General features: G+C 37.8%; 5 protein-coding genes, 1 long non-coding RNA gene, 1 other non-coding gene and 1 pseudogene across 14 annotated transcripts; 3 read left to right on the forward strand and 5 right to left on the reverse strand.

Moving 5' to 3' along the window:
* The first annotated feature begins 1,455 nt into the window (after positions 1-1,455).
* MSTO1 (misato mitochondrial distribution and morphology regulator 1) lies at positions 1,456-8,112 on the forward strand. 2 transcript variants are annotated; one of them, XM_003768120.4, is made up of 14 exons: positions 1,459-2,012; positions 2,146-2,302; positions 4,598-4,667; positions 4,762-4,837; positions 5,217-5,271; positions 5,361-5,505; positions 5,594-5,711; positions 5,789-5,923; positions 6,060-6,212; positions 6,430-6,561; positions 6,650-6,834; positions 6,972-7,076; positions 7,450-7,562; positions 7,852-8,112. In XM_003768120.4, the coding sequence occupies exons 1-14, from the start codon at positions 1,929-1,931 to the stop codon at positions 8,064-8,066; spliced, it is 1,743 nt and encodes a 580-aa protein (XP_003768168.1). In that variant the 5' UTR covers positions 1,459-1,928; the 3' UTR covers positions 8,067-8,112. The 2 variants fall into 2 exon arrangements, with proteins under 2 accessions (XP_031822596.1, XP_003768168.1); XM_031966736.1 differs by lacking the exon at positions 6,430-6,561 and having other exon boundaries at positions 1,456-2,012.
* Positions 8,113-8,128: 16 nt separating this feature from the next.
* GON4L (gon-4 like) lies at positions 8,129-93,135 on the reverse strand. Of its 3 annotated transcripts, none has more exons than XM_031966734.1 (32): positions 93,077-93,135; positions 89,603-90,133; positions 61,834-62,025; positions 58,055-58,245; positions 55,956-56,030; positions 53,459-53,509; positions 51,831-51,881; positions 51,500-51,595; positions 51,074-51,193; positions 50,350-50,520; positions 44,361-44,553; positions 38,955-39,056; positions 34,991-35,031; positions 34,237-34,340; positions 30,894-31,086; positions 29,623-29,709; positions 28,191-28,362; positions 26,604-26,748; positions 26,114-26,264; positions 25,369-25,485; positions 23,137-24,861; positions 21,843-22,101; positions 19,788-19,969; positions 18,989-19,186; positions 18,268-18,411; positions 17,612-17,755; positions 17,390-17,509; positions 16,490-16,603; positions 10,315-10,504; positions 9,348-9,936; positions 9,169-9,271; positions 8,129-8,688 (listed from the first exon to the last, which is right to left on the reverse strand). In XM_031966734.1, exons 2-32 carry the CDS (start codon positions 90,096-90,098, stop codon positions 8,539-8,541), a joined length of 6,666 nt encoding a protein of 2,221 aa, XP_031822594.1. In that variant the 5' UTR covers positions 90,099-90,133; positions 93,077-93,135; the 3' UTR covers positions 8,129-8,538. The 3 variants fall into 3 exon arrangements, with proteins under 3 accessions (XP_031822594.1, XP_031822593.1, XP_031822595.1); XM_031966733.1 differs by lacking the exon at positions 93,077-93,135 and adding an exon at positions 92,567-93,058; XM_031966735.1 differs by lacking the exon at positions 93,077-93,135 and having other exon boundaries at positions 23,137-23,663; positions 23,763-24,861; positions 89,603-90,098.
* Positions 93,136-94,238: 1,103 nt separating this feature from the next.
* Positions 94,239-123,712, forward strand: SYT11 (synaptotagmin 11). Its single transcript, XM_031966737.1, has 4 exons — positions 94,239-94,599; positions 106,308-107,131; positions 120,516-120,639; positions 121,454-123,712. The coding sequence occupies exons 1-4, from the start codon at positions 94,566-94,568 to the stop codon at positions 121,762-121,764; spliced, it is 1,293 nt and encodes a 430-aa protein (XP_031822597.1). The 5' UTR covers positions 94,239-94,565; the 3' UTR covers positions 121,765-123,712.
* LOC116423347 lies at positions 107,030-121,460 on the reverse strand. The gene is made up of 2 exons (XR_004233915.1): positions 121,300-121,460; positions 107,030-107,198 (listed from the first exon to the last, which is right to left on the reverse strand). It is a non-coding gene; the product is annotated as an uncharacterized LOC116423347 (long non-coding RNA).
* Positions 123,713-134,901: 11,189 nt separating the features above from the next.
* RIT1 (Ras like without CAAX 1) lies at positions 134,902-142,968 on the reverse strand. 3 transcript variants are annotated; one of them, XM_031966740.1, is made up of 5 exons: positions 142,866-142,968; positions 142,118-142,174; positions 138,909-138,982; positions 138,488-138,679; positions 134,902-137,538 (listed from the first exon to the last, which is right to left on the reverse strand). In XM_031966740.1, exons 2-5 carry the CDS (start codon positions 142,170-142,172, stop codon positions 137,308-137,310), a joined length of 552 nt encoding a protein of 183 aa, XP_031822600.1. In that variant the 5' UTR covers positions 142,173-142,174; positions 142,866-142,968; the 3' UTR covers positions 134,902-137,307. The 3 variants fall into 3 exon arrangements, with proteins under 3 accessions (XP_031822600.1, XP_031822598.1, XP_031822601.1); XM_031966738.1 differs by having other exon boundaries at positions 142,449-142,957; XM_031966741.1 differs by lacking the exon at positions 142,866-142,968 and adding an exon at positions 142,278-142,424.
* A 3,913-nt stretch (positions 142,969-146,881) lies between these two features.
* On the reverse strand, positions 146,882-164,519 carry KHDC4 (KH domain containing 4, pre-mRNA splicing factor). 3 transcript variants are annotated; one of them, XM_003768082.4, is made up of 14 exons: positions 164,402-164,517; positions 162,951-163,167; positions 160,384-160,512; positions 159,772-159,851; positions 158,050-158,102; positions 157,643-157,806; positions 155,972-156,183; positions 154,917-154,977; positions 153,625-153,682; positions 153,116-153,369; positions 150,680-150,841; positions 149,672-149,784; positions 149,011-149,102; positions 146,882-148,217 (listed from the first exon to the last, which is right to left on the reverse strand). In XM_003768082.4, the coding sequence occupies exons 1-14, from the start codon at positions 164,437-164,439 to the stop codon at positions 148,018-148,020; spliced, it is 1,833 nt and encodes a 610-aa protein (XP_003768130.1). In that variant the 5' UTR covers positions 164,440-164,517; the 3' UTR covers positions 146,882-148,017. The 3 variants fall into 3 exon arrangements, with proteins under 3 accessions (XP_003768130.1, XP_031822602.1, XP_023358017.1); XM_031966742.1 differs by lacking the exon at positions 164,402-164,517 and adding an exon at positions 163,958-164,058; XM_023502249.2 differs by lacking the exon at positions 146,882-148,217 and having other exon boundaries at positions 149,009-149,102; positions 149,672-149,756; positions 164,402-164,519.
* Positions 156,536-156,664, reverse strand: LOC111720507. The gene has a single exon (XR_002770168.1).
* On the forward strand, positions 164,438-195,223 carry LOC100921527 (annotated as a pseudogene).
* The last annotated feature ends 10,095 nt before the right edge of the window (positions 195,224-205,318 follow it).

Raw genomic sequence — 205,318 nt, forward strand, 5'->3', positions numbered from 1 at the left:
TAGATGCCCATCAATTGGGGAATGACTGAACAAGTTGTGGTATATGAAAATAGTGGAATATTTTTTATTAAAAATGATGAACAAGCTGATTTTATTTTATTATAGTTTTTTTATTTACAAGACATATGCATGGGTAATTTTTCAGCATTGACCCTTGCAAAACCTTGTGTTCCAACTTTTCCCCTCCTTTCCCCCACCCCTTCCCCTACATGGCAGGAGGCCAATACATGTTAAATATTAAAGTATATGTTAAATACAATATATGTATACATAGTTATACAGTTATCTTGCTGCTGCGAGCAAGAAAGATCGGGTCTAGAAAGAAGATAAAAAAAAAAACTGAGAAGGAAAACAAAAAAGCAAGCAAACAATAACAGAAAGAGTGAAAATACTATGTTGTGGTCCACACTCATTTCCTATCGTTCTCTCTGGGTGCAGTTGATTCTCTTCATTACTTAACAATTGGAGCTGATTTGGATCCTCTCATTGTTGAAGAAGGCGGCCGCGTCCATCAGAATCGATCTTCATATAGTATTGTTGTCGAAGTGTATAATCTGCTTTCGGGAACAAGCTGATTTTAGAGACTTACACTAACCGATGTTGTGGCAAACAGGCAGAACCAGGAATACATTGTATACAATAACAGTAAGAATTTGTGAGGATCAACTATCAAAGACTAGGTTTTTCTCAGGGGTTCAGCGATCCAAGGCCAGAAAAAGAACTACGGAGATTGGATGTAAATCGACACATGCTATGTTTGCTTCTTTTCTCTGTGTTTTTTTCTCTCTCGTTGCTTTTCCCTTTAATTCTGATTTTTCTCTTTCAACACGATTCATAAAGCACTGCGCATTTAAAAAACAAATAAAGGCTAATTTCTAAAAAAACATCGTAGCACTTAAGCTATGCATAAGTGGAATGAATCGCCCTGAGAAACAGCGGATTCTCCCAAAAGCTATATGACCTTTGTCCCGGGAGTCCAAACGGAGCTTTTTGTTTGTTTTTGTGTAGGCGGGACTAGGCGGTCCCCGCATTTCTTTCTAATTTTGGGCTTTTAAGATTTTCTTGGATTAAGATGCGGAAGGGAAAGCATGAATAAAGGCCCTTGCTCGGAGGCATCAGCTTTAACCAGAATCGATGGGAGGACCTAACTGAAAAATGAAGGAACCCTCGCTCGCGTCGGTAAAACTGGAAGCCCCGGCAGCGGCTGCTAAGTATTGCGCGTGGCCACACACGCGCGCTCGAGCAAGCGGGACAGCCAGGAGAGCCTCTCAGACAGAGGCCGGCAGCGAGGTTCAGAGGGAGAGGAGGGGCTCCTTGCGCAAGCGGAGCGTTAGCCGGGAGCGGAAGGAACCAGGAGGTCTGGCTAAGGCTCCGCCCCGCGCCGCACTCGCCCCAGCCGCCCCGCTAGACAAAGAGGAGCGGGTGTTGGGGGAGGGGGTCAGACAGGGGAGGGCTTCCGGCTGGAGAAGAGTATCTCCCAGGTCCGCAGAAGATGGAAGAGCGGAGCGGCGCCTTCGGGCAGGAGAGCGCTTCGGCGCCGGCCGCTAGCCCGGGGGGCTCCCACACTCCGCCTCTCGGAGGCGCTACCAACCTCGGGAGTAGGGGCCTCAGCGAGGGAGCAGAACCGCGCCTGCGCGCTACGTTTCTCCTCCGCCTCGGGGGCGGGGAATGCCGCGCACGTCCCCCAATCGCTTCTTCGGGAAGCTGGATTGAACCACGCTCTGGAAGAGGGAGGGACCGGCCCTCAGCGAAGCCGATTGTGGGTGGGCGGTTCTCGAGCGCAACGAATCGTTGCTGGAAGGGGGAAGAACAGGGGTGTGGGCCAATGAGGCGAGGCGGGCCCAGCTCCACCTCCGGAAGCAGCCGGCCAATCGGCGCGGAGCGGCGGGTGGCCGGGGAGGCTGCTGGGGAGGAGCGGGCGGAGCGGGATGGCAGGCGCCGCTCGGGAAGTGCTCACGTTGCAGCTCGGCCACTTCGCCGGCTTCGTGGGCGCGCACTGGTGGAACCAACAGGTGAGCCCCTCCCGCCCCGACCCCTGCCCGCGCGCCGCCTCGGGATCCCCAAACTCCGCTTTCGGGGCCCCTTTGCCCCCGCCGGCTCAGGGCCTGCCCCGGCACCGGACCCAGCAGCCTGCGTCCCCCCCAGGATGCCGCGCTGGGCCGCCTGGCCGGAGCCAAGGAGGTGCCCGGAATCAAGGAGCTGCTTCCAGGAGAGCTGTGCCCCGATGTCTTGTATCGGGCAGGCCAGACCCTGCACGGCCAGGAGACCTACACGCCCCGCCTCATCGTCATGGACCTGAAGGGTGAGCCGAGCCCCCCGAGCCGGAGGGGGGGAATGGGGCCCCGCTGCGCGTGGGCCCACTCAAGGCCTCCGCCACGAACTAGCGGTGGGACGTGGGCAGGAAGTTGTTTTCCATCCTTGGGCCTCAGTTTCTAAACTGCAGAGTGAAGGCATGGGCCCCATAAGGTGATCCATCAGATCTTTTTCAAGTCATTATCTCTGATTAACGTCAACCTAGCTCCGATTTCCTAGCAATTAAGCTTTTCCCAATCATAAATGGTCTTTCTGTGCAGACCCTGCCCTCCCTCCAGCCACCTTGTTGTTCAGACTTCCTTAAATGACACAATCATCTTTTATTTCAGAAAATTTTATTTCAGAAAATTTACAGATCAGGGCTAATTTTTCAGTGATCTAAGTAGAGTGAACCTAATTTGAATTTCTGTTTAAGTTCACAATGCTGACCTGCTTCCTAAAAGAGAAGGTAAGAGAGTTTAAGGACCAGCTATATTGTGGACTGTCAGGGAGAATGAAGCTTTCTTTTTAAAGAAAAAACAAACCAGGAAGGGGAGAGGATTAAGTTCAATATTAAAACAAAGAAAAGGCTCCGGAGAAGAATCTTGAACTGTGTGGAGAAACTGAAAGCTGAAAGAATGTGACTGGAGGAAAAAGGGAAGAAAACTTGGAGGTAATCCATGTGAAATTCTTCTTGAAGAAGGAACTGGACCATCTGAAGAGAAAGATGCTTCTGTAACTGAAGTTTTAAAACCACAGATGCTGACAGATGAGAATATTCAATAAGAGTCAGAGAAAGTTGACAGGAATAAGTAGCATTGGTACCCATTCTGAGGGGATTAGAGATAGCTACTTATTATTCCAATAATACAAAGAGTTTATTATTCCTTGGTTACATATTCAGAATATGGCAGAGAATGTTTAAAGTTAAAAATCCATACAATTATGACCCACTAGTGATGATTCACATAAGTCTAAGGGACATTGCCAAGTTGAACTTGGAAATCCCTGCTAAAGATTATAAGCAAAAAACAGTTTAGGAGCACACTTGGAGAGGTAGGTTTTTTTTTTTTTGGAAACATGACTTACAAATCAAGGTCAAGGTCCTCTGAAGAGAAGTAGATTTGGGGTGTGAAAAGTTAAGAAAATGATGGAGAGATGAAATGTGTCTAATGAGAATTGATAAAAATGTATTTGTTTAGAATCTTCCCAATTCAATCTAAGACTTTTAATCGAAAAGAGGAAGGGAAAAACTTGGATATATATAATGCAGGAAGTTACAATGTTGGAGATAGTAGATATCTACAAGAATTGATAGAAGATAACATCTAAGGAACTACCTATAAAATCCGTGGCTTCAGATGTTGATATGCAAACGCAGAAAATATAGGTAAAAAGCAAAGGGCAGGAGGCAGCTAGTTGATGCAGCAGATAGAGCACCAGCCCTGAAGTCAGGAGGACCTGAGTTCAAATCTGGTCTCAGACCACTTAACACTTTCTAGCTATGTGACCCTGGGCAACTCACTTAACCCCAATTGCCTTAGGGGGAAAAAAAATAAGCCTGCTAGGCCTGGGGCCAGGACGACACATTTTTCTTAGTTCAAATATGAGTTTCATATACTTACTAGTTCTAGGACTCTAAGATTAATTGCTTTTCTCAATTCCTTCATCTGTAAAATGAGCTGAAGAAGAAAATGGCAAACCACTCCAGTATTTTTGCCAGGAAAACCTCAAAAGGAGGAATAATGAAGGGTTGGACATAACTGAATTTGACTTAAGAAAATGGGTAAAAGTCAACTAGAAATCTTCATGCAAAGGAACTATTTTGACCATTATAGGTATTATTAAGACTAGGTGGGGTGATAACTGTGAGTGAAATTACGTTAATGAACTCTTAATTATTTTGCCATTCCTTCAAAGAATAGCCACTTTGTCTCTAGTTCTTTGGTGCCACAAAATACTCTATTAATGTTTTGTTGCATGGACATTTTGGTCACTTTATAATTCTAAATCGGTTTCCAGAATGATTGTGGTAATAATTCACACCTCCAAGAGTATGCCTGTCTTTTTTTCTCTTTTGCTGAAGCAATTGGGATTATGTGACTTGCTCAGGGTCACACAGCCAGTAAGTGTTAAGTATCTGAGGCTAGATATGAAGTCAGTGTTCATTCCACTACAGCACCTATCTGAGAAAAATTCCTCAAGCAGTTTAATGTGAGAGAGAGGTTTGGAGTGAAGCACACATGGGAGAAGTCAGCTGGGCTGCCCTTAGCTTCTGTGTACCTTTGCCCTTCTCTCCCTATAGGCAGCCTGAACTCGCTGAAACAAGAAGGCGGACTATACCAAGACAAACATCTGGATGCTGCCATCGCTTGGTGAGGGATGAGAAAAGGGGGGTGGCAGGCAGGGCACTGTACCCCTCAAAGGGTATCTGAGGACCATTGGCCCTGGGGCCGATCTTTATTTCAGGCAAGGTAAACTCACAACCCACAAAGAGGAGCTACAAGCCAACAACCCCTTTCTGCAAAACCTCCTGAGTGCAGAGGTGAGCCCCGAGGCCCAGGAGCAGGCTGCTGCTTCCCATTTTAACAACAGTGGCCTCCACTGTAGTGTGATATCATCGATTTCTTGTTTGAAACACTTCAGCAACCCATGTAGCACAAAACCAAATAGAATCTGGTCCATTAGAAGCATAGGAAGCATCCTCAAATCACCCCAAAGTGATTTGGATTATTTTAGCAATTGTTTAGCCTTTTGTTGGGTTTTTGGTTAAGTGGTCTATATCTAATGGGTAGTCTTTTCTTTGTTATAAATTAATTCCTTTTGATAATTTTAGATGGCAAAGAACATTAAGGCTTTCACTGGTATGCCAACTCTTCCCTAGGATGAATGGGGTTAAATGTAAATGTTGTTCCTTCTCTTAGGGAGTGATGAGTAGTGATGGCGTCTGGAGGGTCCAAGCATTTCCCAATGGTAAAGGTGAGGCCTTTGGCAGCGGGAGAGGAGGTAACTGGGCCAGCAGATCTAAAAGCAGATTACAAAAGCCTGACCTCCCCACTTCTCCACAGGTCTTCTACCACTTGCCAAAGCCTTTTCCCCCACCTCTAAATCACTAATCCCTCCTGAGGGCAGCATTAAAGTCTGGTCTGACTTCCTTCATGTGCAGTTACATCCCAGAAGTATCTGTATTATCCAGAAGTACAACCACGATGGGTATGAGTACAACCAGGGGTTGGTGGAAATAGATCCCAACCTAGGGCTGGAATAGCTCTTGCTAAGCTGTGAGCTCTGTGTTCCACAGGGAGGCAGGTCGCCTAGAGGGCTTTGGCCAAGGTGAAAGCCTCTTAAGGGAGCCTACCTATCTGGAAGAGCTTGAAGACAGACTACACTTCTATGTGGAAGAATGTGACTATTTGCAGGTAGCAGAGGGGCTAAGTGGGTATGAGAGAGGGTCAATTTCTTCCCCATGAGTTATTAATGTTTCTTCCCTGTCAAGGGTTTCCAAGTCCTGTGTGATCTGCACGATGGCTTCTCTGGCCTAGGAGCTAAAGCTACAGAATTGCTTCAGGATGAATATGCTGGACGGGGAATCCTGACTTGGGGTCTGCTTCCTGGTCCCTATACTCTAGGGGTAAGTGATAGAAAAAGGAAGTGTTACTACTCCTGTGCTCCCTGAAAAATCTCTACAAGGAGAGGTGAGAAAGATACCATGAGAGAGGTAAGAAAGGTACCATTTGTTTGTGCCATCCTTTTCTTTCTTCCTCTAGGAGCCTCAGAAAAACTTCTATCGGCTCTTCAACACAGCCCTAGGCCTTGTGAACATCGCAGCTCACAGCTCACTTATCTGTCCACTGTCCCTTGGGGGTGGCCTAGGGCTTCGGCCTGAGCCCCCAGTTACCTTCCCACATTTACGCTATGATGTAAGTCTCTAGTCTGTATGTTTGGGGAACCGGCTTGTTCCTTACTGGGTTTGTGCCTGGGGGAAAAGGAGGATCCTGGGCCACAGGCTAAAGATGGAGCATTCTGGACCGTATTCGTTATCCTTACTCTCTGCCACTATTACCCAGGATACTTGACAATTGCCTTCCCAGACTCATGACCAAGCAATTCTCTAATTAGTCCTTCTTCTTTCTTTAGGTCACACTGCCCTACCACAGCAGTGCTCTCTTGGCTACAGCCCTAGATACGATCACTGTCCCCTACCGACTGCATTCCTCCCCAATATCCATGGTGCATCTGGCTGATATGCTGAGCTTTTCTGGGAGAAAGGTGTGGAAACCCAGTGGGGAAATCTAGATGTGATTGGAGAACTAAAAAGTCAAGAAATCCATGATCTGATTTTCTTTTCCCCTTTTAGGTAGTTACAGCTGGGGCCTCTATCCCCTTCCCAGTGGCTCCTGGCCATTCCCTTCCAGATACCTTAGCTCAATTTGGAGGAACCACACCCTGGACTCCACTTTCTGCATGTGGGGAGCAAAGTGGCACTCGATGCTTTGCACAGTCTGTGGTGCTTCGGGGTGTGGACAAAACACGGCAGACCAGGTAGGGGGTAGGAGGTGTGTTTTCCTATCATCATTTATGCCCTTCTGATTTCTAGTTAGGTTGCGGGCTATCAGGGGTTCCTCTTTCCATATCTTATTTACTCTGGATAATAGCAGTTTCTGTGTTTCATTGGGCAGTCAGCTCTCCCCAGGTACATCACCAAGTTCCCCACTCCATGCCTGTACTAGTGGAGAGGAGGTGCTGGCCCAGTATTTACAGCAGTTGCAGCCTGGGGTCCTGAGGTATGTAAAAAGTTTTCACACTCCCCCCTCCCCCAATAATTTCTTGGCTTTAAGATTCTTCCTCATTTCTCCTCTTGGATTGGGTTCCACATCCCAAGTCACTCCATTCTCTGAGCCTTAGATTCTTGATATTTTATATATATATATTATATTTATATATATTTTATATATATATATATTATATTTATATATATTTTATATATATATATATAAATATTATATCATGTGTTGTATACAACAAAGTTGGCCATGATAATCTTTAAGATTCCTTGCAGCTATGATGTTTTGAGGTTCCTGTAAACCAGGTCTCTTAAATCTGTGCCCCATCATCTTTTTTGCACCGGAAAAAAACTTCTAAAACATATCTTCCCAGCTCCTCCCAGTTGCTGCTGAGTCCATGTAGGGTAGTACCTCCATACCCACGCTTCTTCTCCTCACGACTCAACCAGCAGGGTTTGATTCTGGATGGTACCCACAATGGGACAGGTAAGAAATGGGATAAATCCAACCCCCAAAAATACTTGCTTCTCCCCAGCTTCATGACATCTCAACCCCACCCCCCTACTTCCCCACCCCCAGTTTCTTTAACTCTAAGGTTCTATCCTATTGGAATGAATTCTCTCTTTCATGGGTAGGGAGAGAGAAAGTAGCTATTAAGTAGGAAAAGGGCACAGAAAAAAGTCACTTCACAATTTTGTCTGAGGTTGGCTCACCCCTTCACCCATTCTAGGAAATGAGGTCTCTCTTACTTCTGATTGTACTGTCCCTTCCACAGCAGTGGAGACTATTCCTGTGCTCACTACTCTGTGCTCCTCCTCACTGCTGCATCGGGTCTTGAGCCGCTTGGCTGGGGAACTGGCCAACCTTGACTTGAGACGCTGGGCCAGTTTTCTGGCAGCAGGTGTGGAGCAAGATGACATGGAAGAAACCATACAGGAGCTGCACAACCTGGCTCAGTGTTACAAAGACGGAGACAGCCTCATAAGCTGAGCAGCCCAGAGAGGGAAAAAAATAAAATAGTTTTCAATAAACATGACTGCTGTGTATAGCAGTTTTTATCTTGGGGCTGGCCAGATACACCAATAGGGTTTGTTTATTTTGCTTTAGAAAGATGGTAATTGGATCACAAAACAATAAATATGTAACATGGAGATTAGAGGGGAGAAAGGCTCAACCCTCTTAGATACAGTATTTACAAATTTACAAATTACAAATCCAGAACAGTGCAGCCTTCATTAACAGGCCTTCCTTTCAAATCGTAAGAAGGCTGAAACCCAGGGCCCTTCAGTTCCCAGCCTGCTTTTTCTTTTTCTTGGACTCCCTGCTTCCGTCAGCCTTGTAAACTGAGCCCCAAGTAACCATAATGGAGAGGGGAGGGAGGGAGTGTGTCTTTCCTGTCTCTCCTGGTAAGGAGCCATGATGGGTTTGGTCCTGTACAAACACCACCTGTGTCTCTGGAATTTCACTCATCTGGCTCCTCTTCAGACAGAAGGTCCCCCCGGTCAGAGAGCTGGTCTGTGTTACTGGTGCTGGTAGCATCATCCTCATCCTCAGAGCTGGCCTCACAGGCTGTGTGGAAGAGTTGCATCAGTTCCCTGAACCGGTGTGAGACCTGTGGGAAAACCAAGGGAGTGCCTGTGTATGCTTTGTGGCTTTTAAAGGAAGTGAAGACTTATAGTCATAACCTTAGTAAGGAGCAGAGTTTGGCCTTGAAGACCATGTGTCTTCTGTTTTCTCAGCTATCACGTCCTAGAAGGCTTCAGTGCTTAACTCTTGGAATCTGTCTTGTTTTCTCTTCACCCTGCCTGCTGTTAACGGAGATGGAACCCAGATTCCTTTTCTCCCCAAATTGGCCTTTCAGAGAAGCGGATTCTGGAACTGTCACATTCCTCAGCTTTTCTATCCCCTTTCTAGTCTATCCTCCTGTTCTGGGAACCTAAAGCCCACTAAAAGTGGGAAGTAGTAATTTGAATTCTGTCCCTCTATTCTCCACACCCACACCCTGCCATGATGAGACACTTTGGGCTTTACCCAAAGTTTCCTTAAAAATGTGTGAGCTTCCTTATGTCCATCTACATCTCAAAACCCTTACCTCTCCAGGAGTCTTATTGCCCAACTGCTGTGAGATAGTGCTGAAAGTCTGAGGCTGTGCCCCTCGTTCCTGGCACATGGTGAGGATTACTCGGTCAGCCTCCCTGTAACACAGATAACCAAGATGGCCACAGGGACCTGGTCTCAACTCCCCAATCCCCAATATTTTATCATGCCTACCTTGTCCATAGGACAACCTTTTCACCAGTGGAGCTGACCTTGCTGTTGTTGGCACATACTGTAGCTTCTGAAGCCTTTAGGGGGTGCTCTCCATCAGACCCCCTGACATGCAGGCCAGTGTCCTCTTTGGATGAACCTCCAACAGAGACCCTGTGAACAGCCCCTGAAGTGGTAGTTACTGGTGAGGGGGATTCAAGGACGGTGGGAATCCTGGTTGTTGTCTTATTGTCAAATTTCCTGCCAGGATGCAGCCAGCTATTGGGAGTATCTGGTTTCCCTTGCCCAGAGGTCCATCCTTTCCCAACATTTGTGGTGTTAGAGGGCAGGGGACTTGGAGGGGCGGTGAGGCACCCTGCGGCTTTCCCAGAACCTGCCATGGCCCCTTCCTGCTGGGATTCACTCGAAGTTTGCAGTTTTGAGTATGGGGCATAGACTCCTTCAGCTCCAGCTTGTCTTCTGATTGAGTTAACAAGTCCGGCCTTAGGGGAACTTTGAGGGCTCTCTGGTGAACAAGGTGCTGGAACATCCAAAGGGGCTTTGTCTGTGGGGTTTCCTTCAGAAGGGAGCACTGCTTCTCCCATTTCCAATCCTGCTCAAAAATACAGGACAGGCACAAAGAAACAAACAGGTCAAAGAGGACCTCATAAACGGAGTAAGTCAGCTGGCAGAGATGGGTATGGTGTGGGAGGGAGGTGGGCTTTTATGTCACAGTGTGCTCCTCTGAGATTATTTGAAGACCATGAATTTCCTACAAATAAACTTGGGTATGTCCTAGTTCCTGGCTTTACATAAGAAGACCTAGGGGATAGGCAAGAAGGTCAGGAGGTTCAAATCAGCCTACCAGAAGTCAGAAGTGACAATAAAACAAGCCTAAGGTCTATTTTTTGTGAGAGTGGCAGTCTGAACCATCAAACTTTTACAATGCAGGGAGGTAAGGGGATTAGGGATAGAGGTTGGAAAGAAGTACCTGGAACATTCCCCTCTCCTTTTCTGGCTGCTCTCAGGACTCTATCTTGCTCATCCAGGGCCTCTTCCTCCCCTGGCTCCCTGCCTCGTCCAGCTTCTTTAGCATCAGGGGTAGGGCTGGCTTCAGGAGGTGGGCTTGTACCCAGCAGCTCATGGGGCTCCTTGTTTTTGCAGGTCTTGTTTTCACACACCTGTAGGGATGGCGTTGAGTCACAAATAATCCCTTTGGGACTCAATGAGGGAAGAAGGCCCAAGGACAGAACCATTAATCCCCCTCCATTAGAACCTAGCACCTCCTCAAAATAAAAGAGCAATTGGGCAAAAGATGTTATCCTGTAACCCAGGACAAAAATGCAATTTTGCTTCACTTTAAGAAAACTATATAATCAAAGCAATTATTAGGAGTTATTTTGCTCAATTATGTCAATAAATCTAACAATTTAAGTGAAATGGAAGAATACTTCAAAAAGTATAGACTGTGTATCAGGGGTCCTCAAACTTTTTAAATAGGGGGCCAGTTCACTGTCCTATAGTAAATAGTAATAGTAATATAGCTATAGTAAAAACAAAAACTTTGTTTTGTGGGCCTTTAAATAAAGAAACTTCATAGCTTTGGGTGAGGGGGATAAACGTCCTCAGCTGCTGCATCTTGCCCGGACTGTAGTTTGAGAACCCCTGGTCTAGATTAACAGAAGAGGAAATATTTAAATAGATCTATTTTAGAAAAAGAAACTGAACAGGCCATAAGTGAGTTTCCTTAAAAAAAAAAAAAAAATATCAGGACCAAATGGGATTTGCATGTGAATTCTACCAAATATTTCAAGATCATCCAATTCCAATATTAAATAAAATAAATTATTTAGAATAATAATCAAAGGAGTCCTATTAAACTCCTTTTGTGAAACAAATATGGTGCCAATGCCTAAATGAAAAAGAAAATTACAAACCAATTTCACTAATGAATATATATGTAAATATGTAAAAATCCTAAATAAAATGCTAGCTAGAAGATTACAATGTATCTCAACGACTATACACTGACCAACTGGAATTTGTACTAAGAATGCAGGGATGGTTTAATATAATTGGTTATATTAACAAAAATCATGATTATAATTGGTTATATTAACAAAAATCATGATTATGTCAATGCCAGAAAAAAATTTTTCTTGACAAAACACAATATCCTTATTAAAACACTTGAAAGCACTGACATAGGGATGAAGTATCTGCCTTGGAATCAGGAAGACTAAAGTTCAAATACAGCCTCAGGTACAGCATAGGCATACGTGGTTTTTTGCTTAAAATGATAAGTGTCTACCTTAAAGCTATCAGTAAGCATTATACACAAATATTTGAAAAAATTTACAGGGATCAGCTAGAAGCTTTTCCAGTAAGATCAGGAGTGAAACAAAGATGGCCACTACTATCACAAATATTTTTCAATATTATATTAGATATACTAGCAATAAGAGAAGAAAAAACTATCTCTTTTTTCAGATGATATGATATACTTGGAAAGTTCAAAAGATTCAAGGTTAGCATAATGTTGGGAAATGGCTAAATAAATTGCAATGATGAGCAAGATGCTTTCAGAAAAACATGGAAAAATCTGCATGATATTGATGGAATACAACAAATCATGAAGGGTAGAGAACTGTCTAGGAAGAATTCGCAGGCTCAGGCCATGTTCAAGTTAAGGGGCAAAAAGCTTTATGATGATGTCATAAGGCAGGCTAGCAGTACTCCCAGTTTACAAGAGGAAAGTCCTTTGCTTATACTAACTATACCAGTTGCTAGCCTCAGAAAGTCAACTGGTCATTAAGGAATGTTTATTTAAAATAATCTCAAAGGCTGACATGTATAGCTTGTACTTCTGACTGTATACAGTAACAGTGACTGTCAATTCAATATAATTATTGATACTGTTAGTATCCTTCCTTGGGGCCCACCTAGACAATGTGTTGCTATGAGTAAAAGGCTGACCTTTTACTGTAGGTTTATCCACCCCATCGTTATATTACAGTGAAATAAGAAGCCAAGAGAATGTATAAAATAACTGTGAAAAACTGATTCTGAATAACTACAAAGGGCCTATATACCTCCAGAGAAAGAACTGATAAATAGAATGTATGCCTTGTGTGTTTGTACATATGAAGACAGTTAAGAACTTAAAATGTAACCCCCAAAAATTAAAGTTAAAAAAAAAAAGAAAAAATCTCATTACAAGAACCAAGGTTGGTCCAGAATAAGAGAGGTAAGAAAGCACTGCCTGCCTATCCATCATATCCCTTTGTAGTTTTACTGAACTTTTCAAATTCTCTGTCATAAGGAAGGGTCCTTGGGAAGGGGCAAGGATGCTTACATTAGTATATATGATGTAAAAAAAAAGATTAATACAAATTTTTTAAAAATATATGAATGTGTAAATTTTAAATAGGAGTTTCAAGACTCCTTTTGAAAAGTTATGAATTCCCTAAATCTTTTTGATATTCGTCCTCCAGTCTTTCTCCTTTTGTTCCAGTCTCAGAACAGGTGTCTCCTTTTTATAGGACAATATGACTGATTTTGATCTCATTTCCTATTTCTGGTATCCAGTCCCCAAAATCATCTTGATAGAATCAGAATCTTAGCTACTGCTCCAGCCCTAATTATCCTCACTAGAACAACAAAAGGACCTTTTACCATGCATGCTTTATTTGAAATAAAGCCAGTCACAGGGACTTTCCCCAGCACATCCTTATCGGAGATTATTCAAACATATGTAAAATCTCACCTGAGATTATCAAATTTTCCTGCCAATTCTCCTGGGTTTTTTTTCCCATGTAGATAAACTCTTGCCTTGCTCAGTAGGTGGCTGCTCCCTCCCTTAAGGAGAATAGCCCACAGGATGTTACCCAGTCCTTCTAAAAGCCCAAATAAATGCCCTTGATTGAATTCTTTCAGGGATGCTACAACAGCCCAAAACCCCAACAAACTTGTCTATTTTGCAATTTTCTCCTATCCATTGCCTCCTTTTCTGTTGCTTACAAGTATGCCTCCCCAATTCTTTAAAAAAATTATTTGATTTTATCATAACTTTCCCTTTTACAAGCAAACTGAGAAAAAGCTTGTTAATTTAAAAATGCAAGGAATTTAGAGTCAAAGAACTTGAGAAAATTATAAAATACAAAATGGATGATTCTGATTAAAGTCTTTGTGCAAACAAAATCAATGTAGTCAAGATTAAAAGGGAAGCAGAAAACTGGAAAAAAATTTTTTACATCCAAGTGTTCTGATAAAGGTCTCATTTCTAATATAGAGAACTGACTCAAATTTATAAGAATACAAGCTATTATTGTCCAACGATAAATGGTCAAAGGATATGAAGAGACAATTTTCAGATGAAGAAATTTTATTTTTTATTATAGCTTTTTATATACAAAACATATACATGGGTAATTTTTCAACGCTGACCCTTGCAAAACCTTCTGTTCCAACTTTTCCTCTCCTTTTCTCACCTCTCTCCTAGATTGCATGTTAAATATGTTAAATACAATATATGTATATATACATATTTATACAGTTATCTTGTTGCACAGGAAAGATTGGATTTAGAAAGAAGGTAAAAATAACCTGAGAAGAAAAAAACAAAAATGCTAGCAAACAGTAACAGTGTGTTATGCTGTGGTTCATACTCATTTCCCAGTGTAATCTTTCTCTGGGTGTAGCTGGTTCTGTTCATTACAGATCAGTTGGAACTGATCTGGATTCTCTCATTGTTGAAGAGAGCCACTTCCATCAGAATTGATCCTTATATAGTATTGTTGTAGAAGTGTATAATGATCTCTTGGTTCTGCTCATTTTGCTTAGCATCAGTTATGTAAGTCTCTCTTAAGCCTCTCTGTATTCATCCTGCTGGTAATTTCTTATAGAACAATAATATTCCATAACATTCAGTCATTTCTAGTCATATAAAAGAGTCATATGCTCTAAGTCACTATTGATTTATTGATTAGAGAAAAGCAAATTAAGGCAACTCTGAGGTATCACTACACACACCTTTCAGATAAGATAATGATAAATATTGGAGAGGATGTGGGAAAACCAGGACAATAAAAGACTGTTGGTGGAGTTGTGAATTGATCCAACCATTCCGGAGAACAATTTGAAACCCTACCCACTGGGCTATCAAAGTGTGCATAATTTTTGATCCAGCAGTGTCTCTACTTGGCCTGTATCCCAAAGAGATCTTAAAGGAGGAAAAAGGACCCACATGTGCAAAAATGTTTAAAGCAACCTTTTTAATAGTGGCAAGAAACTGGAAACTAAGTGGATCTCATCACTTAGGGAATGGCTGAATAAGTTATGATATATTTTTGTTATACAATATTATTGTTTTATAAGAAACAATCAGGAGGATGATTTCAGAGAGGCCTGGAGAGACCTACATGAACTGATGCTAAGTGAAGTAAGTAGAACCAGGAGAACATTGTACACCTCAACAAGAAGATTATGTGATGATCAATTTTGATGGATGTGTCTCCTTTCAACCATGAAGTGATTCAGGACAGTTCCAATAGACTTGTGTTGAAGAGAGCCATTTGCATCCAGAGAGAGGACTATTGAATGTAGATCACATTGAATGTAGATCACAACATAATATTTTCAACTTTTTTGTTGCTGTTTGTTTGCTATTTTTTCCCTTCTTGATCTGATTTTTCTTGTGCAACATGATAAATGTGGAAACATATTTAAAAGAATTGGAAAAAAAAAAGAATCACATGTTTAACCTATACTGGATTATTTGCTATATAGGGGAAGGGGGGGGAGAAGAGAGGGAGAAAAATTTGGAACACAAGGATTCTGCAAAGATGAATATTGAAAATATCTTTGCATGTATTTTGAAAATAAAAAGCTTTTAAAAAAAATCTGTCTACATTTCCTTCATTCATTTATCAAACCCTTGCAATCTGGCATCAATCAACTGATACTGTTCTAAGGTTTCTAAAACTCTAATGTCATACCTGATGGTTTCTTCTAAATCCTTATTCTTCTAGGACCTCAGTGACCAACATTTGACAATGTTGATAATACTCTCTTTTTTCAGTTTTCATTTAATATTCTCTTTAGGTTCTTCTCCTATGTGGCACCTTCATTCAGGTCTCCTATCTAGTGGAGGTATAGTCCCAACTGTACTAAGTGTCTTCCTTTTTCTCTTTAGTCTAAACAGTGATGTCAATAATTCCCAGCTATAACAAATTATACAAATGACTCTCACTCAACTCTATATAGCCTTCACTTCTCTTCTAAATTCCTTTTCTATATTACCAACAATCTATTGAATATTTTGAATTCATTGCCCCATAGGTACCTCAAACTTAGCGCATCCAAAACACAACTCACTAAATCCTTCCTACTTCCTGTTTGTATATGTCAAAGCCACCACCACCCTTTCTTCCATTTTTCAAGTTCACACCTTTAAAGTCATCCTTAACTCTTTTTACACTTCCCAATCTGACTCACTACACATTATTTTCATCCACACAGGCATCCCTAATGCCTATACCTTCTACATCTTCCCAGAAGGTGTCCCCTCCATCAGGAATGTAATCTCTTTTCACCTCCAATTTAGAGAATCCCTAGCTTCCTTCAAGGTTTTAGTTCAAGTGCTACCTTTAACATGAGGCCTCTCCCAAGTTATCCAAGTACTTAATTAATACTTGATGAATTAATTCAAAATAAGATTCCATTTATAAAGTTAACTTGCAGTCTTTTGATGAATTAAGCTATTACATAAATGAACGAGAAAGCACTTATTAAGCAATTACTTTGTGCAAAGCACCATACTAACTGATAGAGATCCAAGGAGAAAAGCAAGATAATCCCACTCTTGAAGGAGCTCACATCTATAGCAAGTGTCAACCTAAAAGTCAGATGGAAAGTCCTCAGGACTCTAATGCAAATTAATTTGTACAGTTCCAAAGTCTAAATACTTTAAAAGCTGTAACAAGGCAGGAATTTATTTCAGATATTATAACCCCACGGACATTGTATATTAGTGCTGGACAGGACTTTGGAGCCTATCTAGTCCAACTTCATTTTAGAGATGAGGAAATTACATGAAAGGGCTTCAGTCAGGCCTGAACTAAAGATGCACCTGTGACCAATCTCATTTGTTTCCTGACCTAGCTTACCTTGCTGCTACAATGGCTACAACCTCTTCTTCTGTTCTTCTTTAGCTTGGGGTCTGGATTGCCCTCATGGCAGGAACAGACACAGTCTTTGGGGCCATCTGGCCATTCTGTTTCCTAGAAAAAACACAGGATCAGTTGGCCTGGACACCAGGTTGATCTAGGCAAAAAGATCCAGGTTCCAGAACTCATGATCTATTCTGATGACATTGCCCTGGTCTAAGCATTCACAGTATTCAGCTACATCTCATCATCAAGGACCATTATAAACAAAATTATTGTATAAGGGGGGGAAAAAAAGGCTGATCACATTCCTTATTTGTTTCAAGCATTTATTAGTTCAAAATATTAACTCGTCTATTTTTGATCAGCATCTCAAAAGGGGCCATTCGCTGGGTTAAATGAAAGACAATGTGATCTGTATTCACTTGCAGCTGTATCTGCTTCTTAAGACAAGACTTTTGCACAGAAGCAAATGCTCAATGATGCTGACTGACAAATGTCCTTTGGCCTCAGCCGGATTTGTCTCCATTAAAAAATAAAGAATCTCGGAAGACTAAAGGGAGTTATTAACAGTTCTTAGATCTTCATTTCTACTAGTATAGGGAAGATAGACATAAAGGGAAAATACGGGATAATTTCTATGAACGGTGATGTCTTAGATTTGGGGGCCCAAAATTTAGATCTAGAATAGAAGATGGAGGTCATCCCACCTAACTGTGTATTCTATGCAGATATTCTGCACTGCTCCTCTCCCCCGCCTCCCAGCCTATGCCAACTTTATCCCTTCTAAAGTACCATAACTTCCCCAAGTCTCCCCAGCCAGTTTAATTTAAAAGAGGTAACACAGAACCATATAACAGTGGAAAACGGGGAGAGGGGAATCTCATAGCAATGACCAACCTTGTCATGGTTCTGGCCTCCAATCTCTTTCCTCCTTTTGTTTTTTGAGGCTGTGGACATTTTGGGGTGCTCCTCTTCCTCTTCCACATCTGGCAGAGCCACTTCTTCAAAGCCATCAAACTAAAGAACAGCACCAACTATGTCAGACTCTGCTGCTCCTGCAGACTCTCTGCTGCTGACTTCCCTCACCCCTAAGTCCCTCAGGAGTGTCAGGATCTGTACCTCATACTCTTTCTCCTCGGTCCAATTGATTTCCTCAAAGTCACCCAGTCGACTAGCCACTGGTCGAAGATGATCAAAGAAGACCGAAAATTCATCCTGAAGATGGTCATGGCCCTTAAGCAATTGCCACATCTGAGTCTTAAGCTTGAAAAATTGGAGAAAAGGATAAGAATTCTCAAAAGCATAGCTTCTCACCTCTTCCAAACCAACCCTGTTAGCCTCAGGATCTCAGAATCGTAAGATAGAGCTCATAAAACCCTACCCTCTCTTCTATGTGGTAATCCTCTCTATGGATCCTGGAGGAGTGGTCATTCAACTGCAATATTAACATTCCTTTTGTTGCAGGAAATGTTTTGTTTCCTATTGTTCCTTCTCTTTGTTCTAACAGATGGAGGGAAGATTATTCTCACTCTGTTCCTCCTAAAATAGTCTATAGCCAGAAAGAAAACTGCTGGCGAAGAACATTCCTCCTCCTAGACAAATATGCTCTTTTCTGGATCTGAGAAGTCTGAGGCTTAAGACTCCTGATCTGATGATAGATTCTTGTCCCCTCTATCTTTCAGCTTTCCCCAGAAGCATAAAAAGCTCTAGACTACTTTTTCTTCTTTAGAAAGGCCATGGTGGGGATGGAAAAAGGTAAAACTGAGATGCATTACCTCACCAATCTCCTGTGGGAGACAGTCAGCACAGCCCTGCAGCACTTTGATGATCTTTTGATGGTGGGAAGGGTTTTCTGCAAAGCAAATTTCCAGCTGCCGAAGGAACTTTCTACTCTTCTCAAAAGCCTGTTGCTCTTCAAACTGCCAGGAAAGGGTACCAGGAGAGGATCATTCTCAAAGTTCTTAAAACTCCTACCCTACCCTTTAAGATCTAGAAATAAAACTCCCTGATCTAGGGAAGCTGATGACAATTTCCAAATGCAGTTATAGAAACTTATGCAAATCATACTATGAGCTTTGACACTGATCTCTCTCCCTGGAGATTAACCATTATAGTTGTTCCACCCTGGATAACTGAGGTAAAGATGATGGATTCATAGAAATGGGGACATTTAGGTTGTATTCAATGTGTTTAAGGATGTGGGAAGTGGAAGGGAACAATTATTTCATAACCCAATTGTAGAACAAAATAAAAATAAATGAGGCTGAAAGAAGAAGGCCTATAAGCACTTAATAAATACTTACTCACTGATTGTTGGAACTGACGTTTACATTCCTCCTTGGCAGGGAGGTTGGGAAATAGATGGGATACCCTTTAATTCTGCTTTTAAACATCCATTATGGAAGACCAAATCTTCCCATTACATCCTCCCCTCCCAGTCCATGCTTATCATCTCAGAAGAGATGGGAAGTCACTCTCGTCTCTCTACCCACTTACTAGCCCACAGGCCAAAGCCTGCTCTGGCAGCAGGAATGCAGCAAAATCCTTCAGTAGTTGAGGCCAGTCATGGAGTAGAGTCTGCAGACTGTTGTACAAGTCCACAGCTGTCCGTCTCTGTGTGCTTGACTCAAATTCATAAATGACACGAAGGAAGTCCTCATACTTGCCAGGGACATGGCGTAGGGCCTCACGTACCTAAAGAAGAGTATTCAGTTATCAGAAGCCTGCATCCCGGGCTTATATCAAGTGGAAGAGACTAGAGAATAACTACAGAGAGATCTGAAGGGTAACCTAGGGAGATAATACAAGCATGAAACCTAATGGTATCGGGGGCTACTCTCGTTGCATTTTTAGAAACCAAAAAGAAAGTTAAAACCTGTACAGAACTTTCAAACTGTCAACAGAGAAATATAGGAATATGAGGAAAACATTTCTTTGACAAAGTAAATACTTTCCGATAAGTATATGACTAAGCTTCTTCAAAAAAGGAATACAAACAAGAATACCATTCAGACTTTCATTCTCATGAGTCTAATTTTAATGACCTAACGTTAAATAGGGCAGAATTCCTGGCCTGGGAATTTGAAATCAAGCATCCCACTTCAGACTCTACCATGAACACCACTAAATATATGCTTATAGTTTTAAGGAACCAAATCACAACTCCATTCAACTGCAAATTCCTTGAAAGCAGAGACTGATTCCTTAGCCTCTTCCTTATCTAGACACAGAACTTTGCATAAAGGGATGTTAAAGTGGTATTGACTGGTTGATAGAGTAGCTAACTTTTGCTTACTCTCGTCAGGTAGGCTTGGGCAAATGCCAGATCCTTTTGCTCCCTTAGGGGGTCTCGTTCCAGGATGTCTTCATCATAGAGCAAGAGTAGTTTGGAGGTGTCCTTGCTGGCTCGTGTTCTACCCCTTTTGCTCCTAGTACGGTGACTACTTCGGGATTTTCCAACAGCTTTGGTGTTTTCTCCTAAAAAAATGGATCAAATGTTTTTCTTTGGTTATCCACATGATGATAGCTACCATTCCAAAGTTAGAATGTTGTTGATATTGTTGTTATTCAGTCTTGTCTGACTTTGTGAACCCATTTAGAGGGTTTTTGGTTTTTTGGCAAAGATACTAGAGTACTTTGCAACTTCCTTCTCCAGCTCCTTTTACAAATGAGCAAACTGAGGCAAACAGGGTGAAGTGACTTGCTCAGGATCACACAGTTAGTAAGGATCTTAGACAGATGTGAACTCAAAAAAAAAAAATCTTCCTGAATCTGGGTCCATCCATGTAACCACTGGGGATAATCCAGAACAGATGACTTCAATGACCTGTTAAATAAAGGCTATGAGGAAAAGTGATAAGCCTCAAAACCTGCTTTGTCTACCCAAACCAACTGTCATAGGAAAAGAGAATAAAATAGCTCCATCTCTACCTATGTGATAGTAACAAATAGCAAGGGCCTATTGCCTAAAAAATATCAGGTAACAGATTGTAAGAGAAAGTGAATAAAGGCAACTAGGTGGTGCAATGGATAGAATCCCTCCCTAGATTCAGGAGAACTTGAGTTCAAATGTGACACTTGAGATTTAGTAGCTGTGTGACTTTGTTCAAGTCATTTGACCAAGACTGGCTCTTCCACCTCTTCCCCCTGCCCCTTTTGTTGTGGGACCTCAGAAGCGGTTATTTTTGTAGGTTCAGTCAAAGTAGTCAAAAAACACAAAAAAGTATGTACTTAAAGAAGGCACTATGCAAACGTAAGGCATATAATAAAGAAAGCCAATAAACACTTCCTATTCTCAAGGAACTCGGGTGATCCTGGGAGAAAATTTAAAAAAAAAAATTATGTACGAAAAAAAAATTACGAATAAGTTATATACAGTTATCCCTTCCATATTATGATTATCCCCATCAGAGTTTTAAGATGTCACAGGTCAGAAGAAGAATTTCTGGGGAAGTTTTGCCGAAGTTGAAGACATGCAAAGATCAAGAGAAGACAGAGAACAGATTTAGAAACCAGGAATACATAAAATATATGTACTGTATAATATCAACACATTTTATCTTTTAATATCATAAATATATACAACTTCTTTCCTGATACAAAGGGAAGATCAAGAAGGTGCCACACTTCTATCTTTCAGAGATAGAAGGTACAGGTTAAGTTGGAGGTAATCAACAGAATGAAGGAACAGGATGAGGGGGACTGGAAAAGACTTCCTATAAAAGGTAGGATTTTAGCTGGTACTTGAAGCAAAGCAAAGATGAGAAAATACAGAACACCAATAAGGAGGGAGAGCCAGTGAAAATGCCTTAAGTTTAGAAATGAAGTGTCTTGTTCAAGGAACAATAGGAACACTGTCACTGGATCACTAAGAGTACATGGAGTGACTGGATGAGTGGGGGAGACAGATTATAAAGGGCTTTAAACACCAAACAGGATTTTAAACTTGATCCTGAAAGTAATAGAGAATCACCAGACTTTACTGTATAGAAGTAATGACCCACACTTTAGGAATACCATTTCTATTGCAGGTATATGTATCTCAGTCTCACATTTTTTAAAAAATGGGAAGGGACTGATATTAAAATAAAAAAATCCTTAGTAAAGCCAAAGTAAATATGATAACTGATGAGATGATTAATGAGTGTTTGTTGAATATATACTCTGTACTAAATTCTGTATAACGTGTTCTGGAGAATATAAAAGAGCCTAATTTTTAAATATGAGTGGTATTCCTCTAGCAATCCTGTGGGTCCACTAAAAAAAAAAAAGGCTAGTTTGTTACTCAGCCTCTTTTTCCATTTCTTATCCTATCACCGTCAAAGAGCAGCAGATGGTATGAAAGCCTCACCTGAGGGAATCCTACTGGTCTCCACTTCTGGGATTACTTTAGGTGAAGCAAAGGTGGAAGGGGGCTTTTCAACAGGACCTCCAATTGTTTCATCCATCATCTCATCTTCCTTCTGCAGGTTCTCCATTCCCTCTGAAACCTCCTCTTCCTCTTCTTCTTCAGGTTCTGAGTTCTCTTCCTGGGAGTTCTCTTCCTCAGAATCCCCCTCTTGGCTCATGCGCCTCTCAGAAGCCAGCCAAGTTAATTTCTCCATGGTTTCCTATAAAACCATTGAGGTAAATATGCATACTTGAGAGTTAATTATCCCAGCTTTACAAATTTGTATTTAAAAAAAAATGAAAAAAGAAACTGAATAAGTCACTAATGAATCCCCTAAGAAAAAATCTCCAATGTCAGGTGGATTTACAAATGAATTCTACCAAGCATTTGAAGAACAATTAATCTCAAAACTATTTAAACTATTTAGAAAAATAGGTAAAGGAGTCCTGCCAAATTTCTTTTATAACACAAATATAGACCAATCTTCCTAATGAATATTGATGCAAAAATTTTAAATAAAATATTAGCAAAGAGCTTACAGCAATTTATCAGAAGCATAAAATACTACAACCATATGGAATTTATACCAGGAATGCAGGACTGTTCAATATCAGGAACTTTACTACCATAATCCACTATATTAATAACAAAACCAACAGAAATCATATGATAATCTCAATAGATGCAGAAAAATCTTTTGACAAAATATAGACCTATTCCTATTAAAAACATTAGAAAACAGAGGGATAAAGAGAGCTCCTTAAAAATAATAAGCAGTATCTATCTAAAATCAACAGCAAGCATTATTTGTAATGGAGAGAAGCTGGATGTATTCCCAACAAAATCAAGGACAAAACAAGGAAGCCCATTTTGACCACTATTAAACATTGTACTAGAAATACTGACTTTAGCAGTAAGAAAAAGAAATTAAAGGAATTAGAATAGGCAATGAGGAAAAAAACTATCATTCTTTGAAGATATGATGATATATTTAGACAATACTAGAAAATCATCCAAAAAACTACTAGAAACAACAGTTTTAGCAAAGTTGCAGTATATAAATTAAACCCACACAAATCCCTAGCATTTCTATATATTGCTGACAAAGCCTAGCAGCAAGAGATAGAGAAATTCCATTTTAAAAAATTCTTATCACTCTTTCACATACTATAGCAGATAACTGAAATATGATTACCTATTAAATGCATCTATCTTTGTCTTCAACTACTATAGTATAGGTATCCTTAATGCCTACCTGAAGCTCAGGAACCGAAAGCACAGATTCCTCGGAAGCTGATGACATTTCCTCATCTTCCTCATCTTGTGTGAAATCATCAAAATCTTCTTCCTCTTCTTCTTCTGGCCCATCCTTCTCACCCCCTGTTTCTGGGCCAGCTGGAGTCCCCACTGACTGGCCATCAACACTGGATGAATCTTCAGGCTTCCCTATGGGACTACTAAGGGCAGCAGGGTTAGTAGGAGAGGAAATATTCTTGGGAGACCCTTTGCTCACCTCTTCTCTTGTGTTCCCTTCCCCCTGAATCTCCTGGGGAACTGAAGATATCTCTGCAGTCTCACTGTTCTCGTTCTCCTGTAAAACAGCCTCTTTCTTTACTTCTTGGGTACTATTTGCCCCCTCACCTGAAAGACTTGTGTCCAGCTCCACAGAGACCTCTTCTTTGATTTCGCCACAGACATTCTGCTCGGGAGACTTGTTTTGGGGCAGTTTGACTTCTTCCCCAGGATCTTCTGGCTCTACTTTAACAATTTCCACCAAATCCCCTGGGAGAAAAGTGATAGTTTCCCAGGAGTTCTGAGGCAATGGTTCTAGGACTTCCCTCCCTTCATTTGTCTTCACAACAGTCCAGCTATGGGAATTACCTTCAAATGGGTCTTCCTGGCTGGTGGTCTTGCCTGATGTGGGAGGCACAGGGTTGTGTTCCTCTTTGGGTGAGAGAGTTGAACAGAGAGCAGATAATTCTTGTGGCTCCAATTTGGGTTCCATGGCTGAAAAGGTACTTTTCCCTTCAGCTGGAGGACAAGGAATGTCTGATTTCACTTGTGTATGATCCTCTGGGGTGGGTGGCACAGGGAGATTCACAGGATTACCAGAGACGATTAAGGGTGGTATAGAAGATGCTACAAGAGGCTGGTTCAGTGGGCAGGGGAAGGAGGTGGGGCTAACTAAGAGAGTCGTTATGGGGATAGTCTGAGGGCTCTGAGCTACAGCTGCACCAAGAGGCTGAATCATATTACAGCCATTACTAAGGCTCACCACCTTTACAGTGGTAGCAGGGACAGTGAGAATGACTGGTGCAGGGCGAAGGATGGGAGTGGCTTTTAAAAGTGGAGAGGGCTTGGTCCGATCTCTCTTTGGGGGTCTCCGTTTTGTCCCTGGCTTACGTGGTTTTGAAGGGACAAGTGCTGGCAACATGACCTTAGGCTGGAAGGCTGCTGGGGCAGGGGAAAGCAAAGTTTGGGACATAGTTTGGGGAAGGCATGTCCCATTCTCAGGGGCCACTGATGGCAGAGCTATGGGAAGCTCAAATCCATCACCCCCAGGGACACCAATAGGTGGAGGTCCTGGCACTGATTGTAAGACAGTGGCTGGTTGGATCAATCGGGGGATCCGGACCACCACTTTGCTTGGAGGTGCCTCAGGTGGGGTTAATCTAGTTGGAGTTCTTCCAGTATTGGGGGCAGGTTGAAGAGAAGGGCTAGGAGGGATAAGGAAGGGCTTCAGGACTGATGATCTCCTCTGGCGCCAAGCCCGCCTAGAAAATCGTTTAGCAAGTGGTTTCAGTGTTAATACCACACCCTTGGGCAACAGTAGGGGATATCGAGTCTCATTTTTTGACTCCAAGCTGTCTTTGTCAAGTCCTGACTCAGAATTGGGTTCAGCTACTTCAGATACATTTCCCGATTCTCCAGAATCATTAGCTAAGTGTCGTAGTTCCTCCTGGATGGATGGTAAACTGGCCTACAGGGAAGATAAGCATCATGATTATTTTATTTTACTAGGGTTGAAGAGAAAAAAACAATGTTGCTTGACAATTCTTTTTGTGGACTTCTGAGTCTCTTTATATCTTTTAATTTTATGTCATCTAGATTTCCTATTTTGTCTCTTCCCCTCATCATTTTCACAAAGTCATCTCTTATAGCCAAAAATAAAAAAAAAAAAAATTTTAAAAGAGGAAGAAAAAAAAATTTAAAACAATAGAAAAAAATTTTAAGTGAAAACATTAAAAAAAAAAAAATCTAACATTATATCCAATATTTCATACCTTTTGACCCTGACCTCATCTAACACAAGAGAAAATCTCACATAGAAGTTAGAAGTTCAGAGTAGGTAAGAACATTTCCTAAGCTTTCTTGCAGCCCAATTTGATGACTACTGCATTACAGGCTTGAACTAGACCTCTTAAGTTTCTTGCAATGGGTCTTCCATGATAACTCTGGTTTTCTGTAGGAACAATTAGGACTGTACCTTTAACCAGAAAGGAAGATGCCGTTCTTCCCTTTCCACAGGCGGCTTCCATTGATCAGGCTGAAGCTCCTCACAGCACTTAAACAATATTGGCAATTGCTTTGTCTTCTTGTAATACTGAGAACAAAGAATAAACATGTATGATAATCCTCATGTTATAATGCCAGACTGGGGTTGGGGAAAGGAAGAAGGAAGGGAGTAATAACACAGGGGAAATCAAGGTCCTTTTCTTTTTCTATGGATACAAGCAGACATAGGAATCACACACAGGTCAAGGTGAGAGTTTCTGCACTTGAGGCTGAATTAATGCTTCAATTGCATGATCCCATCCTTATTCCAGTGTCATATTTATTTCTCTTCTAGACAGAGTTGGGGAGAGGAGAGGGAAGGGGAAGGAACAGAGGAAATGCAGATGATGATCATACTGCTTAAGTTCTGCTCAACTCTCCAGGGGGAACTGCAACAAGAGCAAAGAGTCAAGAGAAGGGCCCCTACTGACCGTCACCCAGAGCACAAGGAAACAGGTAAAGAGGAAGAAAAGGAGGTTCCATAACATAATGGCAAAACTTAATTCGATGTTTCAAAAGAAGTTTGACTTAAAACTTAAGGTTCCCAATTCTATATTCTATCAAACAAACCCTTTTCTATATTCTATATTCAATATATTCAATATATCAAACAGCCCCTTTTCGACAAAAGGAAGAGAACATGAGATAGAGATATAAAGAATAAAGGAGCAGCTCACTTTGATGATATTGTCAGGAGCCCTGTTGATGTTGAGGTTCTTGATTCTCACAGTCAGCTGGTTATCAGACTTGGCAGTCAGGAGGTATTTACTGATTAGAGGCTTTGGAAACTCAGTCCCTTCAAAGTGTTTCAGCCCCAAAGCTAATAAACTTAAAAAAAAAAAAAAAAAAAAAAAAAAAAAGATGCACAGACTCAAAAATTGGTCTTGTCTCTCCTCCTTCCCAGTACTTCTCCAAACTCTCCAGATTTCTTTTCCCTGGTACCCTTCAGTTCTCTCATCTCTCTCTCTCTGTTCCCATCCACTAATGGTTAATGGTGACAACTCTGTCCAACCAGGTCTTCTGTATTCATTTCTCTCTTTTTGATGTCTTTCTTACTGTTTCTGTTCTATCTACTCCATTAAATTGGCAACCCCTAACGAGTTGAGACTGTAATTCCTCCTCATTCTGTTTTTTATTTTTTTTCCCTTTCTGATAGCGAATACATACTTGTCCTCTGCTTTGGTGAAGAATATCTTGTCCCTGGGATTCTTTGCCTTCAATGAACATATTGGTAGTAGCTCTGGGTACATGAAGACCTTGCTTGTGGCCAGAATCCAGGCCACTTGCTTCGGCAGACAAGGAAATTCATTGGCTGTAAGAAGAATCTACAGTTCACAGAAATCTTGAACTATATAGGATGGGTTATAAATAGTATATATCCCTGTCATTTAGACAATATTGCCATTAAATCTTATTTATAATATTCTTTGAAATTTTTTGTTGCTTTTACTATGTCAAATCAAGTCCTATTACATCACAATATATTCTTTTCATATATGTTCTTGAATCAAATTATATCTAAATTTTTTTTTACTGAACAGCAAACCAAATCAATTTCCCTACTTAACAAAATAAAATCTCCTGAACCCAAGTGAACTACAAGCAAAATTATATATTTTCTACTTTTTAGAACTAGTGAAGCAGAATAAAATTATCACATTCTAGAGCTAAACTTGCCCCAAAATGGAATCTACCTGATCTGAGTTCCTCAAAAGTAGGTTAGGCATTAAGAGCTCTGGGCTCTAGTTCTGGTTCCTAACTCTGTGACCCAAAGAAAATTACTTATCCTCTGGACATGGCCATCTCCAGCAATGAGATGAACCAAATCAGTTCCAATACAGCAGTAATGAATTGAACTAGCTACACCCAGCGAAAGAACTCTGGAAGATGACTAAGAACCATTACATAAAATTCCTAATCCCTATATTTTTGTCCGCCTGCATTTTTGATTTCCTTCACAGGCTAATAGTACACTATTTCAAAGTCCGATTCTTTTTGTACAGCAAAATAACTGTTTGGACATATATACTTGTATTTAATTTATACTTTAACATATTTAACATGTATTGGTCAACCTGCCATCTGGGGGAGGAGATGGGGGAAGGAGGGGAAAAATTGGAACAAAAGGTTTGCCAATTGTCAATGCTGTAAAATTACCCAAGCATATAACTTGTAAATAAAAAGCTATAATAAAAATAGTAATAATTATTTTTTTAAAAGACCCAAATAGTCAATGAACTGATCACATCAGGAACTCAGAATTTTGTACCAGTTTATCTATGGATAAAATGGAAATTCCACATACTTTACTTGCCCCACAGGAATTTTGTGAGAATGAATTGGCTGCTTTGAAAATTTAAATATTATAAAAATTCAAGGAGTCTTATAATAAGCATGAATTCAAGTGAACTGAATGGATGATAGATTATATGATGATTTTAAAAAATTTCCATAAATCTACATGTTCCCATAGCAACATCTGAGTCAGTTCTACTGTATCATCTCTTTCTTGTCCACTCCTGGAACTGACATTTCTCCCTATATCTGTTTCCCACTTCATGTACCACCTATTCATTCTTCCTGGACTAAAACATCATATATATCTATCCTTAGAAAAAGGAAAAAAGAGCAGAGAATGGACAAAGTTTATCCCGTTCTCTTTCCCATTCCAGTTATATACTTTAGCTTTCCTTAGAGGAGCAAAACTGTCTTGCATCTAGAATTGGACATTAATTTGAACATTTTATCCCTTACCACTCTTCTTGACATTTTTTCGAGGGCTACAGTCAATGTGGATCTGTGAGTGAAAGTCTTCAATAAGCTGCATAGCGCCCTTCAAGTTACACGGCTGAAACATTGTCTGAAACTTGGGGTTGAATTGATGGTGAAGGACAACAGAACTTTGAGCAAAGGTCCCCAGCTCCCTCTGGGAAAAAAATGAACATGAAATGATCTATGTCCCGGAAATAAGGATCAGACCATGATTAAAAAATTCTTTCAACAAGGAAAGGCTACAAGGTGGAGATACATATTACATTAGTGTTTATAATATAAAATAAATTCTGTTATGTATAGTTTCTTTCAAACTACTAGGGACAGCTAAATGGCATAGTGGATAGAGCACCAACCCTGAATCAGGATAACCTGAGTTCAAATCTGGCCTCAGACACTTAACACTTCCTAGCTGTGTGACCCTGGGCAAGTCACTTAATTCCAATTGCCTCAGGGGGAAAAAAATCTGTATCAAAAAGTCCTCATTAACCTCACCTCATTCTTTTTTCACTTTTAATTAGGACATTAAAAATACTTAAATGTGCAATCTGTACTACACTTATTTTCATTTATATGTTCCATAAAAATGTTCATCTTCAAAAGTATCCCCCCTCCTTCCTTCTTTGAAGTAGGGTACCATGGATGTTGAACACTGAATATAATGTAAGATGTGGATGATGTGTTGATTAGTTTTGTTGAACTTTAGTTTTTCTCCCTCCCTTTTAAAATTTCTTTGCTATAAAGGACAGATCCTTATGGAAGGGGGAAAGAAAGATATATATATATTTGGAAATAAAGATGATATAAAAACAAAATTAGTAACATGTGTTGTTTTTTATTAAAATATCTTCTGAGTGTGTTCTTTCTTCTTAAATAGACCACAGGCTATTTGCTATCACACAAGAAGCCCATATTCAGAAATATATATAGCATACATCATCATTCCCCTGCAACTAAATTCAGGGGCAATTTTCCCATTGACAAATTATAGCATTTAATGTTCCACTCCTTTCTTCAACTTAACTACTTAAACAAGTCATTTTTTTACTTTGTTCAAAATTAGGTTAGTACACTGTAATTCACCAGTCATATGCTTAGCAAATCACCAGTTAACTCTATAGCTATTAAAAGATGGTTTCTAGTAAAAACAGAAAAAAAAAAAAAATTAGAGTGGACTCACATGAAACTAAATTGAGAAGTAAGAGAATATGAGGTGGCAGGCCCAAAAGTGACTATATATATTTATCTATATTTTCATAAAGAAAATAGCTAAGATAAAAATAAAAGAAAATTGGTCAATCTAGTGTAAAAGGATCAATATAAAATTATGAAGGATGAATAAATTTTGGAAATTATATTTGAATAGCTAATTTCACACTCTAGCTTTCAGACTCTAGGGATAAACAAGCCTTACAAGAAACATCTTGGTGGTATTAGCTTCCGAACTGAGGCTTGGGTTGGCACTGGACAAGAGGTGAATCTGAGTCAGGAGCTGAACATGCTAGAAGGGAGAAAAAAAAAATACATTAGTGATATGTAGAAGGCTGACATATTAGGAACCTAGGAACACTTTACCAGTGTATTTGGAACTTTTACCAGTGTATTTGGAACTTTTAACTTAAATGTTTTTCTTTCTAGAGGCCTATGACAACAGTGACTAACCTTAACATTCTGTCTTGACTTAGATCTACCAGAAAGGTAACTCTTAATCAGAATGATAGGACCAGAACTAATGAGTATCAGTTGTAACATGAGGAATTAGATCAGCTAAAAGGAAAAACTATACCTGTCCCATGTCAATTGTTAGAATCTCGAATATATTACAGAAGGCTATTTGGAATCTTGTGCCCTTGAAAATGGGCAGCTAGATGGTAGAGTGGATAGAGCTCTTGGCCTGGAAGTAAGGAAGACTCATCGTCTTGAGTTCAAATCTAGACTCACATTTACTAGCTGTGTGACCCTGGGTAAGTCATTTAACCCTGTTCATCTCATTTGTGAAATGAGCTGAGAGAAGGAAATAGAAAAGCACTCCAATAATTTTGCTAAGAAAATCCCAGAAGGTTGTGAGGAGTTGGGCTCAATTGAAAATGAATGAACAAACCAAATCATTTCTAATGGAGCAGTAATGAACTGAACTAGCTATGCCCAGAAAAATAACTCTGGGAGATGACTAAAAACCATTACATTAAATTCCCAATCCCTATATTTATACACACATGCATTTTTGATTTCCTTCACAAGCTAATTGTACAATAATTCAGAGCCTGATTCTTTTGTACAGCAAAATAATGTTTTGTCATGTATACTTATTGTGTATCTAAGTTCTATTTTAATATATTTAACATCTACTGGTCATCCTGCCATCTAGGGGAGGGGGGGGGGGTAAGGGTGAAAAAATTGGAACAAGAGGTTTGGCAATTGTTAATGCTGTAAAGTTACCCATGTATATATCCTGTAAATAAAAGGCTATTTAAAAAAAAAAAAAAGAAAATGAATGAACAACAAAAATTTAAAGGCTATCATTCATAGCAAGAGAATGGCTATGTCAAAGTCTCTTTCAGCCTTATGTTCAAATGATATGGTTTTCTACTGATACGAAGAAAGCTATTTCAGAGGCTTTAATTAAATATAAGCCTCAATCTCTGCTCAAATGAAATCTAACTATCACCATAAGAGGAATCTTACCTGCTGCATCTGTTGTTGAAGTCTTTTCCTCTGAGCTGCATCCAAAATCAGAGTCTGCTGGGTCTTCTGGGGCTTGGGCCTCTCTGCCTCTGGTTGTTGCTTAGTTGAATTCTTCTTAATCTTTAGTTGTTCCAGCAGCTCCTTTACTGTACGATGCTGCTCATTGAGTAAGTTCGCTAGAGGTTCTTCAAACCTGTCTCCAAAAGGAGATTTTTAAAAATTTGGATGTTCCCCAGAACCCATTCTTCACTAAAAAAAGGAAGAAAGGGTATCAGAAGAGTCAAGTAACAAGAACTTACCAAGGGGGTTTCCAATCCCTAACTTCCATCTTGGCCATGACTCAAAATAGAGGATATTTTCCAACCTGCCCTTTCCCTTGATCACCCACTGGGTGACATGCAGATAAGCAAGGAAATGACCAAAGAGCAGGAATGAGAGAAGGAGCATCAGTATGATTACACTTAAGTGTAGGGGCATCTAGGTGATGTAGTGGATAGAGCACTGTCCTGAAGTCAGGAGGATCTGAATTCAAATCTGATTCCAGATACTTACTACCTGTGTAACACTGGGCAAATCACTCAAACACTGGTTGCCTCAAAACAAAACAAAAATAAAATACACTAACTAGTCTCTGAGTAACTGATGGCAACATTCCTGCACCACATGGATATGTCACAGTAAATATTTCTTCTAAGAGTAACTGAGACTTTTTTGGAAAAAGACAAAATCTATTAGGTCTGAAACTTTTATGTGATCCCTGTATTTCGGATGTGGCCTCTACTATATCCTATCTCTGCTCCACTTTTTTCACTAAATTTTACTGGGTTCCCCCCCCGCCCCCGAAAAGCCAAAATCCTAGGGGTATGATGAAGAGTAATAGGTACAGAGATGAGGGGGAAGAGCCCTGTGGAACACACACTAATTTTAATGAACAGAAATAAGGAGGTTGGTCTAATGTTAACAACATTACCACTGATCTTTCTCCTCTTGGCACTATACTACAAACTACTATTCCTCTGATCTGTCTTACAAAACAATATATTAAATACTAAGGTGCTCAACTGAATAAACCAAGAAATTAAATATCTACAATGCTATCTCTTGGAGTGAGAGCAGACTGAAATATGGAGTCTGCTCCATATTTCAGTGGTAGCTCTAAGCTGATACTACAAGAATAAGGGAAAAGGTCTTGCCTGAATTATTACAATGACTAGTTTTTATGTTTAGCACTTTCCTTCTATAAGGTCAATAATGAAAAGATGGTAATTTCTTTAAAGAACTCCTGTATAGTCATAATTGGGTTTGTTTTTTTTTTCCTTCTGTTGGCTTTACATTATTTTCAATACTCAGGTAACAGTTTAAAGAAACCTGAGGACCTAGCAAATAACATCAGGCAAGCTACATAGTACTTCAGCAGTAGTGAACTTGTATCAATCCAAGGCCACAAGGAGGCAGAAAAGCCAAAACTTTGGTTAATGTAAAAAAATCTCTGTACTCAGTTTTGGATTGGTACATGGCTGGTACTTAATACAAGCACATCTATCCCAACCTCCCAGGGTATTGCTGAGTAGCTCATGGATATGTAGTCAGTACTTAAAAGCTTACATTAATGACCCAAATGAATATGAGTAAAAGGGGAAGGAGAAGCAAAGTCTAAGCAGGGTAGGAAAGATGATGATAGATATCATATCATAGTTTGAAAAATAATCTGTAGCTGGTCACATAATTCAACACCTCTCAAGTACAACTCATCTAGAGAGGCTGCTAGAGATGCCAGCTGTTGCTTTTGCTCCTTTCCCAAACAGATACAGCTTGGTCTAGAGCTGCACTGCCCCATAAAAAGGAGACCCGTTCTTCAGTCACTGAGTTCTCAACTAGATTCAGTATTCTTGTAGAGAATCAATTTCTGCAAGAATTTAGGGTTTTTTCCTCCCCAAAAGAAAGGAAATAGATCAATAATCAATGCCTTGAGTGCTTTGTTCTGTATTATCTTGCTAATTTTTTTTATCTGCTATAATCAACAGGATAAGAAATAACTGAGATTTATAATTAAATACACAGTGCCGAGTTAAAAAAAACAAAAAAACCAAACCTGTGTATAACCAAACTATGATGTAGTTTTAAGGGAATTCCTGTGCTAGTTGACCTTAGAAATGTAAATACATCATTATAAAGTGTGTATCTTAAATGTGTGACCATAATCATCATATCTACATATTAAAATGATAAAGTAAGAAAGTCATGTAAAGAGCTAATTGAGACATGATGAAAAAAACAAAGTTAGGATGTCTTCAAGTTAGGACACAATGACTTGCAAAATGCAAACTTCCATGAATCAGCTTCTAGAGGACTTTGTGGCACCATATATGAAGAAATCTACAAATAACTGAATGTTCTATTTCAGGGTCTCACACTCCATCTTTACTTGTCTTAATAAAGGTTGGTTTCTTTGCTCAGAGGCTTCCCAATTTCTTTTTAACAAAGCAGATTTAAGTAAGGGGACTGGATTTCGTGAACTTTGAGAGTATTTATGGGTAAAGATGAATAATTATGAATTTTTTTTTTGGGGGGGGGGGAGAAAACTGTACTATTTGAATTTCCTTAATTTTTCTCAATTGGGAGAAGGAAGATAGATATAATTAAGTGATTTTAAATGCATACGAGTAGTGAACCAAAAATTCATTATGAAAGTTAAATGTACTCCTAAATGGTCACAGAACCTGCATTCATGAAATCTGTCCATTTCATCAGGGCATATCAGATTATGTTCATTTATCCATTCTATTACCCTTAACTTGTTCTCAGACACTCTCCTCAGGGAACATTATGAGAAAGATGACTAGACTAAAGCAACATCACAATGGGCCAATATAATATCAGGTAACTATAATAGATTGATGAGCTAAGAAAGAGTAAGTGCTATCAATTATGGGACCAAACAGCTTTTGTGTGAATTGTTTTAATATCTGCAGTTCTAATTATTTTACCCTGATAGAATTTTGCTAGATCTATATGTCTTTTTTAACCACGTAAATAGAAATTCATGCTATTAGTTTAGAATGTATGGCAAGGAACAAAAGAGAAAGAAGATGAAGAAGTAAGAAAAACAATCAGGAACTGGGTACAACAGATTTCTGTACTCACAGAGCCAAGCAGGCTTAGGGGCCAGAAAGCTTCAAAAGGCTTTGTATCTTAGATTAGTTGTTAGGGAACAATGAAATAGCTTTGAAAATAATAAAAAGCACAAATTCTGAGGAAAAAGATATAGTTCCCTAAACCCTTACATAAAATACCCCTGATGTACATGTGTCATCTAGTATTTCTGTCAATTTGTTAATCCTACCGTAAGGCTTGGGGAGTATTGAAGTTGGGCCGGGATTCAGTCACATTGTCTTCCTCCTCTGGACCTTCATCCTCCATATTGGAGAAACCCATTTCATCTTGGAACTAAGTAGAAGAGGAAAGAATTAATATTCTGGGCTTTGCTGCTTAAGAACCTCATTCTAGTGATAAGAAACAGACAAAGGCATTCAAAATGAGCCATGTGGAGGCTATCAATATTATTCTGAGGTTTTAATATTCTCACACTTAAGTCTCATAGTTTGTTGTGGGTTTTTTAGGGGGAGTGAGAGGGACACATAAATCTAACAAGAAAGCCAACTCTCAGCTACATCAATGAGATACCTGACTGGATGATCCAATACTGTTAACATTTTATCTGACAATTCCTTATAGGATTTTGAAACAGTATATTACTTTTCCTAATTATATTTGCTGAGGCAATTCCTGAGGCCACACCAAATGATAGTGCAGGAGATCATCTATATAGTTTGCTATGTGGCAGACAAAATGTGGGAGGCTAAAGTTTTACTGAGAATAATTACATGAGGATAATGGAGAGCTGACAATAATCAGAAATAATTTTAAATCACGTTACTTTTCTGGTTTTGGAAAAAGATTTTCCCTTTCAGATTATTCTAGTTTTCTAGAAAAGAACTATGGAGAGTGGGAGAGGACCCCTGGCAGGGAAAGGAGTGTCATAGTTTTAATCATCCAATTTTACTATTCAAGGTCCCAGTTAAAAGTTTGTTACTTACAGTTTCAAATAATTCTTCCATCAGCTCATTCACTTCTTTTTCTACAACAAAACCAAATAGACTATTAGTGAATCCAGTAGGTTTCCTTTTCTGATAGGATTATGATAATGATAGATCAAGGAAATGTACTAGGAATAATGTATCATAATTTATATCAGACACCTGATTAAACTACTCACAACAGTGTCTTGGACAAGATGAAGAGAGAGTTGTCCCAGAAAGCAGTAAAGTTAGGAGGTCTCATGGTGGAACAACCTTCCCCAAGAGTGCTAAGTATATTGGTCAGGGATAGAACTCTGTGGCATATTGTTAGAGATCTTCTAGTTGCAATGTCTTTAGTGGTCAGGCATATTCTCTATGAATGTCAAATCTGGATAAACATTCCAATCTTTCTCCTAAATTTCAATCCTATACAATCAGCTGCTTTCTGATTTCTAAATTCTATTGATTTCTCAAACTAAACATATCACAATGAATTCAAACGTAGCCCTCCTCCAAAATTCCCTTCTGCTGAGGACTCTAATATACTCCCTGTCACTCAGGTTCTTAACACCAAAGTCAATCCTGATTTCTCTTTAGCCTACATTTATACCCAATTAACTGCCAAATCTCATGACCTTGTCATTTCTGCCTCTGTATCGCTTATATCTTTTTTCTTTTCTCCATTCACAAAGTAACAATTCTAGACTAAACCCTTATCACCTCTGGTCTGGATAACTGCATTAATATATCTTCTTGTTTCCAATATTTTTTTCTTCACGTAGCTGTCAATCTTCAGAAAGCACCAAGTGTAATCATCTTACTCTTTTACTCACAAATCAAACAATGTCCATTTTATTAAATACCTAATATATGCCAGAAATTGTGCTACAGATATAGGCAAAGGTAGAAGAGTTTCTAATTCCTTCCCCCTGTCCCCCACAAAGCTTATATTCTAACAGGAGAAACAACATGCACATATATAAGTATGTATAGATTATATATACAAAGTAAATAGGAGGTAATTTGGGGAGGGAAGGCACCAGCATTTGGGTTGATCAGGAAAGACTACTTATAGAAGGTGACACTTGAATTGAGTTTTGAAGGAACTCAATAAGTGCATACCAGGAATAAGAGAAAGCCTGTTCAAAGCCACAAACATGTGAAAAAGTTATGTGTGAAGAATAGTTAAGTCAGAGTATGTGTGAGGGAGAATTTTAGAAAGGCAAAAGAAGGGCCTGACTGTGGTGAGCTTTAAATGCCAGAGAGGATTCTTGGAATCCTTTCCTGGAAATAATGGGAAATCACTGAATTTAATGAGCAAGGGAATGACAGGGTCAGACATAGTTTTAAGGAAAATTATACTGACTGGTCCATCCTAAGAGCATAAAAGTATAAATGCCTTATTCTAGCACATAATTCTTTCAGAATCTGACTCCCATTTGCCTTTACAATCTCATTTCATACTACTTCCTTACATGAACTTTCCATTTCAATAAAGGTTGAAACATAAGTAAATTTCTCTAACGTGATATCTTCCACATCTAAGAAGTTGCACAAGTGGGGACCTCTCAGGCCTGTAATGCATTATGACCTCAAAGTATTTCTATCAGTTCTCATCTTTAGTGAAATCTCTCTTGGTCTCCCTAACCAAAGAACTCTCAATGTTCTTTCCTGCCTGCTTTCAGAAAAACCTGGGAAAACTTATGTGAACTGATGCAAAGTGAAATGAGCAGAACCAGCATTGTACACAGTATTAGCAATACTATAAGATGATCAACTATTAAATAACATAGTTATTCTCAGTAGTACAAAGAACCAAGACAATCTGAAGGGCTTACGACCAAAAATGGTATATACCTCCAAAGAAGGAAGTGATAGAATCTAAAAGCAGATCAAAGCATACTACTTTTCTCCCCATGGGGATGTGTAACAACACAACTAATATACAAATACATTTTACATGACTACACATGTACAATCTATATCAAACTGCCTGCTTTCTCAGGAAGAAGGGGAAGAGGGAAGAGAGAATTTAGAATTCAAAATTAAAAAAAAAAAAAAGAATATTAAAAAATTGTTTTTACATGAAATTAGAAAAACATTCATTTTTAAAATATAAAAGTGTTTTTTCCTGTCTGAATTTTCTTACGATGGCATGTATACAATATCTTGTAAGGAGTATAAATTCTTTGAAAAGACAGCTTTATTTTTTCCTTTTCATTTCCAGTGTTCACATAGGGCCATGAACACAAAAGGTGCTTAATATTTGCTGCATCATTGAGCTGAAAGTATGTTAAGTTATGACAACTGGCAGATGGATATGACTTTTAAAGTTTACCCAGTGCTTTACAAATTCCTTCCTTTCTTCCTTCCTTCTTTCTTTTTGGTGAGGTAGTGACTTGCCCAGGGTCACACAGCTAGAAAGTTTTAAGTGTCTGAGGTCATATTTGAACTCAGGTCCTCCTGACTCCAGGGCCAGTACCCCTACTCCCTGCACCATCCAGCTGCCTCCTATACTCTTAATAGTTTAATTAACAGTTATATGTTTTTATATATATATAATATATATATTTACATGCAATTTATATATATTATAAATAAATACACACACACACAGGCCTTAAATGTTTACAAAGCACTTTGCAACCATTATTTCATTTTATCCTCATAACCCTAGACAACAGAGGCTATTATGGTCCTCATTTTACAAATGATAAAACTGAGGCAGACAGAATTTCATGACTTTCCCAGCCAGGTCACAGAGCTTGTCAGTAGCTAAGCCAATGTCTGAATTCAATTCTTTCTGCCTCTAGGCCCAGTTCTTTGTCCCCTGAGCTCCTTAGGGATCCCAATTTCCTCTGACTTGCTCTATCTGGATTCCTACTGACCTCCCTCCTAATTTCCCTCTGGCCATGGCACCATTATTCTTTCAAATGCCCAAATTTGCAACCTAGGAACCATGCTCAGCACTTTATAATCAATCAGTCACCAAATTTTATAAATACTAATTCATAAATTCTCTTACATCTATCCATGTGTCTCTGCTCACATCACAACCACCTAGACAACCGCAATAGTTTTCTATTTTCCTACAGTGTATCTTCCAAACAACTGCCAAATTGATTTTCCAAAAGCACAGATCTGACTGTATCTCACTGCCAATTGCAATCCCTATGATAAAATATAAATTCCTTTATTTGGCAATTAAAGTCTTTCACAATTTGACTCCTGTCTACCTTTCTAGGTGGACTTCACATTATTTCCTCTCATATATTTTACACTATAGCCAAATTATAGCGTATTTGATTTACTTTCCATCTTTCATTTCTCCCACACTTAGACTATTCTCCCTCCTAAAATCCCAAACTCAAGGGATTTGGACTCAAGTTTCATCTTCTTCAAAAGGCCCTTTCCTACTTCCCTAGAGGCTAGAAGCCTTCTACCCACAAAATCATCAAATTATAGAATGAATCCTTAGAGGCTACCTCGTCCAAACTCCTCATTTTAAAGATGATGAGACTCATACCCTAAGAGGTAAAATAACATGCCTATGATCATAGGGATAAATGCCAGAGACAAGTTTTGAACTTTATCCTTTTTGTATATATTCTTTATTTACTCAACTGTGGAGACATTAAATCCCCTCAATAAACTATTAGCTCCCTGAGGATAGGAACTGTCATATTTTTATACTGGTATCTCTGTCTAGGGCTTAATATAGTACCCTGGTAGCACATAGTAAGTCCTTAATAAATGTTTGTTGGTAAACTCCAAGTCCAGCCTGGCATCATGTTGATTGAACAGAGAGGCTCAACTTTGGAGCCACTAAAGCTATAGAGCTTGAAAATCTAATCTGATAAGAGATGTGAGCACCCCAACTAGGATAACCTGTAAATTCCACCCCCCAAATTCTGTATTAAAAGACATTAGAAGGGAAATGGACAAGAGTTGAGGATGAGACACACCCACAATTAGGACTTACTCGTAATTCTCACTGCTCGGTCATTGCGAAAATCCTCTGTGTCAGGTTCATCAGGATCTTCTAGGAAGTTATATTCTGGGTCATCATCATCATCTGCTTCATCTAAAGAGAAAAAAAAAAAAGAAAATGGTTTTTTAGAAACTTTCTAATCTCTGTCCCTGATGCTAAAGCTCCATGTTTAGGAATCTCTTTATTCTCCTCTAAGTCAAATACATCAGCTGGGCTCCATCAAGGGCCAGAGAACGACTTGTTCATTTTTGTACCAAGATCTTTATAAAGATAAGGTCAAAAACCAACAAGGTGAAAATTATCTGGGATAAATACAAACTTAAGCTTGGAATTTATTTAAAAAAGAAAAAAAAATCAATTGTATTAAATAATTGTACAAGATGATGTTCTTCCATTTCTCTTCATGAAAATATATCCCTGTCATTCTTCAAAACTTCCATCAATCTCTACCTTACTTGGGAAACTTTCTCTAACCTCCACTCAATTCTTGTCAGTCCTTTTAAAGAATTTCTGTACTCATAGTTCATAATAATTTAATTTTTATACTTATTTATAATGTCTTTTAGAGTATATTCACACTTCAACAAAATTACAAGGTTTTTGAGCATATTTCTATCTTTTATTTCTTTAGTAGTTCCCTAAGGAACTTGGTAGTTAGGTCTCTGTACAATGGGCTCTCTATAAAAACCTATTAAACAATTAGTGAAGTTGTGGGGAATGTCCAGTAGCATAAGGGAATTGTATATAGGTTAACAAATCTTCCTCTATAGACAGTTCTTGCCCAAACGCAGCAAAGATAGGTCAACAGACCCTAGAGCACCAGTTTCTATGATGGTTTGGAAGACATATTGAAAAATGGCCTTTTAGAAAGGGCCTCCCTTAGCTTTTAGTACTATAGTTACATATTTGCTGACTACATCACAGACTGCTTGCTGTCTTGGGAGGGAGAAGGTGAAAAAACTGAAACACAAAATCTTATAAAAATAAATGTTGGAAATTATTTTTTTTCTTCTTTGACTAAAGCTATTTATTTTCAAAACACATGCATAGATAATTCTCAACATTTACTCCTGTAAAACCCTGTACTCCAAATTTTTTTTTCCTTCTCTTCCCTCCACCCCCTCCCCCAAATGGCAAACAATCCAATATATGTTAAACATGTGCAATTCTTCTATACATATTTCCATCTTATCATGGTGCACAAGAAAAATTAGATCAAAAATGAAAAAATGAGAAAGAAAACAAAATGCAAGCAAACAACAATAAAAAAATGAAAATGCTATGTTGTAGTTCACACTCAGTTCCCACAGTCTCTGGATAGATGGCTTTCTCCATCACAAGATCACTGAACTGAACGGAATTACTTCATTGTCGAAAAGAGCCACGTCCATAAAAATTGATCACTGTATAATCTTGTTGCCATCCTGGTTCTGGTTGTTTCACTTGGCATCAGTTCGTGTAAGTCTCTCCAGGTCTCTCTGGAACCATTGTGCTGATCATTTCTTATAGAACAATACTATTCCATAACATTCATATACCATAACTTATTCAGTCATTCTCCAACCAATGGGCATCCACTCAGTTTCTAGTTTCTTGCTACTACTAAGAGGGCTGCCACAAACATTTTTCCACATGTGGGTCCCTTTCTTTAATATCTCTTTGGGATATATAAGCCCAGTAGTAACACTACAATACAAATAGTATGCACAGTTTGATAGCCCTTTGGGCATAATTGCTCTCCAGAGTCTTAATTCTACCAACAATGCATTAGTGTCCCAGTTTTCCCACATTCCCTCCAACATTCATCATTATCTTTTCCTGTCTTCTTAGCCAATCTGAGAAATAGTGAGTTTCAGAGTTATTTTAATTTGCATTTCTCTGATTAATAATGATTTAGAGCATTTTTTCATATGACTATAAATGTTTTTAATTTGTACATCTTCAAAATTGTTTATATCTTTTGATCATTTGTCAATTGGAAAATGGTTTGAATTCTTATAAATCTGAGTCAACTCTATAGAGTATTTTAGAAATGAGGCCTTTATCAGAATCTTTGGATGTAAAAACTTTTCCCCAGTTTATTGCTTCCCTTTTAGTCTTTGTCTGCATTGGTTTTGTTTGTACAAAAACTCTTTAACTTAATATAATCAAAATTATCCATTTTGCATTCCACAATGTACCCTAGTTTTTTGACCAAAAATTCCCCAATTATTCCAACAATTTTGTCAAATAGTGATGGAAACTATGTATTTTTTGAAAAAATGAAATATTATTGAGGGGGAAAAAGGGATTAATACAATAAAGCAGGTCACATGAAAAAAAATTGTTGTAATACAATTCTTACAAACATCTGGTTGGCTGAAATGACGCTTCTTTCTATTATCACCTGGGTACCCACATACTTCTACTCAAGGTGATCTAGCCCTAACTAATCAATCATTTACAGATACTCTCCAATAAGTCTTTCATTTATCTAACTCCTCTCCATTCCTTCTGAGTATAATATGTAAAAGAAATATAGGAATGGAGAGATATATACTCTATGGCAATGTCTTGTGATTAAACTCTGAATTAAAAAAAACAGAATTAGGGTTTGGGAAATGAGTGTACAAATCATTAGTTGACCTTTTTTCACAAATTGACGTCAGCCCCATGAACCAATTAAGACATACACAATTAACCAAAAAAAAATTTTTTTAAGTTCCAATTTGAAGATATAGAGCCAAATTATCATAACCGCCACCACCCTTTTTAAAAAAACCCCAACCCTCACAACAAGATTGTGAAGTCTAACTCTACTAAGCAGACCTAAAAAAGGAAAATGTCAAATTCTTGCAGATTATATACCAAGTCATAAAGTGTTGCTACTTGTGGTGTTCTCTTCTTTTTTATAATATAAGATGGTTCTCTGGGAGCAGGTTTCTTGGGGAGGTTTTCTGGAGGCAGATTTAGTTTCAGTTCAGAGTAATAATCACTCCAAATACAGCCAGCTGATAAAATCCAAACGTTTATTTCTTATCTCCTTCCTTGGGTCCGGTTAGCTTTCTTAGAGGCCTATCTCTCTGCTTGGTTCCAAGAGCTCTTGCAGCTTGTCCTTTGCCTCTGCTTTCTTTTGCTCCAGCCAGCACAAAGGTGGAAGATGGAATGAATCTGACTTTGCCTCCGAGAGTGGGCTTGTGGGTTTCTGTATCTCCCAGAGTTCTCTTTGGCCCTGAGAGCTTCTTGCTTATATGCTATTCACTGAGTACACACCAATCATTATATCACTGGGAAACCATTATTTGTTGTATGATTAAATCAATGCTAAACTAGATTTAAACACTGTCTCCTTAATTCCACTTAGTACCTTGTTTCAAGTTCTGGCCCATAACATCTCCTCGTAGGATCAGATCAATCATACTGAACCATGCTAAATTAGACAATTATTGTTCTCTATCAACTCTAATGAGTTAATACGTTGTAAGGATTCCAACAGCTACTGACATCAGAAGTAATATCCACATCAACAAAATTTACAACTACTTAAAGTATTGAAATATATAGATAGATAGATAGATATATCTATATCTATCTATCTATCTATCTATCTATATTTTTTTTTTACAGATTCCGGATTTTTTTGGGGGGGAGGGGGCTGAGCCCATTGGGGTTAAGTCATTTGACTAGGTTCACACAACTAGGAAGTGTTAAGTATCTGAGGCCAGATATAAACTCAGGTTCTCTTGACTTCAGGGCTGATTCTCGAGGTTCTGAATTTTTAATAGTATTTTTTTTTTTTCCAATTGCAAGTGAAGATAATTTTTGACATTCATTTTTTGAAAGGTTTGAGTTCTGAATTTTTTCCTTCCTTCCCCCACCCTAAGGTAATAAGCAATTTGATGTAGGCTACATATGTTTAATCATGTAAAACATATTAGGAATTGTGTTAATGTTTCAGAATATGTAATGAAATTAAAAATTTAAACCAATCCCCTACTGATTCAAAAGGTATTGAGCTCCAAGCACCTGGATGGTTTTCTAAGGTTCCTTCCAACTCCGAAATTCTTCAATCTCTCTAGTTTTCACTTTTTTCTTACTGATCAATGAACAGTGGTGTTCAAAATTAGAACAATAAAGAAGTACAAAAAAAATTTTTAACTGATAAATAATTATAAAGAAATTTATTTTAAAACAATCTTTGGTATACATATAATTTTATTATTTATTAAAGACAAAAGCAAATTTCATACTAATGAGATGGATATGGCTTGTTTATATATTTTTTACATAAACAGCTAAATCTTGGCCCAATATTTGACACGTTTTACTGTTTAATGTTTTTTATGACCTCTCCAATTCAGTTAAGTGATCCCCTCAGTTTAAGAAGCTTTAGGACAGAGTACTGGGCCTGGAATCAAGGATGAAAGGAACCTTAGAATACCAACCTGAAAAGCCTGAAACCTATCTGGCTTGGAGCTTAGTACATATTGAGTCAGTAGGGAATTGGTTTAAATTTTAAATTTTTTCTTGCTCCATCACCTCCTCCATTCCTAAGAGAGCAAGTAATCTGATATGGGTCATACATAGCAGTACAAAAAAGTACATTAATCAAAGAGGCTGATTCTTTGATTACCACAGTTGTTGGCGACCCAATCCTTTTAACTTTAAATTATTTTGCAATTTCTTATTCAAGTGTATGATGTATCCACAAAATAGAACTTAAAACTCCTAGAGGAGTTTTTTTTTGCTTTTGTTTTTCTATACCTAGGATCTACCATAATGCCAGATATATATTTTTAATATATCATTGTGAAACACAATTGAAAAACATGTTTTAACATTTTTGTGTGTTTGGAATCAATATTGTTGCCATTACATATTTATTATGTATTTATTACATTTATTACAAATTTAAAATAAAACTTTGAGATATGAGAAAAAAAAAAACATGTTTTATTATATAATATGAAAACAGAAAAACATTAACAGATTCTAGAAAAAATTCAGCATAAAAGTTTCAAACAAGAGAGTTTCATATTTAACCTTAAGAAAAACAGAACAGGACTTTAGAAACCAAGGTCACATTACCTAACTTCTCACCTCATGTCAGATTCTCTCCCTTTAATAATGCTAACAAGTAGATCATCTTTTTCTCCTTACTCCAACTGACTTGTAGAAACGCATGCGCACACGTGTACGTGTGCTGTATTTCAACATATAATATGAGCTCCATAAGAACTAGAACCAATGTGGTCCATGTTTTTTGTATCCTTAGGGCCCACCACACAATATCAAACACTAATAAATGTTTGAATTGTTTGAATAACCAAACATCCCATTCTCTAAGTTTTCAGCTAACTGAAAATGTTAAAGAAAATTAGGAAAGAAATACAAATTGATGCCAATGAGACCACTTACCTTCATTTTCCACATCATCATTCATGAGCCCCCCAAGCCACATTTTCCAGTCCTCATCATCTGCTGTATTGGGGTCATACATGTCGGGTGTGATGTCTGGAGCCCGGAGCTCAGCCTCTAGCTGTCCTAAAGGAACATCTTTTAGGGGCATTTTAGAGCGTGTGCGGAAGGCAATGAGGCTGTCATCCAATGGCTGGCCAATGGTAAAAAGGATGAAATAACATCAATAAATGACTTATTTTTTCAGAATTCAGATCACACTCACAAATTCCTCTATTTCCTCAGCATATTGCTCTCTTAGAGCTTGCTTAGACCTTCTACTCCTGCAAGTATCTGGAGTCCAAATGTATTCCTAGTTTATATAGGTATTCCTTTTTTTCCCCCCCTTTTCAAAAAAAATTTATTTTTTAATATTCTTAAAAAACAAAACAAAAAAAAAAAAAAAACCCTTGAGTTCTCAATTCTCATCTTTCCTCCACCACCCACTAAGAAGGCAAGCAAAATATCAATTATAAATGTAAACTATTTTAAATATTTTCATATTAGCTTTGACACCAAAAATAAATAAATAAAGAGAGAAAATTATTCCTCGATTTGCACTTAGAGTTCATCAACTCTCTGGAATTAGATAGTATTTTTCATCAAGAGTCCTTCAGAATTGTCTTTGATCACTGCAGTGATCAGAGTAGTTAAATCTTTCATAGTTAATCATCAATACAATATTGCTGCTACTGTGCATAGTGATCTCCTGGTTCAGTTCACTTCATTTTGTATCAATACATAAAGTTTTTCATGTTTTTATGAAACCACCCTCTTTATAATTTCTTCTATCACAACAGTATTCCATCATAATCACACACCACAACTTCTTCAGTCATTTGTTGATTCCAATTCTTCACTACCACAAAAAAAAAAAAGCTACCATAAATATTTTTGTATGCATAGGTCCTGTACATTATTCTTTGTTCTCTGGAATACAGACCTAACAGTGGTATTGTTGGTAAGCACAGTTCTATAGGATAAAGTTCACAACTGTTCACCAGAACGGTTAGACCAGTTTAAATTCCACCAAAATGTTCATTAGTGTATCTATTTTTTCTTTCATGCCTTCTCCTGCAATGTCATTTTTGATAGGTGAGGTGATATCTCAGAATCATTTTAATGTGCATTTCTCTAATTAATAGTGATGTAGAGCATTTTTTCCATATGGTTATACATAGCTTTAATTTCTTTTTCAGAAAGCTGCCTGTTCACACCCTTTGAGCATTTATCAATTGAGGATATGTTCATTTCTCAACAGTTTACTATGAAATATTCAGGTGGTAGAGGAGATGGTATCTAGGGTTGACACTGACTTTAAATTCCAAACTTCTAGAACTGAAACTCTTCCTAAATGATGAACTTAAAAATAAAAGTAAAGTCTATTTCCACCGAACTTTATGATTCTAATAGTTTTCAATCCACTCCATTAATTCTTTCATTTAGAAAGATAGTACCACATTAAAAAACATTAAAATAATGTAAGATAACAAAGGGATTTGTGTTAAGGCACTATGGATATATGACTATAAGATCTATCTCAGAAATGGATAACCACAGACATATTTTTTAAATTAAAAAAAAATTTTTTTTTCCATTTAATAGCAATCTATTTTTCCTTCTTCCATGTCTGAATTCTCCCTACTGGAAAAACCAAACCAAACAAAAACTTGTAACAAACATACATATTTGCTCAAGTTCAAAAGTATATGTCTCATTCAGCCATATATAACATTTCATGTCAATCTTCAAGCAAATATGAAGAGGAAACAGCTTCCATTTTAAACAGTCATGATTAAAGACATCAGTATGGTGTCATGGAAAGGGTTCAAATATCAGCTTACCTACTTCTTATCTTCCTACCTAAGAAAGCTCCTTATACCTTGCTGAATCTCAGTTTTCTCATCTACCAAATGTAGATAATAATACCTGGACTTTTAATAGACTTCACTCTATATATTTTATCTTCCTTGTGCAATGTAAGCTCAGGGTTGGTTATGAAACTATAGCACCTGGGGGCAGGTAGGTGTGCAGTGGATGAGCACTAGCCCTGAATTCAGGAAGACCTGAGTTCAAATCTGACCTCAGACATTTAACACTTCCTGGCTGTGTGATCCTGGGCAAGTCACTTAACCTCAATTGCCTCAGCCAAAAAAAAAAAAAAAGAAACTACAGCACTTCATAGAATGTCATGCAAAATAGGAGATGTTAAATTGCTTGCTGAGTTGAAGGGAATTTGTAAGCAAAGTTAAGCTAACTTATCAAGTATTTATTAAGTGCCTATTATATACCAGGCATTGTGTTAAGAACTGGCAATCCAAAGGAAGACCAAACACTGGCTTTCAAGGAATTCAGTCTAATGAGGAGATTGCATAAGAACAATTATGTACAAGCAAGATTTATAAAGGATAAATTTTAGATAAGTGAAACAAAGAATGCACTGTGAAGAGGATAAGTAAAGGCTTCTTTCAGAAGGTGGGATTTCAGCTAGAATCTGAAGGAAGTCAAGGAGACAGAGATGAAGAAGGAAAGAATTCAAGTCATTGGTAATAGCCACTGAAAATGCACCAAGTCGAGCATCTTTGGGGAGAAACAAAATGGGGGCCAGTGTCACTGGATTGCAAAGGGGAAGGTAGTAAAAAATAATGTTACTGGAAAGGCAGAAGGGGTTAGATTATGAAGGACCAACGATAGGACTTTATATATGATTCTGATGAGGTTTGGATTTGGGGAACCCAAATGAAATTAGAGTTTCTCATAGGGAGCTAAATGAGGTCTAGTGGCAGGTTTGGAGTTCAGGTTATCAAATGGAGCTCCCCTGTAATCCCTTGGGATTTGGTGCAAGAGTAGGGAGTTTTAGGGACTCCCTTCTGGCGGTGTGGTGGTTCTCTTAAAGGAATTTACAGACCCGAAAACCCAGACTGATAAAAGAGGTTTATTACGGGTATTGGAAGTAAGATTAAAGTCTGGTTAGGGAAATAGTTGAGGGTAAATAGAGAATGGCATTGGAAAGAGTATTCCAGTGGACAGATCTATGGAAAAATCGAGTTTTGCACTGAGAATGCAGTTCTCAGTGGGCAGAAGATCCTGGCAGTAAAGGAAACTGCCAAGGTCCATCTACAAAGACCTTAATTGATAGAATCTCATTATATTGCTTGTGTTGGTGGGGGTTGGGAAACCAGAGCAGATGATCAAAATGGGGGCAGGGACAAGCCCAGATCTACTGAAATTCAAAGGAATGCTTTTGACCAGGATTTGTGAATCAAAGGCCTTGGCTTGGGGAAATGATAATGCATCAGCCAGGAGGGGCTGGGAATCAGAAAGGAATCACTATCCCATCAAATCAATAGGAAAATCAATAGGAAATACAGTTTCTTAAAGGAACTATGACCAGCTTCAATTGCAGAGATGATAAGGAGGTTATTGGAGGGGGGAAGAGAAGGGAGGTATTGTGACATAGCCAGAGCATGTGCTTCAGGAAGATCAGTCTGATAGCTGACTACAGGATCAACTGCATGGGCAGAAACTTGAGGGAAGACCAATGAGCAGATGAATGCAATAGTCCAGATGTGAAATGATATGGATTTGGATCAAAGTGATGACAGTATCAGAAATAGATAAAAGAGTACATATGAGAGATATGAAAATAGAATTAACAGGACTTGGTAACAGAGTAGATATGGGTGTGGGATGTGTGTATGGAGAGAGAGAGAGAGAAAAGGCTGGGGGGGGGGGGGGGGGGAGGGGGAGAGGGAGAGGGAGAGGGAGAGGGAGAGAGAGAGAGAGAGAGAGAAGTTACCTATGCTGTGAGTATGGGTGCCTGGGATAGTGATAAACCTTCAGTGTCAACAATACTGACAGGGGTGTATTCCTCTTTTGTATTCCCTTTTGATCTGTAAAATTAACACTCTGAAATTTTGTCCCCTTTGATTCCTGGCCTCCCAGACTCTGTAAAGTCTGAGTGAGAGCATATCTCCCCAGACAAGTTAAACATCGTTATTCAATTGGAAATCTTGGTCAAAAGCACTCAATTGATCTTTTGAAGGTGCCATTTTTTCAGGAAATTCCAGATTCTCAAAAAAGATCTTGGTCTGATAATCAGTTCAAACTTCCCTCAGCCTCCTGCCAAGATCTGCTCATAAAGTAGGTATCTATTCACTCATTTCTTTGCAGAATGTCCAAAGAGGACTATGCCTCATCCCTTGGTATAGCTGCCTGTCAGAATCCCTGCCCACTGTGAAGACATTCTCTTCTCAGCAGAAAACCTTTTGTTATTTCTCTGCCACTGAGGAAGTCAGTTTCCTAAGCAAAGCTAATTTCTCATCCAACAATACACTTCAGTTTTTGCCACTTAATATTTCAGGTTTGTGAATTCTTTCATGAAGGACTTGTGCCTCTGATAGAAAGGGGATTTCCATAACTCACTAACTGCCACTAGAATCCAGTCAATAGGATAGCTAGAAAACGGGAAAGATTTGGGGAGAAAGATAATTAATTCAATATTAAGACATAATGAATTAAAGATGTCTATAGGACATCCAGCTTGAGATGTCCAAAAAGCAGTTGGAGATGCAAGAATGAAGGTCAGGATAAAGATAAGTGCTGTAAACACAAGTCTGAGAATCATGAGCAGAGATAATTGAATCCATGTGAGCTAATGAAATTATTGAGTGAAAGAAAAGCAGAGGATCAAGAGGTTTGGAGGACATCATCTTTTAGTGACTGTAGAAAGTTGAAAAGGAGTAGTTACACAAGAAGGAGAACCAGAGGAGACCAGTGTCACAAAAATCTAGAGAGAAGAGTCTAATCTAACTCTAATCTAAGAGTCACACTTCTCAGATTGGGTAAGATGACAGGAAAAAAATGATAAATGTGAAAGAGGATGTGGGAAAACTGGAAGACTAATGCACTGTTGGTGGAGTTGTAAAATGATTCAACCACTTTGGAGAGCAATTTGGAACTATCCCCAAAGGGTTATTACCAAAATGTACATAATAACACCCTTTGATCCAGCAGTGTTTCTATTGGGCCTATATCCCAAAGAAATCATAAAAAAGGGAAAAGGACCCACATGTGCAAAAATGTTTGTGGCAGCCCTTTTTGTAGCAGCAAGAAACTGGAAGCTGAATGGACGCCCATCAGTTGGAGAATGTTTGAATAAGTTATAGAATATTATTGTTCTATAAGAAACAATCAGCAGAATGATTTCTGAAAGGTCTGGAGAGACTTACATGAACTGACTGATGCTAAGTAAAGTGAGCAGAACCAAGAGCAATGTACAGAGCAACCACATGATTATGTGATGATCAATTCTGATGGACATGGCTCTTTTCAACAATGTAGAGATTCAAAGCAATTTCAATAGATTTAGGAAGGGGAAATGCCATCTGCATCCAGAGAGAGAACTATGGAGACTTAATGTGGATTGAAGCATCATATTTTTACCCTTTTTGTTTGTTTCGTTCTCAGGTTTTTTTTTCCTTTTTGGTCTACTTTTTTTTTGCACAATATGACAAATACGGAAATATGTTTAAAAGGATTGTACAATTTTAACCTATATTAGATTATTTGGCGTTTTGGAGAAGGGGGAGGTGAGATAGAAGGAGAAAAATTTAGAACACAAAGCTACAAAAATGAATGTTGAAAAGTTACATATGTATTTGAGAAAATAAAATGCTATTGATAATAATTTTTTAAAAAAAGAAAAGAGGGGGATGAAAAATATCAAAAAGCTACCCAGAAGTGGTCATTACATTTGGCAATTAAGATTGAGTAATGAGGTAAGAAACTAGACTGTAGAGAATTATAGAGAGAATGAGAAGAAAGGAAGTAGAACACTAATTATTTACAGTCTGCCTTCTGTACTAGAATTCAAATTCTTCCCTCTGCCCAAACTTCACCCAATTATTCTACTTGATATCCTGAGTTACCTGGAGTTCCATGTGTTTACCTGGAAAGAATCCATGCAGACTGGACTGCAAGCCAGCTCTTCATCCACTGCATGCAGTTTCTCCATAAAAGTACTATCCTTGTTCTGTTTGGGTTTAGGAGGTGGGGGAGGTCCCATGGGGACAACCTCAGCACTGATGTGTCTGATGGGAGGGGTGGTGATTTTCTCAGCCTGATTAAGAAAGTTTATTATATTAAACAAAGACCTTATAAGTAGAAAGGATCTACCTCTATCCACCCAAACAAGAGTGGACTCTTATTTCATTCTATTTTCTACAACACAGTGCCACCACATTTGCTAAATTCAGAATCATGTAAGTCAAAGAGTTTACCCTGGATATATAAGGCAAAAGAATGATGGCTTCTGACTACAAGTTGGGTTTATAAGCAACCATTAATTATTCACATAATGAAGCCATGCAGAGCACATAACATACAAAACAATAATAAATCATAGAAAAAAGTTGACTCTAAAACACATTAGATAGATGTAGTGAATGATGCACTGCCAGTCACACAAACACACTTGCTCAAAGACAAGAAGACATACACAGACATATATTCCTTTTCCTTCTCTCCCTCTCCTCTCCCTCAATATACAATTCTTTTTCTAATGAATTAACTTCTGGGCTGGAGGAAAAGTCTTACATTAGATAATTTTCAAGAGAGTAATACAAATTCATTCACATACAGATAATTGACAGCTGATGACATTTCTTATTTACCTCTGAGAGTATTCCAGCCTCCTCATCTGTCTCATTCATCTCTGAGGACTGTTTCATTCTGGATCTTTTTGATCCCCGTGGAGAAGAAGCAGTGCTTTCCACATCACTTTCCAATAAGCTCTACAAAATGAAGTCCGTAACCCAAAGTGATTACTCTTTGCAACTGCCCTTAACTGAATTTGGGCTCACTTGCTTTAATTTTCTTTGCCAAACAATTCTATTAAAATGTCAAGATGATGTGAAAAATAAGCACACACAACTCTGGATCTAAACTGCAAGGAAATGAGTTGACAAAACTACTGTGTTTCCACTTTTCCCACAGAACAAGTATTCTTATAAACTCAAAAAAAAGAAATGGACACTTAGCCTTCTGGAAACAAACTCTGATATGCAGAAGCAATAGAGCCATGGAAGTTATCTGCTCACCTCTTCAGCTGTCTCATCTTCCTCTTCATCTTCTGGCTGATATTCTTCATCCGACGAATCATCCTCTTCAAGAGGAATATCCACAAACTGAGGAGGCTGCATAAGACAATAATATGGAAAAAAAAAAAGATTTGAAAAAGATAGAAACAAGAGAAAACTCTAGTAGCAGATTACATTCACACTTAAATGCAATTAGATTAAAAAAATATGGTTAAAGAGGTAACTAGATTATTAAATAGACAAAGTAAATAAAGAATAGGGAATTTAAAAACACAAATAGCCATAGAGTAGTAAACAAAAATTTCAGAACTAACCACTAAGCATAGCTTACCTTGACTTCATTTGCCTTCTTAATTGGAGAAATGTTCCATGTTGGAATTACCTACCAAAAAATTTAATAAAATCAAGTTCCCTTATACACAAACACATTAATTTATGAGCCTTCCTTTCTTTTCTCCTTCTGTACTATCACAACAAGCTATATACTGGATAGGGAATAGATGATAGTATCTGAAGATGTTTTGTGTCTGTGCACAAAAAAGGGGGAGTAAGGGGTTCAAATATCTATTGATCCTATTATTTTTTCCTTCCTTTTTTTTTATTGTAGCTTTTTATTGACAGAACATATGCATGGGTAATTTTTCAACACTGTCCCTTGCAATCACTTCTGTTCCAACCTTTCCCTTCCCTCCCTCCACCCCCCTTCCCTTACATGGCAGGCAGTCTCATACATGTTAAACATGTTAAAGTATCTTAAATACAATATATGTGTACATATTTGTACAGTTCTCTTGTTGCACAAGAAAAATCAGATTCAGAAAGGTAAAAATAACCTGGGAAAAAAACAAAAATGCAAACAGTCCACATTCATTTCCCAGTGTTCTTTCTCTGGGTGTAGCTGGTTCTGTTCATCATTGATCAATTGGAACTGAATTGGATCTTCTGATTGCTTAAGATATCCACTTTCATCAGAATTTATCCTCATATAGTATTATTGTTGAAGTGTATAATAATCTCCTGGTTCTACTCATTTCACTTAGCATCAGCTCATGTAAGTCTCTCCAAGCCTCTCTGTATTCATCCTGCTGGTCATTTCTTACAGAACAATAATATTCCATAACATTCATATACCACAATTTACCCAGCCATCCTTCAACTGATAGGCATTCATTCAATTTCCAGTTTCTAGCCACTACAAAAAGGGCTGTCACAAACATTTTTGCATATACAGGCCCCTTTCCCTCCTTTAAGATCTCTTTGGGATATAAGCCCAGTAGTAATACTGCTGGATCAAAAGGTATGCACAGTTGATAACCTTTTGAGCACAGTTCCAAATTGCTCTTCAGAGCAATTCACAATTCCACCAACAATGTTATTGATCCTATTATTACAGCTGTTCTCAGAATTTACCTTGTTTGAGGAAAACCCAAGTAATTATCACCTAAAGAAGGGTTGTACCTGTTCCTGAGGTTCCACCAAGAAACAAAAATGATCACCAAAAACAGAGATGATCATTAACAATAAGGTTAAGTAAATGGAAGCAGTTCACTGGGCCAATGTATGGATCCCTGAATATGATTTCCATATCTCTAAGTGCTTTCATTTTTTTTTAAGTTATAGGATAACTGCACAGTTCAGTAGCATAAAAAATACAGTTCTAAATTCTAGAATTGGAGACAAAAAAACTGAAGTTCAAATTTTGCTCCAGACACTATTAGTCATTGGGCAAGTCATTCAATTTTTCTTAGTTTCAGTTTTCCCTCCTGTATAATGAGACAGTATCATCTCACATGATTGTTGTGAGTATTAAAGGAAAAAATACGTGTAGAGAGTGCTTAGCACAGTGCCTGGAATACAGGAAGTGTAATATAATGCTTATTCCCCAACACTTCTTTCCTATATTTCTTTCCAGTAAGCACCAAATCTAACCATCCAAAAGAAAGGCAAAAAACTACTCACCACTCCCTTCTCTACAACTTCTTTCAGTTTCGATCGTGTCATTTTAGGTTCCTGAAAGAAAAAAGGAAAAAGAAATTGAAAATTAAGATGAGATTGTTTTTATGGTCCCCAATAGATATTTTTTTACTTTATATTAATGTTTACTTCTTTCTTTTACAGCTATATATAGCTGTATTCATAGCCATGCTAAAGGGCAGGGGTAAACTCTTGGTTCCTGGGATGATACAGATACCCTTGCAGTAGAAAGATGAACTATAGCTGAAGAATATGCTGTACATTGTCAGATACTTTTACTTTGTCAATTGGCTTTATTTACTTGTTTTTTCCTTGTGAGAAAAAGTCTGGAAAGTGGTGGAGGGAGGAAGTTGAAGGAAAGGCTATAAATTCAGAAATGACCTTGTAAAAAATAAAATTCATGAATAAACAACTCATGAAAAAAGTTCTATTTTAAACCAAAAAAAAAAAAAAAAAAAAATTTTTGATGATGAGACTGGAAATGCTTGCTTTACTCCTAATTTTATTAGGAAGATTTCCAGTTTTTTCCCCTCCACTTCAAATAATGCTAGGTGTGAAGAGAGATTTTTATAACTAAGGAAAGATGCTTTCATTGCTATGCTTTCTATTGATTTTTAACATCAGTGCTGTATTTTGGGTTTTTTTCAAAATGAATCTATTACTATCTGATTTTTATTGTTCTGATACTAATAAAAATATATTAATAATTTCAGTGATGTTGTATTCTTGTTATCAGGAGATAAATCTAAGAATAAAAATTACTGGGATAGAAACTTCATTCCTCAACACAATTAGCTGAGACTCTTAGATAGTAGTTCTGCAGAAAATGGATTTAGACCACTATTTACCCCATATGCTTTGATAAATTCCAAATGTACACATGGGGTAAATATAAAAAGCCACACCATAAAAAAATTAGGAGAAATGAAGACTGCACCACAACTGCAGATCGGGGAAAATCTTTAAGAAATGAAAATTACACATATAGAAAATTATAAAAGGTAAAAGGTTATTTTAATTATGTAGAATTAAAGCTTTTGTAAAAATAAAAGTAAACAGAGGAAATGTAAAATGGGAAAACTTTATCCATTAAACATCGCTGATAAAAAAATCAGAAATTCAAAATATAGGTAAACTGATTCAAATTAAAAGCTGGTATCTCTAAAGAATATGAATTTAAGGTAAAAAATATGAACAGATTATTTGAATTCTGAAAACTTTCATCAATGACCATTTGAAAAGGCTTTAAATCGCTAAGAATCAAAAGAATGAGTATTAAAACAACTTGAAATAACTATTTGCACCCACCAAATTAGCAAACATGAAGGAATTAAATATTGGCAGAATTGTGGGGAAAAACAAATATACTAATTCACTCTAGTGGAGCCGCTTTTTGTTATAGCCATTTTGAGAGCAAAATGGAATCAGTTAATGAAATACAAAGTGTAAAATTGTTCATGTTCTTTGACTTCCAATGCCCTGCTATAATGCTTTTAGCAACATTCTCCCCTCAAGGAGTTTAAAGTTAGGGAGGAAAAGACCTATCTATACAAAAATATTCAATTTTTACATATTCACTATTTGTAACAGGAAAAAATTGTAAGGAATAATACTACATTGTATTCATATTTATGTGGGAAATTTATGTGGGAAATGTGGGAAAATCTGTATGAATTAATGTAGAGTCAAACAAGCAAAGTGAAAAGAATATACATGATTACAACTACAGATAAAAAGATTACATACCCAAAAAAACCCTAAGTTAAGTGCAAGTAAGAACTACTTTGTAACAGTTAACAAAGATTTCTATTCTTTTAAAACAGTAAATTACAAAGGTATAAAATTGCATATATTTTGATTGTGAAGATCGCGTATTTTAAAATCAGCAGGAGTCCGGTGTTCAGGTTAGGGGAAAATCGTCAGTCTTTATTCTCAGTGAAGAAGGATCGGAGGTGGAAGAGAATCGGCGATAGCAATGTGTGCAGCTGAGTCAAGAAGCTAGCTAGATCACCAGCCACATGACCAGCAGCCAGGAGAATGGACTCCAGGCCCAAGCTCTCCCAGCTTCCTCTCCTCTCTCTGCCTCCACCCACCAAAATCGTCATTTCCTGTACAACACATCAGGACTTGCACAGAGACCATTCTTTATCCAATCATGTATATTAATAGAGTATAGTCCAATTACTATTTAGCCTCATGTACTTGGGACCTCAGTGCATCAACTCAAGCCTCAGCCCATTACATTAGATGATAAACATTGTCTGCTATTGTCTTATAAGTTTTGGCGAAGTATACTTGAGGTGTTTATAAGCTATCAAAACAAAATGATCAATTTAAAAAAATAAGAAAGCAACATTAGGGCTAGAGAGTTTTAATGAGTTAATCCTACTGCTAAGGCTCTTAAATCTATTTCTAAATCCCCTCTATAATCCCAATATCTTTTCTAGCAAATCAACTGCATCACATTAAAGAGTTAACTCACAAAAACTGGCAAATCTTCTGTTTCACTGATGGCTGCCTTCATCATTGCTACCACATGTTCATTTGTGATCACTTCCTGGAGAAAAAGGATATTTTTGCTTTAAGCAACAAAAGTTTGTGCATTTGATTTAAAGATGTAAGAATCAAAGAAACAGAGAATTGGAAAGGGAAACTTGTGGCCATTTAGTTCAATGTGTATGGGAAAGAAGTCATTCCTATAACCTACCAGACAAATGGACATCTACTCTCTGCATGAAGATCTTCAAGAACAAGGACTCAAACTGCCTTTTTAGACAATACATTCCACTTCAGGTCAACTCTAATTGATAGGAAATCTCCCCCCTCCCCCCCCATATCAAACCTAAATTGATTAAATCTGTGTAACCTTTACTCATTAGTCCCGATTTACTCTCTAAGGTCAAATGCAACAAGTCTACTCCATATGACAGCTCTTCAAATATTTAAAACACAGTTTTCATGTTACTCTTTTAAGACTTCTTCAGGATAAACATGCCTATATATAAAAGCAATCCTCAATAACTCAGAATCATCCAGACTATCTTGGTTGTCTTCTTCAGGATTATCTCTAGTTTATCAATGCTCTTTCTATAGTATTGAGAACTCTTAATACAAGGTCAAGATTTAATTAGCATTTTGGCTGCCCCATCGCAATGCTGAATCATATTTGAACTTGCAGTCCATTAAATCCCCAGATCTTTTTCAGAGTAGTCTAATTATACTTCCCTTATCATCTACTTGTAACTTTCTTTGTATTCAAGTGCAAAATTTTATATTCATTCTTTTTTTTTTGATGGAATTTATTTGCGTTTGTTTTTTGTTTTTTGTTTTTTAACACACATTGCTTTATGTACACTGATTACTAGTGAACTGAATGTTAGATTGGACTAATATTCTAACCTGTTAAGATTCTTTTGCATACTGATTCTATTGTCCAATGTACCAGGTATTTCTCCTAACTTTTGTGTCATCTGAAAATTTTGATGAGCATACCATCTATGTTTTTACTAGTAAAAAATTTTTTGGTTTTTTTTTTTCATTCTACTACAAATCTTTTGGGATAGAAATATGCCACATGTAAAAAACAAGATACCCAAATAATTTCTGTATAGAGAATTAAAGTGAGGAATATATAAGGAAATCATCCTCTTCTCCCTAGTTTGTTTAGTTTTTAGAGTTTTTTAAAACTCTGTTCTGGTTCTCCAACCCCTTTGTCTCTCTCGATGTTCCTTCTCAGCCTTCTCTTCTGGATTTTCATCCAATTAACACTCACTAAGAAAGGATGTCCCCCAAACTTCTATTTTGGGACCTCTGCTTTTCATCTCATAAATTGTTGCAATAGTTAACTAACTAGTATTCCTACATACAATTTCTTCCCTCTCCAATTAATTCTTTACACTTTTCCAACGCTACATAATCTTCCTTCACTCTGAAAACATCCCTGTTTCAGATGTTCACTAGCTACCTACTTACTGCCTACTAAATAAAGAAAATATTTAGTTGGCATTCAAGGCTTTCTGACCTCCAACTTATCTTTCTAATTTCCTTTTTCCTCTTAATACTCTTGTTTCTTTCAGTTAAACTGGTCATTGCCCTCCATTCCTATCCTATTCTCTTCCATCTCTATGCCTTTGCTTATACTCTCCTTTCATGTTTAATATGGACATTTTCCTCTTCTATTTCAACCTGCTGAAATTCTTCTTCTTTAAGACCTTAATTCAGGTGCCAGTCTCCATGAAGTCTTCACTGAACTCCCAGGTAAAAGTGATCTATGTCTTTTTAATTCTCCCTTTGTAATTAATCTGAACCTTTCCTTTATATTTATTATGTTCTAATATGTAGTAAAAGTCATTTTCATGCAAATCTTATTGACAGCAAATTTTGCCACAAGAACTGTGTTTTATTTAATCTTTGAATACAGGGGACAGTACTCAACACTTGGTTGACTATAGTTTGTTTAGTTGAATTGAATATAGCTTGATTTGCATAATAAATTTTAAAGTCTCTGGGCCTTCCTCCTTATCCTACCCACATATCTCCTGCTGGCTGCTCTGTTCCCAAAAATACCCCAGCCTTACTCACATGAAGGATGTTCCTCACATTGACGACAGTTAGGTTATGCTGTTTGGCACCATCTTCTAAGGTACGATCAAGCATGTCATCCAGTTTCAGGTCATAAGCTAACGACCCATCCTCTTGACTTCTGCCATCTCGTTTCCTCTTGGTGGCCTTTTTCTTTCTCCGTCTTTTTTCACCTTCTTCACTATCTTGTTCTTTTGTAAATAAATAAGGAAGACCATCAATGAAATACACTGAAATCAATTATGCTGTAAACAATGGGCAATAAAATTTTAAAAATCTTTAGGCTTCAGAGTGAAATGAGAAAAATGCTTTTTTGTTGTTACTAATATCATCATCAATACAAGAATTTATTTTTCAATGCATTTATAAATATACATTCTTCCCTAAATTAGATAAAATGATGCTTCATAAACCTAAAAACATTCTAGGATCTCTTTCAAGACTACTCAGAAGGCAGGAGGCAAACAATATTACTGAAGACAAATTACATGCTTTTCAGAGTTGGGGACAATGAGACTGCTCAGCCTGTAGCTCCAAATCCCAAAAGAAATGCTACACAGAAGGAAGCCTTTGTTCTTTGGAATGGAAGGGAAAGAACAAAAATAGAAAACAAAAAAATATAAAATCAAGATAAGCAAGAAGAGAATAAGAAAGTACCCAGCTACCCGTAATGAATCTTCAGGTTAACAGATCAAGACAAAACGTATTCCAAGGTACTGAAAGAAGTATCAAATATGATACTCAATCCCTGCCAGGAACATCTAAAAGTTTAAGAACAAGAGAGGTGCTACACAACTAGAGAACAGCATATATCCCAATTTTCAAAAAAGGAAAAAGAAGAGAATCTACAGACTATAGGCCAGGACAAAAAAAATATGACTTTGATATCTGGCAAAATTATATAATATACCACTAAAACGCATGTTTGCAAGGACTGTTTTGTTTCTGTCTTTGTACACAGTTTTAAGCATATTATTTAGCTCCTCACTGGTGCTTAATTAGTGCTCTGATTAACTTTACCCTAAAAATGAAGTGATAGGGGCAGCTAGGTGGTATAGTGGACAGAACACCAGCCCTGAAGTCAGGAGGACCCGAGTTTAAATTTGGACTCAGACACTTTACACTTCCTAACTGTGTGACCCTGGGCAAGTCACTTAGCCCCAATTGCCTCAGGAAAAAAGAGAAAAAGAAAGAGAGAGAGAGAGAGAGAGAGAGAGAGAGAGAGAGAGAGAGAGAGAGAGAGAGAGAGAGTGAGTGTGTAAAAATGAAGTGGTGATCACAAAGGGCCATGGCTTCAACAAGATCAAGTCCAAACATTATTTCCTTTTTTGAAAGTTTTAAAGATGCCTTTGTTCAGCATTTTTAAATCTTTAAATCTAGTTCCAACCTACCTTTCTAAAACATAATACTGTATTATACTCTTTTCTACACACCTTTTGTCCTGGCCAAACAGACCTACTTGCTGCTTCCTGAACATGAAATTCTATCTATTACTCTTTTGCCTTTACACACAGTGTCTGTCCTCAAGGACTGAAATGCACTCTCTCCACATGAAGGCTTCAATATTCTGACCTAATCTAAATGAGGTCTTTTCTAACATCTCCAGCTACTAATCCCCATCCCCAAATCATTTTACATTTGATTTGCATATATTTTTAATACACTTGTGTGTATATATATATTGTTTTCTCCAATATTCATGAGTTCTTTGAGGGAAGGGAATATCCTTTAATAAGGTTACCAAGAATGTAGAATGTAGATAGAAGAAATAGGAAACTGAGGAGAGATCAAACAGGAAGAAGGAGAACAAAAAGAGAGGTGTTATGAAAACTCAGACTGGAGAAAGTTTCCAGTCCAAAAGACTGAGAAAAGAAGGTTAGATTTGACAATAAAGGATTCACTGATAAATCTGAAATGTTTTCATTTGAATAACAGCAGTAAAACCCAAAATGCAAAGGAACAATTAATGACTGAATGAGACAAGAGTGGAAGCACTGAATGGAAATAAACTTAATTTTAAGCGATCTGATAATTGTCTAATGATATTTTTAAAAGGATGGTAAAGACTTGTATGTGTCTGAAAATAGTAGGAGAAGGAACCAGTAAATAAGACAGTATTGAGCATTAGAGAGAAGGGATGACTGAAGTTGTAATAGACCAGAGAAGATGGGAAAGGATTGGATCAAATACACATGCAGAATGGTTGGCCTTGGCTAAGTGAAGGGCCACCTCCTCACTGACAGAAGCTGGAAAAGAGGAAAGAAGGAAGGATGATACCAAAAGGTTGTGCGATGAAGAAAACTGAAGAGGGAGCTCATGTCCATTGGTTTCAATTTTCTCAGAAATAATAGGCAAGATAAAGTTCTTAGCTGACAAGGGGGAGAAAGGAGTGGCATAAAGGGCTTGAAAAGATTTGGAATAGTGTCTTTGGGAAGTAATATAAAAAAAAAAAAAAAGAGAGAGAGAGAGAAATAAAAGTGCTGTCTTGCTTCAATAAAGGCCCAGAGTTAATGTTGAAAAATTTGGATTTATAATGTATCCAGTCAGCAGAGTTCTATAACTTTCTCCAGTTCTGTTTAGCAGCCTTTCAAGAGGATAGAGGGGACAAATGGTTAAGGAGGCTAAGGAATTGGGAAGTCAGGGAGTTAAAACATTCCTATGTCTTCTTCACTGATTAAGGTACAATGTATGCTTTTTCCAAAGAGGAAAACAATGAGAAATATACCAAGAAATAGGCTGTTGAGTTAGTACAAAATCATTTCTCTCAAAATGGCTTTTGTCAGAACTAAAGTGCAAATCCATAAACTGATATTGATGGAACATTATGATGATCATGGTTGTGTCTAAAGGTTAAATTAAATCAACTCTGACTCCTTTGATTTTGATGATGAGTTTTTTGGAGAACATGAATTCGTGCAAGAAATTCTAATACAGCTATATCTCAATTATCCAGATAAACAGGAGGAAGCTATTACAGAAAAATCTAAAGAAGTAATAATCTCTAAATTATATTTTATCTTGCTTTGAAATATATCTGTGTTAATTCCAGGAAAGATTTCAAAATATTCTGGGATTTCCCAACACTTCATATAAGAGAGAACATATATTTATAAAAACAAAGTCCCAAGATGACCAAAAAAGCAAGTTTCTCGATCTTCAAGAAAAAATATTGAGTGATACAAAATATTTCCAACAGACTTGGGATGCAAAACGCCAACTGCATCCAGAGACTATGAAGACTGAATGTGGATCAGAGCATAGTACTTTCACCTTTTTTTGCAGGGGGAGAGGGGTTGTTTGCTATTTTCTGTTTTTGTTTGTTTTTTCTTTTTCATTTTCCCCCCTTCTGTTGTGATTTTTCTTGCACAAGATGACTAATATGGAAATATGTTTAAAAGTATTGTAAATGTATAATCTATATCAGATTGCTTGCTCTCTTGGGGATGAAGGAAGTAAGTGATAGAGGAAGAAAAAAATTGGAACACAAAGTAACAAAAATGAATGTTGAAAACTATCTTTACATGTATTTGGAAAAAATAAAGTACTATTGAGAAAAAAAACAGAGAAGACATTGAGATGATAATGTTATGGAGTGGCTAATAAGATCTACCCTGATAAAAAGGGACTTATATTAACAAGTAGCTTAATGAAAAATTCACTGTGTTAAGTATAAGTATGTTAAGGCCAGTGAAAACTTGATTTTGTTTATTTGGCTCTTTGAATAAATCTGTAGGTCTTTGTGAACATGATCATGCTAATCAAATTTTCCAGACACCTACCAAGTGGAATAAACAATCCAATATCCTCCATCTCTTCTTCATTCTGATGATCTGGGGTCCTGGTTGACTTTTCTTGAGGAAAAGTAAGCCCTCCTGGCTGAGAGGATTTCTTTGGCTGAGTTCCAAGCCTTGCAGAGTAACTGCCTGACTGCTGTAAAAGCCCCTCCTCTTCAAATTGCATTTGAGGTTTTCCTGTAGAAAGGTCACAAGTATTTTTTTTTTTTAATTTAATAGCCTTTTATTTACAGGTTATATGTATGGGTAACTTTACAGCATTGACAATTGCCAAACCTCTTGTTCCAATTTTCCCCCTCTTTCCTCTCACCCCCTCCTCCAGATGGCAGGATGACCAGTAGATGTTAAATATGTTAAAATATAAATTACATACACAATAAATATACATGACCAAACTTATTTTGCTGTACAAAAAGAATCAGACGCTGAAATATTGTACAATTAGCCTATGAAGGAAATAAATAATGCAGGTGGGCAAAAATATAGGGATTGGGAATTCAATGTAATGGTTTTTAGTCATCTCCCAGAGTTCTTTCACTGGAGGTAGTTGGTTCAGTTCATTACTGCTCCATTGGAACTGATTTGGTTGATCTCATTGCTGAGGATGGCCAGGTCCATCAGAATTGGTCATCATATAGTATTGTTGTTGAAGTATATAATGATCTCTTGGCCCTACTCGTTTCACTCAGCATCAGTTCGTGTAAGTCTCTCCAGGCCTTTCTGAAATCATCCTGTTGGTCATTTCTTACAGAATAATAATACTCCATAACATTCATATACCACAGTTTATTCAGCCATTCTCCAATTGATGGGCATCCATTCAGTTTCCAGTTTCTAGCCACTACACAGAGGGCTGCTACAAACATTCGTGCACATACAGGTCCCTTTCCCTTCTTTATGATCTCTTTGGGATATAAGCCCAGTAATAACACTGCTGGATCAAAGGGTATGCACAGTTTGATAACTTTTTGAGCACAGTTCCAAATTGCTCTCCAGAATGGTTGGATGTATTCACAGTTCCACCAACAATGTATTAGTGTCCCTGTTTTCCCACATCCCTTCCAACATTCCGTATTATCTTTCCTTGTCATTCTAGCCAATCTGACAGGTGTATAGTGGTATCTCAGAGTTGTCTTAATTTGCATTTCTCTGACTAATAATGACTTGGAGCATCTTTTCATATGGCTAGAAATAGTTTCAATTTCTTCATCTGAGAATTGTCTGTTCATATCCTTTGAAGGTCACAAGTATAATGTCATATGGTCAGTATTCATACTCCTTTGTCCTATAAAAAGCTTCCCAGTTAGGCTATCTGTAATAATATAACAGTATATACCTACACATTAGTACTCATATATTACTACTTATGTGGATGGAAGGCCCTAAAACTTAAACAGGCTCCTGGAAAAGTTGTCATAAATCAAAATTATACAAGCAAAAATCTGGTTTTGCCACAGAAATAATGTATGTGATAGACCACATACCTGACCCAGGTATAAAAACAGGCACAAACACCACATTAAATGAACCACAAATTATATATGAGCAGGAGAGACCTTCATGAGTGGTGATGAAAGAAAAAAATCAATCTCCCTGTAGCTAACCCCATAGTCAGGAGCATGTCTTGAGTTCTGTCCTGTGCTGGCTGTCTCCTCTTATTCCTTTCTCTACACTCTTAAGAGAGTCACGTCTGCTCCCATGGATTCAAATCTGCCAATGTCCCCAAATCTACTTATCAAGCTCCCATTTCTTTTCTCAGCCTCCTACCCATGTCCAACTACCTGCTGGATATTTCCCCCTGGATATCCCATGGGCATCTTAAACTTAACATATCTAAAACAGTATTATGACACACCACAACTATCCTAGTTCAGGTCCTCATCAGCTCCCTCTAGATAACTGCAATATCCTTCTAATATGTTTCCTATCCTTGAGTCTCTCCTTTATCTAATCTTTCCTCTACACATCTGTCAAACTGATATTCTTAAACTACAAGTTGAGCCATGTTACATCTTTGATTAAGAAGCTTTAGTGGGTCTCCATTGCATCTAGTATAAAACAAACTATTTGATATTTAAAGCCTTTTACCATCTGAGCTCAGCCAATCTTACACAAGCTATAGTTCAGAAAAAAAGCACAGAAACTAGCATAAAAGAAACAAAAAAGATTAAAAAAAAAAGTAGCTGAGCAACACTGATATCAACTGATTGGAGATAGGAACCTCTGGAGATTTCAGGAACCTAGTAAGATGGGAGGAAAGCTTTCATTCTGGAAGTTGACTGAAGAAAGTAATATCCTATCCGATATATATGCTGTAGAGTAGTGTGCCAATTACTTGGAGTGAGCAAAAATTGGTTTAGTCATGTGACAGCACTGGAGAAACCCATCTTATACTTCTGACTCAGCATATCTAATCTTGGCCAGATAAAACCAGACTGAGCTAGTTTCCCCAACTTTAGTCAGTTCTTTCAGCTGAGTGCTAGAAACACACGGCTCTCTTTAGCTGTGCTTTTAAATTGAGAATCAGTATCAGATGTTTGCTGCCTTGGAGAGAGGGGAGGAAAGGGAGGGGAAAAAAACTGGAACTCAAACCCTTACAAAAATGAATGTTGAAAATAATCTTTACATGTAATTAGAAAAAATAAAGTACTATTAAATGGAGAAAAAATTAAGAATAGGAAGAATGTAATAGTTGTGGCTCTTAAAAGAATATATACTGCAGTGATGGTGGTTGTGGGAAAGTTAAGTGTTTTAAAAATCATTCAAACATGTAACAAAATAAATACAAGAATAACTCTCTCTCCCCCCTCCTTTTTTTTTAAAAGCTTTTTATTTTCAAAACATGTATGGATAAATTTTCAATGTTAACCCTTGCAAAAACCTTGTGTTCCAACCCTCCTCCCCCTTTCTCCTAGATGGCAAATAATCCAATTTATGTTAAACATGGTAAAAACATGTTAAATCCAATATATGCATACATATATATAATTATCTTGCTGCACAAGAAAAAAATCAAATGAAACAGGAAAAAAAATGAAAGAAAAAATAAAATGCAAGCAAACAACATCAAAAAGAGTGAAAATGCTATGCTGTGAACCACACTCAGTTCGCACAGTCCTTTCTATGGGTGTAGATGGCTCTTTTCATCACAAGATTATTGGAACTGGTTTGAATCATCTCATTGTTGAAGAGAGCCACGTCCCTCAGAATTATCATCATATAATCTTGCTGTTGCCGTGTATAATGATCTCCTGGTTCTGTTCATTTCACTCATCATCACTTCATGTACATCTCTCCAGGCCTCTCTTAAATTATCCTGCAGATCATTCCTTACAGAACAATAATATTTCATAACATTCATACACCATAACTTATATTCAGCCAATCTCCAACTGATAAGCTCAGGTTCCAGTTTCTTGCCACTAACATTTTTGCATATGTGGGTCCCTTTCTCTCCTTTAAGATCTCTTTGGGATATAAGCTTAAAAGAAATACTGCTGATTCAAAGGGTATGCACAGTTTGATAATCCTTTGGGCACAGTTCCAAATTAGAGTATGTATTTTTAACCTGACATCCACAGACTCCCAAAAGATCCCCATAAGGGATCTAAAAATTTGGGTGGGAAAATAATTACACTTTTATTTTCACAAGCTTCTGAAATTTAACATTTTCTTAGGGTTTTCCCCCCCAAAGAAATTATTTTCAGAAGGGTTCTTCAGGATTCAACAAAGAGAGCCAGTAACAAAAAAGTTTAAGAATTCCTGCTCTACTACAAAGACAGAACAATAGTGAAAAACCAGTTATTCATCACTGCTATGAAGAAAAAATGTTTCTTACAGACAAGAATGTGCAAAGACCAGAGAAATAAAGATTAGATAAAGGAAACTGATACTAAAGAAACTAATTTTTTTATTTAAGGTTATACCAAAAATCATTACAGGAAATGTCCAGCTGAGCTTGTAAGATCTAGGCATTTTATCAGAAAAGCAGAACTGTTCCAGAGTTCCCAAGCTCTCACTTTGCCATAATACCACAAAAAGCTAAGAAATTTATCCAAGAGAGGATAATAAACATGCTTCAATAATCAGGGAACTCATCCGATTTAAAACACTGAAAGCACATGGGCTATAATCAAGGCCATACTATTTGACAAAGATAAGCTTAATGTCCAAGTCTTGTGAATTCAATGCAAAATCATCAAACAGGAAATTGCAACAAAAGAAAGCATTTCATATTATGTTTTCTAAAGATGTAAAAAGTTGAAAAGTTTTAAAAGTCAGTAAAGTCTCTTAGCCTGTCTGCCTCAGTTTCCTCATCTGTAAAATGGGGTTAAGAATAGCATCTACCTACCTAAAGGCCTCATTTCTAAACCATATAGAGAATTGACTCTAATTTATAAGAAATTAAGCCATTCTCCAATTGATAAATGATCAAAGGATATGAACAGACAATTCGCAGATGAAGAAATTGAAACTATTTCTACTCATATGAAAAGATGCTCCAAGTCATTATTAATCAGAGAAATGCAAATTAAGACAACTCTGAGATACCACTACACACTTGTTAGATTGGCTAGAATGACAGGGAAAGATAATGCGGAATGTTGGAAGGGATGTGGGAAAACAGGGACATTAATACATTGTTGGTGGAACTGTGAATACATCCAACTGTTCTGGAGAGCAATTTGGAACTATGCTCAAAAAGTTATCAAACTGTGCATACCCTTTTATCCAGCAGTGTTACTACTGGGTTTATATCCCAAAGAGATCATAAAAAAGGGAAAGGGACCTGTATGAGCACGAATGTTTGTGGCAGATCTCTTTGTAGTGGCCAGAAAGTGGAAACTGAGTGGATGCCCATCAATTGGAGAATGGCTGAATAAATTGTGGTATATGAATGTTATGGAATATTATTATTCTGTAAGAAATGACCAACAGGATGATTTCTGAAAGGCCTGGAGAGACTTACACGAACTGATGCTGAATGAAACGAGTAGGGCCAAGAGATCATTATATACTTCAACAACAATACTATAGGATGACCAATTCTGATGGACCTGGCCATCCTCAGCAATGAGATCAACCAAATCAGTTCCAATGGAGCAGTAATGAACTGAATCAGCTACGCCCAGAGAAAGAACTCTGGGTGATGACTAAAAACCATTACATTGAATTCCCAATCCCTATATTTTTACCCACCTGCAGTATTTATTTCCTTCACAGGCTAATTGTACAATATTTCAGCGTCTGATTCTTTTTGTTCAGCAAAATAACAGTTTGGTCATGTATACTTATTGTGTATCTAATTTATATTTTAACATATTTAACATCTACTGGTCATCCTGCCATCTGGGGGAGAGGGTGGGGGTAAGGAGGGGAAAAAATGAAACAAGAGGTTTAGCAATTGTCAGTGCTGTAAAGTTACCCATACATATAACCTGTAAATAAAAGGCCATTAAAAAAAAAAAAAAAAAGAATAGCATCTACCTCCTAAAAGGTTATAAGGATAAAATGACAGTAATTTTAAGATATCTTGCAAACCATAAAGCTCTCTATTAAATTCCAGGTATCTCTGCACATACACATACAAAGATATTTAGTTTCACTGATCCTCCTAACAATCCAGTGAGATAGGTACAAATTATTATTTCAGAGGAAGAAATGGAAACAGAGAGGTTAAATAATTGGCCCGAGGTCACACATCTAGTATCTGAGGTAGAATTCACACTCAAGTCTTCCTGAGTCCAGCCCTCTATCTACTTCACCATTTAGTTGCCACGAATTACTCAGCAATCTTAAAATGGAAAAATTTTCTTCCTTTTTGAGATACCATTTCCATTAATATAATATGGTCTTCTTTTGCAACTTGGACAAGGCATATATGTCTTTAAAGTATAAGCAGCATAACATAGTAGACAGAATGGGCTTCTAAGTCAGGAAGGCCAGCGTTCAAGTTGGGCCTCTTGACACATATTCATTATAAGGTCTTGAGTAAGTCATTTAACTCTCAATGCCCCAAGCAATTCTAAGAGCATAAGCTGCAAAGCAGGTGCCCCTCTGCACTGGTACAGAAGTTCCTATACTAGTGAAATTTGTTTACACTCAGTTATTCATTCTTTGATCCTTCACCATGTTTCACAATGTCAAAAAGATGAAAATGAGTTTTCAAAATTCAAAGAATTTTAGAATTAAAACAGACCATCTGACTCAACTCTTTTATATATAAGCTTAGTTAGCAGAAGAAAGATTAATGACTTTCCCCGGAACATTAATTAAACAGAAGTAGGGCCATTTCCACAACCTAAGTCACCTGATTATTCTCCCAGTGCTTTTGTCACTGTTGCTCTATAAAGAACAATGATATTAACATTAAGATCAACAGATCTTTCAATAAATGTATTTGTTCCTTTCTGGTCTTGCTCTGAGTGCATACTTTTTTTCTTTATGTTACATACTATCTATATTGTCTTTTTACATTTCATTGCTATGTTGCTATATTGTCTCCGTATGACCAAAATTTCTCCCAGTATCTCCACTTTTTCCCAGCCAGTAATACTTTTTAAAGGAAAAAAAAAAAATCAGCAAAACTGATCAACATAATGAAAATTTCTATGCATGTACACAAGAAAACCTCTCATCCCCAAAAGAAATAGGGTAGGTATATATCCCATCTCTTCTTTGAAGGCATACAAAATGCCATAAATTAATATAGAATAGTTGCAAATAGGTAAGTAAAATAAATTAAGAAGTCCAAGATAGCTTGAGTAAAATCCTATTAGTAAGTAAACTAGCATTTATCAAATGTCTACTATGTGCCAGGCACTATGCCAAGTAAGTACTGAAAACTATTTTTCAATAGTTAAAAAAAAGGAGTTAAGGTATAATCAGATATAAATGTGATATAAAAACAAAAGATATCAACATCAAAGAATGGAAAGGACTATGGAGTCAGTCAAATTTTGCCAATGACAATTACTATTAAAGTTTTGTCAAGTTTTCCAGACTATAAAACAATGAATTAAATTTTGACTTTCTCAATTCCACCCAATTACAAAGCTATGTTTCTATGATCATAATACCTGTCCTATGGACACTAATTTCTTTCCAATCAGGAGATGAATCATAGCACTAGTTTTTGTGATGTTCTATTTATAAATAATCTCTACTCTGTAAATAATTTTGTATGTTCTCTAGTTCATGCCCATGTAACAGTTTATCTAACATGATACTCCAACTACAGTTCTGAAACTAGATAAAATTCTATATCTATAGCTCTTTCCATAAAGAGTATTTATGTATTAGAATATGGTATACAGCCAAAAAAAAAAAAAAAAAATCATATGGTTCAATCAAATAGCTATAAACATTTCTGTTTTTTACTCACATTTACCATAGCATTTTAAGCTTTATAAAGAACTTTTCTTTCAATACTCAGTGAGGCAGCAGAACAAGTTTTTCAAGAACAATTTTTCAATGAGGAAACTAAATTAGCTGAATGACTTGCCCAGGGCCACAAAGCTTGGATTCAGACCCAAGTTTCTTCTGATGCCAATGGAACCTGGTCTATGAAACAAAAATGGTCAAGAACTCTTGTCCTACAGCAAGATATTTCTTCATTTCTATTTACATGACAATATATCCTTTCTACCCAAGTTAAAAGAGAACATATATATCCCAAGACTATTTTTCTACCATCCTCAAGCCAATTATTTTTCCAACAACTTTCATCCTGCCCTACCTCAAATACTCTTAATTATCCTTCCCAGAAAAAAAAAAAAAACTAAACTATCAAATGATCAAATTACTAGTCAAAGATAACAAAACAATAAGATAATTTAGGAATTTTAGCAATTTAGCAATCAGGATGAGATGAAGAGAGGATGCATCTTCTCTACTTTCTGGTCATGGCTTCACCACTGGCTAACTTTATAACCTTGGGCAAGTTATTTACTTGGAACTTATTGGACCAGGTTTATTTTATCTCCACCTCCAAAAACTAAGAATATATCTAGTACTACACTAGATATTATAACAATAGTTATACTATAACTATTTACTATAGTAAATAACTATACTATACTATAGTATACTATAACAATATTTTACTACAACAAAGTAATTTGACTACCTTGTAAACATTATTACAAGGAAATTTTATTAATATACTCAGCTAACTAAAATGGAATAGAAACAGAACCAGGTTTAAATTAGCCATATTAGTAAAGAAAGCGAAATGGTGAGAATCATCCCTTATATTTAATCTTCTAACAAAGTGCTAACTGATTTGTTTTTTACAATAGATTTCTAATTACATTTTATTTAGGTTAATATTAAATGAGTCAGTAGGAGAGTACCAATTTCATTCTAGGAGTCAGTTTAGGTTTAAAAATAGATAGTCCACAATGTGAATAAACCACATGTGGATAACAGAGTTGGCAGTATTTAAGAATTCAAAAAGTCACAGTAACTTTCCCCATATCAAGCTACTATTCTTTCCAAATGCATAAGGGAACTTGTTCTCACACTCAACTGTCTCTTATGGCCATCTTCAACTTTTCCCTTTTCCCCATTCTATCCTTTCAGATACAAATTTCCTGGGCTGAGGAGTAATCTCTCCATTTGATCTTTTGATCCTGCTATTTGTCCTCTAGCAATCATTCTCTCTTCTTACTCTCCCAAGAAAAATTTTTGAATTTCTTAAAGAACTCTTGAGAAGCATCAGTAGTGAAAAGGAAGAGAGATGACCTCTTGATATATACAAACTCTCAAATGCGGGGCAAGTTTCAGCATCAACTGGAAAGACTAGTTGTATTGTAAGACTATAAATTGTAGATCAAGTGCCTAGCTATGTTGGGAGAAGTATTTCTATCAGGAATCCTATACAAATTAATCATGTCTAAATTTTTTTTTTAATTTGAAAAAAGTATCAACAACTCATTTTTTCTCAAAAATCCCGAGTGACTTCCTTTAAAAATTTTTTTATTAGTTTTCCACATTTATTTTTACAATATTTTGATTTTCATTTTTTCTCCTTCCTTCATTCTCCTCCCTCTTTCCCAAGACAGCAAACAATCTGATATAGGTTATCACATTAAACATACTGCCACTCAATGGTCATGTTGTGAGAAGAATAAAAATAAAAGGGAAAAATTACAAGAAAGAAAAACAAAAGTGAAAATAGTATGCTTTGATCTGCATTCAGACTACATAGTTCTATTCTGTGAATAGCAATTTCCATCATGAGACTTTTGAAGATATTGTATTGCTGAAAAAATAAGTTATCCAAGTTGATCATCTGCACAATATTGTGTACAATGTTCTCCTGGTTCTTATCACTTCACTCAACATCAGTTCATGTAAATCTTTCCAGATTTTTCTGAAATTTGTTTACATATCAATTCTTATAGAACAATAATATTCCATTTCATTCACACATCACAATTTGCTCAGTCACTCCCCAATTGATGGATGTTCTTCAATTTCCAATTCTTGCCACCACAAAGAGAGCTGCTCTAAACATTTCTGTACATATGAATCCATTAGCATCTGTTATGATCTCTTTGGGATACAGACCTATTAAGAGGTATTGCTGGATCCAAGGTTATGTGCAATTTTATAGCCTTTGGGGCATAGTTCCAAATTATTTTTCAGAATAGGTGGAGCAGTTCACAATTCCACAATAATGCATCAATATCCCAGTTTTCCTACATCCCTCTAACATTTCTCATTTTCCTTTTCTGTCACATTGGCCAATCTCATAAGTGTGAGGTGATCCCTTAGTTGTTTTAATTTCTCTATCAATAGTGATTTAGAGCATTTTTCATGTGACTATAGATGGCTTTAATTTCTTCATCTGAAAACTGTTCATATCCTTTGACATTTGACATTTCCTTTATCAACTGAGGAATGACTTGTAATCTTATAAATTTGACTGAGTCATTATTGTTCTATAAAATATTATAAAAAAGCTGATTTTAGAAAGGCTTAGAAAGATTCACAAGAACTGAAGCTGAGCAAAACAAATAGAATCAGGAAAACATTGTACAAAACAACAGAAAGATTGACTGATTATCAACTATGATAGACTTGGTTCTTTTAGATGGTTCAGTGATCCAAGGTAATTCTAATAAATTTTGGATGGAAAATACCATCTTCATCCAAAGATAGAACTATGGAGACTGAATGAAAATCAACATATGCTATATTCACTTTTCTTCCCATTTTTTTTGTTTTATTTTTTCTCGTAGTTTTTTCCTTTTGTTCCGATTTTTCTTGCCCAACATGATTCATGAAATATATTTTTAAAAAAAGAATGTGCATACATAACTCCCCAAAAATGCTGTTTTTACATGTAACTGGGGAAAATCAAAAATAAATAAATGAATGAGTTTTCTGTGTATTTTAGAGATGAGGACTTCTAATAGAAACACTGGCTGTCCTTTTTGTAGTGGCTAGAAACTGGAAACTGAATGGATGTCCATCAGTTGAAGAATGGCTGAATAAATTGTGGTATATAAATATTATGGAATATTACTGTTCTGTAAGAAATGACCAACAGGATGATTTCAGAAAGGCCTGGAGAGACTTACACGAACTGATGCTGAGTGGAAATGAGCAGTACCAGGAGATCATTATATACTTCAACAACAATACTATATGATGACCAGTTCTGATGGACCAGGCCATCCTCAGCAACGAGATCAACCAAATCATTTCCAATGGAGCAGTAATGAACTGAACCAGCTATGCCCAGAAAAAGAACTCTGGGAGATGACTAAAAACCATTACATTGAATTCCCAATCCCTATATTTATGCACACCTGCATTTTTGATTTCCTTCACAAGCTAATTGTACAATATTTCAGAGTCTGATTCTTTTTGTACAGCAAAATAACGTTTTGGTCATGTATACTTATTGTGTATCTAATTTATATTTTAATATATTTAACATCTACTGGTCATCCTGCCATCTAGGGGGGGGGGGGGGGGGGTAAGAGGTGAAAAATTGGAACAAGAGGTTTGGCAATTGTTAACGCTGTAAAGTTATCCATGCATATAATCTGTAAATAAAAGGCTATTAAATAAAAAAAAATTAAATAAAAAAGAAACACTGGCTGTAAAAGTTGTTTCTCAACTTTCTGCTTTCCTTCTAATCTTGACTGTATTGATTTTATTTACACAAAAACTTTTTAACGTAATCAAAACTATCTATCTTGATGTTTGTGGCAGCCCTCTTTGTAGTGGCCAGAAAGTGGAAACTGAGTGGATGCCCATCAATTGGAGAATGGCTGAATAAATTGTGGTATATGAATATTATGGAATATTATTGTTCTGTAAGAAATGACCAACAGGATGACTTCAGAAAGGCCTGGAGAGACTTACACGAACTAATGCTGAGTGAAACGAGCAGGGCCTGGAGATCATTATATACTTCAACAACAATACTATATGATGATCAATTCTGATGGACCTGGCCATCTTCAGCAATGAGATGAACCAAATCAGTTCCAATGGAGCAGTAATGAACTGAACCAGCTACACCCAGCGAAAGAACTGCGGGAGATGACTAAGAATCATTACATTGAATTCCCAATCCCTATATTTTTGCCTGTCTGCATTTTGGATTTCCTTCACAGGCTAATTGTACAATTATTTCAGCATCTGATTCTTTTTATACAGCAAAATAACGGTTTGGTCATGTATACTTATTGTGTATCTAATTTATACTTTAATATATTTAACATCTACTGGTCATCCTGCTATCTAGGGGAGGGGATGGGGGGAAGGAGGAGAAAAATTGGAACAAAAGGTTTGGCAATTGTCAATGCTGCAAAATTACCCATGCATATAATTTGTAAATAAAAAGCTATAAAAAAAAAACAACTATCCATCTTGGGGACAGGTAGTTGGTGTAGTGGATAGAGCACCAGCCCTAAAGTCAGGAGACGTGAATTCAAATCCAGCCTCAAACACTTTACACTTTCTGGCTGTATGACTCTGGGCAAGTCACTTAACCCCAATTGTGTTGGGGGGGTGGACAGAATTATCCATCTTGCATTTCGCATTATTTTCTATCTCCTGTTTGGTGACATTCTTTTTTAACAAATCCAGTCACCCTTTTTTCATTCATTATTCTCCATGGTTCTAAATACTGTTGACCAATGACCATTTCCTTTTTGAAATTTTCTCTTGTCTATTAGTCTTTTTTTTTCCCCCCACAATTATAACTTTTTATTGACAGAACCCATGCCTGGGTAACTTTTTACAACATTATCCCCTGCACTCACTTCTGTTCTGACTTTTCCCCTCCCTCCTTCCACCCCTTCCCCCAGATGGCAAGCAGTCCTATACATGTTGAGTAAGTCACAGTATATCCTAGATACAATATATGTGTGCAGAACCGAACAGTTCTCTTGTTGCACACGAAGAATTGGATTCAGAAGGTAAAAATAACCCGGGAAGAAAAACAAAAATGCAAACAGTTTACATTCATTTCCCAGTGTTCTTTCTTTAGGTGTAGCTGCTTCTGTCCATCATTGATCAATTGAAACCGAGTTAGATCTCTTTGTCGAAGAAATCCACTTCCTTTAGAATACATTTCTCATACAGTATCGTTGTTGAAGTATATAATGATCTGGTTCTGCTTATTTCACTCAGCATCAGTTCATGTCTCTCCAAGACTCTCTGTATTCATCCTGCTGGTCATTTCTTACAGAACAATAATATTTCATAACATTCATATACCACAATTTACCCAATTGTTCTCCAATTGATGGGCATCCATTCATTTTCCAGTTTCTAGCCACTACAAACAGGACTGCCACAAACATTTTGGCACATACAAGTACCTTTCCCTTCTTTAGTATCTCTTTGGGATATAAGTCCAGTAGTAACACTGCTGGATATGCAAAGGGTATGAACAGTTTGATAACTTTTTGAGCATAGTTCCAAGTTGCTCTCCAGAATGGCTGGATGTATTCACAATTCCACCAACAATGTATTAGTGTCCCTGTTTTCCTACATCCCCTCCAACATTCAGCATCATCTTTTCCTGTCATTCTAGCCAATCTGACAGGTGTGTAGTGGTATCTCAGAGTTGTCTTAATTTGCATTTCTCTGATTAATAATGACTTGGAGCATCTTTTCATATGGCTAGAAATAATTTCAATTTCTTCATCTGAGGATTGTCTGTTCATATCCTTTGACCATTTGTCAATTGGAAAATGGCTTGATTTCTTATATATAAGAGTCAATTCTCTATATAGTTTAGAAATGAGGCCTTTATCAGAACCTTTGACTGTAAAAATGTTTTCCCAGTTTATTGCTTTCCTTCTAATCTTGTCTGCATTAGTTTTGTTTACACAAAAACTTTTCAATTTGATATAATCAAAATTTTCTATTTTGTGATCAGTAATGATCTCTAGTTCTTCTTTGGTCATAAATTCCTTACTCTTCCACAGGTCTGAGAAGTAAACTATTCTATGCTCTTACAATTTATTTATAAACCCATTCTTTATGCCTAGATCATGAACCCATTTTGACCTTATCTTAGTGTATGGTGTTAAATGTGGGTTGATGCCTAGTTTCTGCCATAATAATTTCCAATTTTCACAGCAATTTTTGTCAAATAGTGAGTTCTTTTCCCAAAAAACTGGGGTGTCTGAGTTTATCAAACACTAGATTATTAAAGTTATTGGCTGTTTTGTCCTTTGAATCTAACCTATTCCATTGATCAACTAGTCTATTTCTTAGCCAATACCAAATGGTTTTGGTAACCCCCAGCTTTATAATATAATTTTTTCTTTTGTCCATTTATGGCTTTAGAAACCTGCTGAGATGGCAGGGTGAGAAGAAATAATGTAATCCAGCCCCCTCTCTATCTACTCAACAGAGACTGGAAAATGCACAAGACTAATTCCTGACAAGAAATTCAAGAAAAAAATTTTTTTTTACAACAAATCATTTTCCCAGCCTAGGTTGGCATAGGGAGCCAGAGAGAAAATCTGAGGTTACTGGAAATAAGTTTATGCAGCCTTTCTGAAATAGCTAAATAAATAAAGAAGTCCTGCATTCTGCATAAAGAGGCCTGACACTTTATGCCAAAAGGCAGCTCTTTCAGTCATACTACAGAACTGGGTCAAAAATCTGATGCAAACTGAAGGACAGACCTACAAGGAAAAAAGTAGGAACAGACATAAGGAACAATTGCGTATCTCTGACCCTGAGAGCAGAAGGAAGTCTCATACATCCAAATCCTAGCCCAATCTGAAATGTGCAGTGGAATAATTAGGACAGGAAATTCAATCCAAAGGGAAGCCTGAAGTACTATAATTTTGAAACTTCAAAACCTTCCAAATAGCTGATAGGGTTGAATTTAGCAGTAGTCGAGTGGAACAAGCTCATAGATGTATTGCTCAGATCAAACCCAGATGAGGAGTCTGAAGCACAGAACAGGAAGGCAGTCTTAAATCAGGCTGCTTTGTAAGCCTGTAAGTTACTAGCCTGAACTGACTTTGCTATCTTTGAAAAACATCCAGCAAGACCCAAAGGAGCACCAAGCACAGCCCATACATTATCTTCAGAACTGTATAGAGCCTGGCCCTAACTCATATAAACAAGAACAAGAAGAATAACAAAGATAATGTATTTATACAGTCATTTTATTCTCAGAAAACATCTGGACAGTCTATTTTTAATCACCATTTTAAAAAGGAATGAAACCAATAAAAGTTAAGTGACTTGCCCAGAATTACATAGTAAGTATCAGCCAGCAAGATCTGAATTAAAGTCTTCCTGATTATATGCCTAAGCAGTCTATCCACTGAAATACCTCTAGTCCAAAGCTGGGAAGTAAGTCTGAAAGAACAAACAAATGAAGAAAACAAAACAAAACAAAACAGTTGTTATGATGACAGGGATATCAAAGACACAAACTTAGAAGATAAATTACTCCAAATTTACAAGCAAAACATCAAAGAAAACCTACATCTCAAGCACAAATTCAATTAGAATTCCTAGGAGATATGAAGGAAATTTTTCTAAAGTTAAAAATTAATTTATACTATGGAAATGTTTTATGTAATTCCACATGGATAACTTGTCTCTGATGGCTTCCTGTCTCAATGAGGAAGAAAAGGAGAGAATTTGGAATTCAAAACTTTTTAAAAGTTACATTTTAATATGTAATTGGATAAATATACATATATAAAAATTCAGAAAGTAGAACACTAAAAGTGTAAAAGAAATAAGTATAGTAGAAAGCCTTAGAAAGAGAATTAACAGCTTACCACACGAGAAAAAAAATCTTTCCAAGCAACAATAGATACCTCAAAGACAAGAATGGACTAGGGCAGCAAAAGCCTACCCAAACAAGGAGTGAAAGACAAGAGTTTACACTTGAACCTCACTTTCATCTGAACTGTCAAAGTAGGGAAGAAAATACACACCCAACTAGGAGCAGAAATAACATTTCACTCAACAAGGAAATGAATGAAAGTGGAGAAGTGATAGGTGGGAATAGTAGAGAAATTCGTATCAGAAAGAAATTAATTGTGTGCACAAAACACCATACAGAACAGCCCTGAAGAAAAGCTTAAAAAGAAAGAATCAAAGAAAGAAGGGATAAGAATTCATGACTGGATTCTAAGTAAGGAAAAGATCAAAGGGCCAGGAGAACACAAGCAAATATAGGGCACTGATGCTGAACCCACCATTTTGCATTTATTTTGAAAATAAAAAAATTATTATTTGAAGAAAAAATATATTTGCTTTTTAAAAACGGAGGTAAGGAAAAAAACAGAAAAAGTAGAAGGGAAATTCACAATTATTTATTGTAAGTATTAATGTGAATGGTATAACTTCACCCATAAAATGGTTAATAGCAGACCAGACTAGAGACCAGAATTCAAATTTCCCAGATTTAAAATAAGGAGCTAGAGCAAAATCTATTAGGCTTTAGTTGAAGTAGTAAAGACAGGCACTGCAAATCATGAGCTGCATTAAGGCAACAGCAAAAGTAGATGATTAAAAAAGACAGAACAGGGAAACTATCTTATGCTGAAAGGCATAATAGAAAATTAATTCATATCAATATTAAACACATATGTACCAAAGGACATAATATCAAAACACTTAAAAGAAAAACTAAATGAGTTGCAGGGAGAAAGAGACAGTAAAACATATAATAATGGCAGACAACAATGTACCCCTTTCACAAAAGGAATCTATCCAAAAAAATAAACAAGAAGTTAAAAATTGAAGAAAATTTTAGAAAAGTTAGATATGACAGACATAAGGTTACTGACTGGGAACAGAAAGGATTATACTAATCTTTACAAAAAATGATTGTGTATGATATTAGGACATACAAACTTCCCCAAAAGATGAAGGAGAAATACCAAATTAATCTTTTACATACTATAATAATAAAATATTCCATTCAATAAATAACCACTGACAAAATAATTAGATACTTAATAACTTTAAAAACGGGTTGAAAAAAATGGATCAGTCAAAAAAAAAAAAAGGATAGAAAGAAATAATTTTATTAAAACAGACAACAGTGAAGTTAAATAAAAAGTTTAATGATAGTCATTATAGACAGAGAAAGTTTTATCTCTAAATATTTTTATCAATAAAGGAACAGATCGACAAATTGGGTATTCTATTAAAAATGAATAAATTTTAAAATTCAAATTATATATCAAACAGAAATCCTGAAAAATCAATGGGATTAATGAAGCTGGAATTTAAAAAAAAAACTGAATAAACAAAAATTAGGATGTTTTAAAAATAAAGGAACTAGCTTTGCATGCAAAGCTAATTATCACATGCTAAGCTAATTATCAATATCAAAAATGAAAAGGATGAATTCATAGCAAATAAAGAACTAATGAAATTGCTAGAAACTACTTTGCTTAATTATAATTAAAATGGAATTAATATTTACAAAAATATGAAACCTCCTATCTCTGAAAAATTGAATATATCACAAATGAAATCTCAAAGGAGAAAAAAATCTCAAACCAAATGGGTTTATGACTGAATTCTATCGAACAATTAGAGAACAATTAATCTAATACTATGTAATCTAATTAAAAATGGGAAAGAGTACTATTAAACTCTTTCTATGATATAAATATGGCCTTAATATTAAAGCTAGAAAGAATGAGAGAAAGAAAACTATTTCTAATGATTATTGATATAAAAATGTTAAAATATTAGGAAAGGGGGCAGCTATATTGTGCAGTAAATAGAGGACCAACCCTGGAGTCAGAAGGACTTGACTTCAAATCTGACCTCCCACACTTAACTGTGGAGGTTATCATCCAAGCTGCATGACTCTGTTAAGTCATTTAACCCCAACTGCCTCAACAACAAAAAAAGGGGAAAAAAAATACACACACACACACACACACACACACACACACACACACACAAACACATTTAGTAAAGAATTTACAGAATACACATTACAGAATACACAGAATACACACAAAGAATATACATTATGACCACTGTGGAGTTATAACCAAAAAAGTTATAGCAAGACTAGATTAATATTAGGAAAACAAAAATCATATAGTTATTCTATATATAGAAAAAACTTTTGAAGAAAACACAATTCTTGTTCTTGTTAAGAAATCAAGAAAGAATGAAAGAAAAAAAGAAAGAAATAGATCTTTCCTTAATAACATAAATATGTTGTTGTCCATTTTCAAAGAGGACCAAAATGGTATCACTATGTTAGAGTCAAGTTACAGTGTGTTTGGCTGGCTGATCAGACCAATACAAGCTAGGAATGCTCTGCCACATCAGACACAACAGTCCCTATGAACATCTGGAGTGGTTTCTCTAATTTTGCATTTCATTTAGGCTAATTCAATTCTGCTTTGTTCATAGAGCACAGTATCTTCTCTGATAAGGGCACACCAGGCTGGGCAGTCCTATGCCAGTGTCTCCCATGTTATACAAGAGATTCTAAAGTTGAGACCTTGAGAGTATCATTTTTTCTGACCATCTTGCTCTATGTCAGCTCTCCATAAAATAATTTTTTTGGGGGGAAAGCATATATTTGACATTCAAACAATGTGGCCAGCCCAACAGAGTTATGTTCTCTATAGTAGAGTTGGAATGCTTAGCAGTTTAGTTCAAGAAAGGACCTCCAAGTCCGGTATCTTATCCTGCCAGATGATCTTCAGAATCTTCTTAAGACAGTTCAAATGGAAGCAATTCAGTTTCCTGGCATGATGCTGATACATTGTTCAGGTTTCATAGGCAAATAACAATGAGGTCAGCACAACAGTTCTGTAGACTTTCAGTTTGACAGTCAGTCTTCAATCTTTCCTCTGGTGCCTCTCAAACACTAAGCTAACTCTGGCAATGGATATATCGATCTCATTATCCAATGTGGACATCCCTGGAAAGTATATTGCCAAGGTAAGTGAACTTATCCACAGTTATTTAAACTAATTAAAACTTCATCATTTTAGTGTAACTGATTTACTGTAACCACATCATATGGTGTGGTTGTGGCTGATGGAGGATCTGTGTTTTCTTGATGTTAATTGTTAGGCCAAAATTAGTAGAGAACTACTCTATCTCTGCTTCAGTCTCCACTGAGTGCACAGTCATCTGCAAACAAAAAATCATGCACCAAAACTCCTTCCACTTTAGTTTTGGTTTGTAACCTTTTGAAGTTGAATAATTTACCAACAATACAATATTTGGCTTTGATTCCATGTTTGTCCTCATTGAAGGCATTTGATAACATGGCTGAAAACATCATGCTAAAAACCATGGGAGCAAGCACACTACTTGATTTGACTCTTTTGGTTGACTGGGAAAGCTTGAGAGCATTGCCTATTGTATCTGTCTAAAATCAAGAACTAGCATAATGTAATATGAAAAACTAGATGGCTTTTTCTTTAAAATTAAAAGGCAAATCAAAGCTGTTCATTATCATCATTACTATTTTAAACAATGCTAGAAATGCTGGCTAAAGCAATAACATAGGAAAAAGAAATTGAGAGAATAAATACTGGCAAAGAGGAAACAATATGATCACTTTTTGCAAATGATATATAATGTTATCCTCAAAAAACCCTTAGAGAATCAACTAAAGAATTAATTGAAATTATTAATAATTTCAGCAAAGTTGCAAGATACAAAATAAACCCAAAGAAGTCATAAGCATTTTTGCATATCACTAACAAATCCCAGCATGAAAAGATACAAAAACTCCTTTTAAAATAACTACAGAGGGACAGCTAGATGGTACAGTGGATAGAGTACCAGTCCTGAAGTCAGGAGGACCCGAGTTCAAATCTGGCCTCAGACACTTAACATTTCCTAGCTGTGGGACCCTGGGCAAGTTACCCCACTAGCCTCAGCAAAAAAATAAATTAAATTAAATAACTTCAGAATGAATTTACTCCATGATTAAATTTAGTTTAATACACCTGCCAAGACGTACATAGGAACTATATAAATACAAAAATCTAAAACATTGAAAACGTTCAAGAAAAATACCTATTCATGGGTAACCAAGTCAATATAATAAAAATGACAATATTACCTAAATTAATTTACTGATTTAGCACATGCCAATGAAACTATCAAAGGATCACTTAATAATGAATAGTAATTGTGAAAAAAAGTATGAAAGAGTCTGACAGAACCAGATTTCAAACTACACAGCACTGATCACCAAAGTAATTTATTACTGGCTAAATAACAGTGAAGTCAATTAATGGGAAAGATTATATACACAATAGAGAGAAGCAAATGAGCATAGTAACCTAGCATTTGATAAACACAAATATTACAGCTTTTGAGTAAATAACTCACTATTTGACAAAAACCAAAGGGAAAACTAGAAAGCAACATGACAATAATTAGGCATATACCAATCTTGTACTATATGCCAAGATAAACTTCAAATGGGTACAGAACATAAAAAGTAATATTATAAACAAATCAAATAGAAAATATCTTTCAAAACTATAGACCAGGGAAGAATTCTTAACCAAAGAAAAGATAAAAAGAATCACAGAAGATAAAATGAACAATTTTGATGATATAAAATTCAGAAGTTTTTGTACAAAACCAGTGCATCTAAAATAAGAAGAAAAGCAAGTAATTGGACAAAAAAAAAAAAAATCTTTGCAGCAAATTTATCTTAAAGAGGATTTATTTATAACAAATATGGAATTGATTCTAAAATTTTATGAATGAGAACCTTTCCCAAATGAAAAATAATCAAAGGATATGAAGAGACAATTTTCAGAGAAAAAAAAAATCCAAGACATCTATTACCATAGGAAAAAAATGCTCCAAATCACTATTAATTAGTAATACTTATATCCATCAGATTAGTAATTTGACCAAAAAAATAAAATGACCAATGCTGGAGGGACAGTGCTTGTGGATCTGAAAATTGGTCTATCTGTTCTGAAAAATAATTGTAAAATATACCCCCAAACTATATTATGCCTATCCTTTGATCTAGTGACACCGCTACTCAATCTATGCTTTAAAGAAAATTTTTTAAAAAGTCAAAATCCTCATACATACAAAAATTTATATGTAGGTTTTAATTAGGACAAATAAAGAATTCCTTAAAGTGGTAGTATACATTTGAATTCAAATAATTCCGTAAAATATACTAATTAGTTCCTGCTCAATGAAAATATGGTAGACCACTTACCAGGATTCCTTATTCACACTAATTAGGACCTACCTATGTAGCAATTTTTTGTGTGGTGGCAAAAAACTGGAAACTAAGGGGCTGCCCATTAACTGGATAATGACCAAATAAATTAGGGTATATTAATTTAATGCAATAGTATTGTGCTATAAAGGATGCTTTCAGAGAAACATGAGGAATGTATGAAATGAAACAGAATGATAAGCAGAATCAGCATAACAATTTATACTACACAAACAACAATGTAAAGACACAGGAGGTGATGAATTCATGATGCAGACTGAGAAAGAGTTTTTGGATACAACCAATATAAGAATTTGTTTTTGCCAGACTACATATACTTGTTTGGACTTTTCTTTTCTTTTCAAAGGGGGAAGAAGGGATAAGAAAAGATAGATTATTATTGAAAAATAAAACAACACTTTTCTCCTGCTGTAGCTTTTACAAGACAACTCAATCCTGGTTTTCCTTTTACTTCTGCAGTGATTTCTCCAAAGTTTCCTTCCTTAGCTTCTTTCCTATCAGGAATGATGCTAATTCCCTCAATTCAAATTATCTCTATGTTGATGTTTCCCAACTAACTTGCTACCCAGATTCCCAGCTTATATTTTCAACTGCATACTATAAATGCTTTTTTCTCAGTATTCCTCAAATGCAACAGATCCAAAACTGAACTCATCTACTCTCTCAAAGCGTGTCCTCCTTCATTTACTTCATTTAAAGGCACTAATATTCTTCCAACTACCTAGGTTAAGGACCTTAAAATTACTTGATTTTCCTTTCTCTTCCCTAATATTAAACACCATATCCTATTAATTCTTTCCTAATGTATCTATTGTATTCAACCCCTTCTTCTTTATTTCCATTGCTACTATTCTATGCTAAAAGCCTCATCACTATATGCTGGGAAGCATAATTATAACAATAAGAAATATAAGATTCTAAGAAATCATCTAGTCCTCTTATTTTGTAATTAAGGAAAATATCACACAAAACTGGGCAACTTGTCCAAGGTCACAAAGTTAGGCTGGATCTTAAGAGACCCAAGACCTCCAATTCTTCCCACTAATGATCCTATCTAACCAATGCAGTCTTATTTCCCATTACAAGTATACCCCATTAAATTGTGCTTCCCTGTTATTGTGCTTTTAACAAATTAAAGGTTTATACAATCCTACATCCAAAAGTCTATTGGCAAGCCCAACAACATATGCTTACATCATGGCTCTATGTCACACTTTAGTTATTCTCACAATATTTCAAACTTTTTCATTATTATAATATTTGTTATGGCAATCTGTGATCAATCACCTTTGATGTCCTAATTGTAATTGTTTTGGGGTGCCACAAAATTACCCACTAAGATGGCAAATTTAATCAATAAATGTGTGTGTTCTACTTGCTTTGCCAATCAGCCATTCTCCATTGTTAAACCTCTTCTCAGGCCAAACTACTCCCAGAGACAAAATTGATTTTGAAATTAAACCAATTAATATCCCTAAAATGTCCTCAAGTGTACAAGTGAAAGGAAAAGTAATCTTATGTGGCAATCTTCATTGTCTTATTTTAATAAACTGTTACATTTACCCCAACCTTCAGCAACCCTGTCAGCTGCCATTAATATTGATCCAGAGCCAATCACCAGCAAAGATTATAATTATCTAAAGGCTCAGATAATGCCTAAAAATTTTTAGCCATTTAGTATTTTTAATTAAAGTGTATACATAATACTATTGCACACTTAACAGACTAGACTACTAACTCTATAAATACAACTTTTATATGCAGAAAAACTAAAAAAAAAAAAAAATTAAATTCATGTGCCTCACTTTATTGCATTATTTACTTTATTGCAATGGTCTAGAACCAAACTTACAATATCTCTGAGGTCTCCATTTTTCTCACAGGAAAACTCCACTTCAATTCTCCTTTTTCAGGAAATGTCAACTCTCCCGAATCTCTATATTCAAATCTCATCTACATTTCAAGTCTTTATCCAAATCCTACTTCTTCCAAAAAAACTTTACCTAATTGCTCCAACCAATTACTCTTTGTTCTCAAATCAAACACAACAGCAAAATGTTGGTTTTACTCCTAAATCTAACTTGTTTTGTGACCTCATTGAACAGGTCACCTTCTACTTCTTAGAACCACAGTTTTCTCTCTCTCTCTCTCTCTTTTTTTTTTTTTTTTATTTAATAGCCTTTTATTTACAGGTTATATGTATGGGTAACTTTACAGCATTAACAATTGCCAAACCTCTTAGAACCACAGTTTTCTCATCTGCAATCGAGAAGGTCAGACTAAAAAAATCTCTAAAATGCCTTAATTCTGAAATCCCATAATTCTCAAAGTATCTTTATATCCCTTTTTTTTTTTATTTTTATTGTGATTTTTTTTTTAAGTGACCCATCAGAATAACTGGGTCAGAGCTGGAAGTGCAGGTGTTTGCTCACTCCAAGCCCAGTATTCATTCCATTTAATTAAGCAGCCTTCTCTGTATCTCTCTCTTTTCTTTTTTAGCAAGGCAACTGAGGTTCAGTGACTCACCCTACTACACAGATAGTAAGTGCTAAGTGGCTGAGTAAGATTTGAATTCAGGCCCTCCTAACTTCAAGGCTGATGCTCTATCTACTGCAGCCCCTATAAACCTTTTTGATAAAGAATCGTTACATTGTTTTATATAGTTTTCTGCTGTTTCACATGTTTGTCTCTGAATGAGATTATAAGCTTTGTCATAGCCCTACAGATACCAGAAAAATAGAAAGCATTTAATAAATACTACCAATTCGTAGTGCTATTATATATTAATCTATGTAAAAGAGGAAGTTCTTCTATATTCTTTACAGATGGCTGGATATCAATACTCTCACAAGGGAATTACTACCTATTAATTCAACCTACTCCATTTTTTTTTTATCAGTTCAAACGTTAAAATGTTCTTCCATTCATCAAACTGAAATTTGCCTCCAATTTCTAGCTATTGTTCCTACTTCTATTGTATGAAGAAAGACAAATTCAACTTCCATATGACAGTCCTCCAAAAATTAATGACATCTTTTTTCCTCTCTCCCAAAATTAATATCTAATATTCATGAAGTGATTCCTCATAAGACATGGTTTCCTTCCTATTCTAGTCTAATGCTTCACTATCCTGGTCTTCTTCCTCTAAGCATTCTCTAATTTTTCAATGTCCCTTTTGAAATGTGGTACTAGAGCAGGTAGGTAGTGCAGGGGATAGAAAAGTAGCCCTGAAGCCAGGAGGACCTGAGTTCAAATCTGGTCTCAGACATTTAACACTTCCTAGCTGTGTGATCCTGGGCAAGTCACTTAACCCTAATTGCAAGGGAGGGAAGGAAGGGGAGGAAGGGAAGGAAGGCAGGCAGAAGAAGGAAGGCAGGAAGGAACTCACTTGCTTTTTTTTGGCCTAAGTTTTCTCTCACATAAGCTTGACGGAAATGCTTTGTATAAAATTACACATTTATAATTTATATTGAATTACTTGTATTCTCAATGTGAGGAGTAGGGAGAGAAGAGGGAAAGAATCTGGAGCTCAAAGTTTTTTTTTAAAAATGTTAAAAATTATTTTTACATGTAACTGGGAAAAAACAAAAATTTTATTTATTTATTTGCTGAGGCAATTGGGGTTAAGTGACTTTCCCAAAATCATACAGCTAGGAAGTGTTAAGTGTCTGAGGCCAGATTTGAACTCGGTCTCTCCTGACTTCAGGGATGGTTCTCTATCCACTACACCACCTAGCTACCTATTTTGCATCATATTTTGATACACTTACATTTTCTTTCCCCTAACAGACTTTAAGTTCTTCAATCATATGTATTTTTCATCTTTGCACTCCCCTATTCAGTATGTAGCATAATAACTAGGAGATAATGAAGACTCAATAAGCACATATTTCTTAATGGTAATTAATTAGTTTTCTGAGCCCCGGTCAGTAATTTTTGAAGACAATGAAGAAGAAAAAAACTGTGGAAGAAAGAGATGTAAACTATCTTTCTAATTTTCAAAAAGGGGAAAGGTTATTTCTACTAATTAAAACCTAGCAAGATTAATCCCAATTTGCAGAAAATTCCAGAAAGATGTAGGCAGATATTTGTGCCAGCATTTAAACTAGAGATTATAAGAGATGAAAGGGACCTTAAGAGGCCATTTAGTACAACTCTTTCATTTTACAGATGAGGAAACTGAGACCCAGAGAGGTGAAATGGCTTCTCTGAGGTCAGAAAGAGACTGACAAAAGTGATATGTGGATCCAGGTCCTTTAATTACAAATCCAAACCTTTTCCCACTACCATGGGCTTCTCAGGCACACTAAATACAACAGCATCGAGTCATTAAAAATGGGTTGGACCAAACAAATTTCACTTCCATTTTTAAATGCATTACTAAATGAAAAATAAAAGAAACCAGTATTTATTGAGCATGCATTTAATAAGCACCTACTATGTGGCAGGCACCGTACAAATATTTCATTTGATCCTCACTACAATCCTGGGAAATAAATACTGTTATCCCCATTTTACAGTTGAGGAAGCTAAGGAAATCAGAGGTTAAAGTGACTTGCCAAGGGTCTGATACAAGATTCGAGGCCCAGTGATTTATAATTATGTCTCCTAAGTTGTAGTATAGGAATAGTTATATTAATTTCAATAAGCTATTTGACAAAGTTGTTAAACTTGTTTAAAAATAAAAAAAAAAAAGGAATAAATGTTGGCCAGATTAAAACACAGTTAAATGGATTTGAAAGTGCTTAAACAACTGTATCCACAAAGTGCTGAATAATGGATCAATATCAACCTTGAGAAAAGTCTCTCTAGTGCCAAACCATAGGACCCTATTCTCAAACTATTAATGACTTAGATGAAGACGAAAATGGAAATGCTTATACCAAATCCAAAAATAGATCAAGTTAAAAAAATAGACAAAATATAACATTCTGAATTTAATTAGGATAAATGTGAAGTACTGCACTTGAAATTTAAAAATTCAAACGTAAAATGTAAATTTGTTTAGACTAAGTTGACTGGTAGCTCAAATGAAAAAGACAAAAGTTTAGACTACATAACCCAAAAATACAGGATATACAACAAGAAAAGTATTAGTCCCTTTGTACTCTAACCAGCTTAGACCACAACTAGAATACCATTTTCAGTTCTGGGCAGTATATTTTAAGAGGAACATTGACAAAGTAAAGTGGATTCATTCAAAGGTTGATCAAGATGGTGATGGGCATGAAATAAATGTCACATAAATAATAACGATAATAGGTAACAAGTATATTACACTTTAAGATTTGCAAAGCACATTACAAATGTTATCTCATTTTAGCTTCACAGATAACCGTAGGAGTTGCTTACTATTATGTGCACCATTTTATAGATAAGGAAACTGAGACAAAATTTAAAGTGACTTTAACTTTATGTTAAACACTATGTGATGATCAACTATGACAAATCTATTTCTTCTCAGCAATAGTGATCCAAGACAATTCCAAAAAACTCAATGATGGAAAATGCCATCCACATCCAAAGAAAAGACTGAATGCAGATTGCAGCATACTATTTTCACTTAAATATTTTCATTTTTTCTTTCTCATGGTTTTTCTCTTTTGTTTTGATTCTTCTGCAAAAATATGACTAAAATGAAAATATGTTTAACTTAAGTGTACACATATAATCTATGTCAGATTGCTTGCTGTCTTGGAGAGGGGGAAAGAAAGGCAGGGAAAAAAATTTGGAATTCAAAATCTTACAAAAATGAATGTAGAAAACTATCTTTACATGTAATTGGAAGAAAAAATACTATTCTAATAAGGGAAGGAAGTGACTTGCCCAGGGTCATATAACTAATAAAAGTCTGAAGCCACATTTGAACTCAGATTTTCCTGACTCCCAAATCCACCACTTAGCTGTCTAAAAAATTATGATGTTTAGCCTGAAGATTTAAAGGACTGAACAGGATTTGAATACTTGAAGGGTTATCATGTGAAAAAATGGATTAGACTTATCTTGTTTAGTTTTAGAAGACAGAACTAGAACCAATGTGTATAATGTTAACTATCAATACAAAATAAAAACAAGCCTGGTAACAGTTTAAATTAACAATGGAATGGGATGACTAATGCCTAATGAGTTTCCCATCACTAAATTACCACTTCTTAGAGATGCTATAGTAAGGATTCTTGCACTTAGAATAAAGCTGGACTAGATGACCTTTAAGCTATCTTTCAATTATTAATATTCTTTGATTCTATTATTCTTTCAAAACAGGACAAAGAAATTGTCCCAATAAATGGAATACAGATACCAAAATAAGAATTTTCAAAAATAAGAAATAATTGAATCTCTGGCTGCATGCATGGCACTGAACTTTGTTTATTTAAATACTCTATGATCAAGAAACAAATATATTTATACAATTCATAATAACTAGAAAACTAGAATAAAGTCAAGGAAATTTAATCTGTGTTTTAAAAACACTGGCTATAATCGAGTTACTGATTCTAATTTTTCCACTCTATCAAAAAACTGTCTGGAAATAGAAATATACCAGTAAAGGTAGATTGTGGCAAACAATCAGACAGATGATAAGCTTCCTCACCTGTAAAATAAAAGTTAGGCTAAAATAAGCTAAAATCCTTTCTAATTCTGAAATTCTAATTCTAACTTTGGATGTGACAGAATATAAATACAGTGAGCCAATATATTAATTCCAAAAAATCTAATTAATCTAAGAAGGCAACAAATGACTTTCTTCCTGCACAAGAGATTCAATTCCTGTCACCATACTTCAGAAATTCAGGGTATACTTTACAAATCACATTAAGAACACTAAGCAGTACAGCAGTAAAACATTTTGATAACTACACAATAAAAAAAACTTACTGAGTACCTATAAGATACCTCCTCTAAAGACAGAACAAGAGACAATAGCTTAAACGACAACAGGTAAGTTTTAAGTCAGACTATAATAAAACATTTTTCTGGAAAACAATAAGGTAATGACCACATTCAGAATTCACATCTTACCACTTTCACTGTTAATCTTCTCACATGCCTCTGTGGAGGATGAAGATTCCTTCAAGTTTGGATGATCATCTCGAAGAGCTGGCCCTGGCCTGAGTGCAATTCTCTTCCCCCTCCTCAAACAAGTTCCCTGGACTTTTCCTTTAGAAATAGGAATGTTACAAGGCTGAGAAGATTCCGGGGAAGAAAGGCTGATTTCCTGAGTGTTGGAAACATCAATAGTTTCTAGGATTGGTATATCTACGTCCTGAGCAAGCAACCTGGAGGCAGATAGATCCTCCTTACAAACATGGTCACCATCACCCTGCATATGGTGCACATCCAAGCTTGATGTTCTGACATGGCTCAGCCCCCAGGGTAAGGACACTGTCTCCAAGTCTGTAACTTGGTCAGGTTCTGGGGTAGTAGCTGACTCTAGATCTAAAAGGGTCTCCTCCGAGGTGTCTTTATGCTGAGGGGATGATATCAAAGTAGTTCTTCTCTTCTTACAAGGAAGCATTTTAAAGATAAGCAGAAACCCAGTTCTTCCCCATCCTGAAAAGACAAAAAAAAGTATTCAACATTTTCATGCTAATTAGTGATAATCATCCCCACACCTCAAAGAAATATAATCTACTACATTTTAGATACTCGGCAGCCCTATTAAATGAAGTTATTCGCTCAAACAAAAGCATGTCAGTATTCTCTTCCTAGAACAAGCAGAACCTATTTATTTCTCAATTGGTCCCAGCACTAGACAAATACTGATATATACACAATTCTGAACATATTAATTTGCTCTCCCATCATGTTTTTAAAGCATTCTTCGATCTTTTTTTCCCCTTGTTTTCTTTTTTATTACTATTATTATAACTTTTTATTGACAGAACATATGCATGGGTAATTTTTTACATTATCCCTTACCCTCACTTCTGTCCCGACTTTTCCCTTCCTTCTCTCCATCCCCCTATCCCCCTCCCCCAGATGGCAGGCAGTCTTATACATGTTAAATATGTTATAGTATATCCTAGATACAATATGTGTGCAGAACCATATAGTTCTCATGTTGCACAAGAAGAATTGGAAAATGGACAGAAAGATGGATTCTGTCCATCATTGACCAATTAGAACTGAATTAGATCTTCTCTATGTCGAAGATAATTCTTGGATCTTTAAAGATGGAAGAAGCACTAACACATGTATCAATACAAACACTTTAAAATGGGGGAAATGATTTAGTGGTTCATATGAAAAAGATCTAGCGATTTTGATGGATAAAAACTCAACATGCCCCTCAATGGAATTGAAGAGGGGACCCGGAAACTCTAAAATTCCTTGAAGGAGAAAATCTCCTTCAACTCTGCCTTAGTGAGAGACCCCGCTCCCGAGGGACAATTTCATCCTTGTTGTCTAGGTAGGGTTGGTTCAGTCCTGAAACTCATTGAATTGATGAGCCAACTTGGGCTGTTCCAGCCCCCACTAAAACACTGAATATAAAAGAGCCAAGATAAAACCCTCTCTTTGCAGAGGTTCCAAACATGCCAGCTATGCCATGCTTGGGATGCCAAGGAGCCTCTGTCCACTGGAATATTCTTTTCCAGTGTTATCCTCTCTTTATCCTCATCTATTTCCCTAACCAGACTTTATGCCTCTCTGTCAGGATTTCTAACCTTCCCTATAATTAAACTTCTTTTATCAATCTAGGTTTTTGGTCTGTAAACTCTTTAACAAAGAACCTCCACACCGCCAGAAGGGAGTCCCCAAAACTCCCTACCCTTGTGCCAAATCCCAAAGGGTGCAGGGGAACCAAACCACTCCATTTGGTTCCCTGAACCTCGAACCTGCCACTAGACCTTATCTTATGACAACCAGAAACCCTAACCTCATTTTAGTTCCCTAAATCTAGACCTTATCAGAATGACTATTATAAAAATTAATATAAACTTAGGCTGCATTAGGCCAACTATAAGACAAGATAGAGTAAGCAGTCCTGCCATACTGTACTATTCAGAAAAGAGCACTAACAAGTTGGAAAATGATCAGAAGAAAGCAACTATGATGGTGAACAAACTATAAATACTGTTATAAACACTGATTAAGAGAAAGGGCACTATTAAAACTAGAAAAAAATACTCAGAGGAAACAGGATAGATGTCTTCAAGAAAAGGTTATTATAAGAAAGATTAATTATACTTTATGCATCTTCAAAGACCAGAAACAGGACCAAGTAGAAGTTACAGAAAGCAAACTAGTTCAATTTAGGAACTTTTAAACAATTACAGCTTTTTAAAAATGTAATGAGTTGCTTTGTGAGACAATTCACTGCATAAAGATCAAGCAGAATCTGAAATGACCATCTGTCAGCTATATGTTGACAAGACTCCTACACAGGGATGATTTGATAAAGTAATAATCTCCCAAGTCCTAGCTACTAGTTTTTAAGATTCTAAATTATAATGTCATATGGGAAATAGGTCAGTACAGATAATAAAAAGGGAAAAGGGAGTTATTTGCTATTTCAGGAAGCCCTAAATTAAAGTTTGACACTTCCTGGCTATGTTTCCTAGAAAAGTCAGTTAATCTCTCAATACCTCCCAGAAAAGTTTTCTAAGCCTGTAAACTCCAGAACTGTTTTCAGTCTGCATGGGTAGAAAGTTTCCTTCATAGGTTTATGTTCACTGATGAACTAATTTCATCTCACACACACACACACGCGCGCCCCTCTTTTTTGGACCATAACATTTAGCCCAATTCTGAATCTTAAAAGATTATTCCCAAGGCCAACTCCTTTATTTTACACATGAGGTCACTGAGCCCTAAAAGATACTAGGAGACTCCCCGCAAGTACTGGGATTCAAACCTGAATAACTTCTACTCGGCTCTAATTAACGACACCGAACCACTTAAATGTTCAGCCAAGTGACGAGGGAAGTTGGGGCGAGGACACCTAGCTGACTATTTTACAGTAAAAGCAAAATAGTTACTTGCCCAAAGTTAGTCTGTCGAAAGAGCTCGGACTGGGACTCAGGCGCCAAGCTGCCGGCACCTCAATGGCATACACACAGAGTCAGTCGTTCCCGCAGGAGTCACCTGGTCCCTTGGAACTGTGGCTTCACAGGAACAGTCAGCGGGGGCGACGCCACTGCCCGCTCGGGCAAGGCCCCGGGGTCCCAATTCCTGGGAAGTGGCCTCAGGCTGGCGTTCTCGCTTGGGACGGACAGCGCCTTCCCAGGGGAGGCAGCCTCCGCAAGTCCCAGCTTCCCACAAGCCCCCTCAGGCGAACGCTGACCCCCAAAGTCCACCAAGTGACCCCTGACCCCCAACTCCCGCTTCCCACCGTCCCTCACACATCCTTCTACACGGTCCGCCTATCCTCAGCTCCGTTACTTCGTCTCTCTTTCCGTAAACTATATTCCTCAATTCCTACCCCCGGAAGTCCCTTTCCCTCGCTCCCGCCTGCCTCCTTCCCGCCCGGACCGCGCGACAAGCCACCCTCACCGGCCGGCCTGAGCCCGCGGAAACTCCGCTCAGGCCACCACCGGAAGTCGCTCGGCGTCAGAGATGAACGTGCGCGCCCCCCCCCCCCCAGCCGCGTTCCAGGAAGTTGGGCCAAAACTGAGCATGCGCTCTTTTTTTTTTTTTTTTTTTGGCTGACATCTTGAGTCAGGGAAAATGAAGCCAGAGCTGACAAGTTTGTCATTGGCAAAAAAGTTAAAGAGACCATCCCTCGAAGTTTCTCTTCTCGCTCGCCCACCCTCAACTAAAAGCTAATATTTTAAGGTGCACGAAAAGGGCTTGCCATGAAGTATATGAAATGTAGGATTTGGAATCTGGAGAAATGAGAAGTGTTCATTTACTTGGTTTCTAGATACAGTTACCTTTCTTGGAGCAAAGTCAGTGGGACCTTGGAATTCAGTCCCTGAATTAAATCAAGAGTACATCAAATATTGATGTATTTATGCATTATGAGCTCCTACAAGGACTTAGCTCCGTACTAAGTCCTACATGGATATGAAGAAATTATAAGACACTATACAAATATAAGATTTACTTAAAATCTTGGTGAATTCCATACGGTTTTTAAAACAGGATCTTAAGAGAGCAATTTTCCGTAACTAAAGTGATGCTGAGAGTTGGCGTAAGGAGTTTTGGTTTTGTTTTGTTTTTTTCTGTTTTTTGAGGGAATGTTTCTGTTTGGGAGTGGGGTTTTTTGTTTTTGTGGTGCAAAGCTATGTAATAATTTGATAACTGGAGAAAGGATATTTTAAATCATAAGGACGTGATTTTTGAGTGCGCAGCTTTGATGGTTTGGTCCTTAATCATTAACAACTAGAGTTTCTTAAGAGGTCCATAAAAACGTTCTGTGGTTACATAGAAATGCACCGTAATAGCAAAAATCTAATCAATAATGGAATTCAAACAGTCTGAAATTTGTTTTTTTCCAATTCTCTGCGTTCCTTGTCACCCAGAACATTCTGCTACTATTTTAAGACCTAGTGATCCAAGATATAGGATTTCCTATGATAATCAAGGAAAGAAAGATTCAAATCGCCAGTCTCCTCCTTCTGGCCTCCAGGTTTTTGCACTTTTCCCAGAATACTCGTAAAAAGGCGGGGTCTTCAACCCCGGAGCTTCGAAACTAGGCGTGGTCTCTTCTTCGGTATGTTCCGGAAAGTAGAGAGACCTCTGGTCTGAAACCGTTCGGAGAGAGGCGGAGTCTTTCTGCCTGGGACTGTTCGGAAAAGGGCGGAGCTTATCTCTCATCAGGACCAGTCTGGCTGCACCTGCATCTTTAGCTCAGAGCATCCCTAGAGCATCTTAGGTGGACCCGCAGCTGGCACGGTGAGGCCAGGCCATCGCAGGAGAAGTCTTCCTTCTCCGTTCCCCTTATCGGCATCTTGCAGCTGCGGCCTTTGCACTAACAGAGGGGTGCGGGAGTTCTCGGGAAGCTGGGAACCCATTTACAGCAAGTGCTGCTGATTACGCCATGGCCGAGATCACCAACATTCGACCCAGCTTTGGTGAGTGGGGTTCGGGGTTGGGGAAATGAAGCAGAGGGCGGTTGGAACTATAGCAGAGGCACTACGACCTAATTGCAGAGAAATGAGTTTGACCGAGACTAGGGCCCTGGCAGTGTCCGACCTAGAAAACCTAGGCCAGGAATGCCGGGCCCCCGGCAATGGACCGACCCAGACCTTGGGGATGTGGACTGCAGGAATGGGCAAAGCCAGGACTGGCACCAGACCAGAGCTAAGTAGTAGACGGCGGGGGTGGGAGAAAGGTTTGAAAACCTTTCCTGGGTCACTGTCAGCACTGAGAGGGATGAGAAACAAGAGGTGCACAGCGTAATTCAAGCCCTTCTTTTGGGATGCAGGTATGGGGAGGCCAAACCCTCCCCCTTAAGGCACGAAGGGCGGTGTCCCTTCCCCTCTGCAGGCTGCAGGGGAGGGAGGTGGCACTGGGGATGGGGTATTAAGATGGCAGCTTGGGGATTGTGGGCTGAGTGGCTGGCAGCCAGGGGAGGCGGCCTCCCGGGAGTGAGGCTGGGGGGAGGGGGCGCAGGAGAGGAGCAGCTCTGAGCTGCTCTGCTGGACCTGCTCGGCTGAGGGGCCAGGCTGCTTTCTCGGAGGCTTCATTCTGCACAGTAATGGTGGGATCTGTCCGTTGCTACCTAATGGCGTTTGGCGATGCCGGGCTGGGAGAATGACGTGATGTCTATTTCTGGGCCGCCTGGCTGCGCCTAGACCCTCCTTCCCCGGGCCTTTGTTCCTCTGGTCCCCGGAGCTGGCTCTTGGAGAGCGGCGGGAGGGGGATTCGAACCCTCGCCAGCGGGGCCGGAGCCGAAGCTGGAGGAGGAGGGGCGGGAGAGGCCGGAGCCCGGGGGAGGCCGCTTTGTGTACCAGAGAAAGCATTACGTCATCTCAGAGCGGCCCGTCCCGGCCCAGCCCCACTTGGCCCCTGTTGGATAAGCTACGGCCCTGGGGGAGGGGAGAAGAGAAGCGAAGAGGGATGAGGTTGGGAAGGGAGGAAACAGCCCTTTTCCTGTAGAGCGGAGTTCCACTCTGCTAGAGGACAAATCCTGAAGCCCCCAACTTTCTCAGTCTCCATTGCCCTGAAGAAGGAATGCCCCATGTTCCTTGTTAGTTTACCCCCTGATGGGATAGTCATCAGGAGTCGAGAGAGCTTCTCTTTCCTCACGTGAGAGTCCCCTTCTCTCTGCTCCTGATCTGTCTAGGAAGCTTGGTCATCAAGGTTTCAATGATTAGAGGGAGGACAAAGTCTTGCTTGGATTTGGTTGCTTTCTCCACTACCAAGTTTGAGGCCTTTAGAAGTGGATCTAAGCTCAAAGGACACAAGGAGGGAGATATGCTATTGTTTTTAAAAAATCTATCTTATAAACTTCCTTCACTCCGACCACTCCTGCCCAAAGAAATCCCAAAGTCCGCATCATTGACTTTATTTCCTTCTCCCACATCTGCATCTCCAAATCTTGTTCCCTATTTGGAGTAATACATTTCCCCTTGAGGTTGTCAATGATGTTCTTATATCACCCTGTTATTTCTTCTTATGATCCCGACTTTATCCCACTACTGATTCTGCTAAACTCTACCTCCTCTTCAGTAATAGGTTGTTCAATTTTTGTCCCAGTGCCCTAATAGAAATGATCAGTATGGAAAAGCATTCAGAAAGACTATCTTTCCTGGGACATTGAAAGGGTGAGAACTGTCTTGGATAAGGAAATGGAAAGAATCCTTTTTTGGATTTTTTGGAAGGTAGGCAAGCTAGGAAGCACACTAATGGAATGTCAAGTTGTGCATCTGTACAATGAGGGAATGGGACCAGTTGGCCTCTGAAGTCATTTCATAACTAGATATGAAATCCTATGTTGCCATGACATCTCCAAATCAGTTTCCCTATCTGTAAAATGGCAGTGCTCCCAATACTACCTTCTTCAAAGGGTGGCTATTTTGTAATTATAAAATCCATTATAGTTATCCTCGTTTTGCATATGAGAAAACAATATCTGAGTAACTTACCCAGGTTACACAGAACCATTAGATTTTAAATTCTTTGAGGGCAGAGATCTTTTGCCTCTTTTTATATCCTTATCTCTTACCACAGTGCCTGGCACCTACTGCTTACTATTTATTGACTGAACCATTATTCAAACCCAGACTTTTTGAGCTGTTGTTGGTTTTGGTTTTGTTTTTTTTTTTTTTTTTCCAAAAGCGCAAAGCTCACTGTAATTTACAACTGCCCTAAACCTCTTTTTTATCCATTAGTTTAAATTACCTTCCCAATCAAATATTTGACTATAGGACATGATTTTCAAAAATTCAAAATAATATTCAAAAATAATATAGAATTTTTTATTTAGGAGTACATTTTTTATTAGAGCTTTTTACTTTCAAAACATATGCATGGATAATTTTTCAACATTGACCCTTGCATAGAATTGTGTTCCAAATTTTCTCCTCTTTTCCCACATCCTCTCTCCTAGATGGCAAGCAATCCAATATATGTTATATATGTGAAAATATATGTTAAATTTTAGGAGTACATTTAACTAAATGACCATCTGTCCCTTCCTTTTCTGTGATTACCTCTTGCCCTGTTTCTTGATATGGAATATGGTACTATAATGATCAAGAACATAGTGGGAAGTAGTGAATAATTTCTATTAATGGTGTCTATTACAAAAAAGAAATGGGCTACTAAATCGTACATAAAGATCTCTTCACAGGCTACATATTGACTTACTTTTAAAATGTAACATTATGTCTACTTTATTGTATCTTTATTTATTTTGTTAAATATCTCCCAGTTACATTTTAACTTGGTTTGGGCTGCACTCAAGAAGGTTTTGGGCCACATGCAGCTGGGCTCTGAGTTTGACACTTCTGATTCACAAACTGGAAAATCAGTATTTTTTTTTTTTTATCCACACCTCTTAGAGGTGAAAATTTCACAAACTATGATAACAAGAAGGAAGTGTAATAGCCAAGTAAATCACCACACAGCTGCGTATAGGACCTGAATTTTGTAGCTATACCCTTATCTAGTGTTTCATCTCTTAAATCTCAATTTCAAATGATTCTCAGAAAACACCTTCTGGTCTTATTTTGCTTCTCTGCCAAATATGGAGATTGGATTACCACTAGCATTCCAATGTTCTATACTTCTACCTTCTCATAATCTAACCCAATTTTCCTATCCTAGAATTCCTTCAATATTTATGTTCACTAATGAGAAAAAAATAATTTTCATGAAAGTACATATGTTGGTGAATAAAAGCTACAGAAAGCATCTCCTTCTGATTTGATTCATTGTTTAAAGCTTCCACCTGCATCCCTTCATCATTGATGAAACTTTTGCAGTTTGCTAACTAGATGCATTGATTCAACAAATATCTGTGAAAATACATATTATGGATAAGATTTTATTAGCTAGTTTTTGGGTAGAACTGCTACAAAGATTTAATAAGCCATGATTTCTCTATTGTTTCTAGGAGATTGTCATGTGCATACTACAATAGAATGTTGATCTTTTCCCCTTTTATGGTCTAAATATTATATACCACTCTGGGTATCTTTGATTTATCTTGTTTACCTTGTTTGTACCTTAGAATTGCCTGTTCTAAGCTGGGTATTGTAGGACTTGCATGTAATCCCAACTACTATGAAGGTTGAGGCTGATTCATCCTAAGTTCAGCATCAATATGAGTAGACCCCCACAAGTGAGGGCCACAGGTTGTCAAAAAGAGGCAAACAGGTTTAGGCTGGAAATAGAGGAAGTCAAAGGTCCCTTGCCAATACATCAATATTTGGATTGGGCTCCTAAATAGCCCCTGCACTTTTAGCTTGGATAAAATAGAGAAATTCACACAAAAAATTCCTTTTAAAAATATATTCCCTTTTCCTTAGAATATAGCAGTGTTCATATACTTTTAGAATTGGATAGGAGCTACAGATCATTTATTCTAACCTGCCATCCTCATCTAAGAATTCTCTTATAAGTCCTACTGTCAGGTAGTCATCCAGTTTCTGCTTGAATAGCTGAAGTGACAGGGAGCTCACTACTTCACAAGACAGCCAGTTTCATTGCTATATAGCTCTAATTGTGAGAAAAATTTTCTTTATATTAAGTGACATTTTCTTACTAGTAACATCATTCAGCATTTTAATTTTATTTTTATGTCACTTTTCATTTCCAAATGTGTCCCTCTATATTCTCCTAACTTATGAGTTATTACTTGTAAGATTTTTAAAGGAAAAAAAAACAGGGGGGAAGCAGTTAATGAAAACTAATTGGCACATCAACTGAGTATGACAACATATGCAGTATTCCACACCTAAAATACCCTGTCTTTGCAAAGGAGAACTGGAGATGTGTTTCCTCACCTCTCTTTCAGGACCAAACTTGGTAATTATATAGTATTAACTTTCAGGTTTGTTGTTGTTTTCATTTATATTGGTGTGATCATTGTACATGTTTTTCTGTCAATTAGTATTTTATTAAATACCTGATATATGTGTGTCAGGCACAATTCTAGGTGCTGAGAATTAAAAAAAAAAAAAAAACGTAGTCTCTGCCCTCAAGGAGCTTATATTTTTATGGAGTGGGTTGATATAGAATTAGGACAATATGAGCGCAGATAAGCTAACAGTTTATCAATTACTTTGATCTCTTGAAAAAATTCTTTATTTTGTTTATTTGTTTTATTGTTGATTCTATTTTTTTTTTACCTTTAATCTTACTAATTTCTTTTTTGCTGCTTAGTGTTTATTGATTTTATAATTATTAGCCACATATTCAACTCATTATTTTTTTTCTTTTTGTTAATATAAGCATTTAAGGGACATAAATTCGATTCTAGGGATTGGTTTACCTATATCCCATAAATTTTTATATTTTATACTACTATTAGCATTTTTCAAATAATTGTTTATTGTTTCTGTAATTTGGCCTTTGGCCCATACATTATTTATATCATTGCTTAGCCTCCATTTAGGGCTGATTATAGGCAGTTGATTATAATTCTATAATCTATTAAAAGATTTCTATCTTTCTGCATTTATTTGTAAGTTCTTTATGCCCTAGATCATATTCAACTTTTATAAAACTACAGTGCATTTTTTAAAAATAAATGCATTCTTTACTATATTCATCCTATGCCTATCAAATGTTTTTTAAATACTCTAAAGTCTGTCACATCCGTCTTGTTTTCAATTTGTCATATCCCATTAAAGCGTCCTACTTTTGTCACTTTATTATTTTGCTATATGCATTTCGTTCCTCTTCTTTTAAGGATTTAGTTGCTTTGATTTTTAGCACATGTATATTTAATAATGATAGTGTTTGATTGTCTATGGGACTTGTAGACATCATATTCTGCTTGTCAGTCAATAAAGATTTAAGTGCATAATATGTGAGGTACTGTACAAAGTGTTGAAGATTTAAAAAAAAAAAAGTCCCTGACACAATCTAGTGGTGAAGATAATATGTAAACAATTAACAATTATGTACAAATAAATTATATACAGGATTAATAGAAAGCAATCAACAGAGGAAAGGCAATAGAACTAAGGGATCTAGACAGGCTATCTGAAGAAGGTGGGAGTTTAGGTGGGACTTGAAAGAGACTAAGAAAGCCAGGAAATATTGGTAAACAAAGAATAGCATTCCAAGTGTGGGAGACAGCCAAGGCAAATGCCCAATGTTGGGAGGAGTTCATTGCTGGATGACTAAATAGCATGGAGACAAGTGGCACTGGATCACAGAATATTTGCAGGTGGTTGGGGGTGTAAGATATAAGAAGACTAGAAAGGTAGGAGGGACCAAGTTATGAACAGATGAAGGGCTTTGAATGCCCTTCCTTTTTGCAAAGTTACCCTTTCATTGAGCCATTGTTGAACCTAACAAGTTTTTCTGGATATGAGTAATATTTTATTCTGGGTTGGTTTTTTTCATTGCCTCCTGGAGAAAGTGATAAGAGAACTCATCCAAACATATCAATGTTAATAATCTTACAAGAGAAAACTATTTCATGAGTACCAACTGTAACAGTTATTGCCAATACATTAAATTCCACCCAGCTAATAGAGGAAGGTTTAATAGTTTAGCCATTCCTTCCCTATTTTTGTTTGTTTATTTGATTCTAGAGACAATAAGAAGACAACAGAGATTATTGAGTAGGGAGTCACATGGTCAGATCAATACTTTAGGAAATTCACTTAGATAGCTGAGGGTGGACTGGAGTGGGGAAAGACTTATGGCAGGCAGATCTACCAGTAGGCTACTGCAATAATCTTAGGGTGAGCTGAGGAGGCACAAGAGTGATGGCCCTGTCAAAGGGGTGATAAGAGGGATGTCATAAAGATAAAATTCAGTCATTGGCAACAGATTGGATATGTGGGGTGAGAATAAGTAAGCAACTGAGGATAACGCCTGGAAGTCATATAGGAGGCTATAGAGAAGGTAGTACCTTTGGCAGTAATAGATTTGTTTGGAAAGGGAGGGGATGTTAGGGGGTGAAAGTGGAGACATAATGAGATCTGTTTTGGACATGTTGAGTTTAAGATGTCTACAAGACAGGATATCTAATGGGTGACTGAAGAGGTAAGATTAGAGGTCAGAAGAGAGGTGTTAGGGCTGGATAAGTAGACCTGAGAATCATTGGTTTAAAAATGATAATTTAATCTATGGAAGCTGATGATATCATCAAGTAAAATAGGATAGAAGGAGAATAGAATGGGACCCAAGACAAATCACTGGAAGGACACCAAGGACTGGACATGAGCAAAGATAAAGATCCAGCAAAGACAGAGGAGTGATCAGTTAGGTAGGAAGAGAACCCACTCTCCTGGGTTTGGATTTTGGGGGTCAGGAAAATCTAGAGGGTGAAGTTTTAAGGAGGAGACAGTGATCCACAGTCTGCAAAGGTCAAGAAATATGTGGATTGAGAAAAGGATGTTAGATCTGGAAGTTAAGAAATTATATGTGTCTCTGAATTGCTTTCTATCTTGAATTAGACATTTTCCTAGAGGCAATACAAGATTTGGAGTCAAAGAACTTGTTTCTGAATACCACTTCTGTAACTTCTTGTATGACTTTAGGCAAGTTTGGACTCAATTTACTCATCAACAAAATGAGAGGACTGGATCCAAGGTTCCTTCTGGATCTAAATTCTATTGTACTATGAAATAAAAACAAATATAGACTAAGTAAATACAAAGTAATTTCTAGCTGACTGGTACTAGCCAGTATAGGTCCCCTTGGATAAGGGGAAAGAGAGTCCTCCATAGATACGGAGATATGAGAGGTCTCAGAGGACATCTAGTCCAACAAATGTAGAATGTGGTACAGGGAAGCAATTAGACCACTGAAGATTAGCAATGTGTTTAGAAATATAAATTGGGAGTCAGTCTGTGAAGGACTTTCCACACCAAATAGAGATTTGAATTTTATCCTAAAAGTAGTTGGAAGCCGGGAAGCTTACTGAGCAAGGAGTAACACTGTCAGACCTATTGTTTAGATATCAATTTTAGGAGCAGCTGGATAGACCTGGATAGTGCAGTGGATAGAGTACTAACACTGGAATCAGGAGAAGCTGAGTTCAAATCATCCTCATTCACTAGATGTGTGACCCTGGGCAAATCACCTAACTCTGATCGCTTCCCCCTACCCAAGAAATATTAGCTGTTTAGATTGTATGTAGAGAGGGGAGATGGGATACCACAGAGATACCAAATTCAGAGAGACCAATTAAGAAATTGTTACAATAATGATGAGGGCCTGAACCAGAGTGGTAAGCATGAAGGAAATGGATGTAATATTGTGGAGGTAGAACCAGCAGGACTTGGCCACTCATTGGATAGGGCTAAAAACAATACTTTCAATGAGATCTGAGCAGTTTAAGATGGTAGTTGATCCCATTGTTCTGAATATTCTTTTATTAGTAAGCCTAAGCTTTTTTTTTCTTCATATGAATTGCTATCAAGCATCTTGTGTGATTCTTCTTTAATATTTTACCAAGTCTGTGATTTTTTTAAACCTGAACGAAAGACTATATATTCATCCTTGTTAAAAATTCGTATTACTGGTTCCAGCTCTGCCTTCCCATCTGTCCTTTCCGAGACTAGTGAGCCTATGCATGAGTCAACTTGTATTGCTATGATACCCCAAAAAAAGCTAGTGCCATCTTAGATTACTTTACAGTGGTGTGGCTTCCTGGAATAAAAAAGAGACATTCCTATTATAATGCAAACTGATCAGACTACTTTTGTAATATTATGTTCAGAACTGGGTGCTATATTTTAGGGAGGACATTGATAAGCTGCAAAAAAAAAAAAAAAAAAAATCTAGAGTCTTAATTCTAGACCTAGAGTCTAGAGTCATGTTACAGGAGGATTTATTGAAAGAATTTGGATGGTTAGCCCTGAGAAATACATACTCAGGGGGGTATCCAATGGCTGTCATCAGGTATTTGAAGGGCTAGCATGTGGAACAAGCTAAGCTTGTTCTGTTTGGTCCAGGAGGACAGAAGGAAGAGTAATAGGTAGAAGTTGCAAAGATTCAAATTTAACCTTGAGGTCAGTGGGAACTTGTACTATGTGCCAGGTAATGTGCTAATACATTAAGTGTTACACCAAAAAGAACTTCCAAAGAGCTATCCAAAAGTAGATTGTGTTGCCTTGGATAGGGGAAAGAGAGTAGTATCTCCCCTTCATTAGAAGTCTTAGATCAAATCAAATCAACTAGTATTTATTAAGCTCCTATGTGCCAAGGAGTGCACTAACACTGAATATGCAAAAAAAAAAAAAAAAAAAACCAAAACCAGAAAACCAAAAAATAGGCCCAGCTAATAAGGAGCTCACGTTTTAATGGGGGAAACAACACTCAAACAACTATATACAAATAAGACATGTACAGGATAAATTGTAGATAATATCAGAGGGAAGGAAGGCACTGAGATTCAGGAAGCCTGACTAGGAAAGATTTCCTGCATAAGGTGAGTTTTTCACTGAGGTCTGAAGGAAGCCAGGGAACAGAGAAATGTGGGGGGAGAACATTCTAGTTTTGGGGGACAGCTAGTGAAAAGGCCCAGAATAAAACCTTTTTTAAAATAATAGCATTTTCTTTTTCTTTTTTTTAATAACAGCTTTTCACTCCTCAAAATACATGCAAAAATAGCCCTCAACATTCACCTTTGTGAAACCCTGTGCTCCACATCCCTCTTCCTCTCCCCCCAACTCAATAGCAAGCCATTTAGCTTTTTATTTTTCAAAATACATGCAAAGATAGTTCTCAACATCCACCCCTGCAAAACCTTTTTCTTTTCCTTCCTCACCTCCCCTTTCCTCTAAACAGTAAATAATCTGATATTGGCAGAACAAAACCTTACTTGAGGAGAAGCAAGGGGACCAGTGACACTGAATCACAGAGTATGAAGAGAAAAGTAAGGGGATTAGAAAATAAGAAACAAGTTATCCACTTGTTGACGATATTGTAGTGAAGATTGTAAGGAATTCTTTTTTAGTTATAAGTTAACTACTTATTACTACTTATAAGTTACTAGCTATGGAGCTTCCTTCCAACTTGCAAATTCTGTGATTTTTTTTAATCCTTTGTCCATTCTATCCCACTCCTATCCAGATTTCTCCTTCTCCAGATCATTCAGGTCTCTGGCTCTAGCTACCTAGAATTATCCAGAGGGGTGCATTTGCTGTGCTAAAGAAGGGGGGAAGAAAAGGTCTGGTCCCAGCCCTCTATATCAGTGTAATTAGTCCTTAGATCTTATTTGTATACCCAGTATGCCCTCTTTTAAATAACTGAATCAATGTTAACATATGTCTGGGTTCTAGTTCTACTCCTATCCCTCTTTAGCTGAATATATAAATTACTTACCTCTCATCTGTAAAGTGGCTAATTGATTTCTAAATTCCCTTCCAAGTTTAATATTCTGTAATTCTCTGATATAAAATTACTTATCTTCCTTTTGTTCATTCTTCCTAGCTTCCTCTTATCCCCTTAACTTTAGCCCCACCTAAGGCCATTTGCTTGTGTCTATGGCTACACCATTTACATCTTCAGCATGACTGAAAATCACCTACCCTGAGCACTTATATGGAAAAAGATTCACCTGTCATAGATAGCATGTCAGAGCTTAAAAGGAGTTTGGTGACCATCTAGTCCAACTTCCTTGTTTCACAAACAAGGACACTAAGACCTAGATGGCAAAGTGGCTCACAATCAGATGAGATAATTTTTTTTCAATCAATTTTTTTATTATTATAGCTTTTTATTTACAAGATATATGCACAGGTAATTTTTCAGCATTGACAGTTGCAAATCCTTTTGTTCCAACTTTTTCCTCTCCTTCCCCCTACTCCCTCCCCCAGATGGCAGGTTGACCAATACATGTTAAATATGTTAAAGTATAAGTTAAATACAATATTAGTATACATGTCCAAACAGTTATTTTGCTGTATAAAAAGAGTCAGACTTTGAAATAGTGTGATTAGGTTGTGAAGGAAATCAGAAATGCAGGCGGACAAAAATAGAAGGATTGGGAATTCTATGTAGTGGTTCATAGTTATCTCCCAGAGTTCTTTCTCTGGGTGTAGCTGGTTCATCTGCTCTGTTGGAACTGATTTGGTTCATCTCATTGTTGAAGAGGGCCACATCCATCAGGATTGATCATCATATAGTATTATTGTTGAAGTGTATAATGATCTCCTGGTTCTGCTCATTTCACTCAGCATCAGTTCATGTAAGTCAGATGAGATAATTTTTGTAAAATGCTTAGAACAGTAATGCTTGTAGAGTGCTGGGTCTGGAGTCAAGAAGACACAAATTCAAATCCATCCTCAGATACTCCCTAGGTATATGATCCTGGAAAAGTAACTGAACTATGTTTGCCTCAATTTCTTCAACTGTAAAATGGGGGTAATGATAATACCTATCTCAGAGTTGTTGTAAGGACCAAATAATTGTAATGTGCTCAGCATCCTCCTTAGCACATGGCCCCTATATAAATGTTAGCAAATATAATAATAATTATTGTTATTACCTATCTAATAGGGTTGTTGTGAAGATCACATGCAATAAACACTCAGAACAGTGCCTGGCATTTAGTAACATAGTAAGTGCTATATGACTGTTAACTAGTAGTAGTACTAGTACTACCAGAAGTAGTAGCTCCAGTGCCTAGCATGGTGCTATGTGAATGCTGGCTGTTATTATTATAGCTCCACTGCCTAGCAGTAGTTCTGATACATTGTTGAATGATTGTCAAAGGTCATTTAAGTAAAAAGTTAACAATGTTAGAATTCAAACTCAAGCCTTCTGTTCCCAGCTCGTCATTTTTTCTGTTTTTTTTTTAATCCCCAGAGGATAGAAATAGGAACAACGGAAGAGTCAGAAGAGAGAAGTCTCAAAGGGAGAAATTTTTATTCAAAATAAGAAAACTTTCCTCCCACTTAGAACTGTTCCAAATGGAAAGTGATGCTTTGACACATAGTGAAATCATTATCACTGGAAGTTCTCTTAGAGGTGTTTTGGGGTGGGAAGGACTCTGTTTAATTATAGGTTAGATTAGGTAGCCCCCAAGTTCCTTTCTAGCACGGAGATTCAATGACACTGACCTAGTGACTGTGTGAAAAAAGGCGGGAGTAGGGGAGATGAGATAGGTGGTCCTCCAGCCTGACTATGCTTTGTTCTCCCTCAGATGTCTCCCCCGTGGTGCTGGGGCTCATCGGGGCTACCGTACTGGTGGTGTCTGTGTCTGTGACAGTCTTTGTCTGGACCTGCTGTCACCAACAGGCTGAGAAGAAGCACAAGACACCTCCTTACAAGTTTATTCACATGCTCAAAGGCATCAGCATTTACCCTGAGACTCTCAGCAACAAGAAGAAAATCATCCGTGTGAGGAGAGACAAAGGCGGTCCCGGGCAGGAAGGTGGACGAGGGAATCTCTTGGTGGACGCGGCCGAATCGGGTCTCCTAACCCGAGAGAAGAGTCCTGGGGTACTGAACACGAGCCCTTGTATAGACCAACTCCCCATCAAGGTGGACTATGGTGATGAACTGAGCCCAGTTCAGAGCCTGACCCCCGGGGGAAGCAAAACAGCTTCCCCATCCTCCCCAGAAGAAGATGTTATGCTGGGGTCCCTTACCTTCTCAGTAGACTATAATTTCCCTAAAAAAGCCCTGGTAGTGACAATCCAAGAGGCCCATGGCCTGCCAGTGATGGATGACCAGACCCAGGCTTCTGATCCCTACATCAAAATGACCATTCTTCCAGATAAGCGACACCGGGTGAAGACAAGGGTGCTACGCAAGACACTGGATCCCGTGTTCGATGAGACCTTCACTTTCTATGGCATCCCCTACAGCCAGCTGCAGGATCTCGTGCTGCACTTTCTGGTCCTCAGTTTTGACCGATTCTCCCGGGATGATGTCATCGGTGAGGTCATGGTACCGCTGGCTGGGGTGGATCCCAGCACTGGCAAAGTTCAGCTGACCCGGGACATCATCAAGAGAAATATCCAGGTGATATGGGCAACAGTGGGCAGGGAAAAGGGAGCCTCTGGGTGGGAATGAGGAGGGCATCCAGCTGCTGAAGAACGATAATGATAATTTACATTTATACAAGGCTCTAAGGTGTGTAAAAGTTTCCTCTACTGTAAAGTAGAAGTAGGTACCATAAGATTTCCTATAGCTATTTAACAGATGACTGTGGTTAAAAAATTAGATCAAAGGCATACAGCGAATAAGGTCAAGAGGACTTAAATCCAGGTTCTGATTCCACACATCCTTTCCAGTCTCTTGGGGGTGGAAGGGATGGAGAAGGGAACAAGCATTTATTAAGCACCTACTGTGTCTGTCCTAATAAATACAATCTCGCTTTATCCTTATGACAAAACCAAAGGTTGAAAAGAGACAAAAATAGCAGAAGTGGTGCTGTAAAGATCTCATTAATGGTTGAATGGGCATTTGCTCAGAGCCTCTGAGGCAAGCCTCTGAGGCAACCGAGGAAGGAGCAGTTATGATAATGGGCCGAGTTCCTAAAATTCTGCTCATTTGTACCATGCTGAGGGCACACTACTATGTAGTAAAGGGAACACTGAATTTGAAGTCAGAAGACTTGAATTTAAGAACGTGCGTTCACCAACTGCTAGTTCTGTGTCTTGGGCAACTTCAGTTTCTCCATCTGTAAAATGGAGAGATTACTTATACTATCTACCTCATCAAACTTTTAAGAGGCTCAGATAAAGTAATGAATGTAGTCATTCTGTCAGTGAGCATTTAATGAGTGTCTACTTTGTATCAGACATCGTACCTTGGACTGGGAATACAAAGAAAAGTAAAAGTCCCTGCCTAAAAGGAGCTCATACATAGTCTAATAGAGGAGAAAACATGCAAACAACTATATACAAACAAGATGCATACAGAATAAATTGGAGATTGTTGTTGTTTGTCCTTCGTTCTCAAAAAGGACCATGACATTAGGGAGATGATGACATGACATTCAAAGAAGTTGGATTTAAATGAGGGAGAGCTGGGCAAGGTCACCTGCCTCACTCTTCCTTCCAGCGTCCAGCTATAGATCAGGATGACTGGAGCTGGCACTCGATGCAATGGGAGACCCTTGGCCTTTTTAAGCTAAGGTTTTTTTTTGATAAGATTTCAGTTTGATTGAGGACACCTCCATTCAGTGAAGATAAACAACACAGAGAAGGCATTTACATGAAAAAGAATCAGAAAAGGGTTCCTCTAAGAAGTGTGATTTTAGCTGGTATAAGAAAATCAAAAAGCCAAGAAATCGATAAGAATGGATAGAATTATATTAACTATGTTATATATAGTTAATACGTAATATATATTATATATGTAACATATAATAACTATACTATATATTAACTATAAATCAATATATAAAGGAATTATTATTACTATCATCATTATTAATACTTCCAATTGACTTCACTGGTTTGGATACTTCCTTTATCAACAGAGACAGCAACCCCTCATTGGTAGACTTATGAAACAATCTCTGTGGATAGTGATGGCCAAAAACTAATTCATCCCCTAGTCACTGAGCCCCATAGAAATTGGCTGGGTTGGTCTTTGGACGACAGACCCAGATTCTGTTGCTTGGCTAGTATTCACGAAGCATTTCCAGCTTAGCAGGACCTGCCAGAGCTATGCCCTGTTAGAACAACTGTCAAGAACTCAGAGCTCACCCTCACTATGATGAGGCATTATAGGACTTGAACAGAGGTTATTATTATTAGTAGTAATGACATAATAATGACATAGTAATAATGACATAATTATCATTTTTCTTCTTCTACAAAACATGTTCAGACTGCCCAGTAAGAGTGTCCCACTCTCTCTGCCCATTCTCTACCACTAATGCCTACTCCTGGGATTCTTTCTGACTAGTTAACTCTATAGTTTAACCACTGACTCATTCAGGGAATGGGAGGGCCAGGGGGCTAATTTTCAACCTGGAGTGAAGTGTGGTCTCTCCAGTGGATTATTTCCCACAGCCCAGAAGCCATGGCAACTTCTTAATGTATTCCTTTTCCAGCGCCAACCTACAATTGTAACTGATTTATTTCCTATCAGAGTTTGACATACCACTAGCTGACTTTATATATGCTTCTATTTATTCTTTTCTACTCTTACCTTGTATGTGTTTGAAATGGAAGGTTCCCATTTCCAAACTCACAGTTGACTTTTCATAGGCACACCAGTTTTAAGGATAAAGATAAAGGAATAAATTTATTTTATGTTTATATTATAAATATAAAATATTTATATTATATTTTTACATAAAATATAAATATATTTATTATAAATAAATAAATAAATATATCATTTATTCCTTTAATGACCAAAAGAGGGGTACTGCCCCTCTTTCTTAATTCAATTCAATTCAATAAACACTTATTTAATAATCATTTTCTGCACCAAGTTTTGGGAATAGAAAAAGAAAAGTGAAACAGCCCCTGTTAACTGAATCAGGAGACTGAGCTGGGGTGGGGGAGGAGGTAGAGAGAGTAAGTAAAATATATACATACAAGTAATAGATATGTATTATGTGTATATATGTGTGTGTGTATATATGTAATATATATTATAGTTGAATCATTTCGATTGTATCCAACTCTCCATGACCCCAGTTTTATGGGCAAAGATGCCAGAATAATTTACCATTTCCTTCTCCAGTTCATTTTTACAGATGAGAAAACTAAGGGGAATTGGGTAGTGAATGTTCTCCTGACTCCAGGACCACCACTGGAACCACCTAGCTGCTCATTATATATATCATGTTATATTTTATATATATATACATACACATATATTTAAATATATAATGTGATATTGTATGTAGTTATATATAAATATACATGTAAACATATACATACATGTGTATAAATGTAGCATATAACATACATATATAGATACATACAGCTATATATGTGTATATGTTTTAATACAGAGTAAAGTCATATCAGAAATGAGGAAGGACTAAAAACTTGGGAAATTAGGAAATGATTTTTGCACTATCCATCCCACAAGCAGAATCATATTAGGGATGAGAAAGGACTAAAAACTTGGGAAATTAGGAAATAGTTTTTGCACCATCTATCCCACAAGCCTACCCTGTAATCCTTTCTATTTTGCCATAGAACATCATAACTGGAAGAGACCTTTAAAATGACCTGATGCCTTATTTTACCAGTGAGGAAAATGATACACAGATAAACAAGTGTCCTCGGTCAAAATCATCCAATGGTCATCCTGGAAGTAAACTATAGATCTCCTGACTCTCAATTCTGAGCTTAAGAGTTTCATTCCTTTAACTTCACAGGGAATAGTGAGTGTCCCCATGACTAAAAGATTTCAAGCAGCATAGGTTATCAGTGATATTGCAGATTAAGTTCATCCTTTGGGTTAAGGTTAGACAAATTAACCTCTGAAGTCCCTTCCAGCTACAAATTTGGGATTAAGGCTTTGATTCCTGCTGCCATGTCCTCCGAGGAAAGGAAATACTTTAATAGTTCTCAGTCATGGCCTCTTATAGTGTGTGTTAAGCCTTTTTTGTAAATATGTCTTTTATTAAAGGGGATCTGGTGAGGGTGTTTGTTGTCTAATTGTTTCAGTATCTCCACAAACACCTTTGGGGTTTTCTTAGCAAAGACTGGTTTGCCAATCTCTTTCCTTCCCCAACTCATTTTACAGATGAGGAATCAGGTACATAGGATTAGGTGATTTACTCAGGGTCACACAACTAGGTAAGCATCTGAGGTTGGATATCAGGTCTTCCTGATTCTAGATACAGCATTCTTGTTAATAAACACTGAACACCTACTATGTGTAGAAAGCTCTAGGTCAGAAACCTAGGTAAATTTAAAAATTTCTATAAAACATGATCCTGGTCCTACTGGACTTTAGTCCAGCAGGGGCATAAAACACCAATTGAAATTATTGTAATTCACAGCATCCCATGAGAATGGTTTTACAGAACTACAAAATAAATGCTGTGTAAGGTCTGAGGGGTGCAGCGGTTGGTAGTTTGGGAGGATGGAGGAAGATGTCCTTGGTATTTGATTGGACATTAAAGAATCCTGTTCAGCTGAACAAGTAAAAAGAGGTCATTCCAGGATTAGGGAACAGGGTGAATCTGGCTAAACTTCTCCTTTCCCTTCAAGCCTAACCTTCTATCCTTCTCCCGAGCCCTAGACTGGCCCCACTTGCTTCCCATCCCCACATTGGTCCCTTTTTCCTGACCCTTTCCTTGGTGGTCAGCGAGATTCCTACAGACTGCAGCCAGGACATCATCAGCCTTTTGGGGTAATGGAAGGAGGTGAAGGAAGCCAGACCCTTCCTCACAGCTGAGCAACAGGCTGGGAGAGAGAAAGGAGGGGGGGATGAGAGGAGATTTGGTCTGGGAACCCAGCAGCCCCAAAGCAGGGCACTAGGCAGGGAGCTCAGTCAATGACATTTGCTAAATAGCCAGGGGCTCTTGGCATGAGCTGCGTTTCTTTCCACTTTATTAATTCTCTTCAGAAGGAATAAGCCAGGACTGGGAAACAGAGCCGCCCTTCCCCCAGCCCCCTCCAGAAGGCCCCAGAGCAGCACAATACAGGAGTTTGTACAAAGAAGTCCCAGACGACAAGGGCTACAGAGGTACATTTTCATCCAATGAGGCAGCCAGCCATTCATTCTGTAAACATTTATTAAGTACTCACTAGGTACTGATGGAGAGGTAGAGTTTAGAAATCCCTGCCCTCCTGGAGCTTACAGCTCAACGAAAATTCAGAAATAAGAGGCAAAAACATAACTGGTACAATATTATTACCTAACAAGTGCATTAGAAACTTCCATGAGGTCTGAAGGGGAAATCAGGAAAGGCTTTCCTGAAAAGGCAGTATGAAGGAAAGGCAAGAAAAGATACAGAGGTGAGAAACAGAAGGAGATGTTTGGAGATCCCCTTAGACATCATAAAGTCCAACCCACTGTGACCACCCTCCCTACCACCAATATGCCCTTAGATTCTGCTCATCCTAGAATTAGCTGATCTAATGTTATTGATAAAGGGATTGAGGTCTGGAGAGATGACTTTGGCAAGAGAGGTAGAGGGACAGGAGAATTCATTTTGGCTGGATGATATCCTACACATTGGAGAGAAATACAAGATAAAGCTAAAAAGATCTGATGAAAACAGACTGTTTCTAGAGGAGGCTGTGAGATGGTGGCTCAGTGGATAGAGCCCCAGGCCTAAAGTCAGGAATGTGAGTTCAAGTTCTAACTCAGACACTTACTAGACATGACTCTGGGTAAGTCACTTAACCTTGCCTTGTCTTAGTTTCCTCATCTGTAAACTGAGCTGGAGAAGGAAATGGCAAACTGCTCCGGTATCTTTACTAAAAGAGCCCCAAAGGGAGTCATTAAGAGCAGAGAAATCATTTAACCCCGGGTGCCTCCGTTTCCTTACCTGTAAAATAATTTGGAGAAGGAAGTGGCAAACTGCTCCAGAGTCTTTGCCAAAAGAATCCCAAAGGGAGTCATGAAGAGCAGAGAATCATTTAATCCTCTGTATCTTAGTTTCCTTACCTGTAAAATAATTTGGAGAAGGAAGTGGTAAACTGCTCCAGTATCTTTGCCAAAAGAACCCCAAAAGGAGTCATGAAGAATAGAGAGAATCATTTAACCCTTTGAGCCTCAGTTTCCTTATCTGTAAAATGAGCTGGACAAATAAATGGCAAACTGCTCAAGGAACTTTGCCAAAAGAATCCCAAAGGGATCATGAAGAGCAAAGAATCATTAACCCTTTGTGCCTCAGTTTCCTTATCTGTAAAATGTGCTGGAGAAGGAAATGGCAAATTGCTCCAGTATCTCTGCCAAGAAAACCCCAGTGAGAATCAAGAAGAGTAGAGAGAATTAGTAACAGTGGTCTCAAAGGACAAACAGAGCAATAAGCAATGCTTTAGAAAGTCATGTCTTCCTGGCAAGAACAGGAAAGAGCTTGCCAAGTTCTGTTTGGTACTGGCTTCAGTTCCATTGCACTATGTAATCTCAGCATCTCTATGGGAGGACCGTTTGACATATAGTAGGTACTTAAACAATACTTGAATTAGCCCTGCTAAGAAGGTAAATGAAAGTACAAATGAAATTAACTCTTGGGCAGTGGTTAAAGTAATCAAATTCAATTCAAGAATTAATTAAGCACTTACTGTGTGTAAGACTCTGTACTAAAGGATTTAGATTAAAAAACAAACAAAAAGAAAAATGGTCCCTACCTTTAAGGACATTACATTCTACTAGAGAATTATACCATTTACACAAATATATGTAATCTGAGGAAAGAGCAAACTAATTAGAGAAAAGGTCTCATTAGGAAGGTGTACCTGAGATGAAGCTTAAAAGAAGGGAAGAGGGTAGCTAGAGCACCAGCCTTAGAATTAGGAGGACTTTTCAGGCCGGGAGGCAACCTTGCAAAGGCAAAAAAGCAGAGCTGGAATACTGGGTTTAGAAGATGCAAGTATCACAATTTGGCTGCATTACAGTCTGGAAAAATCTAGGGTCATCCTTGTAGTCACCATTTATTGACTTCCCGAATGAGAGAGGAAAGGCCAAGGGAGAATTGGAAGAATTAAGAGTTCATTGTGGATGATTCACAATGGAAATCAGCCAAATGAGGATAATCAGAAAGCAGATTATTACTGTAATTTGTTATTATTTGTTGTTGTTTTGTTATTGTTAACATACAAATCCTCTTCAGATCAATGTGTTCTCAGCTGTAGCTTATGGAAAAATATAATCCCAGTGGCAATTGATAGCCCTCTCTCTTTTGACCACATGGCTCACTCTGACAGAGGTTAAGCATCAACATCCACCTCCCTCATTTTAGAGATGAGAAAACTGAGTCCATGAGATGAGAAGTGATTTATTTAAGGTCACAAAAAATATGGGCCTATGGAAACATGATTCTTGACTACTGGTTCAGGGTTTGTTTCTATCTCTAGGACTGGAAAAATGGTTATGGGAGATTGTGGGAGAAAAAAGTTAGAAATGCCAGTCTTCTGGGGAACAATAATGAAATTTTAACTAGAAAATTGCTATAAAAGAAGGATGTGAATTGCCTGCTAATTATACGCATAGATGGACATGGCTCTCTGAAGCATTTCTTACCGCTCTGTTTGCCCCTTGGGATCACTATGCCTAATTCTCTCTGCTCTTGAAAAGAGGAGGAGGGCTGGAGAAGGGAGGAGGCTGGGATCTCAGCCCTCTTCTAAAAATATCTCACAGCCTTACTAGAGCGGGAACAAAACCTTCTCCCCCTTTTTCCTCTGTTTGAAAGTCTCCCAGGGTCTTTGCTTTAATAGGCTGACGGGCTGAGAAAAGCAGCTCCCTCCCAGCCCTGAATAACTCTTTCTTCTGAAAGGCCCCATTCATTGATGCTGCTATTTGGCATGGGAATCTGGGGAAGGGGAGAAGGGTGTGAGAAGGGGGATGAAGGATCAGAGAATAGCTTTGGACTGAGGGCCTCCAATGCAGACTCTAATGGCATTCAGGTGGTAGTGTGGCAACAGATTTGGACACCCAGATGGGAAGGCTGGGGGGAGTGAGATGGGGCCTAGTGCCAATGCAAAGACCAAAACAAACATGAAAGGAATTGGGGCATTCAGCTTAAAGAAAGGATCTTTGATGAGCAGGGAGGTAGAAGATGAATAAGATGAAGGGGAAAGAGGGAGTGATGTGAGGGCTGCAAACTGATTATACTGAGGACATAACCCTGGATGATATGGATTAGAATCCTGGCTCTCCCCTTTACAATGTGATTTTTGGGTAAATCAGTTCAAGTCAGATTTCTCATCTGTAAAATGGAGAGACTAGCCCCAGTGATCCTGGAGGCTCCTTTCAGCTCTCTGTGATATTGTGATACAATGACCCCATGATCAGATTCAGATGGAGATCTGATGCATGTTCATGTCTGATCATGAAAAAGGAAAGCTTAGATTGTAAGTCAGGCATCAAGATCCATTTCTTGATGGGTCACAAGACACTGCAGAGAATGACCTGGAGAAACCAAAGTGGGTTTCAGCGATAGGAGATGCTCTGAAATGGCTGAGGTTCATTCCTCTCTAATATCAAGAAGAGAAACCAGATTTACTTTGAGAGCTCTATTAGCTTTTGGTGTTGTAGTAAGAGAACAGGTCACCCCCACTTCATCTTTTTTGTTTGTTTGTTTTTAGTTTAATCTGCTTAAAGTGAATTGAAGCATGAAATATAGTGAATTATATCATGAAAGATAGAGTGAACCAAAAATCTAAGTGCGAAAGGAAACTGTCAAACCTTAAAACAGCACTAAGACTTTTAGAACATCCTATGTCGAATTGAATATTTAATATATCTAGTTATTTTGTTTTCCAAAAAGTTAGGTTCAGATAATGGGTTTTTAGCACAGACTAGCGATCAACTTATTTCATAGCATCCTAGAATTTAGAGCTGCAAAGAAACGTTAGGAATCATTATATCAGTTTCCTACTTAGTACAGAAGTATCTGTAAGCAAAGGGCTGCTAACTTGGGATCTGTGGATAGATTTCAGAAAATGACATATTTGTTTCAACACAATTGCCTCATTTGCAGCCTGTGAATGACAAGACTGAGGATCTGTTCATAGGCTTTGTCAGATTCTGACGTAATGTAAAAAAAAAAAAGTGTCATAAATCCCTGACTTATAGGCTCCTTGACAGATGGGCTTCCACCCACTGCTGACCTTCAGGATAGGGTGATGATCACTGCCTCCAAAGCACTGGGCCTCCATCCAAATCCCAGCTCTGCTCATTACTATCTGTGTAACCTTGACAGTTCCCTCCATTTCTCAAAGCTTCTGGAGATCATTCCCACAGTGTTCTCATCTGTTCATTGGTCCATTTCTAGGAATACCCAACTCCTTCAAAGGCTCATTTCAGAGGTCACCCTTTCTAATCTTCTCCAATTATTAGCACGGTCTGGCCCCACCCTACCCCCCAATCACTTAAACATTATGTCCTTATCTGTGCATGTATTGTATTACTCCTATAAAATGTAAACTTCTTGAGTCCTAGGACTATTTTTCCTTTTAGCTACATCTCCAATACCTAGCATAATGCCTTGCATACTTTAGATGTTTATTAAATGCTTTTTGAATAAATGAATAACTTCTCTGGCCTTCCACCTTCCTTGGAGAGCCTCCTTGCCCATAAGTCCAAAACCTTATTCTGACATTCAATAAATAATAGCTCATAGGGGCAGCTAGGTGGTGCACTGGATAGACCACCAGCCCTGAACTCAGGAGGACCTGAGTTCAAATCTGACCTCAGATACTTAACACTTTCTGCCTGTGGGATCCTGGGCAAGTCACTTAATCCCAATTGCTTCAGCAAATAATAATAATAATAGCTCATAGATATGTGTGTGTGCACTTATGTGTATACATATGAATATATATTCATATAAATGTGTAGATTCATACAGTATATGTATAATGGTAATATATGTGTACATGATTTATACTTACATGTATATATACCCACTGATCTGTACCTATATATATGCACATGTATATATATTTGCATATTATATGCAAGATTATATACATATACCCATATGTGTATATCTGCACATATATGATCCATTTGTATGTCTACACATGTTTTTATATGTACACAACCCACTTGTGTATATAGACATGCACCTATATATAAGCATACATGTATATAAACCCACTCTGGTGTCCATACGTAAATCTATGCAAATCTATGCATACATGCACACACATACATATCCACTTAAGACTTACAAAGTACTTTCCTCACAATAACCCCATAAAATAATTAGTCCACACAGTCGTTTTAGCTCTGTTTTACAGAAGAAGAAACAAAGAATCCAACAAATAAATGCATTGGTCAAGGCAACATAGCTAATCATTTTGGCCTTGAATCCAGTACTATACAGTTTTATACTATACAATTTTCTCTCTCTTGATACTGGAGAACCAGTTTATGATTGTAATCTCTGCTGGTTTTTACAGAGATATAGAACATAGGCATTAGTGTATACATGGAAGAACCATTAAAAAATTCACAATTCTCCTGTTTAAACTGTTCCGTACAGCTAAATGTTAGCTGTTCAATTAGTCTTTTATTAAGTACCTACTATGTGCCAGACATGGATGCAAAGGAAAACAAAATAAACAAAAACAATCAAAAAGAAAAAGAAAATCAAGGAGCTTACAGTTGAATGGGGAAAACAACATGCTAACAGCCGTGTACAAGCAGGATAAGATGGAAATCTTCAACAAAGAAGGCAATAGAATGAAGAGAGATTAGAACAGGTTCCCTCTAAAAAAGTAGCATTTTATTTAGAACTTGAAAGAAACCAGGAAGAACAAGGAAGGGATGGACATTGGAGTTCCATTTCCTTCTCTAGATCTTTTTACAGATAAAAAAACTCAGTTAAGTGACTTGCCCAAGATCATAGAGCTAGAAGATGTCTGAGGTAATATTTGAACTCAGGAAGATGAATCTTTCTGACTCCAGCCCCAGCACTCTACCTACAGAGGCACCTAGCTATATTACTTATATATGTAAATTTTGAGTAGAAGTTATTTTTCCCTCATTCCAGAAAGATTCCCTGTTTAAAACATAAAAAAAACACAAATTTTATCTAGGGAAAGATAAGTCTAATGTGGCCATTAGAATCAATTACGTCATTTAAGAACAAAAAGGAACCTTAGAAATCATTTAGTCTAAAACATTCCCTGCCCTTTTTTTTTTTTTTTTTTTTTTTTTTTTTTTTTCTTAAACACACAAGAAACCCAGATTCAGAGTAATTTGCTTAAGGTCAGATAGTCAAGATCATATAGAGAATTACTGGAAGAACTGACATTAAAACTCAGATTACCTCATTCCTTGTCTCAGCACCTAATACATAATAGGTACTTGATAAATATTTGTTGAATTTAATTAAGTTTCTATTATACTATGATGGCTGGACTAGATTTTTTTTTTTTTGAGGCTGTCGTTTAGTGACTTGCCTAGGATCACACAACTAGAAAGTGTCTGAAGATGGATTTGAACTCAGGTGCTCTTGACTTATCATCCTGTGCTCTATCCACTTCATCATCTTGCTGCGCCTGCATTAGAATTTAAATATGGAAAAAGAAGATGATTGGGTCAGAGAGAAAACATCCTAGTAAAAATAACCCCTTATGGGTCTAATGTACTTTGTAATTTAGAGAGAGCTTTCTTTCATATTTATAATCTCATTGGATGTTCCCAATAGCCTTGAGAAACAGGCAGGGCAAATTTTAGCTCCATTTTATAGATTAGGAAATTGAAGTTCAGAGAGAGAGAATTACTTGTCCAAGTAATACACCATGTTGCCTTCAGAATCATTATAGGTTTTACTATAATTCATGAAGACATTATAATGGCAAAATGAGAGAATATATGTGAAAGCAAAAAAATGCCCTGGACTGACAGAGCTGAAAAGGACTTAGGGATCATCCAAGATAAGAAATCCATGGCTTCAGTTGCACTGTCAGTTAATAAGCATTATGCTAAGGCCAGTGCCCAAGGAGAAACAAAATGATCTAGGAGCTTGTTCTGTTTATTCCATCTGAGTTTCATCCCCCTGGGGCAAAGCAGTAATAGCCCAGCCCTAGTTGCAGCTCCGATTTTCAAAGGCTTTCATTCTATAGTACTTTTTTTCTCTTCATGGGGGTAGCTAGGACAACTATTATTATCCCCATTTTACAGGGAAGGCTCCAAGAGTGACCTGCCCAGAATCTCACAGGTAGTGAGCGACAGAGCCCAGCCTCAGATTCAGGTTTTCTGTCTCCAGTGTTCTTTTACACTGACAGAGCACAAATTCTAGCGTGCTCTACCCAACTGGAAAGGTGTCAAGTTTGTTCTAGCCACAGATGGTGAATCTATTGTTTGAGGACCAGTCTCGATACAGAAAGGTTCATCACTAGAGATTTGGCTATTGAATGATGACATTTTTGGATCTTAGCAACTCACAAAGCAGTCTACTAAAGGAAGGGCTGTGATCTGCAAACACGAAGGGAATGCCTCCACAGAATTCATAAACTCTCACAACCCTGGTGCCTTCCCCTTTCCATCTCAGTTTCGCTCTTCCTTTCCTTTTCTCACACTCCTTGCCTTTTCCCTTTACATTTCACTGGTGATTGGGGAAAATATTTCCATCATTTTCCCAATAACATCTCATTCAACATAGAACTATTCCTTGTTACATAGATTGAGACATTGATAACTATGTATAACCAGCTTATTCTATACCTAGAGCCTACCATTTTCTTAGTTTTTTTTAATATATTAAAAATATATGTTTAATCCAACACAGACATACATATTTATACAATTATCTTGCTGCACAAGGAAAATCAGATCAAAAGGAAAAAAAAATGAGAGAAAACAAAACGCAAGCAAACAACAACAGAGTGAGAATGCTATGTTGTGATCCAACTCAATTCCCACAGTCCTTTCTCTGGTGTAAATGGCTCTTTCCATCACAAGACCATTGGAACTAGCTTGAATCATCTTATGATTGAAAAGGGCCACGTCTATCAGAATTGATCATCTTATAATCTTGTTGCCGTGTATGATGATCTCCTACTATTTCCTTATTGAGAAAAGGGAGGTATGATTATCAGTCCTCTGGAGTCAAATGCTTACTGCAGGAGTCTGATTTTGAGTTTTGATTTTTTGAATTTATGTGGTCATTTTGCACAACATCTTATTGGTTCTGTTTATTTTGTTCTACGTCAGTTCATAAGAATCTTCCTAAGTATCGCTAAATGTTTCATATTCACAGTTTCTTATGCAATAATTATATATTATATTTTATACCCAGGAGTGTGCTGATAAATGTTCACTCAGCTCTTGGAGGATTGGAGGACAGAAATATATACACCACATACTTCTAAATTTAATCTGAGAAAATTAATATTCTGTCATCACTTTCTTAAGTCTAGATAATTAACAAAACAAGCCCTAATCAATCCAGTTCTAATTTGTAGCATTTGCCAGAGGCATAAATGTGCACACTGAAAACTTAACAGTCAGCTCTCCAGAGCCAGTGGGAGCCTGGTTCAGCTCACCCCTGCACATGCCACAATTTGTTTTGCTATTCTCCAACTGATTGCCACAAGCTTTGTTTCCAATTCTTGGTTACTATAAATATGATTATTTTATTCATATATATTATATAATATACATAGTATATATTTTATATTTTATGTATATAATATTTTCCCTTCTATATAGATTCTCTTCCAAGGCCTCTGCACCCCTCACATCCTTCTCCCTCACTCTCTGCCAGATCTTCTCACATTTGGTCTCTTCCTTACAGAAGTGTATTAGCAGAGGAGAGCTGCAAGTATCCCTGTCCTACCAGCCGGTGGCACAGAGAATGACAGTGGTGGTCCTTAAAGCAAGACACTTGCCAAAGATGGATATCACCGGTCTCTCAGGTAGCAGCTATTTACTCCAATCGGCCAGTGGGTTGGGGTTTCTGAGTTCCCTCTCCTCCTCCAGGCTCCCCCCTTTTACCTTTGGCTTACAGAGGGAGGCAGCCCATGAATGGGCAAATGGCCAAGGCGCTCAGTGCCATGTGCTTGCTGACTATGTTGGCTCTCACCCAGAAGGTACCTGGGTATCAGAAGCCTGTATCCTTAAAAATCCTGCCCTTTATGAGGGGAATTTCTTTAGTGTGCTTTGGTGAGGTTACCTTATCCTGCCCTCAGTCCATTCCGAGTCCTTTCAGTGGGATTTTCAATTTTAAATGTTGCATCTATCCTTCACCCAATACCCATTTAGCGAACATATCCTATATTTAGTGAATAAATGCCCATTTTCTTCAAAACACACTTAGAGGACAGCTAGGGGGTGCAGTGGATAGAGCACCAGCCCTGAAGTCAGGAGGATCTGAATTCAAATCTGCTCTCAGACACTTAACACGTTCTGGCTGTGGAGCCCTGGGCAAGTCACTTATCCCCAATTGCCTGGGGGTAAGGGAACCCACCACACTTGGTCTCTTTTCCTTTTTTCTTGATATATTTTGCTTTTCTGTTACCTTTGGCCCCAAATCCACCAGGGCCACCCTGCCCGCTGAATCTGATCCCTCCGTAACTGACCCTTAGATTGTCCCGTGGGGTCCGCTGGCCCTGCTCCCAGCGGTGATGCCCGCTTCAGTACGGGGGGCGCCGGGGTGGGTCCCCGCCGGTGAGAGAGAACTTTGTCATGGGTCCGTCTCTGCCTTTCTGTCTCCCCGCGCTGCCCGGGCTGCAGATCCCTACGTCAAGATGAACCTCTATTACGGCAGGAAGCGCATTGCCAAGAAGAAAACCCACGTGAAGAAGTGCACTTTGAACCCGGTCTTCAACGAGTCCTTCATCTACGACATCCCCACCGACCTCCTGCCCGACATCAGTATTGAGTTCCTCGTCATCGACTTCGACCGCACCACCAAGAACGAGGTGGTGGGGAGGCTGATCCTGGGGGCCCACAGCGTCACGGCGGCCGGCGCGGAGCACTGGCGAGAGGTCTGCGAGAGCCCCCGCAAGCCGGTGGCCAAGTGGCACAGTCTGAGCGAGTACTAATCCCCAGCCCTCGCCCCCCAGCCCCGGGGGTGGGGTGGGAGAGGATCGGAGGGAGGGGCGGTGATGGAGAGAGGCGGACTCAAACCTCATCTTAGTCTTAGGAAAAACTTTCGTACAAAACACAACCCACGAAGGACAGACACCTTACTCGACCCCAGCAACAGATTGATTCTTTGGCTCCTAGCAATGAGGATTTTATTTTTCCTTTTTACAAGGCACTAGAAATTCAAAAAAATAAAAAATAAAAATAAAAAAAAAGGAAAAAGGGGGAAAAATGAGGAAAAAAGCGGGAAAGACCCCATACGTCTATATATAACAATGTAACCACATAATTGCATGTCTAATACAAACTGAATCGATTAGTGTAACTTCCAATATCCAGTTACAGATTTTTAATCCATGAAAAAGTCGTGTTCTGTGCTGAATTGTGTTTGCTGAGGTTCACCTGAAACTAGCCTCTTTTTACCAGGCTTCTCTGAAGGGTGTTGTGGTTTGTTTGGTTGGTTTTTTAATTCCAAATTTTGCCGTTGAACACCTCATCTCATCCACCATCTTGGTCTCGGTCTCCTTTCCAGCCTCTCTCCAGGAAATGGGAGAGGTCCCGGGCTGCTGCCTCACCAAGGAATAAGCCAAAAGCTATAAAGTCTGCCCTCACCGAGAAATGGAGGCGGGGCTGGGCAGGAGAAAGGATTCTGTTTCTTTTTGTTCTGTTTACCAGTAATAAGAAAAATCTAGCTAACTGAGCTGTGGGGATGGCTGACAGATGCTGTCCCTTGAATGGGCCTGACCTGCTGGAAGCTGGGTTTGTGACTCAGCCAGACTTTCCCCTTAAGGAACATGGAGGTGTCAGTTCAGAGGATCTCTTAGGGCAAAAGGGGAGAGGGAAGGGAAGGGAAATCCAAAGGGCCAGGACCCAAAGAGAATGAGATTTACGTAATGATCCCCAAATATTCAGGCTCTTTCTAGCTGAGAAGGATGAGGGAAAGGAGGAGAGAAAGACACTTGCCTGCCCATTTTGCTGCTATATACAGAAGTCATCCAGACTAAAATCTGAGTGGTTTAAGGCTTAGATGGGCTGGTCTATGGTTTTTCCAAACATTGTCCAAGGAATTTTTCTGGAATGGCCTAAAGCCTTATTTGGAGGTTAACTTTTGTTCCCTAAAGGAAGATATTCTTAGAAATGACTCTCTTCCTTGAAGTTTCAATGATTGCCCTTAGGAAGAAAATGATGGTGATGAGGATGTAAAGAGTAATAATAAAAGCTCAAATCCCTAACTTTCCAAGTCAAAAAGTGCCATCCTCAGCAAAAGGTATGTTGCCATCATCCTTGGATTTCTTTAACACCTTTTCCACCCTCCCCAACCCCAAAGGTACAAAGTACATGTATGACCTCACTGAGTTTCAAAACTTCCAGGGGCACTGGGGGTGATTTAGAGATTTTAATCAGTTTCTTCTACACAGTAAAATAGGGGCTCTTGAGAAATTCGGCCACTTGTCCAGAGTCCAGATCAGTGGTTGAACTGGGAAGAGAATTCAGGTCTCCTATCTTCCAGCCCAATGATTTTTTCCTTAGTTTTCTGAGGATTTAGACAACTGCCTCTGGGGGATAGCCTGAATATTAGTGGAACTCAAATTGCCACATAGGGCATCCCTCAGCCTACAAAAGGAATCAGCCCCGTGACAGCCTGAGCCAGGATCCTGATGATCTTCCTTTATTATACCAGTGAGGTACCACTATACTTAAAAAGTTCTTCCCGATTTGCTTCCAAGGAGGGCTACAGAAGTCAGATGGCTTATCAAAGGATGTACATCTTGCCTTGAACCTTCCAGGTAGTTCTGTAGACAATTAAAAAAAAAAAAAAAAATCCTCATGCTTCCTAAAAATAAAGAATCCCTTGTAGGTTTTTTTTTTTTAATCCCATCTCTTAAAAATCTCTTTTTTGAATAGGTAAAAAAAAAAAAAATAACAAGAGTCCTCTCCTTCCTTCCCTCACCCCAATTCTTTCCCTTTTTCCTCCAGTATTCTGGCTCACATTTCCTCCCATTTTTAAGTTGTGTTCAGAAAACTAGTCTCTGTCCTGTGCCCCAAGGATTGTAAATACTGTATCATACGTAGAAAAAAAAATAATTTTTTTTTTTTTTGTTTTCTAAAAGCTCACTTTGAGATAGTTTAATGTAAATCCAACAGGCGCGTTTTGAAGCCCGTCTAGGAAGAAATGGAAATGGTTCCTCTTCATCGCCTTAATGCCTAAAGATCAGAAATCCCTGAGCATCCCCACTTCTGTTTCCTTCCCAGAAACAATGCAAAGCAACTGGTGGAGATAGCTGGGCTTTGGCCCTGCTGTGTGTGTGCCTCTATAGCTCCTCCTGACATAAGTTTGGGAAAACTGCCTCTCCCCTTCCCCCACTCCCACCCACCCCCTCACTCTCCCACCTCCCCTGGTAGCTTTATTCTTCCCATCCTTTGGATCTCCTGAGTAGTGAACGGGTGGGGAGGGGATAGGGGAACTGTCAACAGTAACTTGGGGGGGGTGGGGGGAGGAGGACTGACCTCCATGACTGACTTTCTCAGAGAAAGACAATGTTGGGGACAAGGATAGCTTACCAGGTTCTCCCTACCTACCTCAGGCCTGATCCATTGGTGACCTTGACTTTGTTGACCCAAAGTTTCATTAGTTGGCTGTGTTCCTCTGGCCTTCTCCTTTCAAGGATCACTGTCAGGGCAGAGCCAGGGGACCGAATCCTCCTAGGAATCATTTGGTAGGCAAGAGAGTCATAGTCTCACTTTTTCTTTTTCTTTTTTCTTTTTTGCACAAGACTATCTCTATTTCTCTTTTTGTCTCTCTCTTTCTGTCTTTCTCTTTTCTCTATCTCTTCTGTTTTTCTCTGTCTTTTTCTCTCTCATTTTTTGTTTATCTTTCTGTCACTCATTCTCATCTCTCTCTCTCTCTCTATTTTTTCTCTCTCTCTGTCTTTCTCTTTTCTCTGTCTGTTTTTCTCTGTCTTTTTCTCTCTCATTTTATGTCTTTCTCTTTCTGTCTCTCTCTCTTTCTCTCTCTCTCTCTCTGTCTCTCTCTCTCTCTGTCTCTGTCTCTCTCTCTCTGTCTCTCTCTCTTTGTCTCTCTCTCTCTGTCTCTCTCTTTCTCTCCCTCTCTCTCTCTCTCTCTCTAAGGGTCAGGAATAGGTTTGGGAAATTGAGATTTGTTTTTGGAGGGTTGCCCTGCCTCTGGGCATTTCCCTTATAGGAAGAATAGAGCTTTTAATAGCATCAAAAGCCCCCTTCTAGAGTGGTTCCTTTTTTTCTAGCTCTTTCTGATAGGAGCCACCAAGAAAAATACCCCTGTTGAATTGGAATAGAGCTTGCTCCCAATCCAAAATCCAGACACAATTGGTTATCCGGACAGAGACAGCTTGTTCAGGGGAGGGACTGAGGAGGGCAGGTCACATGTCCAGAAAGGCTCTCACCATCACCAAGGTAGGGACACTGCCCTCACCACAATCCCTCTCCAACATGATCTTTCTTTACCTTGTGTCTTCTCTTGTAAAAATGAAACTCAGAAATGTCTAAAACAATTAAATAAAAGTGTGTCAAAAATTTTAAATAGAAAAAAACAACAAAAAAACCAGAAAAACATCTAACATGAACTGTGTGACATTGCATAACGCTGTGATGCTAACCTTACACTATGTAATGCTATCTTGTTTGTTGGATTTGTTAATGCACAGTGCTCGTGCAGAATAAAGACTGATTCACATTCAGTATGACTTGTCTCTCTGAAACCAGGGAATTGAAACAAAGGCAGCCTTTCTAAATTCCACTCCACAGCCTGATAAGGTTTCTGTGAAGGGGAAGGAAGATACCCAAATACACTCGCTAGATTTTCAGCCCTAGGGCAAAACCCTCATGGCCCATTGCAAGTGATGGTTCTGTTCTTTTCTCTCAATTCTAAACTTGTACTAACATTTTGAGGAATGTGATCGACAGGGAGGGGAGGGCCGCAGTGGATAGAGCATCAGGCCTGGAATCAGAAAGGCTCATCTTCTTGAGTTCAAATCAGACCTCAGACACTTACTAGCTGTGTGACTATGGGAAAATCGCTTAATTCCTATTAACCTCAAGTTTCCTCGTCTGTAAGAGAAGCTGGAAAAGGAAATGCCAAAAACTTGCCAGTCTTTTTTTTTTTTTTTTTTGCCAAGAATGGGTCACAAAGAGTGGAAAAGAGAACTTGACAGTTCAAAAACCTTGAGTTCAATTCCTAGCTCTCCTATTTACCACCTCTTGGGGAATACAATATATAAACAAATGAACAAATATAAAATGATTTAAGGAGAGAGAAAACATTAAGGACTAGAAAAATCCAGAAAGGCTCTTGTAGAGTTGGGTTTCAGAGAAAGCTGAGGGATTCTAAGTAACATGGAAGTCTTACTTAGCTCCTCTATGCTCCTTCAGAGATCAGGATGAGTATACCTAGTCCCAGATAATCTGTCAGGGTAGAGGATGAATTTGAGAAGTCTGTGATTGGAGACAAGAGGTTAGTTAGAAGGCTAATGAAAATGGTCCAGGCAAGAGGTGATGAGAGTGTTGGAATAGGAAGGTGGGCCCTTGGGAAGGGAGAAGAAAGGAGAAGTTAACAGAAGAGACATTGCAGTCCTATCATCGATCAATAGGTGGTTGTTCACCTCAGGCCCTGACTTTTCATGACCTCATTCAGGTATTTTTTATTCTGGAATAGGTTGCCCTTTCTTTCTCCAGATCATTCTACAGATGAGAAACTGAGGCAAATAGGGCTAACTGACTTGCCCAGAGTCACACAGCTCCTAAGTGGATAAGGCTGCATTTGAATTCAGGTCTTCCTGACCCCAGGCCCAGTGCTCCATCTACTAGAAACGACCTAGCTTCTCCTCAATCAGTAGCATTTGAACATATTGGATGTGGGATTGGAGAGGGAGTTCTATGTGTACTTCTACTTTTTTTAAAAATTTTCTTGCTGAGGCAATTGGGATGAAGTGACTTACCCAGGGTCACACAGCTAGGAAGTGTTAAGTGTCTGGAGGCTAAATTTGAACTTGGGTCCTCCTGACTTTAGGGCTGGGGCTCTATCCACTGCGCCACCTAGCTGCCCCTATACTTCTACTTTTTAAAGAATTTTAGAAGTTGTAGGTATTTCTGGCAGGATTCAGTCAGCTACTGACTTTCTGAGAGAAGTGACTGACTTTTGGTTCTGTATACCCTCCTGGACCAAATGCTACTATTTAAACAGCATCCAAACTCCTTCAAACTTAGCCTCTCTCTTTGCTCTTATGGACTTGGGAGACCATGATCGGTACAGAAATGGGTGCACTGAAAATGAGAGATATAAATTAATTTAGCTATGACAGGCTTTCATTTAAGGGCTTGGGAGCTGGTAGGCAATTTACTTTAAATGTCCTGATCATCTCTGTCTTAATTACTATGACAGATTCTAATTAATCTCTCTGCTTCTAGCTTCTTCCAGTTCATTTTCATAAATTTCTACAAAATGTATATTTCTAAAACACAGATCTGTGACTGTCTCCTATTCAAAAGCCTCCAGTAGCTTCCTATTGCCATAAACATAAAACTCCAAAAATCCTTAGCCTGAAATTGAAAACATGGCACAATTAGGCTCCATATCCATGTTTCTAATCTAAACCGGCCTGCTAACTGTCCCCAGCACAAGACACTCATTTCCTGCTTCTGTCTATGCTCTGGCAGTCACCCTTCCCAGAAATGAAGCCCATCCTCATATCCTCCTAGAATCTCCAGTTTCCTTTCAAAGCAGAGGTCAGCTGCCATCCCTACTTATGGCTTATCTTGATTCCCCTTAAAGATGAATGCTCTGACCCCCTTGAAATTACTCTCTCTATAAACTTTTTATTTATCTACATATATTACTGTGCCTTCAAACCCATAGGATGTAAACTACATTAAGAGCAAAAATTGGTTCTGTGTTTATCATGGTGCCTTGCACATAGTAGGTGCTTTATAAAGATTTTTTTGAATTGAATATTTATAGGAAACCAATTTCATCAAATAATAATAATGGGCATTTATATGTTCTAAAAGTTTGCACATCTTTTTGGAATCTTAACTGCCCTGGGAGATAAGTTTTATACTGGTATTATCCCTGTTTTGCTGATGAAGAAATTGTGGGTAGGGATGGAGGGGGTTGTATGATTTGTCAAAGGTAACCCTGGACCAGACACCAGAGCCAGTCTTTCCTCCCCTACCTTGGAGTGCCTAGGATTTCCCTAAAGGCTCCCTACAGGTGTGTGGGATAAGGAGATCATTTAAATATGATTTGCATACACTAACACATACCAAATGTTTCTCTTCAGACATTTACCTTCAAGTACAAATGAAATTTCTGCTGCCCTAAAGATAGCCATTTGTTCATTTTCTTTCCTCCATCCCTCCTCTCCCCCCCCAGCTCATCTGCTTAGTTCCCACCCAGATCACCTGCAGCAGACAAGGAGTCCACACCCTCTGGAAGGAAGTGGGATGGCTGGTAGAACCTGGACTATCAGGGCTGGGACGGTGGGAGCCAACTCTTAAGGCAAACGGCCTACAATCCAGTTCTATCTCATTCAATCTGACAAACACTGAGAAAAGACACTGTCTTAGGCTCAGTGCAAAGGGCTCTATGTGAAACACAAGAGGGCTTTGGTCAGCCTGGCTTTAGTTTCAATACAAACGTGGGGCTCCCCTGTGCGCTTGAGACTATCCTCCAAAAACAAAAACAAAACAAAACCCATAACCACCTACATATCCAAAGGTTCTAGGGTTGGGTGACTGCTTTGACTGCAGGCAGCTCAGGGGAAGGGCAGGAAATAAGCCTGGTCTCCACCCCTGTAGCTTTTGTTCACTAAGCTGGGTGACTTAATGGCTCAGCCACATGAACTGCTGAGAAAAGACAAAATCGGATTCAAATCCCTCATATAGGATCATTAAATAAAGCTACGGATTTGTGCTATCCAGAGCTCAGCCACTCCTAGCATTGGATCTCCAGGTCACTACAAGTCTAACTCTTGATGAAAAGTTTCTTAATCCCACAGGGTGATAATGGTGGCAATAATCATCACCAATATGTGAGTATGTATGTGTACACACACACACACACACATACACATATACACATACACACACAAAGCTTGCAACCTTTCTCCTTGAATTCCTCATTTACAAAAATGAAAGTATTAGAGTGGATGACCTCTGCGATCCTCCCATTTCCCACTCCTCTGTTTGAATCTATGATCCACATTTCAAAACAAAACATGAATTTGCTTCTTCTTGCCTGCTCATTAGCTGGTACCACAGTATCCTTCCCAGGGGTTGTCTAGCTGCTCTCTGCCATTAACTCGATTCCACCTCCACAGCTTCTGCTGTGATTGAGTACCCTGCTCCCCTCAGCCCTCCAAACACTTGGCCAATGCCATCCTAATGCTAATTTCTCATGGGTCTAAATTTTAGAGCATGGTTTTCAGAGCTCTTCACAAATTAATCCCATTCCCCTCGATTCTTATTAGACAACCCAATCAGCTAAAATCAAGCTTATTTTTTTTTTATCAAAATCCATCCTTTAAACACAGAGAAATATTCCCTCCCCAACCCCCTTGTTGTTGTTGTTCAATTCCTGTTTGACTCTTCATGATCCCATTTGGAGTTTTCTTGGCAAAGAAACTGGAGCGGTTTTCCATTTCCTTCTTCAGCTCATTTTTAACAGATGAGGAAACTGAGGCAAATGGGGTAAGGCTCCCACCACTACAAGGAGTCTGAACCCAGAATGATTCATCTTTCTGACACCATGTCTATCTGCTCTACCACCTGACTGCCCCAACCCAGTAATTACTTTGGGATTAAGGTTCCTAAATCACAGGTTTGATAATATCACTCCAGACCTTACATGGTTCCCCATCGCCACATATATATTATATAATATATATAAAGATGTACAGAGCCATGTATGAATATATATACACTTACATGTGTGTGTGTGTGTGTGTGTGTGTGTGTATTTGTCGGTATGTTTGTTTATGAAGCAGCTAGGTGACTCAGTGGACAGAGTGCTGAGTTTAGAGTCAGGAAAACCTGAGTTCAAATCTGGCCTTGGACACTTACTAGCTATGTGATCTTAGGCAAGTCACTGAATCCGTTTGCTTTAAACCACTGGAGAAGAAAATGGCAAACCACTCCAGTATCTTTACCAAGAAAATCCCATGGACAGAATTGGTGTGCTGTGATCCATGGGGTCACAAAGAGTTGAACACAAGTCAGGAGGACCTGAGGACCTTAGACACTTAATACTTACTAGTTATGTGACCCTGGACAAATCACTTAACTCTACTTTTCTTGCAAAGGAAAAAAAATATGCATTTATCCATACAAATATATATGTATGTATATTTAGATATAATTATATAATTATATGAGTGTGAATGTATGTATACACATATACACATGTATTTTGGACTGAACTTGTGGTTTCACTGATACAGAAAATTCCCAATGAGCCTAATTCCTCAAATCAGATGCCTGTTCTGCAACTTACAGACTGGGGGTCTTGTGGTCTATGGCATTGAGAAGCTAAATAAATGACTTGACCAAAATCATAGTTAGTTGATGTCAAAAAGAGGAACTGAAGCCAAATATTCCTGTATCTGAATTCAGCCTTCTATCCACTGAACCACTCTGAGGAGAGGGGACTGAGAGGGAAGGGTTTTGTAAACCAGTATTAATATTCACATAAGTCTCTAGTAGGTGAATAAACAACCTTTTCTAATTATTAATAGGCTGCAGATTTTCTATAAGATCTGGCTACTGTCAGGGAGTTATGAGAGATACAGTCTAGAAGCTGAGGTAGACATACAGGGACTCACACTGTTTGGACATACTTCCCTAAAAAGCCAAAAATCTCTGGGGCAGCTAAGTGACACAGTGAATAGAGTACTGGGCCTGGAGTCAGTGGACTAAATCCAGCCTCAGACACTTTGGGCAAGTCACTTAACCCTGTGTGCCTCGGTTTCCTCATCTGTAAAATGAGCTGCAGAAGGAAATGGCCAACCACTCCAGTGTCTTTGCTAAGAAAACCCCAGACAGGACTGAAATGACTCAACACAGCCCCCTTGTCCTATCTAGCACCCCCTTGATCCTTGACAGCTCCAATATGCTCCCTCCAAAAGGCAGCAAAGGTGAATTAACTCAGCACCGGCGTCAGCAGTCTGAAGTGGAAGAAAGTTTTCCCCTCCCATGGAGGAGAGCTAAAGAAGCGAGAGAGCTTCCTTCTTGGAGGTAAAATGCAAACTGGCTCAGCAGGTAGAACGACCGAGGCGAGATCCAGCCCCCAGCCCAGGGGGATTAGCGACAGCGGCGCCCATCTCTCCTCAGCAGAGCAAACTGGGTGAAAGCTGAGTAATCTGCCCAAGCGCCGTCAACCACTTTCTCATGTGATCGAAGGCCACTGCCTGAGACAGAATGCCTGGCTCCTCAGGGATTTTCCTCTGGGAGTGTCATGTCAGGGGGGAGGGCGGGGAAGAAACAAACAAAGAACTTGTTCCATGGAAGCTCTTATTCGACTTATCCCAAGGGATGGGGAAGCCATCTCTTTAGTCGCACATTTACGACTTCCTAGTTCAGTTTGTGAATTTTTTCCCTGTAAGTTCTCTAGGACCAAAGTTCGCGTGCTAGCTACTCAGAAAATAAAAAGTTGGGAACAGCTGAGCTGTTTAGTTAGTGAAATAGCAGAGCAAATTGGGGAATATCTTGCAATATTGCACTGTTGAGTGGCAATCCATCTTAATGTCAAATTACTCTTTGGAATTTCCCACTCTTTAAGCTCACAAGGACTTCTAAAAAAGTTTCCCCCTCTTGTTGCCTACTTCTAAAGATTGATTGTCCAGTGAGTTGGTAAAGATAGTTATAATGATTTCGTTTCTAAAGAAAAAAAAAAAACCCTGCAACATAAAAAAATTGAAATAAGTAGAAAATGACTATAGATGGTTGAAATTTTCGATCATTTAAATTTCTCTTAAATTGTGGTCTCTAATTTATAAACTAAAATCCTTTCATGGGAAATAAATACAAAACTGGTTTGAAGTTAAAATCCACTGGAGAGGCTAAAATTAGTAGAGACAATAAAGTAGAAATAAATGAATATAAATTTAAAAGCTCACATTCACAAACACAATCCATTTTAACATCCTTGGAATTAATAAGTATTATTGATAGAGAGGGAAGATTGCTAGTTTGCCCTATATAAACTTTATAAATATTTCAATTGTTTGAAATCTAATAAATTAAAACATTTTGAAATTTCTATGTAAAATATAGTGATAAGATAAAATATTTTTCCAGGGGAAATTAGATGCTTACAAGTAAAAACAAAATTTCAAAAATAGTGACATCAGAAAGATGTCACTGTATCATAATTACTAGGTTTAAAAACCTGATTTAATAGGGAAAATAGTGGTGCTAACTGCATCTATTGAAATGCTTGAAAAAGTGTTTGGTGAATCAAACTGAACTGCCTGTGTTACAAAACCTTTTTAATCTAAACTAATATATTCCATTTTTTATATTACGAGTGAAACAACCAGTACAGTTAAATATTTCATTCGATGATATGTGTATATGTTGTTACTTTGTAAAAACTTGGTGACAATGTCACCAAGATTAAAAATAAATTTTCAATTGATAGATTTTTAAAAATTAAAATCCTAAATTTGTAAGAGAACTGCATGGAACTTTGTACTAACAAAACACAATTGATGTTTTAAACAAACACTAATTTAAAATATCCTTTATAAAAATTTGGACACTTTTTCTGTATTACAGACAATCACTTAGACTGAGAAATGGGTGAGGGGATGAACAATTTTTCAAATTACAAGAGCAATCAATTTTACAAAAAACAAGCCCATTAAAAAGAAGGCTCCTTGCATAACTGTGTGACAATATGGGATCAGAGTACTTCTATATCATTTCAAAATATGCTTTTCTTGTGCCACCATCATTCAAAGCATATTTGAGCCAAAAATAATCACCATTTTTCTTATTTGTCCTTTGTTCCTAAAGAGGATCAATGATGTCACATAGGCTGATTTCTTGATTTTCAAGTGAGGCAGAGGTAAAGTCAAGTGGCAAGATGTTTAAAACTACTGGTGATGACTCAAGATGTTGCCATTTTTCTTAGTGATTACAATAAAAATGAAATAAATATATTTGTAAAAATTTCCTTCTGAAACTTAGGTATTTGCTGGATGCCTTTAAAAAAACTGAATACTCTAAATAATACAAGAGTCAGGGGTAGATAGGTCGCTCAAGGGATAGAGCACCAACCTTGAAGTCAGGAATACCTGAGTTCAAATCTGGTCTCAGACACTTAACACTTCCTAGCTGTGTGACCCTGGGCAAGTCACTTAACCCCAACTGCCTCAGCAAAATAATAATAATAATAATACAAGAATATCAGACTGATAAAGACAAAATGACTAATTCTGAAAGTTAGAGACAAAATAGTTTCCCAACTTTAAAAATATCTGATCTACAAATAAAAAATAACTTGCTTATTAATGACTTGTTAACTCCATAAAAGAAATTTTCATTTTATCTTAAAGGCCCACAAATTCCTTAATAAGGATATGAAATCCACTTGCCATGGATACATGAGACATTTGGTATTATGCACTTGAAGAAAAATGGTCAACAGACATATTCTGTGATGGTAACATGAGCAATAAGCATAAGCCTAAAAATTATGCTTCCTCTACTGGTGAATAAAGAGTACTCTGTATGTACAACACATACATAAATTAGTAAAGTATATATAAAGCAAAGCAAATCTTACTATCATTCCCACCTTATTTAATGTGAAACAGAAATGTTCCAGTTTCTTGGTAAGTGGTTGAAAAAAGAATTTTTAGCAATGTAACTGACATTATATTAAAAAACTTTTTATGTTGGCACAAAGTAAGCATTTAATGTTTTTTTTTTGTTATAAACATGAAAAAAAACATTTATCATTGTTATTTTTAGTGGTTAGAACAAATTGTTATAAAATTAAAACATTTGTATATGAACTAAAAAGAAATATTTTTTTAAAAGTATGTAAACAAGAAATCATTTGGAAACCACTAGCTTAATGACTAACCTAAACCCCATATTTATATCCATTTATTCTAGTGTTGTTTTTAATGTTTAATGTTTTAATGTTTAATGTTTAAAGTTACTATTCACTGTCCTAACTCTTCACACACACACACACACACACACATTTTTTTGTCTGGACATGTAATTTTATTTGTATGGGGAACACCCTGTGTGGAAAACTCCCTCCAGAGATGCACATGAATAATTCATCTGTAATTTATAATCTTAAGAGTTGCCTGGCTCACAGAGAAGTTAATAATCAATTACTAGGTTTAAAAACCTAATTTAATAGGGATAATAGTGGTGCTAACTGCATCTATTGAAATGCTTGAAACAGTTTGGTGAATCAAACTGAACTGCCTATGTGTTCAAAACCCTTTTTAATCTAAACTAATATATTCCATTTTTTATATTACGAGTGAAACAACCAGTGCAGTTAAATATTTCATTCGATGATATGTGTATATGTTGTTACTTTGTAAAAACTTGGTGACAATGTCATCAAGATTAAAAATAAATTTTCAATTGATGGATTTTTAAAAATTAAAATCCTAATTTTAGGACTGGGGACATTATCCCAGTCACCCAGCTAGTTTGTCAGAGACAGGACTTAGGTTTACACTCTTTAAAGATTTCAAATATTATTTACATATTTGTCTGACCTATGAAATAGGACAGGGACTTTCTCTTCTGGTTCTCTGGCATTCCTTTGGAGAGAGCAAAGAGGATGTATGAGAAATGAAGGTGTAATTGGGGTATCTGTGTAAGAAAAGCCATAGGATCAAGTAAGATCAAAGTTGGAAGGTACCTTGGAGACCATTTTCTACTTCCAAATCCATACAACCGACATACAGACACATGATCCTCTAATCTCTACCTGAAGACCCAAATTGATGTCCTAATAATGTCCATTACATGTTCTACTTTTTGGCAAATTTTCTCTGCAACATGCCAAAATCCACTCTCCTATAACCTAATGTATTGGTTTTTTTAAATGTACTTTTTTTTTTTAATCATGGAACCGTATGCTTTCAAACCCTTTCACTCACAAATAGAACAAATAAAAAGAAAACTAAGGCTCTTTTTAAAAAAGTTCTGTATTTTGTCAAGTACAATTAATGTCTTCATATATGTGAATAAATGAATAAGCATTCTCTTTCTTTTCCTGATCATCACAGACAAGGACTTACTGTTGATTTAACCAGTTGTTTCGTGTTGAGACACGCCCCCTTCCCATTTCCAAAAAGCAAACCCTACCAGATGTAGCAACTTAATGGTCTGGCCTGGTTGTTCTGACTTTCAACTTTTAAAAGCAATAGGCTAAAAGGCCTGAGAGGTCAAGATAAAGAAAGGATTAGTTAACCTGGATAATTCTTGAATTGTAAATTTAAACACTTGAAAATAATCTTTTGGAAGAGAGATGGGACTGTGCCTTATTTGGCTTTGTAGCCCTCACAGCACCTGGCACAGTGCCTTGCCCAGAGTAGGAGTTTAATAAACATTTGCTGACTGACCACAGAAATTAAAAAAAAAAAAAAACAAAAAAACAACCCAGTGATAATCTTAAAAACAAAAGCCAGCTATTTACTTTTCCCATTTCTTGGCACAGAATTCCCCTTTGTCTTACAGCTCTTTGGAGGATATTGAAGGGGATGATGGAACAACATTTTTGGCTATGGTAATTAGTAGTTTTGGGGATGACATAAATAACTTCAAAATCAATGTAATGTCTCATGTCTCTAATCTCTTAAGACATTTAAAATAAGGTGAAATGCTGCTCTATTGTACTGTTTTATTTATCCTTAGACCCCAAAGTCATAAAGGACTCTGAAACTCAATTAATTCTGGGTCATACTTTCTTGCTTGTCTTGAATACTGCAGCACATGGTTTATCCAGAAGCAATATCCAAATAAAACACAAACTTTTCTTCAAATCCATAAGGGGAAACAAACTGACTCTGTCCTCTCCTGTATTTGTACTGTAAGGAAGGGTGAAACCAAGGATTTTAATTCTATTTAACAAAGTGCTTATATGAATACAAAGTCATCTTCTCAAAGGTCAAAGCAAAGAAAAGTGGATACAATGTCAAAACTTTTTTTCTGGCAAGTATGAATTACTTTGAGCATTTTTGCATCCCATCTCTATACATTCCAAGCTCTTGTCAAAAGGATACTGACAACACAGAGAACTCAACATCACTGATGGCATTTCAGCATGGGCAAGCATTTCATTTGTAAATTCAAGGATAAACAAGGAATTTAATTTTTTAAATGCTTCTTTCCCTTCCCCCCCCCCCCCCCCATGACAACTTGGTAAAATCTAAATGTTATAGTCATTGATTTTAAAGCACCAAGCCTAGTGGTTCTGGATATCCAGAAGGCACACATAACTTCACCTGATCTAAACAGTGTGCAGAAGAGCATAAAATATTGTTTTCCTAGATCTTGCTCCTCCCTGAGGCAGTGTTACTGTATTTTTAGAGAGCAGTGGGGGGATTTTTTAAAAAGGGGAGGCAGGAGCTAGCAGCAAGGCAAATCAATGGACTGGTCTATGTGCCTCTGGAAAAAAAAATCTTTTTAAAAATTATTTTAACCAAGATGATGGCAAGTTGTTTGAGGATTTATATAATGAAGGGATCAGCAATCCTCTGACGGTTCCTATAGTACTAACCTCAGTGAAACTAAGGAAATGCAAAGCTGTGCAAACCAAGCAAATTAGAGGCCTAGGAGGAGGCCCCGCTGGGTCTGATTTGTGCTCCCTATCCTGGGAACTAGGCCTGCTGTGGGGCTCTCACGGCCACTCACAGCTCCCAGCCCAGACAGGGCCTGCTCCTAATGGCCTCACCAGCCCCACTCTCAGCTCCTCAACCACCTGATGACCTTTAGCACTCACTTGAACAGGTTCCTGGTTGGGCCAGCTTTCTGCTCTGCCTTTAGAAAGCAAAGAGTGAACAAGAAAGACAAAAGTCCCTCCTTTGGGGCAACCCCAGGAACTGAAAGTTGAAAGACAATACAGATTGCAGGGCAGAAGAACGACTCTGGGAACTTGGGCAGCTCCCGCAAGGACCTGCACCCCACCCTGGGTGTAACTGAACATATTTACACCAGCACCTGAGTTCAGATTACTTATGGGTTAAACTCAAAAGGGGCAATTTAAAACAAAAATGGAGGCACTGTCCCACTGGGCTCCTAAACCTGAAAACTAGGAGACATTACTCTAAATACCCCCTCACTGGGAAACCCCAGTAGGGACGGCCCTTCATCTCTGCCTTATTTCAAAAACAATGGTCCAAACAGGAGGAGGAGCAAGTTCCGTGGGTCACTGGACTGCTCTGGCTGTGTGCTGCAGCTCCCAGGTACAAACGTTCTAACTTGCCCCTTCAAGTCACCGAATCTTTTTTCTTTCGAAAAGGTGACTTGAGTCTTTTCCACACGCTGCTTTTGGGTTTCGACTTCTTTTCCATGGCCAGCACGGCCTCCTTCTCCTTCCTGCGGATCTCCCTCACGAGGGCATGGAACACGTCATCGATGTAGTAGCGGTAGGCGGCTGAAGTTTCAAAAAAGGGGCAACCGAATTCCCGGGCCAAAGCCATGCCTTCTTCCTTGGTGACCTTGGCGAAAGAACACAAGAAGGCATGACTTGTGGAAAGAGCAATGTCTCCCTGTCAGGGAGATCTTTAAAGGTATCCAGGCAGAGGGGGGCAGGCCTGGCCCAGAGCCAACAAAGACCCCTGCACGGCCAGAGAGGACTCAGGACCTTCTGAGTTTTCTTACACATTGACTCGTGCTAAAACCAACCGATCTGAATCTCGAATCTAACTTTTTGAAAAACACTTGTATGTATCAAATTCTATAATCTTGGTGACATACTTTTGATAGATAAAGTGATTAAACCCAGAGATCCATCTTATGCTACAATCTGGAAGTTAATGGGCATCTCAGAGTCCTCTCACTTCTCTTTCTGCTTTAAGGGAACCTGCTGTAAACAACTATGAGTGTCTCTTGCAGCTCAAGTCTTCCACCATTTCTGGAAGTGAAACCTTTGTACTTTGAACTAAGTTCCTCCTGTTACAACTCACCTGTTTTAAGGGATGACCTCCGGGGTCCCACTGGTTTTTACCTAAGGTGGTCTCCATTTGTCACCCGATCCTCTTTTACAAGAGAGAATCACAGCAGTCTAGATTTAAAGCTAGAAGGGACCTTGGAGGTCAACTCTTCTTCCTGCCCTCACTTCAGAGTAGAGAAAGCTCCGGTGTGGAATGGATGGGAGACTTTCCCGAGAGCACATAGGTGGTAAGTAGCTTGAGCCCTTTCCCTTGTCTACCTTGTTTGCGTTATCTTGTAAATCTATGGCTTGTTTCTTTCACATAAAATGCTTCCTGTAATAGTTTGCACTCAATACAATTTTCCCATGATGTTGGAAGCGGGGAGATTTTCAGGTATCCCTCACTTAAAGGAAACAAACACTAATATTTCAGAGTTCAAGGCAGAAGCAGACAAAGGGACATATAGAGAGACAACATCAGCCAGCGCCCAGAAAGGCATTCTCTCAGTCCTTACTTGGCGCAGCTGTCTCAAGTCAGACTTGTTCCCCACCAGTACCACGGGCGTGTCATCTGTCCGTCGAACTCGGTAGATCAGTTGCTTAAATTCCCGAACTTCATGGAAACTTCGACGGTCCGTAATGGAGTAACAAATGATAAATCCTTCACCTGCCCTCATATACTGGTCCCTCATGGCTGTGAACTCTGCCTATAAAAAAAAATTGATTATTCTGTTCTGTCTGAATTAGAAGCAGATATAGAAATTGGCTGTCCCAGATTAAGGAAGGATATTGATTACCTGCTATCCTGAGTCAGAGTGCATGAAAAGAAAAAGACAGAATTGGGCTAGTGATCTCATCTATATAAACACTTCCCATATCTTTGCTAGAGTTAAAAAGCTTTTGTTCATGGCACTTGGGTTTTCAAAAATCACACACCTGTCCAGCTGTATCCAATATATCCAGATTAGCAGGTTCATCATCAATACGAATTCGGATTTTATATGCATCTTCTACAAAAGGGAAGACATGCAGAAATTAAGTTGGTATTATAGGCCATTGGAAAAACTAAGAAAGGACATGCCTGAATAAAATTTGGCACATGAGATCTTAATCTAATCATTATATCTTTTTCTAGTTAGCAGACCTAGGTACAGGCTAAGTTCTCTAAGGACCTACAATTTCTTAGGGAAGTATTGTAAATCTACTGCCCTCAAATAAGATTTGTTTCATTTAAATTCATCACATACTCTGCTTACCATTTAAATTGGCTTTTTAAAATGGTTTTATTGATATCTTTTATTTTTTACAAATATTTTAAAATCACCCCAAGAAAAATTTCATTCTACCTATTATTGATATTTACATGATATCTACATAATAAGAAAATAACCTCATTTGAAGACAACTAGTAAAAAAGAAATGCTGCACTAGCTTTTGGTTCGCTGGGGACAATTCTTACTGTCAAAACTATTTCTTACATCCCACTTGGATCTTTCAAGCATACTTTTTCTTTGGCTGGTATTAACAAAGTGATTGACATTCAAGAACATGCACTGACTATATAGATTTATGTGTCTAATCCCTTGCTCCCCTAGCTTCTAACCAAGTCTTGGTACTTCCAAGTTATAATAAGGAAAATAAGCCAGAAATATGATTCCTCATAAGGAATTAACACAAAGATTATCAATTTTTTCAGTGTTTCTGAAATACTCATTTACCTATATAGTGGGATATATGGCAACCTGATTATAATGGCAAGAATAACTATTAAACTTAAAATGAGAAATTCTACTTTCAAACCCTGGCTTTGGTCTTTGTGTGTGTGTGTGTGTGTGTGTGACTTCAGGGAAATCACTTCATTTTCTATGCTGCAGTTTCTTATGTAAAATGGAAGAGCTGGATGAGATGATCTCCAAGGTCCATCCTAGCTCTAAATCTGATGAGCCTCAGATTTTATGATCAAAACTAAGTTTATTTCTAAAATGCCTAAAACCTCACCAACATAAATGTTAGCAGTTTGAAACAGTATATATAAGCATAGATGTGCTATGTAACATGTGCTATGTGTATGTAACATGCTTCTACTTCCCCAGATCCAGCCCATTACAAAGACATGGCCTGCCTCTGGGCTTGAATTGAACCAGCAATGTTTTATATTTACAGAATATATGGAATGAAGGACCCTAGAAGTCTTCCCTATGGAAATTCTTCCAGATGGGTGACCTAGCATGTGAGGTATTTGCCTGATTTGCTTGGTGGAGGTTGTTGCCTAGGTATAACAGCAGTTACAATGGTCCCTAAAAGTTTTTCTTATGAGGTAAACTTCCTAAATCAACCCCAATTCTTTGGAATTTGGGGGTAATAGTCATATTATTTTGTGCCTTGATGAATCAATAAGTCTTTAAATGCCAGGCACTGGATTAGGGCCTGGGGATACAAATGCAAAAGATGAGTAAATATCCTCAAGGAGCTTGCAATCTATTTGATGATAATGAATCATTCACATTTTTATAGGGCTCTAAGTTTTATAAAGAACTTTCATCGTAAGAACTCAGGGAGCCAGGTGATAGATATTCTTAAAACATGTGTCAAACAATGTTACTTTCCTGCTTAAAAAGCTACAGAGTCTTCCCATTGCTTCTAGAATAAAATACACACTACTGGGTTTGGTATTTAAAGCCCTTAATAATTTGGCTATAACCTACTTTTCCAGATTCACTGTACATTATTCCCATTCATACAGTCTACATTCTAGTCAAACTGATTTAACTGCTGCATTTTCCATTTTGCACAGACTGGCCCTTATGTCTGACCTGTATTCTCTTACTTCTGCCTCTTAGAATTACTAGATTCCTTCAAGGCTAATGGCAGGTATCACTGCTTAAAGGGACTGATTCCCATTAGCTATTAGGGGCTGCCCCCTTTCCACCAATGCTCAATGCTTTGTGTAGATTTTATATTTACTTATCTGTGAACCTGCTGTTCCCCCAATAGAAAATAAACTCTTTGTGGGTAGATTCTGTTTCACTTCATGTCTCAGTAAACACTTGATAATTGTTTTTTAAATGGATGAATCCAAGTACAATTATCTGACTTTTTGCAAAAGATGATAAAGAGTTTTAATCAGGTTAAATTTCCCAATCAATTAACAATCATTTATGAAGCAATGTTCCAAGTGCTAGAGGTACAACTTCAAAAGGTAAACAGGTAACTAGTGGTAAAGCTGGAACTGAAGCCCAAACCCAGTACTTTCCATTAAATCACAGTAATTTAAATTTAAAATTAAATTTAAATCTAAGAGGGTTGACAAATTTTTTTCTATCCCCCAGCAAAGCAAATAATCAATTTCCTCCTCTCCTACCTGTTTTGCTATCAACAATCAAGACTATGGGAATGCAACTGGATAAGGCCTTACAAAATGATCAATTCCAGGTAAGAGGAAGTAAAGGAAGAGGATCATGGGGAGGAAGTCCAGGCTATTTCTGGGGGTAGTGAGAGTTCAGTGGGCTGGCTCTACTTGCTTTTCTGCTTCCCTTTGTGGAAATTTGAACAGGCTGACTCATAGTTACATAGCACCTCTCCAATCAGGCCTTCAGAGAAGTGACAAACCAGAAAGGGTTCCAGGTTGGTGACATTTCAGCTTTATTTCCCCTCCCCCTTTCAATATAATATTCTATTGCCCTACCATAAAAGCTAAAGGGGAAAGGTGAGGCCACTAAAGCTTATAGACGTTTGCAAGTGAGGAATTCTGCAGGTGGTTCAGCCCATCAGTTTGTCACTGTATAAAAATATCTGCCCTCCCAAAAGGTTCCCGAAAAGCCCTATCTTCTTTTGGAACCTGGTGCCTTCTTCATCAGTGACAGTGAAGGGGATAGGATCAGCTGAGGCTGCACAGGACCTCAGGGCTTCGGGAAGGAACCAGCTAAGAAGGAAATTTCAGGCAAAGAGGTGGAATAATTAGTTCAAGGTTACACGGGAAGCCAAGGGCTGAGGCAGGATAGAGGGATCGAGGGCCATCGGAGCGGGGATCAAGGGGTTGAGCTAAGCTATTTTATTTTATTCATTTACTAAGCTATTAGAGGAATATTTTAAGTTCTTTCTTTTCTAAATTGAAGCAGTTTCTATGGGGGGTTAACCCGACTTACCGATGGTGGGGTCGTGATCTTCGGGGAATCGATGGCTGATAAACTGCATGGTCATCGCTGAAAAAGAGGAAACGAGAGTTCACGTGAACTAGGGGCTCGGAGTTGGGAGGACCCTGGAGAAACCCACCTAAGCCAGTGGTCGCCCCCACCCCATTTTCACCGGGAAGTTAAGTGAGGAGGGCCGGCCTGGCGCGGGGCCGCGCCTCCGACAAGCTATCAGGGCCGGCTCGGACGGGCCCCAGGGAATCTGGGTGCAGCCGGCTTCTGGCGGAGCCCAGCGCTCTCCCAGGAGAGAGCCGGCCCGACCCCGCGGGCGCGAGGAGGCACCTACCGCTCTTGCCCACGCCCCCGGCGCCCAGCATCACCAGCTTGTATTCGCGGGACTGCGCCGCCACCGCCGCGGCCGCCGCGGAACCTCCGGAGGAGCCCCCGCCGCAGCCGGCGCGCGCGCCCGCCTCCATCCTGCCCCGGGCACGCGCTTGGCCCCCGCGGGGGCGCGGCGAGGGGAACACGGTCCCGCGCTGCGAGGTGGCCCCTTCCCCGGGCGTGCACGCCCCCACGGCGTCGGGCCGGAGCCGGGCCGGGGGCTAAGCAGGGACTGAGACCCCGGGCTATCCGGCACAAGGGCCTGGGGCCCCGTGGCCGCCGCTCAGCCCGTTCCCCCGCGGTCCTCTCGGCCTTCTCTGCCCGCGTATCTTGGGGCTGGAGACCTAGGCCCGACCACGCCCGGTGCTCCGGGAACCCTGACCTGTGACTCCTCCCGCGGCTAGGGGAAGATGGCAATGGCGCCCGCAGCCGCCACCGTCCGGGCGAGAGGGGGATGAGGAGGGGAAGGGCCTTGAGGACCGTGACGCGGCGGCGCCGAGGCTCCGCCCCCTCCCTCCTCTCCTCTTCCCTCCCACTGTCAGCCTGGGCCCGCGCCTCCCGGCTTGTGCTGGAGCTCGTGCTCCCACCCCTTGTTGCTGGCCAGTGACGCCCCCACAACTCAATGTGGAATGAAGCAAAGAAGCCATAAGCTTACAGGCCTTATTGACTGGGGATGTTGATTGGCACATTGCAGGATGCTTATAAAATAGTGACCTTTTTTCTGCAGAAGCCCATTACGTTCTGCTTTGGCATACAGCCATCTTTGTCTGTAAGTCAATAAATGGCCAGCCCAGGGCGGAGCGTGGGAACCTGCCTGCCTCCTTCCTGGGGTCTGTAGCTGGGCCGAACCGTATCCCTTCTGCTTGTGTCTCAGTTTGCCCTCCCGGAATCCGAGTGGTCGGGACCCCTTCAGAGTCAGGGAATCTGACAATTGGCGTCGTGGGCAGGATTCCGAGGCGGCATGTGGCGGAGTGGCTGTGACAGTGGGGGCATGCCCGACGGAGGTTTCCCGGCTGAAGGCCTTGGAGAACAGAGGAGGTTGGACGGGATGAGATGAAGGTGGCTGCAGCCAAGGTGGGCTGGCTATTTCTCTTGAAAGCCACTACTTCAGGCAACTTTGGGCATACTGCCCATTTACACAGACGCCAAGACAGGTATTCCTGGAGGAGCACATCGGAGCCTTAGTGCAGTAGGCTCAATGGGGACGAGGAGCTGAGTGGGCAAGTTCTTCCCATGGTCACGCTCAAAAATGAGACATAACCAGGACATGAATCCCCATGGACTGAAAACATCTACCATCTCTACACCCAGGCGGCATTGGTGGACTTAGAGAAGCAGCAGATCCAACTCTGGGGCGGATGGTATCATCTATTCTGGAGCTTACCGTTTATGCCGTTTTGACAAAGGCTGGAGAGCAGCAGCCTGAACTGCCGGCTGTGAGAACCCTAATCATTCCCTAAAGGGACTAAGTAACCACAGGGGTGCAGAACGTCCAGCACCACCTCATCTGCATCTTCCCAGAAATGCAATGGTCCAAACTGCATGATACAGTGTTACAACACTGCAACACTCATGCCCTGTGGGTGTTAGCCTCTGGAATGGATTTTCCTGGCTGTTGTAAGGCCCTAAAAGTGCCTTTTACTGCTCCTTTGTTGGGAAAGCCCTCATGGTACAGACAAGGTGGGGTGGCTCTCTGAGACCATATACCACTGGGTAATTACAATTACATTCCCTGCTCCTAGGACAGACACAGTATACTGCCCCACAGATCCCTGTGGATATAGGGGAACAATGGGTAGGTTTAACTAGGACATTGGAAAGGGTAATGTGAAAAATTTAAAAACAAACAACCCTGAGATACCATACTCGTCTCTCAGGTGGCCAAGATGACAGGAAAAGATAAGGATGAATGTTGGAGGGGATGTGGGAAAACTGGGACACGTGCATTGCTGGTGGAGTTGTGAATGGATCCAACCATTCTGGAGAGCAATTTGGAACTATGCTCAAAAAGTTATCAAACTGTGCATACCCTTCTTTGCCAGCAGTTTCTACTGGGTTTGTATCCAAAGGAAATCATAAAGGAGGGAAAAGGACCATATGTTCAAAAATATTTGTAGCAGTTCTTTTTAAAAGAGTAGATGCTCATCAATTAGGGAATGGCTGAACAAGTTATGGTACATGAAGAAAATGGAATATTATTGTTCTATTAAAAAATGATGAACAAGCTGATTTTAGAAAGGCCTGAAAAGATTTACACTAACTGATGCTGAGTGAAACAAGCAGAACCAGGAATACATTGTACACAATAACAGCATGAATGTGTGATGACTTAGTTCTCAGTGGTTCACTGATCTAAAGCAATCCCAAGAGTTTGAACAGAAAATACCATTTGCATCCAGAAAAAGAACTAAGGAGACTGAATTGTAAATCAACACATGCTATGTCCACTTTTCTTTTTTTTCTATCTCTCCCATGGTTTCTCCCATGGGAGATTTTTCTCTTCCAACATAATTCATAAAACAATGTATATTAAAAATAAATTAAAAAAAAGAAAAGGTGGAAGCACATGGCAATACAATAATCCACCTGGCCATATACTATCCTGTCCATGCAGCCTCACAACAGGAACACCTTTAGAGACTGACACCACATAAAGGGGATGCCATGGTAGTTCTACCCCCTAGACATTGTCTTACCTCAGAGAGGGGTCTTATAGACACAGCAACAGGTAACCACCCTCACCCTCCATACAGAACAGGCCCCAGAACTCCTCTTGAGGCACACTATCCCTCCTGAATAATAAAATCGGCCAAAGGAGGCTCAGCCTACAAAATCTGATGGCCCTTGACCTTACAGCTGCCCATGGAGACATATATACCCTATTATACACTGGATGCTAAATATATATTATTATATTACATTATTTTTTACAATTTTATATATAACAAACATATTTACATATATATTATATAAATTCCAGATCACCACATTTCCCTAGCTCCATGATGTACAACTACCTTTGTCTATCTCAATAAATAGCAATCCCAAAAGAGTGAGAGAGCCTGCCTGTCTCCTCATCAGTGTTTGTAGCTGTGACGAACCATTTATTTTCTCCAATTCCTGTCTTCTTTCATCTCCTGGAATCCAAGTGGGACCCCTTCAAAAGCAATGGATCAGATGAAGGGGCCCATGTATAACATCCCAATTCAAACCTGCCAAAAAATACAAGTGAAGGGCAAAGAGGGATTGGCATTTAAAAACCAGTTTTCCCTCATAACAGCTGTAGGGGTTTGAATGCTAGTTCCAGTATTGGACTGAAGGGGGAGGAGGTAGATGTCTACTAGACTTAAATGGAACTAGAGCAATGCTATAAAATAGTAACTGTTTGTTTTTTTAATGTATTTCTTGTAAAAACGAGAATATGCAACTCATATTTCACTTCCCAAAATGGGCACCTTGGCTAAAGCTTGGCTGCAGTTGTCTTAAGCTTATTACCTCACTCTTCTACTTCCCCTTGGCTTTCTGTCCTGCCAGATCTCCAAAGACTAGAAGATGAAAGTCTTCTATGGATTACAACCGAGGTGGTGTGGAGTAGTTGATTAAAGAGGTGGCCTTGGAGTCATACAAAGACTAAGGTCGAGATTCTGTTAGAGACCATGACATTAAAAGAGTGAATTAACCTCCACACCACAAGACAGGTTGTTAAGATGCAGAGGAAGTTCCCTACATTGTTGAAACTACCAGTTAGACCACCAGTACTGCATGTAGTTGACATGACATTCTTAACCACAAAGAAGTTAATGTACCAAGATAAAGAGGATATAAGGCATTTAAAGTGGCTGCTTTCTTATCTTCTTTTAATGGGGCTACAACTTGTACCTTTCCAACTTGAGCTGAGCATCCCCAATCTTTTGTATTGCAAAAGCAGGTACCCTTAGTAAACCTTTTCACACATTCAGCCTCCAAATCACTTTTACTACATTTAAACTAAACATTAAACTAAAAACATTTTGACAAGTTTTTGGAGAATCTTATGTACCCATTTTAAATATGAAAAAACATCTTCCCTCCTCTTCTTTTACTTATTCCCTAACCTTCCCCAAGATTGGTTACCTTTCTTTAAACCCAATCAATAACTTGATTAATTGAACACACACACACACACAAAAACATTAGCATAATCTGTATAACACTATCAATTAGCCTGATTTTGCAACAATGTCAGGCATTGATATTCTACCATAAACTGTTGGTAAAGTTATTTTATACAATTTCCTCCTGTAACAATTTTATTTTTGTGAAATGACAAAAATGATGTTTGCCAGCATTTAACACTCAGAGCACATGACAAGTTTTCTGTGATAGAGAATGTAAAATACAAAGAAAAGAGAAGCAGAATGCAGAATATTTATATTTATTTATAATGAAATTATGGTTCTAAGTATTTACAACATATAGGAAACCAGAGAAATTTTATACAAAGCCAGCCTGCAAAGTATTCAAGTGTGCAAAAATGACAGTCCCAATATCTCAAACACTAACTCCTGCTCTGCAGGCCAGCACTGACGTTCGCAGTGGATTCACATATCAATATTCTCAATACAAAAAAAAGTTCTTTTGGCAGAACCTTTGTAATGCCAAGAAAAAAGAAACTAGCTGCAATTTCAGTCACTCTAAATGATTCACCAGCCTAGTCAGAGCAGTCAAGTCTCTCTACTACAGCTGCAACCAGTTCTGTGGAGACATAAATTTCCATGATGATGAGCTATGCAGTTGGGAAAAGAACCTGGTAGATTGAGAGTAGTAATACAACAATTTCAAATTCTCTGACCTGCTCATAGTCAAGGAGTTTCATCTGGACCAGCTGAAGAAAGGGAAAGTTTAGAGGGATGAAATAAAGTTGCAATGAATATCTTAAGACCTAAATATGTTGAAGGTGCTGGGTGTGTAGATAATCCCAATAAAGATGAGGAAAGAACGTCAACTTTCCACCCAGGAAATCCAAGATTCTCAAATGAGAAAACAGCATTTCAAAACAAAAGTAATCCAACAACGGAATATGGAAAAGGGTCTCTTAGAAGAATTAAATAATAAAAGAATGCAAGTTCTCAAAATTATGTCCCCAATAATGCTAAAATTTTGGCTGCCACTGCTTATAATCAACCACAAATAGCAGGGAAATACAAATATTTGTATTATGTCAGAGCTAGGGTCTTACATTTGTAAATAACATGGGGGCCAGACCACAAACAACATTTTGCTCCTTTTATCAAGCAAGCACAGTTCATCTACTCTCAAGACATTCTCTTTACCCTGAAATAAGCCTGTGATTCTAAACATCTTTTAATGGATGGTATGTTGCTGCAGAAATAACATTTTTAAAAGAATGGAACTCCTCTGAAAGGGGACACGGCACCTCTAACTTCTGGAAACGTTAAAGATGACTCCCCCAGCTCCACAGTCTGTTATGTGATACACATGCATTATTGCTAGAGAAGAGTCACTGATGATCAAAGATCTGCTCTTGTCGTCTTCTATGGGGCCATCCAGAAAGGCATTTGTTGTTTAGCTCGATGCTGTGATGAAGGATATTGATATCCCAAACTCCAGCCCTGTGGGAAAGTACTTGCATTTTTATGGCCTCCATGCTCCTCCTCTTCATCAGATGAATCCCCCGCATAAGCTACCAGCCCAAATCCCTTTTCCGTGGTTTTCATCTTCTTAGCTGGATAATCTAGAATAGAAAAAGGCAACCCCAACCCCCATCCCCACCAAGAAAAAAAGATAATACCATAAAATTGTTAATAAAAAAAGATGTTAATTGTAAATGGTTAGTTGGACACCATTTTGAGGTCACAGGGTCAATGGTCACCCAAAACCGTTGAAGATCACACGAAAACAGCACCAGCATCAGCATATGTGAATCCACCAGAACCATGTAAGAAAAGAGAAAGAAAAAGAAACACAAAAAAGAAAAAAAAAAAAAAAAAAAAAAAAAAAGGAAAGTTAGCAAGTGAATTTCTAAGGACTGACATTTCACCTTTTTAAAGAGTTAAAAGAAAGAAGTTAAGTATAAAAGAAATGTATTTGCCTCGGTTTTATTTTTTAATAAGGCCACAGTATGAAAAAGTACCACATCCTAGGGACCTTCTAAAGTCCAGATCAACTATTCTGGGATGAGAAGCAAGATTCTCTGATTGAGCAATAACTCAGTGTTAAATCTATAAGTATCTTGCATTATCTTCATTAATTCTGAGAAAGTTACCTCTTGGTGTCCTAAGAGCATGCAATGCTACTTTTGAATTTTGAAATTTGCTACTTAATTGGTGGGTTTTAAATATGAAAAGTGATACTATGTGCCATGTAAATTACAATACTAGTTAAAAGATAAAGGTTAGGTGACTACAGGCTATGTGTTTGGACATAAAGAAAGGCAGCTTATTCAGGATCACCCAAGTGAACATCAGATAAGAAAGCTAAAAGCTACAGCTCAGACTAAAAGAGTCTCCCACCTACACCATACTCACCATGGCTGCCTGATAAGGCCCCAGACCCATTTCTTTCATCAGATTCAGTTTTTATTCCAGTCACTGGGAAAGCTGGTGGAGGCATCAACTGCCTGTTAAAAGAAAAAGAGATTAAGAACTAGCTTGGCTAAGGGTGCCAATTGAGTCATTTAGGGACTTCATTCTAAAGCAAGTCCAATCAATGCTTGAATAATTCAGGAGACAAATAAAAAGAAAAGATGTCTATAAATAATATCTAAAACTCACTGTAATCATTAGTTTCAAGGTTCTATCTGCAAAAAGACAAGAAAACCAAAAATCTCCTGAGCTATTTACTAACAAGTAACAAATTTGGCTGAATTCAATTTCTCCTCAGTCACTTCTTTTTTGTTCTCAGTACAATGGCCAAAAATGCAGACAATAAAAATTAAAAGGAAGCGGTCCGGATAACCATACCCTCAAAAGGTTACAGTTGACTACATCTACTTAATATAGGCTCTAAAAAAAGAAAATTAATGGCTTTCCACATATTATTTTAATTACAACAAACAGAAGCTTTTTTGACTTAGATATAGTCATTTCAATCTCATAACATTGGTAAAGACCAGCGACCGCTAGCAATTATTTGAACATCATCTCTTAGGTCACAGTAACTACCCACTAGACAATTCATTCAACTTACCTGTCCCTCTCTTTCTCCTTGCCTGAGGAACTTGCCGGCTTCGATCCCGCACCCTCGATCTCACTCTGACTGGAGAAGCCTGTACCTAAATTAGTCATATGAATGGGTCCATGCTATGAGCAGAAAAATACAGCGGCATTAGCAAATCTACAACTGCTGTATTAGTTTAGCTCCTTAATGTAACTGCCACGTGCCCCATCTTTCAGGTAAACTGTTAACTAGTCTGAACTTCCTTGAGATTTGATCAACTAATAACTATCCTCAAAATAGGAATTTCAACTTCTTTTTCTTAAACACAGAATGTTTTACCTTACTAAGGGATTCAAATGATGTGATTTGCTCTTTCCAAGACTGGTCACAACTTAACTGAACAGCACAAGCCCAATTCTATAATATGAAAAGCTACTAATTTTTGTACACTATATTAAAATGAGCCAAACTGAAACATTATTCCTGTCTTAAAAGGAATCAAGACCCTTTGACTGGATAGGGGAAAGGTACCCCAGAGTATCTAGGTAGTATATTCTGTGCTAATATTTCTGGCAGCTTTTCAATTTGGCATCTGAGGGGAAAATACAGAATTGAAAGCCAAGCTGCAACAACAAATCCTAGACAAATTTGTAGACTATTAGATCTTGGTAATGCCTCTAATGAGAACTATCATGAAACTTCTATAGCAACAGAATCTTGTACCTAGATAGAAAGTACAGTATTTCTACTAAATTTCTTCCTTATTCTAGTTAAAGGGTCTTTTTCTCTAGGTGGGATGCTTGGCAAACACATCGTTATGCCCTTTTTGTCTTAAAAAATAAAGGACAGCCCTGGGGGTTGAACACTAGGTTCCCCAAGAATAAAATCATAAATGGGTTAATAACTAAGTTATAGCTATATAAAATAATATTATCAAGAGGATTGCTGATGTAGATTTGAATTTCTGTCTCTTTAGAGGGAGAGTAAGGTTAAGAAGGTAAATTGCCGAGAAAAATAAGACTGGATATTTTATTTGACCTGGTATCCCAGAAGTCCAGATTCTCGTTCATCTGGTAGCTCCTCTGTGAACCGCCTCTTCTGCCCCTGGGGCTGGGCTGGGAGTTGGGGCTGAGGCTGGGGACTAGTAGGCAAGGCAGTTTTGACAGGGGCAGCAGGAAGAAAAGGACCACTCATCGGACTCTGGGGGCCAGAACAAACCAAGAAGAGGAAAATGAGAGAAAATGAGAACATGAAGCTGGTGATAAGGGGTAAACAGTGAGAATAACAAATTTTTATGCGATATTAAAAAATTTATTTAATATTAACAAATACAATATCTACCTCCTTTCTTCCTAGAGCTACAAGAAGTTAGAAGATAATCTAAACATTGATTCTGAACTTTCTGGGAGGAAAGACCTGTTATAAATTCAATGTGTCATTACTGTTCTTATTAAAAGGCAAACATACTCATCATAATCATACCTATTCTTTATAAACAAAAACAGTCTAGAATGATTTAAACAATATTTTAATTTAAAGACATTCATCAAGCATGATAGCTTTTTCAGTCAACAATAACTAGCAACGTATGCTGCAAAGAAAATTCCATTTTCTACTTTCAGTCATTTAAAAAAAATACTTCCTCTGACACTATTTTCTTCTATTATTTTAAGATGCCACTATAGGTATAAAGAATTCTGGGTTAAATTTGAGAAATACATACACAATGAAACTTTATGGAATCTCAAGATGGTACCTACTTTGTTGTGGTAAGATTACTATCTACTCTTTATTTGGTTATAAATTTCAATAATAGAAGAATAACATTTGATTTAAGTTAAGTCTCTTAAATCATTCTTGTGGAAGATAAAGAGACAAAGATAATTCAGGTATCACCTAAATAACTGATCACCTTTAAGAAAGCTCTCCTTAGACCCCTTAATGTTGATGCTTTTTCTTTAAGATTATCTCAAATGTATCCTGTCTCCATCTTGTGTATTATCTCCCCCATTAAATCGTGAGCTTGAGTATAAGGAGTTGTTTCTATTGCTTTTTGTATCTCCAGACCTTAGCACAGTGTGTCTGGAAAACAATAAGAGCTTAAAAAATGTTTATTGACTTGACTTTCATTTAAAAAAATGAAAGTTAGAATTCAGAAACATCTTAACAAATTTGAATACTTTGCCCTAATAAAATAAGATGGCATGCAATAGGGATGTGTCAAGTCTTACACTGGAGTTCAAAGAATAAACTTCACAAGTACAAGATGGAGGAGGTATGGCTAGATAGTAATTTGTCAGAAATAGATCAGAGGGGGAACTAAAGAGATTGCAAACTCAATGAGTCAGTAGTGTGATTATAGCAGCCAAGAAAACTAATGACAATCTTAGGCTGCATCCAGAGAGGTGGCATTTTCAGAAAGGTGGTGGTGTTCATCCCATTCTACTCTGTTCTTGTTAGATTAGATCCTATTGTTCAATTTTGGGGATCAGAATTTAGGAAGAACACTGTTAAATTTGGAAAACATCCAGAGGATGCTAACCAGAATGGTCAAGAGCCTGAATTCAAATCACATGAGAAACTGGGAGTGTTTAACAAGCATCTGAGAAAATTAGAAGGGGTCTATGAGAATTGTCTTCAACTACCCAAAGATTATTAGACGGAACAAAAATGTAACTTACTCTACTTGGCCACAGAGCAAAACTGAAAGCAATAGATAGAAATTGTCAAGGTAAATTCTGGTTTTATATAAGAAGAAACTTCTTGACAATTGCTGTTGTTGTTTGTCCTTCGTTCTCAAAGAAAACCATGACATTAGGGAGATGATACTTTAACACGAGACTGAGTGAGGAATGGCTGTGCAAAGTCCCCAACCTCACTTTTTCCTCCAAAACCATTGGGTCCAGTGACCAGATATAAACCAGGACTGGATATGGTCCATTTGACAATTAAGATTTATTCAAAAGCAGAATGAACATGCTATTTTGAGATGCAGTAGGTTATTCCACACTACAGCTTTCCAGCAAAGGCCAAAAGACCACTTCTTATAGTACATATACTCTTTGGGGTTCAATCCAGATAGCTACTACAATCCTTTCCCAACTTCTGCAGTTGTAACTAAGATCTCTTATTCTTAACATCACTTTATAAAATTTACACATATGAAAACCTGAATCTGGCAGGGTTTCAGGAGATTATGAAAAAGGAAGGTCCAGAGGAAAAGACAGTTTTTCATGACAGGAATAGAATGAGATGAGCTGATCCTTTTCAACTTGTCAAAGTTCTCCTAATTTAAAGATATAGAAGATCTCTTGAGAGGTGATTTTTTTTTTTAAAGTGACAGTCACCTTTTCTTAGTAGCAGAGGATGCAGGTTTTCTTTTTCAACGTGTAAAATAGGTAATTTTTTCTTAACTACTGTGTCCCTTCCTCAAAAAAAAAACCATGCCATCTCATATAGTCTCTATTATCTTACCTGTCCAGTACTAGCTGGAGGCTGCACTTGTGAAATCGGGTATTGTGTTGGCACAGGTGGGACTCCAGTAGGTAGCGTTGGCAAGACTCCAGGTGCCAATGAAACAGCTGGTGGCACTATGCCTGGTACTCCATAGGGAGGCTGAACTGGCTGCTGAGGAGGGGGAACAACAGGGTAACCAGACTGATAGCCATTGGATGGATAATATGGTGGTTGAGGAGGGACACTATTTATAGCAGAGGGTTGTGTATAGCCTGAGGGGGGAAGAAAAAAAGTGTTTATTATCAGCTGCAGCAGGAGATGATCAAGTTGAATTATATTTATAACCTAAAAGGAAAGGGAAAAAAATGAAGCAAAATGCATTTCCAAATTATAAACAAGTGTAAGATAATATTACTTGGAACTTTAGAGTACTCTAAGTCTAGTCTTGGTTTCCATGACCTACATATAAGCATTGCTTAGGACAAATTTATTCACAATCCCAAAACAGTACATTGAAGCATACATACCTGGTAAAGGTACGGCAGTGTTAATCTGATTCACAAATCTAGAGTATTCTGCATGAACCTAAGAAGGGAAAAAGAACAAATTAACAAATGAATATGCCTAGATTCACAATTTATTAACTAGCACAAGCTTCCCACAATTTTTGATATGTCTAGTCAAGGCATTTCTTTCAGGCCAAGTCCTGTTTAAGAAATTCTAAAGCTTCTAATTCTCAAAGAACTTGAGATGTCTAGTCAAGGCGTTTCTTTCAGGTCAAGTCCTGTTTAAGAAATTCTAAAGTTTCTAATTCTCAAAGAATTTGGGAATTCTGGAGCCATTGTGAAATTAAATTTCAAATGACATGACACACATTGGCTAAATTTATTTTCAATATGATCTAACTTATATTTTGATAGGATGAATGAAAAGGCATTTATTAAATTTTTACCATGTACTAAGAATTAAGCTCTATCCATTTGGGATACAAATAGAAAAAGCAAGGAACTAGCACTCTTAATTAGGACAGAAAACATATAGAAGGGATCCTATAGAGGGATCAGCTACTTCAAAGAGGGCAGTGACCAGAACAGAAGATAAGCCCATAAACTTCAAGACCAGCTCTATGAAGCAACACTCCTCCCCTTGCCCCCCCACCCCCACCCCAACTACCTAACCTTCATAAATTCTACCAGACAGCAATCAGGCAATTTCAAATTGTTAATCCTAACACAATAATCTACATTCCTTGATTTCCCCCTCTACCTACCTGCAAAATGCCCAGGACAAGAAAAAAGAAGTAGGAGAGTCTGGAATAAACACTAGAAAACTACTAGGCGCAAAGGTCATCCACAAACTCCAATATTGAGGCTCTCAAGAAATAGCTATATAATGACTTTTGATCAACCACACTGCCTTACTAATTGAACATATGAACAAGATGACTCATTTAAGCAGCACCTAACTTCATTGTCACTCATTTTATTTAGACAACATTCTAAACTCTACCTAGTCTGGTTTGGGCAAATATGCATATGTTGCAATCCTCAATTCCCAAACTCAACATAGGTCATCTAGGTTTAAAAACAGGAAACCAAAAAGACCCCCAAAATGGATAAAAAATGATGAAATTAATACAGTGGTGACTTCCAAATTCCAAGAGGAAAAGGGAAGCCAGGCATGTAAAACTATAACCCAGGCCACAATGATCCTGGCCTCTCCAATGGGTGTCCATGTAGCAGGGTGAGAAATGTAGCCATAACAGGCCTCAAAGGCAGCAAAAATCTCTTGCAAAAGTGATAAAAAGAATACAACTCACTGTTTGTAGGAGATTCTCACAGAGCTTCTTGGCAGCAGCAAGGCCTTCTGGTTTGGGATGACTACAAATAAACAAGAACAAGGAATTTAAGCTGGAGAGGGGGAGGAGAAATAATCTGTAATCTAATACAAACTCTAATGAAATCTTAAATTCTAAGACTGAAAATAACATAACGTAGAAACATGCCCTTTAGTAACTAAAGCATGTTCAGTATTGTGGCCATAAACATTTTTTACAAGCTTTCCTTATATAGATACCACCTCCCATAGATTCCATACAGCCAAATTAAAGGGAAAAAATACATCAGGCTCATCCACTTTTCCAAGAAAATAAAAATAATCACAGGTGCAAGAAGAACTTGTTACAATTATGTATGTCATCTAATTTCTTTTATAGCAGGTATTCTTAATCTTTTTTTGAGTCATGGATCCCTTTGGCAATTTGATGAAGCCTAATGATCCTGTTTTATATGTTGTTAAATGAATTATGAAACAGTTATAAAACTCTTTTTTCTAAAAGTTCATAGACATCAGATTAAGAAAACTTTCAGAATTACAAATTGCAAAACCGAACACTGTAACTGGAAAGGATATCATGCCTTGCATAAAAAATAGTTTATATTTCTATGGAACTCAACAGTTTACAATATCCTTATCATCCCATTAGTAATTAAAACTTGTAAAACTTATTCTAATTTTACAAATGAAGTTTCATGAGGCACAGAAAGGATAAATGACCAATTCACAGCCAACATAAGTAAAAAGTTTAGGGCTAGGACTAGAATTCAGATAATCTGATTTTAAATACATCTCTCCTTCTATAAACCGAATTATAATGAAACTATCTCAGAAAAAGTAGATATCCTTGTGATTAAAGGTATCCAGAAAAGATTAGAAAACTTTTAAAAGTTATATTTAAGACATTATATTGGAGATTTTTAGCATCTTACCTCTATATTGCATAACCCCAGGCCTCTTTTTTTTTTTAACTTAGTCTGCATCACTCCATAAATGCTCTCGATCTGCCCTCCCTCCCCTAACCCTATCCAAACATACCTAATGTAAATATACATTGGTTCAAAAGCTTCGCGGCCTGAAGCTGGCTCTATGCAGCCTGAGCCTTTGCCCCGGAGGAAGACTTTGGCGCCAGTTTCAATCTGAATGTGTTGCAAGTATGAGCAGCTGGGGCCTTCTACTTTCTCCTTGACATTAAAAGTGGGTACAGCATGTTCCAGACCCACAAATAATTTGTCTTGAACATAATGCAGCTGGAGAAAGAATAAAATCATCTCAGTTGAAAAGAACACACAGGTAAATCATATTTCTTGAGAAATCATGTGCAAAAGATACACTTAATTCTCTCAATAATAAACATTACATATGACATGATGCCACTCAAAACCCCCATGTACTGGGTTCTCACCCATAACATAAATACTTTACAAAGTGTCTGATTCATAGCAAACCCCATCATATTACTCACCATTGCCTACCATATACTTTAAACGGCATACCAAGAAATGTTTGCTGAGGAGAGAAACACTGCTCAGAGGGATGGCTTCCTTCATCCCTTCATAATATGAACTTATTGTAGAGAGTCCCTTCTTATGAAGAAATGGATAATGTTGGGTAGTACAGTCAGTCCTCTACTATTCTCGAAGTGGGACTGCTCTCTCCAACCCTTTTTTGTAGGAGGATTGTATCAGCAGAGTCTAGCTTCATCAGACTCAGCCTTCTTAGTCCTCCAGAAGTTACCAAGTTCAGAAGTAATCTAAATCAACTAGTCATACAAGTGAAGAATAATTCCTTAGCTTCATTTTTTTTAAAACCCTCAGGCAAAGGCATAAAGTACCATTAAAAATATATTGATGACTGGTATAAAAACAAAATCATTTCCCCTAAAATCCACCCTTATGAATCATCTCCTGTAAGAAAAACACTTAAGCAAAACTGACAGAAATAAGCAACACTACATATATTCCACATCTAGCTTCTCACATCTCTACTAATATACACATTACAATTCGTTTCCTGAAACCAGGCATTAGAATTAGTCAGAATTCAACTGTTTTGGTTTTCAATTGCTACTGCAGTCATTCTAGTCATCTTGTACCAGTTCATGCAAATCTTCCCATGTTTTTTTGAATTCTTCATACTTGATATTTCTTACAATGAAATAATTATATTAATATAAAAATTTGTTCTGCTACTTCCCAATTGATGGGCACCTACTTTGTTTCTGTTAGCTTCTTTGGGATGAATAACCAGTAGTAGAATTCCTGGGTTAGAGATTATTAATATTTATTTTACTACCTTTTCTAACAATTCCAAATTACTTTGTAGAACAGTTGTACCAGTTCAATTATTTCCCCTGACAGTATATTTTAATATCTGTTTTTCCACAGACTGTCCCATATTAAGTATTTTGCCTTTTTTGACTTCTTCGTTAATTTGCTGTATGGTTAAAAACTCAGAATTGTTTCAATGTGCATTTCTCTTATTATTTGGAACAATTTTTTATATAGTTGTTGATATACAGTTTCTTGCAATTCTTGGTTTGAAAACCGTTTCTCACCCTGTCCCTACCCCACCTCCCAATTTATTTAGCTCTTGGAAATCTCAACTTTTAAACAAAAATACCTTGAAGTTAAACTCAAATATTTGTGTACCTGCTAAGTTCGGGGCACTATGCTGCTGGCCTAAAGATGGTCAAGGTATATTACATACCCCTGACTGGAATGGAGGCTTCTGACCAATAGCTGGTGATAGCTGGGCAACAGGAGCAGGCTGGTGATAGACAGTGACTGTTGCTCCATTGAAAGTTGGACTGGTTCCTGTGGCAGCCTTCACAACTCCATTAGTGATGATTTCTTTGATTCGGTTAACAGCTCCTAATAGGGCAAAGAAAGTAAATCTCTTAACCAATGACCAGTGACCCAATATACATCAAATCCAATTCTCAACAACCCAAGGATAGATCATGCACCCATTTTATGGACTATCCAGGTCTGTGGCTTTCTCCAAGTATTTACACATTCCCTCCTTGTTACACAGCCCCCAAAAGTCAACTTGTGTTTCAAATATAGTACAATAAATATGTGCTATATTGAATGTAAAGCAAAACCATTACTTACTGTCTACTAACTCCCGTGTCTGGCCCTGAACATGAAGATACAATGGACGGTCCCTGGAAAAGAAACATAAAAACAAATCTTTCAAATTATGTCAGTGTTTGTTAATGTTCTACTCTTAAAAGATTTTAAAATTTTTAATGGAAAAATTAAAACACATATGGAGATGTCAAAGCTAGGCAATTTATTTCTACTTCTGGACACAAAAGGATGTTCAAATTCTGAGAATCTAAAATTTACATTCTGAGTATTAGTTTTCAAAAACAAATCTAAGTTTAGTTCCTTTCCTCTACATTAGTTCCTGATGGAAAGTTAAGAGTTTAAGATTTAAACCACATATTTCATAAATATTATCTACAATGGTATTTGTAAGACAGTTCCTGAGGAAAGTGCACTAGAATGCTAGACGAGTTCTAATCTGAACCATCTGGCCAAAGATGTGTTAGTTTTTTTTTTTTCTTTCATTTTTTTTTTTAAAGGCAATAGGGGTTAAGTGACTTGCCCAGGTCACAAAGCTTAGTAAATGCTTGAGGTAGATTTGAACTCAGGTCCTTTTGACTCTAAGTCTCCAAGGCTGATGCTCTATGCATTTTGCCACCCAGCTGCCCTAATTTTAATTTATTTTAAAAAATTTCTCTAACTTAAAACAAACAAACAAACAAACAAACAAACACTAGTGTGAAAAATTTATCTTGGTGCTAAGTTTTAGGAAAGCTAGTCAAAGCATTGACTATTTGTTTTCTTGAAATGTTATTTTTTTTTTTTAACAAGAACAAAAAAGGAGAACAATCACAATATTATACACTATGAGAAAATAATCACAGGAATGGATTATTCACCATCACTAACAAAATCAATAGTACAAAGCATGTTTCTACAAATGGCTCAATCAACAATAGTTTCCAGTGGCTTTGCCAATTTCTAAAATCCTTGAGAACAGTGACTGAGAAGGGAAAAAAAGCTGCAAAAGGTCCTGTTATGAAGCTGTAATAGTTCTGACTTAGTAAGGCATATGAGTTGACATTTCTTCTGGAATCCAAGGCTAATCAAATGAATTTACTAGATCTACCTGGCAACAGGGATGAATTCTGTAGAATTAATATCACATGCTAAACCAAGATATGTAAGACTAGATTGTACAGCAATCATATATTAGGTGTAAATTCAAATAGGCCTGTGAGCCTGAAAACTATAATTAGCTTTAGATTAACCATGATTAATGTTGGCAGTGATGTGGATAATTAATAATAAACCCATATTAGCAGATACTTCAAAAACAATCTTTATTTCCAAAAGATTTTTGTTTTTATTTCAAATCTCATCTCCTAATTATGTTTTGTCCACATCAATATTTTTAAATATTTTCACTCCCCAAACAACTGACAGCTATAAGAGGAAGGTCAAAAGTGACAAGTAGCAAGTAGAAGACCTTGTGAGTTTAAAATTTTACTATAGATCCTAAACAGTTCATACCTGACATGTAGACATTCAATAACTGGCAATATCACAAAAATCCCACCTGAAGTACCTAGGACATAAATGTTACACACAACTCCCTGGAATACTAAAATGGGCTTTTTAAGTAGTCATTATAGCAAGCTGCTAATAATAGGTACATCTTTAAAAAATCTCAATAAAACAGACCCACCAGACCGAAAGAACAGTTCAGTTGGTTACTACCACTCTAATAAATCTGCACCAAGGAATAAAATATTAAATCCGTACCCAGGTCCCACTTTGGCTTTCTCCTCAGCTGTCATGAACCTCCCTCGGGTGGAAACTGCAGCCCCACTCAGGCGACTGATCTAAAAAGAGCAAAGAAGCACAATGAACAAATGGCATGCCCATTAATAACAGAGGCTGCAAATTACATGAGATTTCCCTCCCAAAAGCCAGGAAACCAGTTATGAATGAACAAACTACAACTTCATGCTTTAATTCTGCAAAGTTGACATTTAACAGTCTCCATTTTCTAGATGCTTGAATTGTATTTGTATCACAAATCATTTGGAGCCAAAGAACCCAAAATTATTGCCTTAAAAACTCCACCCTGGTAAAATGTCAATTATTTCAATTGCAAATAAGTTTTCTCCTCTGCTTTTTCCCTGACTTCATTACCTTTTGTATTCTCACAATGTTGTTAAGTTCCAAACTTCAAATGTATACTTTTCAACATAAATTCACTCCTGACTTTGGAGACTAGTAAGAATAATAATCCCAAAGCTAGACAGCAAATGTCTAGAGCTTTTCATCCGTTTTAAAAATCCTTCCACCCCGCCCCCCAAAATGCCTCTTATGTACTACCATTCCAAAACCACAGATCAATTCCATACACACCTCATCCTGAGTCTGTCCTCGTGTCAATAAGTTTCTGCATGTAAGGGGCACATCATTGATTTCCACTTCAGCAACCACTAGATCATCTTTACTCTTACTGCTGACCAGGCCTTTGCCTGCGACCTGAAGCTACAAATAGAGAAAGAAATCAAAAATGCAAACAATAATAAAATCATTAAGTTGACAAATATTCACTGGCCTCTCCCATATCCTCCACTCCTTTTTTCCTCCATCTCCATAAGCCTTCTCATTCAATGAAAATCACCAATATTTATTAAGCACTGACTATATACATGCAGTGAAGATACAAAGAAAAAAAAAAAAAAAGCAGTTGCTACCCTCAAAGAGTTTGTACATATACAAGTGTTCCTTGAACAAAATAGAAAAATGATTAGATAAAAGGAACCTTGGATATCATCTAACTTAACCCCTTTATTTTACAAATAGGGAAAAAGTGGTCCAGTAATGTGATTTGCTCAAGATAAAATGGTTAATGGTGACTACAACTTTGATCTCTTAACTCCTGAGATGGTTTTTCTATTCTATCGTTTCTCACAGAAAACCAAAATTGAGCAAGACATCATTTTGAGGTCCCTGCCAAACTACTTTTACTCTTAACATGTGTGTATAGATTTCTGTAACTAAAAAACTATATTAAGTAATATTAATTGTTCCCACAAAAGAGGACTGAATTATGATGATTTGCAGTCTAATTCATTCCAGACAGTATGCAGGAAAATGTATGGGAGAAGCCACTGCATAACATTTCTAAGGGTAGGCCTTTATCTCAAATTCCTCAAACTTCAAATCTGTTTAGTTCAGTATTTTAACATCCCTAAACCCTTAAACTGGATTATTTATCCTTTCAGAAACTGTAATGAGGCATACAATATGCAGTAAAAGAATACAAAGTAAAAATATCTAGTTCATTTTTCTCAAAACTCAAAGTAGGATCAGTTTCTAGTTATATGCTATAGCTTTATACATATACATACATATATATACACACACATACATATACATATATATTCCCCCCAAATACATGTAAAAATTATTTTAAATACTTTTTTTTTGAGTTCTAAATTCTCTCTTCCTCCTCTCGTTCCCCCCTTTATGATGGCAAGCAATTTTATATAGGTTCTATATGTTTACCATGACTTTTTAATTCTGAAGTAACCCCTTTTACACTTTTGAATGCCTCCTTCTAATGTCCAGCAGGTTTATGGCTCAGGAAAAATAAAAGTTTGATGTTACTTTGTATAACAGGTAATATACAAAATTTCTGTGTAAGCAAAAATGTGGATACAGCACTATGCGGTCATATTTTTAAATGAGTCATATTATAATTTCAGAGACATATGTCTATGAAAAATGAAAGGGGGTGAGAGGATCAAAGAAGCTAACATTTATTTACAGGATCATTTTGTATCACTATGCATTTAATTTTTTGTCCTACTATTGTCACAAGAAATGGACAACAGCTTACGATACTAATTAAAAGCTTATACAAACTGAACACTCAAGTAATCATTCTGATTCTAATACTCCGGAGCTTTAGAAGATGAGCTCCTTGAGGGGCAAGTATTGTTTTCTTTTTGTTTGTGGTTTTGCACAGTACCTGACTCCATAATAAGCCCTTCATGTTTGTTGCCTGCCTGGCAGAGCTACCAAAAAACACTTTTCCCAAACACTTCTTCATTCTACCTATTGCTATGGTAATAAATTACTAGGAAAAACATTTCATTTTAACATATATTAAAAAAAACAACCTAACATTAGAGGGCTACCTCTGACAGTACCAAGTACTGAAGGTAGTGCTCCAGCATAGGCTTGATGGCTATTAAGAATGCTACAGAAAATTGCTTCAAAGAGTGAAAGATTGGGCTAAATTATCTTTGATAATTCCTTTGAAGATTCTACAATTCCACATAAGACTCAGCAAAAAATGTAAAGTAAACAACATTATCACTCTTAAACCTACACATACTAAAGATTCTTCAGTTTTCATTAAATTTTTTAAAGCAGTCATTAGGCTTATTAAGTTCATGTAAAACTAAAAGGTGCACATTTAATATATGTCTCTATTGGATTCAACATACATTTCTACCATATTTAATATATATTGGACTACTTGCCATCTAGGGGAGGGGGTGGGAGAAAGGGAGAAAAAATTGGAACACAAGGTTTTGCAAGGGTTAATATTGAAGAATTATCTACACATGTTTTGAAAAATAAAAAGCTTTAATAAAAAATAAATAATTTTAAAAAGGTAAGAAAAAATGTACATTTATTCAGAAATTGGGAAAACATATCAAGATAATTTATTTTAAAATGACCTATGTGAGACAACTAGGTGGTAAAAGTGGATAGAGCATCAGCCCTGGAATCAGGAGGACCCGAGTTCAAATGTAGTTGCCAACACTTCACAAGTACCCCCGAATACTTCACAAATAAAATGATTAAAAATAAAATAAAAATGAACTATTTGACCTTTAACTTAACACTATCATACCTCTTTAAAAAGAAAATTAAAAGAAAAAAAAAAGATGAGCCTACTCTTGAAATACCTTTTCAACAGCATTTTGGGTTGGCTTGAGCTTTCCTTTAGCCATCAGCATAGCGTTGATTTTGGCTGCCACAGCAGCTGCTGCATCTAAGGCTCCTGAGGGAGCAGCTGCTGATCCCCCAGAACTACCCCCACTATTGGGAATCTCTCCACCAGGGGCAGCAGGTGGGAGGAAGAGAAGTGGGGCTGGTGCTGGCTGGTCCCATTTACTTCGGCGCCTTAGGGAATGAAATAAAAATGTTAACCTTCTGAAAGCCTAAAAAAATAGGGCTTTCCTTTACCTCTACAATTTGAACTTTCTATTCTTCCTTTACCCCCTCTAGATAACTGGCCCTACTTTTAATACTTCAATCCCTACCTGAGATAAAACTCTTTCTCCATATGTATCTATGTATTTTTATTTGACACTGGTTCAGGTTCAAAGTACAGAAGCCACTCATTGGTTGATTCCAATGTTGATCTACATGTAAACTTTAATCTATATTCCCTTATTTTCCTACCAGTTAGCACTTCCTTAGAGGGGCTGATGGTCTTCATTTTAGGGGGCTCGCTACGATTAGAGCTCTTGGCTGACATCCATTTGGTTTCAGGCCTACTGCTGCTAGGAACTCAAGTTTTCCACCTGCCTCGGCCTCCTAAGCTGCAGACTACAGGTGTGTGCTACCCTATCCTCTGTTTGGACTTGTACAACCTGTTTTGCACTTTCATCACCATTAGACAAATAAGTAGTGCAAATTATTATTCAGAAAAATTAAATCTCAAAGGATCATGTAGATTCGTGCCCCGCTAAACTGCCAAATAAACTCAGACTCTCTGTGAGGCCGTAGCAATGGATTTGTAGTCATTAAGACGCAGGTTAAAAGCGAGTTTTGCTACTTATAAGATGTATGACCTTCAGCAAATCATTTCTTTTAGTATCCCTAAGATATAATAGGTAGAAATAATTCTAAAGCTCTCTTCCAGGTCTAAATGCTATAACAAGTCCGCTGTTCCGCACTAATACATTACCTGTTATTTCCCAAATTTCAACAACAAATACGATAAACTTATTTAACTCCTATCGATGTGCCACTCCACTCCCTCTCCTCTTAAGACCGGAGCCCCTTTAATTGCCCCCGCCCCAGCGGCCCTGTCACCTTCCCCTCTCGGTCAGCCCCGCCTCTTTTCCCGATTGGTCGTTCGGCCTCCCTCTCCCCGGGCTCCCCAACCCTCAGCGACCTCCCCAAAGCTCCTCCTCCCGCTTTGTCCCACTCGCTTCAGCCTCCCCTCCACCCCTTCTTAGTGACCCCCCCTCACCCTCCTCCCTTACTCCCCCTCCCCGTGTCCCCTCCACCTCCGCTTCGCCGGCCAAGCCTCACTTCCACTTCTTCCACCTCGCTCCCCTGACCCATCGGCCCTTTCTTCATCTCTTCCCATCCCCTCCCACCACCTCCTTCACCCTCCAGGCCTCACCCGCCACCCCCGGGATGCGCCGCACTCCCCGCGGACATGGCGACAGGATCAGCTCAACCACCCGCCAACTACCACCCCACACCACTAACACCCTCCCCGTCACTTCCGCCTCCAACGCCTTCGCGCACGGTCTATTCCGGTCGCGAGTCGAAGCAATTCCGGTGTAAGCACCTCCTAGGATTGGACGTGGAGCGGAAGTAGATGCTGGGATGGCGGGAGCGGGGGCGTTTCTTGAGGCATGCGTAATGTGTTCTTCCGGCTTCTCGCACTACCACCACTCCCCTCCCCCACAACTGCCCTCACTAGGAGGACGGAGGCCGAAATGCTTCTCCTCGCAGGCGTGGTCTCTGCGATTAGTTGTGCTGTGGAAACGTGGGCAGGCTTGGTGGTGAACGTTAGGCACGCATGCGTCCAAGGTATTGCGCCACCCACTTCCAAAGAATTAAGGGTATTGAATCCTGAAGAAAGTGGCGGTGAGGAAGAGGGTCCTACAAAAGTTCAGCTTTTTCTTTCGGTTCCCGAAACTTACACAAAATACATCCATGTTTTATTGTAACTTGTTTTACTGTTGTTTAGTTCCATCCGACCCTTTGTAGGTCTTTGGACAGTGACAGGGTTTTCTTAGCAAACCTACCTTAATGGTCATTTCCTTCTCCGGTGGCTTAAGGCGAACAGAGATGAAAGGATTTGCCCATTTGTTTTAACTGTATTGTATTTTGTACATGTATTCAAATATGAAAGTGAGAGCTTAAAGGAAAACAAACAGGAGAGAGCGCTCTCTTCTTGCTGACAATTCCTACGATTAAGAGCTACTATGTTTAAAAAATGAGACACACAAAGAAACCCCACGTGCTCCTGCCTGGGAGACATGCAAATGCAAGCATTACAGCGCTCCTGTCCTCAAGGCGCATCCCTCTGGAAGAATAGGCTGTCCGTGTGTTTATGTAACACAGTTAGGGAGGCTCTTCTCCAATTCCCTTAAGGTTCTGTTTTCCTGCACTATGGCTGCCTTCCTGAGGGCAGATCAGAGTGGCTATATTGCTACAACTCAGGCTGTAAGGGTCCTGGAGGAAAAGCTGCTGGGGAAGGGATGAGAGGGAAAGAAATGTTTCTGCTCACTACTATCCTCCTGAGCCTCCATTGGTGTGCTTCCCATTTAAACTAATCAGGATGACACATTAGCTCTTCATCACGAAACATTTACTAAGCGGTGCAAAGCAATAGTGGTAGTAACAAAACTGTCCACAAGCCTGTTTCATACAGACTCTTCCACAATAGATAGAGGAATGTAGGTGGAAGTAAGTAGACACAACATTCTAGAAACCTAACAGCAAAACAGGGAAATGAATCTTTGTGCCTGGAACGACTCACAACTCTAGGCTACAATTCTTTTTTTTTTTTTTTTTCTTAAGCTTTTTATTTGCAAAATATATATATGGATAATTTTCAACATTCACCCTTACAAAATCTTGTGCTCTAAATTTTTTCCCTCCCTTTCCCCACCCCTCCCCTAAATGACAAGTAATCTAAAATATGTTAAACATGTGTAGCTCTATGCATATTTCCACAAATATGCTGCACAAGAAAAATCAGATCAAAAAGGAAAAAATGAGAAAAAACAAAATGCAAGCAGCAACAACAAAAAGAGTGAAAATTCTTAAGGTTCTTACTCTCTATGGTCTTGTCTGGACCTCTCCACCCTCTTGATAGACAAAACTGCTTCTTTAATGTTCTCAGGCTGCATTGTCCAGCTTTTTTAGCCTTAAACCTAGAAACTGAGGGGCTTTTCAGATCTGCTTTCTTAGCTGAGAGCTGAGGCAGCTTTACAAATTTTCAGGGATAAAATCAGTTCCTGTAGGCCTAGTATTTATAAAGGTATTTAAGTCTGTTCTCTGGTTTTGAGTAATTTCTCTTTCTTTAACCACTGAGAGCAATAAAGGACAAAGTAGCCAAACCTCAAAGTGAGTTTCTCCATTTTCAAGGTAAAGACCAAGGCAACCTTTCTCCTGTTAGTTCCCAGGATCAGATTCAGATTCCCCCCAATCAGATCAGCAACTTTTATCATCAACAGCAGAGCCTGTGCCTCATTTGTCAGCTGGAATCAACTGGACATTATCTATTGATTTCTGTGTTTTCTCTTTTATCTTGGGAAGTCTCAACTTCTGCAAATACCTAATCTCATTGACTTCTGCCTTCTAATTCCCCAGGTTCTCATGTGGCTTTTCAATCAGCTTTCCCACCATAAAATAAGGACATGTCCTAGACAGCTATCCAACTCTGTATTAGGTTGAGAAACACCAAATCTACATTTCTCAGATATAACAGTCAATGGTCAATTTTCCTGTAATTTTCCAACAGTTCTCTGACTCATTTCCGCAGAAGGGAAGTTCCATATCTTAAAAGCAGTCATATGCAAATTAGATGCTGGAAAACAAAGCAGTACAATCATAAGTACTTTTGCCAACAAAATGGGCTGACTTTCACACAAGTCTTCCAGAGCAATATATTCCTCTTGAAGTTGTTTTTCTTATTTTTTTCTCAAATGTACTTTTTATTCCTTCCTTAATAAGTCAAATGTTCACGTGAAGAAAAAGGCAGTACTCACATATATGCAGTATATAATTATATTAACATTTGTATAGCTCTTCCCAGGTTTTGCAAAATGCTTCACAAAGATTATCACATTTAATAAAAACAACAACATTGGCAGACAAGTGCAACAGTTATTATTATATCCATCTTACAGATAAGAAAACTGAGGTTGAAGAAGTTAAGTGATTTGTCACACAATTAGTAGAATTTGCACCATTCTTTCTTGCTGTAAATCCAGCACCCAACGTGTTGCTTATGTTGCTTATTGTTTTTATGATAAGCAAGCTCAGCATAAAAAAAAGGTGCTAAATTCTATATGAAATTTGAGCAGGAAGGGTTTGATAGACCTGGAATGAGGGAAAGCTTCATGGAGGAGGTAGTATTTGAGTTGAATTTCAAAGATTCATGGGACTAACAAACTTCTGTATTTTGGCCCAGCATACCACATTTCTCTCTCTCTCTCTCTCTCTCTCTCTCTCATGGATATATATATATCCAAGTTCATAACCTTAGAGTCATTTTCAGTTTTTTCTTCTCACTGCAGGGTAGGGGTGGAAGGCAATAGTCTTAGTTGGTTGGATAGTCGAACTTCTTATGGCTTCTACTTCCACAAAATTTCTTTGGTCAGTCAGCTCCCATCTTCCCATTCATATAGTCATTGTTCTAGTTCAGGACCCTATCACTGAAATGTGGTAAATAGCCTCTAAGTTGGTCTACCTGCTTCAAGTTTCTACCCTCTCCAATACATTCTCCACACAACTGCCAAAATAATCTTAGCCATGGTCTGTTTAAAAACATTTGGTTCTCCCTATTCCCTCCATACTAAAAATAAAAATTCCACAGGCTCATGTATAAGACACTCCAAAATCTAACATCAACATAATATAATGGTGTTGGTTGATCAGGAAGCCTTTGATTAATTTAATGAGTTCCTCCCAATAAACTTGAAGACTTTATTTTATCTCAGATCATTATTTTCCCCACTATCGCCTTTATCATTTTCACAAGAGCTTCCACAAGACAAATCTCTCAATATGCACCTTTAATCTATCCCTTTATGTCTTTTCCAACAGATTATCTCCTAGATCATCTTCATTCTCCAATCTTTAGTTTCTCCGTCTCATCTGACTCTTTATCTGCTGCCATATTTCCCCTATTCTTAATAAACTTTAATTGATCCTAACAATACCACTAGCAAATCTGGCTTCTAACCTCATCACTGAAATTCTATAATTACCAGTGTTTTCTTAATTGCCAAACATAATAGTCTTTTTTTTTAATCCTTATCCTTTTTGAAGATTCAGCAACTTTTGACACTATCAATCACCTTCTCCTGGATGTTCTCTCTTTTCTAAATTTTAGTAATTTTGTTCTTCCAAAGTTTTTTCTAATCTATTCAATTACTCACTCCTCATTCACCTTTGCTGGGTCTTCATCCAGGTCACTCCCACTAAATTTAAGGGTCCTTCAAGGATCTTTTCTCTTTATATTTCACTTGGGGAGTCTCATCAGTTCTGATGGGTTCAATTATCATTTCTCCACAAATGATTCCCACAAATTTAATTTCTGGCTCTAATCTGTTTTGAGCTGTAGTTTCTCATCAATAATCAATAAACATTTATTAAGTGCTTACTAAATGCTAACTACTATTTTAAGTACTAGAGATACAAATATATATAAAAATATTGGAATCCTAGAGTCAACTCAACTTGAAACAAGGTGAAAACTCAAGGGATATGTCAGAATCCTGGTGTTAACTCAATGAATTAATACAGTGCTTATTGATTCACACCTCAGAGCTAATCCTTACAAGGTGATAAATACATAATACTGATAGACAATAATGCTTGTGTTCACACCTTTAGAGAGCTCATATAAACAAGAAGTATTTAAGTACTCATTGGAGTTTACAAGTTTGGGAGATTTCAGGGTTTAGTATGAGATATCTGAATTCACACCTCCCTTAATCCCTGCCTCAGAGTCTTTTACACTCAGCATAAATAGAGCTTCAGTGAGCCACTGGAGAAACTAACTTCAGAACATTGTCAGGGGTTGGAGAGGAGCACTCTAGGAGATTGAGAGCCAGGAGCACTCTGGGAGATACGGAAGCCCACAAGCCCTCTCTTGGAGGCAAGAGAGATTCATTCTATCAGGTTTTACTGGCTGGAGGCTGAAGAAAGCAGAGGCAGAAGCAAAGGACAAAGCTGCAAGAGCTTTTAGAACAAGGAGAGAGAGAGGCCTCTAAGAAAATGTTGGAATCCTAGTGTCAACTTAAATATATTTATATTATATAATATATGTATATAATATTATATAAATATAAAAAAGAAAGACAGTCCTTATTCTTAAAGACTAGGACCTTCCCCTTCAAAAGAAAGAGAATGAACAAAAGAAAGCTGAAAAGTGGGTGTTGAGAAACCTAAAAAGTTCAAAATGAGTGTTGTTAGTCAAAGAAGCCTAAAAAGTTAATAATGGTTGGGTTAATAATGAAGAGATGTCTGTCCTGTCCCCCTCCTTTACTGAAGAAGCTTATGGTTCCACTCTTGAATCAGAGTGATATAGGGTACTGATTTATTAATCCATCAATTAATAAACATTTATTTAGCATTTACTCTGTTTCAGTCATTGTGCTAAATTTAGGTATACTAAAGGAAGAAAACAGTTTCTGCTTTCAAAGAGTTTACAATCTTACATGCAAACAAATATATACAAAGCAAGCAACATGCAAGATTAATAGGAAATAATTCACAGAGGGAAGGCACTAAAATTGAAGAGGTTAGGAAAGACTTCCTTTAAAAGATGGAATTTTAGTTGGAACTTTAAAAAAGCCAGGAAATCAGTAGGCAGATGTCCAGAAAAAAATGCCTGGAAGCAAGAGTCTTGCTTATGAAACAGCAAGGAGGTTCCTTCATCAGAGTAAGAGAGTAAGATACAAAAAAAGACAGGAAAGTTAAGAGAGAGAGGTAATTAATGAAGATCTTTTAATGTCAAACTGAGCACTGTGTATTTGAAACTAGAGAGGATATAGAATGTCATTGCACTGAGTCCCTAAGGGAGTGACATAATCTTAATTTATTTTATTTTAAAAAACAGAACAAGAAAAACAAAAAAGGAATTTCAAAACAAAATACAATAAAGAAAATAGAACACTGTCATGTTCCCAGCAGAACATCAGAGAGAATTCAAAATACATTACAAATTATCAGTTCAAGAAAGCATATATATTAGTAGAAGAAATATTCATGAGTTTCCATCTTTACTTTCTTGTAAATTATTCTTTTGTTTTCTGCCTGCACACATTTTTTTTACTTTATTTTTTTTTCCTCCTAGGATATTTTTATGTGTACAAATGTAGAATATACATACACAGATATATACATACATATCCTAGCCACTTCCTCCCTCCCTAATAGATGGACACATAGCTTTCCAATCTTTGCAGACCCTTTGCTTTAATTCTGCTCTTTAACTTATCTTGCTTTTATTTAATCTCCCCCACCAATGGATCCCTCCCTTGTCTTTTCTTCATCTTTTGCTTCCCCATCCGCCCATCCTTCCCCACTTATTTCTTTATAGATTTTGGTATACCCTTCATGGTATATATGTACAGTTGCGTATTGAACCCATTCCCTATGTGAGTAGTTTTTCAGAACTACAAGCCCTCTTCCCCCTTCTAATGTCTCTATGTCTATTCTTCCCTTGCACCTTATTTATATAACATGATCATTATTTTTACCTTAATTCTGCCCCAATCTTTCTTTTGAGCTACCCTATGGTAGATGTCAATCTTAAACATATGGTACACATTTCCCATACTAAAAAAAAGTCAACAATTTGTCCATGTTGGAGTTCCTTGAAAGTGATCTTTGATATTGGATCTTATATGTTAAATTTTCAATTAAGTTCAAGTTTGGTTGATAGTTCCAAGTTCCAAAAATCTGCAAGTTCATTGAATCTTCATTTTTTTCTCATTCAATATTATACATAATTTTGATGGATATGATATTTTTGGCTACAAATCTAGTTCTTTTGATTGTCAGAAGACATGATGTTCAGACCTGTGGTTTTTTATTATGGCTGCTGGTGGGTCCTGTACAATTCTAATTGTAGCTCCAACATATCTGAATTATTTTCTTCTTGTTCTTGCAAAATTTTCTTTTTGATCTGGGGGTTTTGAAATTTGGCAATAATATTCCTTATATGTTTTCCACAAAGGATCTTGTTGAAGTGATGATGGTGGATTTTTTTCTATTTCTATTTTCCCCTCATATTCTATCATTCCAGGACAGTTTTCTTGGATTATTTCTTGCATTATTGTGAAGGTTCTTTTTTTGGTCACAACCTTCAGGAAGTCCAATTATCCTTATATTTTCTTCTCTTGATCTGTTCTCCAGATATGTCATTTTTTTTCTAAGACATTTCATATTCTGTTCTATTTTTCATTCTTTATAAACTGTTTTGTTATTTCTTGGCTTCTCATAGTTTCATTGACTTCCCCTTGCCCAATTTTAATTTTCAACGAGTTATTTTCTTTTTTTCTTTCTTTTTTTTTTAATTAAAGCTTTTTATTTTTCAAAACACATGCATGGATAATTCTTCAATATTAACCCTTGCAAAACCTTGTGTTCCAATCCTCTCCCTTCCCCCATCCCCTATCCTAGATGGCAAGTAGTCCAATATATGTTAAACATATGGTAAAAATATGTTAAATTCAATATATATAGATATAGAGACAGATAGATATGTATATAATTATTTTGTTGCATAAGAAAAATTAAATCAAACTGGAAAAAAATGAGAAAGAAAATAAAGTGCAAGCAAACAACAACAAAAAGAGTGAAAAAAATGTTATGTTGTGAACCACACTCAGTTCCCATAGTCCTCTCTCTGGGTGTAGATGGCTCTCTTCATCACAAGATCATTGGAACTAGTATCAATCATCTCATTATTGAAGAGAGCCACATCCAACAAAACTGATCATCATATGATCTTGTTTGTTGTGTATAATAGTCTCCTGGTTCTGTTCATTTCACTTAGCATCAGTACATGTAAGTCTCTCCAAGCCTCTCTGTATTCATCCTGCTGGTCATTTCTTACACAACAATAATATTCTGTGGCATTCATATACCATAATTATTCAGCCATTCTCCAATTGATTGGCATCCACTCAGTTTTCAGTTTCTTGACATTACAAAAAGGGCAGCCACAAACATTTTTGCCCATGTGGGTCCCTTTCCCTCCTTTAAGATCTCTTTGAGATATAAGCTCAGTAAATAAACTGCTAGATCACAGGGTTTACACAGGTTGATAACCCAAAGAGTTACTTTGAGGCTCTATATCTCCTTTTCTAGTTAACTTTTTTTTTCATAATCTTGTTTTTCTTGGATGATTTTTATTTATCTAATTAGTTTTTTAGTTTTTACTCAATGTCTCTCAGTTGATTGTTAAGTTCTTTTTTGAGTTCTATAAATTCTCTCTGGGCAGGAAACCATTTCACCTTACTCTTTAGGGTGGAAGCTGTTTATACTTCAATATGCTCCTCTGGAGATGAATCCTGGGTTTTCCCTGTTTTCATAGTAAGTTTCTAATGATTGGGTTTTTTCTTCTTTGCGGGATAATTTTTTTTTTTTTTTTTTTTTTAAGTAAGAGGTATTAGTGCAAGCTTCTCTAATCATAGGGTGGAGAAATGCTTTACTTCAGCAGTTCTACCTTCCTGCAAGTGCCTGTAGCCAGCAGTGTCCCAATCTCACTGCCTCTGTACTCACTGGGTGTGCTGTTTCCTTCTGGCCCAGAGCTCAGTCTCTGCAGCACAGCACAGCACAGCCTGGCATTGCTAATCCTCAGTCTTCCCAGACTCAGACCCCTAACTCCTCAAACAGTTCAAGAAGTGAAAGTCTCTGCGGTTCTTTCTGAAGCTCCAGCCAGACCCAGCTCTTCCCAGGGCTCCCCATTTGGTGTTTTTGCAGAGTTAATGGGAGATATTTGCATTTTACATGGGTTAAACATGTGGGGGCTTTCTTCAGATCCTCTTGGGTTGTACCAGAAGGACCCCTCTTCTGTCCCAAGTTGTCTTGATTTTTACCAGTCTATGTTTGCCCTTAGGTGCAAATTTGTTCTGTTTCCAGGGGAAATCTGGAGAGCTTGAAATTTACCCACCTACTCTACCATCTTCCCAGAATCTGGGAGTATTCAATCAATCACACTTTGCTGCAGGAAAATCACTTTGGTGGCTGAGGGAAAGGGGATTGGAATGGGGAAATAATCTGAGGCAGGGATATAAAGGGCTGAAACTCTGAGTTTATGCACTGAGGTCAGACAACTGAGCACTTAAGGCTAACTACAGATTGGACAATACTCTATTAGCATATGCTTGAAAAATGGCCCTTCCCACTATTTTATGCTGGTTCAATCTTTTGGTGTATACAGAGAATTGTGTGAAGGATTAAGGGGTGGAGCAAGACAATCCAGAGTCACTTTGGAGGTGGAGATGGAAAAGGAAGGTTACAGAGATCCTGTGTCCATTCCTTTCACTTCTACCCCTAAAGACCAAGAATAAAGACCAAGGACTTTTGCTTATCCTGACTCCGGCTGATCCTAAGGTATCCAGGGTGCTAACTCAGTCTTCACATTTGGTGCCCAACGTGTGGACCAAGCTCTCTAATTTCACTGAAGAAGTCCCCGGTGACCAGGAAATAGGGTGAGTATTTTAACAGACAAACAGGGAACTTACTTTTTCAAGGGCTAAACTAGTAACCTTTTCTAGCTGAAATGGGGCAGATATTAGGAAAAGATTCTCCCCCATCCCCAGCCTCACCCCAACGGAGTGCTATAGAAAGCATACTTAAGTTGATCCAGGGACAAGGCTTAATTGTAACTTGGGAGCAGATTGCTAGACTCTTGGGTACATTAGAATGCATGTCCCCTTGGTTCTTAAAGGAAGAAGAGATAGGGCTAGATAATTGGAAACTAGTAGGAGCCCGATATGTGAATAATGATAAAGGTCCTCATTCAATTTCCAAGGAAACAGTCTATATATATAACATAATACAATTGGCCTTAAAGAATCCTTCAAGTTATAGAAAAAAGAAAAGCTTTAAGAACAGCCAGATGAGGAAGTGTAAGGAAAAAGAGGAAGACAAAAAATAGATTAATGGCAATATCATCAGAGGGCATGAGGAGTTAAGTGAGGTTCAAGGGCCTGGTGATTCTTGCTCTCACAGAAGCTGCCTAAGGCAGCTTCAACCCCACCTACAGAGTATATTATTGACATGCCCCTACCAGCTCCACCTTCCAGGATGGAGGGAGGAGTAGTAGGAGGGACAATGACACCACCAGCACCTCTCCCCCAGCAATCACCCACTCCTATGACTAGATTGCAAAAGGCACTACTTAACCACAGAAGAAGGGCAGGATTTAGCTGATTTGAAAATAGGAATGTATCCTATGATTCAACAGTTTAACTCTTCAAGTAAAAGTAGAGTCAAGAAAAGTAGAAGATACGCTCCTTTTGATATAGAAATTCTCAAAGACTTGAAAAGGCTTGCACTCTTTATGGGGCTACATCAGCTTATGTTAAGATGTTATTACAGAATTTGGCTTATGAAGTCTTAACCCCTAGGGACTGGAAATCTATAGCAGAAGGGACATGCTTAGAACCTGGACAAAACTTGTTGTGGCTTTCTGAATATAATGAGCTCTGTAGGATACAAGCCCAACAAAATAGTGGTAGTGGAGTTAATCATCCAGTCACCTATGACCAACTAACAGGTGTAGGTTCTTATGCAGAAATTTCAGTACAGCTTAATTACCCCATAGCAGCACATGAGCAAATTGCTGCTGCTGCTATCAAAGCATGGGCTTTTCTCCCCGGTAAAAACGACAAGGGAGAGGCCTTCACAAAAATAGCACAAGGGCCAAATGAACCCTTTGCTGATTTTGTGGGACATTTGCAGACAGCTGTCGTACGAACTAATGGTGAAAATGCAGTAACAGAAATTATGATAAAGCAACTTGCTAAAGAAAATGCTAATGATGTTTGTAGAAAAATTATACTAGGATTACACAAAGATGCTCCTTTAGAGGAGATCATAAGACACTGTGCCATAGTGGGCACAAATGCCTTTTATAGCCAGGCTATGATGCAGACTTCCCAAGATGCAAACATGGGGAAGACAGGTTCCCTTTTGGTAAGGGACTTACAGAGAGACTCGTCAGTGTGGTAAAGTAAGGCATCTGAAAGCTCAATGTTGGTATAGAGACAGAATGAGAAAACAGGGTGGGAGAACAAGACCCAATACCCCATGTCCAAAATGCAACAGAGGCTTCCATTGGGCATCAGAATGTAGGCTGATTCAGAGAAATGGGATGAGGGGCCCAGCCCCAGGGCCCAAGACAAAAAATACTTGGGGCATTATGGCAGGTGATGCTGTACCCAGAGAGTGCCTAGAAGTTCAGTACCCAAGCATGACCAATCAGCCAAGAAGAAACCTGATGGGAGAAATGGATTACACAATCAATCAGCCAGGAAGCAATCTGATGGGAGAAAGGGATTACAATTGGGGAGAATAGACTTGTATGCAGCTGGGACAACTGAGATACCTCCTGGAGAGGTGAAATCTGTTCCTCTCCAGCCTACGGATTCCTTGCCCCCAGGCACAGTAGGCTTGACCATTTCACCTCCTGAGAGTACTTACAAACAGTGTCCATTCATACACTGATGTGGGAAACTGGGGAATGTGTAGATAATATCCCAGTCACTAATACAGGTAGACATTGTGTGACTTATCAACCAGGAGAAGTAGTAGCATCAGGTTTACTGATACAGACTCCTAATAAGCAATCTGGTGATAGTCTCCCAGATTCTGACGCCAAGTAACAAAATCCAGGAATATACTAGACAGCAGGTATGACAGCTGACCGACTTATGTTCACTATCTATATAAACAGCATACCATTAGAAGGATTGGTAGACACTGGTGCAGATCGTATAGTCATTAGAGGTGACAACTGGCCCCTGGCCAAAGATTAAGGCAGACACCTACATGTCCGGTGTAGGAGGATCAATAGCAGCTGAAGTTAGTGCTACTCCTTTGAGATGGATTTTTGAAGGTGAAACGGGAGTTTTTAACTCCTTTTGTAGTTGAAAAAATCCCCATCCATCTGTAGGGAAGAGACATTTTACAATTAGGATTACAAATGAGTACTTAGGTTTTTTTAGGCAGGGCTGCTGTTGAAGGCCTGCCAACACTTTCACCTGTTCCTATCCAATGGAAAACTGATACACACCAGTGTGTATAGAACAGTGACCTGAATAAAATTCAGGCCTTATTAGATATAACACTGGAGCAACTTGACCAAGGACATTTACAACCTTCTCTAAGTCCTTGGAATTCCCCAGTATTTGTTGTAAGAAAGAAATCTGAAAAATGAAGGATGTTAACAGATTTAAGAAAGGTGAATGAACAGATGAAAACTATGGGAACTCTTCAGCCTAGACTTCCATCTCCTAGTCAATTGCCTAGAGAATGACCTCTTTGGGTTATAGACATTAAGGATTGTGTCTATTCTATCCCTTTAGATAAGGAGGGTATGAAAAGATTTGCCTTTACAGTACCTAGTGTTAACTTAGATGAGCTTTATAAAAGATATGAATGGACAGTTTTGCCACAGGGAATGAAAAACAGCCCTACTATGTGTAAAATGTATGTTGCTGCTGCTCTTATGCCAGTAAGAAAAGCATTTCCAAATGTAATGTTATTACATTACATGGATGATATATTGGGATGTACACCTGAGGAACAAATGTTAGAAGCATGTCTACAAAAGACCATAAAAACACTAAGGAACTACAAATTGCCCATAGCTCCAGAAAAATTTCAGACATGCTTCTTTTCAATATTTAGGATATGAGGTATACCTTAAGGTGCTTACAGTACAAAAACTTTCCTTAAGAACAGAGAAGTTAAACACCTTAAATGACTTTCAGAAATTGATAGGAGATATCTAATATATGTGTCCAGTATTAGGCTTGACTACCTATCAATTGCAACCATTATATGACATTTTAAGGGGACAGTGCTTTAAACTCACCACACCAGCTTACAAAAGAAACTCAAGAAGCTTTGAGAGAAGTTGAAGTGGATTTATCCAATGTGGTTGAAAGAGTCACTCAAAAACCTTTGGAAATATCAGTTTTTGTTACACAAGAGGCACCCACAGCAGTCCTTCATCAAGGAGACAGTGTGATAGAGTGGGTGAACCTCCCAGCACAACCAGAACAAAGTCTTACCTCTTACCCAGTGCTTGTGACTAGAATTTTATTAAAGGCCATTAAACAAGTAGTACAATTATCTGGGAAAAGACCTGACAAGATATACTAATGCACAAATTAATGTATACTGTGAAACCATCCCAGAGTAGCAAATTTTATTGGCCACAGCTCCAAATTTTACACATGGGTCTCCATTAAAGATAACCAGGCTATTACATAATTGGTGATGGATTCTTGAAGAAAAAGTTCCTAAAGTTCCTCTTAAAGGACCAATGATCTTTACACTTGCATCAAAACATAACATTTATGCTGTATACTCTTGTGACTTAACTATAAAGAAACTAGTCAGAATTCCTTTTCAATCCACTCAGCAGAATGAATTGTATGCAATCATTCTAGCTCTTACTTATTATTCAGGAGATATAAATATAATATCTGATTCGCCTATTCAGTAGGTGTGGTACAAAGAATTGCCACAGCCCAAATAAAATTTATAGCCTCTAATATATATCAGCTCTTTAAGGAACTTCAAGAGCAAGTGAGAAAATATCCAGGTAAGAGTTATATCTTGCATGTCCACTCTCATAGAGGACTTCCAGGTCCTATTTTTGATGGTAATTCAAAGGCAGATAGCCTTCTAACCATGTTGGCCAACACTTCTTTATTTCAAGAAGCCCAAGAATCTCATTTTAAATATCATCAGGCTGCTCGAGATTTACATTTACAATTTGGAATAACAAGAGAGGAAGCTAGGAGCATAGTAAAAGCCTGCACAGCTTGTCTTCCTTTCCATGCTCCTACACTGCCTCCAGGGAAGAACCCTCATGGTTTGAGACCCAATGAAATTATGAATGTGACCCATTATAAATCTTTTGATCATCTGTCTTTTATCCATGTTGTAGTAGACACCTTTTCAGGATTCACTTTTGCAATACCAGTAGCAAAAGAGACAGCCCACGTGGTCACTGAATTCCTTATATAAGCATTTGCAATTATGGGTGTGCCACAAGCAATAAAAAGAGGTAATGGGCCTGCATATACTTCTAAACATTTTGCACACTTTTGTGCACACTACTGGAATACCCTTTAATCCTCAAGGACAGGCAATAGTAGAGAGGAGAAACAGAGACATTAAGACGCTCCTCCAAAAACAAAAGAAAGGGGGAGCCACAGGTAACCCTAGAGAACTTCTAAATCTAGTCCTTTATACTATTAACTTCTTGATTTTTGACAAAGATGCACTGACTCTGGCAGACAGGTTTTATAACCCACCAGAAGGGCAGTGTCTGGTGCTAATAGCTCCAGTATCTATAGATAATCACTAGGTGATGTGGAGAGACCCAGAAAGTAGTGAATGGAAGAGACCAGATAGGTTAACTGCTTGGGGTAGAAGGTTTGCTTGTATCTCCACATATGGAGAAGGAATCAGATGGGTGCCAATGAACCGTATTCGCCTTGTCCATTGGAGAGAGACAGAGCAGACCCTTGAAATGAAGGAGAAGACTCAAGAAACATCGGATGGTTCCATTGCTGACTGTGCCCACCACTGAAAGAGCATAGCAGTTATGGCCTTTGACTCTTGACATTGAAAATTGTTGGATTTCAAAACCCTCAGGAGTCATTGAAATCCCTGAGACATGAAAAGATTGTTGTACGACTTCAAAACCCTCAGGAATCACTGGAATCCCTGAGACATGATAAAACTGTTGCAGGACTTCAAAAACTTGCAGGGATAATTGGATTCCCTGATATGTGAAGCAATGGACAATAGATTGGTTTTGGACTATCTCTTGGCTGCTGAAGAAGGCGTATGTGTAACTGTTGTTTGCATACCTTCCTTCTAGGACTTCTGGAAATCTTTTACAACACCATGTTGATTCCTATTCTTTGTTATATCACTTCTTGCATGTACAATTCATGTTTGTTACACCACATCAAGCCTGCACTGACTGTGGGAAAAATCATCACTCATAGCCTATACGTTATTGCTATGTGCTTGTGTAATACCTCCTGTGCTGATGGGTTTGTACATACCTGTTTCTAATAAGACCCTTCAAAAAAAAAAAGACACTTCAGTCCAGAAACCCTCTAGCAATCCCTACTTCCCTTTGGTGTTTTTCATCTCCCTTCCTGAGATGTCAGGAAGGGCGTGATCATCTCTTTTTTAGTGCTTTCACCTCACTTCCTGAGAAGTTGGGGGGGGGGAGGGAGGAAATGATCACCTCCTTTCCTGAGAAGTCAGAGAGAGAATGATCACCTCCTTTTTGGGGTTCTCCACTCCCTGAGAAGTCAGGGATAGACCTGTGATCTAAAACAAAAGAAAGTGGGAGATGTAAAGGGCTGAAACTCTGAGTTGATGCACTGAAGTCAGACAATTGACCACTTAAGGCTAATTACTGATTGGACAATATTCTATTAGCATATGCTTGGAAAATGGCCCTTCCCACTATTCTATGTTGGTTCAATCTTTTAGTGTATACAGAGAATTGTGGGAAGGATTAGGGGATGAAGTAAGACAAGCCAGAGCTACTTTGGAGATGGAGGAGGAAAAGGAAGGTTGTGGAGATCCTGTGTCCATTCTCTTCACTTCTACCCCTAAAGACCAAGAATAAAGACCAAGGACTTTTGTTTATCCTGACTCTGGCTGATCCTAATATATCCAGGGTGCTAACTTGGTCTTCACACAGGCAGACCCACCATCAGTTATTGCAATAGTCCAGGACTGAGGTCATGAGCACCTGCACTAGTGGTCATGATGCTAGAGGAGAGAAGGGAGGTGTATGGGAGAGATATTACAGAGGTTTCCTATTACCTTCAAGATCAAATATGAAATCCTATTTAACCCGTAAAGTCCTTTACAATATGTCCCACCCTCCCAGGCTTCATTATTTTACTCCCCTTGACATACTTTGTTTATGTCATACTGATGTAAATTGTGTCCCCTTTAATCTTTGGGGGGGTTGATATAAATTATGTTCCCTCTGTGGAGAAAGGTGCTCCTGACTCTCAAACCCTCCTGGCCTCTGGGAGGGCACACCCTTCCCAGACAACTCCTAAAATAAGTAATCTCATTCAATTTTTAATTGAATTGAATTGAAAATCAGTCTCACAGATTCATCGAGAGATTGCCCCCCTGCTGGGGACCAAAGACTAAAGAAGCCCCAGACCTCAAAAGGCTAATAAAGATAACTCTGAACCCCAAAGCTTTGCTAAATGCCCTTCTGGACTTAGTCCACTGATGAAGACATTTTCTTCTCAGTGTAAACACATCTTTGCAATAGTCCTGACAGGACCTTGCCCACTAAGAAAGTTGTCTTCTTAGCATAAATAAACTCATTCTTCACCACAAACCTCATGCCTGTATTTCATTGAGGTTTGCAAATTCTTCACTGGCCAAAGGGGATCCAATTGCTCTCTCACCCTCAATTCTCACACCTCATCAATACTTTATATAGCTCTGGCCTGCTTTGCTATCCTTCAAACACCAAACTCCACCTCCAGACTTTTCACTAGCTGTCCCCCATGCCTGGAATGCTTTCTATCCTCAGCTCTGCTGCCTGGCTTCTCTGGCTTTCTTAAGACAGTTCACATGGCATCCTTTACAAGGGACTTTTCCCAATCGTTCCCTTTTCCCTTTTCTCAATGCCTTCCCTCTGAAATAACTTTCCATTTAAACTTGAATGTGCAATTTTTTTATTATACCTTTTTATTTACAAGATATATGCATGGGTAATTTTTCAGCATTGACCCTTGCAAACTCTTCTGTTCCAATTTTTTCTCTCCTTCCCCTCCCCCCCTCCTCTCCTCCCCAGATGGCAGGCAGACCAATACATGTTAAATATGTTAAAGTATATGTTAAGTACATTATATGGATACATATCCATACAGTTATTTTGCTGCACAAGAAAAATCAGACTTAGACATAAGTTAAAAATTACCTGAAAAGGAAATCAAAAATGCAAGCGGACAAAACCAGAGGGAGTAGAAATGCTATGTTGTGGTTCATACTCATTTGCCAGAGTTCTTTTGCTGGATGTAGCTGGTTCTCTTCATTATTGAACAAATAGAATTGATCTGATTCATCTCATTGTTGAAGAGGGCCACGTTCATCAGAATTGATTATCATATAATATTGTTGTTGAAGTATATAATGACCTCCTGGTCCTGCTCATTTCATTCAGCATCAGTTCATGTAGCTCTCTCCAGGCCTTTCTGAAATCATCCTGCTGGTCATTTCTTACAGAATAATGTGCAATTTTTGGCATGTTTTCTTTTGTATTAGAATATGAGCTCCTTGAGGGTGGGGACCTAATTTTGCCTTAATTGGTATTGATAGAAGTTAACACAGTGCTTGGCACATATTAAGCACTTAATAAATGCTTATTGTCTGATTGAAGACTATATCACATGGAATTCAAGTACTAATACTCTACTCATTCATTTTCAGCAAATGTGTCTGCTTCCCTATGATTAGTTTATTGATTATTCAAGAGGATGCATTTTGGCCAGGGGAGTCATCATTTTATGGAGTATAAGAATATGCTATGAAACATCTTATCCCTTTTCTTAGAAAAAATTTATTGGTATTTTGGTTTTTGCATCACCTTCATTTCTGAATATTTTCCACTCCTATTATAACGAAGTCATAACAAAGATCAAGAAGGATAGAAATCAATTCAGCCAAACCAATCAAAACATCAACTTTTTCTGATAATATATGGATTATTACACGTTTACAATCCTTCAGCTCTTAAAGGGATAATAAAGGCATATGTTTCTCAACTTTTCTCCAAAGCTAGAGTGGTATTTTATAATTCCATGAGCTTTAGGGTTTTTTTTTTTTTTTTACTTTTTTAAAAAAATTATTGTTTCCTTTTTCTGCTTATACATGTATACTAATTTTTAAAAATACACACTTTATGAATAATGTTGGGAGAGAAAAATAAGAACAAAAGGGAAAAACCACAAGGAAAAAAGAACAGAAGAAAAAAAAAGTGAACATGGCTTGTGTTGATTTCTATTCATTCTCCATAGTTCGTTCTCTCTCTCTCTCTCTCTCTCTCTTTCTCTCTCTCTCTCTATTACTCTCTTTCTCTGTCTGGATACAGAGGGTATTTTCTATTCAAAGTTTATCGGGATTGCCTTGGATCACTGAACTGCTGAGAAGAACCAAGTCTTTCATAGTTGATCATGGAACAATCTTGCTGTTACTGTGTGCATTGAATTCCCAGTTCTATTTGTTTCACTCAGAATCACTTCATGTAAATTTTTCCAAGCCTTTCTAAAATCAGCTTGTTCATCATTTTTTATAAAACATTAATATTCCATTACTTTCATATACCATAACTTATTCAGCCATTCACCAATTGATGGGCATCTACTAATTTTCTAATTCTTTGCCACCATAAAAGAGCTATTACAAACATTTTTGTATATATGGGTCCTTTCCCTTCCTTTATGATTTCCTTGTGATAGAGGCCCCGTAGTCTCCACCTCTGCTGGATCAAAGGATATGCTATGAGCTTTAGTTTTATTTTTTGTTTTATTTACACTGTTGCAATCATTGTGTTAATTGATTTCCTGGTTCTGCTTATTTCTCTAGTAACAAATTCATATAAGTCTTCTCTACATTTTACATACTCGATGTCCCTTATAGCATTGTAACATTTCATTAACCACATTATGTTTTGCCAGTCCCTAATTGATAGACATCTATTTTACTTCTAGCTCCTTACTAGCACAGAAAGAACTGTTTTGAATTACTTTTTTTTCCTTTTGACTGCACTGAGAAAAATACCTAGCAAATGGACCTCAGAGTCAAAAATTATGGTATTTTAATGACTTTTAAAAATCATAATTCCAACTACTTTCCAGAAGGGTTAGACTAATTCATAACTCTATCTAGAGGGTGTTAGTATGTTTGTCTTTCCACAGCTCTTTCAGTTTCGATTATTGTGAAACCTTAGTATTTTTTCCCTGGTCTTTTTATGTATTTTTCTCTCCCTTGAACTTCCAGAGTAAAGTACAATAAGGAGGGTGCTTTCAGAGGAATACCTTTGAGAAGGGAGTTTCTGAACCTCCAGTTCTTGTATGCTTTCTGCCTTTCTGATTCCTTTTTTATATCAGAGTTCTTTGATACCAAAAATGGATCATTTCTAGCCTTGGAGTTTATCTTGTGGGTAAAGTGTTTTCAGGTTCTTAATCTATGTAATTCCCCAAGAGATCTAGTGTCTCAGTTTGAGAGTTGGGCACTAGTCATCTAATGGGAAATTTCTTTTATAATGTGAAATTTGGAAAAGGAAGAAAACTAAAGGAAGAGACTGTACACCAAGGCAAGAGGAGATCTCAGACCCATAATGGGGCTCCCACAGACTCACACAGGGGTACTTCAATGGTGACAAGAGCCAATTGGGAATTTTGTTAACTACCACTCAGTCCTGAATTACAAGTTCAGGGCAGAGTGAAAAGGAGACCTTCTCATGTATACTTATTATGTATCTAAGTTATATTTTAATATATTTAACATCTACTGGTCATCCTGCCATTTAGGGGAGGGGGTGGGGGGGTAAGAGGTGAAAAATTGGAACAAGAGGTTTGGCAATTGTTAATGCTGTAAAGTTACCCATGTATATATCCTGTAAATAAAAGGCTATTAAATTTAAAAAAAAAAAAAAAAAAAAGAAAAGGAGACCTTCAAAGTAAGATAATAATTTCTCAGTAGCAAAACCCTGAGTGATATGTGGGGGGAAAAAAGAGGAAGTTCAAAAGCCAGCTGCAAAGTAAAATGAGGAGAAAACTCCAGACTAGTTCTGTTACTCTGAAACAGCAGAGCTCTTCATTTGACTGATAAAGCTCTCTCTAAGCTTACTCTTACTCAAGACCCAAACCTAGGTCAGGAACTTGTAGAGCTCAGATCAGGGGAGCAGACATCAGACTTTGCCCTGAAGCAGTAAAAGCCTGCCCCTAAGATTCTAGAATAATACAATATTCAATAAAGCAGCAACAAGATCCATCCAGACCTTCCCTCCAATAGAGTTCAGTCTTAATATTAAGTACTTGGAAGAAAGGGAAAAATAACAACACTGAATTGAGGCAATTCACTCCAGACACACTCCAGACACAAAGAAGGAAATGATTTTAAAACTTCTACAAGTGTTGCCCCAGAGAAAAACATAGTTTGGGGACAAACTCAACTAGAATATTTGGAAGAGATGAAGCAAGAGTTAAAAACTGTTTTTATAAATAGAATGAAAGTATTTAAAGAAAAAATTGGAAAAGAAATGGGAGCCATGAAAGAAAGAATTGAAAAATCTTGTCCCAAAAGGTATAAAACTTTGCTCAAACAACAAAAACTACAATGGATAAAACAGAAGCCAAAGACTTTATGAGATAACAAGAAATATTAAAACAAAATCAAAAAACAAAAAAATGTAAAGTAAAAAAATAAAAAGAAAGAACTGAACTATCTAAAATGGCATGACTAAAATAAGGGCCTAGTATTCATGTATTTGAAGGGATTTTTCCTTTTTAAATATTATTAAATTGAATCATCCTTGTATCCCTTCTTGGAATCTAGTGATTTTTTTTTTTAGATTGATTGTTGTAGTCATTTTTTCAAGGAATTTTAAAGAGAAACTGCCCAGCTCTCCTAAAGCCAGAGAGCAGAGTGGAAACAGAATACACTTATCACCTCCTGAAAGAAACTCCCCAATCCCTACTTTCCCAGGAAAGTTAGAGCCAAAATCCACAGCTTCCAGATCAAAGAAAAAATACAGCAAGGAGAGTCAGAAGCAAAGAATTTAGAATTTAGTTACCAAGGAGCTATAGTCAAGATCACACACTATTTAGTAACCTACCATTATAAAAGATAACAGAACATGAAATATGATATTCCAGAAAGCAAAGGATACACACTTACAACCGAGAATAGTTTACCCTGAAAAACTTAGTATAACTATTTAGTGAAAAAAAAAAAAGGGGGCCTTTAATGACCCATTCCTGATAAACACAGGAGTTAAAAGACATATGAAAGTATAAACACAACTGAACAATCATAAGAGATTAAAAATGTATAAACTGTTTACTTTAAATATGAGAGGAGGTTGCACCCTTCTAAACCTTATCATCATCAAAGTTTACAAAGGAAGTCTAATTAGACAACACTTAAGAGTGCATCCATTATATTTTGATGATCCTGCGAATGAAAAGAGAGGGATTTCTGGGGTTGGGAGGAGGTAAGGGAAAGGAAAATTAGAGAAAATAATATCACATAATCAGAGTATGTAGATAAGGAAAGGGGGAATGGAGGGAGTGGCTGGCACTTGAATTTCACTCTGAACTAACTGGTCAACAGAAGGGAGAACATATATCTATACCCATAGAGCTAGGTACAGAAATACTTTTCACTCAACAGGGAGATAGAAGGGAAAGAGAAGGGGGAATTAGAAGGCGAAGAGATTATGGAAAGGTTTAATTATAAACAAAATAAACTATGATGTACAAAAATATTATACCTCTTTTTGAGAAGGTAAAGAATGGGAATCTCAAGTAGGGACTCATCATGTTATGCCACATTTCCTTTAATTTTTCTACCTCAGTTTCCCTAAACTGTTCTGCCTCAGTTTCCCTGAATTGTTCTGACTCAGTTTCTCTAAATTGTTCTGCCTCAGTCCCCCTGATTGAACCCCCTCTTCCTGACCATTAGAACTGATACAGATTAGGGCTGGGAGCCTTGATTAGCATTCCATAACAGTATTTAGCTCATCTCAGATACCTAGCTGGCACCCTTTATCTCTCCTTCCAGACTTCCTGTCTCTAGCTTGACTACCTACTTTACTCCCTATTTATAGGGATTTATGATCCTTCCTGTCAGAACCAGATTTATGGTCTGTTCCTGGAAATTTCTGCTTACCGGTGCTCTACTCCCCTCCCCACCCCCTGCCTTTGTTTCCCTCTCTGGAATTCTTCACTCACTACTGAATGCTTTGAGACTCAAATCCCATTCAGAATGCTGGGGTCAACATGGATCCTGTTTTGCCCTGAAACAATGTCTCCCTCTCAAATAAAATATTAAAAATTCTTTAATCTCTATCTTGCCTCAGTTTCTCTGGCATTACAATCATTTGGATAATGGGTGAACAAGTTATAATATATAAATGTGATGGAATACTATTATACTGCAAAAATCTGGCCTCAGAAACTTACTAGTTGTATGACCCTGGGCAAGTCACTTAACTCTGTTTACCTCAGTTTCTTCATTTGTAAAATAAGCTGGAGAAGGAAATGACAAACGATTCCAGTAAATTTGCCAGGAAAACCCCAAATGGGATCATAAGCATTGGACAATAAATAATAATATAAATATTATTATATATAATAATAATAATAATATAATAATAATAATAAATATAATATAAATATTATAATAAATAAATAATAAATAAAAAAACAAAAATAAGCAATAAAATAACAATATTATTGATCTGTATTTCTCCTTTGTCTCTTGAAAGAAATTAATAAAGTGCTTTTAAAAAACAATTGTTAGGAATATTTGTGTAGCATAGGTATTTTCTTTTAAAAGTACAATAGAATTATCTTTAAAATTCATCTGGACCACAGGGTTCTCTTGTCCCCCTTACCTCAAACCCCCTTTAGTAGTTCCTTTACAATTGAATCAAAAAAATTTTTTTTTGAGATTGAATAATCTTAATTTGGTATTCTGTTAATTTAGATAATGTATGTATTGGTAGATTTAGTGTTTTGGTAGTATTTTAATGTTCACTATGCTGCCAACCTGCCCACAATAATATTAGTAAATATAAATTTAAAGGCTTTAAATAGAATCCTGGTAAAAATGACTACAACAATCAATCTAAAAAAAAATCACTAGATTCCAAGAAGGGATACAAGGATGGTTCAATTTAATAATATTTAAAAAGGAAAAATCCCTTCAAATACATGATTAGATCCAGAAAAAGCTTATAACAAAATGCGACATTCATTTATATTAAACCTTTAGGATGTTTAAGCATATAAAAAATTTTAAAATATGATAAATTATTTATCTAAAACTAATGTAGCCCCTCATATAAACTTCTATGGATCAGTGAGATAACATCTGGGAGAGAGGACTGTCTTTTGGAGCTACATTGGATTTAGTTGCAGAGAAGATGACATCTTGCTTTAGCAAGAATGGAGCATCAGGAGGAGCTTAGCTGGGAAGCAGCAAGACCAGCTGCAACTGTGGAAATAGGGAAAACAACCCAGAGATTACACTGAAAGGCATATATCCTGGAAAGTCATTGACAAAAACAAAGGTTTCATATACACAAAAATATTTATATATTTTGTGGTAGCAAAGAACTGGAAACAAAGTAAATGCTCATCAGTTGGGCAATAGACAAAGAAATTGTGTTATGTGAATGCCACAGAATATTAGTAAGCTGTTTCTTACAACAAATTGTTTCAACAAATATAATGAATGTAGAGGATTAAAAAATTATGCAAACTGATGCAAGGCAAAGTAATTAAAATTAGGAAAACAATATACACGTTTACAACATTGTGTATGAAAAACAAAAACAAAATGATTGAAATTAAATGTTTCAAACTGATAAAAATCAAGCTTGGATCCAAAGAAGATATTTGAGAATAAACCTTCCTCTGCTCCTTTGCAAAAGTAGGGATCCGTGAATGTGGCATGTTGAATATAACATCAGATTCTTTTTGTACAGCAAAGTAATGTTTTGGTCATGTATACTTATTGTGTATCTAAGTTATATTTTAATATATTTAACATCTACTGGTCATCCTGCCATTCAGGGGAGGGGGTGGGGGGAGGGTAAGAGGTGAAAAATTGGAACAAGAGGTTTGGCAATTGTTAATGCTGTAAAGTTACCCATGTATATATCCTGTAAATAAAAGGCCATTAAATTTAAAAAAAAAAAAAAAAAAAAAAAAGAATATAACATCAGAGTTTTCCAATGTCTTGATTCGTTTTTCTAAATACAAGTGTTTATAAGGAATAAAACTAGTTTTGTAAAATGAAGATCATAATAGGTTGACAGAACATGCTTAGAAATGGGTACCAGTCCATAGGACAGGAACAGACAATTTTCAGGTGAAGAAATTAAAGCCATCTAAAGTCATATGAAAAAAATGCTCCAAATCACTATTAATCAGAGAAATGCAAATTAAAACAACTCTGAAGTATCACCTTACACCTATCAGATTAATGAAGATAACAGGAAAAGATAATAATAAATGTTGGAGGGGATGTGGGAAAACTGGGACACTAATGCATTGTTGTGGAGTTGTGAACTGATCCAACCATTCTGGTGAACGGTGAACTATGCCCCAAAGGTTATAAAACTGTGCATACTTTTTGATGCAGCAGTATCTCTACTGGGCCTGTATCCCAAAGAGATCATAAAAGAAGGAAAAGGACCTACATGTGCTAAAATGTTTGTGGTAGCTCTTTTTGTAGTGGCAAAGAATTAGAAATTAAGTGCATTGATAATTGTGGAAATATATACAGAAGAATGACACATGTTTAAAACATATTGGATTACTTGCCATCTAAGGGAGGGGGTGGGAGAAGGGTGTAAACATTTGGAACGCAAGATTTTGCAAGTGTTAATAATTGAAAAATTATCTATACATATGTTTTGAAAATAAAAAGCTTTAATTTTAAAAAAATTGAGTGCATGCTCATCAATTGGAGAATGGCTGAATAAGTTATGGTATATGAATGTAATGGAATATTATTATTCTATAAGAAATGATGAGCAGGCTGATATCAGAAAAGCCAGAAAAGACTTACATAAACTGATACTGAGTGAAGGGAACAAAACCAGGAGAACATTGTATATAGTAACAGCAAGATTATATAATGATCAACTGTGATGGAATTGGCTCTTCTCAGCAATACAGTGAACATAGAAAATTCTAATAGACTTGGAATAGAAAATGTCATCTGCCTCCAGAGAGAGAAATATGGAGACTGAATGTGGATCAAAGCATACTATTTTCACCTTTGTTTGCTTGCTTGTTCTTGTATTTTTTTCCCTTTTGGTCTGATTTTTCTTGCACAAAATGTGTTTAAAATGATTACACATATTTAACATATGTCAGATTGCTTGCCATCTTGGGGAAGAGGGAAATTAAGGGAGGGAAGAAGAAAAATTTGGAACAAAGAGTCTTACAAAAATGAATGTTGAGACCAGAAGGATGGTTTCAGAAAGGCCTGGAAAGACTAACATGAACTGAAGCTAAGTGAAGTAAGTAGAGCCAGGATGAACATGACAACAAGAAGATTATGCAATGATCAATTCTGACAGTCATGGCTCTTTTCAAAAGCAAGAGGATTCAGGCTAATTCCAATAGATTTGTCATAGAGAGAGCCATCTGCACCCAGAAAGATTGTGAAGAATGAGTGTGGATCACAACATAGTATTTTCACCTTTTTTAGTTTTGTTTGTTTGTATTTTGTTTTCTTTCTCATTTTTCTCCTTTTTCTGATCTGATTTTTTCTTGTGCAGCATAATAAATGTGGAAATATAGAAGAATTGCACATATTTAACTTACATTGGATTATTTGCTTTCTAGGGGAGGTGATGGGAGGAAGAAAGGGAGAAAAAATTTTCATATAAGGTTCTGCAAGGATAAATGTTGAAAACTATCTTTACATGTATTTGGAAAAATGAAATACATCTGAGGAAAAAATTTTAAAAACCAAAAGACTATGATTTCCTTAAGAACAAAGAAAACAAAGAAAAAAGAAATGGGTACTGGTCATACCCAGGCAAAGAAATGAAAATCAGAAATACTTCATTTTGTAATTAGAAATCATAGATTAGAGCAGTCTATGCCTCTTTGACAACCATCCTTCCCTTTTATATGGTTTTACTTTCTCTATATCCTGGAGGTAGAAGAAGGGGCTGGAAATCTGTATCTCTATATCTCTTGGCTGTTTTTCAAACTGCTACATCAGCTCCCACTCTGTGTGGGCCAAAGGTGTCAAACACACAGCCAGTAATACTCCAAGTATAGCATTCACCAGAATAAAACGCAACTGGAAAATAATAAGCAAAATAAATAAAAACACAATTTTGTTGTTTAGTTGTTTTTCAGTCATGCCCAAGTGTTTGTGACCCCTTTGGGGATTTTCTTGACAAGATACTGGAGAGATTTGCCAATTCCTTTTCCAGCTGTTTTACAGATGAGGAAACTGAGGCAAACAAGTTAAGTGACTTTCTCTCACACAGCTAGTGAATGTCTGAGGCAAGATTTAAATTCATATCTTCCTGATTCCATATCCTGTGTTCTATCCACTAGGCCATTTGTCTGCCCCCCAAACACAACAGAACATAGATAATGTTACTATACTGGTTTTTTAAGTGAATGTGTGACTGCACATTTTAGTGGCACCCCCGCCCCACCCTTGCCCTGCTCTATATTCTCTATGGATTTTGCATCTTGATAATCCCTGGGAGGGTAGTGATTAGTGTTATATGCACCTTCTCTCTGAAAAATGAGTCTTCTTCTTCCCCCTCTTCCCTCTTCTTCCTCCCCCTCTTCTTCCTCCTTTTCTCTCTGTCTTTCTCTCTGTTTCTGTCTCTTTCTGTTTCTGTCTCTCTCTCTCTGTCTCTCCCTCCCTTCATCCTTCTCTCTCTCTTTCTCTCTGTGTCTGTGTCTGTCTATATCTGTCTGTCTCTCTCTCTCCTTTTCCATCCCTCACCCTCTTTCCCTATCTTTCTCTGTCTCTGTTTGTCTTTCTGTCTCTCTCGGTGTGTCTCTCCTCTATGTCTCTTTCTGTCTCTGTCTTTCTCCATGCAGGTTGAGATGGTTCTTCTCCCTTCTAAAAAAGGTTTTACATTCATACAATACTTACTATACTTCTCAAAAAACAAATTAATAAATTCCTTTACAAAATATATTCTCCTCCCCCACTACCTGCTCCAAGCAAAAACAAAACAAATAAAAAACTCCAAGATTACTTGTGGTGTTCTCTTCTTTAAAATATAATGGTTCTCTCTGGGAACAGGTTTCTTGGGGAGGTTTTCTGGAGGCAGCCTTAGTTTCAGTTCAATGTAATAATCACCTCAAATACAGCCAGCTGATAAAATCCAAATGTTTATTTCTTATCTCTTTCCAAGCCTGGTTAGTTTTCAGGCCTCTCTCTCTCCTTGGTTCTAAGAGCTCTTGCAGCTTTGTCCTTTGCTTTTGCCTCTGCTTTCTTCAGCCTCAAGCTAGCACAAAGGTGGAAGATGGAATGAATCTGACTCCACCTCCGAGAGTGGGTTTATGGGCTTCCTCCCCAGTGCTCTGTGGCCCTAACAGCTTCTTGCTTATATGAACTCTTTAAAGGTGTGAACACAAGCATTGTTTCTATCAGTTCCACTTAGTACCTTGTTTCAAGTTCTGGCCCATAACATCTCCTTGTAAGATCAGATCAATCATACTGAACCATGCTAAATTAGATAATTATTGTCTCTATCAATTCTAATGACTTAACAGCTTATAAGGATTCTAACAATTACTGACTGTAAAAATATGTCCCTTAACCAAAGTTAATGTGGTAGTGAAACTCTGAACTATGAATATGCAGGAACAGTGTTTATGGGGCACTGGACTGGAATAGTTAACTTGAAGTAATATCTCTACATGACAGCAGGTTGTGATCTAAGCTATCTATAGCTTCTCTTCCACTTCAACAGGTGAGCAGCATTTAGGGTTCAATCTTGGATGTCTCAGAGACATTTCAAACTCAACATATCATTCAGTTATATCCAAATAATCAAAGTTAATATATTATTATTCTGTTACTGTTTTATATGAACACATTAGAATATCATTGTACTATAAGAAATAAGAAAAGGAATTAATTCTTTTCCCGTAATCCAACCTTCTACATGTGTCTTCTACAAAATGTATCTCATGTATCTTCTACAAAATTTCCCTATTTCTATTGAGTACACTACTATTCTATTTTCCTAGGTCCTTAATTTTAACATTATTCCCTATTCTTCATTTTCCCTCACTTCACATGGTCAACAATTGCCAAATATTGCCATTTCTAACTGTACAACTTCTTTCAAATCCATCCCCTTTTCTCTCTTCACACAGATACCACCTTAGTTCACTCTTGCCTAGACTATTACAATGTTTTCCTAATGAGTCACTTTTTCTCAAGTTTCTCCTCACTCTAATCTTTCCTTCACATAGCTGCCAAAGTGATTTTCTTAAATGCAGATCTATGTCCCTCCCTTACTCAATAAAATCTCCATGATAAAATATAAAGTATTTGACACTTAGAAGCCTTCAAATATACTCCTAAGAAAATAAAAAATAGAAAAAACCCATATGTACAAAAATATTTATAGTAGAACTTTTAACTGTAGCAAAAAACTGGAAATAAAATAGTATTATGAACTGATGTTAAATGAAGTAAACAGAACCATGAAAAACAATTTCTACAATAATAATATTATAATGATGAACAGTTCTTGAAAGATTTAAGAAGTCTGAATAACCATTTACAATTCCAGAGAATAATAATGAAGTGTGTTACCTACCCTCTGATAGAATGGTGATAAATTAAAGGTGCAGAATGAGACTTTTTTTGAACATGGAGAATGAGGAAATTCATTTATCAACTATGCATATCTGTTATAAGAATTTTGTTTTGCTTATATTTTTAATGGGTAGGGTAAGTGATGACAGAGAGAAAAATATTTTTATTAATTGAAGAAGTAAATAAAAAAAAGTAAAACCTATAATAACCTCCAAAGAGAACAAAGAAAGGACCCATACGTATATAAATATTTAGAGCTGTTTTTTGTGTAGCGAAGAACTGAAAACAAGTATGTGTCCACTAATTGGAAAATATTAGAATAAATTATGGCATATTAGTCAACAAGTGTATTAAGCACCAACAATATGTAGGCACTGTACTAAGTGCAATGCCATTATGTGAATATAATTGAATATTATTATTATGGAATATTATATCATTCAGTTATATCCAAATAATCATAGTTAATATATTATTATTCTGTTACTGTTTTATATGAACACATTAGAATATCATTGTGCTATAAGAAATAAGAAAAGGAATTAATTCTGAGAAGTCCAGATAAACTTAAGATGAATTGTTACAGAATGAAATTAACAAAAACAGAACAATAGTGAGAAAAAAACAGGAGTAAAATGACTATAGATACCAAAGAAAAACAAATTTGAGACTTAAAAACTCTGATCAATGCAATGAATAGCCACACTTCCAAAGAACTAATGAAGCATGCTACATATCTCCTGACAGAGAGATGATGGATGTGAGGTGCAGATCAAGACATGTTTTGGGGCTTAACCAAGGGGTGAAACCTGGTTTGTTAAAGGGATTGCTTAATTTTTTTTATTTTATAAAATATATGTCTCGGTGATAAAATGATTCTAGAATCAAATAGAAATGCTGTCCACTAATTCCTATGCAAATAACACATCTATAACATCTTCAATGAGATGTCCAATAGAAATCTTAAACTCCAAATGTCTAACAGGGAACTCATCCTTCCTCCAAATTATGCCTTTATCCTAACTTTCCTTTTACTAATAATGATACCATCATGTTCCTGCTTAACCAGTATGATTTTAAGAATTTGCTATTACATTAAATGTCTTATTAGCCTATTCATTTCCCTACTTCTAACTTTTCTCTGATTCTTAAAAATGTAGGGAAAATGCAGAGTAAAAAGATATTTAGCCAAGTGGAGAAATTAGCCAAGATTTATCTGTAGGATACTACAGCCTAATGGAGATCAAGGATCCTCACCTATTCAAGGAGTGGTTCAGAATTGGGAAGAGCAGAAGAGAGGTGAGATCTCTGGAAGTGTCAACCTGAAAGATAAATTAACTATTGAATTACATGCAGATAGGCATCATGGAATTGTAGCAGACTGTGCCCCATTAGCAGCACGCTGCATTACTGAATCCTTGAAAACCATAGATAAAAAAACCTTTTACAAGACAGCAGATATCTGCCTAATGCTAGTGTGCAGTGTGGATAGGGATCTTTACCCATTTCCAGAAAACCCAGTTGCCAATACTGCAAGCAAGTAAGAAAAAAGACAAGGGCAGGGAGAGGAAATTCATCTGGAACCATGGTATCACTCTGCCACTTAAGAATATCAGAAAGAGAAGGTTCCGTAAAACAGCCAAGAAGTAGTAGATTGAATCACCAGATGTGGAAAAAGAAGTTAAGAGGCTTCTCAGTACAGATGGAGAAGCTGTTGATGCCCAATGGGAGGTAATTGCAGGTGATGAAACAAAGGAAACACACAACCAGGTTTCCCTAGCAGGCCAGTGGCCTTAAGCAGGGTGGTAGCTCCTCAGGACCTGACGGGTTTAAGGAGATATTTAATGATATTAGCAGCAGTAGTGAAGAAGAAGAAGAGAGAGATCCTCGATGATGATGAAGATATAAACATCATTGACACTGAAGAAGACCTAGAGAGGCAACAGCAAGATAAGCTTGATGAATCTGATGAACAGTGCCAAGAAAATGAGGAAACAAATCAGATGGTCGTGGGAATTCAGAAGCAGATTGATTAGAAAGGTAAATTCCAAGAGACCAAAGGGAGAGTAAAACGGCAAGAAGACTTCATCATCAAAGGAGAAAATCTGGCACTCAAGACTCCCCTTCAGGCTGTTTTGGTTGAGCTCAAACAGCAAGAAGACCGAGAGAAAAGCAACAGTTCAGTTCCTTGAAGGAACAGCTAGAATCACTCCTGGAGAAATGAGTCCTCTGACTATAAATTCACTGTTGTCCTCATATTGGTAATTGTCTTACATGACATCCTTTGGATCAAGTCCAATATAGATTGGTGATACGGATATTTGATTTCACCATTATTCTTTTGCCTAGTTTGAATTCATCCCATTTCTTTCTCTATAACTGTTTTTTGCTATAAACTTGTACATTAATAAATAAAATGTGTTAAGTAAGGGAAGAGTAGTTGTAGAAGAGTATTGGGATTAATGACTTAAATAGTTCAACCTCTATAATACTAACACTTATGCCAGGGCTTTGCTTCTCAGTATGAAAATTTATTGTTGCCTTGTGGTAAGAACCTACTCATATTTGAGAATAAATGCTGTAAAGCTTGCTTTGGGATACATTTTAGTTTCTTAACTGTTTTAGGTAACTCCTCCTGTGGAGCTGCAAGTCATATATAGTGTTAGATAATTGCCAAAGCAAATAAAAATGACAGTTATTCATATCTGTAAGAACCTACTGAGAATTTATCTCCATTTTTTTTTGCTTTGTTAATGTTGATATTCAGTGGATAATGAGGTTATTTTTATGATATGTTAGAATCTTTGATTTTACATGAGAGTGATAGGCCTTGTTTGGCAACTTTTAAGGCCACATTTTTTTCTTCCCTTTGTGGTTGATAAAACTGCTATTCAGTTTTCTGGTGTTATATACGTTTTTGTACTCTTTGACCCATTTGGAATTTATTATAATAGGGTTCCAAATTCATTCTTCATGTTATGATCTGATTTTTCCAACTATGTTAAAGAATGATTTGACTGCCTTAAAAAAAGTTTCTTTAGGGCTCTTTAGTCCTCTGGCTTCAAAAGAGAAGATAGAAGATACTAATTCTATTTCAGATTGCTGAAGAAAAAGATTCTAGAGACAAGCCTATATGAGAGGAGCTGGCAGTCTCCATTTGTCCCTATCCCCACTTACTACACTAGAAATTTAGGGGAGTATCTCCTTGGTTCTCTTAGCTGAGCTGAGTCCCTTTGGTAAGATCTGAGACTCTCTTAGTTAAGCTGAGTCCCCTTGCTCACAATGAAAGCTCCTTCACTCTATATTGTTTGGCATACATTCTCCTATATATACTTTCTCTGACTTCTATTTTGCTACCAACTTGGATAGAAGAGTTTCTGTGCTAGTTGTTATGTGTGTCCATTGTGGTAAGATTATTCAGTGGGATGGGAGTCAAGCTTTGGATAAAAAGCTTGGGATCTTGCTTCCCTTAAAAATGAAACAGCAATTAGAAGTTAGCTTGAACTAAATAATTACATCCTTTAGACTAGCAATATTTAAGGGAGCAGAGTGATATTATTTTGGCTCAGTCAGTATCCATTCTCTCTGAGGAGAGCAGAGTTGTCTCTGGACCCAATCTTCTTCCTTCCCATTTTGATCAGAATTAAAGTCTCCCTTGGAAAAGGGCTGGGGAAGAAGAGGCTACAGATGTATAGTCTGTCCTCCTTAAAGCCACACAATGATATATCCATAATACATGTGGGGATAGCCCTCACCAGATGAGCATTAAACATTCTATTTGACTACTTCTATTGCCTTTGTATGCTTACAATCATCTGCTGACTGTATTCTCATCCTTCTTCACTTCAAACACATTTTAAAGTCTTTCTTTGAATTTTTAAGGTTTTTGAAGTTGATTTGCCCCTATATTGATGTGCCAAATGTATTGTCTTCCCCATCCTTCATAGTAAAAAGAATATGTTATAAAAACCTGTGCAGATTTTTTTTTCATCTTTTGTCTTCTTCCTCCTCCCAGTCTCACTCTTAGATTCTTTCAGGATGAAGATATTTAATCTATTCATAATGATAATGAAAGGTGGCTTAGGCTACTTGACAATGAAAGGCATAGTAGATAAAAAGCTGATCTAAGAGTCAAGAAAATCTGAGTTCATATCCTGATTGTATGACCCTAATCCTCTAGGCAACTCTCAAGGAATATATGTTGCAGAGAAGATGCCAAGGTACATTGATAATAGGAGATTCCCCACATGAGAGTTCTCTATACCAATAAAATTATAAGGGACAGCTAGGTGGCACAGTGGATCAAGGGCCAGCCCTAAAGTCAGGAGGACCTGAGTTCAAATTTGATCTAAGATACTCAACACTTCCTAGCTATGTGACCCTGGGCAAGTCACTTAACCCCAACTGCCTCAGCAAAAAAAAAAAAAAAAAAAAAAAAAAAAAAATTTAAATTATAATTCCAGATCCTGTTTTTCTCTCTCTAATCTCAGAAAAGTCCTACCTATCTTTCCTTATAAAAAAAAGTCAAAGGGATATAAGTACAAGCACCCATCCCTTATATGGTCACTGCAGAAAGGAAAGGAACACCCAGAAACCCTTTTGAATCCCCATCTCCAAGTTCTGGCCTACGTTCTTCCTAATGCTTCAAATGCCAATCTAGTATTTAAAATGTAAACTCATTCACATATAATATTTCATAAATTTGTCATAACTTGACTCATTTGCCTCCACCTAGAGTTTAAACTCTGGGAAAATGCTCAATCTATGCTTCATTTCCCTTTTAGATTATTATCTCCTTTCACATGACCCCAAAGGAAAACACTCTTGTTAAAAATTAACAAAAATGTACTGCATGAAATCAGAATTAAAAGATACAGCATTAAACTTCTAAACAACTGGGACCCACCCTGGCAGGTAAAAGGTGTGCAATCTCTATCCAATCTCATCCAGGTATTACCAGCCTCCTCAGGTGATTTGTAAGTTTTAATTTATAATCATGTCAAGATATGACAAATCAGATAGATACAGAATTAATTGGAGGCAATCTCAGAGGGAAGGTGAGGGATGGGGGTGGGAGGGAATCAGGAAAGGCTTTTTGCAGAAGGTAGTTATTTGAAATTAGATCTTGAGGGAAACCAGAAGGAAGAAGTGAGGAGGAAGAAAGTCAAAAGTCTGGAGCACAGTCAGTGAAAAGGTATTGGGAAGGATGATATTGGGAAACACAAGTTGTGTCCCAAGAAGATTTAGAAGGTTAATATTGCTAGATCGTGGAGTATGTGGAAAAGAACAAAGTGTAAGAAAACCTTAGAAGAAGGGTTTTAAATGTCAAATAGAGGACTTTATTTTTGGTCCTCAAGGTATATATAGCCACTGGAGTTTTTTGAGTGGAGGAATTACATGTTCAGATTTAACTTTAGGAAGATTTCTTTGGTAGCTGAGCAATGGATGTATTACAGTAGAGGGATTCTCAAGGTAGGGAGACTAGTTAGGAGACTATTCCAATAGTGCATGTGAGAGATGTAAGGACTTGTGCCAGAGTGATGGCTGTGTCAGAGGAGAGAAGGGTTTTGCAAAGATAGAATCATAGTTTTGTTTATCCTTTCTGTACCCTTGGACTCTATCATCCTTTTCATCTTGCTACTTCTTTTTTTTTTTAACTTTAATTTTTAAAAAAATTTTAATTTTTTTTCTTTATTAAAGCTTTTTATTTTTCAAAACATATGCATGGACAATTCTTCAACATTAGCCCTTGCAAAACCTTGTGTTTCAATTTCCCTCCCCTTCCCCCACGCCCTCTCCTAGATGGCAGGTAGTCCAATACATGTCAAATTTGGTAGAAATATTTGTTAAATTCACATGTATTAGACTACCTGCCATTTAAGGGAGGTAGTGGGGGGAAGGAAGGATAGTGGGGGGAACAGAAGGCTTTGGAAGGTCAGTGTTGAAAAATCACCCATGCATATGTTTTGTAAATAAAAAGCTTTAATTAAAAAAAATATATGTTAAATCCAATATATGCATACATATTTATACAATTATTGTGTCACACAAAAAAATCAAATCAAACCAGTTTAAAAAAAAAAAGAGAAGAAAAATAAAATGCAAGCAAATAAAAGAGTGAAGATGCTCTCTAGATGTAGATGGCTTTCTTCAACTCTGAAAAATTTTGGTTTAAATCGTCTCAATGTTGAAGAGAGCCACGGCCATCAGAATTAAATGTCATATAGTCTTCTTGTTGCCATGTATAATGATTTCCTGGTTCTACTCACTTCACTTAGCATCAGTTCATGTAAGTCTCTCCAGACCTCTCTGGAATCATCCTGCTGGTCGTTTCTTACACAACAATATTCCGTAACATTCATATACCACAATTTATTAAGCTATTCTCCACCTGATGGGTAGCCACTCAGTTTCCAGTTTCTGGCCACTATAAACAGGGCTGCCACAAACATTTTTGCACGTACAGGTCCCTTTCCCTTCTTTAATATCTCTTTGGGATATAAACCCAACAGAAACACTGCTGGATCAAAGGGTATGCACAGTTTGATAACTTTTTGAGCATAGTTCTATGTTGTTCTCCAGAATGGCTGGATGTGTTTGCAACTCCACCAACAATGTACCAGTGTCCCAGTTTCCTCACATGCCCTCCCACATCCATCATTATCTTTTCCTGTCATCTTAGCCAATCTAAGAGGTATGTAGTGGTAGCTCAGAGTTGTCTTAATTCTATTTCTATGATCAGTAGTGATTTGGAACACCTTTTCATGTGGCTATAAATAGTTTCAATTTCTTCATCTGAAAATTGTCTGTTCATATCTTTGACCATTTTTCAATTGGAGAATGGCTTGGATTCTTATAAATTAAGAGTCAATTCTCTATATATTTTAGAAATGAGGCCTTTATCAGAACCTTTGAATGTAAAATTGTTTTCCACCTTGCTTCTTCTTTAGATGTTCATAACAGGATTCTATCCTGATCTTTCTCAGACTTCTCTGACAGTTCCTTCTCAGTTTCTTTTGATGGATCTTCATCCAACCTAAGGTGGATTGCACTCACCTTACAAGGTGGACAAGGAAAACAGATTTCATGTGATGCTTATAAAGTCAAAGGAGAATGATCAACAGTGTCAAATGCTCTAGAGAGGTCAGGAAGATGAGGACTGAGAGAAGGCCAGTAGATTGAGCAATAAAGAGTGCACTGGTAATCCTATTTCAAGGTCTTCTTACACTTTATTCTCTTTCATATCCTCTATGATCTGGCAATGTTGACCTTCTTTATGTTCTTGGGACACAATTTCTATTTCCCAATACCATTCTTCCCAATACCTTTTCACTGATTTTTGTCCAAACTTGTAACTTTCTTCCTCCTCACCTCTGCCTCAAGATCTCCCTCAAGACCTAAGTCTTCTTAACTTCTTAAAAATCTTGAGAGAAAAAATGCATTCCTACATCAATTCTTGTTACCTTTGGAAGTCCTTTCTGTTATCTAACCTTTTCCCTTCTGCTGAAATGTTAGTCTCTTTCTCCTTTCTGCCCTCCATTGAGATGAGAAAGTGTAGCGCCTCTCCTGTCAGAAACCTAAAACCTCAAAATTTATGTGTAGAGCCAACAATAGGAACTGAAGGGAAGTGTGAGTCAAATTGCTAGGTGGTTTTCACTCAATTAATGCTAATTCACCAAGATGATATGATATGAAGTTAGGACTTGGGAAATCTGGGTGCTTCTAGACTTTCAAAAATTTAAACATGATTTTAAGCATGTCACTTCCCTTCTCTGAGCCTCAGTTTCCATATGGGTAAAATGAGTAAAGTGGGAATTTTAGTCATTTTCAATTGTGTCTGACTCTTTGTGACTCCATTTGGGGTTTTCTTGGCAGAAATGCCACAGTGATTTACCATATCCTTCTCCTGCTCAAATTACAGATGAGGAAACTGAGGATTAAGTTGTCTGCCCAGGGTCTGCCAAGTAGTTTCTGAGATCAGACTTGAACTCAGGAAAAAGAGTCTTCCTGATTCCAGACCCAGCCCTCTGTGTCTTATGGCACCACTTAGCTGCCCTTTCTGAACATAAGGGATGACCCTTCTCAGGGCCTTAGAGCTCTCTGAGAAGAGTGATATACTATTTATATAGTGATACCTACCCTACCACTGAATTTTGACATTTCAAGCAGCTGAGAACAGGGAAGGTTCTTGGGAGGAAGGAAAAAAAAAGAAGAGGGGTGTTATATTGTAATTGAAGGCATGCTGAAGTAAACAAGAATCATGAATTTCTCATCCTAGCTCTATCACTAATTTGTTTTTAAAAACTTTTTTCCTCTATCATTTTTCCCATAATAGTATTTATTTTTCCAATTACAAGATAGTTTTCAACATTTATTTTCAACATATATTTTATTTTGTAAGAAAACAAAGTTTTCTCCTGTTCTCCCTTACCTTTCCCTCCCCAAAACAGCAAATATAGATTCTACATGTACAGTCATTTTAAACATATTTCCATATTAGTCATTTTGAAAAAGAAAAATCAAAACAAAAGGGAAAAACCACAAGAAAAAGCAAACAAATACTATATTTCACGTTGCATTTAGTCTCCATAGTTTTTTCTCTGGATGCAAATGAAATTTTCCATCTTAAGTCTTTTGGAATTGCCCTGAATCATCTCATTGTTGAGAAGAGCTACATCCATCAGAATTTATCAACATGCTGAGTGAAATGAGCAGGACCAGGAGATCATTATATACTTCAACAACAATACTATATGATGACCAGTTCTGATGGATCAGGCCATCCTCAGCAACGAGATCAACCAAATCATTTCTAATGGAGCAGTAATGAACTGAACTACCTATGCCCAGAAAAAGAACTCTGGGAGATGACTAAAAACCATTACATTGAATTCCCAATCCCTATATTTATGCACACATGCATTTTTGATTTCCTTCACAAGCTAATTGTACAATAATTCAGAGTCTGATTCTTTTTGTACAGCAAAATAATGTTTTGGTCATGTATACTTATTGTGTATCTAAGTTATATTTTAATATATTTAACATCTACTGGTCATCCTGCCATCTAGGGGAGGGGGGGGGGGGGTAAGAGGTGAAAAATTGGAACAAGAGGTTTGGCAATTGTTAATGCTGTAAAGTTACCCATGTATATATCCTGTAAATAAAAGGCTATTAAATAAAATATATATATATATATATATATTTAAAAAAAAAGAATTTATCAACACATAATCTTGCTATTATTGTGTATAATGTTCTCCTGGTTCTGCTCACTTCACTCAGCATCAGTTCATGTAATTCTCTCCAGGCTTCTCTGAAATCATCCTGCTGGTCATTTCTTATAGAACAATAATATTCCATAACATTCATATACCATAACTTATTTGACTATTACTCAATTTCCACTCAATTTCTAATTCCTTGCCACCACAAAAAGAGCTACTCCAAACATTTTTGCACATATGGGTCCCTTTCTCTTCTTTAAGATCTCTTTGGGATACAGACCCAGTAGAATCACTGCTGGATTAAACAGTATGCACAGTTTGATAGCCCTTTGGGCATAGTTCCATCCCTTCCAACATTTATCATTATCTTTTCCTGTCATTTTAGCCAAAATGAGAGGTGTGAAGTGGTATCTCAGAGTTGTTTTAATTTGCATTTCTCTGATAGTGATTTAGAGCATTTTTTTCATATGATTATAAATAGATTTAATTTCTTCCATCTGAAAATTGTCCATATCCTCTGACCATTTATCAATTGGGGAATGACTTGTATTCTTATAAATTTGACTCAGTTCTCTATGTATTTTAGAAATGAGGCTTTTATCAGAAATACTGGCTGTAAAAATTGTTTCCCAGCTTTCTGCTTCTCCTCTAATCTTGATTACATTGGTTTTGTTTGTGTCACTAACTAGTTGTGCAATTTTTGACCAAGCAAAATTTTCCCTTCTGAGTGCTTTAGGCTCCTTATCTCTAAAATGAGCATGTTGGATTAGGAGGTCTCCTAAGGCTACTTTGAGCACTAAAAGAAGCTGCATGATAGAACAGGTAGTAAGCTGACTTTGAAGTGCAGGAGACTTAGGAAGATCTGTCTGTGACACAAGCTTTCTGTTTGACTTCTTGTTGCTCTAGGCCAGTGGTTCTCAAACTTTTGTTCTCAGTATCTTCATGTTGTTAAAAAAAAATATATCGAGGATCTGTTCAAAGAGTTTTTGTTCACATGGATTATATTTATAGCTATTACTATATTAGAAATAAAAAATAATTTTGAATTTGTAGACCCTCTGAAAGTGTTTCAGAGACCCCAACAATTCTTTGGACTACACTTTGAGGACCACTGCTCTAGGCGATTCTTCTAGGACTGCAAGATGAAGAATGGATGTCTATCCACTTGATACATTTTTCCTTGTATCAGTGAAGAGGGCAGCTGGGTGACACCTAGTACACAGAGACTTCGATCTGGAGTCAGAAAGCATCTGCACTTACTAGATATGTGACCTCCAGCAAGTCCCTTAATCCTGTTTGCCTCCATTTCCTCATCTGTAAAATGAGCTGGAGAAGGAAATGGCAAACCACTACAGTTTCTTTGCTAATAAAACCCATTTGGGGTCATGAAGAGTCTAAAAAACTGGAAATGACTGAACAATATCAGTGTAATCTCAAATCTGGTCTCAATAAAAGTCCATGACTTCAAATGACTACTTGACAGTAAAGACTGTATGTGTCTTATTCATCTTTGTTCCCCTACAGTGTGGAACACGACACCTCCCACATAGTAGGTAATGGTTATTTTAGAACATGAAGGCATTTTTATTTCTGGTCTGGCATGCAGTTCAAAATCCTAGCCAGCGGGTGGCAGTGCCTCTTTAAAAAAATCCCAAAATCCAAAAAAAGCAGAACAAGCTCAAAAAAAAAAAAACAAAAAAAAAAAACAAAAAAAAAAAACAGCAAGATAAATTTTAAATTTTGGATGAAAACAGGTATTTGAAAATGACCCAAAGGTACAGACCTTTGGAAAAGCCAGTCTGTTTCCTTACCAGCCAATTCAATCTTTCATCTTCAGCTTGGTGCTGGCTGATCTGAAACTGGCACTCACCTTTCCTTCTTGGGCAGCTGGGTATGCTCTGAATTTCCCCTTTGCGGGGTATTCTCTACAAGGTGGTTCTGACAGTCACTGTCTTTAATGAGCAAACTGAATTAACATATTTCTTCACTACCTGACCAAATGGTTTATGTGTAACTGGTGCCCATGAATTGCCCTCTTGACTATTTTCCCATGAGTGCACAAGGTAGAAAAATGAGAGGTAGATGAGCTGGATGCCGAGTATCACCGATTCCCTTTCTCCCGTGACAAGGAAGAGGAAAATCAATGTAATCCACAAGATTGAGTAGCTGGAATAAAGAAATTGCCATAAATAAGTCTCAGGACCTTTCTGTTGGAGGAAGATTTATCCTAAGATTTGGCCATGAAAACACCACCCTAAATCACATTTCATCCCTTTCTCTCCTAAACTAAGACCCAGTCCAGGTCTGACTAGGCTCTGCCTTTTCCTGGCTCACTGAGTAGCCCATCCCAGATTAATTATCCTGAAACTCTCCTTCTCAGCTTTCAAAAATCTGATCATCAGATTTTATCTTAATTAACATCTGTATTGGAGGTAGGGGTTTTGGGAAAGGGGGTAAGGAAGGGGAGCCAGAACCTTCTTCCCTAGAACCTTAGCTTCTTGTTTCCCCATTCTGACAGTGTCTTTCACCCAATCACTTCTCTTTTTTCTTTTTTTTTTTTTGGGGGGGGGGGGAGGGCAGGGAGGGAAAGGAGAGGAAAAGAAGCTGGATGTTCGATGGATCCAACCATTCTGGAGAGCAATTTGGAACGATGTTTAAAAAGTTAACCCTTTAACTCAGCAATGTTTCTACTGGGATTAGATCCCAAAGAGATCTTAAAGAGGGAAAGGGACCCACATGTGCAAAAAATGTTTCTGGCAGCCCTTCTGGTAGTGGCAAGAAACTGGAAACCGAGTGGTTGCCCATCCACTGGAGAATGGCTGAATAAATTGTGGTATATGAATGTTATGGAACATTATTGTTGTGCAAGAAATGACCAGCAGGATGATTCCAGAGAGGCCTGGAGAGACTTACATGAACTAATGCTGAGTGAGATGAACAGAACCAGGACATCACTATACACGACAATAAGATTATACGATGACTTATTCTGATGGACTTGGCTCTTTTCAACAATGAGATGATTCAGGCCAGTCCCAATGATCTTGTGATGAAGAGAGCCATCTACACCCAGAGGGAAGACTGTGGGAACTGAGTGTGATTCACAATATAGCTTTTTCACTTTTTGTTGTTCTTTGCTTGCATTTTATTTTCTTTCTCATTTTTTTCCAGTTTGATTTGATTTGTCTTGTGCAGCAAGATAATTGTATAAATATCTATGTATATATTGTATTTAACATATTTTTACTATGTTT

The sequence above is a fragment of the Sarcophilus harrisii genome, chromosome 4, assembly GCF_902635505.1.
Source record: "Sarcophilus harrisii chromosome 4, mSarHar1.11, whole genome shotgun sequence".
NCBI lineage: Eukaryota > Metazoa > Chordata > Mammalia > Dasyuromorphia > Dasyuridae > Sarcophilus > Sarcophilus harrisii.

Coding starts and splice junctions, on each gene's coding strand:
- GON4L (XM_031966734.1), bottom strand. CDS start 90,098: ATGCTTCCTTGTAAGAAGAGAAGAACTACTTTGATATCATCCCCTCAG. Junction 25,486..26,113: donor CTCCTGACAATATCATCAAA/GTGAGCTGCTCC, acceptor CTTTGTTCTCAG/TATTACAAGAAGACAAAGCA. Junction 10,505..16,489: donor GTAGCCATTGTAGCAGCAAG/GTAAGCTAGGTC, acceptor CCATCCCTACAG/GTGTGTGAAAACAAGACCTG.
- RIT1 (XM_031966738.1), bottom strand. CDS start 142,578: ATGGAGGCGGGCGCGCGCGCCGGCTGCGGCGGGGGCTCCTCCGGAGGT. Junction 142,175..142,448: donor CGGGGGCGTGGGCAAGAGCG/GTAGGTGCCTCC, acceptor CCTCTTTTTCAG/CGATGACCATGCAGTTTATC. Junction 138,983..142,117: donor AGATCACGACCCCACCATCG/GTAAGTCGGGTT, acceptor TCCCTTTTGTAG/AAGATGCATATAAAATCCGA.
- KHDC4 (XM_003768082.4), bottom strand. CDS start 164,439: ATGTCCGCGGGGAGTGCGGCGCATCCCGGGGGTGGCGG. Junction 150,842..153,115: donor CTCCAGCTAGTACTGGACAG/GTAAGATAATAG, acceptor TCTGGCCCCCAG/AGTCCGATGAGTGGTCCTTT. Junction 148,218..149,010: donor GGCCTTATCAGGCAGCCATG/GTGAGTATGGTG, acceptor TTTCTATTCTAG/ATTATCCAGCTAAGAAGATG.
- MSTO1 (XM_003768120.4), top strand. CDS start 1,929: ATGGCAGGCGCCGCTCGGGAAGTGCTCACGTTGCAGCTCGGCCACTTC. Junction 5,506..5,593: donor CAGAAGTACAACCACGATGG/GTATGAGTACAA, acceptor TGTGTTCCACAG/GGAGGCAGGTCGCCTAGAGG. Junction 7,077..7,449: donor TTGCAGCCTGGGGTCCTGAG/GTATGTAAAAAG, acceptor ATATCTTCCCAG/CTCCTCCCAGTTGCTGCTGA.
- SYT11 (XM_031966737.1), top strand. CDS start 94,566: ATGGCCGAGATCACCAACATTCGACCCAGCTTTG. Junction 107,132..120,515: donor TCATCAAGAGAAATATCCAG/GTGATATGGGCA, acceptor TCTTCCTTACAG/AAGTGTATTAGCAGAGGAGA. Junction 120,640..121,453: donor TATCACCGGTCTCTCAGGTA/GCAGCTATTTAC, acceptor CCCGGGCTGCAG/ATCCCTACGTCAAGATGAAC.